Below are 281,391 nucleotides of genomic sequence, written 5' to 3' on the forward strand. Positions count from 1 at the left end.
GATTCCTCTTATTTCTTTTTCTTCTCTGATTGCTGTGGTTAAAACTTCCAAAATTTTGTTAAATAATAGTGGTAAGAGTGGGCAACCTTATTTTGTTCCTGATCTTAGTGGAAATGGTTTCAGTTTTTCACCATTGAGGACAATGTTGGCTGTGGATTTGTCATATATGGCCTTTATTATGTTGAGGTAAGTTCCCTCTATGCCTGCCTTCTGGAGAGTTTTTATCACAAATGGGTGTTGAATTTTGTCAAAAGCTTTTTCTGCATCTGTTGAGATGATCATATCTTTTTTTTTTTTTTTTTTTTTTGTGGTACGTGGGCCTCTCACTGTTGTGGCCTCTCCCGTTGTGGAGCACAGGCTCCGGACACGCAGGCTCAGCGGCCATGGCTCACGGGCCCAGCCGCTCCGCGGCATGTGGGATCTTCCCGGACCGGGGCACGAACCTGTGTCCCCTGCATCAGCATGCGGACTCTCAACCACTGCACCACCAGGGAAGCCCGAGATGATCTTATCTTTGTTTATCCTTCAGTTTGTTAATATGGTGTATCACATTGATTGATCTGAGTATACTGAAGAATCCTTGCGTTCCTGGGATAAACCCCACTCGATCATGGTGTATGATCCTTTTAATGTGCTGCTGGATTCTGTTTGCTAGTATTTTGTTGAGGATTTTTGCATCTTTCATCAGTGATTGGCCTGTAGTTTTCTTTTTTTGTGACATCTTTGTCTGATTTTGGTATCAGGGTGATAGTGGCCTCATAGAATGAGTTTGGGAGTGTTCCTCCCTCTGCTATATTTTGGAAGAGTTTGAGAAGGATAGGTGTTAGCTGTTCTCTAAATATTTGATAGAATTCGCCTGTGAATCCATCTGGTCCTGGGCTTTTGTTAGTTGGAATTTTATTTTATTTTTTTTTGCGGTACATGGGCCTCCCACTGTTGTGGCCTCTCCCGTTGCAGAGCACAGACTCCGGACGTGCAGGCTCAGCGGCCATGGCTCACGGGCCCAGCCGCTTCGCGGCATGTGGGATCTTCCCACACCGGGGCACAAACCCATGTCCCCTGCATCGGCAGACGGACTGTCAACCACTGTGCCACCAGGGAAGCCCCTTGTTGGAATTTTTTTTTTTTTAACATCTTTATGGAATATTTTTAATCACAGTTTAAATTTCAGTGCTTGTGATTGGTCTGTTTATGTTTTCTATTTCTTCCTGGTTCAGTCTCGGAAGGTTATGCTTTTCTAAGAATTTGTCCATTTCTTCCAGGTTGTCCATTTTATGGGCATACAGTTGCTTGTAGTAATCTCTCATGATCCTTTGTATTTCTGCAATGTCAGTTGTTATTTCTCTTTTTTCATTTCTAATACTGTTGATTTGAGTCCTCTCCCTTTTTTTCTTGATGAGTCTGGCTAATGGTTATTCAATTTTGTTTATCTTCTCAAAGAACCAGCTTTTAGTTTTATGATCTTTGCTATCATTTCTTTCATTTCTTTTTCACTTATATCTGATCTGATCTTTATGATTTCTTTCCTTGTGCTAACTTTGGGGGGTTTTTGTTCTTCTTTCTCTATTGCTTTAGGTGTAAGTTTAGGTTGTTAATTTGAGATTTTTCTTGTTTCTTGAGGTATGATTGTATTGCTGTTAATTTCCCTCTTAGAACTGCTTTTACTCCATCCCATAGGTTTTGAGCCATCGTATTTTCATTGTCATTTGTTTCTGGTATTTCTTTAATTTCCTTTTTGATTTCTTCAGTGATCTCTTGGTTACATAGTAGCGTATTGTTTAGCCTCTATGTGTTTGTATTTTTTACAGTTTTATTCCTGTAATTAGTATCTAGTCTCATAGCGTTGTGGTTGGAAAAGATACTTGATACGATTTCAGTTTTCTTAAATTTACCAAGGCTTGATTTGTGACCCGGGATACAATCTATCCTGGAGAATGTTCCATGAGCACTTGAGAAGAAAGTGTATTCTGTTCTTTTTGGATGGAATGTCCTATAAATATCAATTAAGTCCATCTTGTTTAATGTATCATTTAAAGCTTGTGTTTCCTTATTTATTTTCATTGTGGATGATCTGTCCATTGGTGAAAGTGGGGTGTTAAAGTCCCCTACTATTATTGTGTTATTGTCAGTTTCCCCTTTTATGGCTGTTAGCAGTTGCCTTATGTATTGAGGTGCTCCTATGTTGGGTGCATATATATTTATAATTGTTACATTTTCTTGGATTGATCCCTTGATCATTACGTAGTGTCCTTCTTTGTCTCTTGTAATAGTCTTTATTTTAAAGTCTGTTTTGTCTGATGTGAGAATTGCTACTCCAGCTTTTTTTTGATTTCCATTTGCATGGAATATCTTTTTCCATCCCCTCACTTTCAGTCTGTATGTGTCCCTAGGTCTGAAGTGGGTCTCTTGTAGACAGCATATATACGGGTCTTGTTTTTGTATCCATTCAGCTAGTCTGTGTCTTTTGGTTGAAGCATTTAATCCATTTACATTTAAGGTAATTATCAATATGTATGTTCCTGTTACCATTTTCTTAATTGTTTGGGGTTTGTTATTGTAGGTGTTTTCCTTTTCTGTGTTTCCTGCCTAGAGAAGTTCCTTTAGCATTTGTTGTAAAGCTGGTTTGGTGGTGCTGAATTCTCTTAGCTTTTTTGCTTGTGTGTGAAGGTTTTAATTTCTCCGTCGAATCTGAATGAGATCCTTGCTGGGTAGAGTAATCTTGGTTATAGATTTTCCCTTTCATCACTTTAAATATGTCCTGCCAGTCCCTTCTGGCTTGCAGAATTTCTGCTGAAAGATCAGCTGTTAACCTTATGGAGATCCCCTGTATGTTATTTGTTGCTTTTCCCTTGCTGCTTTTTTCTTTTTCTTTGTATTTAATTTTTGATAGTTTGATTAATATGTGTCTTGGCATGTTTCTCCTTGGATTTATCCTGTATGGGGCTCTCTGTGCTTCTTGGACTTGGGTGGCTATTTCCTTTCCCATGTTAGGGAAGTTTTCAACTCTAATCTCTACAAATATTTTCTCAGTCCCTTTCTTTTTCTCTTCTTCTTCTTGGACCCCTATAATTCGGATGTTGGTGCATTTAATGTTGTCCCTGAGGTCTCTGAGACTGTCCTCAATTCTTTTCATTCTTTTTTCTTTATTCTGCTCTGTGATAGTTATTTCTACTATTTTATCTTCCAGGTCACTTACCTGTTGTGCCTCAGTTATTCTGCTATTGATTCCTTCTAGAGACTTTTTAATTTCATTTATTGTGTTGTTCATCATTGTTTGTTTGCTGTTTAGTTCTTCTGGGTCCTTGTTAAACGTTTCTTGTATTTCCTCCATTCTATTTCCAAGATTTTGGGTCATGTTTACTATCAGTACTCTGAATTCTTTTCCAGGTAGACTGCCTATTTCCTCTTCATATGTTTGGTCTGGTGGGTTTTTACCTTGCTCCTTCATCTGCTGCATATTTCTCTGTCTTCTCATTTTGCTTAACTTACTGTGTTTGGGGTCTCCTTTTCACAGGCTGCAGGTTTGTAGTTCCTGTTGTTTTTGGTGTCTGCCCCCAGTGGGTGAGGTTGGTTCAGTGGGTTGTGTAGGTTTCCTGGTAGAAGGGCCTGGTGCCTGTGTTCTGGTGGATGAGGCTGGATCTTGTCTTTCTGGTGGGCAGAACCGTGTCCGGTGGTGTGTTTTGGTGTGTTTGTGAACTTAGTATGATTTTAGGCAGCCTCTCTGCTAATGGGTGGGGTTTTGTTCCCATCTTGCTAGTTGTTTGGTATGGGGTGTCCAGCCCTGGAGTTTGCTGGCCATTGAGTGGAGCTGGGTCTTACCATTGCGACGGAGTTCTCTGGGAGAGCTCTCGCCAATTGATATCACGTGGGGCCAGGAGGTCTCTGGTGGTCCAATGTCCTGAACTTGGCTCTCCCACCTCAGAGGCTCAGGCCTGACCTCCGGCCAGAGCACCAAGACCCTGTCAGCCACATGGCCATGTACGTGGGGAGTTTCTTGCTTTTTGGGAAGTCTGAGGTCTTCTGCCAGCATTCAGTAGGTGTTCTGTAGGAGTTGTTCCACATGTAGATGTATTTTTGATGTATTTGTGGGGAGGAAGGTGATCTCCACATCTTATGCCTCTGCCATCTTGAAGGTCCTCTCAGTCACCCTGTTTTTTGTTTTTGTTTTTTTTAACTTATTTTTAAATTGTGAGGTTTCTGCATTTTGTAACCACATCCCCTTACCCTTGAAAACGTGAGGTCAAACCTTTAGGAATAATAATGAGATGGTTGTTAAATTTCTTTGCCTCCATTACAGTCCCTTCATTTCACCCTCTAAACATCCATAAGTAGCATTGATTGAGTCTGCCCCCAGGCTAACATATCTTCCCCAAACAGTTTGTTCAAAATCTTTGTTCAAAATTAAGCCATTCAAAGTGCTCTGTAAAGTGAGAGGCATTATAAGGACTCAAATATAAGGTGACTCCTCCTTTTCTGAGGAATAATTTGAGGAACACATCTTACTGTACATTCAGTGACAAGTGGAACTTTAGAGCCACACTTTCTAGGTCAATAGCCGTATTAAAAGCCTTCATAGAGAACAGTGATGCAGCTTGTGTGCCTGAGGCCTAGCCATGGAGAAGCCCTCTGCTTCTCCCGGGGTCAATTTTTTGTGTAACTCCTCAGAGTATCTCATATTGTCATTCGCTGCTTTCCCATTTTTAACAGAGATAGAATAATAGCAGTAGATGAGAGGAAAGCTTTGCTAAATGTGGATAAGCCTGCAAGATAGTTTAAAGCAGGGGTTGGCAAACTATGGCCCATGGGCCAAGTCCAGCTCACCGCTTGCTTTTGTAATTAAAGTTTTGTTGGGAACACAGCCACGTGCATTTATTTACCTATTGTCTATGGCTGCTTTCATGCTGTGATAGTAGCACATTGGGTAGTTGTGACAGAGACTGGTCCAGACTGAAAACCTAAAAATACTGACTCTCTGGCCCTTTCCAGAAGAAAATTGCTGATCCCTGATTTAAAACATAATCACTGAGTCAGCAGATCTGGGTTCTGTTCTTGGCTCTGACCCTTACTGGTTGTGTGATTTGGGGCCAGTTACTCAATCTCTCTGAGCATCAGTGTCCTCCCTTAAAATGGTGATAACATCGGGTTTCCCAAGGTGAAAAGGAAGTATTTAGAATGGTATCTGACACATAGCAAGCACCCGTTAAATATTAGCCTGCTATTATCATTGTTGTTCTCATGGTGATGTTATTCTTCGTGATTGCACCTTCTTTCTCTCAACATGCATTAAATGGTCACTAATAGGTTTAAGTGTTTTGTTTTCCCGAAGGAGAGGAGACATAAGGGACCAGGTGGAGCCCCACCTGAAGCTTGGGTTTCTCTATCCTTTTCCAGGTCTCACTTACCTTGATGACCTGCTGCCCAAACTTTGGGCGTTTATCTGTGAACTGGGGCCCCACGGAGGGTTAAAGCTCTTCTTGGAATGCCTCAACAATGACACTGAAGAGTCTAAGCAGCTCTTGGCCATGCTGATGCTGTTCTGTGACTGTTCCCGGCACCTCATCACGTAGGTTGACTGCTGTGGGGCTGAATTCCTTTCCTAGAACGTGGAGAGACCAAATTACAGTGTCAGCAAGGAAGCATTTGTTAATGTGATTACTGCAAGCATTTGGACCTGTCATTAGAAGAATTAGACAAGACATTTACAAAGTGGGTGGCACTTAGTAGGGATTCAGCAGTTGTTAGTTCCCATCCTTTCAGGAGAGCTGGGTCATTACCACTTATGTGGGCTTTGGGGTCTTCTAGAGCTCGGTTCAAATCACACCTCGGCTGTTTACTCACTGTGCTAGGTAGTTAATTGGAAAATTCCAGAGCCAGTGTGCAGAACCTGGCTCAGCCACTCACTGAGACACCCTGGTCCAGAGGGGAAGGGGCTCCACCTCTCTGGGCCTCAGTTTCCTCATCTATAGATAGGAGTTCATAGCACCTACCTCTTAGCCGTGTGGGAAGGTACAGAAGAGATCAGTGATAGGCATAGTCCCAGGCACCGGCAGCAGTCAGTATGTGTTGGCTGTTATTCTTACAACTGTTGTCAAGCTGACCCTGGGCAAGTTGCTTAACCTCTCTGAGCCTCAGTTTCCTCAACACTGGAATGGAGACAATATTACCAATCTGATAGGGAGTAAATGAGAAAAGGAATGTCAAGTACCTAGTACAGTGCCTGGCACAGTGAGAAATTAACAAATGTTAGTCCCATTCAGTTCCTTTTCTTTAAGCTTATGTGTCTACTTGAGTATTTGGTATTCTTTTAATTCCACTTTTTCCCAAAAGGTTGGTGAAGAATTGTAAGATAGAATGGACCTCAGGAAGTTATATTCGGTCTGGGAGAGATTGGCAGGAGGGGATTAGGGGTATGTAGGTGGCGGATTGGGTATGAGTCATGGAGGGAGGGCCCAGTGAGTAGTTAGAGGGGAGAGCAGGGGTCTTTGGCTGCTGGTGACACCCCCTTAATTGCCTGGTCAAGGGTGACCCAAGAGTGAGTCAGGCTCTAAAGTGAATAGAGCAGTTATAGGAGATTTTCAGATAGAGCTGCATCTTATGGTTCATTTATTCATATATTCTTTCAGACATTTATTCATTCACCCTCAAATACTTATCAAGCACTTACTCAGTGCCCCTAGTGTCTGTTACAGATGCAGAATAAGATTCCACAACTTCCCTCAGTAGACACAGACTCTCAGTCAAGATTCCTTAATAATTCAGACATGAATTCATAAGCAGTGTCACAGTCAGATTCTAAGAAAAGGGTAGAGCAGAACGTGTCGTTTCTTTCCTTTCTCAATTGTATTTTTTAACTTCTTACTATAGACGATTTCAAATAAATAGAAAGTGGAAAGAATAGTATAATGAACCTTCACGTACCTGTCACCAATTTCATTAGTTAGTTATTGACTCATGGCCACTCTTGCTTCATCTATACCTCCACCCACCCTTCCATCATATCCTTTTACCTGTAAATTTTATCTAACAGATAGAGCTTATTTCTTAAAATTATTTTGTCTAGTATGAGGAATAGATCTTTTTTTTCCCCTTCTTTTTAGTGGGAAATTATGAATAATTTTCTGTCTGACTTAGGATCCTTGATGACATTGAAGTTTATGAAGAACAGATTTCATTCAAACTAGAAGAACTGGTCACGATCTCCTCTTTTCTGAATTCCTTTGTGTTTAAGATGATCTGGGATGGAATCGTAGGTAAGGTAAAGATGTCAGCCGTTGTTTAATTGCTGCTACACATGGGAAGTCTAGAGTCTATAACATCAGCTGCTTCTTAGCCTTGTTGTCCATCAAAGTTAATTCAAAATGCACATTTATTCACATAGTTAGAAGTTTTATTTCTCCACTCTTTATGACCCCTTAAGATAGTAGTGTGGTTATGGAAGTCTTACTCTCCCAGGCATCCTTGAGGATTTACATGTGTGTGTGAAGGATTATTCATGATTAATTTTGCCCTGAAACTCCTTTTGATTCTTTGAGTTGATTTTCATTAAGATAAAACACGTGCCTGGTCCCACTTCAAGTTAGAGTCTACCTCCTGAAGTGTTTCCAGTCGATCAGCACCAAACCCCTTAGATTAAAAGGTCCTTTGTATGACATACAAGTGGGAGGCAGCGCGAGTGATTGTGTCTGAGACATTCCCGGGTCCCACAGGCCCTTAGAATGTACCCAGGGAGCCTTTTAATCCTGTTGATTCCATGTAACGTTCAGCATGAGGGAGACGAAGAACTGCTGGGCCTCGGGGCTGACGAGAGGAGACTCGGGCTATCCTTCTGTCCCCTCCAGTTCTGAGCAGCTCCGAGACCGTGGCTCTCCTGGTTGTTTTCCCCACAGAGAATGCCAAGGGTGAGACCTTGGAGCTGTTCCAGTCCGTCCACGGGTGGCTGATGGTGCTCTACGAGCGGGACTGCCGGCGGCGCTTCGCCCCCGAGGACCACTGGCTGCGCAAGTGAGCTCGGGGTGGGAAGGGGGTTTACGGAGGCTGGAGTCCCTCTGTCTTGCCGCTGGGACCATTGTGGCCTGATGCTCAGCACTTATGTTTTAGGGCAGAGAGGACTTGGTCCGTCTTCTTCATCTTGTCCTTTCATCTGCATATGTCCCTATAAAGCACCTGTCAGGACAGGTCACCTTGCAGTTGCTTCTGTTAGGACACAGTACGCTGAAGATGATTAGAGCTCAGTGTTGGCAGCCAGAGCTCGCATTGAGCAGATGTTTCACATGCAAACTGGAAAGAAAAGTTCTTTCAGCTGAACTAAGCAACAGGTTATGATCATTAAATGGCAGTTTTTATGAGCAGAATTAGCGGGATAAAAACCACAGCTAGGTTTGTTGGGGGGTTGGGTACGGAAATCCTCTTGCAACGACTAAACATAAGATCATGTCTGCCTTTTTTTAATCAATGACAGATCAACTCTTATGTAACTATTGAAGTTGTGGCACTAGAATAGAGATTAGCAGACTTTTTCTGTAAAGGGCCAGACAGTAGATATTTCAGGCTTTGCAAACCAGACAGTGTCTGTTGCACCTCCTCAACTCTGCCATTGTAGTGCGAAAGCAGCTAGAGACAGTACCTAATGAATGGGTATGACTGTTCCACTAAAATTTTATTTACAAAAATGGGCGGCAGGCTGGATTTGACCCATAGGCTGTAGCTGGCCAGCCCTGCACTAGAGGATGGTTTTCTTGTTCTTTATCCCAAATCCATGTCTTTGTTTTTAAGGGATCTCAAACCTAGCGTGCTCTTCCAGGAACTTGACAAGGACAGAAAACGGGCTCAGCTGATCCTGCAGTACATCCCGCACGTCATTCCTCACAAAAACGTGAGTTGCACTCAGAGCTGGGGTCCTCCCACCAAGTTCCTGACTGTCCATTTTTGTTATCGCGATTATTAGAAATGAATAAAAACGATCATTCAGTAAACGCAGATGCTGACTGGCTCCTATGCTGTTGCAGCTGTTATGCCAGGTGCTGGGGGTGCAGAGATTGAAGACAGTGTGAACTGTCCATTTGGCTAGTGTGGGGTGGATGCTATGGGGATGGATGCCGTGGGCACCCAGGGCAGGGGCTCAGGAGAAGACTCCACAGGTAGTCGGACTGTGCTTGCAGGCCCAAGGTGAGAGAGAATGTGGTGCCAAGGGAGAGCCGGGTGGAGTCAAGAAATGAAGCTGAGGAGGTTCGTAGAAGCTGGAGCAGGAAGGGCCTCGTACCCAAGGGTGGGAGCGTGGATTTTGTCCAGAGCCATCGGAGTTTTTAGCTGTGGAGGCACCTGGTCAGAACTCTGCTTTAGAAAATTCCTTCTGGCCGTCGCCTGAAGGACTGGCGAGAGGCAGGTGTCATGGCCAACTGGCCTGAACTCGGGTGGGCCCACGGGAGTAGAAAGACAATGACATCAAGAGATTCTGAAGGAGGTAGCACCTCCGGGCCTTGAAGAATGATGGCACTCCGGGGGAAGGAGAGGAGGAATTCAGAGCATGCTCAGGTTTCTGACTTGGGGGCCTGGCTGCTCGAGAGGGCCATTCCCAGAGGTGGGGGCACAGGCAGGAGCGGGACTGGGAAGAGCCGGGAGCAGGCGACGTGTCTGCGGCTCCTCGAGGGTCTGGAGTGCAGGAGAGAGGACGGGGCTGGAGGTGGACTCGACATGCGGATGGCTTGCGACCTCCTCAGTGCATTCATGCATGAGGCTGAGGTGGTCAGGGAGCCAGCGGGAGTGAGCAGACCGGGGACGGAGGCCAGAGCCCTGCACGGGGAGAGGAGTGATCAGAGGAAGGAAGAAAACCGGGGTGTGTGGCATACAGAGCCACGGGGCGTGAGAGCCTTGGGAAGGGCCAGGTGCTGCGGCAGGGGCGCCCGGGAGATGAGGGGCGTCCCTGGTGTGTCGTGAGCGCTCCAGAAATGCCTGCTCCTTTGGGGGGAGGCTCCTTAGAACCCACAGGTGCCCTTTCCTTTCTCTCCTGACTTACTTAGTCCTCCTCACTGTTCTCTGGTATTGTCTTGACCTTGATGTCATACTTGTGGCTGCCCTTCTTTACTTCCCCTCAAGCAGCGGTTCACAAACATGTGGCCGTTTAAATTCTTACCGCGCCTGACAGCAGAGCCTCTCAGAAGGCTGAGACAGAACTAAGCCTCTCATGGAGATGACTTAGTCGCGCGCCCTCTATGCGTGAGCGCCTTCAGCGGCATCCCTGCCCCTGCCTCAGATAGAGGATGCGCAGCTTTGCAAAGCAGGCCATTGCATGGCTTCTGTCTTCCCAGTGGTGGAACATCCTTCCTTGTCTTACACAATCTACTTCCCTGTAACTTCTACCCTTTGGTCCTTGAACAGCCACTAAAAGTGGATGGTGTCATCTTCTGCGGTTTGCTTTCTGGGTGGTCTGTTTTCCAAGGGTGGTGCCCTTCCCTTCTCCAGCCAGTCCTCATTTGAAGTGGGTTCCAGCCCTTCACCTCGTGGGTCTAGTCCAGGTTGGTGGAATCTGACTTAAAGTGCGACTCCTCGCCCCGTTCCTGGGTGTCTGACTTCAGCCCTGGCCCACAGCGTCTGCTCTGCAATCTCCACTCTGTGTGTCTGCAGTTAACAAACGGTGCACTGCGGCACCCCGGTTGCTACAGGATATTTTAATTTTTTGAGGGAAACACAGTGAAATCTGTTGGGCACCGTGTGAAGTACTTGCTTGAGTTCACAGCGTCAGTGTTAAATTCTGCTCCATTCTTCTTGATGATGTCCTATTTGCTAAGCTGGGTTTTAAAAAAATGAAATTAAAATATTTTAAATTTCAATTTATGCGTGTTTTTTAAATACAGCTACTAAGTTCTTAGGACATAAACACTTATTAAGTTGTTAGGACTTAACTGTCTACTAAATGGAACTGTTAGGTATTTCTTTTGACCTAAGATTGCAGTAAGAAATATTACTGAGCCGTTAGGGGTGCTGAGAACAGGAAAGTTTGGGAAGCTCTGGGTTTAGCTGACCTGACTTAAGAGTCCAGGCTGTATGGTAATCCTCACCAAGGGTGGGGTGGGAGGCGCTTAAGATCTACATCATGAAGATTATGAGCCATTCGTCCTTGGCTCATAAATCTATTGCCTCCCTTGGGAAAATAGGGCCCTTCTTCAGCTTCTGGCCCCTGTCCTGCTCCTGTGATGGCACCAGCAGGCCTGGGATAGTGTCTGAGGCTTGGCGTGTTTTCTGTGTCTCGGGCTTCCCCTCTCTCTTCACAGCGTGTGTGCTGTTCTCTTCTGGTGACGTTCTTACTGGGGCATACAAGGGGTGAAAGCCTCTCTCCAGGCCTGCGTTGTCTCTCTCATCTGTTACTGTTATGCCATCTGCCCTAGACACCGAACCTCTCCCTCATTCTTGATCCCACCTGAGTGGGTGGCTTATAGTGCCTTTATTGCTTTCCTTAATATTTTTAAAAGTTTCAGCTCTGCCTGGTTCACACACGCAGCACTTCATCCTCTGCACTCTCTTATGTTGCTTTTACATGTTTACGTGCAGTTCATCTCCTGACTGGTACTGAAGGCCTCCCTCCCTCCCTCCCTCTCTCTCTCTCTCTCTCTCTCTCTCTCTCTCTCTCTCTCTCTCTCGCTTTGGCCTAGAAGGCCTAGGGCCACGTGTGGTGGGTAGGGGTGGGTAGTGTGGTGGTCTGTGCATGGGCCCTGGTCCCCCGTGCACCAGCTGTGTGACCTTGCATGACAGTTTCCTCATCTGCAAAGTGGGATGATGATCCTTACCTAGATGTCCACTGTGCTCACTGAGGTCTCCTAGCCCCTTGAGAGCTGGTGAAAGTTACCCCAAACCTTCTTCCCTGCCCCACAGAAATCCAGAGCCCCATCCAGTCTTTCTGCAATTCATGGGAGGCCGGCAATCTTGTGGTCACCTCTGTAGTTCTGCCTCTGTGTCCGCTGTCTCTGCTCCATATAGTATTAACCTTGACAGGAGGCTTATCTTCTGCCTCAAGTTCCACAAGACAGCACCCCTTGTACAGGTGATCGTGCTAAAGACTTGGGGGTCACGGGAAGCAGTCATGCCACATGGCCCCCCGTGAGTTAAATACCTGTGCTTGTCTCCAGCTCCCCAGCACAGAAGGCAGAGGCGAGAGTCCCCGGCATGTGCATCTCCAGCCACCCTCGCTGTCCTCAGCCTGCGCTCTCCCTTCCGCGTTGCCAAGGAGCCCCGAGAGCTTGTGCTGTTTTTCAGGGCACTTCAGTCCTAGTTTCTAGACTTGTAAACCAGCCACATGGCACCCCTTCACTGACTAGTGCCTCCACTGAGCACATCCCCCATCTCAGGAGGTTGTCGGCAGTGGCTTTTTCTGTCACCTTATTTACTTCAGGGAGCTAATAGAATGATCAAATGAAAATGCAGTAGCCTCCCCTCGTGTATAGTTAGCTCTTATTACTACTGTTATTACTAGTGGCTGTTATTTTTTGTATTTAACAATGCTCTTGACTTTGGGGAGATTTCCGTTTTTCAGAAAAACAGCTGAGGTTGGAGTTATTCGTTCATTCCGCTGACATGATTTGAGTGCTATTACAGGATGGGGCCAAAGGTCAATGCTCTCCTAAAGGAGCCTGTCAGAATCTTGAGAATGCAAGAGGGTTCTATTTAAATGATACTTGAGAAATATTACTGGTGGGACTGCGATGTGCTTGAGGAGACAGAGGAGGCAGGTAGAAAGGTCAGGGACCTTTATACTGTAGGGTCATTTACACGTTTCTGACAGCAAAATATATATATCTTTGAAATGTTTCTGTGTTTTAAATTCATGCTATTGATTTCCTCTAAAGCAGGCACGGCTATATAAAGCACCCTCTGTAATGCGTGCTGCCGCAAGGTTTTTACGGTGGATTATTGACTGAACAAGGAGAATGATTTTTCTCCCAGACTGTTCTTAGCTGGGCTCTGGCTGCAGCCAGACCACTCTTTCTGGAACCTTTCCCCTTGGCATGTATTCAGCTATATTTCTAATTCCCAAGAGCATTTGGGGGGAAGTTTACTGTCCTCACAAAACACTTCTAACCTGTAGCACACATCAAAGCATCCCATTCTGGGAGCCTCTCACGTGCTTACATTTCATTAATTTTGTACAGTGTGTTTTAGGGGATCCTCAGTTGTTGACCCCTTTATCGGTCTCACCTTTGCTCATTTCAGAGAGTTCTCCTGTTCCGAAACATGGTGACCAAGGAGAAGGAGAGACTGGGGCTTGTGGAAACCAGCTCTGCCTCCCCTCATGTCACTCACATTACCATCCGCCGGTCCCGGATGTTGGAGGTAAGAAGCCTGTTGCAAAGTGCGCTCTGTAAACCGTAGGGTTTCTAGTGGGTGACCTGTTGCCTCTGAACTGTTCTTATCACTCCTTGATCTAATGACACTGAAGCCAGGGCTGTGGGTGCAGGAAGGGCCTGTTTGTCCTGCCAGCTGCTCTGAGCACTGCTTGATTAAACATGCCCTCAGTTCTGGAGACCCCAGCGCAGCATTTCCCTCCCTTTACCCCACGAGGTGAGAGTGGCCAACACTCTGTGCCTCTGAAATGAGGACAGACACGCTTATACCTGTGCAGACTCTGTCTGTCCTGGCAGGCGCTTTGCCCAGCCGCCCAGCTGTGAGTGTGGGGGCTGGAGTGCGGGTGTTAAGTTACTGAGCCATCCTGGGAAATACATCGATCACAGAGCTACACGTTCTTTTTGGACATAAACTTAGGAGCTGCACGTGAAGTGGCCCACCTATGCCAAACCCAGCATCCAGGGTTCCTCCCATGCAGCGACTTTGTGTGACTTTGAAATAGGTGCCTGTCCTCAGGACACTGTCCTCTGTATGTCAGGAAGTTGTCATGATATGTTGATTTTGCTGGAACAAGACCCTGAACATTGTCATAATAAATGCACGCACCTGCAGTGTCTGCATCGTGCCTGCCACACGCTCCTCCGGCATTGTGCAGCGTATGTGCGCGTATGGTGATTGAGTCCCGTGTCCCCATTCCCAGGAGCGGCTTGGCTTCGTTGATATGCCCATGCTTGCTCTCTTGCCTTTCATCACACTCCAGCCACAGTTCCTCATCGGAATGTTCTGCAGCGTAGAACAGTCAGGGGATCCTGGACAGCCCGGGGCCGCATCGCCAGCCACCAGCAAACGGCATTGGCAGCAGCCCTTCCTCCCCACACGTTTTCATTTCTGCCTCGGGGCATTTGTGCTGTATTTGTCGCTCCTGGAGAACTTGTTTAAGTTCTCTGACCACTGGTGATTGACACTGAAAGCTGCCGGGGAAAGGCAGCAGGTGGTGAACAGATGATTTTGACATTCTCAAAACTAAGGATAAGAACTATAAGTGCCCCCAGGGGCCCTGCCAGTCATGGAGATGAGTAGCGCTCGCTGAGAGTGTCTTGGCACGGGGCGTTTTGTTTGCATGCTAAATGAATAGAAATATTCTCCACTTCCACTGCTTGCTCCCGTTTTTCTTGAAGCACAGCCCTTGGACTGACCTCACAAGTGAGTTGATAAATGACAACTGACAACCAGCCTCAGTGTTGGGGCTGGTGGAGAGCACATGCCTCTAAAAGAGGCCACCTGAGTATTGCCTTGTGGAGATTTGGGCTCTATAATGCTCCGGCTTGTTAAGAAAGGACCAAAATTTAGGGTTTTGTGTGAAATCCACAGATCCTTTGTGTTGTGAACTAGTCAGGTTTTGTAAAGTACCTGGAAGGTCAGATAACACCTGTCTGCCTATCAAATTCAACCTGCTGGCCACCAGTTTGCAACCTCTGCTTTGACTCAAAGGAAAAAAGGCCCAGCTGTGTTGTAGGAACTCACTTCTCCAGCACTTTCTTTGTTGGACCCAGATGCACCTTTCCTGTCTCTTAAACTCCTCCATCCCACCGTCCGTCATACCCACTCCCATGTGGCCAGCACAACGGGGAGTCTGGGTGGTGGAAACTGTGGTGTCTCCTGAGAGTGACAGAGTCCCCGACACCCTCCCCAAGTGTCACTGGGAGATATACCAGACACCCGCTTACCCTGGGCCAGCTTGCTTAAACACATCCCTCAGGGACGCCAAAGGAGGGATTTCTGTCTTCGATTTTAGGCAAAGTCCATTTTCCTCTTTACGTTCCATTGGGATAGATCCTGTCCTGAAATTGATCACTGGTGTTCGTACTGAATTAGGAAGGGGAGAGGGTCATTGATTCAGTTACCCCAGTTCTCACGATTCAGTGGTTTGGGTATCAGAACTTGAGAGCCCAGTCGCCTTTGCTTGATTAGGACACAAGGGGGCATCAAAAAGCCGATGTTTGACCCATGATATCCTGGGCATTTATTCTGTCCCCTTGTTTATGGTTTGTACTGAAGGTGAGGCTTGTGTATTAGGCTTCCAGGTGATGGTCCAAAGTCCTGCAGGAAGGCCTCTCCTCACAGGGGTGAACGGGGGCCAGAACACCAGCACTGCAGAACTAGAAGGAGCTGTGGACACACCCTTGCTCATCCCTTTCCCCTCACCCCGTCAAAGGCAGGACTGAGGCCAGAGGAATTCAGGGTCACTCAGGTGTCAGTGACAGAGCTGGGCCTGGAAGCCAGTTCTCCCGTTCCCCTTCAGTGTTCTGTGCATCGGCTCTTTGAGATGCAGAAAAGAAGAGGAACGCCCAGTCCCCCTTTCACCTTCCCCTGGGGCACAGATATAGAATTCTCCAGAGAGGGCAGTGGGGTGCAATAGGAAGTATGTCAGAGGAGGTGGGCAGCAAATTCCTCTCTACAGTGTTTCAAAGGGAGGCTAAAGTGGGGCTGACCCAGCAAAACTGAGATTTGAGTCCAGCAAACATTCCTGGAGCACCTGCCATGAGTTTGACCACTTGCTAAGAGCTTTCACATGGACCATCTCGTTTAATCTGCATGACTCTGACACACCTCCTAACACATGCTAAGGTTAGGGAGCCATCATTTTAAAGCAGAATGGAGGAAGTCCTGCAGGCAGGGGCATGTTAGAATTCTCTCCCCGTCCCCACTCAGTGCCAAGATAATTACCTTACATTTAGGCAGAATGATTGAAATGCTGCAGCAGCTGCCTGGTGACTCCCTGTTTTTCTCTCCTTTTTGTCTAACTTAATGATTTTCATATTTCATGTGCATAAAAAAGTACTTTTCAGGATTGTGCATTCAAAACCGTGTTCTTATTCCTTCAGGTGACTTAGGGGACTTCAGAGGTAGTTTTTTTCCCTGCTCACTAACTTTGGAACCTAACTCCTAAATAAGATGGGTAGCCACCATGGCACAGGCCTTTGCATCAGTAGGTGAGCACAAGGAAAACACGATCGGCAGGAAGGCAGCAAGCGTTCCCCAAAACGGGTCTTGCCATACTGGCCTCATTTGCTTTGTGACAAGGAGCCAGACTGGCAGGTGAGTGGGTGCTGTGGAGATGGCCTGTCTGATGTCAGCAGAGCATCTGAGAGCACTGCACTTGTGCCTGAGGGGAGGAACGTGGGGTGGCCACAATAGGACATGGCAGCTGATTTGTAACCTGTTCTGTGACAGTATCTAAAGACATCGGTTTGACCCTGGTTATGGGGCCTCTCAGGCTGGGCCAAAGTACTCCCCGCTGGGCCCTATCGTGTTCTAAGCACGGTTTTTTATAATCACTGCTCTGAAATGAAAGCCTAAGCAGCTTGCCCGTCAGCACCCACCTGCCAGGAATACATTTGAGGACAGGCTCTGGAGCCAGGAAGGCCTCGACAGATCAGAATCAAGAGATAGACCGTGCACGATGATTTAGCAGGAGAGCTCCAGAGTCATGTCCTAGCTTTCTGGACAGCGAGACATGCCCAGTGGCTGCGTGTCTCAAGGGAGCTGACCGCAGGCCGGAGGTGCTGAGGCCTCTCTTCCCACCACTTCTGCCCTCCTCCAGGCCCAGCGGCACTCCTGGCACCCATCTCCCTGCTCCCTGCCATCCCTCTGCTTTGCTTCCAACAGAAAAATCTTCCTAAGACAGAAAGCCAGCCATGTGACTCTCTGCCTAAACTCTTCTGTGGCTCCCCAGCGCCCTCAGGATATAACCTGAATTTTCCAGCATGACTCACAGCCTTTCATGATCTGGGGAAAGGTACCAGGAGTTGAGTGGTGGGGGGCTCCTCTGATTTTTCATCTTACAGCTTTCATCTTGTCTCAGCGTCTTCCGTCCTGTCTGATGACCGAGAGCTTGTCGTGACTCATCTTGTCTGATCTCTCCATCTCCTTGCTCTGCATCCTCCTGAGGGCAGCCTCCCCTTGCCAAAGAGTGGTAAAGTCACATCCCCAGAATGAGTTTTTCTTTTAACAGGCTGTCGTCTAGAAGCAGGTGAAAACTGCTGGCTCTCGTCATGCACCCGTGCGTCCTGACACATTTAGTAATTACACTGGGAATGCTTCCCACAGAGGAGAGGGAGCTTTGAGGAGGGAGCCCTGAATTATGCAGAGGGCCTTGGCTTCCTAATGGGCGGTAATTCTGCCCTTGGCAGGACGGCTACGAGCAACTTCGGCAGCTCTCCCAGCACGCCATGAAGGGCGTCATCCGCGTGAAGTTTGTCAATGACCTCGGGGTGGACGAGGCAGGGATTGATCAAGACGGTGTTTTCAAGGAGTTCTTAGAAGAGATCATCAAGAGGGTGTTTGACCCAGCGCTCAACCTGTTCAAGGTATTTAAAGGGCACGAGAGCGTGGTTGACGGCAGCCAGATTCGAGGTGACAGATGAGAAGTGAAGGCCTTGCTTGTTGCAAGCCATTTAACTTCCCTGTCCCTACCTGTCCTTTTGCCTTGCAGACGACCAGTGGGGACGAGAGACTCTACCCTTCGCCCACGTCCTACATTCATGAGAATTACCTGCAGCTGTTTGAGTTTGTGGGCAAGATGCTGGGGAAAGCTGTGTATGAGGTAGGCACGTTAAGACCCAGTGAACAGGAATGGAAAATAAAATGTTCTAAGTACTGTGGGCTTCGTATACATGTAAGTGATCAGGTACATAGTGGCAACTGCCTGTCACAAGGATAAAGGTGAGGAGAGAGGGACGGGAACCAGCACCAACCGTGTTCTTGTCAGTGAAGCGGGGATAGTAGAGCTACGTTATTGGGTTGCTGCAGGTGGTAAATGAGGTAATACAGGTAAACATCTCCCACGGTGGCTGGCAGCTGGTCACGGGGGAAGTCGGAGCTGCCATCCTCACTGTTATTAGGAGGAAGGGTGTCTGAGCTTCTGCTCCTGGTGTCATGGGGCCGGGGTGGTGTGGCCTTCCGCAGGCTCTGGGCGAGCCCTCCCAGCTCCTGGTCCCTCTCCCCTGAGAGCCCACCAACTGGCAGGACTGCTTCCAGGTGGCGCTTTACCCCCTGCCCTGAGGATCCTGCTCCCCAGGAAGGAAGTAACGCTCCAGCTTCAGCTTATCAGCAGCCTGTCCCTGTGGCCTCACAGTGGACTCCAGAGCCACAGGAGACCAGTCCCTCCCCAGCCTGCCTCACCCCCAGCGGCCGCCACCTGAGCAGTGCTCGTGTCACACCCATCACAAAGCCCAGGGAGGCCAGGATGCCTTCCAGAAGCAAAGAAGCTATAGCGGGCCAGGCTGAGAGAGGAGGTCATGTGGGGTGAACATACTCTCTAGTCCATCATTCTCTCTGTGTAAACAGCCCCGGTCCACGGCCTCAGCCCTTGCTGTGATGATGTCAGGTGCCCCATGTGAGTCCAAGCACCCTCCAGGCCTCCTCCTGCCCTGGACTGGTTGGGTGGCCTGGGCTCATTCTCTGTGCTTCTGTTTCCACATCTGCAAAATGGAGACAATTTCTCAGTTGATTCCTCTTTTTTACAAACAAAACAAAACGAAAAAAACAAAAAAAAAAACCATGAGGCCCTGCCTGGGCATATGCCGTGTTTTTCCTTTGAGCGTGTAGCTGTGATGAGACCCGGGAGAGGCTGGGCCGGCTGAAAACACCACTTCCTCGCTTTGTAAACGTCCTCCCCCACTTCCTGGGCCTAGTCTCCGTCTCCTCCCTCTCTGGCAATAAGGACCTCCTGGGTCCTGATGAGGAGTGGCCTGTGTTAACTCACTTCACACTCGTCCTCAGGACAGGCCCGTTGTGGGGTTTGATTGGCTCTCCCTTCTCAGTCTCTCCAGCCCGCACACCTCTCTCCACCCAGTACAGTCTGTCTGAAGTTCCTGGCGTTGTGCAAGGGCTTCCGGGCTGTGTCCCTGCCTCCAGGCCACTCCCCACAGGAAGTACCCGTGCGGAGAGCCCTCCCAGGGCTCCCTGCTGCCCTCTGGATAGAAACCAGACTCCAGGAGGCTTATGAGCTCTTCCTGATCTGCCCTGTTTGCCTCCCTGGCCTTCTCGCTCAGCCCCTCCTTCACACCCCGTGCTGGGGCCAGACAGACCTGTGTTCCAGCCCTGGAGGGCACCTGTGCGCCTTGTACTAAAGGCCTCCTGCCCAGCTATCCCTTCCTCCTGGAAACTTCCCCCACCTTGTTCGTTTAACCCTTAAAACTGAGGCTCTTCTGGTCCCCGTTTACAGATGATAAAGCCAATGCCCCGTGGTCTAGCAGCAGCGGAGCTGAGGTGCGATCCCTGAGCTGTGCCGCTGCAAAGCCTGGGCCCTTAACCACTATGTGGTAATGTCCCCAGGAGGCGCTCGACTGTGTTTAGGTGGTAGGGATGTATCGCTCTCCAGATTGAAAATTTAGGAAGTCTAGAGATGTCATTGGCGCCCTCGGAGCCCCATCTGCAGCCCGAGCCGCCCTGGATGAGATCACCGAGACGGGCTGCTGGGCAGCAGGTGGCAGCTCCTGTCTCCTCTCTGGCAGGGAATTGTGGTGGACGTGCCCTTTGCATCCTTCTTCCTGAGCCAGCTGCTCGGGCACCACCACAGTGTCTTCTACAGCTCTGTGGATGAACTGCCTTCTCTGGATTCCGAGTTCTATAAAAACCTCACTTCCATTAAGGTCAGTGTGGAAGGCGGCGTGGCTTAGCTGAGCGCCGGTGTGAACTCAGCCAAGTGACGCCCCGTGGGGTTCAGCTCTACCCCGTCGTCGTGGGGTGGAGTGGGATTTCCTGCTGTGGTGAAGTGGCACACTCCTTAGCCACTGCAGGGCCTCGTGTCCCCGCCTGAGCACTTCCTCCCGGGACTGATGCTCACAGCCTCCTTCCTCCAGGTGACGAGTGGCCTTTTCCTTTGTTTCAAGTTGTACGGCAGCCACAGTGGTAGCTGCCCAAGCCCATGTCATAGGCAGGGAGTGTTAAAACCTTCAAGGATGTAGCACTCCTTGGCCCCTACATTGTCCCTTTCTCTGTTGCTTTAGCGGTACGATGGGGACATTGCTGACTTGGGCCTGACACTGTCATATGATGAGGATGTCATGGGTCAGGTAGGTGGGCCTCTGGCTGAACCTTGTTCCCCCTCCCCACTTTGGCTTCCTAAGACCTGCCCTAGTCTGGGTGTTTTCCCCAGGAGACCCACAGACTGGGGCTGTGTCTGTCTGTCTGTCCACCCTTCTCCTCTGCCTCCCCAGCCCCTTTGCCACCCTGCCAGGAGGGAGGGCGCTCCCCTCCCCTTCCCAGCTGACCTGGCCTTGGCCTGCTCGCCACCCAGAGAGCTCCCACCGAGACCCTGCTCTGCTTCCAGGGCACTTTGGGGTCATTTCTGATGGAAGCTGTGACTCCTACTTTGTACACTGCCTTTCGTTACCATGGTGAGGATTAGCTGTTCCAGAGGATCATGACTGAGACATGGGGAAGGAACCACCTGACAGGGTGTGCCTCTAACAGAGCCCTGTCCTTGCTCCTCCTCGGCATGGAGAGCAGAGCCGGGAAAAAAGACCCTTGAAGTTGTGGCAGCAGAGGGGCTTCCCCCGGACTTTCTCTGTCCTGATTTCCCTTGCAGGGCTCCCAGTCCCTCCATTTGCATCCCCAGACCCCTGCATGAGCCCCAGTGTGCATGTGGTGTTAGGGCCGCTCTGGAGCTCGTAGTACAGGGCCGACTTCCCAGGGCCTCAGCGAGGTCACTCAGTCTCCCTGAGCCACACTTTCCTTATCTCAACAAATACCATTTGCCGAATTAGTCCTTGCTGGGACCAGTGTCACCAGACGCCCTCTAGACCGCACGCCCTGTCCTCCTCCTGAAGAACCACTGAGCACGCTGGCACGTCAGGGCCCTAAGAAGCCCATGAGAAAGAAACCTGCTGTGGTTGTGTTAACCTCAACCTTCCCCAGCTCATTTGGTCACAGAACTCCTCTTTCAGGGAGGGCACACCACCTCACAGAGAGATTCTCCAGATGGTGGTGCACAGATCAGGAGTTCCCTGCAACCTATTGTGGGAAACACCTGGCTGGGCATTCCTAAGGGCCATCCAGCTTTAACATCCTGCGGCGTCAGCCCCGAGATGTTGATAGCAGTGGGACTAAGGGCACCGTTACTCCTTTCCAGGTCTCTAGAGTTACAGTATATTATGTTAGTAGAATTTCTATTAAAATTAGCTTTGAAATGATGCATTCTTTGATTTTTAGGCGACCACAGGACTTCTTGAAGTTGAGGAAAGCAGTTGATTCTATAGCGTTTTTGAATCTTTAATCAGAGACTTTAATCTTTAATTTTGAGACTTCTTCCCGACATTCTTAATTTTCTGTCCTGACTATAAAAATAATGCAAACTTCTAACCAAAAATTCAGCTACAATAAAAGCATAAAGGTGAAAGTGGAAACCACCTATAGTGCTGGTGCCTGGAGAGGGCCACTGTTAACATGTGGCCTGAGCCTTTTTAGGTTTTTTCTCCCTGGGCACATATATAATTTTTTGCATACCTTGACTGCTGTTATATAATCTGCTCTTTCCCCCCCACCTTTTCAAGAAATATACTTTTTCATCATATTTTTTAATAGCGCCACTGTATTCCAAGGTATGGTTGTACCAGCATTTATTTATCTGTCCTCCTGTGCTCTTCGTTGCTAACACGTTCCCCTCCACAACACCCCGGGGCCTTAATACACACGTTTGTACGAGGATCAGATGGGAAGGAACCTGTCATATTGATCATGCAGGGCCGGCTTGTTGATATTTAAGCCCTGGCTTTTTGTGAAAATGATTGTTCCCAAACATGTCTCATCTTCCTCTGTTGTTATTATGGATGTCGGCATCAGGCCCTTCCATCTTCAGGAAGCTTTATTTTCTCATTAGAATTCTCTTGAGTAATTGTTCCCCTTCCTCTCCCCCAGCTTGTTTGCCATGAACTGATTCCTGGAGGGAAGACCATTCCTGTTACAAATGAAAACAAGTGAGTATGGCAATTAGATTTTTAAGGTCACCACTTGAAAAGACTTCATTCTGGCTCTCTGGGCTTACTTTGAGAATATATTAAGATAAATTGAAGTAGAAAGAGGCCATAAACATCATAATGGAATTTACTGGTTACAGTTCATAGGCCGAAATCGTATTAAATTCGATTTGCAAAATAAGAATTGACAATTTATATTTGCAGTAGCACTTCTAAGGTCAGAGGCACCCAGGCTGTGGTGTTCCTAGAAATTTAATGACGGTTCTAGATGCAGACAGATGGGTTCTGAGCCGGTCGGGCACGAAGTCCTGAACCCAGAGGGCACGGAGGTGGAAAGACTCCTTGGAGGGGCTGATCATTTTAGAATGAGGGTGTGTGGCAGTTGTATAAAACACTGTTCTTGAGAAGACACAATGATGAATTCAGATGCAGCAGGCAGGTCCTTGGACGTGGGGAGACCCTGAGGCCCAGCAGCTCTTGTCACAGATAACAGGCTTTTAGGAATCTGTCATCAATGGTCCCTCAAAGCAAAGCCCCTGCATGCATGTCTCCACCCAGCCCTGTACTCACCTAATTAAACGGTAGGACCCGGCTCAAGGAGTAGATATTGGCCCTTTTGTCAGTCTGTCAATCTCCTGCCACTAGGCTCAGCTGAGCATCTGAACTGTTAAACTGAGCATCACTCTCTTCAGTGACAAGCGAGAGCTTAGTCCTACCCGGTGAGTCATTTGGATCAGATGCACCTCACAGCCCAGTGTCCCCAAGCATCGTGTCCCTCTCGGGTCGGATCAGTCAGTCCACGCACTCGGGGAGCTTTTATTTAGACTGTCAGAATAGTTGGGAGAGCAGACCCAATTCTCATCATGATTGAAATACACCCATTTTGACTCTTGGCCACGGGGCCTTAGAGTGACAGAAAGTACAGGGGCCACAGGGTGGGTGGAAGCTGCCTGGGGGTGTCAGAGAGCAGGGTGGGCCCTGAGCCTGCCCACCGTGTGCCTGTAATCATCCCTTCAGAGGATTTCACATGAGAATTCATGTAAAGTACCTTCCAGGATGTCTGGCTCAAAGGAGGCCCTTAATAAATGAGAGCAGTGATCTCACCATCATCAGATATGTTACCCTCGGATGGGCCCTGTTTTGCCAGGCATGGCACGGGGACGATGGTAGGAGCCGTATGTACAGCAGCCAGTGGAGGTGGGTTGATACAGCCTGGGTTGGAGTGAGGTTTCTGTCCTGCCTGGAAACCTACGTGGAAAGTCATTTCACTAACTCTTACGTGTTCTTAGCATAAAACCCCAGTGTAAGGGCAAGGACGTTCAGTCCTGCAGACTCTTAAAAGACATCACCAGGACCTGCTCCTACAGAGATACTTGAGCTTGCACTTCCTGGGTGTTCGATGGGAAAGTCTCCGAGGCTCCCTCCCTCTTTTGGTAAAATGGAACAGTATTAGTCACCTGCTTCAACGAGTACATGAAAGAAATAGCAGTGATAGAAAAAAATCATATTTAAGTATATCAGTGTGCAAGCTTGCCACTGGAAGCTTTTTTTAAATAGGCATATTTTCCAGGTCAGTAACTCAGATCTGAGCATCGTGGGGTAAAACAGATTTATTTGGACTGTACTAATTTGGAATTTTGAGAGTTGCACCTGGGCTGGGCTCACATTCTTTCATCTGAATAAATGGTTTGCTAAGAAATCAGCAATGCTGGCAAGCCTGTGAAAAGGGATTTCACCTGGGCAGAAGCATTGCACTGTGCTGTGCAGCTGCAGATGAACTGCTTGTGTCGGTGAAAGCAGACCTGGAAGACCGGCTGCTGGGAACCGTTGTTAGTGCTCCAACTTCCTCATTAAGCCTAATCGTCAGCCAGCTGCGTGTGGTTAAAACTTTCCGCAGCCTTACCTTCTCATGGCCTAGACTCCTTGTCCAGTCTAGCAAGGTTTTGGTTGAAGTTTCAACATGAAACAGTTTTTCTCTGGAGGACTGAACAGTATCTTAATTGGTTTATGTCCAAAAGGATGAAGTTAAATAAAAGTCCCTTTGTCCAAAGAAGGGCCCTCTCCTTAGCTGGAGATGCCTCACTTTGATTCTTGACAGTGAGGTTACCCCAACGTCTGACCCACTGGCTTTCCCGAGGAGTGCATGAGGTGACGCCCTTGACACTAACGCTTTCACAGTGGCACACCGTGGGCCGTTCAGGAGGGCTGTCATCCTCATCGCCGTTGTTCTGGTGAAGTGCTCTGGTGCTATTTGTGTTTTTGTAAAATGGTTCAGAACTGACTGGACTCATCTTTCAGCGCGTCAGCAACTGCCCACCCTGTCCTGTTAATTTCCGTTGTTTTCCCTTGTTGGCAACAGAATTAGCTACATCCATCTGATGGCCCACTTTCGAATGCACACTCAAATCAAGAACCAGACAGCTGCCCTCATTAGTGGATTCCGTTCCATCATCAAACCTGAGTGGACCCGGATGTTCTCGACCCCTGAGCTACAGCGACTCATCTCCGGGGACAATGCTGAGATCGATCTGGAAGATTTAAAGTAAGGAGTGAGTGCAGGGGCAAGGTTGAAATTCTTAGGCCTCCAAGAAAGCAAGCTGTTCCTTTTTTGGGTTCCTTTTGGAGAGTTTTCAGGGTCCTGTCTCCAGATGGACTCCTCTTCCCTGATCTCTGGGTGAGTTGCTTTGGAAGGAAAGCTCAAGCCCTTGTCTGCCTGGAGACTGAGAAGCAGAAGCAGAGCTTGAGGCCCGTGGGGCTCTCCAAAGTCCTAGGAAACAGTGGTGCAGGGTCTCCTGTCAGCTTCTGCTGGGAAACAACAGGGCCTACAATGCAACGCTCCACCCACTGAGCTTCCGGAACCTGGGGTTACTAAGGCACGAACTTCTGGCTTAACAGAAGTTTGTCGTCACCCAGGCTGGCCAGAGTTTGCTGTGCCGCTTGTCTAAATTCCATGCCTGCCTTTGTCTGTAAGCGCCCATCAGAATGTGTGGTTGAGCCCTTGTCTGCATTGTTTTCAGGAAGCACACAGTGTACTACGGTGGTTTCCATGGAAGTCACAGGGTCATTATCTGGCTCTGGGATATCCTGGCCTCTGACTTCACGCCCGACGAGAGAGCCATGTTTCTGAAGGTATTTCATATGTTATCTATACGTGCAGGGGGCCAATTCCAGAAGTTGATTCTCAAGAGAACCAGTTTTTCCAACAGGGCCTCTTGTAGGCATAACAATCTCTGCCAACCTGTTGAGCTGCTTACCCCCCTCTCCTAGAAAGAGGAAAGCCGGTCTCTCCTAACCACGTGGTCGGTGCCCCTCAGAGCAGGCATATTTATGTCTCTGGGTGGCCTGTCACCACACCTGCAGTTCCTTGCCCTGTGCCTGCCCTTTTCTGTGGCTGCAGACAGCCCCAGAGCCAGGGGGAAGCCACAGAACTGTTGTACAGGAGAGAATGTGACTGTACTTTCTTTAAATATAGTGATAGCAGAGCCCCAAGGTTCTCCCTGCCCTCCAATCCTCCTCCTGTCCCAGGAGACTGACCACCCCTCCCTCCCTGGACCAGCTCTGGCTGGCAGCGGGCAGCAGGCCTGATCAGCCTGAACTGGGAGGGGCATAGACTCACCTGCGTCTGTTTTCTCACCCTTCAAACGGGTCGAGTCACACAGCACCTGTGGTATGATTAGCTGAGCTCGGGTTCACAGAGGACACAGCACGGTGTGGAAATGCTTCTAAGTAGGATCCGCTGCTGCGTTCTTTATGGTGGAAAATACAGGATATTAGGATAGTAATATATCTTGTCAATACTTCTTGTAAAAACCGTTTCTGAAGCATGACACATAAACTTTTTGGATCGTCTCAGGAATCTCACTACCATTCATGACATTGTTTAAATGGTAATATTTATTTTAAGACCTAAACACTCAGCCTGACACAGAGTTTTGAAGCACAGCTTGGTGTTGTAAGTAGCAGGTCCCTAGATCCCCTGGAGAAGGGAGAGCGTTGGGCTAATGTTGAACTAAAGAAAGCGAACGGTTTCTTAGGATTTCCCTGTGCAGGTTAAGCACTTGGATTTCCAGGTGGGTAGATGCCTCTGTCCAGGCAGGACTAGTCATTTTGGGAAATGACACAGGAGCTACCATCTGGAAAATGCAAGGAATTCCAAGAGCGTAGCAAGGAAGCGAGGCTGGCTGCCCACAGGCCCCATTTGGGGCATCCAGTACCTTGGTCTGCCTTCAGCCCCGCTGGCTCCTGAGGCCTGGTTTTTGTTAGCGTGCTGAGAGGAGATTAGGAACCAAGCTCACAGGGGCTGCCCGGCAACCCAGCAGGCCCGCGTGCACATCCTCTGCGTGGCGAAGAAGCCGAGCGGCAAGGCAGGTGCAGAGCGAGCACTCACGCTTGGTGGTGTGCTGCGTGCCCCTGGCCTCGGCCCTCAGCTCAGGCCTCCCCCTGACACGCTTAGCGGGCCCCCCGGCTCCTCCCTCTCCGGTGCTCTTGTCGAGTGGTCTCTCCCTGAGGGCGGCGTCAGCCAGGCCCACTCTGACTCCCGGCCCTGCTTTGTGTTGCAGTTTGTGACCAGCTGCTCCAGGCCCCCGCTCCTGGGATTTGCCTACCTCAAGCCTCCCTTCTCCATCCGCTGTGTGGAAGTGTCGGATGATCAGGTACTGCTGCTGGGGAAGAGCCGGCCCCTCTTGGTGAGGTCTGCTGCACCTACCGGGTGGGGCGCTTGCCCAGTCGTATCCACAGGGCGGGCAGCCAGCCTCCTTGGCTGGGTGAGGAGGTGTCGTGGTTCTCGGGCCAGGAGCACAGGTGGGCCACTTTGGGGCCTCAGCTCTCCTGGAGGTCCCTTCCTCGTTACTCCCTCAGGGAAGAATACCTGCGGGGCATTTTTCGTAGCTGCTGGTACAGGTCTGAGCAGCAGTGTGGGAGAGGGGTTGGAACGTGGGCTCAGGAATTGGACAAGCGCAGGCTTCAACTCCTCCACCTGCCGGCTGTGCACACCTGGGTACGCGGCCTCATTCCCTCCTCTGCAGAGGGAGAGTGGACGCCCTAGGGGTTATCATGTTCTGTGTGCCACAAGCCTGACCCACAGTGGGTGCTCAGATGGTAGCCGTTGTTATAAGTTTCTCATCCCCACAAAAACCCAGTGGCCTCTGAGTGTAGCTGCCTTCCACGATGCCACCGCCCTCACGCTGATCCCTCCTCTTAGGTGACACTAGACGACCCTCAGCCACCTTACTTAAGGAAGGCTGCCCCAAGTTACGGTCTGTCGCAGGCCGCAGCGCTGGCAAGGTCAGGAAGGAGTTTGTTACCATAACGTTTTTACAGTGTTCCGGCTCTTTGCACATTGGTTTACCGATGGTTAGCAGTTAAACCAGAGGTCCTGTTTCCAACTGCTGCTTCATGCAGGCTTCCGCCGTGCAGGACCCCAGGAGCCAGGCTTGCTTCTGTGCACCCACCTCTCCAGGCTGGTTGTCCTCCGCAGGGGGCCGGTCCAGCCCTCTCCCCAGGCGCCCCCCAACCTGAGGCTGTGGGATGTGCTTGCAGGACACTGGCGACACCCTGGGCAGCGTCCTGCGTGGCTTCTTTACCATCCGCAAGCGGGAGCCAGGTGGCCGCCTGCCCACCTCCTCCACCTGCTTCAACCTGCTCAAGCTGCCCAACTACAGCAAGAAGAGCGTCCTGCGGGAGAAGCTGCGCTACGCCATCAGCATGAACACGGGCTTCGAGCTCTCCTAGCTCCCAGCCACCCTCAGCCCCAAGAGGCGGCGTTCCCCTGGGAGCACGACTGACGCGCCAGGGCACGGTGGCCCCCAGACCCTCTCTATAGCCATAAGACGTCCCCTGTGGCCTCAAGAACTTTGGATGCACGTGACAAAGCTACCCAGCACTCTCCAGGTGACACTAACAGGAAGGGGGTGTTGAAAATAAACCTCCAGATTCCGCCAGCATTGGTCCTTCTTTCCTACTTTACAGCGGCCTGAAGCCGAGGCCTGTGATGGCAGTGGGGCTTCTCTTTTTGTTAATTTGGTCTTTTCGTGAGTTTCTGTTCCTTAACTTTCTGAGCGAGCCATGCATGAACAAGTCCCAGGAACACCAAGGCTCCGGAGTGGTTTTCAGGGCGTGGGCCTGAATGCATGAAGCCGACCTAACGTGAGATGCGTCCCTTCCGTTTCTGAAAACTCTACTCAGGTAAGGCCTCGCCAAGCCTCTATGCACCCTGCAGAGTCTCAGCCTCCGTCCCGTCCGCAGCAGCCTCTCTCCAGATAGCCAGGCCCACCTGCCCCCGGGCAGCAGAGGTGCCTGCCAGTGAGACCACGGAGCACTGGAAGCTCAGGGTGCTGCTCCCACCTCAGAGCCACAAGTTCCACTCGGCGGCGGTCCTCTGCCCATTCTCACCTCAGATGCTCCGGGTCCTCAGCAGCCGGGCTGCCAGGGAGCCCCTTCTAGCTTGCTCCCGTCTTGGGCACTCACGTTGGCATCCCGGGTTTGGGAGAAAATACCCGTCGTTCCTTAAGAGCAGCTCCGTTTCCAGAAGGCGCTAGCTGTTACTCGAAGCCTGCTGATTCCTGGGGAGGGCGGCTGCCTTTCCCCTGCTTGTTGGCCACACTTGTCGTCTAGTGAGGAACAAACACCAGCTGAAGGTACCTGTCCCATCTGGGCAGTGGCTTTACTCTGTAGATTGTAAAAGTCCCAAGAAACTTGGGTCTTGTTTCCCGTCCTTCCTCAGCACTGGGAACCCGGGAGCCCTTTGCACTGACGGAGGCTAATGAGGCTGAGGAGACTTACGGGCCCTCCGGGTTTTTTGGTTTGGGGTTTTTCACTTTGTTTTCTCTTCCAACCCATTGCACTCTTCTGCCGTCATTCTTCACCTTTATCACGAGAACTGTACTCTAGATCCAGGGAATTGAGGCAGAAGCCATGTTATTGTTCTGTGTGGACAGCCACCCACCTCGCCCACGTCACCACACTCCCGGTGCATCCCCACCAGCCAGATTGAAGCCAGACTAGAGGCCAGGAGCCGGCAGAGGACTCACAGCTCTCTTCCACATAGCAAAACACCTTCCAGAAAGAACCTTCATGTTGGTGGCAAAGCGGGCAGGACCTGTCTCCATGGCCTCCGGCAGAGGGTTTCAGCCAGGTGCCGGCATCCTGCCCAGGCTCACGTTTGGCCATGTTAGAGCCCCAGGCTTCTACAAAACAGAGCACGTGTTTTACCTTGATGGGGAGACGGCAAGGAATTTAAAGACAGATAGGAATTTATTACTCTTATTATTATTAAGATTTGTCAGTAATCTCCAATTCTGTGGACTTGCCACTATCTTTAAACACTTGATTCCTTGGGAAATTCCTTTTAAATGTGCATGTTGTGCTCTGGGCAGGTGGGTACATTTATGCTGGTGCCTAAAAGATTGTCACCCTGCACTAAGAGGTTTGATTCTTATTTCCTAGGGGTCTGCCAGTGTGGGATGCAGAGAGAGTGGGTTCCTAAGCACCAGCATCGACTTTGTTCTTCTGACGGGGGGGGGGTAGTTTGTCATTTCATTTAACTTCAACAGCTGGAAGTATTGCACTATCTGAAACCCTGAGTCTGTGCTTTTCTAGGTGGTGTTCACAGACACCTCGATGGCTCTTGATGGCTCTGAAAAGTTGTGGGGTGGAGCTTGTTTTCATAGATAACTTCGGATTAAAACAACAAAAGCTTTATTAAATTTGTACTCAGCACACAGTGGCTTTGTTCTGCTTTTTATGTCGGGAAGGAGCACTTTGCAACCGAGTGCCTGGAGAGCTCAGGATGGGGCATCTGGGGCTTAAAGGGCGTGCAGGCTTCCACAGCGGGAAGAAGACACAGAGGATGATGCAGCAGACAGCCGAGGCTCACTGCCTCACCAGGGTCAACAGTGCTGGACAGTGTGTCACCTTTCAGGTAAAGCTAAAGCCCCCTTAGGCACCCTGCATGCTCCCCATCCTTCTCACGCATTTCCCAGAGGCAGCCACCACCCTGGATTACATGCCTTCCACGGTAACGTAAAATGGTGACAGGTGTTTATTGAAAAAAATCCAGATAATTCAGAAGTGCTCAAAGTAAGATTTTCCAGCTAATCTGGGTGTATTCGGCTTTCCTCCATTACTGAGGGTCGCATTTGCAGGACATGCCAGCCCTGTCTCTTCCTGTTACACAAGACCAGGTTTACACCCAGCAGAAAGCCCATCTCAACCCTGCCAGTCTTTCCAGCTCCTCCCGTGAGTTCTTGCTGCCTCCCCTGGCCTGGGGGCACCTGAGGATCTGAGCATCAGGAGAGAGGTCTTGAAAGCCTGCCAGTTGGGCCACCTGGGCTCCCAAGAGGAATTCGCATATGCCAGGCTCCCTCCCACAGAGCATTTATATCCTGCAAAGGAAAAACATTCTGCAGAGTCCCCCAAATCCATCAGTGGCCTCCAGTGTGGGACATACCCACCTAAAAAACTAAAGCCTTATCCTGTGATATTTTGGCTTTTAATTACAAGTTAGTAGTGCAAACAGAAAGTTTGTCTTTATAACTAGGGAAAACAAGTGGGGTGTTTTCCATTACTATTAAAATGAGGACAATTCAATACACTGATAGAACTTGCAGGTGCCTAAGAATATTTAGGTGGAACGCGGTTGGAGGAACACAGGTCAGCACTGTTTCTGACTCCAGCAAAGCCATCAGCCTATGTTTGTGCTGCTGATGTAGCCGATACACGCTGCTAACTGTGAGAGGTACAGACAGGCGGGTTGTCTCTAAGCCTGGCTAACGTGTAGACCCAGGGCCCCCCTTGGGCTGAAGTCTTATTTCCTGGAAATGTCTTAAATTGATAAGAGCTGGTGGAGAACTGTGGAAAGCGTTCATTCAGTGTCTTTTCCAAGAAACAGAGGCACGTGTGCAAACCCGGTCCCTCACCTCCTGCTCTAATTCTCATGGGGCGGCCTGGCTGTGTGCGTTTCCGGGAGTCCTGGTGCCACCATGGGGGTGGCCAGAGCTCAGTGGCGTGATGTGCACCCAGCACGAGTGAGCACTCAGATGTCAGCCCTCTTCCTGCCCTTCCTCACCTTTCATGTTGCGAAACCCGGGCTGCCCCCGCACCTGGTCGTCGGGCTCTGGCCAGGCTTCCAGAGTAGCTTCTGGTGCTACCGACAGTCACAGCAGGATGAAGAGAGATGACACGGAGGAGGGTCCTCTGTGATCTCTGTGGAGCTTCTGCAGAGTGGGGAGAAGCACACGCCCTCCTCTGCACTGCCTGCGGTGCAGGGCTGAGCAGGAAAGGACACAAGCAAGAGCACGTCAGCCAGAGGATCCTGGCCCAGGTGTTCCCAGGCTTGTGCCCCCCATCCCCCAACCAACACATGTGCACACAGCCACACTCCCACACAGTGTGACACTTGAGTAACGCTGAGAAGGGGCTGCTCTGAGGCCCAGACGGGACCCACGGTATTCTCCAGCCTTTGGAGCATGGAGTCAGAATGAAGCAGCCTCTCATTATAATCATCGTGATGGTTAACATTTGTTACAAGCGTGTGCTTAACAGGTGGCAGCTGACTCCCGAGTCTGGTGGAGTGCAGCTCTAACTGAGGACGCTAGAGAGAGCAAGGGCTTCGGAGCATCTGGAACTGGGTTCGCGTTCCAGCTCTGCCTCCCGCCAGCTGGGAGGCTGTGGGTGAGGCCCCGCGCTTCCCTGGGCTTCCATTAAGTAGGCGGGCGGCACTCACCGTGCCACGGAGGAGTCGGAGTCAGCGGCTGCAGGACCCCAAGGAGCTGGGCTCCACCATGCTCAGCCCAGCCCCAGGGGTGCAGGTCCTCCTCTGCCCGAGCCCTGGTGGAGCTCTGTGCTTCCCCGCACACTCAGGCCAGGCATCTCCCCAACCCAGGACTCACAGCTGCATTCCCTTTGTGGTTTTCTCAGCTCTTGGAAATTTGGGGGGACTGGGGTGGGTCTGTCAGTTTACAGACCCTACACCTAGAAGCCAGACTGCAGGGATCCCCCCAGCGACAGCAGAAGACACCCCACTGAAGCTGGGCCACAGAGGAAGCCAAAGCAGAGCGTCGAAAACACTCACGTGCACACGAGTCCCCAGGGAGATGCTGCTTCAGCTGGTCTGGCTGGGGCACTGCGCCGCAGACCACGCAGAGGAGCAAGGGCTGGAGTGTCGTCCGCTAAGCCCCAGCGATCAGGCTAAGACCCTGGACTTGGCATCAAAAGCTGAGTGACCCTGGGTAAGTTTCCAGCTCCCTGAACCTTCTTCCCTCATCAGTAAAATCACCCCAGTGATGGTGGTATCTGTCCTGAGAACCTCACGAACAGCTGGGGTGGAAACATGGACTGTGGGGTCACAGACACAGGTGCCAGGCCCATCCCGGCCACTCATCGGCTGCAGGAGCTTGGACCACCTCCGCCAACCTCTCTCTTCTTATCCAAGAACTGGGCATAGTGAGTCGTGCCTTAAAGAGCATCGTCATGGTAACAAGTAGTGTGCAGGGGTCAAAGAAGAAGGGTCACATCTGTTTAGGCAGGAGGGGGCCGTAAAGGAGGTGTTCTTTCATTTTCACTTAGAGGGTTTCCACTTCAGAGATGGGAAGGGAGGTATTTGGGGCAGAGGCAGCAGCCAGACGGAAGGTGTGAAGGTGGTGGACGGTGGGAATTAGAACACATCTATCACCAAGGACGGGAGTGGGAGCGTCCTACCATAAGTATAGTGATGGTAGCTGCCATCCCTCGGCCTTCGCCCAAGCCCAGCACTGCGCTCAGCCCTCTGCGCAAGTGGTCACGTTCAGTCCACCCGGGGACCCTGGGCCCTGGGAGCGTAACTGGTCTGTTCTGCAGATGAGGACACAGGTTCAGAGAGGTGGGTTCGCTTGCACGAGACCACACAGCTCAGAAGTGCCAGAAGCGAGATTTGGCCCTGCGTCTGTGAGACCACGGAGGTCCCCCTTCCACCACTACTAGCACTGCCGCCAAGGGGAACGGTCTGTGCAGGACACCCCATGCCGTGAGGGGCGCTGGAGGTGGCAAAGCCTAGGGGGTGCAAACAGACCCAGGGGGGCTGCAGGGGAGGGGCTTCCAGGGGAGGCCGGGGAGCCTGAAGTTAGAGGCAGAAAGAGACAGGTCGGGGAGACACAGTGACACTTTGTCCTCTTGACAGTTTGGGCTGCTCTGGACACCTATCCCAGACGTCAGGCTCCATGGTCCTTTCGCTTTCCCTCTGGGCCTGGCCCCACTGACTCCCCACCCTGCTTGTGGCCCACCCAGGGACGCTGTCCAAGGAAGGGACCATCACCCAAGTGGGGCAGCGCAGGGCCGCATGGAGTCTGCTGTGCAGCGTGGATGGTTTGGTCACCGTTAACAATGGTGCCAGATGGGCCTGGCAGCTGGCAGGTGTCCCAGCCAGGAGCTGGCCCAGGAAGCCATACTGCCAGGGAGTTCAGGCTCATGCCCATTCATCTAACAGATAGATAGCCAGGACCTACTATGCTCTGGGCTGGGCTCGGTGCTGGAGGTACAGAGAGAAGAATGTGGGCACCACCCTGCCCTGCAGAGCTCGATGTGGGGGGGGAAGAGGCGTAACTAATCCAAGGAGGACGTGTGTGAGCACAGACGGCATCGCTCGTCTCCAGCGTGGTGCTGCTAGGACGCTCACTTCACAGCTGGGGAAACAGGTTCAGAGATGATAAGCCCCTTGTCCGATGTCTCAGCATCAGTAAACGGCAGAGCCAAGGTTTGAACCCAGGTCTGCACACTGCAGAGCCCTTACCTGGTTTGAGCAGGCAGAAGAGGGCGTGGGAGAGCCTTCTAGCCAAGGGGCCAAGCTTGAGGGAAGCCCCAGGGGCTGTTCTGTCCCTTGTCCAGAGCCCGCTGTGTCTGCTGCTGTCCCCTGTCCCACCTACCCTCTTGGGGGCTGAAGGAAACAGACAAAATTGCACCCACCTTGCAAATAAGGCCCTGCAGCATTTTTAAGGACTTGCTGAGGACCCCAGAGCTCAGTCTCCCTGAGTCCTGGTAAAACCAGAAGTGACAGTTTGCACAGCTGCACAGGTCCCCAGCTAAAGAGCTAAAAGGCAGGGTTGGGTTTGGGAGTGCACCTGATAAGGGGTGCCCTGCCCTGTCGTATTGTCACTCCCCCGGCCCCTCGCACAGGTTGGGGGCTGTGCCTGTCTGACCCTCCAGTGTTCCATTGCAGCTTTAGCCTCACACATTCCTCCCTCCTAATAGAGGTTTATTAGGACACCCCGTCATAGAACTACCCCTGCTTCCTTGAACCTTCCCCAGAGGGCCTGACACAAGCCCAAATCCTCTAGGTCCTTTCTAACACCCTGTTCCTGAAACACCCCGCGGCTCTCTGTATTGTGTGCTCTCTCGTTGCAACAGGACACTCGATCCGACTTTGCTCAACTACGGGCGTGGGTGTGTTCTTAGAGGTCTTTAGCTGGAGATCACTGTAAATTGGAGACCCAAAAATGTCCCCCTGAACAAAGCGTTTGCCTTAACTAAATGTAGCACTGCAGGGAGGGGAGCAGGACCTGGTCCCTAGCACAGCAGGAAACAGCCTTAGAGGGAACTGAGAGGGAAACAGCCCAAGGAAGCGGCTTCCAGAACTATAGCCCTTGCCCCTAGGAGACCCGCTTGCTGGTGAGAGGAGGGATGGATGATGGAGGCAGAGGCTGGAGGTGGGCTGGGGGCGGGAGGTGTCACGCCACTTTTCACTGGCTTTAATCTTAACTTTGCATGTTTTAATGTGAAATGTAATTACAGATTCTAAATTCTGCTGGTGAGCTCATCAGGGCTGACTGATCAATTAGACTTACAAGTGTTTGGGTCTCAAAGATCTCTGACCCTGGTGTGTCATCTCAAAGCCCTGAGAAATCCCTGTCCTGCTGGTTTGCTCTCTTGGGGAGCTGCAGGGTTAGGAGAACACTTAGGCAGCCTGAAGACCCGTACCTACCTCTGAGGCCCCCACCCTTTTGAAATCTGCGAGGGATTTGGCCCAGGAATTCAGAAACGTCAAATACACATTATTTATTGCATTACCTCCGTAGGAAGCCATGGCAGATATCACTAATGGATTACCAAACTCCTTCCTGCTGCATCGGATCCAGCTTCAGGCTCCTTACCACAGCCCTTTAGGCAGCCACTACCAATCAGTTGGAATTGGCATTTCTTGCCCATCCCTGGGATAAGCCCTGTCTCAGCAGAACAGAGTTGGACAAGGAAGCTGGATTCTGATCTAGGAAACCCGGGTTGAGTGCTGGTTTTTCCACTTGCTGACTACGGCACATAGGATTCATTACTCTACCCGATGGGGCGCCAGTTTGTCCAGGTAAAGTCAGGGTGATAATCCAGAACAAGAATCCACATAAAATAATTAAATGTGAAAGTCCACTGTCTACTCTCAAATTCTGTACAAGTTAAAGATGCAGCAGCCAACGAGGGACAAAGAAGAATGCCAGCATCCTCAACATCCTGTGAAAAGCTGGTGTGATTACCCGCCGGGGGCACTTTAGTGGGGCTGCGATCATTTTTCTTCCCTCAGCTGTTGTCCTAGAATGGAAGCCAAGCGTCCACATTCAGGCTGCACAGGGGCTGCACTCCAAACAGCCAGCTGTCTCCAATAGAACGAACGCAGGGCACACTCACCAGCCTTCTAGTTTTTGGAGGGGCCCCGTGGCTTTGGCTGCTGGTGGGCGCCCTCCCCTTGGGCTGTTCTCTTGGCTCCAAACATCCCAAGGGAGGTAGATGATTTTTTATAGGCAGGGAAAGCAGTTGTCAAGTTTCTTTACACTTTTTCAATCATGTTTATTATACAAGTACGCCTCTGTCAAATCTAACCCAAATATGTTGTAAAAAAAAAATTAGGAAATCCAAACAAAAATGTAAGTAGAAACCACCCAGTAATCCCACGATTTAGAGATAAGCATTATTAACATATAGAATGAATCCTTGCATCTTTTTTCTATGGTATATTTACACTCATGTTTCTTTTACAGGATTTGGATCATTCTATACCTACCATTTTATAATTTGGGTTTTTTTTCCCCACTTAATAGATTGTGAACACTTTTGCCTAGTAATAAATATATAGGCACCATCATTTTCAGTAGCTTTATGATATTTCCTACAGTCCCTTATTGTTAAATATTTCTTCTTTAATAATAAGCTCCCTATTGTTGGACATTTGTTTCCAGTTTTTCTCTGTAATGAGCAGCATGCACTGAAAAGAAAAAAAACAACCCTATGACTCCACTGATGAATCTATTTCCTTCCGAGAAATTCTCAGACACGGAATTGCTGGGTCAGAAGGACGCACATTTCCAGGACTTGGATAGGCATTGCCAGATTGCCCTCCTGAGAGGTCGTACCTAACTCCACCCACCACAGTGGAGTCAACGTTTCTCTCTCCCCGCTGACACCTGCAGGTGGAGATCCACAGGCTTAGAACTGGCTCCAGCTGCCAGTCCTGCAGCCGGACCCCTGAGGGCTGCAGGAATCAAGTTCCTCCCCTTCCATGCCCCATCCCAAAGCGCCTGAGAGAGCCCGTCTGCCAGGTAAGGCCAGGGTCCCGATGCCACCCGGTGCGGTCCCCCGCAGACCCCGACCTCCTCCCCTTCCACGTAGGCGCCTGATGTCTCTCCTTGAGGCCTGCAGCCCACACCTTGTGACGGGACAGCGAGCTTCTGAGCTATCGGCAGCCTGATTTCCCTCTACAGCTCCTACGGAGTTAACAGATGTACACACGTCTGAGGCAGTCATGCGGCAAGAGACTTTGGGGCCAATCCTTCCCGTTTTGACAGTGTGTAATCGAGGTGAAGCCATAAATTTTATAAACAAGAATAAACGACCCTCAGCAACATATGTCTGCTCGACCCTTTCCAAGGTGATCGTAAATAAAGGCACCTGCTCACTGGGGAGGGACGTGGGCACTGCAGATGGCCAAAGACAAGGGCCAAGGGTTTGTGCCTTGGGAGCAGCTGGTGCGGGGAGGACCCCCAGGTCCTGGGTCAGCTGGACGCCTTTCTGCCATTTATTCAATCCCTTCCCCAGGCTGCCTTTGCCCTGGTGCACGCTGAGCGGGCCTGCTGCTCACCCTTCCTCAGAGAGGTAGCTTGTAGGGGGCTTCTCCCGGGTTTAGGTCCCCTCGTCTCCTCCTCTGCCCCAGTTATTTGTCAATCATGTCCTCTGTCCCAAGAGGGCACCTTGTGGGAATCCGAAGACCAGGTTCTGCTGCTGCCCGCAGGGAGTCCTCGGGCACTGATCCCTTTTGGCTCTCGCTGTTCTGTGACCGGGTCACCCTCCCTTTCACTTCGGCCTGTTGCTCCTGGAGCCACATCCCCCTGGGCTGGCCTGGCCCAGGACCCTCTGGAGGCCCCCATCTCCCACCGGCTCGGGAAGTCTTAACAAACCAGAGGTGCTACTCCCGGTCCTGTGCGCTCCACCTGGGCCTGAGCTATTTGAAAGTGCTTTGAAAAAGGATAAAACCTGATTCAAAAGTAGCTACATTTTATTTTTGTTGAGCTGCTGCCGTGTGCCAGGCCCATGGACATATTTCCTGAACCCTTGGAAGTTGGTATCATTGTCCCCAAAAATAAAAGCTGAAGATTGAGGTTCAGAGTGGTTACAGATGCCCTCACGGTGACTCAGCTAGGAAGTGACAGAGCTGGAACTTGATTTCAAATAATAATAGTCAAAACAATAATAGCTAACATGAGACGGGGGAGCATGCTAAGCCTTTTAAACATTGCCTCGTTAAACTCTCCCAGTGGTCCTGTGGGGGGGATATGATTTTCATTCCCATTTTACAGTTGAAGAAGCAAGTCCAAGGAAGACGGAACGACTTGCCCAGAGTCGTGATGCTAGGAAGTAACAGAGCTGGTCTTGGACCCAAGTCTGCCTGAAGCTGACGCCCATGCCGAGCGTTTGACTGTTCTCGCACCACAAGCCTGGGGCTCCGCAGAGCCAGCAATGAGGCCGCTGGAGCAGGCAGCCCTGTGCACGGACTCACTCCTGAAGTGGGTGCTGCACTTGAGAACTGAGAGCAGAGGTTCTTCCCCGGGGCTTCCACGGGTTGTACGCAGACTGCTGTATCTACTCAAAGAACTTCTCTTGTCCTTTGCAGATGTTTCACTACGGTGGGAGAGGATGCACAGAGCCTTCATCAGGAGTTTGTGAATCCGTGGAGTGGGAGAGCACCGGGACACCCCCAAAGTTCCTGGGTGTCCCCCAACCTTCCAAATCCCGGTGTCCCCAACCAGCTCATCTCCTGCCTCTGCTTGCGCCCAAGCATTGTCTTCCACGATGGACTCCAGAGAAGAAAAGTGACAGGTCAAGGCAAATGAACACTGCACCCTGGCTGGGCTGCAAAGGGGGCCTCAGTCCTCTCCCTAAGCAAGGTGGGACCAGCGTGGGTCCAGTATCGCCAGTGGGCCTGTTCTGAAGGGAGGGGTGAGCCACAAATCCTCCCAAGGCACTGATTTATGTAGCATTCATGTGGAATTTATTACACAAAGGATTTTATTCAATTAAACTTGAAATGTGTCTGGATTCTTAAAGGTTCAGTAATGATAACTGGGACAGAGGGATCATAAAACTGTAGGGGTTGTCGGAGGAAGGTGTGAGGGTGGGGTGGGGGGAGATGAGGGTGACATTGCAGCTGATGGGGGATTTGGTACCGGGGACGTTTGTCATTGGGATGCGTTACAAGTTCGGGTTATGAAAATTACTCGGTGAAAAATGCACATTAACAATAGCCATGAAGTATCAGTTAAGGGAAAGTAGGTTGAGAAATGAGACAGCAGAATCTATTAGTGCCTGACATTGTTCTCAGCGGCCCAGGGCGTGATTAAAATGACTGTCAAGTGGCAGTGGGGGGAGGAGCACTGGGCCGGGAGTCACAGGGCTGCGTCCCTGGCCCACATCTTGGCACTGACTCCCTGACACAAGCTGGTTTGCAAGTCTGTTTCCCCCCTCCTGCCATAGACAGTGCCTCCCTCGGGGTTGCTGTGAGGTTTCAATGCAATGATGTTTGTGGAGCCCCTGGCCTGGGGCCTGGCATGTCAAGCCCTTCGACAATGCTGGCTGGTGGGCTTCTCGCCGCTGGAATATCCAACCACCTCTGACTGTGGCCCTAAATACGATCCTGAGAGCCAGACCTGGACCAGGGAGAGGCAGGTGGAGCACTTTCTTGGGTGCAAAATGTATGGGAACACCCCCAAATCCAGGAAGCAAGAGAAATAACTTTCATGCAATTTTTTACAGAATTTTTTCCACTGCAGTATTTTTTTTTAAGATTTTTTTTTGATGTGGACCATTTTTAAAATCTTTATTGAATTTGTTACAATATTGCTTCTGTTTTATGTTTTTGGTTTTTTTTGGCCGCAAGGTATTTGGGACCTTAGCTCCCTGACCAGGGATCGAACCCACACCCCCTGCACTGGAAGGTGAAGTCTTAACCACTGGACCACCAGGAAAGTCCCTCACCGCGATATTTTAAAAAATCAAATTTATGCAAAAACAAAATCTATGATCGACAAGGTATCACCATTATAAGTAAAAACAGCCTGCCATTTCTCTCCCGACCTGCGTTGCTGTGTGATGCGGACGACCATTTACAAGGGTTGACAGCGGTTGCAGACGGGCTTTATATACAGTCATGTGTTTTGATCACAGAGTTTTCATTAACTTTTCCCACTGGGTTCGAGACCGGGGAGGATGTTTTGCTAAGTGTACGGGAGTGAACACATTTTTCCTTTTGCTTCCAGCTCCCACATGGCTATGTAAGGTACAGCAGAGGAGCGAAAGTTTCAAACTGACCCGTCCCCTGGGCGAGCCCTTCCCCAGCAGGCCGCCTCAGTTCTTCCCAGGTCAGTGGCACAGGACATGCCTGCACCTGCATGTTTCTCAGGGGTGTTTGTTTCTCGGGGATGTTTGCTGGTGGAAGGGATGATGCAGGGGGTGTGGGACCTGGGAACCCAGAGTTACCATCTGGCCTGCGACAGCCCCTCCCAGCAAGGGCTGCTGGGGAGGGGATATGGCTACAGGAAAAGGCCTTGTTTCAGAGATCATCCCATGAGGACGCTGTATCTACTCAAAGAACTCCTCTTGTCCTTTGCAGATGTTTCACTACAGTGGGGCATGTGGGACTTTTTATTATGTACGTCCTGCTCCTTCCAGGAAGATGCTAAGGTGTGGGCAGGACCTAGTCACTTGATGGATTTGCTGTGGGCTCTTGGAACATAACCCTCCCCGGTCCAGCCTGAGTGCCTGCCCGACAGTGAACCACCTTTAGCCTGTTCTGTAATGTTCTCAGTTCTGTTCACACAGGCCGAGTGCCCACCATGCACCAGACCTGGCGCCAACTGCTGGCCGGGGCCACTTCCTGGAGGGTTTTCACTTTCACTCACGGCCACCTGCACCTCAGCCACTTTGCCCAAGTCCAGGAACGAAAGGACCCAGAAGGGACGAGATAATGATGTTCCTCCAACAAAATGAGCAGGTAAGGTGGTTAAGAACGAAAGCAAAGCTAGCACAAAACTCATCATTTTAATGTTTCCTAACTGCTGGCAAGGATGGCTGGAGGGACCAGACTTCCGAGCTTCAGGCTAATAAATGATGGCTGGATGGAGTTCACTGGGCGTTTCCGCCCTGACAGTTAGTGAGAGCCTGCCCTTCCCAAGTTGTTTCCTGCAATTAGTGGCGTGGAGTCTTCAGGTTCTCAGGGCTGCCTCCTCGCCCTTCATAAATATCCCCCTTCCCAAGGACACAGCTGGCACTGGCAGGGTCACTTCCTAGCGGGAGGGAGCAGCAGTGACAACTGAAATAAAATACAGCTGTGGCCCGGATCTCAGAGGCATAAACCAGCCAAGTGCAACATCAGAGAAGTAGGTCTGGTCTGCGTCAGTGTCGCTGGAAACATAAGAGCTTATAGTCTGAAGCTGAACGCAGTTCACCTCTGACCCTGGACGCCACCTGCCCGGGCAGGACATGCCCTCATTAAAGTGGTGGTGTTCCTCTCCCCGCGATGTCCGTCCCTTGATGGAGGAAGGCTCCCCTTTAGAGAAGATTCTCCGGGCTGCACCCTCGCCACACATGCACTTCAGTCCAAGTGTTTCCGAGGCCTCGCCTGTCAGTCTGCAGCCATCCTTCCCCCTTGATGAGTGGCTCAGAGGTGACTAAACTCCAAATCCTGTCTGCCTTACTCTTTATAAATGTGACATTTTAAAGCCCCTTTGGCACAGGTAAATCACAATTACATTTCCAAGGGCCTCTGGTACCATTCCAAATGAGCTGCCAGTGGAGGGCATCTGTCTCTTTCTCTCTCTCTCTCTCTCTCTCTCACACACACACCCACACAGACACACCCCACACACACCCTCAAGCCTTTCCCACTTTTATTCTTTTTTGGAAGGCTGAGGAGAGCCCAGGGGAGGGGGCTAGAATTCTCCACCGGCCTCAGCTCCTGAAGGAAGTGGGGGACCCTGAGAGGAAGCGGAGTCTGGACAAAAGACCAGCTTCTGGCCCCTCTGGGTGAGATCTTCAGGAATCAGGACACGAGGGCAAAGTCTTCCTTTCCCGTTGTCACTGTGGAGGAGTCTGCAAAGCTCCCTTTTTCCATTATTTCCAAGCGCCTCAGGCATGGACCGACAAGTCATTTTTCTTGTATATTTTTTCTGGATTCCCCTCCTTCATGGCTGTGTATCTGGCTAACGTGAAGAGATAGTCACTGAGTCTGGAGGGGCAAAAGAAGGCAAATGGAATGATCTGAAATGAGAGATCAATGCTAACAGGGTCCTCCCTATATTAGCCTTCTAGGAGGAAATACCAGTCACGTGCCCCAGGAGCATCGGGTGCGACAGCGGGTGCTCAGCCCACCTGGGCTTGATGGATGGCGCTCCAGGCCAGCTTCCTGAGAGCCCAGCGCCCGACTCTGGCGCCAGGGCTGGGGTGGTTCCTGCAGGATGAGGCCACTACCCTGTCTGACCTCACAGGGCTGGTGACTTTGCGCCACTCCCTGGTTTCTGCACCTTCCAGTGAACAGGACTGGTGCCTCCCAAACTGGGGTGTGCACACAAGTCAACTGGGGATCCTGGTGACATGCAGATCAGATTCTGATTCGGGAGGACTGGCTGGGCCAGGCCCAGGATTTGGCAGGTCTAAACTGTGCCCAGGTGATTCTGGTGCTGCTGGTCTACTCTTTGAGTAGAGGGAGCCTAGAGCAGGCTTCTCAAGCTCGGCACTAGTGACATTCGGGATCATTCCTTGTGGCTGGGTGATCCTTCGTGGCAGGAAGAGGGAGCTGTTGTGTGCATCGTAGGACACTGGGCAGCACCCCAGCCCCCACCCACTTGTCTCCAGACATTGCCAGACATCCCGGTTGAGAAGCACTGGCCTGGAATGTTCTAGTGGGCTAGACCCTAGTGCCCCCCTCCCTTCTTTCTTTGACCCGGCGGTGATGGGGCCTCTGGGCAGGGCTGGGTGGGGAGGGAAACAGGAGAGGCAGCAGCGAGCCTGCCCCTCAGCGGCTGGCAGTTAGCTTGCGAAGCTGCCCTGTGCTCTCCCTTGTTTCCGGGCCGCACGGACCCCACCCTCCTCTTCTCTCCCTGCCCCAACCCTACCGCGCGGCCAGCTCCATGCCAGGTCCTGCTGGAACCTTCCCTGACCCGTGCCCCCTCCTGGAACCATGCCCCCCTCCTCCTGATGCCTGGCTGTCTCTCTGGGAGTGTGGTGGGGGACTGGGCAGTGGAAGAGACTCCGCTCTGGGTGATCGCCCCCGCCGCAGAGCTGTCATATGCTGGTTCCTCATCTGCACGGTGATGCCTTCCTTGCTAAGAGAACGAACTGGCTCAGCCCACACAACCTACATGGCTGGAAGGCTCCCCAGGATCACTACTGTGACATGAACAGAACGGTCCTCACTCCCCTCAGGCCCACTCCCCTCCCAGGAGGAAAGGAGCTGGTCAGGACCATCAAAGCCCAGGCCATGTCCTGGGGGAGGAGTGACCACATCAAGGGGCCAGACCCTGGCTGTGAGGTCACTTTCTGGACCCCAGGCAGCTCCTGGGGTCCCTCAGCTCTCAGCCCTGGCCTGGCCCACGCTGGAGCCACAGGAGCCAGGGCTGGAGCCACGAAGTGCCTACCTTTTCAGAAAGACCCTCCAGATCCCATCTGAGTACCTGTTTAAGAACTTGGCCACGTTTGCATCCGTCTCACCAGACTGGACAAGAGGCACCACGCTAGGAGGGGAGGAAACACAGCATCACACTACGTTACGGGCTCAACACACTTGGGGGCAGGAGCTGCGTCCTGAGTCAGCATTTCACTCCCGCTGCAGCCTCACCAGTCTGTGTGCAGACACGCTAGATGGTGCTGTCTGCTGAGTGCCAGTGAGCTGGCAGCCCCTCCATGCACGTCGCCTCTGCTACGTAACTCCTGCTGGGAGGTGCTCGCCCCAAACCGAGGCCCCAGGTTTGTGTCTCCTGCCCCAGGGGCTTTGTCACCTGGGCACGGGTTTGGTGTCCTCAGGACCCCCCCCCCCCTCGGCCATTCCCTGATGTTGGGCCTTTGGGTTGTTTCCAATTTTTTGCTACTCTGAGCACTGCTGATGTGGACAGCTTTGTACAAATGACTTTCTTCCTTTTGAAGCTGAAGCTCTTTTGTGACTCAGCATCACTTTAGGAACCACTTGGCCCCAAGGGCCTTTCATGAAAAGTGAAATCTTTATGACATGGGGCTATGGACGGAGCTCAGGTATGGAGCAGACACACCTGGGCTCCAATCCAGACTCTGCCATGGACCACCCAGGTGACCCTGGCCACGGTGTCACCTCTGAGCCCCAGCATCCTGACTCCAGTAGAGTGGGGGCTGCCACCACCTCTCTCCCAAGGTTACCACAAGGAATCGATGAAATAATGGATACAAAGTGCCCAGCACGGTCCTGCCGGTTATATAAAGCAGGGCTTTATTCCCATTTCTCTGTAAAGCCGGCTGGCAGCCTGGCCTATGAGTGGTGTAAATGGAGATGTTGCAATTACTCTTTTTTTTTTTAATTTATTTTTTATTTTTTTGCGGTACGCGGGCCTCTCACTGTTGTGGCCTCTCCCGTTGCGGAGCACAGGCTCCGGACGCGCAGGCTCAGCGGCCATGGCTCACGGGCCCAGACACTCTGCGGCATGTGGGATCTTCCTGGACAGGGGCACGAACCCATGTCCCCTGCATCGGCAGGCGGACTCTCAACCACTGCGCCACCAGGGAAGCCCCGCAATTACTCTTTTAAAGTTTCCTTGAAAAGGCAGTCAGGAGCTTCTGGCGGGGGGCAGGGGGGTGTCCCTCCTCTCCTGACTGAGTTGGGGGATTGGGGTAGCAGGTGGCTGATCTGGGCCCTTCTCCACCCAGCAGCCAGCATGTCATCTCATGGCCTAAAACCCATCAATGGCTCACAGGATAAAGGCTCTCAGGATAAATGCAGAGCTCTCGGGGCACATGAGGCCCTGCCCGGCCTGGCCTCAGCTCAGCCTGTAGCCTCGTCATGCCTCACGCCCCTCACTCTGGACCAGACACTCGGCGTCCTTTGTGTGTGTTCCATGCAGACTGCCGCCTCTGCCCTTGCTGTCCCCTCACCCTGGGCACTCTGTCCACTGTGCCCCCAGTACCCCCCATGCCCAGTCCCAGGCTGGGTCACTCTGGTGCCAAGTACTCTCCCTCATAGCTCTTATCATGGTGTGGAGCTTTTCAATCCTTTCTGCTCAGCTGAGACCACCCCCACCATTTAAATTAACCCCAGGAACAGGGAGTCCTCACTGAATACGCACCTGAATTTCATACCACGTGAGTGTTATTATAATTACAAATAATCGCCTAGACCCGCTGGGCCTCCCCCTCCCCTTTCCTGGAGCTGCCTGCTTCTGCACAAGCTCTGATCCCGACGTGCTGTTCCGCGCCCACCCCACCACCCCCGTCAGGATCACTGTCTCTCTGCCCAGGCCCCGCTCCCTCGGCCCCGCACCCCTGTACCGTCTCTCAGCTCGGCGGCACACGGCCCGACAGAAATGCAGTGCAGAGCTGCTCTTGCCTCCGGACTGAAAGGAGAAAGCGGGTGTTGGCTGGAAGGGTGGGGGGAGGGTGCCCACTGCAGGCAGGGAGCCTGGATGGACGGAGGGACACACAGGCCCCGCCCATAACAGGCAGTGTTCTGTCTCCAGGGGCCCTGCCGGGGCACACCCACTGGGTACCCCTCTCCAAAGCAGGCAGGACTGGGGAGGGAGCCGTGACGGTCTGGAGGGGACTTGGGGGCTGGGGGAAAGCTTCTGTCGCTGTTAAAAATTAAAAGGGGGGAGGCTGAATCCCTGCCTGTGTGTTTTGGTCAACACACTGGCCCGCAGCCACCCCCAGGTTGAGGCAGCCCAGTACCTACAGGCAGGATGAAAGCCGTGAGCGGGGGCAGCTGGCTGGAGTATCTGTCGATCCACTGCTCCAGCTCCAGGATGGGCCCTGCCTCGAACGTGGCATGTTCTGTGGAGCCAAGGAGAAGTGGCCGTGAGGCCACTGCCCCAGGATCACAAGGAGCCCACCCCATCCCTTCCACCTGGGTGCCCACCAACCATTCCCCTGGCTCAGAGGGACCCTCTGTCTCAGGCTGCACAGGCCAGGTTGACAGGGGTCCCAGGAGACACCCAGGACAGAGTCATTCCCCCCGCCCACGGGCCCAGGCCCCCCAGGGCCCTCTGAGCACACACAGTGGGTTCAGGGAGAGAATTACTTAAGTGAGCCTCCCTGGCTGAGGAGCGCGGTGTTGCCAGTGCAGAGCCGACGTCCTGCAGGGAGCATTGGATCTGGGGAGGAATGGAAGGCGTGGGTGAAGACCCTGTTACACGGGCCAAGCGGGGCTCTCGTGCGTCCACGTGCAGGGCTGGGCCTGCCGGGAGCTGTCAGACCTCTAAGGAGCCGGCATTTACAAAGGCTAATCAGCAAACTGTCTGAACCTGCAGCACAGCACGTCTGCCCTGTTGGGAGGGGCCCTGGGTGACGCAGACGGGGAGTGTCAAGCGCCCAGGGATAGTCAGGAGGAGTCTTCTCACCCCGACCCTCCTCTCCCATGTGCCGGGCCCTTCGAGGTTTTTCTTTTCTCTAAACTGACGGCCTTGGTTTTCTAACCTATAACACTTGGGCGGAGAGACCCAAATTGACAGTGCTTTTTAAACTATACAGGACAGGGCTGTGCCCTCTGATGAGACAGCCACCGTGGCAGTGTGCCGGGAGCAGGACACAGTCGGTGAGAGTAGACGGTGCCCACCCGGGAGTGGACTGGAACCTGTTGAGCCACCGAGCAGCAGACTCTGGGTAAGTTCCTTAACCTCGTGGCGTCTCTGTGGCTTCCGATGGAAAGGGGCGTCACAGTACTACTCCGCGCCGGCCACCTGCGGCGTTTACCCCGGGGGCTGGAGAGAGGTGGCCCCAGTCTGGGAATCCGATCCCAGCCCCGCTGATTCCTGGCTGTGCGGCCTTGGGCTGAGCCTCAGTTTTGTCCTCTGTAAAACGTGAGGGCTGGCCTCCACCTCATGGGCTTCTGCAGGGAGAGCCGGGAACAGGCTGCCTGGCCTGCCATAGGCCCGGAGCAGCTCCCGGGGGCCAGGCGGGGAAGCCAGCTGAACAAGTCACAGTCTGCACCCTTGGGGCGCCCAGGCCACACTCCTGGTGATGCTTGCCTTTAGAGGCAGAAGCACAGGAGCTGCGGAAGCCTGGGAGAGGCACCAGCTGGAGGCAGGGGTGGCCAGGGAAGGCCCCGGAGGAGGTGATGTTGAAACTGTTACCCAAAGGACGTGGTCTAAAGCAAGGGAGGGGCTCATCACGCCGCCGACCCCCTCCTCCCTCTGCAAACCCCGCTCAGAGGTGAGCACGGCAGACAGAAACGACCACTGTGGACGCCAGCAATTCCTCATTCTGAGGCTGAAGACCAGTCTCCCTCGTACAGGAGGTGCCTCATTCATAGAATGTTCCAGCAGTTTAGGCCTCCCATCTTTCTGCAGCCCCTCACTACCCTGTGTCTGCTCCCAGGGGCCCCAGTGGGCTCCAGCCTGGCCTGGAGGACTGAAGCAGGCCGAGGGCTGACCCTCCAGGGAGCAGCTGACTCAGGTCAGCACGCAGACTAAAACCCCAGGTACATTCTCCATGTTCTGGGGGTGGTGGCCCTGCCTCTATTTCTGAAGTCCTCTCTGTGGGCCAGAGCCCCCGCTGCCTCTTAAGGAACAGAACAGTAATTCTAAGAACCCTACCATCCCCCCCCACTGAGGGCTAACCACAGCTGGGCCTTTCAAGTCTCTCAACCTCAGGGCCACTAACACTTTGGCCCAGGTCATCCTCTGTCACGGGGACCGTCCTGTGCGTTGTAGGACGTTTAGCCTCATCCCTGCCTCTACGCACTAGATCCCAGTAGCACCTCCACCTCCAGTGTGACAACTTAAAACATTTAAGTTGCCCAGACAACTTAAAATATCTCCAGACATTGCCCTGTGTCCCCTGAGGGGCAGAACTGCCTGGGCTGAGACCACTGCCCTTCACATTTCCCTCTCTGAGGCCAAACCTCACCACTCCCCTGTGAGGGAGGGTCATCTCTGTGTGTCCCCATCTTACAGATGAAGAAACTGAGGCTCACAGAGGGTAAGTGGACTAGTCCCAGGTGACACAGAAAGGAACTGATGGTCAGTTGGCAAATCCAGTTATGGCCACCAGGCCTTGGGGTTGGAAAATCCCAGCTCGGGGTGAGACAATGTTACTCACTTTCTGAAGCTCTTCCACAAACGGGTGGCCCTTTTCTGCAATTAATTCCATAGCAAACCTGTGAGGCAGAAGGAAGAAGAATTTGCCTCGAATATAACATCGCCAGGCCCTGTCTTGCTGGAAGGCGATACATCCCAGGGGATTGGCCGTTTGGCTAATCGAGCTGTCACAGGAAGGCCGTTGTTTTCTTGCTGACATTGAGGAACATCGTAACCTTCCACGTGGTTGGGGGTATTTGTTTTTCGCCGCTCATCCAGCCAACAACTCCTCTTTCAGCGCCTACTCTGGCCAGGTCCAGGTGATTCAGTATGAACAGAGGTGACACAGGCCCCGTTAGGCAGGACAGGGAGATGTGAATCAGATGTCACACGACTAACAGTGAAGTTGCAAACTGAGGTCAGTGCTCTGAAGGAAAGGGTGAGAGTCCTGGGATATTTGGCCTTGATTAGGGTTCAGGGAGGGCTTCCTGGAGGAAGCAATGCTGGAAGTGGGACTCTGAAGGCTGAGGAGGAGTTCGCTGGTAAGGCTGGGTGGGGCAGGAAAATCAAAGTGCCCCCGATGCAGGTCAGGACTGTGGCCCTGGCCTCCCTCAGAACACTGCACCCTCTTCTGTACCAGTCAGGGTCCCGGCCAGACAGTGGTGTGTTTGAAGGGTTCCTGGAGAAAAGCTTCACGAAGGGACTACTGATAGAGTGGGAAGGCTTATGGGAACTGCAGATGGATGGCAGAGATGAGCAAAAGCAAGAGCCTGAAGGGGCAAGGGAGGGTCAAAGGCACTACCAACCCTGAAGAGAGCTGCATTCTGGGCAGAGGCCACCGCCAGGAGCTGGGCAGCTGGGAGAAAGCAGTGGAGAGCCCCACAACTGCCAGAGCCGCACAGGGCTGGGGGCAGGGTCACACATACCCCTACCCCTCTCACCCTCGTCCGATCTCCTGCTGGTGCTGCCCATTGGTTGGACCAACTCTAAAGCCAGAGGACAAGGGAATCGGGGTGAGACCATCTCCAGGCCAGCCTCACAGGCACAGGAGAATGGCTTTGAAAGGGCAAAAGAAGAACTACTGTGCATCTTCTAGCCCATCTTACAATCAGAACTAAATAAGCACACATGTAAGCTGTCCCGCGTTGGTCTTCCCCTCTGGATGGTGAGGCGGGGGCGTATGCCTCAAGCCTGGCACATTGGAGATGCTTGGGAATATCTGCTCACCGAGGATGTTCCCACGACAGAGGCCAGTGGGAGGCCCCTCCCCATGCTCGCTCCATCCCCGCTCCCACCACTTGTGGCTGCCCCTCCAGCGTCTGTCTGCTCCGCCCCGCCCGCTGCACCGCACCCGCAGACCGCAGGCTCCATGAAGGCAGGGCTGAGGCTCCCCACTCAGCAGAGCCTGGCACACGCAGATGCTCCGCCAACATCTGAGGACGGAAGAATCCACAGCTGAGCTGTGGCCAGGCCCCTGCACCACATCACCTGAGGGATGATGGCCTGCTGATTTGCTAATTCTAAACAGCCGATGCTAGAACCCGCCTTCCTGCCCCTCTGCCCACTTCATCTTGTGTGCACTTCCCCCTCGCCACACCCTTCCCCCACACACCAGGGGGTCTGCCCTCTCTCCTCTGCTGGCAGACTAGCTACATTATCTTTCCTGAGAACCTCACTTAGGCCCATCACTGAGAAATGGCCACCATGAACAGGTAAGTTTTAATAATTATGATGATAATAATAGCTAGCATTATGATTGGTGCTAGGTACTGTCCTAAGGGGGAAACATGGAGTTCTCTCATTACATCCTCACAAGAACCCAATGAGATTGGATACTATTACTAGGATCACTTGACAGAATAGGAAACTGAGGCTCAGAGAGGCCAGGTGATTTGCCTGAAGTCACACAGCCAGTCAGCAGTGGGAGAGAATTTGAACCCAGGTCTGTCTGATTACCATGATCTTCACCCACAAGGCCGAGTCAGAACTTGTGAACTAGTACTTATAATAACTGCAGCTCATGCTGCCAACGGCTTGCTGAGCATGGTGGCCCGAACTTTGTTCTCAAATATTGGCGGCCCCTCCCACCCCTGCTGCTGTCACATGTGTCCACGTCCCTGGCTCTGGCCAATGAAATGTGAGCAGAGGTGGCGTGTCACTTCGTGGAAGCTTTAAGAGCCAGCGTGGGCATCACTGTGGGCTTTTTTCCCTCTGCCACAATTACTGGTGTTGTTCTAGACAGAGGCTGTCCCACCAGCCCGGGTCCCAGAGTGAAGGCCAGGCAGAGAAGAAACATACGCAACCCACGATGGGCTTGCAGTGAGACGATGAAATACGCCTTTGGTGGTTTAAGCCACGAAATGTGGGGGTTGTTTGTTACACCAGCATGGCCCGGCCAATCCTGACTACTTCCCTGAGTCCACCTTCTAAACTCTGGCTGTGTATATGCTTAAAAAATAAGCCTCCCGAAAGGGATCATGTCTGATGCCCTGTGTACTGTGCTCGACTCACCTGTCACTTTGCACGTGCACCTCAATGGCACACACATACAAGCAGAGTGAGGGAGCAGGGATGGAGGGGCGAGGCAGCATCACGCGGTGAGGGACGGAAGCCACAGGCCAAGGAAGGTTTATCGAGGGCTGGCAGCCTCTGGGACTGGCGGGCACTCTGGAGAGCTGCACATCAGTCATGCCCTCTAACAACCAACTCAAGCCCGACCTCAAGGCCAATCCCGTCCCCCTTACCCAATGGCTGAACTTAATTCATCTGTAGTTCCCACGGCTTCAAACACCTGGTCGTCTTTCGGTCTCCTTTCTCCGGTGAAGGTGCTGGAAAACCCTGTGAAAATGTTTTGCTGCCCAAATTAAAGAGTTTTGTTTCCTGATATGCTCTTTTAAAGCATTTTTCTACTTGAAGGATAACATACACAGAAAAGTGCTCGAATCATAAGTGTACAAGTTGATGAATTGTTACTAACTGAAGCAGACCTCTGTGATCAGCATCTAGATCAAGGAATAAAACAGGAGCCTCACCCTAGAGGCCCCCGTGTCCCCGCTTTCAGTCACTGCCCCCCTCCCCAGGGGTAACCACTGTCCTCACTTCTTCCCTGATATACTTTATTTATTTATTTATTTATTTTTGGCTGCGCTGCTTGGCTTGTGGGATATTAGTTTCCCGACCCGGGACTGAACCCAGGTCCTTGGCAGTGAGAGCGTGGAGTCCTAACTGGACTGCCAGGGAATTCCGTCCCTGGAGTCTTTGGCTGGAGGGCATCAACACTGTCATCCCTTTGCATCTTTTCTTTTCTTATCGTGATAACATAAACATAATGTAAAATTGGCCATTTTAACCATTTTTAAGTGTACAATGGCATTAAGTACATCTATGAATGTTTTTATCTTCTTACTACATAAATATACCCCCAAAGCAATAAATACTGGTAATCTGCGTGGTTTTTTTTTTGGTGGGGGGGGCCATGCCACGCAGCATGCGGGATCTTAGTTCCCCAACCAGGGATCAGACCCGCGCCCCCTGCAGTGGAAGCGCCAAGTTCTAACCACTGGACCGCCAGGGAAGTCCATGCGTGGTTTAAAACTTTAGAAAATGGTATCATACTGATATGTTCTTCTGCATCTTTTTTTTTCTGTACATCATGTTCTGGCATTTTTTTAAATTATCAAAGCAATATATGCTCATTACAAAATAAATAATAGAATAAAAGTATGTACAGGAAACAATGAAAGCCCGTCTATTTATTCCCCTCTCCCACAATTCAATCTCTCTCCCAGGTAACAGTCCAAGGTATAACCTTTCACAATGTTCTATGCACACCTGAACACACATATAAATATACACACACACTTTTATCCAATGGATTCCAACTATTTGGATTGTTCTGCAGCTTGCTTTTATCACTTAATATATCTTGGGCATCTTTCATTTCACATCATATTTGGGTGACGCCTATTGAGATCTGTCACATACTTTTAACGTCTGCAAACAATTTGGAAGAACTTTAAAAAATATATTTTAAAGCTATTATTTATTTAATTCTCATTCCAGAATTTTCCATCAATTTCTAGTGCCGCGTGGCATACAGGATCTTAGTTCCCTGACCAAGGATCGAACCCATGCCCCCTGCAGTAGAAGCGTGGAGTCTTAACCACTGGACTGCCAGGGAAGTCCTAGAATTTGGAAGAACTTTAAGATGGAATCTGCCATGTCTTTCTTTGCATTTTTCACCTGTCCCCACCCTACCTTTGTCTCCTGTTTTGGTGTAGATCTTGGGGAGCTTGGGTGTCTTCGAGGAAGGCTGTGGCCTAAGGAGAAATAAACATAAAGAGACGATGAGTGAGGATGGCGTATATACTGGGGCACGTCCTTCAGTGGGTCACAGTTTGCTACCCATATCCTCAGAGGCAGCACTTACCCCCTTCTGCTTGGATCTCTTGAAATCTTTCCCCTTCGTTCCTCTTAGTTTTAAGCCCTTTGTGGGCAAGTTCTATGTCTTGCCACACCCGCATCTGCAGAATAGCTGATGTAGTGCACTGCTCAATGCAGACGCTCTATAAATATTGGCTGAAAGAATTTATCGATCACTTTCCATAGTCTCTGCACTGTGCTAAGTGAATTACAGGCATTATCTCCTTGAATTATCCCTGGAATCTTCCCAAGCACTACCTATGATGTTCATTTTTTTTTTTTTTTGCGGTATGCGGGCCTCTCACTGTTGTGGCCTCTCCCATTGCGGAGCACAGGCTCCAGACGTGCAGGCCCAGCGGCCATGGCTCACGGGCCCAGCCTCTCCACGGCATGGGATCTTCCCGGACGGGGGCACGAACCCGCGTTCCCTGCATCGGCAGGCGTACTTTCAACCACTGCGCCACCAGGGAAGCCCGTTCATTTTGTTTTTGAGGAATCTGTAGCTGACGGGATGAGACTCTTCCTCCTAGGTCACCACGGGAAGAAACGGTAGGGCTGGGATTCTTGCCCAAGACTATCGACACCCCAAAACTGTTACCTCTGCTCTACCAAGCCAGGGACTCTTGGAGGGAAAAATCCCTGGGCCATTACCATACTGTAAAGCTTCATGTATACTCCGAAATGGAGAATTGCCAAAACAGGGTTCGAAAACTGGCATTTTCAAATAGCAACACCTTTAATAAAGACTTCAACATTAAAATGTGACATTAAAAGGTTATTCAAAGGTTAAATTACTGGATCTGTGAAATAGATTAATCCATTATTAAGTCAGGTTCTGAGGTCCGGAAACGGGGTGCAAGTTTCAAGGTATATGATGATAGCCATCTTGAGACCGTATTGGTGTATCTCTGTGCCTTAAAGTATAAACTGCTTTGGAGAGAGGTTAATATCCGAATCGAGGCCCCTCCTGATTGTGAGGCCAGGCAAGATGACCCTCTTGGCTCACATGGGATATGCCCTGTCCTGATGGATGCTGGGCTTCGTTTGGACTTGTCTTGCGCCAAGAAACCTTGGTCTCTGGCTTCCACGGAGCCCACGTTGCCACGGTGACGTCACGACTAAAGAGGACGTCACCTGGCGATTGCTGCGGTGACCTCCCAGCGGTTTGACGTAACCATGGCGACAACATAACTCAGGGCAGGTGCCTGAGTTACCCTCCCAGCCAGGTACTCACCTGTCCCCGTCTTCCACGCCCTGGGGGCCGCGGCTCTGGAAACGGGGACACAATAGCTTGCGGGCGCCGAGGCACCCGCGCAAGCCAAGGCGACCTCCCAGGCCCCACACAGCCATGGTCCAAGGATCTGGTAGGGGACTGACCCTGCCAGGCTCCCGTCCAGACCCCGGGGTGACTCCACCTACCTCCGGCCGCACCACCCATCAGCCGCCATCTTCCATTGGTCCGTGGCTCTCTCCCCAGGGCGGGACACTCCCAGAGACTTGTTTCTCATTGGTTTACGGAAGGAGTTGGGCGGGGAAACCCGTGAAGACTTAGTTAGCAACAGCTATTGGCCAACTCTCAAGCCAATTGGTAAAGGGGCTCTCGGTTCGCGCGCTCTGATTGGCTGAGCGAAGGAAGAGGCCTCTTCCCCCCGCCGCCCGCGAGCTTGGGGATGGAGTCCCGGAGCGGCTCTAGCTGGGAAGCAGAACCCCTGTGGCGACAGGTGAGAGGTCGGGGTCCCGGGACAGGGTGGCGCGAAGTCCGAGGCCGAGACCCAGGACGACCCTGGACCGGACTCCCGGCTTCTCTGGCTTAGTTTCCCCAACTCTGAGAATCCGTCCTGACGAGCCGGCAACCTGGAATCTGACAGACCGGATTTGGAGTTTCGGACAAGCGATAGGCCCCCCCCCACTCCGAGCCTGAGTTTCCCCCGCTAAGAAACAGGAATCACTGTAGTATATACTTAGCGCATAGTGCGGTTCTGGTCTCACGCTATTGAGGTAAACCCTTAAATGGATGGTAGTTTTGCATTATTTATAAAAATCTAAAACGCGCACACGTACGCCCAACAAGTCACTTTCTAGGACTCTGTCTTGTAGAGAGCCTGACTTAAGTGTGCAAAAAAAAAAAAGTATAACAGCTGTTTTCTGCACCCTGTTCGTAATTGTGAAACGTTAGAAACAGCCTAAATGTCCAGGAAAAGAATCCTTCCGGTTCATGATTTCATTTAAATTTCTATCTTTAATAGTAGTAATAATAAAAGCTGGAACCAAGAACAGAGCCATTAATAAGTAACTATGAGTATTTGAGTGATTATGGTGTGCCAGACCATAAGTGTTTCCCTTGCATTATTTAATTTAATCTTCTCAAAACCCATTGAGGTAAGTACAGTTATTGTCCCCGTGTAACTTTTTTTTTTTTTTTTTTTTTTTTGCGGTACGCGGGCCTCTCACCGCTGTGGCCTCTCCCGTTGCGGAGCACAGGCTCCGGACGCGCAGGCTCAGCGGCCATGGCCCACGGGCCCAGCCGCTCCGCGGCATGTGGGATCCTCCCAGACTGGGGCACGAACCCGCGTCCCCTGCATCGGCAGGCAGACTCTCAACCACTGTGCCACCAGGGAAGCCCCCCCGTGTAACTTTTGAGGTTCATAGCTATTTGAGTGAGTTAGCTAAGATGATATCACTGGGGAGTGGAAGAGCTGGATTTGAACCCAGATCTATTTGATGTGTCTAGCTGACTGCTACCCTGCACTGCTTTTTTGGGCACATAACAAATGCTGATGGTAGCTGCCTTTTTTATTATAATGGTGAGCTTGAACTAGGCATTTTCTAAGTTCTGGGGACCTTCCATCCTCTTTCTGGCTTTCCTTTTCAGGACTCCCAGGAGCCATGTTGTCAGAAGTCCTGCTAGTGTCTGCTCCAGGGAAAGTCATCCTTCATGGAGAGCATGCCGTGGTCCATGGCAAGGTACAAGGCCCCCTGAGCCTCTGAGGATTAGGAACTGCTTCTCCCTGATGCTAACCTTAAAAGAAGCTGAAAGGAAGCCTTGAGGCATAGCTTGGGAGTACATCAGAGAGGAGGTCAGTTTCTCCCCAGCTGGGCAAAGAAAAGACAGGTCTTAGGCCCTCTGAAGGGCTTCTCTGGCCCACCCAGTAAGAGAGCAAAAAGGTGACATGGAAAGCCCCGTGGGTGGAATGAGGCCACTTAGGAAGTGAGCTTCGGTGGAGAAGAGAAGAGTTTTAAGGACTAAACTCTGGGGAAAACGAGTAGGATTCTGCAAAGGAGCCTGAGACACGCATTGTCTCATTTACCTCTTACAACTACCCTCTGATGTTAAACTTTTATTATCCTATTTTGCAGACGTGGAAGCTGGGACTTAGGAGGGGATTGGTAACTTGATCAAGGTCCCGTACACCTCGGTAGAGCTAGGAGTGAACCTAAGTCTGCTTGAACCCAAAGCCATGCTTTTTCCACTCTTTCAAGCTGTCGTTTTTCATATTTTTAACTTATATTTATCTTTGAAAGCATGGTGATTATGGGGAAGCCATTCCTTGGTGTTGAGAACGTGTGAAGTTTTACGTGGGGAGGGCAAATGTAAGTAGGTATTAACTCCTGATTGACTGGTAGTGGCTGTGCCTAGGCGCGTGGGAGAGGGTGCCAAGGTTGATTAGCAGTGTCTGCCAAGGGCATAGGTGAGAGTAGCCTGTGTGCTTGTATTTGCCCTCTCTTCTCGGCTCATTGACAAGGGCCCCTTTTTCCTAAGACAGGAGCCATGCTTGTTGCCAACCACGCTCAGGCTAACTGCTTGTGCCCTTCATTCTATAGGTAGCACTGGCTGTGGCCTTGAACTTGAGAACATTCCTCCGGCTTCAGCCCCACAGCAATGGGAAAGTGGGCCTCAACTTACCCAACATTGGCATCCAGCGGGTCTGGGATGTGGCCAAGCTTCAGATGCTGGACACCAGCTTTCTGAGTAAGTGCAGGGAGCAGGAACCAGGTGCGGGAAGAGCCTGGGCCCCGAAGAGAAGGGGAAGGAGGACAGCTGGGCTGTCAGCCCAGGCTGTCCCCAAGGGACCAAAAGCCAGCCACTTTGGGGGTGTTTTCTCTCCTGTCCCCACAAAAATAGCTTCACTTATTTATTAATATTTTTTAAATTTAAAAGCATAAAGTGATGCACTGGGTCTATGTGAACCGTTGGGACAGGTCATCAGGGCCTACTGTTGAGTGAAAAAACACAAGATGCAAAACAGCACATATAGATTAAGTATCAGTGGGTATGTAAATGCAGAGAAGAGGCCTGGGAAGATATATATCCACTGACAATGGTGATTAGTTATGTCTTGGAGGGTCCTTCGGTCGGGGAGTGGACAAAGGGAACCTCCCTTCTACAATGTTGTTTTAACAAAGAGAATGTTTTGGTGTTTTGTGTGATTGAAGATCATTAAAAATAAAAGTAACTTATGTTACTGGAAAATACGGTCAATGCTGAGATGTTGCCAGGAAAAAATATCCCCAATTATCACTGACTCCCAGTCCACCCCCCCCAAGACAACGCTAAGCATTTTGGTGTTCATCCTTCTGGGTAATTTCCTGTAGACTAGTAGTTTGATTGATTGAGATCGGGAGAGAGCTTGTTTTTTACCCAAAATTGGATCAAGCCACATAAACTTTCTTTTTCTTTTCTCTTTCTTTTTCCTTCTTTTTGTTTCTTTCTTTTTCTGTTTTCTTTTTCTTCTATTTTTTTTTCCGTATAAACTTCTTAGAAGCATGTGGGATTTTTGCCTTCTTCGAGATATTGGGGCTCTCTTCCCATGCCAATAAATAAAGGCCTCCGTGCTCATTTTTGCTAGTGTTGGGACTGTTTTGTCCACTCCTGAGCAGACACAGTTCGTTCATCAGCGGAGTGGCTGTCTGCAGCAAAGCTGCGGTGTGTTCCTCGCTCTCAGTGCCTCCTGTCTGGGCTGACACCTCATCCTTTGGAACAGTGTCTCCCAGCCAGGATGGGGCAAGTGAGACTCCTCCAGGAGCCTTTCTTTTTTAAAAAATAATTAATTAATTAATTAATTATATTTGGCTGCGTTGGGTCTTCGTTGCTGTGCGCGGGCTTTCTCTAGTTGCGGCGAGCGGGGGCTGCTCCTGATTGCGGCGCGCGGGCTTCTCGTTGCGGTGGCTTCTCTTGTTGCGGAGCACGGGCTCTAGGCACTCCGGCTTCAGTAGTTGTGGCTTGCGGGCTCTAGAGCGCAGGCTCAGTAGTTGTGGTACACGGGCTTAGTTGCTCCGCGGCATGTGGGATCCTCCCAGACCAGGGCTCGAACCCGTGTCCCCTGCGTTGGCAGGTGGATTCTTAACCACTGTGCCACCAGGGAAGCTCTAGGAGCCTTTTCCAGACGGTTCCCTGTACCCCATGAGAATCAGTCCACAGCTAGTTACTCAGCCACTCCCAAACCCTGCAGGGAGATGAAGGAAGAGTTGAAAACCCACAATTTCAAGCAAGCCTCAGTTCTGCCTTGAGATCCCCGGGGGAGGTTTTTGTTGTTGTTGTTTTAACAGTACAGATGGCTTCCTGGCCCTGCCCCTCTCCTATTGAGAATCGGTGGTGGTGGTAGGTGACCCAGCGTGTGTATTTGGGTGATTGCAGGGACAGCCTCAATTCAGAGTCACTACTTTGGAGCAACCTGGCCCTTGCTCTCCGTGCTACCCCAGGCCACTCAGCCTGGCCGGAAACGTTCAGTGAGAACTGGCTGCTACTTTTGTATGTCAGTAGCACGGATTGAGCAGCCAGGTATAGTGGCACACGTCTCAGACCACCTGTCTGAGACTCCCTGTGTGAGCCTGGGAGGGTCACTTACCTCTCTGAGGCCCTGTGAGCAGAGTCATGATGCCTGGGAGGGTTGCTATGATGATCCCACAGGGTGGGAGGTGGGTGGAGGCTGTGATATGGAGTGTAGTCGTTCGTGAGGGCTCGTTAGGCTACTTCTCCAAGGAGACAAAGGGGATCTGAACTTTTTGGTGTCAAGTTTTCTACTAGGTTGCCAGGGTCTGCCACATTTTTCTTCCAGTGTTTTTTGTTCCCTCCTAATAGTCCTAAACATAGTGAACATTTGGGCATTTATGTGTCCTGGTTTTATGTGTGTGTCCTGTTCTCACTAATTATGTTTTGGGAGAGGGAAATAATACTGCCTTTGGTTTTGATTTTGTACCGTGGAGTTCAGTCCTAGGCCTTTGATTGTGTGTGCGTGTGTGTGTGTGCTTGTGTGTATTTGAAAACTACTAGCAATTAAGCCCTTACTGTATGCCAGGAGCAGTGCTAAGGATACCCTGTACCTTATTTAAACAACCCTGGGAGGATGTACTGCTGTTATCTCTGTTTACCAAGGAGGGAAACTGAGGTGCAAATAGATTAAGTCACCTACTCAAGGTCACAGTAACTGGCACAATCAGGGCCCAAACCCAAGTCTGCCTGCCTCCCAAGCCTGCAGTCCCCTGACACCCTCAGCTGTGGTGCTGGACCCTGAGTCCATGTCCATCCAGATGCTGACTCCCGTGATTGCTCGGCCTTTTGTATTCTGGTGTCTATAAAAGCCCCGAGGCCCTCTCACCCACCCGCTTGCACTTGTTTGCCCATGTGACAGAGCAAGGTGACGTCACAGCACTCACCCCGGAGCAAATGGAGAAGCTGAAGGAGGTGGCGGGCTTCCCCGAGGACTGTGCCGACCACGAGCACCTGGCTGTGCTGTCCTTCCTTTACTTGTACCTGTCCATCTGCCAGAGTCAGAGGTGTGTGCGCGGTCGGGGCAGGGAGTCCGGGTGCAGCCTGCCCCGGAAACAGCCAGGGTGGCGGTAGTTTTGGCTGCTGGACGATGCACAGGCTCCTTCCCAGGCTCTGAATAACAGCAGCTGTCCTCGCCGCGTGCCAGGAGCCGTGCTAGACCCTACATGTATGGTCTGCTTTCAGGTCTGCTTTCAGTATTCATGGCAACCCCACGAGAAGGACACTCTCCTCATTTTGCACAGGGAGAAACTGGGACCAAGAGAGATAGAGACATTCAGGGCCACACAGCTACTTAGTAAGTGGTGAGAGCTGGGAAATCAACTTAGTTCCCTTCAGTGTCGGCGCCTGCCTTTTTAACCCCACACTGCCTCCTCTGGCCTCTTCGATTCAACCAAAGCCAGATTCCATTCTCAGATCCACAGTGTATCTTCTTCAAGCCATGCCCAGAGAGGCACCCTTGTTCCACATCCCACAGGCTCCAGGGGAACTCCGTGATTAGCAGAGTGAAGCCTGTGTTATGATAAGATCTGGGTTGTCTCCTCTCTCGGGAAAGCCGGCTCCTAGAGGGGGACATTCCTGCTGAGGTGGTATCACATGGTGACAGAGGGCACGGGCTGAGGGTCAGACGGTGTTGGTTCACACCCCAGCGCGACAATTTACTAGCTTTTGTGAGGTTCTTACCCTTCCTGAGCCTCAGTTTCCTCATCTGTAAGATGGGGGTGGTAATAGCACCTACCTCGTAGGGTTCCTGTGAAGTTAAATGAGTTCATTTACTTAAAGTGTTTGATTCAGAGCCTGGCACGTAGCTTGATAAATGTTAGCTATTATCATTATCACCTTCCTCAGAAAAACTATCAGAGGATTAGAAACATTATACATGAAATGGGCCTAGCACTGTAACTGGCACACAGTGCGGTGGTCCAGAACCTGAAGGGAAAGCCTCAGGGCGCAGCCCTTCACTCGTGCAGCAGACGCTGGCTAAGTGGCCACTGGGCCCGGGCGCTGCGCTGCAGACGCATTCAATCGCGTCTTGACACTTGCAGTCCAATGCCGGGGTTTTCACCTTGAGAGGGGCGTGTCCCTTTCTGGGGTGAGGGCGGGGGACACATTCCAGAATCTGATGTGGGTGGGGTGGGCATGTGCAGTTTGAAAAGGCAGTTTCAGTCTTATAATGTTATATTTGGAAAACGGGAAGAGTGCTTAATGGAAATGATAGAACCTGACGTCTGACGGTTCTCGCTGAGGGGAAGTAGAGGTAAGGCGCAGCGATTGGGAACTCTCTGCTGATCCAGAGCAGGCCTGTGTTACACGCGGCTGGGAAACGCTGTCCGGCAGGAGAGGCATCCCATGAACACAGTATCAGCGCCCAGGGGGATCATTTGAGGACGGTCTTGCAGGATGGGTAGGAATTCCCCTGGGGGAAAAAGGGGTGCAGAGCTGTCCTGGGCAGAGGGACCAGCCTATGCTGAGGGCAGGGCATTGAAAGAGCCTTGCTTGTGTGGGGAGCAGGAAGGAGTTTACAGGAATGGTCGGTGGATCGCGAGGCACTTTTAGGAAGAGCTCTGGTTGGACAACAACATAGTGACTTAAACGACCCTCTCCCTATTTTCAAGTTGTCTGATTCGCCATGAGTTCCTGCCATCCAACAGGGGTGCCTTTGGGGTTGGGAGATCTCCCCGAGGTCAGAAAACTGGTCCAGACAATTAAGAGTTAGACCCTGCCCGTGTCCAGTTCGGGGTCTGGGCCGCCAGTTCAGCGCTGGCCCCTCACAGCCCTTCAGGAGAGTCACGCTCTGCTGCCTGCTGTGTTTCAGAGCCCTGCCCAGCCTGGACATTGCCGTGTGGTCGGAGCTGCCCACCGGGGCCGGGCTCGGCTCCAGTGCCGCCTACTCCGTGTGTTTGGCGGCTGCCCTCCTGACTGCGTGCAAGGAGATCCCAAACCCACTGAAGGATGGCGAGGCCGCCAGCAGGTAATCAGGCCCTTGCCTCGCTCCTTGTCCTTCCTGGGCTCCGCACCCTGCACCAAGAGGAGAGAGGTGTCCCTTGGCCACGTTACAGCTGAGGACACTGGGGGACAGGGCGGCCACACAGCTAGTGATGGCAGAGCTAGATCTGGACCCAGCGGTCTGAATCCAGAGCCTGAGCTCTTTGCCCCCAACCCGCCACCCCTCCTTGCCTCCTTTGGGTTCAGGTGCCCGTGATTTGGTAGAAAGAGCCTGAGCCCAGATGTAGAGGGCAATGGATCAGAGGAGCCATCGGGCCGCCCCTGCCATCGACTCGCTGAGGGACCTTGGCCAGCCTGCTGCCCCCCCACCCCACCCTGGGAGCCTCACTCAGTGAGGCTGTAAATGTCGATACGGATACCCGGCGGGTGTTGCCAGCTGGTACCAAATGGTTATGAAAAGCAGTGTAACGTGCTGAGAAATAAACATAGGAGTGTCCGTCAGGTCAGGGCGTCTCCCCTCCCGTGGGTCCTCGACCCGCAAGGTCGCAGTGTCTCCTCCGCGGCTTATTGTAAGTCACTGAGGCTTGTCCAGACAGGGCTGCCGGTGGACTGTTTCTGTTACTTGGGGAAACTTGAGAAACCGGCCCTAGCGCAGACAATGCAGTTTGCCCTGGGAGTTGGGGATGAGGCCCCAGCATCCAGCCTGGCAGCTTCTTGGTGACACCTGCCCTGGGCCCTCATGGCTCCGGGGAGCCCTCCCGCTGGGGGGCCTTATGTACCAGCCATGTCCGGGGAGCCCTCCCGCTGGGGGGCCTTATGTACCAGCCATGTGGGCCCAGCTGTGCTGTCAGGGGCTCTGCTGGCTAAGCCCGGAGGTTGCTTTGGTCCCGGTGGCCACAGCAGGTGTGTGGGACTGTTGATGTGATTCCCGGTCCAAATTCCCCAGGGCTGCTCCGAAGGGCGTGTGCTGGAGAGAGGCTGGGGCGGGGCTGGGGGGGAGGGGCCCGCGGAGGTGGCCGTGGGAAGCATTCGGCAGGTAATGAGCCCGTAATGATTGCACCTGCGGGGGATGTGAGGCAGCTATTCTCCAGAATGGTTTCCAGGAATCTCAGGTTTGCCGGTTAACTGGCTTCTCTCTGGGGCTCCATTTCCTCATCTGAAAGTGAGGGGCAGCATCTATGATCCCTTGGGTGGGGGGAGCTTCCAGTCTTGACATGTGCTGATCCCGAGATAAGATGGTGACTCAGGAAGGAGGCTTCAAGACAGCCGCTCATTACTGTGTGCTGATCACTGCTTCTAGCCCAGAGCAGTGAAGGCCGTGTTGCCCTGGGTGTCCCAAATAGACACCTGCCCACAGGCCGGCCAACTGGCTCTGCCTTTCAAAGGATATGGGTGGTTTTGTGTGCGTGCGTGCATGTACACGCCTGTGGGTGAGCCAGTGTCCAATGTGCACGGGGGTGTGGTCTTTCTCGTGCTGCTTCCTTCCACCCAGTTCTCCCACCTCCCCTGAAGACCCATCATTCCTTCTCAGAAGCTGTGAAGAGAGCAGACCCACCCGCCCTGCCCCCCAGCATTTCCCAGTCAGAAGGAAGGCTCGAGTTTGCAGAGTGGGCCAGGCCCTGGGCTATGTTCAGCTACCCCTTCCCCACCTTGCTGGCTTGCTCGCTCACTTTTCGGTCCTGGAAAGGGCCAGTTCTTGTCCAGTTCCAGGAGTAACACGGGCTGCACAGCCTCGGGCTGGACTGCTCTCCCGCTATGTCTTGCCTCACTGACCCACCTTGTCCCTCAGCCCCTCCATTCAGAACAGGGTGTGCCCTGTCCAGCCGGCATCGCACTTCCCAGAGGCTGTAGTTAAGTTCTGGTGGCTTCCTGACATCTGCTGTGTATTAGACTCCAAGCTGCAAGCAGTTAAGGACCACGTCTGTGTGGGCTTAGTCACAGGTACATAGTAGATGCTCAGTAAATATTGGACAAGTGAGTGAGTCTCGTCAGCACCAAAAAGGTCAGTAGTTAACGAGCTCAGGCAGTGAGTGGTACTGTGATCTGAATCTCGGTGTCCTCTGCTGTAAGAAAGGGGATGGTAATTGTACTTTCCCTTTTGAGTTATTGTGATTGTAAGCATTACAGATGGTCCATTAGAGAAAGCCTTTAGCGCAGTGCTTGGCCCTGGGTAATCAGTAGCTTTGAGCAGTGTTAACTCACTATGAGTCATAGCCTCACAACCACCGTGTGAGTCTCAGGTCCCTAAAATCCTCATCTGACAGATGAGGAAAGAGACTCAGAGGGGGTGATTGACTTGCCCAAGGCTCCACAGCAAAGGAGTGGGTGGACCAGGCTTGGAGTGACTCCAGGTGCTGTGATCCCAGGTGGCCTCTTTTTCCAGAGCACATACTCTCCCCTGGGCATTTTACAAAGCACCTGTGTGTTTTTCCATCCCACAAAATTCTCTGTGAGGTAGACATTTTTATCCCTATTTCCCAGATGAGAACACTGAGGGTCGGAGGTGACGCAGTTGCTCAGGGACGCCCAGTGAGTCAGCGGCGGGATGGGGTTCACCCCAGCTCCCTGCTTGATTCCCAGCTCAGCTACACAAGCCCCAGTGGCTTCTGCCGTTTCACGGGGCAGGGACTCGACAGAAAGGAAACGAGCTGAGAGAGAAGGTGGGGCAGTGGGGCTGAGCACTCGCCCTCGTTCGATACTCACGTTTTGGGTCTGTTCACTTAAACCGTCATTGAGTCCGCATCCCTTCTGGGGAGGCACTGTGGCCACGGGCTGGGGAGGGATCCAGAGATGACCCACATTCCACACCCCTGCGCTGAGCCTGTGAGGAGGGAGGAGTTACCATCCTACAGAGAAGAGTGAGGCTCAGAGAGGGCAGGCAAGGGGCCCAGGGTCACTCAGCTCGTAAGAGGCAAAAAGCAGGATCCCGTGAACTCAAAGCCTTGGCTCTTTTCGCTGTAGCAGGCGAAAAGGCATGCTTTAGGGCGTGCTCTTTAGCCGGAGAGGTTCAGAATTGTTTATTTTTCTCTTCTTTCTGAGTTCGGGGGCCCAAGCCCCTTTGCCTTTTGGTCTCCAGCAAGCCCAGCCTGTGACCCCTGCCCTCTGCTTCCCTCGGTGACCCCCAGCCCCCTCTTCACCACCATGGACAGTAAAGACAAATCTCTGTGTCTCCTTCAGGTGGACTGAGGAGAGCTTGGAACTAATTAACAAGTGGGCCTTCCAGGGGGAGAGGGTGATTCATGGGAACCCCTCCGGAGTGGACAACGCCGTCAGCACCTGGGGTAGGTGCTGCCTCGGGCCTGTGTTCTTTATTTTTAGTCCTTTAGAAATTCTTATGACAAGCGTAGCTGCCCAGGCTCTGTGGGTTTGGGGTGAGCAGCATCAGTGGATTCTGAGGAAGATGGTATTTTCCTGGTGGGAGGGGAACGGGGGACGTCTCAGGGCCTCACATGTCCTGGATCCAAATCTTGGGAGGTGGGCCGGGGCCTGGGAAGCTACGGTTTCAGTGGGACCCCCAGCCCCAGGGGTCCAGATGGTGAAGCTGTGGAACCATTGCTGTGGGGTCTGCAGACCACACCAGCTGGGCTCCCCTCCGGTGAGAACGCCTGCTGTAGTCCCACCTCCACCCCATCGCCGTGCAGCCCATCGGAGGGAAGCTGGATGCCTGCATGTAAGGGAGGGACCCCAAGTCCTGGGTGCAGAGCGCCTTCGCGCCCTCCTGGGCCTTTGCTGCCTGAAGCTGAGGTGCCTAGTTATGGGGTTGAGTCTAGTTACGGTGACACTCTACCCCTACCCCAAACCCAGCCCCTTTCCCAAGAGGCACAGGTACGGAGCTTTTCCTACGACTCTGACCCACTCTTTCTTCTCTTTAGGAGGAGCGCTCCGATACCAGCAAGGGAAGATTTCATCCTTAAATAGGTAATTCTGGGGGAGCTGCAGCTTCCGCGTCTGGCAGGGAAGGGGGGAGCCCCATTTCTTTGGGAAGGAGTGAGGGGCATGTGCCCCTGGGCATCCCCTCCCCTGTGTGGTCCCACAGGGCGTGGGCCGCGAGGAAGCCTGCTCTTTCCTCTCCACTTTAGCTGTTTTTTTTTCGGCTGCGCTGCGTGGCTTGTGGGATCTTAGTTCCCTGACCAGGGAGGATTGAACCGTGGCCCACAGCAGCGAGAGTGCAGAGTCCTAACCACCGGACCGCCAGAGAATTCCCCACTTTACCTCTTAAATTGCCGAGAGATCAGAGGGGGAGGTCATGCGAGGCTGCGCCATTCCACTTCCAGGAAGTGGCTGTTTCCCCAGACCTTCATTCAGTTACCTGTTCATCCGTTCAGTTACCTGTTCATCCGTCCATTTGTTCAGTAGACAAGAAGTGATACCTTCCTGTGTTCCAGATGACACTGCATTAGGGCCTAGGGATATAAAGATGAATCTCGGACATAGTTCTGGGCGGTTAGGGACAGACATACACAAGCCACCAGAAGACAACGTGGGAGTTGCTATAGTGACGGCATGGGAGTCCGAGTGGACGGGGCATTTAGCAACTTTCAGCTTGTTTTATATTTCCTTCCGCCTTCCCGCCGGAAGCCTTGGAATTACAGACATGCGTATTAAATTCCAACACCCTTTGTTCTGTTTGCACTCAGTGTGGAAACGTCAGCGGCAGGAGTGAAGCTCATGGCCAGCAGGAGCAGATGCCTCCTGGCTCTTCCCTGAGCCCTCCATCAAGTTGTGGGGGGGCAGTGGTTGTCCCAGGGTGCTCTGCCGCCTCAGGGCACCTTTCCACACTCTGAGGGTCCCAGGGCTCCCTGTCACCTTCTGCAGCCAGGGTGGTCTTCTTGGCAGCTGGACAGCAGGTCCTGGCCCTCTGCCTCTGCCAGCTGGGCCGCTCCATTTGAGGCTCAGTGACCTGGCAGGCCATGGTGCGGACTCCTGCCTGCACCTCTGGCATCTCCCCACCCCTGCTCTGTCAGCTTCTGGGAGCCAAGCCTGCCTTTCTGAGGCCCCACATCAGCGTTTCTTTAGCCTCAGCACTGCGGACATTTGGGGCTGGAGAATTCCTTGCAGTGGGGGTGGTCCTGTGCAGCGTGGGATGTTTAGTAGCATCCCTGGGCTCTGCCCACCGGATACCCATAGCACCTCCCCTGTCTCCCAGTGTGACAATCAAAGATAGCTCCAGACATTGCCACCTGTCCCCTGGAGGGCAAGAGCCTCTGGGTGACAGCCACTGCTCCACACAAAGGAGGGAGCGGAACCATTTAGGAGCTCGGAACAGCTTCCTCCGGCTGCTTGTGGAAGCGATGGCAGGGCGGCCTCGTGCCCAGGTGGCAGCTGGCCCTGCCAGGTGGACCGAATCCACATGCAGTGAGAGCAGGAGCGAAGGCGGGATGCAGAGGTCTGTGGGCCCGTGCCTGCCCTCAGCCCACGGGCTTTTGGAGGAGGCAGTCATGGCTGTGATCCTCGGCACACAGGTGTCCTCGGGGTTCTGAAGCCGCTGGGGATGACAGTCATAGGCAGGCTGCAGACCTGGGGAGTCCTTCTCAGGGCAGGGGCAGGTCATTCACTCTGTTCCCTGTGAGCCTGTTGTATCCTAAGCCCTGAACTGGGCCCTGGGGACAGAAGATCAATGCAGATGTGGCCAGGCACATGCATGGCCTCTGGGGGGAATTAAGAGCTGAGCGCTGGAGGGTTTCCCAGGCATGCGGAGGCGTGGGGAGAGGCCCCAAGGTGTGCACAGTGACCGGTGGTGGTGGCGGGGTGGTGGCAGATTCTCTGGGGTCCACAGGCTCAAGTTTGAGCCCAGCTCTGCCATTTGCCTGCTGGGGGCCCTTAGGTGAGTCACTTCTCCTGAGGCCTCTGTCTTCTCATTTACGTAATAGGGATCCTGGGCATGAAATCAGAAACGGTATTTATCAAGTGCTTATTCACTCCTTCCTGACCAAATTCATTCATCCAGTCTACAAATATCTCTGAAAAACTACTGGGCGCTGGGGCCTCAGCAGGGAACCCAAAGTCCCGCCTTCATGGAACTCCCACTTTGTGGGAGGACAGCCCACAGACAGATGTCTCTGTAAGGGCACGGCAGGCCATCCCCACGGCCTTAGGACACATAAAGCAGAGTGAGGGCCGGAAAATGAAGGGGGAAGTTGGGCAGGCTGATCAAGGGAAGCCTCTAACCAGGCGGCATTTGAGCAGAGCTGCCGAGGCCGGGGCAGGTCCCTGGAGGAGGAGACGCACGTGCAAAGGCCCTGAGGCAGGAGTGTTCCTGCCGTGCTTAGCAGCAGCCAGGAGGCCAGCGTGGCTGAGTGGAGTGAGCTCCAAGGGAGGGCAGAGATGAGATGAGGCTGAGGACATAGCCAGGCCCAGATCACTTACAGGGCATAGCCCCAGGTGGTGGTCATTGGATGTCATAGTACCCTGAGTTTTGTGGGGCCCGCAGGGCTAGCATCAGGCCCGTTTGCAGAGGACTTTTTCTGAGAAAGATGAAGATGTGATACCCAAAGTTCTCCCATCCCGATGGATGGTGACAGAGCGGCTGACCTTTGCTGCTGGTTACAGGGCGCTGCGGTGAGCAGATGGCAGATTCTCTGAGAAGCCAGGAGGCCAGACTCCACATTAATCCCGCCAATGGCTTAAAGAGGAGCCCTTGCACCCCAGACCACGCCTGGTGCTTCTCAATAAAAAAATAAAATAAAAGCATTGTTTGCGGAGAGGATCAAGATGCGACCTCCCAGAATGCTGCCCTTTTGAGGAATGGCTTGTCTTTAAAGGGAAGAGAAAAGCCAAATAGAACGTTCATCGTTTGTAAAGTTAAAAAAAAGCCAGTCTCCAAGGCTGAGAATCGATATTAACTTCATGGGCTTATGGGCGGTGAGATCAAGCAGGTTTCTGACAGCCTTTTCCAGCCCTGTTGGATTTTACAATCTTGATCTGTGAAAAGAAAAGCGAATAAACGTATCAGGGGCCTGTCGGTCTCCAGCTATCTCTGGCTAGAGCTCATCCAAATTCTCCACGCTCTGTCCCTGGCCTTGGAGCAGTGCTCTGAAAGGCAGGTTGGATTGACAAGAAAGAGTGGCTTAAGTGCCCAAAGACAGCCAACCACAAGGACAATTGGGGTTGTGGCTTTAGGAGAGATTAGAAAGCCCAGAGGGCAGATGAGGACAACGGGGTCGTGCTGGAGAGCCGGCTGACCGTGGCCACCCCAGGCCCTCCGTTCTCCCATCTGGGGGTGACTGACTTCCTCTAACCACACCTAGTATCATACCAGGGCCACCGGTCTGGGCACCGTCGAGGCAGGGCAAGAACTGGCTCAGAGCGCTGGGACCCTGACTCTCCCATAAGGCTGCCCTCCCCTCGCGTTCCTGTGCCCACTGGAGCATCCTTCTTCCCCATGCCCCCTCCATGACCCATCCCTGGTCCTGTGGCTTTTTCTTTTTGAATCTCCAGCACCCTCCTCTCCAGTTCCCTGGGGTGGCCCACAGGACAGAACCTCAGCCCCTTCTTGTGCCCTTTGAACTTCTAACTCCATGCATGCCAGGCCCTCCATGTGCATGTTCGCTCGAGGTTGAATGAATGAATGAGTGAGTCACAAGCCAAAGGAAAATGTCCATCCGCTGAAAGGCCAAAGCAGGGAGGCAGCTGTAGGCGGTGGTGGGCACCCCAGGGTGGGCGTCAGGAATGCATGCTCCCTGGACCTGTCTCCAGCCTGCCATTGACGTCGCCTCCCCAGGCCTCTGCTTCCTGCACTGGGTCAGGGTGGGGCGGAGTACAGGCAGGCCCCCAGCCCTGACCCAGCTGCCCTGTCCTGGGCTCACTGTGGACCCTCTTCACCCCACAGGCCGCCAGCTCTGAAGATCCTGCTGACCAACACCAAAGTCCCTCGCAGCACCAAGGCCCTGGTGGCCGGCGTCAGGAGCAGGCTGCTGAAGGTGCCGCTGGCTCCACTCCTGGGCGGGTTCCCGGCAGGGCCACGGCACTCACGTTTGGGTGTCCAAGCCCTCCCTCTGCCTCGTGGGTTAGTGGAGGGGGGTGGGGTGAAGGGGACCTGGGAAGGTGCCGTCTGTGCAAACCCCTGCCGGGAGGCAGAACAGGAATTGTTAGACGTGCTGGCTTTGCAGTGAGAACCCCCGCTTGGGTCAAGCGTGGCTGGACAAGGCGGGGACCAGGCCAGAAGGAGAGTGGGTCTCCTTAGATGGTGTGTGTGGGCCCTGGGGACACCTCCTCCCCCTGCCCTGGTGCTGGAGCAGCTGTCCAGTGTCTGCCAGCCCCCAGGCCTCATGGGCCCTCTATCCCTTTCCCTGCAGTTCCCAGAGATCGTGGCCCCCCTTCTGACCTCCATAGACGCCATTTCCCTGGAGTGCGAGCGGTTGCTGGGGGAGATGGCGGCGGCCCCGGCCCCAGAGCACTACCTCGTGCTGGAGGTAAGAGCCCGCCTGCAGGATCGGGGTCCCTCACCCATGGCGCTGTCCCAGGCAGGGGCTCCCCATCTGCGCTCAGAATCCCTGGGAGCTAAAACACAGAGTCCGGGCCTGGGCACCCGTGTGTGCACCCGTGAGCACGCGTGCCTTCTTTTGAAGCCTCTTCCCAGGTGACTCGGAATAATCAAGTGAACACACAGACAGCACTGAGGGCGATGCCTGGCATGTGCTAAGTACGACGGGCCAGGTTTGGGATCATGCATGTAAGGACACAGTCCTCCATAGGTCCAGGAGCAATTGCTCCCCTGGCCGCTTCTTTCCCATCATGTTTGCTAAGTGCATCTATTCATGCAGTAACTGTTTCTCACCTGCATGCTGTGGATCAGATATGGTCTAAAATTCTCTCACTGTCAATACTCCAGCCACCACCCTGTGCCTAATTCTAGTGTGGAGGTTGAGACCTCACGCTTTGGATTTCCTCAGGCCCAAGTCCGAATCGTGGCCTCACTGGAGTGTCTTAAGAGTGCAGTGAGGCCCTGTGGGTAACACACGAGCACAATGCCCGACGAGCCACCAGCTCAGCCAGAGGGCCCAGGCTCATTCCCAGACCCGGTCCATCTGGCCCAGTGAATGGACTGCATTAAAAAGCCATCTGGCTTCCCTGCAAGAATCAGAAGATCCGGCAGCCCCAGCTGACATAGCTGTGTGGCAGCGGTCAGCTGGAGGTGCCCAGGGGACCCCCTTGAGAGTGGCCCTGGGGTCTCCATTTCTCCGTAGTCCCCACCACTCCCTAAGTATTACCCACAGCCACTATACTCTTTGCCTGGTGCCTTCCTGTCCCACTGTAGGCATTTGAGTCTGCAGCCCCTGTAATGAGTGGGAACTGCTACTCTCCCAGGTCTCTTCACAAATGATTCCTCACTTAGTCCTACAACAACCTACCTGTGAAGTGGATAAGTTGCCACCCTTTTACGGATATAAAAACCAAGACCTAAAGAGAATGACTTTCTCTGAGGTTTTCCAACTAGTGAGTGGCCCTGAGCTAGGGAGTCACTGACTTACTTGTTTATTCCTTTAGTCAACAATTTTTTTTTGGCCTCGTTGCACAGCTTGCAGGATCTTAGTTCCCTGACCAAGGATTGAACCTGGGCCACGACAGTGAAAGCCTCGAGTCCTAACTGCTGGACCGCCAGGGAATTCCTAACAAATTTATAATGAGTATCTACTACAGGCCCGGTGTAGGGACTCCATCTAATTCATCTCTGGGCTTTTGCCCTCGTTCCCCCAGCCTTTGCCTGCTCATTCTCAATTCCTTTCACGTAGAAAGGAAGGGAACACAGTCCTCCCGAGTAGGAAATTAATAATGATGGAGTGCTGCCTAAAATACACCCTGTTGAGCCCCTGGAGAATGCCTCAGAACAGCACGTCGATTATACATCGTGTATATTTTTGGCTTCGGCAGCCGCTGAGATGTGCAGTTCGCCTCCCGGACAGCTCTGCGCTCAAGCCAGCGAGCTGTTCTCCTGTGTCACAGCCTGTCATCTGATCCTTGACAGATTTTGGATCAGAATGTGACAGGTGTCTGGAACCTGCCTTGGCAACGTGACACCTGGTGCTCAGGCGCAGAGAGAGGCCCCCAGAAGTTTTCCCTCCCATCCAGCCCTCGGGGCCGGTGAAAGGCACCCGAGGCTGCCACCGGGCCATCACGCCTGTCTGCTCGTTTGTCAAAAGTACTGGGGTGTGTGAGGCGGGCTGCGGGGGGGAGGCAGACCCGACCCTGCCCGACGGCTCCAGGCAGGAGAACCAGGTGGGCCTCGGCAGACAGCCCTGTGATTGGCAACCCTTATGGCACACAGGCGCTCCCAGGACCCCGGGGCAGAGCTGCATGCTGTCAAGCCGCACACGGCAAGAAGTGGGTGGCAGGAGGGATGCCAAGGGTGCTCTCAGAGGCGGGGTAGATGCACGCTTCACATCAGGCAGACCCGGCTTCCCGTGCCAGCTCAGTACTTTACTAGCTCAGTGACCTTAGGCAAATCACTTTCTCCTCTGAGCCTGTTTTCCCCTTTGAAAAATGGGGATGATAGTAATGCAACCATAAAAGTACTAACAGCAGCTGACGTTTGCCAAGCACTTACCCCATTCCACACATCATGTGAAAGATACCTCATTCCATCCTCACAGCAATGAGGCAGATACTCTTACAATCCCTGCTTTACAAGGGGGGAAACTGAGGCTCAAAGTGAAAGACCTCTTCCCAAGACACACGACCAAGAAGTGGCAGAGCTGGGACCCAAACCCAGGCCCCTCTGCCTCCAGATCCCACATTTGTAACTTCCCTGCAGACCGGAGCTCATCCTCAGAGCCTCAGCATCTTGCAGGGTGCCAGCAGCATGTTGAAGGGATTTGCCAGACGCGATGGAGTAAATGAAATGTAAATAGGGAACGCCTGGGCAGTGAGGGTTGTTAGCTGTGTTATTTCATCAGCCTGCATCTTGTTTGATCTGCAGGAGGGCAGGAATTTTATTATGCATAATCAAAGAAACCTGAACAAACATTTAGCAATTTCCCCCACTTGTGACCTTGTTAGAACTACAAACTTGTTCTTATTCTGAAAATTGGTAGCTGAGGGAGCTGTAGGATGGCATATTACTTGAGACTTCTTTTCCTGCAAATGACAGAAATCCATCTCAACTAGACTTTAGCAGAAAAGGAATTTGTTGGCTTATAACTGATACGACCAGAGGGGACAGCTTCAGGCATAGCAGGATCCAGGGGCCAAAGATCTAGTGTGAAATCTCCATCTTCTCTGTAATCTCTGACCATGTGCAGGGAAGATAACTCTGGCGGCCTACCTCTGAAGTCAACCAGTTTTGGCAGCTTCCAAGGAAAGAGGCAGAGTAAACCCTGGGAGGGATCTCATTGGCCCAGCTGGGGTCACAAGCCTGATCAGTCCCCATGGCCGGAGCCTTCTGTGGCCAGGCCTGGGACATGTGCTCACCACCAGCTCCATCCCAGCCCCGTGGGACGTCCTGCAGGAAGGAGAGGTTCTTTTATCAGTGGAGAGGGACAGTGTGCTGGGTAGTCAGAGCCATTTGCGTTCCCAAACCAGCAGCTGTCACGTGGACAGGGCGGGCACAGGACCTCGACCTCAGGCAGGCCAAGCAGGAACAGAGACCTCTCTCCCTCAGGAGCTCATCGACATGAACCAGCACCATCTGAATGCCCTTGGTGTGGGCCATGCCTCGCTGGACCGGCTGTGCCAGGTGACCATGGCCCACGGACTGCACAGCAAGCTCACTGGCGCGGGCGGCGGGGGCTGTGGCATCACGCTTCTCAGGCCAGGTACCCAGGGGTTGGGCAGGGTTCCACCTGGGCAGTTCCCTTGGGAGAAAGAAGAGGCCTCTGAACAGTCTCAGCTCTGCTATATGGTCTTGGTCAAGTGAATTAACCTCTCTGGGCCTTTGTTGCCACATTGGTAAAATAAGGATGCTAACAGTCTAGTTTATATAAGATTGTTGCCTAGATTCAAGGAGGAAAAATGCATTTAGAGAGGCTGGTGCCGGGCTTGTTCCCACCACTTCCTTACCTGCCAAGCCCCCCACGAGCTTGAGAAGTAACCAGGACATTGTCACCACCAACCCTACCAGCCTTGCATCCCCTGCTGCCACCTCCTGATGGGGCCACGATGTGGACTGACCTTGCTACAAAAGAAAGCGGTCTCTTTCCTCTTAGTCTCTGGGGAAAGAGCAGGGCCGAGGATGAGGAACGGGCCTATAGCAGCCCCTGTGCTGGGGTGGGAGTCACTGCTCCTTTTGGTTTCCTTTCTCTCCGTCTCCCCTTCTTGGCCTCCTCCTCCTTCCTTTTCTTGTCCTGCTTTTCCCCTTTGCTCTGCTATGAGCCCTCAGTGGCCCACAGAGGCCCCCTCCACCTCAGTGGGACTCCCAGGCCTCAGGGAGTCACCGTGTCCTAACTTCAGGAGACCGTGACTGTGGGGACCTAGTTCAGGCGGCGATGACGACGGCGAGAGAACATTCTTGAGCGTGTGTGGTGTACCAGGCGCTGTGCCAGGCTCTCCACCTGCAGTAGCCCATGCCAGCCTCACCGTGACCCTTGAGGGGTAGGTCTCATTATTATCCCCTTTCCCAGATGAGGAGACTGAGGCTCAGAGAGGGGAAGTCATTTGTCTGAGGCCCCACGGCTGAGCCAAGGCCAGGTCCGTGTGACTCGGGATCCACAACCCTCCCGGGGAGGGTGCCAGGCTCGGCATACCAGCAGGAAGACCGGCCCCTGGGCCTGTGCCGTGAGCGGAGACAAACATTCTCCAAGGGAGTGGACGGTTGTCAGGGGTGACCTGCTGCCCTTCCTCCCTACAGATCTGGAGCGGCCGGAGGTGGAGGCCATGAAGCAGGCGCTGACCAGCTGTGGGTTTGACTGCTGGGAAACCAGCATCGGTGCCCCTGGTGTCTCCGTCCACACGGCCGCCTCCCTGGACGCCCCTGTCCGGCAAGCCCTGGATGGCCTCTGAGATGAAACCACCCCGCCACGAAGCCCCTTCCCGATCTTCCTGGGCACTAGAGTTGTCCTCTGTGCCGGCCAGTGGGCACCCAGCTCCTGACGCTGACCGGGAGGCCCCCAGCCCCTCTGTGACGCCCTTCCCACTGGCCATGCCCCCCAGTCCCCAGAGTGAGTCAGGCGGCCCAGAAGCCATGTCTGTGTTCTACAACGTTCTCTGGAGCCGGCGGGCAGTGGGGCCATGTGGAGTCCTCTGAGACTCAAGGGCCTCTTTCCTGTCCTCCCTGCAGCGCCCACAGACCCACAAATTCCCTGGCAGAGCTGCTTGGATCCGAGATGCAGGGGTCTGGTTCCCAGAGCAGCGGGCCTTCTCCCTCCTTCCACCTCTGCTCACCTCCCCCAGGAAGCCTTCCCAGGCTGTTCTCTCCAGCTAGACTGTGGGTTCCCTCAGGCGGTGTCCGGGTGGTGGTCTTTGCCTTCTACCCTGCAGCCCGAGGGTTGGCCAAAGGCAGGGTTGATGTGCAGTTTCTTCCAGTCTGAATCCAAGGGGTTTGCAGAAAAGATGGCAAAGGGGGAATAAAAAGATCTTGAGTAAACAGTGCTTCACTCGTGTCGGGAAAGAAGAGGGAGGGCCTGGTAGTCTCCAGCTGCCCACACCTTCCTCTCCTGTCCTGTCCCTTCTCCAGCCACTTTCTCAGTGGAAAGAAAGGCTTTGGGTCACTTGGTTGTGTGTCTCGGGGGATGGGGCGGGGTTTGCCCAGATGGCCCTGGCCAGACAGGGACGGATGCCGGGACATCAAGCTCTCAGCCCCTCAGCAGAGCTCCAGCCCACTTTTCCAAAAAGGGGAATTTTAAGCTTCCTTCCTTCTCAAATCGTGAGTACCCACTAATCCGCAGACTTTTTTAAGAAATGGAAACAAACCTGCTGTAGGTCATGGAATATTCCTTTCTTTCTAAAATTGACTGGATTGACGGGGTGGGAAAGAGACGAGCACTGGTAGCCAGTGCCTGGCACCTGCTGGCCCTGTTGGAATTTTATATTGCAAGTCAAGGCTCTGTGAAATGGCAGAATCCATACAAAAGCTCTGGTAGCTAGCACGTTGCCACCGGAAGCTCTGGAAGCCCTAGGTCTGCAAGAGGCCGGACGAGAAGTTTGGGGGGGCTGGGGCAGGGAGTGCAGGATTTGGTTAAAATGGCTCTGTGCTTCTGCCTTTGACCACTAGGGGGCAGCTGGCTTCTTTCCCAGCATCTTCACGGGGAGGGCGAGTAGGAGCCAGCCTTAGAGCACAGTCTCTCTGCCCCCCACACCAGGGTTCTCTCTCCAGGTTCCGCCTGGGGTCACTGCCAGGAATCTGAGGGCGATAGGAGGAACATCTGCCCCAGCTTAACATGTGAAAATGACCCTAGCATCACTGATGGGGGGTTGCCTGCCTCTGCCCTTCAAAACAAATAATGCATAAAATGATAATACTGAGGGCTTACCATGTGTGGGGCACCGTTCTAAGCACTGTCCCTCAGTCATCGCTTTTCATCTACCCCAATCTTGGAGAATAATTGCCAGTCTCAGTCCCATTTTACAGATCGGGAAACTGAAGCTCAGAGAGGTTGAGTAACTCATCCAAGGCCACACAGCGAATCAGCATCCAAGGCAGGATTCCAACTCAAATGGTCTGACTCCAGCCCCTGCCCTCAGCCCCTACGTGCTTTCTGCCTGGACACAGGTTTGTTGTGATTCTTGCTGTTTTCCACGCTCGGGCTCCTGATTTCCTCCGGACTCTGATGTACATGGTCAGAGTGGGGCTTGGGCCTGGGTGTTTTTTGAAAGTTCCCCATATAGTTAGAATGAGCACTCAGGGTTGCAAGATGCTTTCTCAGGGATGAGGCTGGTTGGCAGCATTTCTACACTGCAGGAGGCGGGCCTGAGAGGAGGGTGTCCAGAGGCTGAGGCCCCAGAACCTACCTGCTCCTTGAGACGCTCCCTCTTCCTCGCTCCCTGGGGACCAGGTGTCATTCCTGGAGCAGAAGCCAACCTGTTACTCTTGCCCCACTGAAGCAGCCACCTGGTGTGCCTTGACCTCCAGGCTCTCACCTCAGCCACTGTCACCGGCCACCATATGGGCCTAGTGGGCCCCACTCCTGGCCACCTGTCTTTGATATAACATTTGTACACGATTTGCATTTGTAGCCTCGCCCTTCTCGTTGCCTAGCGTGGTGGTTCTCACTCCCAGCTGCGCCTGGAAACCACCCCTGAATGCCTCACCCCACCCCCAGCTGTTCTGATTTAACAGATCATGGCGGGACTCAATCATGGGTAGTTTGTCCAAGCTCCTAGGTGACTCGAATGTGCGGCCAGGCTGAGGACACTGAACTAGATGACACCTAAGGTCATTTCTGCAGACTTCACGGCACTGAGAGCTCGCCTGGGCCCCCAGTCGGCTCTGCCAGCCACTAGCCACGTGACCTCGGGCAAGCCAGTCCACTCTCGGGGCTGTGGGCTCCTCATCGGGAAGATAGAAGTAATAGTAATACCCACCTTATAGAGTTTCATTAAGATTGAATGAGAAAATGCACGTAACACCCTTGGCACGGTGCCTGGCACAGTGTAAGCGCTCAGTAAACGCTCATTTTAACGGTCCTGAGCTGAGAGATGGTGTCTCTCAGAGCCCAGAAATGGTGCACAGAGCTGGTTAGACGCACACAGCCCCGTCTGTTCAAAGCCCCTAGGTGGAGAGCCCCGGGGTCGCAGTTCGAGAAACAGAGCGAATGCCAACTGGCTTTCCAGCCTCCTGGCTTCCTCCCCAAAGAGGCGGTGACGTAGCCCCAAGCCCTCTCCGGCTGCTGGAGGACAGCAGTTTCTCAAGTCAGCATTTGGAGCGGCTCCCAGCCTCTCCAGCCAGTTTAACACTCACCCCCCGCCCCCCACCAGCCAGAAGTCGCAGGACATTTGCCCGCTCTGGCAGAGGTCTCGCTTTGGGAGACAGGCAGCAGACGTTGTGATCCACAGCAGAGGAGCCGCTACAGTCACACCCATGTTCTTTCTGTCGGTGGGGATCTTTTTCTCCCTGAGACCGGCTCCCATGGACGGCTGGCAGCCTGTTGAGTCAGGCGCTGGCTGCAGGTCAGCAGGTTGGTAGGGCCCGCCCTGCCATACCAGTGTGCTTGGGCCCATCCCTTTGCCTCTCGAGGTCCCCATTTTCATTCTTATTCTCCTGCGAAAGCTTTTTGTTAAAAAAAATAAAACTAGCAGGCGCCCCCTTCGCCCGCCCTTCCTGCCTTCCAGCTCATTTGGACCAGCTCCTTGGCTGTGTCTTAGCACCTACTGTGTGCCAGCCTCAATCATCAGCTTACGTGAGGAAGGCGAGGCCCAGAGAGGTCAAGCAGCGTGCCTACAGTATGCTTTCATCTCCAGTGCCCAGGCCATAGTCACATTTCCTCCCAGTTGTTCCCCAAATGTCCAAAATCCTGTCCAGGAGCACACATCTGGCTGTTATATCCAGATGTGCCTCAGTTTCGTCACATGAAAAATGCCAGGCAGTGTGCTAAACCCCGCAGGCATTGTCACATTTAATTCCCACAGCGACTCTGCGGTGTCTGTAGGACAGGACCATGGTGCCTTATCTGAAACCCTGGGACCAGATGTGATTTGGAATTCAGAATTTTGCAGCTTTAGGGATAGACACCCTATGTTCCAGCCTTTGTGGCATCTGGGGCAGCGCCACTTCAGACTGCAGCGACGGGTGTGAAGGGTAAAGGTCACACATAGTGTGTCAGCCCGTGTTGCATCTGCCGACAAGTGAGTTTTGGTGCCAAGCTTCTGGGTTTCAAAGTGTCTTGGACCGTGGGCCTGAATGGCCTTCCCATTTTGCAGAGGAGCAGACAGATGCTCCCTGAGAGAGTTCAGTGACTCACCCAAGGCCACAGATCTAAGCGGGTGAAGCCCAGGCTTGAACCCCATCTGTCAGACTGGACACGACATCCCTCACTGCAGGGTCTGACCAGGGCCCATCTTTGGCCACCGGGGTGAGAGGGCTGGGGTGTCAGTACAGACGGAGGGTGAGGGGCGCTGGGCTCCAGCTGGTAAGTCAAACTGGAGTCCTCTACTGTATTTGTTTCTTTCCCACGGTAAAGCTTGTAATGTGACAAATGCGACCGCAGGAAATGGCCCAGTCCACCTGCTGGGCCCTCTTGAGGGGTCTGCTTCTTCCTGAAGACTGGGGGCAGAAGTGAGGGGCCATAGCGTGAGGGGGAGGGAAGGGGCCTCCCTCTCCTCCTGGGCTGCCCCTCCTCCCTCCAAGGCAGCGGGAAGGGGTGGGGAGGCCGAACGCATCCATTCTCACCACCCTCATGGGCTAACGGGGAGGCCACCTAACTGCACACGTAGGGGAAGAGACGGGGGAGTTGGGCCTCTTTCGCAGGCTGCTGTGCCAAAACCCCCCACCCCCGCACAGAAGATGAGCTGGGTCTGTTCTCACTGTTTTAGATCTGATAAGGAAAACATCCATTTCAATGCATTTACATAATGCATTGGCTGAGGCTGAGGTGTCCCCCATGAATGCTGATGGGGGCACACCGAGGCTTTCCTGGGATGCACCTGGCCTCCCCCCGGGCATCCTCCCTGCCCGGAGAGAAAGGGGTTGCCCTCCTCCCCACGACTGCCAAGGGCTGTAGGCAGATCCTGGCCCCTGAGCTCATGGACAATATTCATTCAGCAGATATTAAATCGGCACCTATGCATGCCAGGGACTGGGCTGGGCCCTGGGGAAGCTAGGTGACTGATGGAGCTGCTCCTACCCTTGTAGGCCTGACGGCCTGTGGCTCTGGATGCTCTCATGATCATTCTCTCCACCTGTACCCACAGCAAGCCTGTGAGGAAAGTGTGGCGAGCCCCATTTTACAGATGAAGAAACTGAGGCCCAGAGGGAGTCCCTGCTCCAAGCCACAAAGTCAACAGGTGCAGGAGCTAAGCCCTGAGATGGGTCTCTAGACGCCAGTACAGTGCTCTTCCTAAGATGCTCTGGCTGTGAAGAGGAAACCAAAAGGCAGCTTGCTGTGTGACCTTAGGCAAGTCTCTTGCCCTCTCTGGACCTTGGTTGCCCCATCCATAGAAACCACGGGGCCCATTCACCGTGCCAGGAGCTTGCCCTTGTGCCCTCGTTTCATCTTCCCAGTGATTCCTATTTTGTGGTCTCTGAGGTCAGACAGGTCTGGCCTTGTTCTGTGGCCTGATCACCTCCAGCTGTGGGGCTTGGGGTGGCCACATCACCTCCCTGAGCATCAGGTTCCTCGTCTGTAAAGTGGGAATACTAGGTAACAATGCACATCAAACACTTAGCCTGGAGCCTGGTATGTGGAGTGAGTGTCCAATAAGCAGGAGCTCTTGTTATTATCAGAGATGGGGAAACTGAGGCTCAGAGAGGTGACGGGACAGCTTGGAGGTGGCCGAGCGGGGATTGGAATGCAGCAGTGTCTGACGGCAAAGCCCGGGGCTTCCTCCGTTTTCCTTGCCGGTGGAGGCTGGGTTTTCCCGATGCGACGTCCTGCCTTAGGAGAGAGAAGATTGGATGCTAGTACCTCCCCTGACACCCTTAGGGAGCTTCGACCAGAGCCTGCTTCCAGCAGGGGTGATGTGATAGCGCACAGATGCAGGAGTCTTCGTGGCTTTGATGGGGAGCGGGGAGGGGAGGTATGGTGGGACCAGAGTCACGACCCCCCATCTCCCCACCAGCCTCATGTGGTTGAGGAGAGCACTACCCACGAATTGGGAGATTTCTAAAATGCTGTGTGACTTACACTTGAGGCCTTCCTTCTCTGGGCCTTGGTTGATTGTTCCTGAGGATATTCTTTTCAGCTCCATGAAAAGTACCCTGGGGTGTTCCACCTGCCCCTTAGCCCTGCTCTGAGGAACCCTACCCACCCAGAAGTCTCACATTCACAAACCTCCAGGGGCCAGCCAGGCGACACAGAAAAGCCAGGCCTGGGGGAGGGTGCAGCACCTCCACCCACAGCTCCGGACAGGTGTTTCCTTGCGGGGTGGTAGGTCCTCTATCGCCCAACATTTCTATTTAGTTTTTAAGGAGAATTCAGACATCTGGGTTTTGGGGGTAAAATAACCTGGTTTTTAAATGCTGTCAACCAGTTTTTAAAAGCCCCGAATGGTCAAATTAAGCTCTTCTGCAGATGGAAAACCGACAGGGGTTGAGACCTCTTTCAGAACCCATCTCGCTGGGGCTCTGGAGAGTGAGCCGGGGAGCAGGGGCACCACCTGTGGGAGGGCACCCCGCCCCCAGCGGAATCTGATTACCCCCGGCGCCCCAGCCAATGGCAGGCGGCGGGAGGCAGGGGCGGGCCGGGGCGCCAGAGGTTGGGTTGAGAGCGCTTCCCCGTCAGGCACAGATGGTATTTTTTTTTTATCAGTGTCAGCATTGGCTTCTTTCTGCTCTGATGAATAGATTCTAAAGAGGCAGTGACATTATTCGAGATAACAGAGGGAACAGAGAAAGGGTCAGCGACGGAGAGAAAATGGCAGAGCCAGCAGATAAAGGGGAGGCCGGAGGGGGCGGAGTGCCGCGGCTGGGGCGCCCCCCGCCCCCCATTACTGCGATGCCCCCCCCCCCAAAGCCTGGCTTCCTGCAGCGGGGGCTGCGGTGCCTGCCCGGCCCAGGGCAGGGGAGGCCCAGGCAGCTGCGCGCGCGCGCGCCTGCTCCCTCCCGGCGTCCCGGCCGCCCATTCCGCCTTTTCAATTCGATTCAATTAGGCCTCCCCGCTCGGAAGCTTGTCTCCTCTGATATCCAGTTTAACTGACAGGGGATTAGAGCTGTTTGTATTACACACACACTCTCTCGGGCTGCTAAACCACAGGCAGGGCCCGGGGACCGGGTTATTTATGGAACGTGCATCACTGTTTCTCTCGACCTGCTTCCTTCTGGGGGGAGCTAGGGGGCCTGTTGTCTGCTACAGCCCCACGCCTCCCTCACCCCCACTCCAGGCCTGGGCAGTAGAGCAAAAGAGCTCAGGGAGAACTGAATCTCAATCCCAGCTCTGCCACTTGCTGGCTGTATGGCTGCGGGCAAGCCTCAGTTTCTTCATCTGGAAAATGGAGACAGCCAACTCCATCGCCTCCATTAAGGCAGGTGTAGGGACGACCTGCAGGAACAGGTGTAGGGCATTTAACACGGTGCCTGTGCATTCACTTGGCATATCACTCAACAAATATGATTGAGGGACAGCCCTGTGCCAGGCGCTGGTCTGCGTCACTGAGGAAGTAAGGCCCCCTGTGCCTGCCTTCAGGAAGCTTACATTCCAGTGCAAGAGTTGGAAAATAAACATGGACTCCCTCCCGGTGCTACATGGGGAGGACCAGGCAGGTGAGAGTGAGGGTGGCGGTGATGGTGATGGAAACGAGTACCACAGCACACCCCCACCCCACCCCACCTGTCTCTTTGTTTTATTTCCAAAGTGCCGTCATTTGCTCTTACATCACCTGTCTCCCCAGTCAATTGCCAGGTCTCTGAGGGCAGGCGCCAAGGCTGTCTTCTCACTGCTGCCCCCTCCCCAGGTTAGCACAGTGCCTGGCGCATGATAAGAGTGAAGAGTGAATGAGTGAATGAATGGATGGATGGATGGATGGATGAGAAGGTAGGGAGACAGAAAGTGGCCACTCTTGCCTGCGACGTGGCTACCCTGCTCAGCTCAGGAAACCTGGCCATCCCCAAGCCCACCTCTCCAGACCACCTCTCTAAAGGGGTTTTGCTGGGTTTAGGAATGGGTGGGGGTCAGGGTCTTGGTCAGAGGGCAGGGGGCTCTTCCCTTCTTATCCTATTTTCACTCAGAGGGAAAGAAGGGCCTCCACAGACCCTCCCTCTCCCAGCAACCAGGGGCTGGGGAACAAATAGTATTTCTAAAGTCTGGGGGTGGGGAGGAGGAGGAAGTGTCCTCATTGTTGGGGGAGGGGTGATGCTGCCAGCACCCATCTGCACCCTTTCCTCACTCCACTTACCAGACCTGGAGGGGACCCTGGCCCTAGGGGAGTGCAGGTCTGGACGCTCATAACATTCGGTGCAAGAGAATAACAGCCACCAGTAAATGCACACATTCCCCGTGTCAGTCTTGACACGCAGGACCGAATTATTTCCCACAATGGTTCTCAGTGGTGGGAGTTGTCTCCATTCTCCAGAAGAGGAAACTGAGGCTCAGAGTGGTGGGAGGGCAAACCCAACATCACCCAGCCAGGAAGGAGTGGCACTGGGTTGGAACCCAGGACTCTGAGGTTCAATACCTGCTCATTCATCTAATGTCTGCTGTGTGCCAGGCACCTTCATGTCTCCAGACATCCTGAGAAGTGGGTATTCTGTCCCTCATTTTGCAGAAGGGAAAACCGAAGCTCAGCAGAGAGGTGAAAGGGCTGGCCCTCAGTCTCACAGCCTGTTAGAGGCAGGCAGAGCCAAGTGGAAACACAGGTCTGCCTGACTCCAAATCCACTCTGCAGTCTCTACCCTGCAGTTTGCTCCTCAGCTCAAGTGTCCAGGTTGTTTCAGATTTGTATTAGGCCCTGGGTAGTGAAGGGTCAGATCAATCAACCAGCAGTTGTTGGGTCCCTCAAAAGCCCCTGAAGTATGACACTGTCCCTACAGGTAAGGAAGATGTCATCCAGTTGGGAGGGTGGCATATTAATATGTAAAGAGTTATAAGAACTAAATGACAAACAGAAACTTTGGGCACTCTCACAAGGGCATGTGTATGATCCACAATTCTGAGGAATTGGTCAGGGAATGTGGCCTTGAAAGATTTTTTAGAGACAGAAGTCCACATGATATGCATTACAATTACAATGAATTGATCATCATTATAATGACAAAAACCGTTAATAATCACTATAATTAGGCCCCATTGCTGTTCCCATTTCACAGATGAGGATGCTGAAGCTCAGAAAGAGAAAGCGACATCCCCAAGGCCGGCCAGCTGGTAAGTGAGACTCAAGCCCAGGTCCTCTGACCCCAAAGCCAGTTTCTCTCCCCCTACCCTGGGCAATCTGAGTGTCACAAGCAGGAAAGTAACTGGCCCAGGTGTAGGTGGCTGAGCTAACATTTGTTCCCAGAGCCAGCTTCTTGGCCAAGGCTTGAGTTTGGCTGGGGCCAAGGGATCAAGTAGACATACTACCTGACCTCGAACAATGTGCTGGGTGCTAGGGTCTCAGGGGTGAATGAGACCCGTCCCTGCCCTCCAGGGCTCACAGGCAGAGCCAGCTAAGCAAAATGACAATGAGAGTAAAGAGCGGCAGTTTCCGAGTTACCATGGAGCCCAGGGAGGCGTGGTACGTGTCCCAGCTAGAGTGTGGGAAGGGAATCAGGGAAGGCTACCTGGAGGAGGAGGTGCCTTTGCAGAATTTTGGCTGAGCTGGGAAGTGAGCGAGGGCATTCTAGGCAGCAAAGGCACTGAGGGGAGCAGTGCTGGAGTAGGTGCAGAGAAGGCACACATGGTTCGGTGTTCAGATGGCACCTGTTGTATGAAGCAGGGTCTGGGCCAACACGAAGCAGGGGCCCTGGGGAGCCATGGTGTGTGTTAGACACGGGAGGGCAGGTCACAGTTGTGCTTTGGTGAGTCCTCTGGCTGTGGTGTTACAGAGGCAGGGGGATAAGGGGAGGTGAGAGATGGCTGGAAGGGAGTGGCGGCAACGGGAACAGACGGACTGGAGGTGACAGATGGAAGGATTACCCAGGTGCCCAGAGGGGCCTTTCAGTTTTGGAGTCCCACTACACTCCCCCATTCAGGGAGCAAGTCTCCCCTTTTCGGATAGTCTCCTGCCTGGGGTGGGGCCTCTTCGCTACTTCTTTAGTTGGCATGCAAGCCCCTCGTATTAGCGTCCAAGGGCTGCTGGAACACAGTACCACACACTGAGAGGCTGAAAACAACAGAACTTTCTTGTCTCACAGTTCTGGGAGCCAGATGTCTGAAATCAAGATGTCAGCAGGGCCCCGCTCCCTCTGAGACCTTAGGTGGAATCCTTCCCCGCCTCTTCCCTAACTTCTGGTGGTGGCCGGCAATCCTTGGCATTCCTGGGCTCGCAGCTGCCTCCCTCCCATCTCTGCTTCTGTTGTCACGTGGCCATCTCCTCTCTGTGTCTCTGTCTTCACACGACATTTTCTCTTCTTATAAGGGCACTAGTCACATTGGATTCGGGCCCACCCTCGTGACCCCATCTTAACTTGATGACACCTGCGAAGATCCCATTTGCAAATAAGGTCATGTTCACAGGTAGCGCGGGTTAGGCCCTCACCATCTCTTTTGCGGGGGATGCAACTGAAATCATAACACTCTTCAGAGCAGGGGTTTTCCTGGTTCGTTTCTGCATCTGCGGTCCCTGGCACAGAGCCTGGTGTATGTCAGAGCTCAGAGGGAGTCGTGGGATGAACAAATGAGCGGACTGAGTCCGGGCGTCCAGCCTCTCCTCCGTGGCTGACCTTAGCTCCTCTTGCGACTGCAGCCACCCCAGCCCGAATGGCATCCAGGCCAGGCAGGTCTCGGGGGCGGCCTCTCCCGCGGGTTGTTCTCCAAAAGAAGTGCTGTCGATGTCAGCAGATGCCTATCACTTTCCTTCCCCAGCAGAGTCTCAGCTGTCAGAGGAAGTGAAATAGTCATTGCCTATCCTTGCGTTTGAGATTTTATTGACAGTTTCATTGTCACCCAAAAAACCCTCCTTTTCTCCAGTGGCATTTTCATCAGGAGAGCCTGGGGGCAAGAGGGGAGGCAGGGCTGGTTCCTGAAAACTGGTTTTGGCAGGCAGTGAGCACGGTTCCTCCCGCCTGGGGTCAGTCGGGGTAGAAGCCGCCTGCCACCAGCCTTGTCTCCAGCCCTGCTCAGCACCCCCCTCCAGGGGACAAGAGGGAATGAGAGGTAGGAGAGGAAGGCACCCAAGGGGCCCTGGAAATAGCCACGGTGGCCAGATGGGGCAGCCCAGACCCCACAGGGGGTCCTCACACCTTTCTCCAGCCCTCCACGGTGGGCATTCGGTGGCATCAGGGGGCTGGGTGAGAGCACGGGCTGTGCGATCAGGCCCACCGGGGTGCAGTTCTCAGCTCGGTGATGCACCTCAGGGCAAGTCCTTAACCCTGCGGAGCCTCAACGGCCCCATCTGTCCAATAGGGTAGTAACTCGTAGCTTCAGTGGCCGAGGTTCCATCTGAGCCAAACACCCATAATCCTATTCAGTTCTCCCCAGAACCCAGAGAGCTGGTGCCGTCAGGACCCTCACTTTAATGATGTGGGACCGAGGCTCAGAAGGTGGGGCAGCCTGGCCAAGACCTCCATGGCTAGAAGGTGACAGAGGCTGTGTCTGAACCCAGGTCGTGATACGCCAAGGCTGGCTGTGAACCACCTCATGGTGTCAGTGGGAGGGTGCAGGCATGAAAGTATCACAGCGCCTGCGTGTGGGAAAAGCCATCTGCTATTATTATTGTTATTGTTTTTGTGGGGTGGAACCGGGCCCCTCGACAGCCACTCTGCCCCGAGGACTCTCTGGATGTCACTGGGAGGTGTTGGCCACACAGCCAGGTGAGCTCAGGGGCTGAAGGCCCTATCAGCGGGTCCTATCCTGCTCCATGCTGCAGCCCCTTCTGCACTCCCCTTCCCTGGCCCCCAGCAGGGCTCCAGGCAGAGCTGTCAGTTACCAAGTGGGCAAGGGCAAGGTCAGCTGACCACAGCATCAGCCTGAGACCTTGCAAAGCTGCTTCACCATGTCCAAGCCACCCAATGGGAAATGAGGGCTGGACAGCTGCCCCTGCTCAGGGCTGCCGAGCGAGGGAGGTGGATACTGTAGTTAAAACAGATCGTGGAGTCCCCGAGTTTGAGTTCTGGTGTGGCCACCTGCTGGCCGGCGGAAGTTGCCAAATATCACTGAGTCTAAGTTTCATCTTCTGGATGATGAGATAATAAAAGGTCCCCCTCGTAAGGTCCAGGGGCTAAATAACACCGCACAGAAAACACTTAGCACAGGGTCTGGCACAAAAAGAAGACAGAATTTTAGCACCTAAAAGCTTCTTAAAGGATCTCGGGCTGCCAACCCCTCCACGGTGCACAGGAGGAAACAGAGGCCCAGAGAGGGGAAGAGTTTCCTCTTAGCCAGTCCCCAGAGCGGGGCTCGCACCTTGGCCTCTGGACCCGCAGTCCAGTGCTGCGCCACCTCTCCGCCCAGCTTGTCAGCCGAGTCCCTCCAGCCCTTGCCCATCCTTCTCCCCGTGTCTCCGGCCCCCGTGGCTTCGAGAGCCCGAGGCGCAGGCCCCGCAGCGAGGCCTGCCATTCTCCCTCTCTCCGGCACACCGAAGGTTTTGAAAGTTAAAGTATTACCGTCGGCTTTGTTGTTGCCTAACTACGACAGACAAATTGAAAACCAGTTGTCAAAATGTCAGTGCACGACAAATCAGCATGCAGAGCGAGTGGCGGCCCTCTGCGGTGTGTAATTAAACAAAAAATCCCTTTTAGAAATTTCAGCGAGCGTTGGTTCCACTTTATATTTGTCTGTGTGATTAATAAAGGCAGCTAATTTTCAGACTTTAAAAACAGCTAGAAAATAGCTCCTAATTACATATTAGGTTCCTAGCGGCCCCCGCTGAGCTGCACCGGCATTGGTGGGCCAAAGAATTTGGCAGAAGCTTAATTGCATTCTGAGCATCATCTAATTTTAGTTAAATGTAATGTAATCAGCAGCAGATGTCTGAAATAAAATATGAATTATGAATATGATGAAATTTCATTCTTGAATAAAAAAGTAATTTGCTATTTAGTTCATTAAAGTCTTAGAGTTTTATTAGGAGCAGGTATATACAGCCTGGCGAGGTGATATATTAAATGATATCTGGGGGAACGAGAGAAACCCCGAAGGGATGGGAAACTTTATCCAGACTGTCCAGTTATGATTAATTACTGTGGGGCCTGGGGAAGCCCCTGGGGACCCTGATGAATCTCTCAGGCTCCTTGAGGTGGAGCCTGAATTTTAGGGCAAGGGGCTTGGAGTGGGAAGCCATGGGTGCCTCTGAGGCCTGTGCCACCCCTGGCATCCCACCCCTATCTCCCTCCCACCCACAGCTGGCGTCCCCTGGCTTCTGAGATGAGTATGTGGAGGGCTTGCTCCTGGTGACACTGCTGCATGGCGGGCCCCGCGCTGGGCTTGGTGACACCATGTGGGACGGCCGTGGGCATCCCAGGCAGGGATTCAGTCTCTGCCTCTCACTGTCTGTGTGACCTCAGTTCAGGGCCTCAGTTTCCTCTTCCTTAAAATGGGCATTAAAAAAGCGCCTATCAGACACTCAGAACAGTAGCCGGCATGTGGCAAAGCCCCTGCTTCATGTTTACTATTGTTGGAGTTGTTCTTACTATTCATAGAGGTCACAGTAAATCAGTATTAAAATGCCTTCTTTGGTTTCGTCTCTCGGAGCAGCCCGTGATGCAGATTGTAAACTCTATCTTGTTTTTCAGCTGAAGCTCAGAGAAGTCAGACAACTTGCCTGTTGCACAGCTAGTAGTTGCCAAAGTCAGGATTTGAACCTGGGAACATCCCTGCTTCCAGTGTTTCCCACGGCATCCCAGGAGAGCTGTCCTGGTGGGAGGCCTGGGCTGAGGATTCTGGAACGGGACTGGGCAGGGTGCAGGAGGGAGCAGGGTTCATCTGCCCCAGATTCAAGGCGTAGAGAAGAGGGTAAAGGCGGGAGGCTGGGCAGAGGGTCTAGGCTGGTATCCTGGGCTCTGCCAGGAGCTGCTCTGGGCAGGTGGGGGGACAGAGGCCACCTCTCCACCCTCACTTCACACCAACCAATAATTTCCTGCAATTATCTGGAAAAGATTCATTAGCAAAGTGCACCGTATTGAGTGGAGGCTGCCCTGGCAATCGATAAACTTGGGACAGGCTCCCGGGTGCTTGGAGAAAAGGACCAGAACTTGAAAGCGGGGGAGGAAGGCCAGCTCTGGCAGGTCTGAGCCTTGTTTTCCAGCCCTGGGGAGGGCTGGTCAGCTTCCTGGGTGGGGCTCAGCTCTGTGTGACCTCCTGGTGGCTTTGAGCAAGCCCCTTTGCCTCTCCGAGCCTCAGTTTCCCCACCTGTAAGGTGGGAGTCCGGGCTGCCCCCAGTCAGGGATCTTCCTTCTTCTCTTATAAGTTCTGGGAGGTGTAGGGGAAAAGGGGGTACAGGGGGCCAGTAGGGAAGCAGCTGTGGAGGGAGCCCCTCTTCTCATGGCCTCAGCTTCCCTTTGCTGACTTGGGAGCCTGCTGGGGACTGAGGAAGCAGAAAGGGTTCACCGAGACTGCCTTTTAAGGACAAAATTGAACATCTGGTCCTTCTGAGGAATCATCGGTGTACAGCCCCAGGAGCCCACCACTGTCCCAGGTTCTGGTCAGCCTAAGAGCTGAGCACACGCAGCCTGGCGGGGAATGTGACAGAGCTAGAGGTCAGGCGAAGGATGGCTCAGGTCCCGACTCCCCCACCTCCCCACTGGGCGCCCCAGCCAGTCTCCAGGCCTCCTGGGGCCCCAGTGCTCCCCTCTGGAAATCACACACCCCATTGAGCAGTTGGGAGTTTCCAATGGGCCAGGGGATGCCGGTGGCCCAGGCTGGTGCTGGCACAGAGCAGCTGTGGGGAGGATGGAAGCTGCTGTCCATGCAGATCCCCACCCCGACCCCACCCGCATCCGGCAGCGTCCAGCCGTACCCAGCGTCCCACTCGGACGGTACAAGTGAAGAGAGTTCCGTGGAGGGATTCTGTACACAGAGGTGCAAGCCAGCCGGGGACACTGAGGCCCCCGCACTGCCAGGAATGCCACACCGAGGCAGGCATACCCCAAACTCACCCTCTCCCTCGACCCCCAGCCTCCGATCAGGTGATCCTTCCTGGAAGCCAGAGGGTGGGAAGCCTGTGGAGGTCAGCTTCCCAGGGCACACAGCCGGGCCAGGAGAGTTGGGAACAGACACGTGGTAAAAGGGAAGAACCCACCACCACCCCTCTTCCCAGGACTTTGGATAAGTATTGGGGGGAGGGCAGGCTTTGGGTGGGAGTGGGGACGAGGGGGTCCTAAGCAGGCGTGGTGTTCACCCCATGTTGCTGATGCTGAGTCCCATGTGACCTCTGCCCGTGGCTCCTCCCCTCCCCCCCAGGGCCTCATCCCACCCATCAGAGTCTCATTTGGCATTAGTGCTCCCAAAACAGTGCTCCCTGGGGAGTCAGAGAGGATTCCAGACAGGCTGGGTTCTCCAGTTCCCAACTCGCTTGTGCCCTAGGCTTAGGGGCTCCACCTCCCTGAGATTAATTGAGGCCACATCAGCCAAGCACCTCGCACAGTGCCTGACACACAGTAGGTGGTCCACAAAGCATCCCCTTCCCCCCCTCGCCACCCCCTTCCCAATCAGCCCCTGGGGCATCAGCCATTCATCAGATAGTGATTGGGCTCCTGCCACGTGGCAGGCCTGCGTGGGCCCCCGACCCAAGCTGCAGGGAAGCTGGAGTCATTTGTCCTGCGGTGAAAACTGACAGGCCTTCTCCTACGAGCTGGACTCTGGGGACATGGCAGTGAGAGGACAGTGCTGGACTCTGCTCCTGTGAGGTCCACGGGGTCTTATGGAGGCAGACTTGGAGTGGGAGTTTCCAAAGTTTGAGGTGCTGTAGCAGGGGGTGACCCAGAGGGCTGTGGGGTGAGGCCCCTGATGTCAGTCGGCAACACGCTTCCAGGAAAGAGCCCCTTCCTCTGTTCCGTCCTTAGATGCAGGGGGTGCTCGTGTGCAGAGCCCTCCTAGGTGGGTCCAAACAGCCCTAAGTCCTGTGCCTGGAGGGGACCAGGAAGGCTGGACGGCTCCGGTGTCCCACCTCCACTCACCTCCCGGGTCCCCCCTCACCACCTCACCTCCCGCCAGGCCCTGAGGCCACCTGCCTGCCTGCCACCCCCTGGCCACTCCCCAGCCCAGGTCAGCCGCCTGTCCCTGCTCTATTCATCAAGGGCATGACAGCTAAAATTCATTTGAAGATGAAGAAAGTGCCCGCTAACCCGTTCTGGAAGACATTGATAGACTAGCAGCTCAGGGAGAATTGCACAGCAGTAATGAAATTAGGCTAAAACTGCTGGCGGATTGCAGATAATTGCCCTTGTCTGTCACTAGGAATAACATCTCCCAAATCCAACACAAGGATTGTTCAACTTGCAGGAATTTCTTTTCTTTTTTTCTTTTCTTTTCTTTTTTTTTTTGAGAGCGAAAGCCAGTCAGGGCTTGGAATCTTTGTCTGGGCAACAGCCTCAGGAGGGTTGGGGAGCAGACATAGCTGTGGTGACTGCCTTCCCTGCCCCTAGAGGCCCCCAGGAGCCCCAGCTGCAGCCAGAGAGACGAGGGGGCTGAGCCACGGTCCCGGGACCGTTCCTCCACGGCCCTCTGTGGGTCCCACCCTCAGCCTTGGTTTCTCCTTGATGCCCACCAGCATGGCCCAGCTGGCAAGGCTCTGGGTAGAAATCAGGGAGGAGGGAAATCTTAGGGAACTGCACCTACAGCAATGATGGCTCTGGGTTCTGGGGGGACAGAATCTGGTTGGAAGAGGGCCATAGGACCTTGTATAGAAGTTACCTTTCCATTATGTTGAGATAAAATCAATCCTTCATATAAGAGGATGGACTGTGGGAGATGGGGACAGATAAGGTCTCCTGAAGCCACTCTCTGGTGCTACCATGGGGGTCTAGATTCCTGGAAAGGAAAGTTCTGAGAAGGGACAGTTTATGGACTCACAGTTTTCCCCTGGCTGTTGGCGTGACCAGCACACAGCTGGCACTCAATTCACACTGATGTCATAGAGCGTTCAGTGTCAGCCACAATCCCTGTGAATGTCAGCATAATGTCTTTTCACGTGTTAGCATTATAGACTGTTTGATGTCGATATCACTGGATGATGTCACAGAACATTTGAATGTCAACGCCATGCTACGTTCAAATGTCGGTGGTCCGGAAAGCTTGAATCTCCCTCTCACAGGAGGTCAGAGTGTCAGTCAACGTCAAGGACCATTAGTACATGAGTATCATTGACTCAGAGAATTTGGGAGCTGTAAGGGGTCTTAGAGATTGATTTAAACTCTTCATTTGACAGATGCAGAAACCGTGGCCCAGAGAGGTTAAGTGATTCGCCAAAGGTCACACAGCGAGAAGGACCGCCCCCCCCCCCCAGATGTAAGTTTCATCAAGGTCACAGTTTTCTCTGGGTCAGCCGTCAGAAAACGTATAATTCCTCCCTCTCCTCCAAGCCCCACCTGTCCCAGTCCCCACAGGGTGCTGGTCCCTGGTGCTCAATTCTTGGGGATATGCCCATGTTCTGGGATTCATAGCAGGATCTCCCAGGATCCTTTGGTCTGCTACCCACGGTTAGCCAGTGTCACTAATCAGCCCCAGCCATTGGCCGAGTCACACTTTCCATCCCCTCATTCCTTTGGATCAATGTGGTTCTGTTGAGGACTTATTATGTCTGATGAGGGTGCTGAGAGTGAGGTGAGGCTGGAAGAGAGATGCTGAGTGGACAGGAGGTTCAGAGGAGGGAGACATGATCCTCTCTGAGGGCTTGTGTTCAGGAAGAACTTGACTTTGAACAGGATCTCGAAAGAGCCAACAGGTTTCCATTAGTAGCTTCACTTAGGGTTGGGATCGAGGGAGGAGCTGCATGTGGGGATGGAGGACACTTGCCCCCAGAATGCAGAGGCGGCCTGATGATAGGGGCAGGGACGGTGGTATCCGATGATGGACAGCAACTCGTTAAGGACCGTTTTGCACATCAGACTTCATCCTCGTCTTCCAACACCTCTAGCGGCACCAGGGATCATCACCCTGGATCAGTGGTTCTCAAAGTGCTCCGCAGACCTCCTGGGACACCTTTCAGGGAGCCTGTGAGATCAAGACCATTTTCATAATAATCCTAAGTCCCTACTTGCCCTTTTTCACTGTGTTGATGGTGTAAAAGTAATGGGTGGATAAAACCTGCTGGCCTCACAGCATGAATCACGGCATTGGCACCAACATGGAATAGAGATGTTTGCAGTTTTTACCCTGAACACTCCCTTGGTTAAAAATTTGACAGCTAGTTTCACTGAAGAATGTTCTTGATGAAAAATAAAAATTTTAATTTTTAAAAATCTCAACTTTTGAGTACACATCTTTTAAATACTCCATGTGACAAAATAGGAAGCACACCCAGAAAGGCCCAGAAAAGTGCCATGTGACTGTTTGAGTTGCGAGCTGCACTAGCCACTTTTTTCATGGAGCATCATTTTCACTCTAAATAATGACACACAGACAAACTATAGCCTTGCCGGCTCGGCGATTTGGTAGGTATTTTCTCGAAAATGCACAAAGTTGCCTGTCAGCTGACAGTATTTGTTGCCAATGATAAAATTTGACTTTCAAGCAAAAATTTGAATTTTGGAGAACTTGTACCTGCCGCTCTGGGTTTGACAGCTTCCTACGGAAAGGCTTACCAAAGAGCTGGGTGGTAATAGTGAATGTGACTTTTTTTTTTTGGATATTGTATCATGAAATATGTCAACATTTGGAAGAGCTACATAACTCAGTAAACCAGTACGTTCCCAATGACTAATGCAGAGTGTTACAAAATGAGTAAAAGAGCCATTCAAAGGGCAAAATAGACCAATGGGTTTTAATTTAACAGAATCTGAGAGTTAATGGATGTGGTTTCAGGTGCCATAGGGCAGCTAACCTTTAGCGAACTTCCACAGAAGAACTTTTGGTTTAATATCAAAGTAGAATATGCATTATGATCTGAGAAGGCTATTAGAATATTCTTCCCTTTTCTAGCACACATCTGTGCCAGGTCAGATATTCTTCCTATGCTTCAACCGAAACAAAACATAGCAACAGATTGAAATGCAGAGGCAAATGTGGGAATCCAGCTGTCTCGGTAGGCCATATGTTAAAGAGATTTGTAAAACTGTGAAACAATGAATGAACCGCTCCATTTTACAGATGCAGAAACTGAGGCTCAGAAGGCGACAGAGGTAAGCCTTGGACCAAATCCCTTTCCCTGTCTGCGCCTCCATCTCATCTGGTTGCCGACCTCCAAGAATCCCCTGGCCAAGCGTCTTCTCACGGCTCCTGCCCAGGCATCCGGGAGGCAGAGTGGCGCAAAGCCAGGCCTCGCCTCCCTGGCCCCTGCCAGCCTGCTTCTTACCCTGCTGCCCAGGGTGGGCGGGGTCCAGGCCAGGGCAGCTGGCAGCTGGCCCCACATCCCTCCGGCTGGTGAGGAGGTGACCAGGGCCATTTGCGGTAATGGATTGCGGGCGGGTGGTGGCTGGGTGAAGGAGTACATTGGCCGCAGCCCTTAATGCCTCACAAGCCAGCTCTGGCATGGGTAATTTACTGCTGCCGACAATAACATATTTCACTTCCCGTCGCCCCGATGAAGATTAGTTGTGTTTGAAAGTGGCTGAGTACACAGTCAATTCCGCTTAAACGTTTACAGTCAACTGAGCACAGATAATGCCCCCTCCAACATGTGTCTGTGCCTCCTGTGGCTAGAGGAGGGGCCCGGAGTGGGGGCAGGGGGTCGCAGCCCAGGGAAGGGGCTGCAGCTGCACGGAGGGAGGGATTCGGGAGCTGGGGGCTGGGCAGAGGTCTACGGCTTCCTTCGGCCCCACTTTTCAGATTGTCTTTTAAAATCATCCATGCAACAAATGCTTCCCCGGGACTGGCCAAGGACATCTGTGTAGATGGGTATGGGGAGGATTCAAAGCCATGATTACATTTCATCCAGTCAACATCCCTGGGAGGCAGGTCTTATCTCCAGTTTCCAAAAGAACGGAAACTAAGGCTCAGAGAGGCTCATTAGCTTTCTGGATGTCACACAGCTGGTACCAGATGGGGCCATGATTTGAACCCAAGCCTGATGGAGTTTCTGAGTCTTGAGCTGTTCCTAGTGACGTGGATTCTACCAGCTTAAGCCCTGGGCTGGGCAGGGTTGTCTGCCCAGGGCTCCCGGATAAACTGTAGACTTGCATCCTCTATGGACCCATGTTTGGGTTGACTAGCAGGCTCCAAGGCTCGGACTTAGAATCCCTGGGTCGTATGGAGGGTCCCGTGGGTGCCATGAGTCTGATAGGATTGGAGGCTGGACAGAGTCCCAGGCACAGAACTTCACTTGTTGGGGAGGGAAGTTTCCCCTGATAAGCAGGCTTCTTGCCGTCTTTGGGAGCAGAGTGGTTTGAGGATTGGGTGCAGCTCCCGCCAGGCCTGCCGGTGACACTCTCAAGGCTCTGGATCGGGTACAAATGGAGGCCCCAGCACCAGCCCCTGAGCCTTCTCTTCCCATCATGGGCCATGTCCAGAACTGGAGGGGCCTCACTCCCACACAGGGGGACACCAGCTTGCTAGGGTCACACCACCCCCTTCAAACATCCACCCCTTGACCTTGGGCTTGGGGGTGTTCACATCTGTGACAGGTTTGTCATGGGAGGATGGACCTCAGAAGAGAACTTCCAGGCCTTGGAAGTGGGCTCAGGGCTCTTAGAGAAGGGGATTCCAGGATGCCGTCTTCCTGAGTATGGTCAGCAGAGGCACAGGCTCCTGGTGGGCACGTCTCCTGGGCCCGTAGATACTTCACCCTGTGGGAAGGGGTGTGGTCAGCCCTGTAAGACACAGGTGGCGCCCATCCAAGGTGGTGCACCCGCCCAGCCAGACTTGCTCACAAGGCGGGGGGAGAGGGGGTGAGTGGGTGGCCTGGGCTTCTCCCCTCCTCACCGCTCCCCGCCTTGAGCCAGCCCCGAAATTCCTCCGAGGGGCATCCACGCCCGGGGACGCTGCAGGCACTGTACCCAAGGCCTGCAGGGAAGAACCAGAGGCTTGCCTATCTGGCCTGAGGCTGGGCCTTCCACAGCCAGAACCACGCTGTAAGCAGCAGCCTTTATTAAGCACCTGCAGTATGCCAGCTGTCCTCCAGGCCCCTCCAGCATTGTTCCACTCAAGCTGCATGGTATCCTGGCTGGTGGCTGTTCCCTCTCCCTTTCTCAGAGGAGAATGAGACTCAGAGTGGGGAGGAGGACACACAGAAGGAGGGATGGAGCCAGGATTCAACCCTGGGCCTCTGCTCCTATGGGGGGGCCTGGCCTCTGTGCTCGGGACATGTGGTGTGAGACAGAATGTGCTTGTGCGCGTGGGTGGCCACTCATGTCCCTGTGTGACAGACGGGGAGTAGCCCATGCTGAGTGTGATACCGTGTCTGGTAAGTCATGCCCGTGGATGCCATGGGCACTGCGTCTCCCAGGGTGACACTGTCCCAGTTACGCTATGTTTTTCCATGTCTTTAGGACATGGCCATGTGACCCTAAGTTGTTTGTGTGATATCGGTGTCGGTGTCTATCCGTGCCTGATGACACCATCTGGGTGACCTGTGTCTGTGTGACCCCCATCTATCCGTGTCTCATGACATTGTTGGGTGACCTTGTTGTGTACGGGTGGTGCTGTCCCCACTGAGGAGCTGTAACTGGGTAATTTGCAGGGTCGAGAGGCCGTGCTGGACACTGGGTGCTGGCAGAGCTTGGTGGCTACTGGACCCATCTCTGCAGTCCCGGTCACCCTGTCCACCTACCTGGCCATGCAGGCACCCTGAGGCCTGGGCCCCCGAGTGGAGGAAGTGGCCACAGAGGCTTTGGTCCTTGGCCACACCGACCAGAGTGCCTGCCACTGGGCAGGGCTGACCCCATGTCATCTTGTCATCCCTCCACCCCAGGGGGCACCTCTCACCATCAACTCTCTGTCCTCAGCAGCAGCAGTGGCAGAGCCCTCCGTCCGGGGCTGCACCCCATCCCAGCCATGTCCAAGTCTGGCCCCTCTGCGGGGCCCCCAGGACCCTCCCCCACATCCACTTATCAAGCTCCACGAGCCAAGCCTATTCCAGGCACTGGGGATTCAGTCCTTCCCTGCCCTCACCAAGCACAATGAACAGATGTGCTCAGGCCAGGAGCGCCCCCATTAGACCACCCTTGGATGCTGAGCCCCTGCCTAGCTCCTGCCCCCATGGTGCCCCCAGCACAGCTGAAGCCTCCTGAATTGGAGGATAAGGAACTCGGGATGGGAATTGTGAGCCTGCCCGACATCCCCTTGCTGTGTGACCTTAGATATATTGCTTAATTTCTCTGGTCTGAGACACGAGATGACCTAAGAAAGGGCTTGACCGTTTGGAAGGGCAGCAGAAACAGCAGACTGCCCTGCGTGGCACAGAGCTCTGCGGTGTTCAGAGGGCTGCTGCCCCCACCACCGATGATGACAGAAATGGCAACTTCTGTCTCTTAGCACAGGCCTGGGGCCAAGCTCTTTGTGTGTTGTAGCTCCTTGGAGACAGGCCCTCTTTTATTTTCACTCTGCAGATGTGGAAACAGGTTCAGAGAGGGCAAATGACTTGCTCAAGGCAACCACCACAAGAAGCAAACAGGCTTAAACCAAACCTGTATTCAGGACAACTCCTGCGTCCCCTACCATCGTCTCCAGTATGCATGGGGCATGGCAGAAAGGACTATCCCTTTTACAGCTGGGGAAACTGAGGCTTAGAGAGGGGATGTGATGTTTTGGGGTGTCTGGACTCCCAAGCCACTGCTCTCTCCCACCCGTCCCTAATCTCTCTACCCTCCTGAGTGCAAATCGCCGTGGTGGGGTTGGGGAGGGCCGGGAGGCAAAGAGAGAAAGGCTGTCAGAAACAAAGAGCTGCTGTGGCCGCACAATGGTGACAATCCAAGCCAGATGACAGGCACTGGGCTTCAGGAGCAGCTTGGAGCCCACCTGCAGCTTCCTCCAGACAATGAGAAGCCTATGCTCCTGGGGGGTGGGGCACAATAGGCACCCTGTGTTCAGGGGCCTGCCTCTCCCTGCACCACTCTGGGGACGAGAGATGGCCCAGACAGCCACTGCCTGGCCTAGGAACAAGGGGCGAGGGGCTGGTGAGCTCACACATGGTGGTGGTGGGAGGGGGAAGGGGCAGCCCACCCACGTGGCGGGATTTGGAAGGTCTTTCTTCCCTGACCCAAACACCCCACCATAAGTGGCCTCTTACCTTGCCTGAAAATGTCGAAGTAGCTCTCCAGTTCCCTCTGGGCAAGCAACTTAAGTTTATCTCCAAACTTCTGGTTCTCCATCTGTAAGATGAAGATGATAGATTTTGCTTGGCAGAGGTGCTGTTGGGATTAGATGACGGAGACACATTGAATGACATGTAGTAATGGCTCGAGATGTGTTAGTTCCTTTTCATGATGGGTGAAAGGATGGCTGGGTGGGTGGGTGGGGTGATGCGTGGATGGATGTATGGATGGAGGGGAGATTAGATGAGTGGAAGGACTGGTGGATGGAAGGATGGGTGGGTGGATAGACGGATGGATGAACGGCTGAAGGAGACAACAGATGAGTGGAAGTATGGATGGGTGGATGGATGAATATCACATTAGGGTCTAGGTAGCAGGTGGATGGAGGAATGGCAGATGGAAGGAAGGATGATGGCTGGGGAAGTCTGAGAAGGCTTCCAGGAGGAAGTAAGCTGCAGATGAACAGAGAGAAGGGTATTGTGTGTTCCTGAAGGGCAGGCAGTGTGCACCTCCAAGCTTTGAATCCCCATCTTCCGGCCTGAACCTCCAGGCAGAACAGGTGCTCAGAGATCCCCTCTCCCTGGATCTCAGGTCTGTGCCGATCAAGGTCCTAGTGTGTCCCATCTCTCACCAGGCCCTTCCAGTGGGTGGGATGAGGACTGCAGTCCCTCTCCATCCTTGGCGGAGGTGGAAATGCAGGAGACTTGGAGTCAGGTGGCCCTGGACCCGAGTTCCAGCTCTACCTCCTACTTGCTGTGTGACTTTAGGCCCGTCCCTTCCCCTCTCTGAGACTCAGCTTCCTCTGCTCATACACTAGGCACCCTCATCCCGACCTCACTGGTATTGTGGGTAGCAAGAGAGATGATGGAGATAGAAGCTCTCAGCACACAGTAGGGGCTGAGACTTAGGGCAGAGGAGAAGCGGACGGCAATGAGGACTCAGAACCCCTGCCAGGCCTGAGCTGTCCCCTCCTGAATCCTAATAGTCCCCTGTCTCCTGTCCTCTGACCCCTGAAACTAGAAGCAGCCAACGGGACATTTCATAATTTAAAGAGAACAAGCAAGAGACTCTCGAACCACAGCCACCTCTTAATGGAATTACCAAAAAGGGCTTCTTAATTAAAAACAAGAAGCTGGGGACAGGTTCATATCCATGATTCAGGGCCCGGTGCTGCGGCCGCCCATGGTTTCATTTCCCTTTATTTGTGTCTCACTCTCGGCATGATCTATATTGTTAAAATCCTGCGTGAAAAATGGGCCTGGCTTTTCAGGTGGAGCTGTAAATATTTACCCTGCCTAATACGGGTCCCCCTGTCGTGGGAAGCTTGGGGGCTTTTCAATGCAGCTTAAGACATCCCGGCGATGTCTCATTAAAATTAAGTCTTGCCTTTTCTGTCTGCTCTGATTAACGCTCAGGGCATGGGAGAGGCAGCTGCGGCAGGGGTGGGGACATAGAAGTTGAGTGGGGAGCGGGTTAGGGGATCCTAGCTGTACGGAGCTGATGCCCTCCCTTTTGGGGTCACAGCTACCCCAGCCCGGAAAAGCGGACAAGGCAGGGGACATGGCCGGGAGCTGATTCTGCCTCTGGGAAGGGGCTGCTCAGGGCCGACCTGTGGGCTGCTCCAACTCTACCCGCCCAGCCCCTTCCTCACAGAGCCAGGGGTCCTTCCTCGTCCCTCCCAGCCCCTTGTCCCTCCCTTTCTTTTTCTGAATACACCATGCTCTCTTGAGCCTCTAGGGCTTCACATCTCCCTTTCACCCTGTCTGGCTACTTTTCCACCCCTGAGCTCCTTCCCATCTCTGCCTACATGCCCGTTCCTTGGGAGATGGTCCGGGTCCCAGGCTGGGTTAGAAGCCCTCCTCTCTGTGCTTGCCGGGACTGTAGCAATGTCACACTGGGCTGTCATTTCTGCCTACTTGTCAGCCCCACTCCATCTGTCTGTCGACTTCCTGGAGGTAGGGAGTGTTTCTTGCTCCCCACCAAGTCCCCAGCTCCAGGACTGAGCCTGGAATGGGGAATAAAGGCTGAATGGCCACGTGGGTTCAGGGACGGACCCAGAGCGTCTTGTATGGCGATTCCCTGTGTCACCCCCTGGGCTGTGCCACGAGGCCCTGCCCAGGTTTGGTGGGGAGTCTGAAGGCCTGGGGGTACCCCAGCTGGGCTCTCCCCTCAGCTCAGGTGCAGGGCCTGAATCGCAGAGACACTGGGCAGGGGTCTACTCGCCGGGGTTTTGGGAACAGCTTCAGTGAGTTATAATTCACACATTCGAAGCGTATCATTCAATGGTTTGCAGTATCTGCACAGAGTACAGATATTGCAACCAGCACCACAGTTCTACAACGTTTCACCATTTCCCCCAGAAGGGAACTCCCTGCTCATTAGCGCGTGCGCACGCGCGCACACACACACGCAGCCCTGGCAACCACTAGTCGTTCTGTCGCGTGGACTTGCCTATTCTGGGCATTTCATATAAATGGAATCATACAACACATGGTCTTTTGTGACTGGCTGCTTTCACTTGGCATCCTGTTTTCAGGGTTCATCCACACTGTAGCATGTATCAGCGTTTCATTCCTTTTTAAGGCTGAATACTATTCCATTGTCTCAATGGGCCACATTTTGTTTATCCCTTCCTCAGCTGCTGGACATCTGAGTCGTTTCTGCCTTTTGTCTTTTATGAATAATGCAGCTTTGCACATTTGTGCACAAGTTCTTGGTGTGGACACATGTTTTCATTTCTCGGGGGTGGAAACTCAGGAGAGGGAGTTCCCTGGTGGTCCAGCGGTTAGGAGTCGGCACTTTCCCTGCCGTGGCCCAGGGTTCAATCCCTGGTCGGGGAACTGAGATTCTGCAAGCTGCGTGGTGTGGCCAAAAGAAAAAAGAACCTGAGGAGGAGAATATGCTTGGGTTTCGTGATGGCATTTTGGCAGCTCTGAAGCTTTTTGGCAGCCTTCTAGGTGGCAAGAGAGGGACTGTGCTGAGACGTGGTGGGAGGGGTGGGAGCTCCAGCAAGAGGGGAGCACAGCAGTCCCCGTCTACCTGCCGGGAACTCAAGAGTCACTCTGTCTCTGAGCCTTGGGCTCACCATCTGCCCAACGGGGACAACCAAGGCGCCTCCCAGAGTTGGTGGGGGCCACGGGAAACGACAAGGCTGCAGGAAGAAGGAAACATTCTCCTTTGCTGGGTGTGGGAAGGGCCCTGGAGATGCCATGCCAACTGTCCAGTACTGCCACCCCTGCCAGCAGGGGATGGGGTGGAAGAGCCAGGCTTGATGGCATTGACTATATCGCCCTGAGAGGGAGGTGTCATTACGGCCCCCATTTTGCAGATGAGAACACGGAGGCCTCAGGAAGCGAAGTCACTTGCCGGGTCACAGTTGCAGTCCCCACATCTGCCAGATGAAGTCTTTCCCTCAACCCGCTCCCAGCCTGGTCCTGCCTCCTCCTGGCTGCCGTGAGAAGCAATGAGAAGCCAGGCTCCTTTTGTGGGTGCGAGTCCCCAAAGGGCTGGGACGATCTGTCTTGTCCCCTGATGTGGTCCCAGTGCCCAGAACAGTCCTTGGCACAAAGCGGGCGCTAGGCAATTTTGCCAGGATGCATGATTTGGAGACTCTGTTTCCCCATCTGTGAAATGGGCATAACATCCAGCCCCTGCGTTTGTGAAAGCACAGGGCACAGAGCCTGAGCTTTTCAGATGGCGTTCCCGCCTCTCCCTCCTCCCTCACCTGGGGGCGGGTCCCCTGGGAGGAGAATGGGACGACAGTCGGAGTCCATGGCTGGTCCCGCCCTAGAGCTTGTGGGGGCACCTGGCGGCTTTCCTGCTGCCCTCTCCCTCTTCCCAGGCTGGTCCCCATCAGTCAGCTCCCGCACACTTCTCTGGGGTCCCGACCTCAAGTTCTGCCCATCCTGGGGTGCCGAATGGGTATGTCTTCTGCGCAGAGATGCCCTCGCTCCTTTTCCAGCTAACGGAGCCAATTAGTGATGTTGGAGGCCTCTCCCCTGTGATTCCACTACAGCAGCCAGATTTTTAAAGTCCAGATTATCAGATGCCCAGCCCTGCCCCTTGCCCACCCAGAAGTGGTAGCAGAGGGAGGGGTGTCCCCAAGGTGGAGGTGGTCAGAGGCCTGGCTTCGAGGGGGCCCTAGCTTCCCTCCCCCCATTTGCAGGCACCGTTCTGCCAGGGAATCGGCCCCTGGCCCCTGTGGGCTGTGGGCTGGTGGGAAGGGGAGTGGGACCAAGGCCTCCCCGCTTCCCAACGGCCGGCCTTTCCCTGAACCAGCTCACAAAGGTGGCACCATTGATTGCAGAGCTGAAATTCCCCTGGGGTTGCAAGACCCAGAGCCCGTGCTTTGTCAACCTCAGCGACAGGTCGGTGCTGCTATTGCGTTATTATTATTGTCAACATTCTCCACAGATACACTTGGCAAATTGCTGCCCTGGTGGAAAAAATTGTGGGGTGGGATTGAGGGGCCTGGGTCCTGACCCCTATCTGCTATGGCCCAAGTGATCTTGGGAAATCCCACCCCTCTGAGCCAGGAGCCACCCTCCGTACAGTGGCAGTGTCTTGCGGTGGCCGAAGCCCAGGCTGGACGCCAGGTTGCCTGCTCTGCTCTGCATAAGCAGGTGAGCTGGGAGAGGTGACTTAAACACTCAAGACCTCCGTTTCCTCACCTGTAAAATGGGAGCATAATAGTCCTCACTCAGCTGGGTTGTGGTGAGGATATCTGTTGGGGTTACGTGTGCAACGCCTGACTCAGCAGATTGCTGAGCAGTGGACCGAATCAGGGGGTTATAGGATCAAGACCACAGGGAGACACCTGACCCCTTGCCTGTGGCAACCACGCAGGTAGATGTTTGAGGGGGCCTGTCTGCCCGCATCACCCAGGGGCTGCGGTTGGAGGAGAGCCATCGTTTGTGTCATTTTCCAATCTGCCACAGGGAATCAAAGGCTCTGAGGGGCCTGTTAGCACCCATTCTCTGCGGATCACTCAGACAATTTCCACAGTGCTCCACGACAATGGGCCATAATTAAGGTGTCAGCATATCATTTAGCCCTTTCAGCGCAAAGCCCAGAGACAGGCCGGGCAGTCTTCAGCCCCTTTAATGAGAGATGCTTAGAAGGAGTGGGAGGGTGGGAGGTGCGCATGCGCGAGTCGGGGGCGGTGCACCTCCCCCAGAAGCCTTCGCTGACCCAGGGGGACTGACCAGATGGGTGTCTGAGCAGTGGAGTTGGGAGGAAGATGAGATAGGCCTGGAGGTGAGGAGGGGCACAGAGGACCAAGGACAGGCTGGCTGGGTGCATCAGCTGTGCCCTCAGCCCCCTGAGTCCCTGTCAAAGCCCTCTTGAGGCTGTGTGGCCAGTGGCCTGTGCAACCTCACTCTCCTTTCTAGACAGTGAGCTCCTTGAAGACAGGCACCACGGGTGCCACCTCTGTCTCTGTGCCTCCAGTTCCTTGACCAAGAGCGGCTTAAAGGTTGTAAGAAAGAATGGAGAAAGGGAGGGAAAGACAGGAAAACAGACAAGGTAAGAGGAACCAAAGGCAAAGGTTTGATAGTACGAGGGATGGGGTATGAAAATGATAGAAGCCTGAGAGAAAGGTGCAGAGAAGTGTGTGTGTGTGTGTATGTGTGTACGTGTGTGCACACGCATGTGTGTGTTGTAGGTTGAATTATGTCCCCCACCAAAATAAGATATGTGAAGTCCTAACCCCCAACACCTGTGAATGTGACCTTTTGGGAAATGGAGTCTTTGCAGATATAATCAAGTTAAGGTGAGACCAGGGAATTCCCTGGTGTCCAGTGGTTAGGACTCAGCGCTTTCACTGCTGGGGCCCCGGATTCAGTCCTTGGTCGGGGAGTTAAGATCCTGCAGGCTGCGCAGCATGGCCAAAAAAAAAAAAAAAAAAGTTAAGGTGAGGTCATCAGGGTGGGCCGTAAGCCAATATGACTGGTGTCCTTTTAAGAAGAGGAGAAAAGACACAGACACACAAGGGAAATGCCTTGTGATGACAGAGGCAGAGATTGGAGTGATGCAGCTGCAAGTCAGGGATTTAGGGCCACCACCAGAAGGTAGGAAGAGACGAGGGAGGATTCCGCCCAGCGTCTTAGAGGGAGAACGGCTCTGCTGACATCTGGCTTTTGGACATTCGGCTTCTAGAGCTGTGAGAACACATTTCTGTCATTTTAAGACTTCCAGCTTGCGATGCTTTGTTATAGCAGCCCTAGAAAATTAAAGTAGTGTGTATACACATGTGTGTGTGTGTAAGAAAGGGAGGAAAGACACGCGCGAGAGAGATGAAGATGCAAAAACACCGTGCGTTAGTGCCTGTGAAAACGAAGTCTTCAACACAGCCTGGCCTAGTGCACTTTCTGTGTTGAAAGACTCTCTTAACAACAGCACCACTATCCCCATAACTACGTCCACCCCCATCATCACCACCATCACCATTACGACCACCGCCGTCATCACCATCAACCACCAACATGACCACTATCACCATCACCACTACCACCATTATCACAACCACCGTCATCACCATCATGACCATCATGACCATCATGACCACCACTATCATCACCATCATTACCACCAACATCTCCCGTCATCCCCACTATCACTATCATGACGACCGCTATCACCATCACCATGACCACTACCATCACCATCGCCATCATGACCACCACCACCAAGTGTGGGAGGAGAAGCAAAGAGGGAGAAGGCAGAGCCCTGGGGAGCACCTGCATTCAGAGGCAGGCAGGAAGGGAGGCAGCTGCACAGGCAGACAGCCAAGCAGTCACATCTGGGGAGGCAGGAGGAGAACGAGAAAGAAGGAATCTCAGACTCGCAGGGAGGAGGGAGTTAGAACAGTGTCTGGTTTCCCAGAGAGGCCTGTGAGGTGGGGCTGGTGCACATCCCAGGGTAGAGGAGAGCATTCTCAGGGGATGGGGGCCCAGAGCAGATGGCAGTGGGTGGAGGAGTGAATGGAAGGTGGGAGTGGATGAAGACACCAAGCTGGGAGTTGGAAAGATTCTCCTGGTGTCTGGGTGGAGAATGGATGGAGGGGACAAGCCTGAGATTCCCAAGGAGACTGGGGAGGGGCTGGGCTGGTCCTCCAGGTTGGGGACAGGGGCAGCCCCACCTGGGACAGAGGCCTGTGGGAGGGGCCTCGGGAGCCTGGAAGGAAGCAGCCTTGGCTGGGCTGCCTCACTGGGCAACTCATCCTCATCCCCTCTGTCTTAGTGTCCTAGGGCGGCTGTAACCAAGTACCATGAAGTGAGTGGCTTAAAACAGCAGAAGTGTATTCTCTCGGAGGTTTGGAGACCAGAAGTCTGAAAGCAAGGTGTCAACGGTGTTGGCTGCTTCTTGGAGCTCTGCGGTCAAAACCATTCCACGCCTTTGTCCTAATTTCTGGTGGTTGCCGGTAACCCTTGGTGTCCCTTGGAGTCTAGCTGCATCACTCCAGTCTCTACCTCTATCGTGACATGGCGTTCTCCTCTCTGTGTCTGTGTGCCAACTTAGAACACCCACCCCAATGCAGTATGAGCACATCTTAACTTGATGACACTTGCAAAGGCCCTATTTCCAAATATAGTCACATTCACAGGTACTAGGGGTTTTGTATTTTGAGGGTGGGGACACCATTCTACCCACTACAGCCACTGGCACACTGGCAGCTCTTTTTCTTTTCTTTCGGCCGTGCCACGCGGCGTGTAGGATCCTAGTTCCTCGACCAGGGATCGAACCTGCATCCCCTGCAGTGGAAGCGTGGAGTCTTAACCACTGGACCACCAGGGAAGTCCCCCTTTTTTTTAGCAGCTCATTACTAGAGACATTTAATAAGCACCTCATGGGCACTGGGGCCAGCCCAGGCATGGGGCTCCTAGTCTCACAAAGCTTACAGTCTATGACCAAAACATGTGGCAGAAGCTTTGGGGGACAGGGCTGGGGCTCAGCAGGGGGTGTGAGTGCCCAGGGGCCACGTGTTGGAATGCTGCCCTCAGAGTTGGACTAGGAAAGCAGGCAGGCTGGGGGAAGGGGCTGCAGCCTCGGCCCCCAGCCCTTCCCTACCTTCCCTGGCATTTGGATAAACCCACAGAGGAGCTTGTGACATCTGGAGCCCATGTAAACGGAGCATAAATTAGCTCTAACAATCACATCTGCAGCCGCCATGCTGCAGTCTGTTTCCTGCCGAACGCTGGGTGGGCTTGGCGTGGGCAGGAGGGCAGAAGCTGGTCCCATATGTGCCTGAAACCCTCACTGATAGCATCGCCGTGTTTAGAAGCTTCTGCTGAAATGTGTTCGTGTTCGGGACACACGGGACCCAGGATTCTCTTCATAGATGGTGGAATTGGGGTGTTAAGAGATGTGGACATAGACAGGAGAAAATTTGAAGGGTGGAGAAGGAGGGATGGGGCACCTCCGGGGGTGAAGGAAGGTAAGGGCAAGACCAAGTGGCGAAGAGTCCATGGGCGGGTGCACAAGCAAGAGCCGGTGTGGCCTCACACCCTTCTCCATGCTCCCTCCCTCCCACCCCACGCTGGGGGTCCCAGAGCCAGCCAGGGTGGGGGTGGGGAGCAAGGGGCCACCGTGGACCAGACCTTTACATAAATTAAGTCATTGTCCTTCATCTAACCTTGACCATGTCCTTGTGAGGGTGGTTTGTATCATGCGCATTTTACAGATGAACAAACTGAGGGGCTGAGATCGTACCATTAAGAGGCATCTATACCAGGACCCGAACCAGGTGCTCCGACTCTTCCTCGTCTTCACTGTGTCACCCTGCACCTGATCAAGAAAGGGTGTTGCACATGTGTGTGCATGAGTGTGAATATGTGAATACGTGTGTGCAGAGTGTCAGCGTGTGAGTGTGTGTGTGAAAGTGAGGGGAGGCAGCCACAACCCAAGATCAAAGTGTAGGAACCAGAACCTCCTTCCCCCTCCTGCCCCAATCAGCAGGGCCACCATGGGTAGTCATCCTCCAGTCTTAAACACCTACTGTATACAGGGACCAGCGCTTTGACGTGCACAGCCGCTTACCCACCTACTCATTCATTCAATTTCACAAGCCATTTCATGAGCACCTACCACAATCCAGTCTCTGCACCAGGCACTGGGGACACGAGATGAGTGGGGCAGTCCCTGACCCTAAGGTGCTCGCTCTCCAGTGCAGGGGGGCGCAGCCGTGGAACAGCTGAACTTGGTAGCAAACTAAGAGATTACTTGGACGCCAACTTGGTTGGCGTCCTAAGAGATTAAAGAGATAGGTTTCCAGAGGGTGGCGTTTGGAAATTTGCTTCCCGAGCACAGGGACCATGTCTGGTTCATGCTGAATCCCAGCTCCCAGCGCAGTGCCAGGCACACCACAATTGCTTGCGCCTGTACGTGTTTGTTGAATGACTATTGATTGAAAGGTGGGCAGGTTCTCAGCACGCAGAGTTGGGGTAGCTGGGCATCCTGGCTGAGGACCCTGCGGTGCAGAGGTGGGGAAGCACTGAGATGTCTGGAGGAACAGCTTTTTGGGGAGGCTCGACTAGGAAAAGCATGTCCCCGAGAATGAAATAGACCTGAGGGAATCCTGGCCCCAGCGCTTATGCACTGGCTGGGTGAGTCTAGGCAGGTTTCTTAACCTCTCGGATCCTCTGCATTATCATCTCCAAAGCAGAGCCTCCGATATTTGCACGGTTATTATTATTTGGGGGGAAGTGTTGTCCTTTTTATTGTGGAAGCCTTTAAACACATAATGAAGGGGAAAGAATAGAATAATGAACTCCCATGACCCCATCCTCCAACCTCAACACTTACCAACATTTTGCCATCCTGGTTTGAAGATACTTAGATGGTGATTAAACCCAGTAGATGAGTGACAACAATAGCAGTGGCTCTGGCGGGGTTAGGACACGTGGGCAATGACAATTCCACCGTCACTGCTGCCTGGCAGCAGGGGGTAGGGGGTTGAAGGGAGTGGGACTGGAGGTCACAGCTACTGCAAGGTGCACCTGGATTTCAGAGACGTTCAAAGGTGAAGAAACGCGTGTCCTAGCATTGATGAAAAGCAGCAGTGAGGCCAGGCTGCATTTTACTTGTGAGACATAGAGTTCGTACCTAAGGTGGGGAAGAGGTCAAGATTTTCCTCACTCGATGTTTTGTGAGTTTCCCTGTTAGTTAGTTTGTTTGTTTCAGAGAAGAGCCCCTTGCAAGGTTATTAGGATTAGAAGTGATCATGGGGTGTAGGGAGGTGGCTGCTTGCGGTGTGGTTGGGTGTGGAGGATAGGACCGGGAGAGGCGACCCTTGGGCTGAAACCTAATTAACACGGAAGAACATTCGAGGCAGAGGGACAGGCTAGAGCTGACCTTTAGATTTAGAAATCTGCATGAAGTTAAGTAAGCTGTTGCCTGCACAGTGATGGGGGGGGCGGGGAGCAGGAAACGAGGCTGGGGCAGCAGTAAGATCACTCTTGGTCTTGGGGGCCAACCTGTGACATTTTCTATCTTTATTTGCTCCACGTCTGCCTGTCCCCTCTGGAGTGTCAGCAACTTGGGGGCAGGGACTTTCTCACTGTATTAAGGTTCTTCAGAGAAACAGAATCAATAGGAGATGTGTGTGTGTGTGTGTGTGTGTGTGTGTGTGTGTGTGTGTGTAGATATGTGTGTGGGTGTGTGTGTGTAGATGTGTGTGTGTGGGTGTGTGTGTAGATGTGTGTGTGTGTGTGTGTGTGTGTGTGTGTGTGTGTGGTATTGGCTCATGCAGTTATGGAGGCTGACAAGTGCTAAGACCTACAGTCAGCAAACTGGAGACCCGGGAGAGCTGATGGGGTAAGTTCCAGTCCGAGTCTGAGTTGGAAGGTAGGAGAAGATGGATGTCCCAGCTCAAAGACAGTCAGGCAGAGAGAGAGACAAATCTTTTTCACTCAGTTTTTTGTTCTCTTCGGGCCCGCAGTGGATTGGTTGGGGTCCACCCACATTGGGGAGGGCAGTTTGCTGTCCTCAGATCACAATTCAAATGTTAAGCTCATCCGGAAACACCTTCACAGATACACCCAGAATAACATTTGACCAAATGTCTGGGTACCCTTGGTCCCAGGCAAGTGGACACGTAAAAATAACCCTCATACTCCCAGTACCCAAGACAGCCTGACACAGAGTAGGAGCTCAATCCACATTTATTGAATGAATGAATGCATGAATGATGGGGTTGGAGAGACTTGACTTTGACATGGGATCCCCCCTGTATGGCTGAAGCCACTCTTGCTTCAAATCCACACAAACCCCACCTCCTTCTCTGGGGCATCTTCTCTGCATCTCCCCCTCCTGGGTGTACCTGACCTCTCTGACCTTGGGCCTCCCAGAGCCCTGGGTCACGTTGTCTCTGTTGGGACCCTCCAGGTTGTCCCCAGGGATGGCATCCCAGGGGAGGACCCCTCCCACCCTGGTAGATGTCCTCGGGGGCAGCATCTGGATTCCATTCACCTCCACCTCCTGAACGTGCACATGGCAGATGCCCCCTCCCTGCCCCACTCAACATAAAGGATTCATGGAGTAGATGCTTTTTTTTTGCGGTACGCGGGCCTCTCACTGCTGTGGCCTCTCCCCTTGCGGGGCACAGGCTCCAGACGCTCAGGCTCAGCGGCCATGGCCCATGGGCCCAGCCGCTCCGCGGCATGTGGGATCTTCCCGGACCGGGGCACGAACCCGCGTCCCCTGCATTGGCAGGCGGACTCTCAACCACTGCGCCACCAGGGAAGCCCCTGAGTAGATGCTTTGAAGGATCTTCTAACCCTCAAAAGGGCTCCCCATTCCTCATAGGGTGCCTGGAATCCCCTGGAGCATCAGTCTGAACATACGTGTGGTGTCCTCAGAAGACCCCCAGGGAAGATGTAGAGGGTCCACGTTGCCAGCCCCTGGGAATCGTGAGTATGTGGACGGAGCACAGGCAAGGTGTGTCCCCTTGAGCCCTGGGAGGTAGCCACGGTGGGTATCGCCTCTGTGCCCACGTTACAGATTGGGAAACTGAGGCTTATTTGTCGAGGGGAGTCGCGGCACTGAGAGCCTGAGTGACCTGCCTAAGATTTCCCTGCTGCTTCTCAGAGGAGCCCAGACTCAAATCCAGGGGTTTCTGACTTTAAACTCCATTCGCTTCTTCCCAGACCATTTTGTAGACCACGTCTGGGCCCTGGCCCATCTGTATTAGATTCACTGAGGGAACTGGTTTGCAAAGGCAGGATCCCAGGCCTCACTCTGGAGATTCTGTTTCAATGGATCTGAGTTGAGACCCAGGACTCTGCCTTTTTAGTCAGCTCCCAAGCCAATTCCGATGCTTTCTGAAGTGTGAGACCCACGGGCTACACTCTGCTGCTTGTAAGGGGGTAAGACGTGCATCTCAGGACCTACAATTTTTTTTCTTTTTTTTGCTGTACGCGGGCCTCTCACTGTTGTGGCCTCTCCCATTGCGGAGCACAGGCTCTGGACACACAGGCTCAGCGGCCATGGCTCACGGCCCCAGCCGCTCCGCGGCATGTGGGATCTTCCCGGACCGGGGCACGAACCCGTGTCCCCTGCATTGACAGGCGGACTCTCAACAACTGCACCACCAGGGAAGCCCCAAGACCCAGAATTTTGAAAGCAAGAGTGACCTGGTCTCTGCCTCCCTGAAGGGGGCTGGTCCCCCGGAGCCCTGCTTGATGGGGACTCGGGCTTCTGCCTCTGCCCCCCTACCTCCACAGGGGCTGCTGCCAGCAAGTGAAGCTCTGCTGGTAAAGTCTTTATCGGGAATGTCGCCTAATGCATTCATATCAAACAATAGTGCCTCATACATCATCCCTGCCAGAGGCCACCTCCGCTAGGACAAGCACAGTCCATTACCCTGACGGGCGCAGGCCGTGCGCAAAACAGATAACGGGTCCCAGCTGTGGGGGGCAGCCATGGGAGGGGAGTTGTCACTGCCCCAGCCATCATCAAGGGGACCCTGGGCACCTGCCATTCTGTGCAGTTGGGACAGTCTCACAGTCTTACAGCGCAGTTGATAGAGTATTGGTTGAGAACCTGGCTCTGCATCTTCAGGGAAGTAACTCAACTTCTCTGAGCGTTGTTTTCCCATCTGTAAGAAGGGCTAAGCGTAGTATTTGCTTCACATAGAACTGTAGGTGGGGCTTAAGAAGAGGAGGCCGGTAAAGTGCTGGGCACAATGCCTGGGGAAGAGGAAGCAACCTATAAACAGTAGGTGTAACTATTGCTTTATCAGCAGGTCCCCATTCACGCTGGCCTGCCCCTTTCCAGGGATGGTTGTCAACAGTCCTCACGACCCCCAAGCTCCCGTGGATGCAAAGGGACCAGTCACCCTTCCCAACTGCTAGCTCCCCAGACCCTGAGACAGGGATTTGCAAGCCTGCAAGTCGTTTATTTTGGAAATGAAGCTCACACCACGAGGAGAGTGGCGAAGTGAGGCAGGGCAGGAGGCCGCCAATAAAAGGCGTGTTATAAAGCCCAGCTGTCACTGTGGCGAGTGGGGCGTAAACTTGCGAGGGAGCTCTGGGATGCAGCTGGGAACACGCCAGCTCAAGAAGCTGGGAGCTGGGGTATGTACAGATCAACTCCCATCACCACTGGGGTTGCTCCAGAGGACATGAATCCCCCGGTTTGGCCTACAGGTGACAAAGCAGGCTTCACACACTGGTAGCTAGAGGCTGGATTAAGGTGCACCCAGGTGGTAAGGGTGAGGGGATATGGTGGGGCACTGCTATGGGCTGAATTGTGTCCCCCTAAAAATTCGTACGTTCAAGTGCTAACCCCCAGTACCTCAGAATGTGAGTACATTTGGAGATAGGCCCTTTACATAGGGAGCTAAGGTAAAATGAGGTCATATGGGTCACAGCCACTCCAATATGACTGGTGTCCTTATAAGAAGCTATCAGGACACAGATACACACAAGGGGGAAGCCCATGAGAAGACACAGGGAGGAGAAGGTGACTGTCTCCAAACCAAGGAGAGAGGCTCTGAAAAATCAAACCTGCCCACACCTTGATCTTGGACTTCCAGTCTCCAGAATTTTGAGAGTAAATTTCTGTTGTTTGGCGCTAGTCCTCTGGTTAACATCACACGTGACTTTGAACTGTATGCAATTGAATGCTTTGGCCCCTACTTTTAAATATTATGGCAGGGGGTTAACAGCCTAGAAAGCATTTAAACGGTACTGTGTAAGTGTTAGCTATTATTATTAATCCCATTTTATAGATGACAAACCTGGTGCCAAAGCTGGCAGCTGGCAGAAGGCCAAGGGCAGGAGAGGGCATTTTGGTGCCCCCTGACATGTGAGGACAGAGTGGCTTCACATACCTCCATCCTCCCCAAGGGGCAAGGGGCAAGTGTCCCAAGGGGCAGCAACTTCATTACATGCCCCAGTCTCTCCACATCATATGAGTCAAGTGAAGGGATCATAAACCAGGGTTTTATTAGCTGCCCTATTGGTGGGTGAGCTGGGCTGGGCTGGGTCTCCTCCCTGAGCCCCTGAATAATCCAGGAGGGCATACCTAGGGCAGACAGGAATGGAGGCTGGGTTTGGGGTTGCATAGCAGCCCAGAGAGTAGGGGAGTGGGCCAGGGTCTTAACAGCGTGTGATTAAAGACCCTAGTAATTGTGTCTGACAGGGGACTCATCCCCAGGGCTGGAGAGGAGGGGGATACCAAAGCCCAGATGTAGCCTGGGGTTGGAGGCTGATGGGGATAGGGGAGAACCCCACTCGGAGCTCCTGAGCAGTGAGTCCTGTGCCATACATCACCCGACACGCCTTTCCGTGGGACCGGCCTGGCTGACAGCAGCCATTTATCTGAATGTCTTTGGCAGTAAACTGGCGAGGGGGAGGGCAGCGAGGAAGGAGGCAGCCAGGGGGCGGGGTCTCCTTGGGAATTTCCCAGAGGCCAGTTCGCAGCCCCAGCCTCGGAGGGGAGCTGTTATAAGCAGAGAGGTGCTATCCGTGGTGCTGAATCCCACCTGCCCCTTTCTCTTTCTCCCTGGGAACAAAGAGGGCAGAGGTGGGGAAGTCCTGTGAACTCAGTGCTACCCTGTAATCAGATGGGAGCTGGGGGGCAGCCCCAGTGGTGAGACACTTACAGGGGAGGAAGGTGACAGTCATATACTTCCATGGTTATGGACATGAAATGTGGAGCCATAGTCCTAGTGTGTTCGTTCATTTAAAGGATATTTATTTATCAAGAACAGGTTCCCCAGGACATAGTCCCTGAAGATGTCAATCAGTCATACAACCTAAAAAATGTCGACACTAACTGTGTGACCTTGGGCAAGTTACTTAACCTCTCTGTGCCTCAATGACCTCATCTGTAAAATGAGGGTAATAATCATAGCCACTTCAGAGGGTTGTGAGAGGATTGTGATTATGTAATTAAAGTGCTTAGAACAGAGACTGGCTCATGGAAAGTGCTCAATAAGCCTTAGCTCGAGTTACTGTCATTATTTATACTATGAAGTGTACAGGGAGCTCTCAGAGGCAATAACAGGGGGAGCCAGACTTTGTTCAGAGAATCAGGGAAGACCTGAAGGATGATGAAAGCTTGCATGGGGGAGGTTGGAAGGCATTCCAGGCAAAGGGGACAGCATGGGCAAAGGCCCTTAGGCAGGAAAGGTGCAGGACACCATCCAAGAGCTAAAAAGAAGCCAGAGGGGCTGGACCACTGAGAGTGATGGAAGAGCCTCAGTTTCTTAATCTGTTAAATGGGTATAATAGTAGAACCTACCTCCTGCAAAGCTGTGAGGGTTAAATGAGATGGTGTGTTTAAAGGTCCTAGCACAGAGCCTGAGCACTCATGCTGATTGGTTAGCTTCCTGGTTCCAAGCCCAGGGAAGCCACATTCAGTTTGCCACACCCCACATCAAAGCTGGAAAGGACTTCAGAGGCCATTCATTGTACAGATAGGAGCACAGAGGACTTTAGAGAGATCCACTGGAAAGGGAGGCTGCTGGGGCTGCTTGTTCCAGCCTCCTTAGATGGGAGAGAGTGTGGGGCAGTGAAAACAGTAGTCTTGGGGGGTTGAGGGGTGGGGTGAAGTCCTGACCCCAGTGCTAACCTGTTGTGGGACTTGGTGGGATGGATGCCTTGAGGCACTCAATTTCTTCATCTGTAAGATGGGGATAATAACACCCAGAAGGCATTTATGGTTATAAGAGTGGGTCAGACACTTGGAAACCCACAGGGACCAGGCAGACGATGTAAAGGAGACTTCCCAAACTAGTCTTACTTCTCAAGAGAACCCTAAATCCCGATTTTATGTAGGATATCCCTATTTGTAAGTGTTAGAAACTAATTTAAGCTTTTTAAAAACACAAGGTGGGTCAAAGCTACCATGTTTGTGGCTTGAATTTGATCTGTGGACTGCCAGGGTGTAGCCTCTGGCAGAAGGTGATGTACTTAGCAGGTGCTCGATAAGTGTGGTCCCTTTCTCTTGGGGAGCCTCTCCTTCATCCACCTCTATGCCGACACATGCCTTCTAGGAGTTCAGACCTTCCTCTAGAACCCTCGAGTTCAGGAAGGGGCTGAGTCCTACCCAGATCTAAGCCTCTGGCCATTCTCACCCCTCCTCTGTCCCCATCCCGGGAGATCCTGTCTTACCAGGAAGGCGCTGCCTGCCTGGGGACCCAGGATCACAGAGCACACAGGTGGCTGGTGTGGGAGGTACGTGTCACAGCCTCGTCATCAGCATGGCGGCCCCCTCCTCCTGTCTGTGGCGTCAAGAAACCCTGAGAACCAGTTGACACAACTCCCCAGGGAGTGTACCTGCCTCGGGGAGTGGTGGCTGTGACTCAGAGGTGCAACTGGGCTCGGATGTTGGTGGAGGCACCAGTAAAACAGGCAGAAAAGGAGTGATAGCAAGTCAGAGCTACATGGGGCCTTTTAGGGCAGCCCAACAGTGTTCCGTGGAGAAACAGAGGCCTGGAGAGAGGAAGGTCACATGTCTACTGATTCGTAACTGAGTGCTTTTTCCGTGACATCTTCCTGCCAGACCAAGATCTAGAGCAGGGATGTCAGAGTCTGGGGAGGAACCACATTTCTTGGTCTTCATATCCCCTAAGTCATGGGAAGAAGAGGCCTACGGACTTTGTTTCCATCCTGGTTCTGCCGCTTACTGTGTGTCCTTGGGCAACTCACATAGCCTCTCTGGTCCTCGGTTTCATCATCTGTAAAGTGAGAATAAACGCTTTGCCAAGGTTAAAATGAGAGCTTGTGTAGAATGCCTGGTTCATAACGGATGCTTCAAAGTCTTTTTCTAAAGGCACTTAGATCTGGCCTCCTTTCAAAAAAGGCTTAGAAGTGGCTTACAAACACACACTGCAATGCCAATGCAGGAAAGACCTAGATGAGAGGACGGGATGACAAGATGGGGGGTAAAGTCTTGTATGGTGGTGAGCAGGGGGCCACACATCTGGATCAGAGTTTCCTGGCAGCCACAGCAAAGGGAGAAATACAACCATCATGTGACTCTTGGTATCCATAAGCTGAGGAACTACTGCTTGCTTAGGGAAAAAAATTAACTTTTCTTGGTAACGGGATATGAGTCATTTCTCATGTGAGTCTTCAAAAACAGGGCCTGTGGCAAGAGTAATTCTCTTTCCTTTCCACTCCCTCGCTTCCTTCTCTAGCTATTCCTTGGGGTCACCCAAACCCTACAACCATAGCTGATGGCATAATGGTTAAGAGGCCCAGCCCTGAAGACAAAACCAGTCTCCACCTCTGCGCAGCCTTGGGCTCGAGACCGCCCCTCTCTGAGCCTCAGTTTCCTCATCTGTAAAATGGATGGTTATAGAAATAACTACCTCTAGGTTCTCGAAAATTAGAGGTGGTGAAACAGCGTGTAAAACACTGACCAGCTTAAACTGGTTTTGCTTCCTTAAAATGGGTTGTTGATTAATCTAACCTGGAGTTATTTTTACAGACAGCATTGCGCATGTGCAAAATGGGAACGCATGCCTCCAGGATGACCCCGGAACCAGGAATCTTCAGCTGACGGAACTTAAAGAACAGAAATGTTGCCAGCGGAGCCCTTTACGAAACGAGAAGTCCTTCAATCAGGAGACTCTGGCTTCCAGCAGTAGCTTATTTGGACTGATTCGAGACTAGCCAATCAGCTTCCAAGTCTGAAGTTCCCTTAACCCGTTAAATTTCACCCAGAAGCCTGGATTGAGGAGAGAGATTTGAGTCCTGCTTCCTGTTTCCTTGCAGGTCGACCTCGCAGTGAAGCTCTTTCTTTCCTCAAAAGCTGGTGCCATAGTGTCAGCTCCTACGTGCATCAGGCAGCCAGCACTTGCTGGGTAACAGAGGTATCTTCTATAAAGACCTTCAAGTGACATCTTGCATACAGTAAGTGTTCCATAAATGGTGGCTGCTCTTATAGCAGGAACTCAATAAATGGTCACTGAATGAGTATCATAGGGCAGCAAAAGCATTTTCTCTTCCAAACCGTCTCTTCAGTGCTTCTCAGCAGCAGGCGTTCTCCCCAAACCAAATTGAAACTGCGTGTGTGTTTTAATCAATTCCATGGTTTGTGGGAGCCAAAGAGCCCAGGTTAATGGAACACAGCCAAATCCCCCGTGAATTTCTAACCCTCCTTGAAAGGCCTCTGCTTTTTCCTGCTCAGCCACTGGGAAGCTGTTGCCTCCACTCGGGGAGGAGAAATTGAATAATTGATGCAATTTGAATAACACTAGGATTTATAATGATATTGAAATGTAAAGATAAAAGGGGGCGTGAACGGGAGGGGGGCTCATAGCGGAAGAGGCAAGTTGTTAATAGGCACTTAGGGGCTCTGTGGGGTGGGGGGAGCTCCCCTTGGAAACATGTGCTGAAAAGTCATTTGAGAGAGGAGGCGCTGGGAGGGGGGTGGGCTGGGAAATCTCCACCCGGAGAGGGAGAAAAGCCATATTCATAAATAAGATTCGGAAATTTCTCCCGACTCAGCACCACTAACAGGGAGTGGATAATTATTTAAATGCCAAATCATTCCGCTCATTAGAATCCCAAATCATATCTGAAGAAACTGATTGCCCAGGGCAGGAATGAAAGGGGGCGGAGGAGGAAATGGGGTGGCTAGGAAAGCGGGAAATGGGAGGGTCTCCCCGACTTCTGGTCCAGGCCAAGGGGAAGATGGAGTGGAAAGGACGGCAGGATGGGAGGGAGGGTAGGAACATGGGGTGGAAGGAAGTCAGAGAGTCGTGGGTTCAAGGCCAGGATCTGATACTTCCTTATTGTGGGTCTCCTTTGTTACCTTACCTCTCTGAGCCTCAGTTTGCCCAGCTGGAAAATGGGGTTGATGCTAAGATCTACTTTGCAAGCAGCGAATGTTAGCTGCTGTGATTAGGGAGGCAGGACGGAGAGGGGCTCAGGACGGGGCACGGGCTAGGGCTGGGGGAGGAGCCTCGCATAAGCCCCAAGCCAGGCTCCTTTCCCTCCCAAACCTACCCTGTCTCTGACCCCAGTCACAGACAGGAGCTGACTTGAGAGGTGGAGACTGAGTCTCAGAGAGGGTAAGGGATAAGGGACTTGGCCAAGATGACACAGAGCCAGGGACCCCAAGTACACACACATCCTATCACCCCCACGAGTCCACAACTCCCAGCCTCATCTGGCCGCCCTCCCAGGTGCTGGGAGGTCTCCAAGATGGGAGTCGGCTCAGCCCCCGGGGAGCGTTATCCTGTCTGTGGACCGGAGTCACAAGGGCAAGTTGGTAACAATCCAATTATGCCGAGAGATTCCGGGCTGGCTGGTGCCCCCTCCCATGGTGGATGACCATGCCACCCCTCAGAGACGAGCAAGCAAGCGGGGGCCACAAGGAGTGCCGGCTGGGCTCAGCAGGGACGGGAAAACCCCAAAATAGGGAAGCAGCGTGCACTCACGTGCTCTCAATATAACACTATGAGTAGTAGTAATAAGGCAGCCGCACACCTGTTGTGCAATAGCATGTCGGCTTTTATTCTGTGCCAGACCCTGTGCTCAGCATTTTATATCATTTAACTCTCATTAGAACCCTGTGAGCAGAGGCGATGGGGAAGCCGAAGCCTGGAGAGGTGAGGCGACTTGTTCATGCAGCTCAAAAGCTGTGAGGCTAAGGTTTGAACCTGTTGGCCTGAAACCCAAGCCTCTTGGTAGCTCTGGGCTGCCCCCTCCCCAGACTCAGTCCACAGCCAGCGCCTGGCTTTCTCCTCACCATGGCTCTGGGAGATCCCTTAGGTTCTGTTTGCAGGCGAGACCCTCCATAGCCCCACAGAGAGATCGAGAAGGAGCTGGGGTTCAGACATGGGTTGTTCCAATCTCAATCTCACACAGCCCTCTGTCTGCCCCCTCTGGAGCCTCCGGCCCACCTTGCTGACCTCTCTCCACTCTCCCCCACCCCCGTGGCCTCCTGGTCAACGCAGAGAGCAGCCCAGCTGCCACTCCCCCCATCCCTTCAAATAAGACTTGTAGTAGCCACTTGCCTGTCCCCAGAAGCCTGGGGAACCAGGTGGGGCCCCCCACCCGCTTGCTTAAGGTCACCCTGGCGTTCACATTCAGTAGAGGTTGGGGGCCAGGCCTTCCAAGGTTTCCCAAGTAGTAACTGAAACATTAGCTCAATTAATATTTCAGTGGCCCAGTTCTGGCTGGTGATTGCTGCAGCTGGGAAGCTGGGTCCTTTCTCTTCCCAAGAGGCCAAGCGGAGACAGCTGGGAAGCCTTGGGGCCAGGGGCAGTCAGAGGATCTGGGTTGGAGCCTGTCTGCTTGGCTGTGTGGCCTTGATCAAAACCCTTCCCCTCTCTGGGCCGTGTCTGTCAAATGGTGACATCACTCTTTCCTGCTTATAGTGTTATTGGGATTAGCCTGGGGCCTGGCATATGGTCGGTACTCAGTAAATGATAGTATTCGCAATACCTGTGTTTTCCAAGGTGAGCTGCCCATTCTACCTGCTCCAGAATTCCATGGGGTGCTTGTTACAAATACCGTCTCCTGGGCCCCGCCTGGACCGGCAGAGCCTGGATGCTGGGGCCCTGGAGTCTGCACTTGTGCCAAGGGCTCCCAGTGACTCCCCAGCACCCCTGCTTCCTAGTGAGGGAGTAGGAGCCTAGGCTCTGAGACAAGGACTTGCACGTCGGTTTCCTTGTATGTAAATGGGAACAGAGACATTGACCTCTCAGGGCTTCTGGGAGGAAAGAATGAGATTAGGGGCTGGCACATAATAGGTACTCAATAAATGATTTCCCCCCTCCCACCACCCACTCCCCTTCAGTGGAAGACCAAGCATCAGCCCCCTAAAGAGGGGACGAGGGGGGTGTCCTGCCCCTCAGGAGCCTTGTCAGCAGGGCCCGCTCCAAATCGATCTCTTCCCCCCCGTTTTCGCTCACAGCGTCAGCATCTCTTGGGGCGGGAGAAAATGCCAGCATCAGCACACTGCGTGCCCCAGCCAGACACGGCTGCTCTTTATTAATTAACCACCAGATGTTAGTTTTGCATCTTTTATCAGAGGGAGGTTTATCACCAGGACCCTGTATGTCAGGCCATTAGGGAGAGGCAGGAAAACATCCCTTGGGGGGCCCTGGAGTTGGCAGGGAGCGGGGAGGGGGACAAGAAGCATGGTCGCCAGCCCAGAGCACCCCTCCGCCCTGGCCACCCCCCGCCCAGTGCCTCCATGGTCACGTCCACAGTGGCCATTTGGCCCATTTGAAGTGGCTACTTGTACATCAGCTCACAGGGCCACCACGATGAGCAAACCAGGCCCAGTCCCTGTTCTCCAAAGCTCACAGTCAGTTGGTGAGATAGGCACATTCCAATAAACCCAAATAGATAAAACTATGACAAATTGTAAGCGGTGTCATGAAGGAAACTGACAAGGTTTTCAGAGCAGGCGAATAGCTGGCAGGGGACCTAATTTAACGGAGCAGTTTCCCTGGGGAGGTGACATTTAAGTGGCCTCACGGAAAAGGAGCCGGGGCAGAAGATTACAGGCAAAGGGCACAACAAGGGCAAAGGCCCTGGGGCAGGAACCGGCTCAGCGTGTTTAAGGATCTGAAAAAAGATCCGAGAGGCTGGAGCGGGATGAAGGAGGAGGCCACCAGGATGCTGAGGTCAGGGGGGCATACGGAGGATGCTGAGGTCGTGGGGCATACGGAGGAGCATGGATTTCTCGTGTTGAGGGCACCAAGGGGCCACAGCAGGCTGTTGAGCAGGGGAGCGATGTGATGATGGGATTTTGACAAGAGAAAGCACCCTCTCTCTGCCCTGGAGGGTGACGGACGGGTTAGAGGGGAGGGAGGGAAGCCCTCCAGGTGGTCAGTCTGGGAGAGATGGTGAGCTCTTAGCATTGACTGGGCACTAACAGGGTGTCGGACAGTGTTCACATGCAAGAAATATTATGAAGCAGAAACGGGGGGCGAGGGTGAAAGAAGGGTGTAAGGTGACTCCGGGTGCCTTGCTCCAGACACACCCGAGTCCTCTCACGCCCCCAGCACCCACGAGACTGGAATTAGGATCATCTTCATTTCACAGATGAAGAAATGGGGGCCCAGTGAAGTGTAGCAGCTTGCTCAAGGTCACACAGCGAGGAGCAGCAGATCCCACACTTGAACTTGGTCTGCCTGCTGCGCTGTCTTTCCTGCAAACAGCTGCCCAAGCTCACGCAGGCTGCAGGTAACTGCTGTCTTCCTCCTGCTGTTTCGTGAATGCTGTGCTACCCTCCACCAGTTACCCAGCGAAGTCCACTGGGCGGAGCAGAGGGGGCCCGGCTGACCCGAGCAGGTAAGGGCCAGTGGGTCCCAGATCCAGCCCTTAACTTGTCCAAGGCACAGCAAATCCAGACACGAGTCTATGTTACTTCCTTTCAAATTGATGTGACACCGTTACCCAGGGTGATTATTTTCTGCCTGATCCACTCACCATCCGATAAACAGGTGATTACTTCTCCCAGTTCAGTTTCTGATTTGCATACAATAAATATCACCCCCTGGAAGTGTGTGTGTGTGTGTGTGTGTGTGTGTGTGTGTGTGTGCGCGTGTGTGTTGGGGGTGGAATACAGGTCTCATGTCTTATTTATGAGAAATAAACAGGAGCATGAGCTCGCATAATCAACACATATTTAATCTAGCTCTTTTCGCCCTTTTGACTCTAATCAGGCCAGGTCTGTGCATGGCTGTGTGTGTGTGTGTGTGTGTGTGTGTGTGTGTGTGTGCGCGCACACACCTGCACACTCACAGGCTGCAGGGGGACACCCCTGCCAAGATCTTCATCCCAGCCTGTTCTGGGGCTGATGGTTGGGGCACAGGCTGCCTAAGAGGTCTCCTGAACCCCAGCACACTTAGTTTGAGGATGCAGGCTCAAGGTATGGGAGGGGGGCAATTGCATCCCCCCAACAACTTCGCAGAGGTTAATTATTTTAAAATTGTCGAAACATCTTTGAACCGTCAAAAGTACCAGCAATATAATTGGGCGGCATTAGCCACAGTTCTGTTGGCAGTGACATCCAACATCACATATATATATATATTTTTTTAATTTATTTATTTAATTTATTTATTTTTGGCTGCATTTGGTCTTCTTTGCCGTGCACGGGCCTTCTCTAGTTGTGGCGAGTGGGGGTTTCTCTTCGTTGCGGTGCGCGGACTTCTCATTGCAGTGCCTTCTCTTGTGGTGGAGCACGGGCTCTGGGTGTGCAGGCTTCAGTAGTTGTGGCACATGGGCTCAGTAGTTGTGGCTCGCGGGCTCTAGAGCGCAGGCTCAGTAGTTGTGGTGCACGGGCTTACTTGTTCTGCGGCATGTGGGATCTTCTTGGACCAGGGCTCGAACCTGTGTCCCCTGCATCGGCAGGCAGATTCTTAACCACTGGGCCACGAGGGAAGTCCCTCAACATCACATATTTTTCATCAAGATAGAAAAGCCAAACAGAAAATTTTTTTTAAAAAGCTAAGCATTGCATGGAGAATCAAGGTCACGTGCTCGTAAATGCCAGAGCCAAGGCTTGAACCTGGGACTCTGACTGCAAAGCCCAAGTTAGTAGCACCCCATGATGCTGCCTTCCTGACATGATGAGTAAGAGATCTGGGAGAAACCAGCAGTGTGATCACCTACTGCCATCCAGCTCCTGTTCCACTGATAGAGAAACTAAGACCATAAAAGTAAGGGGACTTGCCCATGGTCATATCCAAACCGTGTCAGAGCTGGAATTCAAATCCAGGTCTTAATTGTGTGCGTGTATGTTTAAAAAATAACTGTTTTGGTATGTTGACCTAGGCAGAGCACAGAAGAGATAGCTGTGTTTGCTCACCAATGACTGGGTCCTAATTTGGAGTGGTTTGAAAGACTAGAAATCTGTCTGGGGTGGCAGTTCTGGCTGCCAAATGGGCTCCTTGGTTCTTCTCCAAGTTGCATGTGCGGGGACTGAAATGTCCAACATGGCTCGCTCACTTGCATATCTGATGCCTGGGCTCAATGGCTGGGACAGCTGGAGCTTCTTCAATATCTCCCTCCTTTCTACACAGCCTCTCCACTCAGCTAGCTTGGGCTTCCTCACAGTATGGCGGTCTCAGAGTAGTCAGGCTTCTTTCATGGCGGCTGACTTCCACCAGAGAAAGAAATGTGAAATCTTGGGTGTGTTTTCTATTTTGGTATGCTTGTTTATTTTTATGAATGTATCATTTTTATGCAAACGCATATGATGGATGTGTGGTGTAAAAATTCAAACACTATGGAAAAGTGCAAAGATTAGAGGGGAAAAAACCACTCAAGATTCCACTACCCAGAAATTAACATTTGGTGAACTTTAATCAAGGAAACTTTTTCTTTTAATTTTTATTTATGTGGCTGTGCCGGGTCTTAGTTGCAGCAGGCGGGGTCTTTAGTTGCTGCATGTGGGATCTTTTAGTTGAGGTATGCGGGATCCAGTTCCCTGACCAGGGATCGAACCAGGGCCCCTTGCATTAGGAATGCAGAATCTTAACCACTGGACCACTAGGGAAGTCCCAAATCAAGGAAACTTTTTACAACAAAAAATAAAAAGAGCAGAATGGGGAATTCCCTGGCTGTCCAGTGGTTAGGACTCGGCACTTTCGCTGTCGTGGCCCAGGGTTTGATCCCTGGTTGGGGAATTAAGATCCTGCAAGCCGTGTGGCGAGGCCAAAAAAAAAAAAAAAATCGGCGAACGGATGGATGGATAGATGAGGGAGAGATGGGTGGATGGATGGATGGGTGGGTGGGTGGTGGGTGGTTGATGAGTAAATGGAGAAAACAAAAGATAGAGGAAAATTCTGACTGTTGAGGATTCTCAAAGCTGGGAAGGGAGACAATTAAGTTTCTCAGTGTTGGAAAAGTAGTGATGAGAGGCCGGTCACCCTAGACCAATTACTACTATTACTATTATTACTTCCACTATCACTACTCTTATTATAACTACCACCACTATTGCTGCTATTACTACCAGTATTGCTATTACCACTATTACCAATATTACTATTACTGTTGCTGCCATGATCACTACTATTGCTACTTCTTCTCCTCCCTTTTTTCGCTTCTGCTGTAATTTTTATTGTTATTTTTAAGTTATTACGAAGGTAACACATGTTCATGATAGAAAAATCAAGGAAGAGGTAATTTCAAAGACAAAACTCACCCTCAAATACCACCATCCAGAGGTGTCAGCGCCTGGCAGGTCCCATTCCTCAGTGGGGTCTGCAAGGCCCTCCATGGCCAGCTGCTGCCCACCTTCCCATCTCATCTCCTCTCTGACCATGCGCTGCGGTCAGACCAAACCTCTGATGCCCCCAGACCCACCTGCCTTCCCTCCCCTTGTCTTTGGGCCTTTGCAGGGGCTGTTCCTTCTGCTTGGCATGGCCTTCCTCCATCAGGCTCACCCCCATGCTCCCTGGACTCTGAGCAGAGACACACATCCTCTAGGGAGCCTCTCTGAGCACCCCACCCCCTAGACTTGGTCAGGGGTCCCCTCTGGGCCCCAACCATCCCTGAGTGTCCCCTGCAGAAGTACACCTCACCCTTCTTTGTTTATCTGTCTTTCTTCTCCACTGTAGAAAGCAGGGACCATGTTGCATCACCTCTGTGTGCCCAGCATGGACCTGCCACATAGTAGGGGCCTCCATACGTGTTTGTTGAATGAATAAGTGAACGTGTCAGTCTGGAAAGGTTTCCTAGAAAAAGTGGCCTATGACCCATGCTCTCCTGGCGGTACTGGGGAAGAAAGCAGTCAGGGTGTAGGGCCAGGCAGCTTCTTCTACACCAAATGACAGCTGTCTGCATTGACTTTTGATCTGGGCTGTCACCTGGGCCCAGGGGCCCCATGTTTGCAAACGCATCAGGCTCCCAGTGGAGTGTTTGAGGAGGGCAGTGTGCTCCCGCCCTCCCGCACCACTGAAGAGGCAGCGTCAGACACGAGAAGCAGGGTTCCTCTGTGCACTATTGATTTGTCATAACTGCCTGCCGACAGACAAGGTGAACAGTTCACTTTTATGAATCCTTATTAACAGTGTGGCAAGAGGTATTTCACTTTAAGTGCCCCCTTTTTGCTGAAAAAGAAAAAGAACAGAAAATGTAAATTATCTCATCACAGAGAGATGCTGAGAGCTCCGAGCTGGGGCCTTCAGAGGAGACAGAACAGAGACTGGCTGGGACACGAGGAGGGGAGGCCCCTTCACGTCCCGTAAGTGGTCAAGGCTGGCTCCGTGGAGGTTCCCAAAGCCGAGGTCGGTGGGGAAGGCAAACTTGGCAGGGGGAGCGTGGCCATGCGGCCGAGGGCTGTGGAGCAGGTGGTTACAGCATGGAAGCCAAGTCTGTGCTTAATGGGCAAAGAGAAAAGCACAGGAATGCTCATGGCAACCTTAAAAATAGCGTAAAACTGGAAACAGTCTAAATGTCCTTCAACAAGGGACTAGATACCTGTATATTATAATACAGCCATTTGAGTGGAATACTAGGCAGCTAAGAAAAAGAATGAGATCATCCTGTGTGGACCAGTAGAGAAGAAAGTATATGAGATATTACTGAGTGGAAAAAGCAAGTTACAGGACAGTTTATAGTGTGCTCTCATTTACATAAAAGTAGGCATATATGTGCTTCATGTGCATGGAAACTATGTAGAAAGAGTCACACAAATATCTACTCACAGCAATTCTCTCTGGGAAGTGAGACCAAAGAACCGGGGATGGGGTCAGTTTTTGATTTTCATTTCATCCACTTTTGTGCCAGTTTAATTTACTTTTTACTATGTGCAGTAGGACTTGTATTTTTTAAAAGTTTTAACTCTTTTAAAATGTTCAGCTCCAGGGGGGTAATTTAATTGTCTCCTTTATAACCTTCTCCATGGTTTGAGTTTTTTTTTTACAATAACCAACTAAGATGTCTGTAAGTATAAAAATGTAATACAAAATTTTTGGACAAGAAAACACTGGTTTTGGAGTCAAGCCGATCTGGTTCTTGTTCTCAATCTTCCTTCTACCAGCTGAGTGACATTAGGGAAATGACTTAATCTCTTTGAGCATCAATTTCCTGCAGCAATAGTGGATATTAATAGTATATACAGATAATCTGCAAAAAACCCCACAACTGAATCCCTATGCTGTGTACCTGAAACTAACACAATATTGTAAATCAACTATACTTCAATTAAAAAATAGTATATACAGAGCAAGCATACAGTAAATAGTAGCTTTAGCCTTATAATTATCATTATCCCATCGAGAGAAATGGCAAACCCTTGCATGCCCTCCCAGTTGGTGAATTCATACCCATCCCTGTGACAGACCCTAGGAAGCTATTTTAAATGATCCTCAAACAGTTTTTAGGTATGTAATTCATTTACAAATGGAATCTTAGGTAGAAACCCAATACGTGTAAAACAGGAACAAGAACGTTTTAGTAGCATTCAAACCGTGACATTTGTACTCAGGGATGTTTGCAGCCTCCTGGCCATCCTGCATCCTTTTTCCTTTTTGTTTTTTTCTTTTTTCTTTTTTTTTTTTTTTTTGCGGTATGCGGGCCTCTCACTGTTGTGGCCTCGCCCGTTGTGGAGCACAGGCTCAGGACGCGCAGGCTCAGCTGCCATGGCTCACGGGCCCAGCTGCTACGCGGCATGTGGGATCTTCCCGGACCAGGGCACGAACCTGTGTCCCCTGCATCTGCAGGCGGACTCTCAACCACTCCGCCACCAGGGAAGCCCCTTTTTCCTTTTGGTGATAACATCCTGACCTTCCTTCAGGGGGATTGTCCTTCCTCCTCTCTCAACTCCCCACCCCCACCGGAGTTGGTATTTACTCAATGCCAAAGACATCCCCTGGCCACAGGGAAAGGTTCAAGGACCAGACTGTGACCAATGTGAGCCAGTCAGGCTTATGATTTCCATGCAAACTATAGAGGGAAAGAAGGTCCTTTTTCTCCTAGATTTGAGCCTGAGATGGGGGTTGGGTAAGCCTAGAGCTGTCAGAATTCACCCCTGGAGTCTAAGAATGAAGCCAATACCCTGAAAGGCAGAGCTGAGAGATGATGAATACTTGAACGCTGGTGGCATCATGAGAGCCCCTGAATCACGCTGTGCCTGAAAGTAGCACCACCTCTGGAGATTTTTGTTGCAAGAGCCATTTATGCTCTAGCCAGTTGGGTTTTCTATCACTTGTGACCAAAGACAGGCTAAATAAGATAATATATGTATTCATAAAGCCAGTTAGAAAAAACAAGGAAGTTGCTTTGACAGATGTAAACATTTGAAATCAGGCGTTAGGGATGACAGGTGCTGTCTTGTATCAGCCCCACATCTAATTTATTTCCATATTTGTTTCTGTTTTTTTCTTTTGGCCACACTATACGGCATGCAGGATCTTAGTTCCCCAGTGAGGGATCGAACCTATGCCCCATGCAGTGGAAGCGTGGAGTCTTAACCACTGGGCTGCCAGGGAAGAACCCTGTATTTGGTTTTGATTGCCCAGCGTCAAGAAAATTTGGAATCATAGGTAAGTAGAGCAGCAATTTAGTATAGGGCTTTGGTCCCCAGGCTCTGGAATAAGACAGTCTGGGTTCAAATCCCTACCCTGATCCTCACCAGCTGTGGGACCTGGGGCAAGTCACTTGACCTCTCTGAGTCTCCATTTCCTAACACCTACGTCACTGGAGGGTTGGAAGCAGTAGATGAGTTGCTCCGCGTGAAAGCATTTAAATAGTGCCTGACACCTGGCCTGGGTGAGCTCTTGTTATTATTATTTTTTTAACACCTTTATTGGAGTATAATTGCTTTACAATGGTGTGTTTCTGCTTTAAAACCAAGTGAATCAGTTATACATATGTCCCCATATCCCCTCCCTCTTGCGTCTCCCTCCCACCCTCCCTATCCCACCCCTCTAGGTGGTCACAAAGCACCGAGCTGATCTCCCTGTGCTATGCGTCTGCTTCCCACTAGCTATCTATTTCACGTTGGGTAGTGTATATATGTCCATGCCACTCTCTCGTTTTGTCACAGCTTACCCTTCCCCCTCCCCATGTCCTCAAGTCCATTCTCTAGTAGGTCTGTGTCTTTATTCCCGTCTTACCCCTAGGTTCTTCATGACCTTTTTTTTTTTCTTAGATTCCATATATATGTGTTAGCATACGGTATTTGTCTTTATCTTTCTGACTTACTTCACTCTGTATGACAGACTCTAGGTCCATCCACCTCACTACAAATAACTCAATTTCATTTCTTTTTATGGCTGTGTAATATTCCATGGTATATATGTGCCACATCTTCTTTATCCGTTCATCCGATGATGGACACTGAGGTTGTTTCCATCTCCTGGCTATTTCATGTACCAAAATGTTCATTGCAGCTCTATTTACAATAGCCAGGAGCTCTTATTATTCTGCCGTGTTCCTGCTTGTCGGAGCACCTGTGTGCTGCCTTGAGCTGAGAGCTCTGAACCAAACCTCGCCTGCTGCGTCGGTTTCACTGACAACCATCCCGAGGTGGCAGGGTAAGCTTTTACAAAAACGTATCGGCACCTGCTTATCTGCGGCTTAGGTTTTCTGGAGAGTGACCTCGGTGCTGTGCTCCAGGGGAAGGAGTCCTAGAGGAGTTGGAGGGACGTGAGCTTGAGCTCAGAGGGGACTATTCCGGTGCCTGACGTTGTCTAGGGATGGACCAGGCTGTCCTCCAGGCAATGAGCTCCCTGCATTGGGAAAGAGTGCACAGTGAGGCTGGGCTGCCGTGCGGTAAACGTGTCGTAGCGAGGATGCCAGCGCCAGACAGAAGGAAGGCTTCATTCATTCATTCATCAAATATTCACTATGACCCAAGCACTCGGCTGAACATCCCCCCCTCACGCTCAGATGAGGTCATTTCATAAAGAATTTCTTGCTAAGATAGGACTCCCTCCGCCAGCCTTCTAGGGGCCGTTTTCATTTTTAAAGAGGACCCTGTGTCAATGGTAAGAAAAGGGTTTCTAATGGTGGACTCCCGGGTGCTTGGGCAGCTCACCCGGGCATAGAGATGGGAGGAGGCCCACTCATCTCGCCTTGCATCTTGCATGACCAAAGTGGACGGAATAAGGGAGATGGACATGCCCCACACCCCCCAGGGGGGATTTCAGATCACAGTAGCGGTATTAACGTGACCGGATGAACATGTGACACGTGTGCTACTTCATTTCATCTCAGCTGCCCTGGGCAGCTGTGAGGGTCCCCCAGGCAGGCAGTTTGGCCTCAGGCAGCCCTCCCCTTTCTGCCCACCCCCACCCACCAGAAGTCCTCAACCTCCTCCAGTGCTGGGTGAACAAACAGGCAGGCTGGGGATGACAGGTCTATCAAACTCCCATTTTCAGATGAGGCTCTAGAGGAAAAGGTCTGGCCTGAGGCCTGCCTCCACAACTCCCACAATCCTCCCAAAACCTCCAAGGGTGGTTTTATGCCCATTTCACAGGTGTAGAAATAGAGGCCCAGAGAAGCAAGTCACTTGCCCAAAGTCTCATGTGAGCTGAGCTGAAGCTCAGCCCAGTTCCATCTCATTCCCCATCCTGGGGTTCGCCCTTCCTTGTGGCCTCCCTGAAGTAAGACCGTGCAGGAGAAAGAGTGGGTTGCACAGGCCCATTTCTCGCTCAGGGGACAGTGTGTGTAGTTGGGGGGAGTGGGCTGCAGGCCTGTGGTGGGAAACCATTGACCCGCCTCTTTCTCTGCAGCCTGGGGAATATCTCACCCCCAACGGGGGCTGCAGGTGTAGCAAATACATCTTTATGTTTCTTCCTCTAAATGTAAACGGCAGATGAGTGGGATGTTATGGGATTTGGTAAAATAATAAAACAACAGAAGAGTAATTTGCATTAGGTGTGTGACGAGATCGCAAGAGACAAGTGTTCCTCCGCCCTCGGTTCAGTCCCAGGTCTCCACCTTGGAGGGTGGTGAGGGTCACGGAGGAATGAGTGGGCCCTTCATGTCCCTCTCTCCCTCTCTTCCTCCCTTCCTCCTCTTCCCTCTCTCTCACCTCTCCTTTTGTCTTTCTGCCTCCCTAACCTCTCCTCCCTTTCCCAGCTCTCTGATTTTCTCTCTCCCCAACCCCCAGGAACCCCTCTGGTGCAGCACTACACCCAGAAGCAATTTATAAAGCAGATGTTTATTGCAAGGTTTCACACAAGCTTGGTGCCTCGCCAAACGTTATAGTAATTGGAGGCTGTGTTTAACTACTGATTGATGTAAAGTTGGGACGAGACAGGCCTGGAAACTGCCTTTGGTCTAGACTCTCTTCTCCGTTTCAGAGAAGGCAGGAGGTCTCGGCCCTCCATCTGTCAGCCTGTCCAGAGCCAAGGCCTGGACGGCAGCAAGGAAGGAGGATGTGGGCTTATAAGTAGCTACTGACCCACTGGCTTCTAGGAAATGGCTTTGAGGAGAGGAGACCCAATTCTGCTATTGTCCTTTACTTGCCATCCCATTACTGTGGAGGCCTAGTCTGTGCCAGGCATTTGGGGTTACAGTGATTAATCAGTTTCTCCCAGTGCCTGGACTAAGAGCTTTACATACAGTATCATTCAATCTAACATAAGACAGGTGTGGTAGCCAGGCTCCAAGTCAGCCCTCAGTGATCCCTGCCTCCTGGTATTCATCTGCTGTGTAGTCCTCTCCTACATGAAGAGACTGACCTTTGTAACCAACATTGCAGAAATGACAGTTGTGACTTCCAAGCCTCCCTCATTAAAGACATTGTAGCCTCTGCCTTGCTCTATTGGATCACTTGCTCTAGGGGAAGCCAGTAGCTATATCATAAGGACACTCAAGCTGCTATGGGAAGCTCCACATGGGGAGGAACTGAGGAGCCACTTTGGGGAGTGGAACCTCCAGTCCAAACAAGCCTTCAGATGAGACTGCAGCCCTGGATGACACGATAGCTGCTCATGAGAGACCCTGAGCCATAAACACCCAGCTAAGTTGCTCCCAAATTCCTGACCTGCAGAAACTATGAGATACTAAGTGGTTATTGTGGTAAGCCACCAAGTTTTGGAGTAATAGATAACTAATATAATAGCCACGGGAAAGAAGGAAACAAAAGGAAGACTGGTAAATAGGAAACAAAACAAATATGGCAAGAAAGAGTGCAACCATATAATCACATAATTATATAATCACTATATATGGATATAGATTTTTAAAATCTACTTATATGTTGATGGCATATATTTTATATATGATAGTATAATCACAATAAATGTGAATGAGTTAAATTCACCAATTAAAAGAAAAAATATTATTTCATTCTTTCCTTCAAATAATCCCATAAGAAGCATTTTACACCCACTTTACAGATGAAGGAGTTAGGCTCAGAGTGGGGGGAGAAACCTGCCCAAGGTCTCCCAACTCAAGACTAATAAGGTTGGGATTCAAACCCAGGTCTTTCTGACTGTAAAACCCAAAGCTCTTACACCGCACTGTATTGTTAGCTCCTTTGGATAGAAGAGGAAACTGAGACTCAGAAGGGGTGGGTGACTTGCCTGGGGTCACACAGCAAGTCGTTTCAAAACTGGAGCCAGAACTGGGGAAGATTTGTTGTCTGGTGTCTGCCTCCGTGAACTTCAGGGCTCTGCCATCAAAGCACAAGGATCTCATGGGTCTTCTATCTTCATAGATGCTTAAGACAGCTGGGGACCTTTGGCTGTGGCCAGAGAGACCCTGTGGGATCAGGTTGGGAGTGTTTTCAGGGAAGAACACCAGCACAAAGCAACGTGCAGGGGTACAGAGTGGGGGTGGCTCAGGCATCGAGCTGAACTCCAGTAATTACATCAGGACCAGCAGCATAATTTGTATCTGGGTGATGAATGTCTGTGTTTTCGGGCCTGATTGCCCTATTTACATTTGGAATTTGCTGATCTATTATTAATGTCTGCTGGAGGCCAGGGTGACAGGCATGAGCAGCTGGGGAGTCCCCTCCCCCCCGATCCAGGGAGCACTAGCTCCCCAAAGTCCCACCTTAGTCCCCTTTGTGTGACCCTGACTTTCACAGGGCTCTTGGACCAACTGGCAGAAGGGTTGACCTGGGATGAGGTTTCCCAACCTCTTATCTGAGTGTACACACTCAGATATACATATGCATAAACACAGAATGTGCTTACATGCACATACTTGCACCTGTATATACATCCACATCCTTATATACCAATAGGCACCTTTATAGAAACACGCACATACATGAAATGCATGCATGGACATGCAAACACACCACACTCGTGTACATGCACACTCATGCATGTACATGTGCACAAGTATATAGCACACATACTGTTATGGATTGAACGTCTGTTTCCCCCTGCCCCCTAAATTTATCTGTTAAAACTCTAACCCTCAAAATGATGATGGTATTTGGAGATGATGTCTTTGGGAAGTAATTAGGGTTAAATGAGGTCATGAGGGCGGAGCCCTCATGATGGGATTAGTGTGCTTATTAGAAGAGATACCAGAAAGAGAAATCTGTCTTTCTCCGTGCACATGAACCAAGGAAAGACCATGTGAGCACACAGCAATAACGCAACTGTCTACAAGCCAGGAAGAGAGCTCTCACTAGGAACTGAATAGGCTAGCACCTTGATCTTAGACTTCTTACGCCTCTAAACTATGAGAAAATACATTTCTGTTGTTTAAATCACCCAGTCTGTAGTATTTTTATGGCAGCCTGAGCTAAGACACACACATGCACACACACACACACACACATCCTCATGTGTCTCATCATTCTGGGAGCAGCACAGCAACTTGGCAAGGTCTCCCAACTTGAGAGGGAAGCGTCCATGAACCATGGGCCCAGATAGCCTGGGTTTGAATCCCAGCTCTGCCACTTATCAGCTGTGAGACCTTGAGCTGCTTACTTCGTCTCTCTGTGCTTCTGTTTCCCCATATGTAAAATGGGAATGATAATGTTACCATCTCATAGGGTTGGTGTGAGGATTAAATGAGTTAGTGGAAGTCACTTGCCTGGTGCACCATAAGCAGTAGATACATATTTGCTGTGTTATTATTATTGTTGTTTATGTGCTTGTCACATAATAGGCTCTGAATCATTTTGTTGAAGATGATTAAACACACTCTTCCACACCTACGTATTCACACATAACACACACACACACACACACACACACACACACAAACACAAACACAGTTTGTACCCTCCCCCGTCTCTGCTTCCTCAACTCCTCCTGAACCTTCAAGGACTTCATGGCCTCTTCTCCCTGAAGCCCCTCCTGACTGTTCACTCTTCCATGCCCACCTCGAGGCTGTAGGCAGGATGGGACTGGGGAAAGACCACTGGATTTGGAGTCCCCAAACCAAGAATCAGAACTTGGCCCTGCCACTTGCTGGCAGCATGGTCCTGGTCCAGCCATTCTTAGCCTCACTTTCATGATCTACCCAATGGGCGTAATGATAGAAATGACCTCACAGAAATTGAACCTCCAGGGGGTAGCTAGGGTGGAGTTACAGGCACAGTCCCTGGCCAGGCTGGGTCCTGCTAAGGGAGTGGCTACACTGGCATGCAAATGAGCATACAAATTAAAGCTAAGTCCCTAAGACTCAGAATCCAGGCACTCCCCAAGCTGAAAGGCTCCTGTCTCCAATCAGCTCTTTGCAAAAAGGCACTGGGTAGGAATGGAAGAACACTGGACAGGGAGTCGGGAGATGTGCTCCAGGTACAGCACATACATGCTCACTTGTGGGTGGACGCCCACATCCTTATATCGGCACCTCTAGGCAAACATGCACACACATGCATGCATATGCATGAACATGCAAACGCTTGTAGCCAAGCAGGAAGGGTCTGGACTTGGAGGCAGGTGGTGCTGTGTAGCCGTGCCCGAGACTCTGTACTTCTCTGGGCCTCTGTTTTCCTCCTTTGTAAAAAGGGGTTAGTCATCTCTGGCCCATACTTGGTGTGGTGAGGACTGAATAAGACGATAGAGGGTAAGCTATGACTGTGGTGTGTGGAATACAGTAAGCACTTAAGATATGGCAGCCATGTTTGAGCATCCTCATCTGTGAAGTGTGAGGCTGGAGAGGGTGCTCTCTGAGGCCCCTGCCAGCTCCAAATTTCTGTGGTTCTTTGCGTTTCACTCACCCTCCAACTCAGAGCCTGTCCGCCATCAAGGCTGGAGGGCCTTGCGCACGTTCAAGTAATTGGCCCCCCAAAAAGTGATTCTGCCACTCCTCAATTATGCTGGAACCTATGGCGCATGGCAGCTCTGAGTACTGTGCTGGAGGTCCTGTGACAAATGAGGAAACTGAGGGAAAGGCAGGAGACACCAAGGCCAGCTCAGAGTTGGAGGTGAGACCGACACTGTGACCAGGCTCCTGGTCACTGAGGCAAGGCTTACATAGCCAGCATTTTCTGCAGCCGTCTCTAGTCAGAGCAGAAGCAGGGCCTGGTGGCTGAGCCTGGTGGCTTTCTATTTTAAGATATGTCCCACCCCTGGGTCCCCAGGCCCCAAGCAGTGGCTGGAAATAAAGAACATATAACTGGATGTGAAAACCCCAAAGCTGCAATAACCACAACCTTATCCTGAGTCTTTACTACACACTAAACATTTCCCATATGTTTCATCTCATTTCACCCTCATAACCAGGAAGCCGAGGCAGAGACCCACACATACTTAAGGTCACACAGGGAGCATAGTTGGGACCTGAACCTGAGTCTTCACTGACTCGCTGCCCTTAGCTTAAGCTCCGGCACCTCCCAGAAGCAAAACAGAAAAATGGGTTTGCAAAGTGCAACAGACCAGCCGACCTGAGCACGGCTCCTGGGAGCCATTGCCGGGAGGGGCGGATGCACGGCCCAGCGGCTAAGGCTGCAAGAATCGCCCGCTGCGCCCTCCAGAAAGGGCCCCCAGGTTCCCTGCAATCCCGGGGAAGATTGGGCAGCGAGCACATTAAGGCCATAAATTTGTCATGAAGGCCTGGAAATGAATGGGGCTTATCATTTATGGATGGAATAATTAAGCCACTGAGCTCGGCGGTTCACCAAGGCCTGTGCCCGGACATCAGGCGTCAATAGCTGCTGAACTGGTTTGGGGTGTTCATTATCGCTCTCCCCTTCCCCTCTCTCCTCTCCCCCTCACCCCCGCAGCATCTCAAACTTGACCCTTGGGTGTGCAGACTCCACCAGCACCAAGGCAGGTGCCAGCACGCATTTCAGTAGTGATGGCCCCGCCCTCATGATGTCATACCAGCCCTGGCCAATCCCAGGGAGACCTCTCTCGAAGCTCAGTCCATGGGGGGGGCGGTGCCCAGCCCGCTTAGGTGGAGGTGACTGGCCTGGCTTCTCTTTGGGAGATAAACAGGCTTCTTCATATGGTAGCGAGAAATTTGGACTGACTTGGGTTCAGATCTTGACTCACTCTCCAGCTGTGTGCCCCCGGGCTAGTACTTCAACACTCTAAGCCTTAGTTTTCTCCACTCGAAAATGGGCAAAATAATATTTTTATGGGTTATGTGGTGGATCAAATTAGACAATGGCTGTAAAGTACATAGTGAGGGTGGGTCTGGCTTATAGTAAGTGCTTCACAAATCCAGCATTTCATGACTTTCTCCCAACAGAGTGCTCAGGCAGGCAGGAATCAGAGGCTCAGAGAGGCAACGGGACTTGACCAAAGATGCACAGCAAGTGAGAAGAAAGTGGGCACCTACTCCCTTTCCCTGGAGTTCCTGTGACCTGTCACTTGTGGGAGGGTTCAGCCCATTCCTCAACGAAAGGTTGAGGCTCCTGTTCCCTCCCTGCCCCAACTGCCCCAAGTCAGTGGAGAGGAGAGGTGATTGCAAAGGTGATCGCCACCACTAACATTTATAGAGCTCTTGCAGTGGCCAGGCACTGTTCTAGATGCTCTGCAGTTATTTCACTTTGTTCTCCAGATAATACTCAGAGGTAGGAACCATTATTAGTATTCTCATTTTAGAGGTGAGGAAACTGAGGATTGCAATCAGACCCCTGACTTGAGTCACTCAGCCAAGAAGTGGAATTTGTGTATAATTTCCTATTTCCTGGGTCCCAGCAAAGCCAGGCTTCGGGGGAGGGTGGCAAATTAAACACTATTTGAATTATGAAAGTGACATCACTCAACACATTCCAGAATTCCAGCTTTGATATTCTATATTCTCAAATGGGTTCAAGCCCTCACTTTACAGATGGGAAGACTGAGGCCCAGCCACCAGAGGCAGAACCTTGGCGCTTGCCTACCAGTTCCCCAGGGCCTGTCGCATCGGTGGTGGACACCAAGACTGGTGCAGAAGAGAAGCCTTTGGTACCTGCCTTGAGGAGGAGCCTGGACCCTCCTTGCCACCCTACCCCACCCACCCTCCATCACCGTGGCAACTATGCAGGTGAGCCTCATCACTGCTAATCCTCTAATTACCAGCCACCTCTTCAATCGGCTGTAATTACTTTGGGGACACAGTTAACCTCTCATTAGGAACGCACGACCGCTTTCTCCAAAAGCGCAGTGGTGACATGCCTAGTAATTTACCGCCCCGGCTCGCAGGGCCGCTTTGTGTTTAACTCGGGCGCCATCGCATCCCTGTCATTACTCCAGCCTGGTTGTCATGACGATTAATCATTCAATCCTTCATCAGCAACTTTTGCCAAATGTCACCCCGCTCTTGATCAAAATCCATCCTGCAGCCCGACACTGGGGGACTAATGACTTGGAAATAGGCTTCTCCATTCCCGAGAGCTCTTCCCCAGGACTCCTTCTCAGCTCCCTCCAGGAAAGGGAGAGGAGGGCCTGAGTTCACTGTGGTGGTAGAGTGTGATGGGGGCAGAAAAACTGGCATGTATTGGTGGCTTACTCTGTGCTAGGCACCTGAGGGGCATTGATGGATTTAACCTTCATGACAACCGGATTCCTGGAAGAGGAAACAGAGGCTCAGGGATGCCGGTAGCTTGCCAACAAGGAAGTATGGAGAGATTCGAACTCAGATCTGTTTGACTCCAAACAGAGCTCTTTTTATCAGACCTCTAGGAGGATGAGCATTACCTACAAGCAAGGATCCTAGAATGTCAGAGTTTGGGCAGCATTGTAGAAATCAGCTGGCCCATTAAATTCAAGGCAAAATAAAAAAGCCTTAAGAGACAACGCTGGGCACTTTATGATAAGAAGTCCAAGCCAAAGTCAGCAGTTAACTGTCATGAATACCTATGTCCCAATCAACATGGCAGCAACACCCAGCAGAGAGCAACTTCGGAACCCAGGTGGTGGTATCAGCTCAACCATACTGGTGGTAGGTCCGTGAAATGATCTAGATTGAGATTCTTGAGCTGGGGTCCTTGGAGCTCTAGGATGGACTTCAGTGGCCCATGAGCCCCCTGAAATGCAGGCTACACTGTGATTAGCTGCGAGTTGGGGCATTTTTCTAGGGAGATGCTCCAGAACATGTTAAGAACTACTGATCCGTACATTTGTCTTTCCCCATATCCTTATTTTATAGAAGGGGATACTGAGGCCCAGAGAGGAGCCATGACTTGTCCAAAGTTCCACAGCAATTCAGGGTGGGAACCACTGGTCCAAGCAGGGCTGACCTCTTTCTTAGGTGCCCAGGGCTGTGCAAGGCATTCTTCCTCCTTCACAATGGCTTTGAAAACCTTAGTCCCCAGCCTCCTGAGAAAGCCCAGTCTCCCACCCCACTAAAGGAATCTTTCCAAAGCCCCTCCTAGGGAACGTTCCTGCTGGCTGGGCCGCCAGCATGTGTGAGACATAATTACAGCACGTTGTAAATGGCATTAACAGACTGTCACAGCAGCCACATGGTATTAGCAAACGGCTCTGTCTTCATCATGCAGTCCCCACAGCCCCTGGGCTGGAGCACTTCCCAAGGGGTCTTCTTCCAGGTCCAGGTTGCAGAAATCTCCTGGTGGGGCACAGGGGGTGGGGGCAGTGATTCAGATGGCAGAAGCCTGGAGGTTTCCCCTAAGGCTTTCTTTTTTTTTTTTTTTTAATTAATTAATTTATTTTTATATTTATTTTTGGCTGTGTTGGGTCTTCGTTTCTGTGCGAGGGCTTTCTCTAGTTGCGGCAAGCGGGGGCCACTCTTCATCGCGGTGCGCGGGCCTTTCACTATCGTGGCCTCTCTTGTTGTGGAGCACAGGCTCCAGATGCGCAGGCTCAGTAGTTGTGGCTCACGGGCCTAGTTGCTCTGTGGCATGTGGGATCTTCCCAGACCAGGGCTCGAACCCGTGTCCCCTGCATTGGCAGGCAGATTCTCAAGCACTGCGCCACCAGGATTCTCAAGCATTGCGCCACTAAGGCTTTCTGAGATCTCAGCAAAGAGCTGAGTAGAAAGTTAGGAAATCTGATTTGTAAACCTGGTTCAGCCTCGAAGAACGAAGCTTTACCGGGCAGCGACTTATGAGCCAGATACTCTGGAAGGTAATCTTGTTTCAACCTCATAACCACAACCCAAAAGATTATAGTCTTCACTCTGCTTTATAGATGAGTTCACTGAGGCTCAGAGGGGGAATGTCACTTGCCCAAGTACCTTCATCTAATGAGTGGCAGCTGTAGGATTTGAACCAAGTTCTGATGTTTCCAGAACCTGTGCTTTTTAATATATCATGTTGCCTCCTTGGAAAAGTCTTTGATCAATTTTCTGCCAAAAGATATTGATACTATAGCCTTGAAGGTAATTCTCTGAAGCTACCAGCCCACCAGAAATTTACCAGCCTCTGAGCTCTGCTCACTAGGGCTACCGCAGGAGCAACATAGTAACAACATAGTAATAATCAAGATGGTAACAAATATTGTGAGTTTCCATACAGTTTCTCCTATGATCTTTGTAGCAAATCAATAGGAGGAAGAGGAACAATTCTTAGTTGACAGAGTTGAGAACAAAGGCCCAGAGAGGGAAAGTGACTTGCTTAAGGCCCCACAGCAAGTCCTGTGGTAAAGCTAGAATGAACTCCCCTTATCTCTTGATACCCAGTGCTGGTTCTTCTCCACAAACCACTGAGAACATGTCCATAGGCCTGTGGCTGGGGACTAAGCAGGGGGTCATTCACTCTTCCGGGCGCCTCCTGCCCTCGCCGTATGCACCAGCGGTTTATGCTTTATCCAGGAGGCCTCTGGGCTGCAGGCAGCAGGATGGGCTGCCTCTCCACTGGTAAGCAAATCCCCTGCTGAGCAGGTCATTTTATCCAGGCCGCCACCTGCCAGCTCATTTGCTTACAGATACAGGTGCTTCTAGGGAGGAATTAGTGATTACTTAGCCCGGAGACCCTGGCAGGCAGAGAGCAAGCTGGGGCCATAGCTGGGGTGGGAAGCCAGGGACATAACTGTGAAGTCTCTACCTCCTCCCAGGCTGCTTAGCCCTGCTCTGGAACCAAACGGTAGGAGTTAAGGATAGAAGGAGAGACCTCTCCGCTTTGGGGAAAGCTGACACCCCACCTCCCACTGCCCATCCCATCCGTATCCTACCAGTTCTCCAAGGCTTGGTGCCAATAGCCCTATTCCCTGCAGCGTTCCAAGATCCTCCACTTACCCTGCCAAAAATAATAATATAGTAAATCTGATAGTCCCAGAGAATTTATTGGTGCCTAGCACTTTACGTACATTGCCTCATTTAATCCAAATCAACTAATAATTGGCATTTTTAAATCCCCATTTTATGGATGAAGAAACTGAAGCTCAGAAATTTCGAGCAACTTGCTGGAGGTCACACAGTAAGGTACAGAACCCAGGCTGCTCTGATTTCAGATGTCCCCTCCTAACCAGGACATATTATTTCCCCCGGGCTGTTCCCTAAACCCTGTACGTTGCTTGTTTGAAGTTTATTTATTTGTTTATTTATTTTCAAAATAATTTTTAGGGGACTTCCCTGGTGGTCCCGTGGTTAAGACTCCACGCTTCCACTGCAGAGGGCATGGGTTCGATTCCTGGTTGGGGAACTAAGATCCCACATGCCATGCAGTGTGGCCAAAAAATAATAATATTAAATCTCAGAACCATTTTAGATTTACAGAAAAATGACGTAGATAGTGCAGAGAGTTCCCATATGCTTCTCACCCAGTTTCCCCTATTATTAACATCCTACGTTTGTATGGTCCATTTGTCACAATTAATGTGCCAATATTGATACATTATTATTAACCAAAGTCTATTCTTTATTCAGATTTCTTTCACTTTTACCTAATGTCCTCTTTCTGTATCAGGATCCCACCCAGGAGACCACATTCTATTTTATCATCACTTCTCCTTGGGCTCCTCTCGGCTGTGATAGTTTCTCAGACTTTCCTTGTTTTTGATGACATTGACAATTTTGAGGAGCACTGGTCAGGTATTTTGCAGATTGTACCTCACTTGGGATTTGTCTGGTATTTTTCTCATAGTTAGACTGAGCTCATGTGTCTGGGGGGGGAGGAAGACCACAGATGCCATTCTCATCACGTCCTGTCAAGGGTACATACTATGAGTTTCACACATCGTTGTTGACCTTAGCCTTGATCACATGGCTGGGGTAGCATTTGCCAGGCTTCTCCACCGTAAAGTGACTTTCCCTCTGCTTTCCATACTGTCCTCTTTAGAAGGAGGTCATTGTGTGTAGCCCCCACTTAAGGAGTAGGGAGTTAGGCTCCCCCTCCTTGATGACAGAGTACCTACAAAAATTATTTGGAGTTCTTCTGCACAGGAGATATGTATATTCTCTCTTTTGTTTATTTATTCAGTCATATATCACTATGGACTCATGGATATTTATTTTATACTTTGGGTTATAATCCAATACTACTCAGTGCTTTTTAAATGACACTTGGTTCTTTCTTCCTTGGTTTATCTGCGTTTCCCCAAATCTATTCTGAGGCAATCTCATTCCATGGGATTTTAACAGGCAATCCTCTTAAAATAAGTTCTAGAGGCAAGTCATGTGGGGTAATAGTGATTGAAAAGAGATCTTGACTAGAGGACTTGTCAGATATTTTAATGTGCTAATAGTGTGAGCAGTGAATCACCCAGAGGGGGATCTAATAGGCAACATTTCCCAAACATTTCTTTTCCTGATACCCTGGGGTGGGGTGGGTAAGATAGATAAGAGAAAATAATCTAGCTACATATCTTATCTTCCTCTAGAGACCAGAAGTTCTTTTCTTTTTTTTTTTTAAAACAGAAAGCTACTTTAAAAATTTATTTATTTATTTATTTGGTTGTGCTGAGTCTTAGTTAACGGCAGGTGGGCTCCTTAGTTGAGGCAGGCGGGCTCTTAGTTGAGGCATGCATGTGGAATCTAGTTCCCTGACCAGGGATGGAACCCAGGCCCCCTGCATTGGGAGCATGGAGTCTTAACCACTGCACCACCAGGGAAGTCCAAAGACCAGAAGTTCTTAAGAGCAAAGTTTATGCTTTATTCTCTTATCTCTGGAAATTAGCCCTTAGAAGGTGCTAAGAAATAATGGGATAGGTGAAAGGATGAATGATGAAAGGATGGACAGATGGATGGATAGGTAGGTGAGATGGATACATGGATAGATGAACAGACAGAAGGATTTGTGGTTGGTGGATGGATTGATGGATGGATGGGCAGGCTGGTGGATGGATGGGTGAATAGGTGTGTTGGTAGTTGGGTGGATGGATGGATGAGCAGATTGGTAGGTGGATGGGTGAATGGGTGGGTTGGTAGTTGGGTGGATGGATAAACGGATAGCTGTTTGAGTTGGTAGGTGGATGGATAGATGGATGAATGAACAAATGGATGGATGGACAGACTGGGAAGTGAATGGATTGGTAGATGTTGACTTCTGGTTTCAGTAGTTCCCTTTGTTAGGACCGAAAATACTCTCATCTCTCAGTCACCCACAAACTTCCAGACTTAGGGCTTGAGATAATCGTTCATAGCTGACAGAAGGCAGTGAAAGTAGTGCCCATTTATTATGCCATGACTGTGTGCCAGGCATTTTACATGCTCTTTCATCCTCATAACAGTCTGTATGATTATTTCTCCTCATTATTCAAAGAAAGAAACTGAGGATCAGAGAAGTCCAGAACTTGGACCAAGTCCCCTAACAGGAAAAAGTGATGGAGCTGGAATTGGAGCTGAGATCTAAGTATCTTTGCTTCTTGTGTTTCCCATGATGTCCCTGAATTTCCAGACCCATAATCATCTCTGATTCCCTTTCCTGGGCCCCACCAGGCCAATGGGAAAATGATAGAGATCTTCAGCAACCTGGGAAAGAGAGAAGAGTCACTGCAGGACTTAATCTTTTTATCCAGCACCAGGCTCCAGAATGTTCCCGGTGAGGGAGGACAGAGCATAGGCAAACCAGAGTCCCAGGAAACAAAGAGTAGGGAGACAGGGAGGCATTCAGACCGGATGTGTATGTGTGTGTCTATGTGCGTTTGTGGTCATGTGTGTACCTGTGCATTTGAAGACAGGTAGTGTTTTGTACAGCTAACTGTGTCACTTCCAAAAAATTATGTAAGGTAGTTGACATTTTTTTAAAACCCTGCCTAATTAAAATTATACCATTAAAACTGGAAATAAAATACAAGAGCCAAGTATAAAGAGAGTTGGGAACAGAGAGGTAGCCAGACCCTAACATCAGAGGGAATGAGCTGCGGGGAGGCCTATGCCATTAGATGGGGGTGCAAGGGAGATGCACAGAAAAAGGCTCCATTCTCTGACTATCCTCTCTCTGTTTTCCATAGTCTTGCAAGACAATTGTTAGGTCAACATATTCCCTTAGATATTGTTTAAAAGGCACTTTTTTGGGGAGAATGTGCTTTTTCTCTGACAGTATGTGAGGAAACAAATTATTTCAGAAAACCTAGGGTAAGGTAAACGATGGCAATCAAAATGTAAGCCCTGTCCTGAGCTTCCTAGCAGCCATGGCAAAAAGGCAAACAAGTTTCTTTCCCGAGTTCTCATTGTGTACCAAAAGCCAAGTTTAAAAGAAGTAAAACTATGAGTTTTCCAGAAAAGAGAGACTTCTCTTAGGTCTGGGTCCTGAGAGGGATGTGTCCCCTGGACCATTCTGGAATCCATATGACGTAGAACAACCATGGACAACATTATGGATCAGCTTCTTGACAGTGGTTTTGCACAGAGACATTCCACATATGATTCTTTCTCACATAAACCCTTAGTGACCGCCAAGGGCTCCATCGTTTTGTGGCCCTGGGTGGGTGGTTGTCCCAGGAAACGATTAATTTGATCTGACTTGATCCAGGGACAAAGACTGGGTAATCCGGAGGATGGAAGCTGAATGTCTTGTGGCAGCAGCAAATAGGACTCTGGCATCCATGGGAGCAACAGCAGGGTGTGAGGAGAGGGGCACAGAGCAGTTGACATTCCCTAGCACTCAGGGTCAGGCTAGAAAAATCAGGCCTTTGACGTCGTTCTTTCTCCCTGCAAAGGCACAACCAGGGCATCTTCCCTCTAGGAAGAGACCCACCTCTGTCACTAGTTGTGTGATCTTGGACAAGTCTCTTAGCCTCTTTGAGTCTCAGTTTCCTCATCTGTAAAATGGGAATAGTTACTACCCCACAGCATTGCTGAGAGCCTTAGACAAGCTAATACATATAAAGTCAGCTCAGTAGATGCCAGCTTCCTTCCTTCCTTCTTCTCTTCTTGCCCTGTGGAAGAATCTAGTGTCCCGATGGCCCCCCCTGGAGGGGACGGGGAACTGAGCCTGCTGCTTCTAGAGTGGGAGTTCTTTGGGATCCGTGGTTAGGTTTTACTATGTTCATGAACCCTTGAAGCAATATGCAAAACTGTGTGTGCAGATACATTTTTCTGGGTAGAGAGGCCATAGTGTCTATCAAATACCCAGAGGGGCTCATGACCCCCAAAAGCCAAGGACCACTGCTCTGAGGGCTGGATCTTGTCTCCTGGCATGTGCCTCCCCAGCCCTAGATCCCAGCTCCAGTCCTCAGGTTATCTGCCGGCCTCGCTAATCATTGGGGCACAGCTAGATACTTCCTCTGCTTTGGGGAGGGAGATGGGCAGGCCTGGTTCTTAGGAGGGTACAGCCAGGGATCTGGGCTGGGGCCAGGGAATAAAGGCCCAAGCGTGTATTGAGCACATAGGAAGGACCACACCTGGCTGTACATATCACCTCCTCTGTCATCCCTGAGCCCTGGGATGGAAGAGCTGTTATCATCCCCATTCTAGAGATGAGGAAACTGAGGCCCAGAGATGAGACGGGAGGGCACACGTAGGGCTAGAGGCAGTGCTGGGATTTGGATCCAGTGCTAGCTGGTTCTGGAGCCCATGCTCTTTCCATGGTGTCACAGGGGACCAAAGCAGTCCCTAGGGGTCTGAAGATGGGAACAGGCTACAGGATACAGTTTTTCAGGTTATGCCCCACCCAGGGGCACCTGGTTGAGGGAGTGGGGTTAGGGGTGAAATGCATCTGAAATTCAGTCTGAGGTCCACTAGTTGAGGCTTGTACCAAGGGCCTTCAATAGCCTGGAGAAAGTATAGGCTTTTGGTAATGATCACACCCAGAGGGGTGCTTTTTCCTCATGGGTCTGCCCAGAGGGGGATACTTCTTTCTAATTCCAACAAAACCCCCAGATGGGCTGCCTGCAATCCCAGCAGAAACACATTTTAAAAGGCAAGCACATCCGCAGGAGCTGAGAAACCCTGCCCAGCTTCTAAGATGACACTTTTGAGGTGGGGTCCCATGGGGCCCCCCTGTCCGGAAGAGCCAGCCCAGACTCAGCAGGCGGGAGACAGTTCCTGACAGTTTCCCAGGCAAGCGGGCTGGCAAGGAAGGGGGTTGGGACCCAACCACTCTACTCAGCTGCCCTAGAGCACCCCCTCCCATCCCACCTAGCCCCGTCTCCCATGCCCCTCCTACCTCTGAAATCCAGGCATGGGAGGCAGGGCCCCATCTGTGGTCATTTCCTGAGCCGCCTTGATCGAAAATTCTGTACTGTCTTTCTAGGGAAGGGTGAGCAAGCCCTCCTGGTCCCCCAGAATATCCACTCCCCTCCCCTCCCTGACCAGGGGCACCTCCCAGAAGCAATGGCTGCTTCTCCCTAGGCCAGCCTGATGGCCACTTGTAAGGACGGATCACCCGGTTCCTTAGGACTCAGCACCCATGCTTCACTCTCCCCCGCTTCTCCTCCGCCCCCTCCCTGCCACCACCTCCGGCCTGATTAATGCCCCCAAATCTGCCATGCCACAATGACTAATCAGGCCCTTGCCCCACTAATTGGCACTCAGAGACTTGACAAATGCCTCTGCTTATGGGATACAGAGGCTGGGCTGGGTTAACTTCCCAGACCCAAACAACCCCAGGTTTGTCCCTAAGATTCATGAGCTGGAGCCTTGGAGAGGAGAGGGGAGCAGAGGACCCAAGACAGAAGGGCAGGCCCCACCACGACCCTCTGATTAACTCAGCTCTGACACTTCCTGGCTGTGTGACTTAGAGCAGGTTATCTCCCTCTCTGAGCCTGACATTCAGGCTCCTGGACTATCTGAACCGGGCCTCATCTCCACCTTTAGCCCCTCAGACACCTTGTCCCTTCCACTCCATCCAACCTGCCCTACCATAGTGGCTTAGTCCCAGCTTTTGGGGGGAAAAAAAAATGTATATGTTACACGTGCCTTTGTGCATAGTTGGAACCTTTATTGATATATATTGTATTGATACTGATGTGTGGCACACAACTTAAAAATAATAGTGAGGGCTTCCCTGGTGGCTCAGTGGTTGAGAGTCCACCTGCCAATGCAGGGGACACAGGTTCGTGCCCCAGTCTGGGAAGATCCCACATGCCGCGGAGCGGCTGGGCCCGTGAGCCATGGCCGCTGACCCTGCGCGTCCGGAGCCTGTGCTCCGCAACAGGAGAGGCCACAACAGTGAGAGGCCCGCGTACAGCAAAAAAAAAAAAAAAAAAGTGAAACATACAATAATCTTTCTTGTAAATTCCATAGAACCAATTGATTCTCCTAAAATACTTTCACTGAAATTTGCCAAGCTCTGGTATTAATAGCCAGCCTATGGTTGGACTCGATGAACAAGTGTAGTTCAGGCATGAATACTGGTTGATATTTTCATTTAAGTGTTAATGGGTAAGCTGAGAGTGAAACAGTGGAGATGTATGTTAGAATTTCACCCATTTGTCAGTGATGGGAGCTGCATGATGGTTTTGGAATACTGGAAGAATATTTCTTCAATTTTGTGTGTTAGTCACATTTAAGGGCTATAAACACAGCACACTTTCAAGTTTGTGTTATCAACATTTTCTCCATCACTTTCTAAGTTTAGATAATCAACAGCACAATAAGTTAAGCCCTGATCTGTAGCACTTGCCAATTTCTGTGGTGACAATACTCTGATTTCAAACTCACCAACATTTTAGTGAACGTGGAGTTGGAGAGACATACGGAGATACCAGTTATGTAGTATTTCCACCATATAGACACAATAGATGGAAATAACCTCAATGGCATAGATAATAGCAAAATGTAGTAAAACACTAAGAAATGATGAGTTTTGAGTATTTCTTGCTGTTACAATATGATTTGTTTAGCTGTAAGTTTATACAATTTAAATTTCTTGTATAAGAAAGACTGACTGGCCTTTGTCCCTGGTTCCTGTGAGGGAGGCTCTAAATCCTTGGAATTTCTGGAGTAATAAGAGTGTCTTTGTGGGACTTCCCAGGTGGTCCAGTGGTTAGGACTTGGCACTTCCACTGCAGGGGCATGGGTTCCATCCCTGGTCGGGGAATTAAGATTCCACATCTTAGTGGAAGCGTGACCCAGGAAAAAAGAAAAAAGATTGTCTTTGTTATTCCTGAACCCCTGGATCACACCTAAGTTTATGCTAACAAATGAGATGACTCAGGATGGGGGCTTGTTACCAGAAAGACCAACCATGTGATTAGAAGGTGGGCCTTTGTGCCACCCCCCGCTGACCCCAACCCCCTCCAAGCAGGGGAGATGCCTGGAAATGGAATTCAATCCCATGGCCAGTGATTCAGTCAAGCTCACCTAGGTAATGGAAACTTAGTAGAAACTCTGGACACCAAAGCTCAGTGCAGCTACCTGGTTGGTAAACATATTGATGTGCTAGGAGGTGACGTGCCCGATTCCACGGGGAGCAGGCATGGAAGCTCTGAATTCTGAACCTTTTCAGACCTGAATATGTAGCCAGTTGGTCCTAAGTGTCAGGACCCCTGAACTTGCAGCTGTCGTCTGCAGCGAGGGCAGTCTTGTTGACGTCTGTGCCCCTTAACCTGCCGAGTCCAGTGTTGACTGATGGTTAAGTCTGATGGTTAAGCATCAGAACTGGATTGAATGAAAGCACACCAGCGGGGATCAGAATACTGATCAGAATGTTACATAACTGGCTTACGGAATTCCTGAACCTTTGACAACTGGCTCTCGTCAGACGGGTATAAATGCTGAAAAAAATGTACAACGTGAGAGTGGTGAGTTAAGTTTTACTTGGTGCAAAATGAGGACTGTAGCCTGGGAGAGAGCATCTCAGATAGCTCTGAGGAACTGCTCTGAAGAGATGGTGGCGAAAGTCGGTATTATGTGTGATTTTAGTGAAAGGGGCACGTGTGCCAAGCACACGTTGGCAGAGGCTGGCTGCTTAGTCACGAGGAGCAGACATCACCATTAATAATTTTAGTGCTTTTTTAGATATGAGAAGATGCAAGAGTTTGGGCTCATAAAACCTTCTCCTGAAAATATCTAACTATCTGAAGTATTGTTCTGCCAGTTTTTCCCGGAGCACAGAGCGCCTCATTCCTGATCTCCGCCCTGAACTCCTCTCAGGGAATGTTGACAGCCAGCAACAGCAGTGGTGCATGACTTTATTCTTGTAGAGGCAGATGGCGAGTGACAATTTTTAGTTGGCGATGTCTAGTTCTGCTTTTGAGGCTTTGCATATGCCATCGCTTCTGCCGGAATATTGTCTTTACACTCACATTCATTCTTTCATTCATTCATTGATTCACCAAGTCTTTCTTGAGTGCATGCTTTGTGCCAAGCGCTACGCTGGGTTCTTGGGATAGTGAAGAAAAAAGATCTCATTTGCAGTGGGTACAATCACATGCCACTTATCTCCTGGGGTCCCTTTGACCATTTCTATATGTCCCTCCACCAGCTTTTGTGTGCTTTTTTCCGTGTGTCCACATTTGTGACTCCTTCAAAGAACTATCTTCAGGCCACTGGAGCTACTTTGCAGGCATGTGCCAGAGCCAGGGAGTTTATATACACCTTCATCCCCATGCTGGGGCAGTTCTTAGCCAATGGCTGACAGTGAGGGTGGAAGCCCAGCTTCCTTGCCTCAGGTCAGGATAACTGCGGTGTCACTTACACTCCCGAGCTCCCGGTCAGGATGAAGCCACCCTCCGTGGGGATTTGCCTGGAATTGCACCCTTCTTGGCTTCCTCCCCTTCCCCATCCTGCTTTCCCCATGCTCTTACTCATCTCTCCTGAGATCAATTCCTTAATCCCTTGCGAACCAATCCTGGTCCCAGGGTCCAACCCAAGTTTCCATCTCTGCCCTGTGGAGCTCACAATCTAGTGGGGAGACAGGCATTGTTCACAGGATCCTAGAAAAACAAATTTCTTTATAAATGGACATCAGTGCTCTGAAGGAAAGCAATGGGGTCTCTGAAAGCTGTTAACAGTCAGAGCAATCAGGGAAGACTCCCTGGAGGAGGTAGTGCTTCCTGTAGGATGAACTCTGAAAGATAAGAGGGCATTTAACCAGGCGACGGGGACAAGGAGGAGGGAGGAAGCTTTGCAGGCGGATAACATAGCAGGTGCAAAGGCCCTAGGGTAGGGCAGAGATCAGTGTGGCTGGAGCACAGGGTGAGATGAAGCCAAGTGGAATTGGTAGGGGCAGGATGGTGCAGCTTGTCGGTGTGTGTGAAGATTTGGGTTCCCTTTATGAAAAGGGTGGAAACACACCCAAATGTCAAGAAGAGGGCGGACTTGAGAGATTTAAATTTTTTTGAAATTTTGAAAAATATTCTTCAACCCGCAGGAATATACCCTGTAAATAAGCCCAGCTGCAGTCACAAGAATGTTCACTGCACCTCTGTGTGTGATATTTTAAAAATGTAGAGCCAAGTGGGATGTCTGTCAAGAGAGGGCAGGTTAATAAATTTGGTCCATCCATTCAGTGAACTCCTGGACAGCCTTTAAAAAGCATGGAGGAGGTGTGAACTCACCCCATCTCTCCTTAGGCTGGGCTGTTGGGTGGGTGAAAAATGTGCAAAATAGACTACTGCATGTTCACAATTACCTAAAAACAAAGTGTATCTAGAAACTGTTTCTAGAGAATTACACGCAAACACACGATTGTTAAAAGTAGCTATAGCAGTGTGTAGCACATAATAGGTAGTCAGTATTAGTTGAGTAAGTGAGTGAATGAAAGTCTGAATGCACACTTGGGTTGTTGCTTCTGGGGAGTTGAAATGAAGGTAGAGAGTTTTACTTCTTTCCTTTTTTTAAAAAATTAATTAATTTGTTTGTTTGTATTTTTGGCTGGGTTGGGTCTTTGTTGCTGCACGCGGGCTTTCTCTAGTTGTGGTGAGCAGGGGCTACTCTTCGTTGCGATGCACGGGCTCTGGGTGCACGGGCTCAGTAGTTGTGGCTCACGGGCTTAGTTGCTCTGCGGCATGTGGGATCTTCCTGGGCCAGGGATCGAACCCGTGTCCTCTGCATTGGCAGGTGGATTCATAACCACTGCACCGCCAGGGAAGCCCCTACTTCTTTACTTTTTTTTTTCTTGCAGTACGCGGGCCTCTCACTGCACTGTGTGGCCTCTCCCGTTGCGGAGCACAGGCTCCAGACGCGCAGGCTCAGCGGCCATGGCTCATGGGCCCAGCCGTGTGGGATCTTCCCGGACTGGGGCACGAACCCATGTCTCCTGCATTGGCAGGCAGACTCTCAACCACTGCGCCACCAGGGAAGCCCACTTCCTTACTTTTTAATCTTACATTCTTCCGAATGACGAATTGTCTTCTGCTTGCCTGTGGGTTTTTTACTGTAATTTTTTTAGCCTTTGTCCAAGTGTAATTTACATACAACAGAATTCCCTGATGTTAAGTGTGCAGTTTGATGAGTATACAAGTATATACAAATGCATGCAATTAGTATACAAATATATACAATCACGTAAACCACACCAGATTCAGCTATAGGACGTCTCCATCACCCTCCGCATTTCCCTTCTGACTCCTTTGTGGTCAATCCCCACTCCCCACACTTTGGCCCCTCGATCACCACCAGTCTGCTCTCTGCCACTATAGTTCTACCTTTTCTAAAATTTCATACACATGAAATCGTACGGTGTGTAGTCTTCTGAATTTGGCTCTGAAGGATGAGGGGGAGTTTAGCCAGATAAAGAGGTAGGGGAGGCGGCAAGGAGGGAGGAAGCTTTGCGGGCAGATGGCAAAGCAGGTGCAACTATATGGTTTTGTTTTTTTTTTTTTTTGAGATTCACATATGTTGTTGCTTGTATCAAGAGTTCGTTCCTTTCTGTCGCTGAGTAGTACTCCATGGTATGAGCAGACCTGGTTTGTTTATTTGCTCACCATTTCACTCCCTGGCATACCTGTCCGAGTCCCAGGTCACACGGCCCCGCCTCCACCCACCCATTTTCCCACTGTCCTGGTCCCACCCCCTCACCCTCACACACACAGCCCCCTGCCCTGCACACACCTCCTGCCACTTTATTGCCTTCCCCCATAAAGCCCTGTGAAGGGAAGAGCCGCATCCCTCCTCGGTGACCTTTAAAGGTGCAGGTAAAGGAGGTGGCCGTGACGCCAGCGCCGTGGACGATCACGGTGGCCGCCTCCTCCACCAGCTGAGGCCAGGCCTTTCATCTAGGAGAAAGCTGGGCAAAGGGCCAGGCAGGGGGCCTTGGCCGAGGCGTCTTCCCCCTGGGGCCCTAGCTTTGCCTCCTCTGAGCCTTAAGAAAGGAAGCCGAGTCTGGAGAAGGAGGCAGAAGAGACCATTGCTCCTTGGAGGGTGGCCGAGCATCCCATGTGCTCCCGGGAACGACCTCCTTTGATCCCCACACAGCCTTGCATGGTGTGAGGCTCCCTGTTTTCGAAATAGGGGAAGGGCAGCTCAGAGAAGGCAAGGGCTTGCCTGAGATCACACAGCTCAGAGACCAGGCAAGCTGGGACTGCACCGCCTCACCTGCTATTGGCCACTGAGTTGCTTGGAGGTCCCGCAAGATCCAGAGAGTGAGAGAGAAAACCTCCTAGAAGCAGTCAGGCCCCTGTGAATGTTTGACAGGAGCCAAGCAAGGTCATCCTCTTCTTCCCTCTGGCCTCACTTCACTGCAGAACCAGGCGGGAGCAGGGAACACACTGTTTCTCTGGACTGTCTACTTGGGTCCCTCTCTCCACCACCCCCATGAACTGGCCTAAACCATTCCAGCTGTCACCTGACTGATAAAAAGGAAGAAACACATGAGGGGGTCCCTCCCTACCAGGCAGGGTGGAAGGTTAGACCCCAGGGCTAGGAGGAAAGGGATAGCCACCTGCCTCGCTAAGAGCTCTTTCTCCCCTACCTGCCTATTTACATTCCCTGTCCCCCTCCCTCCCAATAAGCCATAATAATAATCCATTTTTTAAAACCTCGCAGTCCCTACTGCTGGGCTCAGGGATGTGAGATAGCTGCCTCTGGCTGTCCATAAACAGGAGAGACAGATGTTGCCAACATCTGGAGACCAGGGAGGCCCAGTCCTGCCTGGAACTGGGAAGAGTGCCCGGCTGGGCAGAGTGCTCCAAGGGGAGGGGACCCCTACCTGTCACTCATCTGGGCAGGGGCCACTTCCACCCCAAAGGAGGGCCCCTAGGGCCTGGCCAGGGCTCCCAGGCGTGGAGGCCCTTTGGAAGGGAAGCTGGGCGGATGCTGCCTGGAGGGAGGGGACTTCAAAGGCTCCCCTAATCCCCAGTGACATTTTCAGACACAGGAGTTTGCTTTTTTATGCTGTGGATCAAAGCCCGAAGCTTTATGAATAGCCCTCATAAAAACCAAGGGGCTTGTAAAGTTAACAATAAGTCACAAGGAGTGTGAGCATCTGGGGGCAGGACAGAGGCTGGGGGAGTCCTGATCTGCCCCACCGGCTGGCCACCCACCCCCAACCCTGATGAGACCAAAGATTGAAGTCCCTGCCGGAGGTCAGGAGGCAGGCCTGGAGGGTGGGGTTGGACTTGGCATCTCTCCTCCAGCCCCCTGCCCGCCCCCTGTAGGCATCCTAGAGCTGACCATTCATTCATTAAATCATTTCTTCTCTCATTCATTTTTTCAGTTGGTCAATCAACAAACATTTCCTGAGGTTATCCCTGGGCAAGGGCCCCAGCCAAGGAGCTTTGGCACTACTGGGGTTCAAATCACAGCATTGCTGCTTCCAAGCTGGGCAACTCCTAGAAAATCACTTCACCGCTCTGAGCCTCAGTTTCCTCATCTGTAGAATGGGGATACATTTCAATCATGTCCTAAAAGAGTCATTGGGAGTCCTAGGTGGCATGGCATTTGGTAAAGGCTCAACATGTGGGTTACTATTATTATTAATCAGGCAATTAATAATAATTATTAATACAAAAAAGAAGGGGGCTTCTTTTCTTTGTCTGGTTCCCACTCCTCTCAAAATAACTTCCCCGTCTACCCTCATATCTGCGGGGCCTCGGTTGGGGGGTGGGTATTTTCTGTGCAGTTACAGGGGCCATGAGCCATCACCCAAGGAGAGGCTGTTTCTAGAGCCGGGGGCGGGGGAGATGTGAGTTCAAATCCTGTCTCCAGCACTTCCCAGCTGCATGCCCCTGGGCCCCTGTCCTCCCTCTCTGAGCCTCAATTTCCTTATCTGTAAAATGGGGGCAGAGGGGAGGCTCCAGTGAGGGCAAAAGTATCCAGGCCCTGGAACATAGTAGGTGCTCAGTAAATGACAGTGGGTCCTTTGGGCCCTTCTCACAGTGGAAATTTCTGGAGGGAGAGCTCAGCATCAGTAGAGAAGGGGAAGGAGAGACAGAATTGGCAGGTGATGAGGGTTCCTAAAACCCAGCACACTGGGAGCTGGAGCCCGGGCCCTCCCTTGGATGAGGAGGCCAGGATGTAGGACAGACTATGCTTGTGTGAAACCCCCTGCCCCATCAAAGGGCCTCCCCTAAGTGCACGTGGCAGCTTCAGGATGGCGGCAAGTCCATTTCATACATGAGAAAACTATGGCCCAGGGTGGAGGCATTTGCCTGTGGTCACCCAGCTAGATTGTGCCAGGACTGGAATTAGAACTCAGGCCTGGCTGATTCCAGATCAGCCTTTTCTGCTGCTCCTGTAGGCACCAAAGGTGGGCAGCCCAGAGCTGGTTTCTCCCGAGCAGCACCCACCTGACCCGGCTGTTCCTGACAAAGAAAATGCGCTCCCAGAACTGGGAACCTGGTTTCACATCTGTGCAGCTCCTGTTATGGGAGATTCAAATTTAGCTGCTGCCACCCAAGCTGCCAGCTTCCGTGTTCTCTGAGAAGAGGGATTAGTGTTGGGGAGCCAGGAGTGGTGGGCACGTGTCTTAGTCTGTTTGGGCTGCTAGATACTAGAGGCTAGATGGCTTATGACAACAGAAATCTATTTCTCACAGTTCTGGAAGCTGGAAGTCTGAGATCAGGGTGCCAGCATGGTCAGGTGAGGGTTCTCTTCCAGGTTGCAGATTTCTCAATGTGTCCTCACATGGCTGAAGGGGCGAGGGATCTCCTGAGGTCTCTTTTATAAGGGCACTGATTCCATACCTGAGGGCTCCACCCTCATGACCTAATCACCTCCCAAAGCCCCCACCTCCAAATACCATCACTTTGGGCATTAGGGTTTCAACATATGAATTCGGGGAGGACACAAACATTCAAGCCATAGCAGTGTGCTGGTGAATTTCACTCACTGGTTCCATCACTCAGGGAGTGAGTCAGTCATTAAACAAACGTTTATTAGCCCCTGCCACATGCCAGGCCCCATGCTGGACACCAAGTCTGCCATGCACACCAGATAATCAGGGGCCCTGCCCTGCTAAGCTGACAGGGAGGAAGCAGGTACAGTCCAGAGTGATCAGGGAGCACAGAAGTGGAACTCAACCTATATGTGGAGGAGGGTCAGTGAGAGATTTCCGGTAGAGGTGACAATTGAACTGGGACACAAACAATGAGTAGGGGTCAGTCTGGGAAAGGGGGCCAGGAAGGACATCTCGGGCAGAGGGAACAGCCTGGGAAATGTGAGAAGGCGCAGGATGTAGACACAGAAGGGGCCCTCCCACAAGCCTCCTTTGTTTCAGGATCAGAATCCTCTGAGCGGCAGGTGTGTCCAGCACCATGTGACCCTCACAGCCACCGTTCCCCTCACCCCTATCCCCAGCTAGATATTATTCCCATCATGGCACCTGAGGCAAGGGAGGCTCCGAGAGGTTGAGTAACTCGATTGAGGTCACACAACAAAGACACTTTGGATCTGAACCAGCTCGGTGGTCCAAGGAGCTGTTTATCGGGGGCCCTCCCAGAGTCTCCAGGGTTTACAGCCTGCACCCTCAGCAAGTCACCTCTCCCTGATGAGTCTCAGTTTCCTTACCTGCAAAATGAGACCTAGGTGAAGTGTCCCCTCACACACCTGTTAAATTCACATCTCTCACTGACTTCATTAGGGCAGTTGGCCTAGAAGCAGTGGTCCCTGGGGGAGGCTCAGCTACAAACCCTGTCCCAACTAGGCCAGGGACAAGGGCATCCCCCTGTAGGCATCTGGCCTAATTGGCAGGAGAACCCCCGGGAGCTGTGCCCGCTTCGCTGTGATCATTTCATGACCCGTGAAACATTGGTCTCAAGCGCCTCTGAGCCAACCCCAGGACCCAGCTCCTCTATGGCCGGAGAATGGGCTTCAAACACCAGACGGAGCCCTTCTCCCTGCCAGGCCCACAACGGATACCTCCAATAGATGCCATCACTTGATTCCCAAAGCACCCAGGGAGGTCAGTACCTGTGTCTCCACTTTCCAGAGGAAGATTCAGGGTTGGGGCACCACCCACAGAGCCCTAGCCATGCTGGGGGCAGCCCTTGAGGGCTCCCCGGCTTCCCAAGCCTCGGTTCTCTCATCTAGAAAATGATGAGGAGGCCCCTCTTTGGGCAAGGGATGGCCTAAGTTTCCTCATCTGTAAAATGGTGGGAATCTGACTTGCCAGGTTCCCGAAGGATTAATCACCAAATAATAACAATAGTGCACAACTATTGAGCACCTACTGTGTGTCGGGTACTTTTTAGGATCTCTGCAGGTATTAACTCTTTTAATTCTCATAGCCATCTCTGGAGGTAGCTCCTGGTATCATTCCCATCCTACAGTTGAGCAAACAGAGGCACCGAGAGTTTAAAAAACTCACCCAGGACTTCCCTAATGGCGCAGTGGTTAAGAATCCACCTGCCAATGCAGGGGACACAGGTTCGATCCCAGGTCTGGGAAGATCCCACATGCAGCAGAGCAACTAAGCCCATGTGCCACAACTACTGAGCCTGCACGCCTAGAGCCCGTGCTCAGCAACAAAAGAAGCCACTGCAATGAGAAGCCCGCGCACCGCAACTAAAGAAAGCCCATGTGCAGAAACGAAGACCCGATGCAGCCAAAAAAAAAAACCTCACCCAAACTCAGATAAAGGTCTTAACACAGGAGGCCTCAATAAAGGTTAGCTTTCTTTTTTCTGTTCCACTCCCTTCAGTATCCAAAGAACAGCTCCCCACACTCTCCACCCTTCCCATATCTTCCACCTCCTTCTAAACAGTGACGAAGTGTGTCATTTGTGGGATCACCTAGGGGACAGAGTTGCAAATGCTTTTACCTTGACTAAAGTGAGACAGCAGAAGGAACTTCCCAGCCACGGGAGCTGTGAGCAAAAGAGTGTGTTCCCCAGAGTCAAGGCTGAGAGATGCTGAGATAAAAACTTTCACGAGACAGCAATAGGGGCAGGGGGCAGACAGCCCTTCCAAGTTCCTTCTGGCCTTAGGATTCTAGAAGCAGGACGGCAGCGGGCCCACATGATGCCATCTTGCTTGTATGTTTCTTCCTGGGGCTGGAGAATGCCAGGCTATTGTCTGGCACTGGGGGAGGGGGAGCTCCTCGGCAACAGGATCCTGGGATTGGTGACAACACCCCCTTCGCCACCCCAATGCATGCCAGCCCCCCAGAGCAGCTGGGCAGCATTTCTGCTGTCTGTGGGCTCATTTATCATTCCAAGGGGGGCATCGCTGCCGTGAGGTCCCTGGGGACAGCTCTGCTGGGCCCCATCTGATTGAAATCCAGGCCCAGTGCACACACGGCCCAGGGAAGTGGCTGCCCAGAACCTGAAATAAATAATACCACAGGCAGGAGGCACAAATCTGCCTCTAATTATGGCATATCCTGATTAAATGGGGTGCGTAAATAAATATTTCAGCTTGAAAGATGAATCGGCCTGGAGAACCGCGGTGGCCAGCCCCGCTCTGAGCCTCTGTTGTCCTGCTTCTTCCCCGTAGGGGCAGACAAAGGACAGAGCCTTGGCCTCTCTTGCTGTGTGACTCAGGATCAGCCTCTCTCCCCACTCTTGGTCTCAGTTTCCTCCTCCATCAAATGGGTATCAGTGATTACCCTTCAGCCAAGTTCAAAAGTCTGGAGTTAGAATCTGAAAGGGCATTTGGGGTGACCGGGTTTCACAGAGCCAAGGAGGAGTGATATTAATAGTAAAGAATAAATAATTGGGGGCCAGGTGGTCATGAGTTTGAATCTCAGCTCTGGGACCATCCCAGTGCCTCAGTTTCCCCTTTTGTATGTTGGGTAGATGCAAAGAGCCAGTGGGTGCTCTGAGCTGCGCCTGGCACTTAGCACAAACGGTAGCCGCTTTGAGGATAAGCGACACCACACACGTTATTGTCACTGAAGTGGAGGTCCCCAGAAGACCCAGCCCCAGGCAAGGTCCACATTCTCCACACCTGCTCGGAGGCCCCCACCTAGAGACTTCTGTGCCTGGCCTAGCAGATGCCACCTACTGACTTCTGAGAGGCAGAGTAGTAATAGAATCGGGGGCCCGGGGGAGTGGAGGAGGAGGGAGAATCATCCCGGAAAAGTTTAAATCAATTAACTCCCTTCCAGAAAACAGGCTGGGAAATGTAATGGAGAAATAATGACTTTTCTCCACAGGATGAAATGACATAGACCAGGGCTCAGGAAGGAATCGGGGAGGCAGGAGCAAGAGCCCTGTCTGTCACTGCCTGTGTGGCCTTGAGTAAGTCTTGTTTCCCTCTCTGAGCCTTCATTTCCCATCTGTGCAAGGGGAGGGCTTGGGCCAGGAATGGCTAATAGATGGCATGCCTCCTGTCACTCTCCCCTCCCATGCCCATGGCAGGCATTGCTAATCAACTGCAGTACTGTTTTCATTGAACCAGGATGAGGTAGCAAAACTAATCCAAGCCAATGCTCGAGGCATTTCCCCTGGATGAGCCAGAGGTGGCATACAGGCACAGACTGGGTTTAGAGGGTCTGCAAGTCCTCCACTAGCACTAGGTCAATATTCACCAGTACCATTATCACTGGTTTGATAGACTCAGAATCCATCACAGCACTAATAGCAAAGGTTAGCATTCCCTGAGTGTTAGCTCTGGACCAGGCACTGGTCTAAATGCTTTCATATATTAATCTAATCTAATAACCATTAGATCTAATAACCATTAGATCAACCATTCCTATTATTATTATGCTCATTTTAAGACCAAGGCTCAGAAAGGGGAAGTGATTAGCCCACGATCACACAACGAATAAGTGGGATCAAGATTCAAACCCATGCACCTGTCTTGCCGGAAACAGGCCAGATGGGGTAAGGGAGACCTTCTCTTCTCTTTTAATTGAAAGCCTAGGGAAGAGAACCACCATTTCTCCCAGCCAAGCTCTGTGCCAAATGTGTCACACACATTCTCAGTTTGGAACTACAATTATCCTTATATTCTGGATGGGGAAACCGAAGCTCAGAGGGGTGATGGGACCTGCCCAAAGTCATATGGCTGGTCGTTTGCTAGGGGTGGGGTGAGATGGCACTGTTCTCTATTTTCCACTGGCCCCCACCTGCAGGAATGATGCCCGTTTATCCTGGCACCTCCAGTGCCCTGCCCAGGACCTGGCACCCTGGGGTCATGGAATGAATGAATGATACTAGTACTAGAGGAGTTCCAGGCTTAGGGTACACAGCACCCCTTCCATTACCAGCCCTTGAACCTCTAAGCTGACTCCTTGTCCCTGTCCCTTGCTGACCCACCTGCCCCAGCTGGGTGATCTCTCACCTCTGCTCATGACCCCCAGATGACCCTGGAGGCTTCTGGTTGGGGACCAAATCCATCACTCCTGCGTGGTCTGTCCCAGCCCTGGCTCCCCCCATCCATCTTCCCACCACAGATAGAGGGAAGGGGAAGGTACTGCTCCAGGAAACACTGTCCAGTGTCCTCCCATCACCTCCCAGACACCCTCTCCCCACCTGCAGAACCATTTGGTCAAATACCTTGGAACCTAATATATGACACTAAAGGCAGAGGGCTGTAGCTGGAGGGTACAGGGTGTGAAGGCACCTGCCTAGTACTCAACCCTCCCTTTTTGCCTCCCAGCAGCCCCCAGGGTGGAGACCCCAGAGACCCTCCAGAAAGCCATGGAGAAAAACTCTGTCCTGGGGACCAGGAGACCCGGGTTTGAATTCCTGCTCAGCCACTGGCTCACTGTGTAATCTGGAGCAAGTCCCTCCCCTTCTCTAGACCTCACTTTCCCCATCTGCAACATGAGAGGATTGAACTCAGTGGTTTTCAAACCTTTTATTGTTGGAACAGTGGAGAGCTTTTTTCAAATTAAATCACGTGCTGAGCTCTGAGAGGAAAAAGAGATGAAATTGAATGTTCTCTGGTTGAAGTTGGCGGGGTGAGGGGTAGAGTGTGGACCTCCGAGCTCTAACTTTTCCAGCTCCATTTGCCCACTCCCACCACTTACTAGTGGTCCCTGAGGCATCTTTCTAAAACTCTAAGGTTCCTAGAAAGACTTTGAAAATATAGGAATAGATATTTTTTCAATCATTTTATTATGAAACATTTCAAACCTACAGCAAAGTCGAAAGACATTTACCATGAACACTCAAATATCCACCATCTAGATTCTACCATCAATATTTTACTGTACTTCCCTTATCAAATAAGGGCACCCTCGAAGCTCTGCAAAATGCCATGACTCAGAGAGGACTGTGCTGGGGGCAAGGGTGGTTCTGAGTCCTTCCTGGGAAGCCCTGCGAACTCATGATGGCAACACCAGCTGCTGTAACAAATAGACCCCAGTATCTTAGGGGCATATCTCAACAGAGGTTCATTTCTCACCTAACAGTTCAGAGCCTGTGTTGTTGGTCAACAGGTGGGCAACTTTCCTCAAGTGATTTAGGGACCCAGGCTTCATCCATCTTTGGTCCTGCCTTGACCTAGAAGGGTCGATCACCTGCCTTAGGGCAGAAGAGAAAGCTTATAGAGAAAAGGCACATTCACTTCTCACAACATGCTCGCATTTCGTTGGCCGAAGCTACTCATTCAGCCACGCCTGGAAGTGTCATCCCCAGCTACATATTCTCCCTGGGCTCTGCTTCTCGGCGTCATTTCGCCCATGGAATGGGCTATGAATTTCAGCAGGGGGTTGGCTATCTTTGCCATACCCAGCATGGCTGGAAGCCCCACCGGCCACCCTAAGTCATCCTAACTATCCCCTGTCTCCATGCTATCCCATGCCCAGCCAGCTCTCCAGAGGAGTTTAACTTTGCTCAATAAACATGTATTGAGCTCTTACTGTATACCTGGGCTCTGCGCCAACCCTTGACCATACAAAGATGAACAAGACCAGCCCCCTGTCCTTCAGCACCTTCCGGTAAATGAAACAGACAACTCTTTCCCCTCGAACCCTCCCTTTCCTGAGAGAAAGCCCGTGAGATTTTCCACTTAGGAGGGAGGGTATATGTGACGTTGGAACACTAGAGGAAGGATCAGATGCGATAGATCTTTACTAGGCACATTTTGTGTGCCCAGAACATTCACGTGGGTGAGCTCATTTTTCTTTCACTCTGGCAAAGGCACTTTCTCCATTTCATATAAGGGAATGGTTGCCCAGGCTCAGAGTGGTGAAGGACTTGCCTAAGGTCACACAGCTAGCAGTGGAGAGGGGATTTGAACCCGAATATCACTTTCTAGTTCTCTGCCCTTTTCTGCTCCACCAGGGTGTCTTCTGGAATCTGTGATAGAAGAGAGACACAGAGCATTAGCTTCCTGACACAGGCCCTAAGCTAGGGGCTTCACACATGTCCCCTGATTTCTAAATCCCTACACCCATGAAGTTGGGGCTGTTATTCTTGTCATTTTAGAAGGTAGAGACCGAGGCTCAGAGAGGTGAACTGACTTACCCAAGGCTGCACAGTCAGTTTAATTTCATATCCTGGTCTGTTTGACCCCATTAGGTCACATCTTGATGTATGGGTGGTTTTTGTGGCTAAACATAGGGGCAGTGGGACTGTTCCTTGTTACCAGAATGGCTTAAAAGGCAAAGGGATGCTTTCTCCATTAACGATGGCGTGAACATATTTTAAGGAATGGAATGGTGTCTCTGAGCAACAATGGTTTACAAAACAGCTGCAGACAGCTTAGCAGATCCCCTCCCTGCTGGATCCCAGCCAGAAGGGGGCTCTGGGGCAAGGGAGGAGGCACCTTCCTGGAGCTCCCTGGGTCTGAGCCAGGGGCTGGGGCTGCGGAATGGAGCCCAAGGCGACCGGGCAGGAAGCAGCGACCCAGCCCATCGACAACAAGGGCCCAATCAATGCTATCTCCCCAGGCCATGCCTGGCCAGACATTGATTTCTGCCGCTGTTGTTAACTCCCTGTTTATGTAACGCCTGAACTTTGCACAACTGAACCGTTTCATGTTCAGAAGAGGGCCTGTTGCCATGAAAACCAGGCTGCACATGACAGCCGGGATGCGGCGGTATCCCTGTTTTATTGGCCTGCGCTGAGTGTATTTTAACCTTGATAAGTCAATAACTTTTTGTACAAAAGGAGATCTGCCAGGCGGGCTGGGGAGGGCCTGCTGGCCTTTCCAGGCCAGAGGGGAGGTGGGGCGGGCTGGGTTTAATCCCCTGGAAATCTCACTGTCACTCAGAGCCCAGGAGAACCAGGCCCAGCTGGCCAGAGAGCAGAGATGACCTTGTTGGGGGGGGGTCGCCTTTGAGGGGGGGTTGCCAGGACTACCCCCATCTCCAACCGTTTCTGGTTTGTTAAGGCCTCCAGCGAAGTCAGCAGGCCTTCGTGCAAAGACACCCACCAGGGCTCAGATCCTAGTTCCACCCACTCAAGAGCTCTGTGCCACCCTGATCAAGGCCACTGACCCCACCTCAGGGTCCACACCTGTAACACAGGCCAGTGGGTCCTCTTCATGGCTTGTTGCAAGGTTTACAGATCACGTATGAGAAGCACCTGGGGTAGTGCCTGGTCCATAGCAAGGCCTCAGAAGATGGATGTTATTACTATAATTGTTGCTATATTTTACAATAATAATCATTGATTATGCTTATAAAGAGCCCATTAGGCTTTTGGAAATGTTACACATATTTTCTCATCATAGTCCTTGAGTTAGGCAGGGCTATTCCCAATTTTCAAATGAGGAAACTGAGGCCCAGGGAAATTGGCTGGCTTGTCTAGGGGGTCATGTGATAAGATGGTGGTGCTGATTGAAGGAACAAATCCTCCTGACTCCCAGTCCAGTGCTCTTTCAAACTCCATGCACAGGAATAGCCAACCCTGACTCTGGCAGACATCACTAATCAATGGTAGCACAGTGTTCTTTCCATTCTAATCCTGAGTGAGGCCTCAGAATCCTCCTCAACACAGAGCTGGTAATTTGAGATGAGACTCATATGGAACTCTGTGCTCCCAAAACGGCTGCAGGTTCAAGTCCCACCTCTGGCCCAAATGTACTGTACAACTTTGGGTGAATGCCTTCCCCGGGGTTTCCTGATCCCCAGTAGCGAAACAAAGGATGGGGGGCATTTCATGGTTCCTGGATTTTTCCGGGGGGTCTCCCAAGTGGAAGGGACCCCCACCACCTCCTGTTTCCCATCCCAACAACCCAGGCCCCTCGAACCCTCCCCAAACTCCATCTACAAATATTGACAGGGAAGCTGGTATGTGTCTGTGATTACACAAGGTGCTGGGGACACAGCAGTGAAGATGGTGACATTGAGTCCCACCCCTACAGAACTGACAGTCTAGACAGGGAGACAGGAAACAAACAAGTCAACCCACAGTGCTCAGAGAGTTGCCAACAGTGATAAGTTTGGGGAAGGGAAAAGCAAAAGGGAGGTGCTCTGGGGAGAACTTCAGACGGGGCTAGTCAGGGAAGGCTTCTCCGAGGAGGTGACATTTAAGCTAACGAGCCAGCCGGGTGAAGAGCAGAGGAAGAGTGGTCTGGGCGGAGGGAACAGCTCACGCAAAGGCTTCGAGGTGGGAAGCAGTTTGGCACCTTCAAGCAACCAAGAGGAGGCCAAAGTGGCTAGTGGGATGTGAGGGTGGGGTGTGGTTGGGGAGCTTGTGGGTGCCAGTCCCTGCGACTACCTGGGCCTCCTCAGCACCCCTCTGTTGGCCTCCTTGCCCCATCCCCGCCCAAAGCTTGGCCCAGAGAGAGGCTCCAGGTTCTGGGGATGGGGGGCAGGGCTGGGTGAGTAACAAGGTTACACGTGCTTCTTCTTTCTCCTTTTCTCCAGAAGAAGCATAAAGAGCTCTTTCTTTTCTGCTTATTAATAGCTCTGATTAAATTATCTCTGAAAAACCTACATGGCGTGCACCAATGGGGGCTCGGCTCCCTCCAGGCTCTGGCCTAGATTACAGCAATGAGGGCAGGTGAGGCACCTGGGGGATGGGGAGGGAGGCTGGGCCAGGCCTGCTCCCCCTGCCAGGATAAAGGCTCAGTCTCCACCTCCTTGCCTCCTTGCCCAGCCCCAGCTCAGCCTCTGAGCCACCACCACTCTGGGGACATTCACCTGGGACACTGGGCCTTTGCATTGACAATTCCCTTTGCCAGGAGCACTCTTCCCTCACCTCTCCCCTTGGCTACCTCCTACTCATTTTTCCCAGGACAGCTGATCATTCTTTCCACCACCACTAGCCCACCAGCTGGGTCAGGTGCCTGCTCTGTGCTTTTCCCTTCCCTGTTACCCTAGGTGATAACTGCTAGTCGCCTTGTCTGTCCCCCATGAAACTTGATTTCCACAAGGCCAGGGACTGTGTCTGGGTTACTGCTGAATCCTCAGTGGCTTGCACAGGGCAGGTCCTTAGGAAATGATGAATGAATGAGTAGGGTTAAAGGGGGAATGATTAGGCCTCAGTGAGAGAGGCATGACTAACCTTACATACGTGGGAGAGTGGAAGCAAAAATTCTAGGCTCCAGGCCTCTTGAGCAGTGCCGCTGTGTCAATTAACCCCATTTCACCGATGGGAAAGTGAGGCACAGAGCAGATGAGTCACATGGCTAGTCACCTGAAGAGTTAGGATTCAAATCCAGCCTGTCTGATTGCCCTCCCTCTTCCTCTCCCTGCTCCCCCTCTACAAGAAAACAAAACAGAAACCTGGGCCACATTCATCTATTGATTCGGAGATTAATTCAACAAACCTTTATTGAGCATTGACCGTATGTCAGGCCCATGCTGGGGATAAAGCAGTTTGAATGCAGCCCCTGACCTCACAGAGCCCTCAGGTTGGTGGGGAAGACTGACAAAAGAGTGGGCCATTATAACACAGACTGGGTGCATCTATGAAAGGGGAAGCACTCCAGCCTGGAGAGCAGTAGTCAGGGAAGGCTTCCTGGAGGAGATGGCAGCCTAACTGAAATCTGAAGGCGGAGCAAGCATCAACTACCTACCTGGAAAAGAGGACATTTTAGATGGAGTGGACAACCTGGGCAAAGGCCTGGAGGCCAGAAAGACATCTGGGAGGATGTACAGGTATTTTAACAAGGCTGAAGTGTAAGGGGCATACAGGGCACATGAGGAATGAGGTGCTCTCAGTCCCCTTTCCCCCTTGGAGCCTCTTGGACCCCTGGCTGGAGCCAACACAATGTTCAGGGGCCGACCTGCCTGTTGGTTCTACGGACCGTGGCAAATCCATCTTGACATTGTCTCCATTCACATAATGCAGAGTTATTGGACATGACCAAAAGCAAGGAAAGGCTGGATCAAGGCTGAGAGTTGGGGGGCCAGGGGGCAATGGTACAAGGGTCTGACCTCAGGGATGTGGGCTGTGGGAAATGGTATGGGGCAGTAGCACTGAGCTTGTGTATGGGGCATAAGTGAAGGTCCAAGGCTGAGCATCTGTGAGGACATCCACCTGCCTAGAAGGGTAGAGGGGCACCTGGAAGATGAGTTCCCTATGTAGCTACCTTCAAGCCTGGTGCTGCCTGAAATGCCACCATTTAGCACATCATGGACTCACATACCTTCAGAGATGGAGGGGCCTTTTGAGATCATCTAACCCCTGGGCTGCACTTTGGAATAATGTGGGGATCTTTGGAAACTACGGAGGCAGAGACAGGTTGCCAGCTCCAGGGTCTGATTGGCAGGGCTGGGTTATAAGCCCCAACCTCCATTTTATAGCAGAGGAAACCGAGGTCCAGAGAGGAGAAGAAACTTGCCCTCAAGGTCACACCCAGTCAATGAGAGGCTGGCACACAGCACAATAAATCAAGGTCAGGGGCTCGGGTTGGGACCCCAATCTGTCATCGTGTGACCTTGTGCAAGTCGCATGGCCTTCCTTGGCTGTGAGATGTGGATAATAATGGAATAGACCTCACAGAGTTGCTGTGAGGGTAAAAGGAGGTAGAAATATGTGATATAAATAGCACTGAGCATGCGCTTTGGCACATAGTAGGTGTCAAGTCATGGTAACCTACGACAGAAGAAATCCCAAACTTTGCAAAGGCTCTGGTGTGGCCCCCTGCCGCCATCTTCCCTTCCTGCTCTCTCTTTCTTCCCAGGGTTTTGATTGTCGCTGTCCCTCGCCTTGCACCTGGCCTGGGTCCACCAAGCATTCTCCCCACCTGTTCACGCCCAGGTCCACACAGCAGGTCGCCTGGGCAACCCACCCAGACGTCACTGGCAGCTCTGGCGGCTGGCCCAGGAGCTGAAGCAGCTGGTGGCTGGATCACGTTTCCAGGTGAATCCCCTCCCCCATCACAGCCCCCCTCTCCGGGGGGTTTGGGTGGGGCAGCGGGGAGAAATAGAGTGGGGCACGGAGACAGGGAGATGCTGGGAACGGGGAGCGTGGCGGGCAGCCTGAAACAGGGCCAGCTTCTGTCCTAGATAAGGCAGTGCGTGGCCTACTTGGGCCGGCGCTGGAGCTTCCCTGCCGGTGCCTCTCCCAGGCTCTGGGTAGCTGTGGGTTGGCTCCTGGAAGCAGGCTAGGGCCCAGCTATAATCAGCTCCTCCCACTGGATACATTCACCAGGGTCTCCAGAGCTCCCCACATCTGAATGACCACAGCTGGCATTTATTGAGCACTTACTGTGTTCTGAGTCCTTTCCAGGCAATAACTCACTCTGCCCTCACACCAACCTGTAAGGTAGGAATTATGATACACAGACAAGAAACTGAGGCACAGAGCCATGAAGATAAATGTCAAGGCCACAAGGCCAGGGCTAGAATCCTGCCCAGGTTTTGTGGGACTGGGGGGTGTGGGGTGGGATGGGGGTGAGGGTCACACAGACATAGCCTGAGTGTGGTGGGAGGAGTTCTGACTGCTGCTTTGCATTTCTTTAGGGATCCTGAGATCTTTCCTGGAAAGCTGCCTCCCCAACTTGCTGTGTGATGCACACATGGCAACTGAGGGAAATGTCCCTCCCAGGGCTCAATTTCTCCAGCTGTAAAATGGGACTGCTAAATGGGCCAACCCGCGGGCTATCAGACAGAACAAATGAGAACCTATTAAGCTGCTTAGAAAGTAAAAGGCAAGGTGCGTATAGTTTGATGGAGTCAAAATTTGGACCCCAAAGAAAAAAGCAGGGCAAATAAACTTCCAGTGAAGTATCAAACAAAACAAAATAAAACAACAAAAACAAAAACCCCAGGTGATACTGTGCCTCATTTTCTCCATCCGTTAAGTTGGGGCAGTGGGTACCAGCTCCTACCTCCCACATGTGTGGTGACGATCTGGTGAGGTGAAACTTACAATGAGCATGGGGCCTGGTTTTATAGTTAGTGCTCCACAGATCTCAGCTGTGATGCCAAAATCAATCACTGCCAACAGTATGAATTGAGGCAAAACATTCTGGAGTGTCACTTCACATCTCTTAGCCTCAATTTTCTCTATAAGTTGGGAGTATAATGATAGTACCTGCTATATCAGTTTTCTCATGTGTAAACTGAGGGTGATAATACCTATCTCACAGGGTTGTCTGTGAGGTTTAGGTAAAGTATCAATACTTGGTTACATGTGTTAGCTTCTTTTTCTTCTTTTTTTATGTTGGGGGTAGGAGTTTATTAATTAATTAATTTATTTTTGCTGTGTTGGGTCTTCGCTTCTGTGCGAGGGCTTTCTCTAGTTGTGGCAAGCGGGGGCCACTCTTCATTGCGGTGCGCGGGCCTCTCACCATCGCGGCCTCTCTTGTTGCGGAGCACAGGCTCCAGACGCGCAGGCTCAGTAGTTGTGGCTCACGGGCCTAGTTGCTCCGCGGCATGTGGGATCCTCCCAGACCAGGGCTCGAACCCGTGTCCCCTGCACTAGCAGGCAGACCCTCAACCACTGCGCCATCAGGGAAGCCCTGTTAGCTTCTTTTATTAATTTTATTATTTTTAACAAACTCCTCATTGGGGTGTTTCCAAAATTAAGTGAAACAATGCAGACAATGCACCTAGCTTGTGCTACCAAATACTTGCTCAATAAAATGATACCGATTTTTCCACTCCTCGTTCCCGACAAAGGGACTACAAGTGCCAGCATGCCCTGCGCCCCCAGTTGGGGCCCCTACGACCGGCGCTGGCGCGCTGCATGCCGGGAGTTGCAGTCCTCGCGAGGCAGGCTCCGCCTCGCCCCAGCTTGGGGGAGGAGGTTGGAGAGCCGCCCTGCCGGCCTTTGAATTTTGCCGCGAAAAGCGCGCGTGGCGGCCCCCGGCTCCGCCCCCCGCAGGACGCGGCGCCGCGTCACCCTGGTAACCGCCTCTCGGCCGCCGCTGATTGGGCCAGAGCGCAGGGGGCGGGCGGGGGGCGAGACGCGGCTGCGGCTGCGGGCGCTAGCGCCTGTCAGTCGGACCGGAGCGAAGCAGCGGGCAGGACTGCAGGGCTGACGGTTCCGCCGAGAGGCTGCGCGCGGCACCCGGGGGAGGCGAAGAGCCGGGCACGCCGCCTGTGGGGCGCGGCGCGCGGCACCCGGGCCCGAGGCGAGGCGAGGCGCCGGCGCGCGCCAGGCGGCTTGAGGCTGAGGCCCCGGGAGCCCCCACGCGCCGCCCGGGGCCATGGGCGCGTGAGAGCCCGGCGCGCGCCGCCCCTGCTGCAGCTCGAGAGCTCGAACGCCCAGTGCACCATCCTCCGGGCCGTCCTCACATCCGCCCAGCGCCACCCGGACCGGTTATTTCTCGGCGCCGAGGCCCCCGGGGCTGCACCCGAGCCTCTACCGCCCGCTGCCGCCGCCGCGGCTGCCGCTGCTCTCCGGCTTCCCCTCCCCCCACACCCGGGGCTCCGAGCAGGAGGAGGAGGGGCCGGTGCATTCTCGCCGCCTCTGTTTGCAACCTGCGGGGGCCGGTGCATGCCCAGCGAGGAGCCGGGCCGCTGCAGGTGCGTGCAGCCTCGGAGGAGGCGACCCCCCCACCCTCGGGCGAACCGGGGGGCTACAAGCCACGGGCGGGCGGTCGAGCGAGAGGAAGCAACAAAGACAGGCTGCAGCTGGGGCCGGCGAGAGGAGCCGTGGTCCCCGGGCTCCTGGCGCGGGCAGAGAGGGCGCCCAGGGGAGCTGCAGCCCCGAGCGGGACCCCGAGGGGAGGCGCAGCGCCGCCCGCCGGACGCTGTGAGCACAGGCCTCCGGCGAGGATGCGCCGCCTGAGCGCCCGCGCGGCCCGGATCCCGGGCGGGCACGACCCCCGCTGAGCCGAGAGAACCCCAACCCCCGACTTCGGACGGCGTGGGCCGGCGCCTGGATAGACCACACCGACAGCGTCTCTTCCCACCCGGAGAGAGGCATCGGCCCCCAAAGGGGGCTTCCTCAGGCAGCCGCTGCCGCCTCTGCCACCTCTGCATGGCTGCGACCCGGCGAGCGGAGAGTCGTAGCCGCTGAGACCTGGTGCCCTTCGACGGCCTGGCTGATTAGGTGAGTTCCGTGGGGCGGGGTTCCGGGATGAAGCTGGGGGCACTCTCTGGCGTCGGGGCAGCCAGATTGGAAATAAAGAGGCCCTGGGCTGTTGGCGATCCTGAAGCAGCAGTGGCCCTTGTCTGCCCCTTTCCCCCCGCGCACAACTTGTCTAGACCGGCCTGTCGGCCAGAGTGAACACGGGGGGCTCGTTGTGAGGATTCCGGCAGAGCCCTGGGTGGGGCGTCTGCCGGAGAGGAAAGGTCACCCCACCCCTAAAGCCAACAGACAAAGGTAGCAGCTCAGTCATCCGAAAATTCCCCGGGAGTTCTCGCGTCTTAGAGTGGTTGGGGGAGCACCCAGGATGGGACACCTTGGGCTTCTCCCGAGTAGCCTCTGAAATCTTCAAGGGACATTAGCTCAGAGGGGGACGTGGTGTCCCGACCATGCAGATGGCTGCGTTGAGGATTGTGCCCTCTGAGGCTGCACTGTAGCAGGGTTCACCTTACCGCCGCGTTCCTACAAAGAGCTCGCAGGGACGATGGTTTCCCCAGTGGGGTCACGGCGTGACGTCACTGCCAGACCTCTGACGTCTCTGCGGTTGCCGTGGCGACGCGACTTGTCCTGACCCAAGGCCAGAGGGGGCGGGGTCGCGGTAACCTGGAGCGAGGCTGGATGCCTTTGAGTAGTGGAGGGGTGAAAGCAGACTTCCCCCACCTCCAACTGCAGTCCTCTGACCTAAATCCCCAGCGCCCCAATGGGGTGGGGGAGGGAGGCAGTGCCAGCTGTCCCTGCTGATGCTCCTCCCCCCAAAGACAGGTGTTTAGCTTTGCCCATATAGCCTGGCAGTGCCTGGGGGCGCAGGACTCCCAAGCAGAGCAACTTTCTGCTTTCAAAAGGGGATGCTACAGAGGAGAGCTCCCTGAACCCCAACCAGCAGGCTGAAGTTCCCAGGGTCCCCAGAGTGATGTGGGCCCCCAGCCTTAAAGCAGGCTACTTCTGCTCAGGGAAACAGGGGTGACCCACCCCCAGCCAGGGAAGGTGCAGAGGAGCTGCTGCTTGCTGCCCCTCCAGTCCAGGGGTTCCCCCTGCTGCTCGACCCCAAGATGGCAGGGCCTTGGCCAAGCCTGAACTCCCGACTGCCCCACTCTCCTCTTGGTGTTTAAGATGATTTGACGAGCACAGTGTGGTGCTCATTAAGTGAATGGAGGATAAGTCAGGCCCATCAGTGCCAAGGTCTGAATAAGCGTGCCCCTGCCAGGGGCCAGCTTTGATGGGGGTCAGGCAGCAGTCCTCTCTTCCCCGCCACACCCCAGCCCTGGCCCTGTTCCTTGTGAAGGCCCAGAGCAGCATTCTGCTGCTGGCTCTTTGATTCCTCTTCTAAGTTCCTTCCAGCAGTTGCTGCCGGTGTCGGATGTGGGTGAAACTGCTGTGATCACATTTCTAGGAAAAGGTTAGAGAACTGTGTCATTGCTTAAGCGGTGCGGGGTGGAGTGACAGCAGAGGGGAGTGTGTGTGGGTCATTATGAGAAGCCAGGCCCCAGTCTCTACGTAGTGAGCTTTTTCTCCCCCGCCCCGTTCTCCTACCAGGCTATCTAGCTAGATTTAACAGGTCGATAAGTATCAGTGGAGCTGCTTTGGGGGGCTTGGCAGGGAGATGATATTTCCAGCTGAAATGGTGTCGTTAAACACACAGGCTTCCAAGGACGGAGCAACGGCAGATGGGGGTAGAAGCGGGAGAGGTGGGCAGAAGGGCTGTTTGCGCTGCCTCTAGAAGCTTCCCAGTTTAGAAACAAACTCGGAGTGCGCGCCAGAGATCCACAAACACAGGCAGTCGGAGGTCCTCCGTGGAGTATTTACACTTCCACAGCCAAGGCGGAGGGAGAGGCTGTCAGAATTGGGCAATTCCTTCTGTTCCCTTCCCTGGGCTTGGCAATAGCACCAGGCAACAAGCAGGAGGGAGTGCCAGCTTACCCGGCGTCTCCTACGTGCCTGGCATTTTACAGGATCTCAGTTACTCTTTGGAGTAGCTTATGTGCTGTGGCCCATTTTACAGATGAGGAAATTGAGTCTCAAACAGAGGAAGCAACAGGCTACAGGTGCTCAGCCAGGCAGCTGCAGAGGCTCAGCTCTGAACTGCCTTGGCTCCTGAGTCCCCAGGTCTTCCCGCCCCCTTCCATGGGTGGAGGGAGGCACCCCCACTTGTTGGACAAGGGTCCCTGTAAGACTCAGGGGCCATCTGCTATGGAGGCACTGTGATGCCTTCCCACACTGAAACCCGGGTTTGAATCCTGCTTCCCCATTACCTACAGGACAGTGTTGAGCAGAGTAGCAACTTGTGTCCTGGCCTTGTGAGCAGCCTGTTCCCCTCACCCCCAGCACCCCTTTCTCCAATACTGGGGTAAGAAAGGTATGGCATGAAACCTGCCTTCCAGGAAGGGTCAAGAGAGCCAGCCCTAGGCTCCTTGTCACCTGCCCCTCTGGGCTTACCTCGGGGAGGGGTGTGAGTCTGCCCTCAGCCATTCTGGGCACCCTCTTGGTTGGCCCTCAGCTGGTGGGGAAGTCAAGGATGTTGATGGGGCAATGACAACTTTGGCTCCCAACCCAGCCTGAGGGTCAGGAAGGGCCCTATAACATGGTACCATGTGAGTCTCAGAAAGGACACATAGAGACCTGCCAGGCAGGGGAGTGGAAAGGTGTTCTGGGCATTAGGAGTGGCCGTGTAGCAAGCCTGAGTGCTGGAGTGTGCTGCTGAGGGGAAGAGGTGGCCCTGGGGTGGGTGTGTCCTGGAGGCTGAGGTGATGGGAGAGATTTAAGCAGGGAGAGGATCCAGTGAGGGCTCCCTTGACAGTGACGGAGACCCTGGACATCCCTTCCAGTCCGGGGCAGGTGGAGGGGGGTGTGTGGAAACCTTCTCAACTCTCTGAGCAGTCTCCTCTCTCAAGGTTAGCTCCCTACCTTCCACCCGCAGTAATCCTTATCACAGGTCTAATTCCATATAAGCTCACCCACCCCCTATCCCTTCTGAGCTTCACAGTTGCTCTGGACCGGGGCTGCACTGGGCTGGGTTTCTTAATGCCCAGTGGCTCGTGATTAAGAGCCAGGCTGTGGAGTGGGTCCACCTTGTTGGCTGTGTGACCTTGGGTGAGTAGCTTTGCCTATCTGAGCCTCAGTTTCCTCATCTGTGAGAAGAAGCAGATAATAGCATCCACTGCCCAGCCTCGTGTTAGGGATTCAGTGAGGGCTGAGCACAGACGATGGCATACCATAAGCACTCCATAAATGCACATTCTCATGGCCACTGGTAGCCTTATCCTCAGAACAGGGCCTTGAATGGCTCTCCCAGTCCCTCTTGGAGCCAAAGATCAAAGACCCTAGGGCAGGTCAGGGACCCCCACCCTTCCAGCTGCCTGTGCTGTGTCTCCCACCCCCCTTCCCAGAGCACCCCACGTGGTGAGCACACGTGGCTCCCATGTGAGCCCTTGGGGGCCTGGGGCCTGGCCAGGGGCCCCCCCTGACCAATCTCCCTTCTGCCCTCTCCGCCTTCCAGTCCCTCACAAACCGGAGGAAGCTAGCGGAGCAGCTCATATTCAAGGACCGTAATTCAATCGGGCGGCGGAGATTCCTCTGGGCTCCGGGGCGGGGGTGAGAACGGGGAGGCGCACACAAAAGGGCCGCCTTATTACCTCCCGCAGGCCGGGGATTGCTGCTCTCCCCCAGCAGCGGCCGGAGCCGCCTTTATTGTGTTAACCCATTTGCGTGTCAAGAGCTATTGTGCGCTTTCTCTGCCTGTGGGGGGCGGGCTGCGGGAGGAGGGCTGCGCGCCGGCCGGTCACCTCTGCGGGCGCCGCCCACCGCCCTGATTGGTTGCTAAGTGATTTGCATCCAAGGTAATCACTTTTATCTCAGAAGGATGTCGACTATAATTATAAGCTACTGACATCTTTTGAAATCTGCCTAATGACTATTTTAGTCTGCACGGGCTGGGGGTGGGGAGGGGGATTCTGGAGGCTGGAGGGGTGGGGTGAGGGAGGAGGCTGGAAGGGGGAGGGATTCCTTCCACCTGGGCCGTTGGTTGGTTTGTTGAGAAATATCTGAATGCCTACTGCGTGCCTGGAACAAAAGGCGGGGGGGTGGGGGTGGGCGGGTTGCATTCCTAGGGGCGGAGTTAGTACCATTTTAGAGATGGGAAAAATAGAGGTCCAGGGGATGAGCCACCTGCCCAGAATTATACACCCAATAAGTGGTCAGTCGGGACCTAAGTCTCTCTGACCCTAAATTCACGCGCTGGCCACTGGAGTGGAGTGTAGACAGACATAATAATAGTAATCATTCCTGTCTGATACCTCCCAGGGTTTGTGTCATAGCCCTAAGAAATGCAGATGCTATTACTACCCCCATTTGACCAGGGAGGAAACAGGGGCACAGAGAGATTACATTACTACCCAAGGTCACACAGCCAGGGAGGGGCAGAAGTGTGAGATCTGTTGATGGCCAGAAACAGGGGTGCAGCGTGGGCAGTGAGAAGGGTGAAAGGGCAGGCATGGGTTCCAGCTCCCCTCTCCCTCACCCCTTTGTGTTTCCGTTTGGTAAACAATGGGCATCAGCCTGGGTTGAGGGCACCCTGCTGGCCACTGTCTGGGTGGCAAAGCTCTAAGGAATCAGATGGCCTGCAGCCTCCATGGGGAGTAAGATGAGTCTGCAACTGACTCGAATTATAGACAGAGCCAGAGCAGGGCTGGAGGAGAGACACTGAGGAGGGAAAGGAGGCTGGTCGTGGAGGGCTTCCTGCAGAGGAGGCTTTTGCTCTGGGCCCTGAGGACTGGGTGGATCTGCCCAGTATGGAGTGAATGGGGATGTCACTAGGAGGGAGTTTGAGAACCCAAGGGCATGACCAAAGGGGCAGGGGGAGCTTATAAGAGGGCGGAGGTAAAAGGGAGTTAAGCTAGGAGGATGTGCAGTTAAGCTAGGAGTGTTGCGCTAAGTACCTGACCTGTCCAGGGGAAGAGCAGCCAGAAGCCAGTGAAGGTGTCTGGCAGGGAGGGGTGCAATACGATCTGGGTGCCCGTAGGCCAGTCTGGCAGCCTCTGTAGGGGCTTGGGCGTTGCAGACTGGGATGAACCTTGGCTCCATTCTCGCTGGGTGTGTGTCCTCAGACAAGTCACTTTGCCTCTCTGGGCCTCACTTGCCTCATCTGTTCAAGGGCGTAATAGCAGTTTTCTCACAGGCTTGTGGGTGGGATGAGCTTGAGTGTGCGGAGTGCTTGGGGGAGCTTGACTGAGCCTTTCAGAGCTAGGTGGGCTCAGGCCCAGGACCCAGCCAGTCATCCTGGCCTCACAACAAACCAGCATCCCGGCCACAGCAGCTGTTTGGGGCCCTGGGAGCCCCTGCCATTGTGCAGAGGGCACAGGGGACAAAGGCCTGGGAGGTCAGGGGGTAAGGCCGAGGCTGGCTGTGAACAGGTTCCTGAGGATGGGGACTTAATGACTCAGAACTTACTGACCTAGAGTCTGTGGGGCAGGGGGCCGAGGAGGGGGAGGAGGAGGGAGGTCCAGCCACCAGCTGTCTGCTCCAGGGTTCGCTGCCAAGGCAGGGGCAGCTGCCCCGCAGGGTCCAGGCCTGAGCTTGGCACTGGGAGAGGCAGAGGTGGCAGAGCCTCCTGGCCTGCAGTCCCCAGGCCTGAACTGGGGGCTCGGCTTTGCCCCTCAGCATCTGCGTGACCTCAGTCTCCTCATCTGTCAGATGGGCCAGAGGTCCACTTTGGAGGGCAGCTGTGAGGTTTGGCAGGAACCGACAGCAAGCAGGCAATAAACAGGAACTGCTATTTTTGCTCTTTATTCATCCGTTCATTCCGGGAGATTCACCGCTCTGTGCTAGGCTCCCTGCCAGAAGCTGGGGATGCAAAGATGAACAAGCCCAGTTGCCTTGAGAGGTGGTGAGGCTTTAGACACACCATCACAGTATAGTGGGTAGGTCGCCACAATATAGGAATTCACAGTGTGCAGGCACTGTGCCAGAGGCGGGGTGACAGCAATGAACAAGCGAGATATGGCCCCTTCCCTCTGGGGCCCCCAGTCTTTCAAAAGCATGCTAGGAAATGAGAGGTGGAAATGACTACTTTGAGCTGTAGTATTCAGGGAGGGCTCCCTGGAGGAGGAGGCACTTTCTATTGCTAGCTTTGGGGGCTTCTGTCTAAACACCATCACCTATTATGGGAATCACAGGACACGGCTGGTGTCTGCTGTGTACCAGACAGAGCTTTCCGCTTCGGCAACCACATCCTCATGTGGTTCTGGGAAGGGTCTTTTTGTCCCTGTTTGTAAATGGAGAAACTGAGACTCAGCAAGGTTTTGTCCCCGTTGTGTAAATGGTGAAACTGAGGCTCAGCCCAGGGCCACATGGCAGGTCAGCAGAATCCCCTTCGTTATCCACACAAGCTTTTGCCTGTCCTCTGCCTGTGAGGGTGCTGGGCTGGGTGGGGCTGTCACAGGAGGATCCTTGGGCAGGAGCTAAGGGGACCAGTTCTGGGCCAGCTGTTGCTTTCATGAGCTCACGACCTTGAGCAATTCACCCTCCACTCTAGCCTGGCCTCAGCCGCGTCCTTTGTAAGATGTCAAGGATAGCAGATCCGTGGCAGGTCTGGCTTGCTTTACACTGCTGTGCCCTTGGCAGACATTGCCAGTCAGTTTCTGCCCTCTTCCCCCGCTGAGTTCTTCCCCTGACCTTGGGTTCTTGCCAGGGAGGGCTCTGGGCAGGTGGCACCAGTCAGTCAGTGGGGCCTACGTGCTGAAGCCTGCTTGCCTGCCTGGCCTCAATAAGCTCAGGGGTCCCTTTAGCCCATCTTTGTACGGTTCAGAGGACCAGGGTACCTGAGCGAGGGATTTCTGGGGAATCTTCTCTGAGGATATGGGTTGTTCTTCAGCCATGAAGACTGTTGAGGTGTGAGAGTCTGTTACCTTCCTCCAACTCCCAGAGTTGCACAGCCCATCACATGCTCAGCATGGAGTGCTGTAAGCAGATTGCAGATGCTTTCAGTCTGGATAATAATAATAGCATTTATTGAGCTCTTCCTGAGAGCCAGGTCCTTCCTGGGCACCCTCTCATTCATCATTCCCCAGAGCACCTGCAGTGTGCCTCTCAGCACTCCTAGGAAGAAGTCTTAACCCATTTTAGAGATGTGGAAACTGAGGCTAAGAGCCATTAAGCAGAGCAGGGTTACATACTTACTCAGTGGCTGAGCTGGCATTCAAATCCAGGTCTTGAAGTCCACAGCCTGGGACAGACCGGGCAGCCTTCCTGGAGGAGGTGTCATTAAAGGCCAAGGCCTTAAAGGCTGGTGGACTTCTGACAGGCGGAGCTGGGCCTTCTGGGAAAGGGAAGGGGGTCCTTTTAGGTGAAGGGAACAGCATGAGAAGCAGCTCAGAGGCCACAGGCAAGAGTGTTTAGGTTGAGGGACTAGTGTATGGCTGGATGTGGCTGGAATGTTGTGGGGGACGGGGCTGTGGAGGAGACTGTGGTGGTCTTGGCATTTAGACTTTGCCCTCCCGTAGTAGGGAACTGTGGCAGATCTTGGAGCACAGGAATGATCCAGTCTTGTCTAAGTGTATTTATTCAGCGCCTCCATGAACCCAGGGTGAGGTCAGCTGGTGCTTGGGGCTATCTCTGGTCTACTGGAGGCTTTAGCCTAGAACCTTGCCTGGCACATAGTAGGTAGGCATCCAAGAAATGTTTGTTGAATGAATCAATGAATGAAAATGCTTACCGGGTTGAAACGCTCCTGGTGTCCCTGTGGGCCCAGCTGCAAGGAGGAGAGAGGCCAGTCTCTCTCTCCAGGAAAAGTTGAACACCAGGCCTGGGGGTGAGGGCTGGGGGAGGGAACCAGGCAGGTACCTGGGGCAGGGACTTCCCGCCTTCCCCAACCCTGCTGCGTGTCCCCAAAGCCCTCCTAGACCTTTCCACAGGGCTGTCCGCCCTCCTCACCACCAGGCGTGGCAGGCAGCCTGGACCCAGCGCTTGGTGGGCATAAAAGATGAAGGTTCGTGACCATTTTTTAACTCAATAAAGGGAGAGACAAGCTGCAGGCTGCAGGCCGGAGATATAATTAGTTCACAGCAGTGGCGCTTTCTTGATTTAGGTTCTAAGAGAACAAGACAAGGATGTTATACCCAATTAGCAGTAACATCCAGTCGGGGCCTCAATAGGTGAGATAACAAGCTATTTTTATGACTTTTCTTTCCCAGCTTGGAGGGGGTGAGGGGAAAGGGGGTATCGGGGCCTTATTTCTTTTCATCGGGGAACAATTATTAGTGAACGCGGGATTTCCCAAAGCCAAATGATGCATTTATTAACCCAAATTAAGCAGGCATGCCAGCGTGGCAGCTGGGGTGGCATTTTGAGGCCAGGACTAGTGGAAGGGGTGCAGGCCCCTCACCTCCACTTTGGAAACCCTTGGAAATGGCTCCAAATGCAGAGGGTCCCTTGGTGTGGCAAGGGGAAGCCCAGGCCCTTGAGATATTCTTAGTGACTGCCTCGATTTCCCTACCTGCTTCGAAGAGGTACAAAGAGGCTTTGCCAGTTCCCCTGGGGATGAGGAAGGAGCCAGTTCTGGCCCGCGGCAGCTCTTCCTGGCACCACCTGATATCCTTTCTGCCAACTGGGCCAGAGGTTCTGGCTCCTCAGCCTTGAACCTGGCATTGCACTCTGCCCGCTGGACCCCCATTACGGCTCGTGCTGCCCGACCACACTCCTGCCTGTCCTGGGTCCCAGCCCCAGTCTCTGGCAGGGGCTGAGTGGTGACTACCTCCCCCCTCCCCCCTCATTACCCACACAGCCGGGGCACCCAGCACTGGCCAAGTCTCCGCTGGGTAGGGGAGTCCTGCCAAGCCCCACCCCAGCTGCCTGGCCATACTCCGACTCCTGGCGAGGGCTGGGGGATGCCCAGAGAGGGAGCTGGCATGGCTGTCTCAACACACCATCATCTTGGGCCACAAGCCCAGAGCAGGTTCGTGGGCCTGCAACCGTCCTGCAGAATGTGGCCCCGCCCTGCCCCAAGTCCCGTCTCCCCGTTAGCGTGGAGCCCCGTGCTTGTGGCTCACACAACCGACAAATCCAGCCATGCAAAGTGGGAGTTTAATTGCAAACAGTTTTTATGGATCATGGGCCCATCTGTGCCACCATATGCAAAAGGGAAAAAAAAAATTCCCATAAAAAAGAAAAAACGTCTCTCCCTGCCCCATCCCCCCAAACTGACTCCAAAAGAAACATTTGCCAGGGTTTTTCTGGCTGGAGCCAAGCATGGAGCTGGGATCCACCCTGGGGGCTTCCTTTAGTGTGGGCCCAGCAAAGTCAGGGGGCTAGGCGGGGCGGGGTTGAGCAGGCCCCGTGGGGCCTGACTGCTGAGACGAGGCTTTTTTGGCCTCAGCAAACTGCCAGAAGTTCCTGAACCCACTGGGTTTTCTCTGGGCTCCGGGCCTTTGCACATGCCGTGGAGCTGTCCAAGTATCTGCTGTTCTTTCTTGGCATGGAATGGGCATTGCGCAGTATCGATGCAAATGTGGGCACGAGTGGGGCTCCTGGAACGAGGCGCCTCTTCTTCCGTTTCTAGCCCAGGAAATGCAGCCCCAGGAATTCATTTCCCCCAGGCTGCCCAGGCCTCACAGACTCCGCTCTACCCATTGGTCCTGGCCACCTGGCATGGTGCCCAGCCCGGCTGGGCCGATGAGCCCTGTCCATGGGGTCAGTGCTCCTTGGGACCTCAGGAGGGGCTGAGTGGGCTGGTCATCTGAGAGCACTCACCTCTGGGGCAGCCTGCTAGGGTTCTGTTGCCGCACCACCTCATCCCAGCTGGGGGATGTCAGACTGTTGTTTTTTTCCCCTCCATGCCTCAGTTTTTTCCTCTGTAAAATGGGGATAAGAACTAGATGCGATACTGCATGTGAAAAGCTTCTGTTATCTGTCTGTCATATCTCTTCCCCAAGTGAAGGTCTTTGTTCACTGATGTCTTCCCAGGTTCCTAATCAGGACACTCGATGTTTATTGAATGAATGTCAGCAAGTGAATGAATGCATGCATGAGTGAGTGAAGTATTTGGAGGACTCTCTGGGGAGGGAATGAGACACAGGCTCCAGGCCAGCCAGAAACTCAGGGTTTTTACACCCTTTCTATTGGAGTCTAGAAACCACTCTGCAAACTGTGGGGATTATGAGTTCCATTCTACTGATGGGGAAAACTGAGGCCCAGAGAGAGCCAGGGCCTCTCCCAAGGTCATGCAGCTGGAAAGAGGCCCGAGTTGGGACCGGAACTCTGATCTGACCATGTTCCTCGCCCTCACATTGTAGGTGAGGAAGGTTAGGCCCAGAGTGGGGAAGGGATTCAGCCAAGGTCACACGGCAAGGAAACAGCAGGCAGCGTTTGTGGGGTCCTTCCTAGTCCCTTGTAAACTGAGGAAACTCAGCCCCTCCAGCCTCGGAGCCAGGCCAGCCAAGTGTGCTGCTCCTCCCTCCTCCCCTGCCCTCCAGCTCCCCCAGGTCTGCACCAGGATCCCTGTGCCAGTGGGTTTCCCCATCAACTTCACCAACTGGCAGCTCCAGGCCGCATGCTGGGGTCCTGGTGCCTGAGGCCCGGTACTTGGGGCAGCCCTCCTGCAACAGGTAGCGGGGAAAAGGGGACCCCTGGGACCCGAGCAAGCACAGGCCAGCCAGGCCCCTGGCAGGAGCCCAGGGCAGACACCAGGCAGCCCATTCCCCACCTGGCAGTGATCACCAGCTCCCGTTGTAATCATTAGAACTATTAGAAGGAAACGTTCGCTTGAAGCAAATGTCAGGCGCCGAGTTGTGCTTTGTAAACGCTCACAATTAATGCCAATCAGGGCCGGAAAAAAGCCGGCCCGGAATCCTGTCTGTTTCATCTCATTTGTCAGCTGGTGCCGCTCCGTGTTGCACATTTTCATACAATTGCTATAAACATAAAAGGGAAACTCCACAGTGTTCCTGGGCGCCCGGATGGTGCACGCCGGCTTAATTACTTGGGATTCTGCTGTTCACTTGGCCGCCCCGCGCCCATGGAAGGGAGAAAGGGGCACTTTGTGTTGGCAGGATGCGGGCTCCTGGGGGTCAGCCAGGGAGATGGGTCAGGCGCCCGGCCCGGGTCTCCGGCCATACCCTTCACAGGCTGAGGATGACTGTGAAGCAAGGAAAAAAAAAAAAAAAACGCCTAAAATACGTCTGCAAAATCCTCAAGGAGAAAAGAGGGGCTCAGTGTTCACCAGACTTTGGCTTTGAATCCCATCTCCTAGAATGATCCATCAGGTTTATTGCCCTCCCCCTGCATGCCAGGCCCTGTGCCACTTGCCAGCCGGGCCTCAGTTTCCCCACCTGTGAGTTGGGGGTCATAGCCCAGTAGGTCGGGATTTCAGGCTGGCTGGGGCCAAGCTCTGGGCTGCAGGCATGAAGTAGGCTTTTTCTCATTTAGTTGTTACATGGACCCTTTGAGGGTGGGCTGCTCTTCTTAGCAACAGGGAGTGTGAGGCCCGGAGTCTCACAGCCAGAAGTGGTGGAGCCAGGATTGCTGGACTCCAGAGCCCACCCTGCTGTGCCTTCCCAGGGTAACTGTAGGGTCAGAAGGAGATGATGGAGCTAAAAGTCCCAGCACACAGTAGGTGTTTTCATAAACAGTAGCTGCTGTCATCCCACTGCCTGCAGATGGGCCAGGGGTAGTAAGGGGCTCAGGCCCAGGCCTGAGGGACAGCACCAAAAGACATAGACCTTGCTGGATGGAGGTAGTGAGGGGAGTGGTCTATAGGGGGCTGCTGCCTGCCGCCCCCTCCCGCAGTTGCCTCTGACCTGCCTCGGAGGTGCTGGGTGCTAACTGCATGCCAGGCCCGTATACCTAACCAAACCCTCCACTGCCCAGAAAGCTGGGCAGGTTGTCATCATTGCCTCCATTGTACAGAGAGAAAACTGAGGTCCAAACTGATCTAGGGCTGCAGAGCTAGGAGGTGGGGAAGCTGGAGCCAGATTCAGGTTTAGCCACTCCAAAGCCCTTCTCATGCCTTTCCAGCCCCCTCCCCATCAGTAGCCTGGATGTGAGGCCTGGCCAACTCTACGAACCCTCCCCAGGACCCTTTTGAGCTCTCTAGCTCTCTGTGGATGGGGTCTTCTGAGGCCAGGCTGGCTCGGCAGGGACACACCGGCCTTTGTGTAGGCTTGGGCAGGCTTGGGCCAGGCGGGGCAGCCAGTGGAGTGGGGAGAGGCGGTGCAGCCCAGCCGGCCAGGGACAAATGCTCAGAGCAGGAATAGAGGCTCCTTTGTGTGGTGCTCAGTGGGGGAGGGGGTGCTGCCAGCTGCCACCCTGTGTGACCGGGGAGGCCTGAATCCTCCACAGAGGCCTGCCGCCATCCCCAAGGGACTGGCCAGGGAGCCTGTCATCTTCTCCCTGCCACCTCCTTCCACCATTATTTGCCTGCCTCTTGTTTTCTGGGGGTCCCGGCTGCTAGAGGAGCCAAGGGCAGCCATTAACCTGGTTTGCCGTGGGCCTACTGTGCGCCAGCACTGGGCCAGACACTCCACCATCCCTGCAGGTCAAGGGCAATAGTCCCACTTACAGGTGAAGACACTGAGGCTCAGGACAGGCCACTTGTCATAGTCACAGCTGGTCCTGGGGCCAGGATTTGGCCGACTTCAAAGCCTTTTCTTCCCATGGAGTTGCCTTTTGGGCCTAGACCCAGAGCTGCAATTTGAGGTGCCGCCTCAGTTGCAGGGGTGGCCTGAGGAAGGCTGCTGGCTGTCTCTGTTGCCTGGGCAACAGGGTACCAGGCGTCCATTCCATCCCCATCCTGGCCAGGCTCTGGGCTAGCAGCTGCAGCTTTAGTGGAGACCAAGCCCAGGACCTGTTGAGGGCTGCCTTACCCATTAAACCTTCTCTGAGCTTTGATCCCCTTGGCTTAAAAATGAGAATGAAATAGAATCCACCCCTGGGAGCATCAGGGTTGCTGGGCCAGGGGGCAGGTAATGTGCCAAGCTCAGTGCCTGCACGTACTCAGGCTGCACAAACGTGGCCTGGGGTGTCCCGGCACCCCTACCACCTCCTGGGAGAGGTGAGAGGACAAGGCAGTGGGTGGGTGGCAGGGATGTGAGGGTAACTCTTAGGAGCACAAGCACATGGCAGGGATTGGCTCACTGTGTCCCTGCCGTAGCCCCATTTTGCAGGTAAGCAGACTGAGGCTCAGATAGCTGAAGTGGCTTGTCCAGGGTCCCAGGGCCCTAAGGAGCCCAGGAACACAGGGGAGGTAGCTTCCCAGAAAGCCCAGCTCTTAGTGTTTTTCTGACCCCCACCTGGCCTGCAGCCACTGACCAAGTCTCGTCTGTGATACCAGCCCTGTGGGAGGCCCAGAACCACCCACAGGAAGCCCCCAAAGGCCACTTGGCTTCCCATGGCGTAGTCCAGCAACCTGGGACCAGCTTGCATCCACCAGGTCATTCCCTGCTCCGTGCCTTTGCTCAGGCCGGGGCTCCCAGGAAGCCCCGGGAGCGCCTTCCCCACCCCACGCTCGTGCGGGCACACTCCTGCCTTCTCTTCAGGGGTGGCTCCAACTCTCCTCTTCCCTAAAGGGCTCCAAGTCCCTCCTCTGGGCCTGTACCCTGCTCACCAATGCCACAGCCCCAAGCCTCTTTCTCCAAACTCTCCGTCCACAGTGTGGCATGTAGTAGGCCTTCAGTGAAGTCTAAACAAAGATGCAGCCCTGGCCATCAGGACCAGGTCCCTGCCTAGCCTAGTGGAAGAAACAGATACAAACAGATCAGTGACAAGGCTGCATGTCTGGGGATGGGGTCAAGTGCAGGACATCCGAGGAGCAGGCAGGTTCCACCCCAGCTCTCCCTCCTCTACCCAAGGGAGCCAACACTTCCAAGCCCTTACTATGCTCCTGAAAGCTCGGCCATCTCGGTTTAATCCTCCCAGGGCGAGGCAGGGGTTTACGGATGAGACAGGAGGCTCAGGAAGACAGATGCCGGCTGAGGTCACACAGCTTCTGTGGGCGGAGCCTCTGTTGGAGGCTTGGACCATCCGATCCCAAAGCCTGTGCCCTGCTCCCGGGTGGAAAACTCAGGTACCCACGTTGGCCAACCAGGTGACACAGTGAACAAAGCAGCTGCCACTGGGCCTCGTGGGAACGTGGGCTCCAGAGCTGCCAGCTCTAGTTTGTTTTCAAGAGAAACCAGACAATGAGAATTTTAGATGGAATTTTAGTTCTTTCCTTTTCAATACTGGCAACCATGTCACAATTTCTTTTTACTTCAACAAACAGAGCACAGAAAAGATGTTTGTGGGCAGGATTTGTACCCTTCACTGATGTGGTGTTGTCTGGGTGGCGGGAATGATGGGGCTCCCAGGATGTCTTGCCTTCCCCATCCCCGGCCAACAAGAGTCCCCAGAACCCAGTGGCAGCTCCACGCATCCCTGAAGGCACCCCCCGCCACCGCCTTCACTGCCGGAGGCAGGAGGCAGGGCCCGAGCCCCACGAGGGCACCATCCAAACAGCTATAATCAGCGCCTCGCCAAGACTTCAAACTCACCCAATTATCCTGCGAGAGAAAAAAAACCACAAAATGAAAACAAATTAACATGTTTGCATAGAAACCGCTGCAGCAACACACACAGCCACGCACACGCACGTGCTGGCGCATGCCCCGGCGAGGCTGGGAGACACCGCTGCCACCCCTCCCCAGGCCTGGCACCCACCTGGCAGGGCTGGGCCGGGCCAGGCTGAGCCCACGGCCCGGGGCCAAAATGTGCCCTAGGCCCAGTGACCTGACTGTCCCCACACCTGGCTGGGCACTGTCTTAAGTCCACTGGCTTTCACGTTCTTCACTTTTTTGTTTTCTTTTCCAATTTAATAAAGGCATGAAATGCATCGTATGCCAAAATTCAGCCTCACTGATCTGAACCCCTTTCTTCAGATGGGGAAGCTGAAGCACGTGGAGGTTAGTTGACCTTTCCAAGGCTGCACAGCTGGAGAGGAAGAGCTGGGGTTTGAACCTAGAGGGATCAGCCCTGGAGTTCTTGCCCACCCCTGCCCAGCGCGCTGTCTCGTTCCGAGGGCTGTGTGGGTGTGGTGGTCAGGATCGCAGAGCCACGTGGAGATGAGTTCAGATCCCTGATCCGTCAGTCCCTCACTGGATGGCTTTGGGCAAGTGACTTGGCCCTCTCTGTGCCTCAGTTTCCCCTCCTGGAAGACTGGGATAATAATGGTCCCTTCCTCAGGGAGGTTAGGAGATTCGGTAGGTGAATGACTGCAAAGTACTACCTCTGGCACCTGCCCACGGGGTGGGGTCCTTCCCAGCCCCACACCGTTCAGTTGGCCCTCCAAGGCCTGGCTTGTCAGAGGAGCCCCTGTTGGGGGCCTTTGGGCTCCGAGCCAGGCGCTGTCCTTGCCCCCGGAGCACACAGTCAAGGGGCTCAGGGGCCCTCCCTGCTGGGAAGCTGCTCGTCCTGGGAATGAGCCCTCTCCTGCGGGCTCCCTCGAAGCTCCGTCTGACCCAGGGTTGGGATTGCAGGGCGTGCGCCTGATCCTCCCTGCTGTGTCTGATTCTTCTTCAGGTCCTCGCAGCCTGGCGCACAGCTGGTGCTCAGGCAAGGCTCTGTGACTGGAGCCATCCCCTCGCTCCCACCCCCACCTGGGCATCTCTGGGGCTTGGCCCTGGGAGTTGAAGGAGAAACTGTGCTGGAAGGACTTGGGGCTTAAGATCTTGGGGCTCAAGGGTCCCCAGGCCAGGGCTGCGGACGCCTCCCCAGCCCCCTCCCCCTGCCCTGCAGGACCCCAGACAAATCCCTTCACCTCCGCAAGCCCCTTGCGTTCATCTCTGGTCCATGATGGTGAAAGCTGAGGGTGGACATCGCCAGCACGGTGGGCACCTAGTGGGCAGTGGATTTGAAGTTGCTAAGAGGGCAACAGAGTAGCCTCTGCCCCCGATCGAGTGACAGTACTTGATCACCCGGCTTAGTCCTCACCACGACTGGGTGAGGGAGGGGAGGTTTCTAGCCCCGTTTTTCAGATGGAGAAACTGAGGCCCCAAGGAACTCAGACTCAAGAGAGTCCCACTGGTAAGTGGCAGGGCTGGGGTACAAACACAGCAGTCCTGGGTTTGCGCTTTAGCCGCGGTGCTGTTTGGCCCTTCCTGGATGCCACCGGTCCGGGGTGAAGGGGGCAGTGTCTGGCAGGTCTGGACAGTGAGGACCAGCAGGCCGCCGTCCTGGTGGTGGTGGTGGAGGGTTAACTTCATTGGCCTCAGGTTATGTGGCATCAGCCTCGGCCTACAGTCACGCCCACCACTCAGGGCCATGGTGGCCCCCTGAGGGCGGTGACCCAGTGCCCCCCCCCCCAGGGGTGGCTGGTGGGACATTGGGTGCCCACTTGGAATCCCAGCCCTCCCTTGGCATGGCCCTGCCACAGGCCTGAGGGTCCAGCAGACGCAGCTTCATGCCCCCACCCCACCAGCTGGCTTCAGACAAACCCTTGTCCTGTGTCCCCCGGGAGCGTGGGAGGCATGGCTGTGCCCGCACCTCTCAGGATGGGCTCAAGCTTGGGACGTGGCTTCAGCATGTGGTCGCTGCCGGCTGAAGCAGCCCCTTGCTCAGACCTGTGAGGAAGCAGCCCTACCCCTCTTGCAGAGGATTCCCAGCCCTCGCGCCTCCGGGACGCAGCTTGGGATGGGGCTTGCGTGGCCTCCCGTCCAACGTGCCGCTCACCCACCTGCGTTGACAAACACCCACTCGGTTCTCTGGGGTCCCGGGTGTTCCAGACGTGCAGAGGGGTGTGTTGGATTGAAGTGGTAAACTGCGCAGTGCAACAAGGAGGGGAGAGACCCCAGGGGCCAGGGCAGATGACCAGAGAGGAGAGCTGTGAGCCCCGGGCATGCAGGGAGTGTTTGGGAAAGAAAGGCCTCAGTGTATCCTCTGTTCAGTGCGGATTTATTGAGCATCTGCTTTGTGCCTGGCCTCAGAGTGGGAAGACTAGAGCTGGGTCTGTGAGGCCCCAGGCTCGGCCGCCTCCCGGCTGTGCACCCCTGGGCAAGCCAGGCAGTCTCTCTGGACCCAGCCTCCTGCCAGGGGGCTGTGGAGAGGGTCAAGGTGGGACGACATTCAGTACGAGGTGGTTGAGAGCCAGGGAGTTCCACCCTCAGAGGTTCAAACCCCTGCCCTGCCCCACCCCTTGGGGGTAGGTGGGAGCCGCTTCGGTGGCTGTGTGTGGAGGGGGCATGGCCCCTGGCTCTGAGAGCAGAAGCTGGGGGCCGGTGGGGTACAAGAAGTAGGGAGAAAGTTCTTTTTCCTCCCCTATGACAAAAGTAATATTTCTCTTTTAGTGTTTGGAAATGACAAGTTTGATCAAGAAAAATTTGGCCATCATCCAGCTGCCCAGAGCTGGGGACTTGGTCTCACGCTGGGGCCATCCTTCCCAGGTGTAGGGCACTTGGGGAGGGTCTGGTCTTGCGTGGCATGAACGACCGTCCTGGTCAATCAGACCTCACGTGAGTCGGTGCAGGGACACGGCCAAGGCTCGCCTGGGCCCCGCACCGATTGGCACGTTCCGGCCTGGGCTTCTGGAGCTACCTGCCCGCTCGCCTGCCCACCCGGCAGCCCATTGTCTGGCGTGTAGGGGCCGGAGCAGACGTTGTTCTGCACACATCTGATCCCGTCTTTTCCACATCAGATCATTTGTAACCGTCACCAGGCGATCGGCCCCGTCGCTGATTCAATCTCGGCTTTGTGCTGTCACAGCCGTTTTTCTGCGCCGGGCTGATTTTGAAAGGAGGCCCATCTTCTGGGCCCGCTTTTCAGAAGCAGGGGGAAGGGGGCCTTTATGTGTGCGTGTGTGTGTGCACGTCCCCCCCACATGTGCGCACACACACACACAGGCCTCTGCCTCTCGTCACTGAGAGTAGAATTTGGAATGAGGCAGGCAGACGAGGGCCCCAGGCTGCCACCTCCACCCCCCACCACCTGCTCACCCTGAGTACCTACTGTGTGCCCCAGTGTGCAAACACAGCAGAGTCTGTGCTCCAGTACAGGAGGTAGATGTTAAACCATTCCTCAATAAGATCATTTCAGAGTGGTAATGACAGTGAAGGAGCTACAGTGGTGACAGGATAGTGGCCGGGGCAGAGGGTTGCCAGCTTAGACAGAGGGATCAAGGAGGGCCTCTTGGCGGAGGTGATGTTTGAGTTGAGGTGTGAACGAGGGGATGGAGCTGGCACAGAGAGTGCCACCCCATCTGAACTGAGATGTCTTCTACGTGTGAAATCCACCCCAGATTTCAAAAACTTACTATGGAAAGAAGGTCATAAAATACCGCATTAGTAATTTTTGAATACTGCTTCCATGTTGAAGTAATACTATTCTGGATATATTGGATTAAATAAACTATATTATTAAACGTAATTCCCCCTGTGGGTACTAGAAAATTTATAATGACATTGTATTTCTATAGGAGAGCACTGGATCTAGAGTATTTAGGTAGAGACAAAACTGTAATTGCAGAAGCCCTGGGGTGAGACCAGGGTCGGCCTGTGAGAGGACCAGGTGCACCAGGGGAGAGTGACAGAGTGGGCAAAGAGTGGGGAAGGGGTACGCGCAGGGCCGCGGAGGATATTGCTCGAAATGCCTTGGAGGCCAGCGGGGGAGTTTTGAGTGGGGAAGGCAGTGAGTTCCATATAGGAAAGCTCAGCCTGGCCCCTGCAGGGTGGAGTGTGGAGTGAAGGGGCCCGAGTGGAGGCCTGTAGGTGATGGGGCGCATGGTGGCACCAGGGGCCTGTTGTAGAAGAGTGGTCCACAGGACCTGCTGGAAGCTGGGCTAGACCCGATATGCTTCCATCTGTCTGTCTCTCCACTCCTGGATTTCGATGCCTTCCCCTCCTCCTGTCTCTCTCCCCGCCCACCTCTACCCTCCTTGGCCGCTGTCTCCCTGTCAAGTCAGTGAATTTACAGCACCCCAGCTTTGTGTCCAGGGGGTCAGTGGTTGAAATCCCTTCCGAAAAGTTATTTTTAAGAAAACAGAAATGATGACATATTTACCATAGAAAAATTATAAATGCAGAGAAGCACAAAGAGGAGAAATCAGACTCCCCAGAGGCAGGGGAGGCTCCGGCCCAGCTGGGGTTTGAACCCAGGTGGTCTGGCCCCTGCACCCCAGCACTAAAATCATGGCGCCCTGTGGCCAGATGACACGGAGGGAGCTCCCCTACCAGAGAAGGGCTTAGGGACACTGCATCCCCAGCCTCGCTCACAGCAAGGGCAGAATGGGGAGACCTGGCCCACACAGAAGTGGGGTTTGCCTCTCAGGGGTTAATACTTTTATGTTCGTGCTCTTATTGGTCCCAAGTGCCCTGCCCTGTTCCCCCACCCCTGCCTGGAAGGCTCTACTGATTTCTGCCCCAGCCTGACCCCCAGAAGCATCTGTTGATCCTTGATTTAAAGACTAGCCCTCACCGGCCGCCCCCACCTAGGCTTTTCTCTCCTAAGCACTCCTGGCCGTTCCTGCCAGGGCCCAATCTTCCATCGTTCTTCCCCTCCCCCCAGGGTCTAAACCTCTTGCCCGGCTGGCCCAGGCCCACCTCTACCAGCCCCTCCCCCTCCTGAGGCCTCTGTTTCCTCACGGGTACACACACCATGGTAATCATCTCTCTCCTTCTCCCAGGCCTGGGGTGGGTTAAATGAGGTGATGTCTGTAAAGTGCTGAGCCCATGGGGAACACTAAAAATAAAAACGAGCTCCCATTATTGCTCTGAGTATTAGATTTTCTCCTTCTCCATTGCTGGGTTAACCCTGAACTGTGGATGTAGGGACCTGGATAGGTGGGAGGATGGCTGGGCGCATCCAGCCCTTCCTGGCTCTACAGTGGACCTTACCTGTGCCCTTTGCACACAATGTTTCTTCTTCCAGACCCCTTATCCCTAGAGTCATCGGGTAACGTGTTGCTCCTCTTGGAAGGGTCCATGCCCTCCTCCAAAAATACTGGGTTGGGCCTTTCTGCTGGGTTCCCCCCCACCCCGGCCCCCATTGTAGTGGCATCACAGCGCTGATGACGTCTGGTATTGATTACGGCTTCACCGCACGCCCCGCCCCCCACCCCCGCCCCACCCCTTTGCTGGAAGGTGACTGCCACTTTGTCATTGAAGAGCCAAGGCCAGAACCAGGAGAGGAACACATGACTTGTAGGATGGGACCCCGCCCCAGACTTCCCCCCTTGGGAGCTGGCTCTCAGAGAAGAAGGCTCTCAGGGAAACTGGCCGGGGGTTCTGAGACGTGGGGGCTTTGCTCTCCAGCCAGGGCTTCCCGAAGGTTCACTTTCATGCGAATGAGCCCCGCATTCACTCCCTAGGTACTGTGGTGGGGGCCTCTGGGATAGAGCCAGCCAGGCCTGCTGCTGGTGGCAGTGACTGCCCATCTCGCCCCATCACTGATGGGGCGGCTTTTGAGCCTTTGTGAGCCCCCCACCTACCCATGCACCCAGCACCTGCTCTTAGCCTCTCCTTGCCCTGACCCAGCACTTGTCCACAGACAGCGGCTCTCCCCACCTTGAGGTTTGGGGGACCCTGCCGCTGTCCCCTCTGTCCTGGTGACCCTGCCAGGCCAGGACAGGATGCTCTCGGTCTTCTCCAGCAACCCAGAGCTGCTTCAGGTTCTCCATACTCACTGATTTCTTTCAGGTCTCCAAAAGCTTGTCTGTGTAGCTCTCTGCTTGGGACCCCCTCCCCCTTGCCTTGTTCACTTGGCTGTTTCCTACTTACCTGTTGATAATCATCATAAATGATACTAGTAATGGCTACCACTTAGGGAGTTACTGCTGTGACCCTGGCACTTTCTTCGTACTAAGCTGTGGTAAGGAATTAACTCCTTTTTCAGACGAGGAAACTGAGGCTCAGAGAGATGGAGGCATTTGCCCAAGGCCAGACTTAATGGATAAAGCTGGGATTTAGTTAAGAGACAAAGCTCAGGCATCTGGCTCTGAAGCCTGGGACACAATACTGTCACCCTCCTTATGAGGCAGTGGGGCTGCCCCTTTGTCTTGACAGCCCCCAAGCTAGGTAGGTCGGCTCCATCAAGGGTACACTTGTCACCCTGCCTTGTAATCGCCCCTCTGACGCGCACACCCCTCTCCTGGCATCTGCCTCAGCATCTAGCACAGGACCTGGCACATAGTAGGTGCTTAATTTGTCCCGTGGTCATCTCTGTAGGTTGGAGTGCTGCCCAGGGCAGATCACGTCAAGGTAGTTCCCATGGCGACCGACAGCTAGGCTCCCAGGCTCCGCCCCGCCCCTTTTTCCAGGGTGCCTGAGCTGGGAGCTGGCCATGGTGCTGAACGGCCTGGGGACCGCCGCCCACCCCAGCCCGCAGCCCTGTGTCCCAGTCGGATACGTCCTGAGCCCCGCCTTGCCCTAGCTCCCTGGGCCAGCCTCTCGCTCATCCTCCCTTCGTGAGAGGGTTTCCTGAGGGCCTACTGTTCACAAGCACTGGTCATGGCACCGTGAACCCATGGAGAAGGGATCAGGGAGAGCCGCTCGGGGCACTCCAGTTATTCATCAAACATTTATCGGGCATCTCGTGTGTCTCCAAGAAGCCTTTGAGGAACCTGGGCTTCAGGTGAGTGCTGAGTAGAATTTCAAGGGCTTCACGCAGAAGGGGCTGCATGGGCAAAGGCCTGCAAGTGTGCAGGTGAGAGGCATGTCTTGAGGGATGCCTGCCTCTGGACTCTGCTGCCCGCCATACAGAACTCGTGGCTGGTGGTTCACTCTTTGGCCTCCCCTGCAGCCCAGAGCCACCAGCATCTGTGGCTCCAGTGGTCTGCCCAGGGTAGGGCCCAGACAAGGTGCTAGAAACTATGAGTAAGGATTAAATGGAGGGGTGCTGTCCCCCAGGCAGGAGGCTGGCATCTCTGTCCTAGGAACAGAGAGAGCCAGGTTTTGCTCAGTGGCCAGATTCGCATTTTAGAGAGACCTCGGGCCTCTGGGGGTGGGGATCGATGCAGTGGTAATACTTGGCAGTAGCTGAGGCCTCCTCTGGAAGGGGCCAGTGCCCTCCCCCTCCCCCAACCTTAAAAAAAAGAAAGTGAAACTGCCCTTTCTGGTGCTGCAGCCCAAATGGCAGTGGGAAATAATCACTTTTCACAGGTCCCTTTATCCACAGCCAAGCCCTGCGCCAGTTTAATCAGCAGTGCCAGGGTGACCTGGAGATTCCCGGGCTTGAGAGATCAGGAGAGGGGTTAAAGAAAATTACCCTGCCTCCTCCATGCTAATGCAATCTCTAACCAGATCTGCCTAGCCGCAGCTCAAATTGCTTTTTAGATTAACATTTAATTATTAACAGGGTCCCCTGGAAGGCCTCGGGCTCGGGCTTGGAACAGGAATGGGGGAGGGAGCAGCAGGAGGGGGTGGGGGAGGGCTTCTACTCTGGCTGCCTTGCGGAGAGAGTTGGGGCGGGTAGGAGGGGGAAGGGGTAGGGGAGAGTGGGGTCAGGAAGGGAGTGAGAAAGGAGACAGCAGGGAGGAAGAAGGGAAGCGTCAGGATAGGAAGGCAGATGGAGTGAGCGACAGCCATAGAGACAGGAGTGAAGGACAAACAGTGGATCCACCCATCGTGGGGGAAGGGTCGTGCACCCAGATTCCCTATGGCACTCTCGGGCAAGGGCCCCTCCACCCTTCTCTCCTGGCCAAGGGCAGGCAAACCCTGCCCCTTGTGGTTTAGGGGGCCCTGAGCTTTCTGAGTATTTGTGCTGGCCTGGCTCATGGTGGTGGGGACCCATCCAGAGAAGGGAGCCGGTACTCAGGGCCACACAGCCAGGATCCGACCCAGCTCTTCCAGGCTCTCAATCCAATGCTCATTCCCCTCCCCAGGCCCTCGGCCTCCTGCCTCTACTTGAAATTCTTCCCTGCATTTGGGGGCAGGCTCTGGGGCCAGGACAGGGTGAAGGAGAGCAAGGCTTCAAGTGCAGCCCTGGGGATGGAGGTGAGAACTGAGGGGCGGCGGGGGGAACTCCTGCCCCCTCCCCGTGAAGGTTGTGAGGCCCTGGGAATAGCACGCTTCTCCTTTGCCTGTTTTTAGGGAACTCAGAGTCCCGACTGTCCACTCAGCACTTAACATGCTGGGTTTTACCAGCTTCCTGACTCAACATTCCAAATCCCTCAAGAACAGACTACATCTAGAACCCACCCTATGTGGACTCAGCCCTGTGTCTTGCACACAGGTAGTGCACTGGATTGTGTTTGAAAACCACATGGTAACATCCCCTCAAAGGCCCTCCTACGATCGGCTGGGCCACTGCCCGTCAGGTTTCAGCAAGGGAAACTGAGACTCAGAGAAGGGCTGTCGCTTCCTAAAGGTCACTCAGCCAATCAGAACCCCGGTGCTTGCCCCCTGCCCGGCAGGTGCGACCCTAAGGCCTCCGGGGCTGGCCCTCTACTGTGAACTTCTAGTCCCGTTGGACGCCGGGAAGGCCTCACATGATCTTCTCCTCCAAGCCACAGCGGGTCTTTGGCCTTGAGTGGAGCCACAGAGGCCAGAGTAGGGAGCTCCAGGGAGGAGGGAAGGACGGGGGCTGGCAGCGGCACCGCTCATGGCCTTCACAGGGTCACAGCCTCCTCCTGCTGTGGAGCCCAAGTACGTCCCTGCATTCCACGTGCTCCAGGGCCAGCCCAGTCTGGTGAGGGGCAGACTGCTGACCTACAGGATACATGGGGGAAAGTCCTGCCCACCTGCCACTTCAGAGCAATATTGGAGGCCGGAGGGAGAGGCCAGGGAAGTCCACTTTGAACAGGCTGGCCTTGGGAGTAGGCAGTCACTTCCGGTTGGATATTCTGTTTTGGCAGGATGTTCTCACCGATTTCCATACTCCCAGCGTATGGCATGGGGCTGGCCCCCAAAAGATGCTCAAGGAGTGTTTGCTGCCTGAATGAATGAATGAGTGAATGAAGGGCTGGGTAAGTGACAGCTGCCTTGAAACAGTTCCCTCCTGGAGGCAGGGCCTTGCTTTCCCCCCCTCTGTACCGTTCTGCTCACGCAAGCCTCTCGCGTTGTCCTCCATGAGTGTTTATGGGATGAGTAGGTGGATTCCTGAGAGTCCCTCTTCCTCCTCTCCCTCCTCTCTTCTCCCTCTCTGTGACCCCAGCCCCTCCTGGAGTAGAACCAAAGACTTGGGCACCGGGGAGAAGCAGCACTTTGCTTCTGGAGCCAGGGCTGGAGGCCGTACAGTGTGGAGCCGTGTTGACACCCCCGGGCTCTGCCAGCCAAAAGCTGTGTGACCTTGGGCAGATTACTTCTGCTCTCTGTGACCATTTCCTAATCTGTGAAATGGGGCTAAAAACAGAACCCACCACAGCAGCTGCTAGGAGGATGCTGTGAGATACAACAGACAGGATGCACACGGGGCGTGGCACAGAGGAAGCATTCAGTCAATGTGCACTGCTACTATTAGCAGTAACATGCGTATTGTAATTTTCAAGCTCCCTGTTCCCACTGGCAGCGTGGGGGGTGGCTCCCCAACACCCTCTGCAGCCGGACAGGCTGGGAGAGATGACAAAAGGCGGGCAGGGCCAAAGGCCCCAATTCCCTGTTTTTTAATAAAAATAAAGACAGCCTTTAGACATCCTTCTGCTGTGCATTGTTCTGCCAAGGCGAGCAGCCCAGACTCAGTTCCTCCTCGGACTTGGAAAGTTCCTTCCTTTCTTTCCCCTCCCCTGTCACATTTTCTTTATCTGAAGCCTGAGCTATGAAAGGGCATATCGACAGCTGGGGGCGTTATCTGGTGGAGGGGACCTTTTCCTAGGGGTGCTTCCGAGATAAGGCGTCTTATCAGCCCCCACGTCAGGGACGGTGCCGAAGCATTCTAATCATTGAGGCTTGCGACATTTCCCCCCTCCCCCCTTTTTTATTATTAAAGTCACAAAAGACCTTGGGCTTATAAACAGCCCGATTTACTGATAGGGTTTCAGAATGAGCAGCGCTCCCAGGATGGTCCCTGGCTGGGGGAGTAATGAGCTGGGGCAGGGGCTCTGAGGGGCCGGCTTTCTGCAGATGGGATGATGCCAAGCAGGGGGCGGGGGGTGGGTCGTGGGAAGATCATGAGTGTTTTAGGCACCTGCTCCAGTCCTGTCTCCAAGCTTGCTGTGTGACCTTGTGCAGGACGCTTGGCTTCTCTGGGCCTCCATCACTTCATCTGACAATAACTGATTCATTAATTTAGCCATTCATTCAACACCTATTTATAAAGTGATTACTCTTTGCCAGGCATTGGGGAGAAAGAGACAAATAAGACATGGTCCTTGCCCCTGAGAAACTCACAGTCCAGTGGAGAAAGACAGACATGAAAATTGGCAATTACAACTCTGTGTGATTAGGGCTGTGAGGGGGGATGCCCAGAGTAGGGGAGCCAGAGTCTGAGTTAAAATGGATCATGTGGTGGTGCTGTAGGCAGAGGGACCAGCACAGGCAAAGGTTTGGAGGTGGGAGGCTGCCAGGCTGGAGGGAGCGCTAGGAGGGAGCTAGGAGAGATGGGGGTGGGAGGCAGGGAGGACAGGTCACAGCGGCCTTGAGGGCCAGGTAAAGGAGGTTAGGCTCTACTCTGGGACCAGAGAGAATTTTTATGGCCAAAAACAGGGCTCTGTTTTGTTTGTCTTGTTTGTAGATGATGTGGATGATACCGAACTGGCCCCTGCCCACGTCCCACGCTGGAGCCGCCCACCTGCCCCAGCAGCAGGCACAGGGCTCCTGGGAGGATGGGCAGTGGGTTGGGGGGATTGGGGTTGTAGAGAGAGAAATCGCTCCTCTCCAAGTGAAGACAGCCTCTTAGGCTGCTGATCCTCCAGTGGCGAGGGATGAAATGATCCAGGTGGCTGCAACAGAAAAGCTGAGCTGAGGCCTTCACGTGGATACCGTCTCCTCTGGGGGATCCTCTGTGGTCCCCTGGGCTGGGCCAACGTGGCCGCTTAGCTCCCAGAGCTGCCCGGTTGTACACCATCCGAGCACTCGGAAACCAGAGCCCTGCTGGGAGGGCAGCTGATGGGGTCTAGAGAGGCCCCAGAACAGGCAGCCTACCCCTCACCCGATTAGCACTGCAGTCCCAGCCTGCCCTTTTCAGCTGAAAAGCATGCTGGGGTGCGTGGCCCCTGGGGAGGGGGGGTGCTGGAGAGGGGCTGGGCTTCTGGGCCCCCAGCACCTGGTGAAAGGCCAGAGGTGGGGAGGACCTCCCAAAGTGGGGCTGGGCTTGGCCAGGACCCTGCAGAAAAATGACCTGGGAAGGATCATGGAAGCGCTATTACAAGGCCAGAGAGGGGCAGTAGCTCCCCTGGGGTCACACAGCAGGCACTGGGGCAGGGGAGGTCCCAGGCTTCCAGCCCAGGTTTCCTCAGTGTGCCAGGTGGCTGGCCTCCCTCCTTCCTGGCCCAGCGCTGCCCCAGCCTGTGGGGAGCAGTGTAGCCCAGTGGAGAGGGGGCAGGTTCACCCAGTCACTGTCTGCTGGGTGGCCCCGGGGAGGGTGCTGCCTCCCTCTGGCCTGGGTTTCCCCATCTGTGGAGGGAGAGTGGCTGCTGCTCTGGGCTGGAGCAGGGGGAGGGGCCGGGCTGCCAGGGTCAGCACAGGCCTCTTACCTTCCAGGTGGGCACATGATTGTGCGTGTCCGTGCACTTCCCGCGTATGCTGAGAGGTGCCAGAGGAGCGTGTCATTCGGGGTGGGCAAGGGTATGACAGGGTGTGCCCACCTTCAGGAAAACGTATGCAGCGAGCATGTCCGGGATGCATGTCCACGTGTCCCCAGGTGTCCAGGGGGGCCAGCTGCCCCCATGTGTACGGGTGTGTCCCAAAGGGCCCCAGCATGGCCCGCTCCCGCTGTCCGCGTCCCCAGGGAGCGGCGCCTCGTTCCCGCAGTCAAGGGCTTTCATCCCTGCAATAGCCCTACTTCATTCCCTTTTTAAACTGTATAATTTCTGCCTGATTGTAATGGCATATTTTAAAATTACCAGAAATCAAAGCCAGGAAGTGGATACCAGATCTTTCATTGCATCGCTGCATTAAGGCTGGCGACTGGGCGCGTGGCGCATGAGAACCACCGACCCTCCCCCATCCACCCCCACTTTCTCTCTCTTTTTTTTTTTTTTCTGAGACAGTAATAGGAGAAAATTGGTTTTGAAACTGAATAAAAGTCCCTTTCAGAGTAAATCATTTCTTTCAGGCTACCTTTGCTGAAAGTAAAATAGAGCATAATGAAAGGTGGGTACGTGATTGTCTTTCATTTACCGGGAGTCCAGGACAGACAGGAGGCTGCACCCGTCTCGGGGAAATACAAGATTGGAATAATTGCGCCGTAACAAGGAGCTTGTTGTGAAATTAGTATCTTAAGAAAGTAGTGAAAAAAGGCTTTTCCTCATGAATACTTCATTATTAGAAGAAAGCGGCAGAATTTAGGGCTCCAGACACCTGTTTAGTGTTAAATAACTTCTCTTTCTTCCCCTTCAACACACCCTCCCCTCCGCTTTCTTCTTTTTTCAACCCAGCCCAGCTTGGGGGCTCAGACCTTGGCAGTGGCGGTGGTGTGGCAGCAGGACAGGGTGGGCATGGGGCGCCCAGGCTGGGTGGACATCAGTAATGTCCAGGGTTGAGCCCGCCTTCTCCTTACCTGACCCTGGCAGGAGACCTCCCACCCTCTCCGCATCCATCCAGGGCAGGCTGTGTCACCCTGCCCCTCGGGGGCTCTGGGTTCTCGGAAAAGTGGGTTCTGTGAAGATAAAGATGCTCGTTTCTGTGTGAATCTGGGTGAATGAGCACAGGTGGACCTGTGTGGAGCCACATCTGAGCTGCTGCCCATGGGGGACCTCGCCCCAGCCTGGCAGAGCTGCCCTGGGTGGCCCTGCCCTTTCCGTTCGGAGTAGGGCACTCAGTCAGGGGGCCCTGATGGCCCTCGGGGCCTGGGCTCAGGGCTCAGCACAGGTCACCTCTGGTTCTCCCGGGGACACCATCCCGGGCATCTCCCCTCCAGGGGCGCTGTGAGAAGTCTCCAGGCCGGGGATGAGGGCAGACCATCACCTGAATAAGTGGGGACACCCATTCGCCCACTGGCCATTCCCGGGCACCCTTCCATGTTGGTTCCCAAAATGACCAGATGGGGTCTTTGCCCTTGATGAGCTCAAGGCTGAAGGTTGGGGGCGGGGAGGTTGGTACAGATTTGCTGGCAGGCGGTTACAAGAGAGCTGGAGGCCACCACTCTTGGAAGGATGGCCTGCTGGGGGAACGCGAAGGGGGAGAGGGTCTGAGCAGGCCTGGGGGCGTCGGGAAGCCCCCTGGAGGAGGTGGCCCACACAGTGAGCAGGGCTGGGCGGGGAGGGGGGAGGTGGGCACAGAGCAGCCCCGGTGACCAGCGCCTCCTCTCCCTCCTCACAGGGCCCCTGCCGCAGAGCGCGTCCCCCCCGCCGCGGGCCCCCAGCTCAGCCATGCTGGCCTGCCTGCAGAGGACCCAGAACGCCCCCGGCCAACACCTGGCCTGCCCGACAAAGAGCCTGGAGCTGCGCAAGTGTGAGTGACACGCCCTCCTTATGGCCCTAGCCCCACCCCTTCCTCTGCCCACCCCGCAGTCCACGGGGCTGCCTCTCTCCTGGACACACCAAGCTTTCCCCACCTCGGGCCCTCGCAGGGCAGCTCCCAGGCGGGGAAAGCCGTCCACGCTCCGGCACATCTGCCCACCACCACCCTGCTTTGGACCGTCCGTGTTCTCCCAGGCCTTTGCCCAGGCTGTGCTGCCTCCCTGGGGCCCCTCCCCACTCCCTTGGTCTGGCTGACTCCCACTGGGTGTGACCTCCTCCCCAGGAGCCTTCTCTGACCACTACCAGCACCATGGCCCCGACCCCACCACTTCTTCTGTGACCTGACTGTGTGTCCTGTCTCCCTCTGCATCAGCAGAGAGGATGACGGGGAAGCAAACACAGCCAGCCCTCGAACAATGTAGGTTTGAACTGTGCAGGTCCACTTACAGGTGGATCTCTTTCAGTAGTAAATAGTACAGTACTACAGGGTCCGTGGTTGGTTGAATCCGCAGATATGGAGGAATCGAGGATATGCGGGGCCAACTGTAAGTTATGCCTGAATTAACCACCACGTTGTTCAAAAGTTCACTGTAGTCCTGAATGGGATCCCAGCTTGCGGCCTGAATTGCTGGGTGATCTTGGGCATGTCTTTTCCCTCTCTGGGCCATTAGGGAGCTGGACTTGGTAACCTCCAAGGGTCTGTCCTCCTTTACCATCCAGGACAGGGCTCCCAAACCCTCTGATCTGATTATTTTTAACCACCATAGGTTGTTTGTTTGTTTTTTTTCCCCAAGTATTTAGACACATTTAAAAACGGAGAGGTTTGTATAAAAATCTGGATGTAGTGTGTCTTGAACACAAATCAGAGGATCTGGTAACATAAGCCTGTGTTCCTGTCCTGTAGCTATTGGTTAGAATGTAACTATTGCCTCTTTAAAGGGGACACCCATCTCCAGTTCACCACAGTCCCCACCCTTTCCTATTGCCTCTGTCCTATAGTGCAGGAGTGGTTGCCATTTACAGTGTTTACGTTGTTGCTTTTTGCTTTTTTAATATGTATTTTATCTTCAGACGTGGTAATATACTCACGTGGTCCAGTATTCAAAAGGAATAAAGGGGTGTAGAGATAAAACTCCTCCTCTCCCCGCTGTTGTGTGTCCTCTCAGAAGACGTTTTATGCACATCCGAGCAAATGTGTGTATATACATATTTTATCCACTGTCCTACCCCTCACTTTTTCACTTAGCAGTATATCCTATATGTCAGCCTCTAAAGAGCTTCCTCATTCTTTTGCCATATAGTTTTTCATAGCACGGATGATCCATAATTTATTTGACCAGTCCCCTAAGAAGAACATACCCAACCTGTTGCCATTACAAGCAATGCAGCAACAAACTCTGTCACTGGGTATGTCACAAAGGTGTGAATAAAACTACAGCATAAATTTCTACAAGAAGAAATACTGGGTCGAAGGTATGTGCTTTTGTAATTTTGATGGATGTGGTTTGACTGACTTATCTCTTCATCTTCTTGATCTATTTTTCTCATTGGGTTTTGTCCTTATTAATTTATAGGAGCTCTTTGTATATGATGGAATTAGACTTCTGTCTGCCATATGAATTGCAGATGTTTCCCCCAAATTGTCATTTGTCTTTGATTCTGCCATGGACGAGTTTTTTGAAGTATGGCCTTTGGATTTTGTGTCATACTTACAATGTCCTTTCTCATGCTGAGATTATTTTTAAAAATAAAAAAAAAGGTGTCCCCAGGGATTCTTCTAGTTCTTCTCTGGTTTAATTTTTAAAATATATGATCTTTGATTATTTGATAATTTATCTGGTGCAAAGTGTGGGGTATGGATGCGAGTGTATTCAAATATCAGTGCAATACTGTTTTCATTGTTGTAGCATTATAACACATTTAAACATTTTTAATGGCTTTATTGAGATATTATTCACGTACCATACAATCCACCCATTTGAAGTGTACCGTTCAGTGGTTTTAGTGTATTTACAGAACTTTGCATCCATCACCACAGTTCATTTTAGAGCATTTTAATCACCTCAGAAGAAATCCCTTACCCACTCCCTCATCCCCCTGGCTCCTCCCTTCTCTATAGATTCCCCTGTTTCGGACTTTGCTAGGAAGGGACTCATACAGTATGTGGCCTTTTGTGACTGGCTTCTTTCTCTCTGCATAGTGTTTCAAGGTTCATCCATGCTGTAAGCATGTGTATAAAACATTTTAATATTTGCTGGTGCTTCTTATTCACCATCCTCTTATGCAGAAATTCCTTGGCTGTTCCATTAGTTTTCTGTCTGGACTGTAGAATCAACTTATCTAGGTAAGAACAAAATCCTGTTTGGGTTTTTACTGGGATTGCATGCAATTTATAAATTAGGAAGAAATGACATTTTTATGATGTCTTTCCCTCCAATAACATGATCTATACCTTTCTGTTTGTTCAGACTTTCTTTTATGTCTCTCAGGAATGTTTTAGTATTTTCTTCATTTAGATCTTACACATTTTTAAAGTTTCCTTCCTCTGGAAAGTTAATTTTTTTGTTGTTGATAAATTTATTTATTTTTATTTTTGGCTGCCTTGGGTCTTCGTTGCTGCACGTGGGCTCTCTCTAGTTGCGGCGAGCAGGGGCTACTCTTCATTACGGTACGCGGGCTTCCCATTGCGATGGCTTCTCCCATTGTGGAGCACGGGCTCTAGGCGCACGAGCTTCAGTAGTTGTGGCGCACGGGCTTAGTTGCTCCTCCGGCATGTGGGATCTTCCTGGACCAGGGCTCGAACCTGTGTCCCCTACATTGGCAGGCGGATTCTTAACCATTGCACCACCAGGGAAGCCCCTTGCAAGTTTTATACCTTGATTTCTTTGTCTTATTTATTAGTGTTGTCTACTATCCCTGGCACAGTGAAAAATAATAGTGGTGACAGTAGACATTCTTGCTTTGTCTTTGCCCTTGAGAAGCTTCTAGGATTTCCTCATTACACAGAATGCTGGTTTAGGGGCAGATATTTTATCAGGTTAAATAAGTGTCCATCTATTCCTATTTTATTGAGAACTTTAAAAATCCAGAATGGAATCTGAACTTTACCAAATGACTTTTCAATGTCTGTGAAACTGATCATATGGGTTTTTACTTTGTTCTTTTAATATGAATAATGATATAGATTTCTTTATGTTGAACCATCCTTGCATTCCTGGTTGGTTCCCACGTGGTCACGATAAATATTACATTATAACATACCATAGAATTGGATTTTATATTTTGTTTAGGAGTTTTGCCTCAATTTCATCAGTGAGAATAGTCTTTAGTTTTCTTTTTTTGGAACAGTTTTTGTTGGGTTTTGCTATCAGTGTTACATTTGCTTCATAAAGACAATGGAGGCTTTCCTTCTTCCTCTGTGCTTTATAACAGCTTAAGTAGAAGTGGATTATCTGTTCTTTAAAGATTGTTTGATCCTTCATGAAGCAGTCTGGGCTAGTGTATTTATTTGGGAGATGGAGGGCTGGGTAACTCTGAGATAATGTTCTCTATTTCTTCTGTAATGATTGATCTAATTGTTCTTGAATGAGTTTGGTAAATTATGTTTCTCTAGAAAAGTACCCATTTTGAATTTATTTGCATGAGGTTGCACAAAATAAATTCTTTTAAGTGATTACTTCACCCTTCTTTCTTATATTGTATATTTTGTGTGTGCTCCCCTCCGCATTTTCTTGATTAGGTTAGTTAGCTAATGAGGTTATCTACCCCCCTTTCCCAAAGAACCATCTTTAGGATCCATTTATTAGTAATTACCCTTTTCTGGTTCCTAATTCATTAATTTATGCATTTATCTTTATTAAAATCTTCTTCCTGCTTTCCTTTTTAAAAAATGTCTTGAGAGGCTTAAATCTTTATACTGCTAAACAAGAAAAAAAGGAAAATAAAGGCTGTGAATTCTCTCAGCACTGCTTTAGCTGTATCCTGTAGGTTCTAGCATGTGTTTTTATTACCAGTATTTTCTAGATAACTTTACAACCTTGGCTTTGATTGATTTCTTCTTCTTTGGCTTCAGGCTCATTTGAGTTCCATCTATCCACCCAGGTAGTAGGTGCCTTTGTATTTTGTTATTTCCCGTTCTATTGCATTATAATCAGAGAATGCTATCTATGATTTCTACTTTTTTGGACTTTAGTGAAGTTTTCTTTGTGATATAATCTCCGGTGATTTTTGTGACTTTTTATGGGAATTTGAAAAGATGTGGCTTTGTTTCCGGGATTCAGAGTTTGGTGTTAACCAGTTATATCTACCCTGTTAATTACATTAGTTAGGTCTTGTGTATCCAAGATGCAATGGAATTTAATGCACAGGTATTAGTACCTTAAATCTCCATAGTGAACTGCATCCTTCTTGGCTGTATTTAATACTTTTTGGCCTGGATTCAATCTTATCTATTAAGGTGGTAACTGCCTATTAAGATGCTTTTTTAATTCACATTTTTCTTGAAACCTTTGCCAGTCCTTTTATTTCAACCTTTCTGAATTACTTTGTTTAGATGTGACTCATATAATATAGAGTTGAATTAAGCTTTGTGATCCAATCTGAATGCCTTTTAAAAAATTTTTAATAGAGTTTAGGCCATTTACATTTATTGATATAACAGATGTCTGGTATTAGTTCAGTCATGCTGTGCTTTGTTTTAATTGCTTTGAAAAGTCTTTCCCTGTGTGATCTAAGTTCTCTGCTTTGTGTACCTACTACTCATAGGGAAGGCTGGTGTTCTTGTTCTAGTGGTGTAGCATTAAATAATCCCCTAATTTTTTTCTCTCTTTGTAACAGCATCTATTCCATCTACCCTACAATGAACAAAATGATGAAATTAGTGTATTTCCTTTTTCTCCCTACAGCACTTTCTCAGCGTTCACTTCATCCTTTTAAACCTCTATTAACTGACATCAGCTTTAAATATCTTTTGATCCCAGCTATTAAAAATGAGGAGACCTGTGTACTTATACTACTGTTCCCCTCTTTCCCCGTCCCCTCTCTTCTTAGTGATACCATTACTTTACTCCTAGGGCTTGTGATGTTAACATCTGGTTACATCACCACACTCCCACAGTTCTATCCATCTCAGTCTCCAAGATAAACAGGGTCCATGCTCATCACCAGTTCTTTTGCCTTATTTTTCCACCATCTGAAGTTGCCCTTTAGTCTACGGCTTAAGGCCTCCTGTGAACAACACTCCTGGAATTCCCGCACATTCAGAATGGTCTGTCGACTTTCTACTTGAATGAGCAAAAAAATAATTCCTGGGTCACTTTGTTTCCTTGAGGATTTTTGTAGACCTTGTTCTGTTCTTTTCTTATGTTGAATGTTGCCACGGAGAAGTTGAAGCCTGAGCCCTCCTCCTTTATATTTCATTTTGATCTTTCCACATCTTTCATGCCATTACTTTACTAGCCTGTGTCTTGAGATCGACCCTTCAGAGTCTGTTTCTCCTGGAACAATCTGTGCCTTTCGACAGGCAGTTCCAAGGCTTGTATTATTTCACTTTCCTTCTTTTGGGGACTCTAGTTAAGCACAGATTGGCTGTCTTTTGCCCATCTTCCCTATGTACCCTCTTTTAATTACGCCTTTCTGACTCCCTATTTCCCTTTCATTTTGATCACTTTTCATCCTGTTTTCTATGACTTTTTTTTCTCCCTGTGCTCATTCCATTTCTCCTTTTATAATAGTTTTTTCCTCCTACTCTTTGCATTTCTGCGTTATGGAAACAGTTGCGTACTACGTTGTTTCCTTCACAATGAAATATTTGGCCATAATCTTCATCTCTTCGGTGGCCACATTTTTCTGATGGGAAGTGTTTATTTGCCAACCATCACTTATAATTGCCTTTCCTTCCCTTTTCTTATATATTTTGATTAGGTCCTGTGCTGGTTCAATTTTGATTACTTGCCTCTGGAGGGTATTTCCAGAAAGACAAGGGGGACCTAAGATGTTATATCAACATCCTCAGAACTGAAGGTCCTCTGAGGGTGTTCTTTCAGAGATAGGGGTTTACAGAATACATGTCTGCCTCATCAAAAATAGAACAATGACAGATAATCTGGAAGGGCCTTCGGTTCCAAGGAAAAATGTTTTTCATGCACAGCCCCCTTCCCTCCTTTACATGGCCTCCAGGGAGAACACGTTCTCTTTTATAAAATTAGATACTTCACTGAATAGATTGTCCGTGGCACATAATTCAGAAGGCATGAGAATTTACAGTGAAAAATAACTCTCCTTCCCAGAGGAAACCAGCATTAGCAGCTTCTTAAATACCCTCCTGAAAAATGCATGCACGTAGGAGGGGCAGTAAATACCTTTTATGTAAACATTTGCACCCCGACATACTTCTCAGCTCCTTGCCTTTTTTCTTACCGATGTGTCTTGGAGATTATTCCTCCCCTGACAGAAGGAGTACCCTCGTATTCCATTGTACAGATGAATATAACATTTTAACCATCTCCCTGTTGATGGACATTTAGGTTGTTTCTAGTCTCTTGCTATTCTGAACGGTGCTGTAATGAACATCAACTTCGTACACGTACGTATATCTGTGCAAAAAATTCTTCCAGGGGCTTCCCTGGTGGCGCATTGGTTGGGGGTCCGCCTGCCGATGCAGGGAGCACGGGTTCGTGCCCCGGTCCGGGAGGATCCCGTGTGCCGCGGAGCGGCTGGGCCCGTGGGCCGTGGCCGCTGGGCCTGCGCGTTCGGAGCCTGTGCTCCGCAACGGGAGAGGCCAGAACAGTGAGAGGCCCGCGTAACGCAAAAAAAAAAAAAAAAAAAAAAAAATTCTTCCAGGATGGGCTTGCTGGCTTAAAGGATCTGTGCATTTTAACCTCTGATTGCCACTGTCCAGGTGCCAGTGTTTCCTGCCTTGCCCTCTGCTGCCAACTGGCTGGAGATAAGGGCTGGGCACAATGACCTGGGCCAGTCCTTCCTTCCTGCCTCAAGGCCGGAACTAGAGATTGTGGAGGGCCACCAAGGATGTCCTGCTTCCCCTGCCCACTCAGACCCTTTGACATCTTTGCACTTATTGGAAAAGACACTGACTCTGCCTGTAACTGAAGAGCACAGGAGAGAGGGCGGCAAGAAGGGAGATAAGCGAATTGAATTGGGTGCCCTGCTGCCTGGTCAAGGCCTGGAAAGACTCCCGGGCATTCAGGCCTAGGCTGACCCTCTTGTCCCTGTGGCCCCCAGGCAGAACCGAGACAGGAAGGGCTGGCCCTGAGCTTTGTGACCAGACCTTGGGCTATGCTGTTTCTCACTAAGGGAGAAAGGTCTCGACTGGGCCACATGTAGCGTGACCTTGGATGAGTCAGTTGGCCTCCTGGGGCCTGCATTCTCCCTTCTGTAAAGCAAGGGGTCAGATCAGATGGACTTAAGAAGCCATCCAGCTCTGACCATCTGTGATAATAATGTCAAAAAACCGGTGGGGAGAAGACGTGGCCTGGTCTGAGCCCCCCCTCCCTCTTCTTCCTGTGAAATGGGATCAGCGCTGCCTGACTACACTGGGCTGCACGAGGACTGACCTCCACAAGCGCCCAGAACATAGGCAGTGAACCAGAAATGGCTGTTTACCTCTCTAGGACCTGAGGTCAGGCAGGTGGCCGAGCCGGGGGTACGGGCAGCCACGTGTCCAGGAGCCCAGGTGGCTGGCTGTTGTAGCCTGTTCCAGCTAACCGGAGAAAGTGACCTGGAGAAAAAGAAAGGGAAAAAGATGTGGCGGGAGGCAAAGTCCATCCCCCTTCCCTACCTCAGGCCTAAGATCTTGGGCTACTCCCAGCTGGGTAGAGTCCCTGGGTCCCAAACAGGACCCACCCACCCATCCCTGGGACAGAAGCCTGTTCTCAGCTGCTCAGGACTGTGCCCCTAATAAATATTTGACTTTCTCATCATGGTTTTGATACACAAACTTTGAGTCACACGCCGCTAAAAGTATGGGCCAGGCAGAGAGGCACCACGGGGGCTTGGCTGGTGCAGGGGTAGACTCAGGGACCTGTCATCCAGGGAGGGAGGGGCCGTGGCAGCTACCCTAGGAGACTGGTGTGAGCGTCCAGCCTCGCTCTGCCGGACCCTGGGTGAGGGACGCAGCCTCTCTGTGCCTCAGGCTGGTCCTCTGAAGATGAGGATTGAGTGACTGTCCTGCTCTCTTCCCCAGGAGCCCCCAGGACACAGGCTTTGAGACCAGATGGCCTGGGGGGTCAAATCCTGGCTGTGCCCTGAATGGGACGTATGTGTGGTCTTGGGCAAATGACGGACTGGCCCTCTCTAGGCCTTAGTTTCCTCCGCTGTGATGTGGGAATAAGAAGAAAAGGAGAGAATCCCCAGGGCCTGGCAGCAGACTCAAACCCTTTACCTGCCCCCATCTCCCCCAGAGGGTAGGACCCCTTTCCCCACACCCATACCCACAAAGGGATAAGAGGTTCCCCAGCCCATCCCTCGCATCTTCACAGATGAAGCTTCTCCCCAACGCCCACCCCTCCTCACCTGACTCCTGCTCAATGCCCCCAGCCCCAAAGGCTGGCGCCATTGCCCCTGTGGGCCATAGCCCCACAAGCATTCCTGCAGGTGCAGCTGCTTCCACTAACACTAATAAAATAAGGAAGAAACAAAGCAATTTAAAATTCCAATAAAATTAAAAACCCACCGCTGGCCGCACCGCAGATTCAATTACAGAGCTGTTGCTGAGCACAGCCCCGGGGATGGAGGGATGGTCCAGGGCCACCCCCGCCTCGGAACCGAGCCCAGGAGAGGAGAGACGCTCAGAGGTGACAGCCAGGACAGGCCCGGATGGAGTTAGCCTCCTTTTACGATTGAATGAATAAAAATAAGCTCTTAGCAAACTAGGACGGCAGGCAACTTCCTTCTTCTATTACGGAGGATACAACCACAGTCCACCACAAACCAACCCAAGTGTTGATAAAATCAGAGGAGGACAGAGACCCAAATCACTGCCTTCCCACACTGTACAGAGGTCCTGGCCATCTCAGTAAGACAGGGGATAATAAATAACAAGTTTTAAAGATTAGAAAGAAGTCAGACTGTCTGCATAGAAACCTCAAGAGAACAAGAATTCAGCAAGATTTGCAGACAGAACATCAACATACAATACATAAAGTAGATAACCAACAAGGAGCTACTGTACAGCACAGGGAACTATACTCAATATCTTGTAATAACCTATAATAGAAAAGAATCCAAAAGAGAATATATATGTATATATATACACACACGCATAACTGAATCACTTTGCTGTACACCTGAAACTAACACAACATTGTAAATCAACTACATTTCAACAAAGTTTTTAAAAAATAAAAGTGGAATAATAGAAAAAAATTAAAAAAAAAAGAATATCAACATACAAATGCAATTTCATTCCTCTACAGCAGAAGTGGGCAAACTTCTTCTGTAAAGAGCCGATATTCGGCCTCGCAGGCCACACAGTGTCTATTGTAACTACTCAGCTCTGCGGCATCGTGGTGCGAAAACTGCCACAGACGCACAGAAATGAGTGTGCATGGCTGGGTTCCAGTAAAATTTTATTTACAAAAGCAGGTTGCGCACCATATTTGGCCTGCAGATGGTAGTTTGCCAGCTCTGTATCTATAACAAAGAGTTGGAAAATGTGTATTACAAAAAGATACGATTTCACTTGGGGGTGGGGACAGTTTTACATGTATGGTAACAGGGACTATACAACTCACCCATTAAAAGTATACTAGTGAATTCTTTTTAGCATAAATTCACAGTTGTCTAACCATCACCAATTACGAACTTCCAGACCATGTTCTCCTCACCCCCAAAAGAAACCCCATACCCAATAGCAGTCACTGCCCAGCTACCCCTCAGCCCCCTCACAGCCCTAGGCAACCACTAAACTACTTTGTCTCTCTAGATTTACCGACTTTGGATATTTCATATAAATGAAATCATGTCATACGTGGGCTTTTATGTATGGCTTTTTTAACTTAATGTTTTCAAGGTTCGTGTTGTAGCATGCATCAGTACTTCATCCTTATTAGTGCCAAATAATATCCCATTGTATGGACATGCCACGTTTTGTTTACCTACGTATCAACTGATGGACATTTGGGTCATCTCCACATTTTTGGCAATTATGAATAATGCTATGAACATTTGTATATAATTTTCAGTGTGGGCGTATGTTTGCATTTCTCTTGCATATGCACCTAGGAGTGGAATTGCTGGGTCACATGGTAATTGTTTGCTTACGTTTTTGAGGACCTGCCAAATTGGTTTCCAAAGCAGCTGCGCCATTTGACATTCCCACCAGCAGTGTATGAGGGTTCCAGTGTCTCCACATCTTACCAAAACTTGTCATCTTTTTGATTCCAGCCATCCTAGTGCAGATGAAGTGGTACCACTGTAGTTTTGATTTGCATTTCCCTAATGGCTAAGGATGTTGAGCATTTTTTTATGTGCACATAGGCCTTTGTATATCTTCTTTGAAGAAATGTCTATTCTGCTCTTTTGCCCATTTTTAAATTGGGCTGTCTTTTTATTAAGTTGTAAATGTTCTTTATATATTCTAGATACAAGTTCCTTATCAGATTCATGATTCACAAATATTTTCTCCCATTCTAGGGTTGCCTTTATCACTTTCTTCATGGTGTCCTTTGAAGTACAAAAGGTTTTAACTTTGATGAAGTAAAAATTTCTTTTTCCAAAAAAAAAAAAATTTTTTTTCACTTGTGCTTTCGGTGTTGTATCTAAAAAGGCTTTGCTAACCCTACATTAAGGAAGAAAATTTACTCCTGTTTTTGCCTAAGAGTTTTCTAATTTTAGCTCTTACTTTTAGGTCTGTGATCCATTTTGAGTTAACTTTTGTGTATGGTGTGAAGAAAGGTCCAGCTTCATTCTTTCGCGTGTGGCTTATTCCAGCACCATTTGTTGAAGAAACCAATCTTTCCCTATTGAATTGTTTGGCTCCCTCGGCAAAAATCAGTTTACCATAAACGTGAGGGCTTATTTCTGGATTCTCAATTCTTTGGATCTACATGTTTTTCCTTATCCCAGTGCCACACTGTCATGATTACTGTAGCTTTGTAGTAAGTCAGGAAATCAGAAATTGTGAATCCTCCAACTTTGTTGTTTTTCGAGATTGTATTGGGTCTTCTGGGTCCCGTGAATTTTAGGATCAGCTTGTGAATTTCTGCAAAGAAGCCATCTGGGATTTTGATAGGGACTGTGTTGGATCTGTACAGCAGTGTAGGGAATATTATTATCTTGATATTAAGTCTTCTAATCCATGAATGTCTGATGTCTTTCCATTTATTTAAATCTTCTTTAATTTCTTTGAAAAAATTTTTTTTCAGATTGTAACTTTTGCTCTTTTGTTAAATTTACTTCTAAGTTTTATTTTTTGATGCTCTTGTATATGCAATCATTTTCTTAATTTTGTTTTGGACCGTTCATTGTGCATGTATAGAAATACAGTTGATTTCTGTACACTGATCCTGCAAACTTGCTGAACTTGTTTATTCTAATAGTTTTTTTAGTGAATTTCATAGGATTTTCTTTTTTTTTTTGTAAGCTAATTTATTTATTTATTTTTGGCTGCATTGGGTCTTCATTGCGGTGCACGGGCTTCTCGTTGCAGTGACTTCTCTTGCTGAGGAGCACAGACTGTAGGCGCGCGGGCTTCAGTAGTTGTGCCACATGGGCTCAGTAGTTGGCATGTGGGCTCAGTAGTTGTGGCTTGCAGGCTCAGTAGTTGTGGCACACAGGCTTAGTTGCTCCGCAGCATGTGGGATCTTCCTGGACCAGGGCTTGAACCCGTTTCCCCTGCATTGGCAGGCGGATTCTTAACCACTGAGCCATCAGGGAAGCCCTCATATGATTTTCTATGTGCAAGATTATGTCATCTATGAAAAGAGACAGTTTTATTTCTTGCTTTTTAATGTGAATGACTTTTTCTTGTCTAATCACCCTGGCTAGAATCTCTAGTACAATGTTGAATAGAAGTGGCAATCTTATTCCTAATTTTTGAGGGAAAGCATTTGGTCTTTTACCATTAAATGTGACATAATCTGTGGATTTTTCCTAAATACTCTTTCTCAAGTTGAGGAAGGTCCCTTCTATCCTAGTTTGTTGAATGTTTTATCATGAAGGTACCTTAGGTTACATCAGATGCTTTTTTGCATCCACTGAGATGACCATGTGGTAGTTGTCCTTTATTCTATCTATATGGTGTATTTCATTGAGTTTTGGATGTTAAGTCAACTTTATATTCCTGGGATAAGTCCCACTTGGTCATGGTGTATAATGCTTTTTATATATTACTGGATTAAGTTTGCTAGTATTTTGTTGATTTCTGCATGTACAGTCATGGTATCCATGGGAGATTGGCTCCAAGACTCCCCCCTGCCCCCCCGGCGATGGATACAAAATTCCACAGATATTCAAATCTCTTATATTGATACATAAAATGGCATAGTATTTGTGTATAATCTATGCATATCCTTTTTTCTTATTTTGGCCACACCGCGTAGCCTGTGGGATCTTAGCTCCCCGACCAGGGACTGAACCCCGGCCCTCAGCGGTGAAAGTGTGGGGTTCTAACCACTGGACCACCAGGGAATTCCCCTGAATATACTTTAGCTCATCTCTAGATTACTTATACCTAGTACAATGTAAATACTATGTAAATACTTGTAAATATAATGTAAATGATATGTAGATAGTTGTAAATATGATGTAAATGCTATGAAAATAGTTGCTGGTGCACAGCAAATTCAAGTTTTGCTTTTTGGAATTTTTGGTCCTCGGTTGAATCCACGGATGCAGAACCTGTGGATATGGAGGACCAAGTACATATTCATAAGTGATATTAGTCTGTAGTTATTTTGTGGTGTCTTTGTCTGGTTTTGACATTAGGGTAATACTGGTCTCACAGAATTAGTTTGCAAGTGTTCCCTCCTAGTCTCTTTTTTAGAAGAGTTTGTGGAATAATTGGCATTAATTCTTCTTTAAATGTTCTATAGAATTCAACAGTGAAGCCTTCTAGGCCTGGGCTTTTCTTTGTGGGTAAATGTTTTGATCACTAATTTAATATCTTTATTTGTTATAGGTCTATTCAGATTTTCTATTTCTTCTTAAGTCAGTTTTGGTAGTTTGTGTCTATGTAGGAATTGTCCATTTTATCTAAGTTATGATACTATTACAATTTATTAAGGGACCTAAAATAAATTGATAAAAGAGGTAAATGACCTCTATGGAGAAAAATTTAAGTTTATATAATGACAGTTTTTAAAGACCAGAACAAACTTAGACATATGTCCTGTGCATGGACAGAGATTCAATATGGAAAAAATTCAATCCAATCCCTACATCCTGGCCATCCTGTGTATAACTTGAAAACCTGGTATGGAAGTTGATAAGGAAAGAACAAAGGGCCAAGAATGGCCAAGGTGCTTTTGACGAAAAAGTATAAGGACCAGGGACTTCTCTGGTGGTCCAGTGGCTAAGAATCTGCCTTCCAATGCAGGGGACGATCCCTGGTCGGGCAACTAAGATCCCACATGCCGCCGGACAGCTAAGCCCACACACCACAACCACTGAGCCCACGTGCTGCAACGAAAGATCCCGTGTGCCGCAACTAAGACCCAACTCAGCCAAATAAATATTAAAAAAAAAAAAAAAAGAAGTATAAGGGCCAGTACTGCCATGGCTTAAGGCTGAAACCATGGGACTAACAAAGGGAAAGAGGGGACCAGGGGATGGAGCAGAGCATCTAGAAATAGATCCACACACTACCAGCTCCATCTAGGATGAATTGGGTCTTGCAGATCACTGGGGATGAATATGCAGTGCTGGGACAACTGGTTATACATATGGAGTAAATGACATTGGAGCCTTACCCAACACCATACATCAACAGGAATTCTAGGAAAAAGTCAAGATGAGCCCCCAAACTGAGAGAGGATGTCTTCAGCACTTAAAACAGACCAGTATCCTAAATAGAGAGCCACGATGTGGTGGCACAAAGACAGCAACGGGGAGGGGCAGGGAGCCAGTGGTGGGTGGGAGGGGGTGAGACTAAGGACTGGAGACAGAGACTGGAGGGGGGAGGGAAGGGATGGGGGGGGTCAGACCAGCATGGATGTGGACGGAGACAGACAGGAGTAGGAAAATGGCCAAAAGGAGGGAGAGATGAGGCAGCAGTTCCAAAGGGCAAAGACAGCTGCCACGAAGACAGAGGGACAGGGACTTCCCTGGTGGTCCGGTGGTTAAGACTCCGAGCTTCCACAGCAGGGGGCGCAGGTTCAATCCCTGGTCGGGGAACTAAGATCCCACATGCATCATGGCCAATGCAGCAGGGTGAGATGGTAACACAGGCAAAGCCCAGGGCGAGGGATGGACATTGCTGGGTCCTGGGAGAGAGTGAGGGGTGGGCTCCCAGAGACGGAGCCCAGTCAGGGAGAAGGCCAGGGAAACCGAGGTGCAGGAAAGTCAGACTGGGGAGGGACTGAAGTACTCCCAGACCTGCCTACGGGGAGGGACACCTTGGCTGCCGCAGGGCTCTAGCTGGGGCTCCAGTGGGGAAGGAGGATGTAGACACGGGTACGTGTGCCTGCGAACACCTGCCAGTCTCTGCATGTACAGGATGTCCCTGAATATCTGGGCACACGTGGCTCACACGTGTGACCCTAGGCATCTGGGCATGTGTGTGAGCTTGGACATGTGTACACACACATGCCTAGAGAATGAGAGGACCCTTTGTGCGGCGCCCAGTGACCACCACTACCTTGTACTGCCTGCTCTGGCACAGAAAGAGCTAGAAGGCAGGCAGCCAGCCTTCTCTGAGCACCACTATGTACCAGGCCTTCTGACACGCGTCCTCGTTTAATCCTCACTCCGTCCCCTTAGGAGAAGTGGCGGCCAGGGAGCTGGGGCCACTCCCCTACTCCCAGCTGGTAGCTGGGGCACCTGGAGTGACACCCGGGCCTGACCTCCAAGGCCCTGGGGCTGCCACCGGGGCAGTGGGCTGGAGGCAGGTCAGGGTGGCTGGCCGCCGCCCTTCCCCTCCCTGCCTCCCTCCCAGCAGAGGCCAGAGAACAGCTGCGTCTGCCCGGCCCAGCGCCTTCCCCGGCCCCCCTCCGGGACAGCCTCATTAGGGATTCTGCTGGTGCCACCAGCTGATTAGTGTCACGTTAATTGAGCATTCAGAAGGCTGCCACCTCCAAGGGCAGTGTCGGCAGCAAAGGGGAATGCGGATACCGGCTGCTCCTCCTGGGGCGGGGCTGGGGCCAGGCCCCAGGCCCAGGGACCCCTCCTGTCCTGGACACCCCACCCCAGCCCCGTTTCAACACAGATCATGTCCAGTTCCTGAGCCTTAGGGAGGAGGTGATAGGCAAAATCTGTGACAACATAAGAAGGAAAAAAACCTCACCAAACACCTGCTGTGCTCCAGTGCCCGGCACACCTTTCATTCTCCCACCCCTCCTCTAGGAAAGCTACAGTTATCAATGGCCCCATTTTACAGTCAGAAAGTCTGAGGTCCACCAAGGGAACAACTTCGCCGGGGGCAGGGTGGTGGGGACGTGCAGTGGCTCAGCAGGAAGCCGCACTCAGCCGCACAGGGACTGGCGTCTGGCTGGTAGGTGCCTGGGGGCACCTGGGGCTGCCACCCGGGCAGCACAGAGAAGCCTGGAGCGTGGGAGCAGGAATCCTGGGCTGGGGTCCTGCCCTGGCCACCCCTCCCACCTCCACCTGCCCCCTGATGGGCAGGTACCACGTGCCTGCCCGTACAGAGTATCACGCTGACTTCGGCAACCCCTGATGCGCCCGCCCCTTCAGCCCCTTACAGACGAGAAACTCAGGCTCACGTCCAGCGGCTGCCCCAGGTCACCCCCAGCAAGTGGCTGAGCTGGGCGTCAAAAGGCCATGGCCTGCCTCCAGTCGGAATCCGAGCTGCTCACCTCTCCCCAGTCTCACCCCTCCAGCTTCCGGAAGGCAGGGTGCCACTGAGGCCCACTCTCCTGTCTCCCTGTAGCAACATTAAATCCCACTCAAAGGGCTGCTTTTAATTGGCTTAATGTACTTGTTAATAACTGCGTCTATTTAACACACCTGTAAAAGGCCCATAACATTAACTTAACGACAGCGACGGCTCGCCGGCACCGCCAGCCAGCCAGGCAGTCTTTCACATTTCCCGACAAGGCTTTCACAGGGGCCATGGCGGCGGAGGGGGCGGGGCAGGGGCAGCCCAGTTCATGGGGAGAGATTCGCTAGACCCCGCACCGTCATTCACGCAATGCTCCCGGACACCTGCCACGGTTCCACACATTCTCTTAGGCATCAGGGTGCTGAGAAGGAGCAAGGCCTGCCCTCAGACAACTCCAAATCCAGCCCAGGAGACAAGCCAACAGCTACAGCAGGGGAGTGCTGGGGGGCAGGCAGGGAAGGCTGCCTGGATGGGGGCCGGGGCCGTGTCTCAGCTGAGACCAGGGGGTGTAAGCAACACCTCTTCTTCATCCTCTTGGCACGTAGTTCAGGCACCTACTGCGTGCTGGGCACTGCATGGACAATTCCACCCCACCCCAGGTTCACCCTTCCAGATCAGGCACTGGAGGGGACCCAGAGATGGAGCACTTCTCCTCAGGGTGTGGGGCGGGGGAGACAGACGGACACAAACTAGACGAGCAGGGTGTCCAGGCCATCAGCATCAACCTGAGAGAACCGGTCCAGTCATGGTGTCCACGGTGCCCAGTGATTGAGAGCAGGGTCCCAGGGCACAGATGCCCGGGGCTCAAATCCTGGCTCACAAATTGTTTCTCTGCCACCAGAGGTCTCAAACTGGCAGCCCACAAGCCACAACCTGCCCACCAGGTGTGTGGTGTGTCCTGCTGGTGTCTGAACACTGTTTCAAAAGAGAACACCTCTGGGGACTTCCCTGGGGGTTCAGTGGTTAAGACTCTGTGCTTCTAATGCAGAGGGGGCGCCAGTTCAGTCCCTGGTCAGGGAAGTAAGATCCCACATGCCGCGCGGCCAAAAAATATAAAACAATAAACCAAAAGAGAACACCTCAGGGCAGGGCACGCCTTCCCCACCCACCTCCGTCCTTGCCCCACCTGGGCTCTGGCTCCTTGGCAACCCATCTGTCTGCCAGCAGTCAGCAGACCACGCAGGGATTTGCGTCTGCAACCCTCACCGATGTCCTGTCCCTTGAATGCCTATCCTTCTCTTCCGGAACCCAGGGCCTCCACGGGGCTGGCAGAGGGGCGAGGCCCGGGTGTTTGGGGCGATGCTGGACCCAGAGGTGGCACTCAACAGAGGGGGGTGGTCAGCATGTACAGGAGGCCCGGGGACACCGTGCAGGCATCCAGGGGCCTGTGGGGGGGCGCTGCAGAGGGAGGTCAAGGCCAGGTGGCCTGAATGCCACCCTGAGCAGCTAAGACTTCATGCAAATGGGGGGCTCACGGGAGGGTTTTACAGAGAAAAGCAAGGCAGCTGGGGGCCTGGAGGCAGTGAAGGGACTTCAGTGAATTCATCACCAACAACCTTGGCACCCACTGAAGGCAGGCACCCTCTCCAGTGCTCACAAAAACTCTCGAACGTCAGCAACAGCAGTATCATCCCCATTTTACACAAGAGAAAACCGAGGCTCAGAGAGGGCAGCGGCCTGCCTAGGGCCACACAGCCAGTGTGTGGCAGAGCTGGGATTTGACCGTGATTCCTTCTCAAAAGGCTGCCGACCACCCTCTGTGCTCTGCCCAGGAGCAGACGCTGCCCTATGCCATGGGGAGCCGGGGAGCCTCAGGCTGCTCAAGGCCAAGGGCAGTGGAGGATGCTTTAAAGCAGACATCAAAGGCAGCACCCTGGGAGGAATGGGAGCCTGTGCCTGTCCCCCACCCTAAAGCAATACTCAGGTGTAGCTGGCCACCGGCAATTACAGAAAAGCACAGAGAAGAAATAAAATATGCCTCCTTCCCAGGCCAGCCCCTGTTGGCATCCAGGGCTTTTTTCCTTCAAGTGTTGGTTCGAGAGGGAAGGAGGAAGACACAGCCCCCTTTGTGACCTCTTTCTGCATCCCTGTACTGTACCCGCTTCCCGGCATCATCAGAGCCTTCCAACACCCTAAGCGTTAGTGCCCAGCGAGGTGTGTTTCTGCCAGGGGCCTCCTGGGTGCTCTCATAGGGACAGTCAGGCTGCTCCCGGGATGATTTTTTCCTGTTTCCCACCCAGTAGCCTTAGGGGTCCCATTAAAACCCACATCAAAAAAAACAAAAAACAAAAAAACCCACATCAGGTCATGTCCCTCCTCTGCTCCCAACCCTCCCCTGTGGAGCAAAGCCCAGGTCCTCTCAATGGCCCCAAGGCCCAGCCCGTTTGCTCTGTGCGCCCCCTGCCTCTCCAGTCCATCTCCTATGACCTTCCCCCACCGGCCCCACTGCGCCCGGCGCACCCATCCACTCCCCTCAGCCTCTGCTGCCGGGACCACTCTCCCATCAGACGTCCATGCGGCTCACTCCCACACCGCACCTCCTTCCGCGGTCCTGAAGAGCTGCTTTATCAGAGAAGCCTCTGCGCTGACTGCCGTGTCCGAACGAGGCGCCCTTCCATCCCATCCCTCTCCGTCCCCCACGCCCTGCTGTCCCGATGACTACGGCTGCGTAACAAATCACCCCAAAGCTCAGAGGCCTCACACAGCTCTGTCGTATCCTCAGGACTATGGACAGGACACCATGGGGTTGGTGTCTCTGCTCCGTGATGTCGCTGGGAACGGGGCTGGGGTAGGGGGCCTTGCGGGAAGACCCGGGCTGGGGCTGGAATCTTCCGAAGGCCTGCTCCCTCACACATCGGGTGGTGGGTGCCGGCCGTTGGCTGAAACACCCACACATGGCCTCTCCACGTGGCCTGGGCTTCCCAGAACATGATGGCGGGGATGGACATGACTCCAGGGATGGACCTCCTGAGAGACAGATCCACCTGGAGCTCCAGGAGGCAGCCATACGCCCTCAGGACTGAGCCATGATAGTCACCAGTGCCACTTAGTGATAGCCATATAGTCACTCAGCGCCACTGAGCCACGATAGTCACCAGTCACCACGCGTTCTATTCAGTAGAATCGAGTCGCTTAGTTCATGTTTAAAGGAAAATTAGCCTCCGCTGTTTGTGGGGGGAACGCCAAAGAATTGTGGACATAAACTACGACACCTACTCTCTCCTTGTTCGCGGGGCCCATCGCTGCCGGACGCATTACACGTTATTGTCTGTCTCCCCCGACTAGATGTCAACTCGGAGAGGGCGGGGGCTGCTCGTCTCCAAGCCCAGGACAGTGCCTGCACATGGGAGGGCTCAGGAGACACCCAGGGGATGCGGGCTTGGGGGGAGGCGTCTCTCCATGGGGCTGTTTAGTTCCTCCCAGGACCAACTCTCCCAAGTGTCGTGACTGGCGGTGAACAGGGGCTCCCAGGCTGGACGGGTCCTTCTAGCCACAGCCTCGTCATTCCTTCAACGCAACATTCCTGAGTTCCTACTCCATGTCCTGTGGGCAGTGGGGACAGCACTGAACAAGCCAGCTCAGGGAGCCCAGTCTGCTGGGGCAGCAGGACAAGCCCAGGGCAGTCAGAATCTGCCGTGGTGCCTGCGGCGATGCACCAGGCGCCAATGGAACCTTCGCTGGGGCGCCCTGGCCAACTCGGGGAACCAGGCAAGGTGGGCCCTGGGGCTCCCCAGGGGGCCCACAGGGCCATGGGTCCCCTCCTCTGCCCATTAACCCCGTGAGCGCTGCCCCCCACCCTTGCCACTGCATAGAAGCCTGCCACAGACAGCTGGCTGGCTGCTTCCTTCACGTGAGGCCTTTTTTGTGTCATGACATTTGCCAGAATGGGGCTGTGCAATGGCACTGAACACTGGTGATGGCGCCCACCTCCGGGGGAGGGTCAGGAGCCTTCGCCCAGCGGGACTCGGGGGCCCAGCCTGGCCCGGGTGGCCAGAGGACCCCCCCGCCCAAGCCAGGGCTACTGTACGCTGGTGGACAAGGCTGGGGTTGAGGCCCCCTGGGTGGCTCAGCAGAAAGCCCTTTAGGAACAAGGGAGACAGTAGAGGCGGCAGATGCAAAGACTCACAGGGGCGCAGCGATCGAGCCAGGTTTGGAACAGGGCAGCCCTGGTACACGCCCACCCAGAGACAAGCACGTCCAGGGGAGGCCTGCTGAGGGCCGCCGGCCGGCAGTCTCCGGGAGCCGAGGGCAGCCGTGAGAGCTGCCCGGCCGTGTGCCCTCTGATGGGTCACTTCCTGCCTCTCTGAGCCTCCGGGCTGACTCTATAGTCCCTCCTCAGGACTGTCCGCCTCCTAATTCTAAGGAGGAAGAGGGGGAGCCTCCTGAGTCTCCTGGCTTCAGCTGGGGCCTGCCTTGGGGTGCAGGTGAGGGGATGATGACATGGATGGCAAATCGCAGCTCAGCCCCTCCCCGGCTGTGTGTTCTCGGGAAGCTTCCATCTCCTCCTCTGTAAGATGGGGGCCTGGATTAGTTAGCTACTGCTGTGTAGCAAGTTGCTCCAGAACTCAGTGGCTTAGAGCATCAGTGATCACGCGCCGTCTCTCACGGTTTCCATGGGTCAGGAGCTCAGGGGCCACCTAGCCAGTGGCTCCGCTCCGTGTCTCTCGTGAGGCTGCAGTCCTCTGGAGGCTTGGCCAGGGCTGGAAGACCTGCCCCCGAGAAGGCGCACGTGGCCCTCTATGGGGGCCTCCCCCTCGGCTGCTCCGGCATCCTCACAGGCGGCCGCTTCCCCAGAGCAAGTGATCCAAGAGGGGAGGAGGCCACAGAGCCTTCCACGACCCTGCCCTGCAAGTCACACTCCTTCACTTCCTGGGTATCTTACAGGTCACACAGGTCAGCTCCATGTGGAGTGGAAGGGCGTGAATACCAGGAGGTGAGAAACACTGGGGTCGGGGACAGATCTTGGAGGCTGCCTGCCAAGTGCCACAACTTGTCTGCTTCCTTATCTGTAAAATGGGACCACCTCCCACCTCTCGGAGCTGTCAGGTGCTCCAAACAAGAGGCATGGAGAAAAGCTGTAGGCAGGGGGCCTCACATATGCTAAGCGCTCACTAAAGGACGGCCTCTGTGTCACGGCACCACCATCGGCTCCAACAAAGTGGAGGGACCAACCCACCCTGGCTGAGCCCTGGTGACCAGCAGAGGGGCCAGATGGGCCCCTTCTTTCAATGAATGGAAACTAGTAACAGGCATTGCTCTTTTTTTTTCCTTCTTCTTAAGGTTTTAAGCACCTAATTTATTCCATCCATTAGATGGATTTTGTAGATTTAATCATTTTCAGAGTTGGTGGCTCATTGGATACTCAAGATAAACTCCAAATGAAAGTATACGGGCGAGGACAAATGAGTTTTCACACCACAATGGCAGAAACTTGCTTGGGAAGAGAGTTTAAGAGGAACAAAAATACATACAGATATAATTTTTTTCCCCCAGCAGCCGCTTTTGCTGACTATAGTAGGTTACCACAGTTAATTTCACCAGTTTTGTTCATCTGTAAAATTGCATAAAAGTGACATTTTTGTGCTCATTATAGCAACTGCTGATTTATGGCTGGTAAATGAAGAGCTGGTCCCTTTTTTGCGGGACTCTCCGAGCGGCGCTAAGTGCCCATGAAATTGCTTGTATAATGTAGTTTAAATCCAATCTCGGAGAAAGATTCCCCCGTTGGCCAAAGTGACATTTCCATTCTCCACACCGAGTTTATTTTAGGCCACTTAGGAGTGGGGGCTGCCCCAGGCAGGGTCAGGATGGGGGGCCTGGGGTCAGCTCCACCCACCTGGCCCAGGTTAGGCCACACGGATGGAGGGGCACTGCCCCAGCCTCCTTGGGGTACTGGGTGCCGCCACCCTCTTCCCTCCCCACTGTCCTGCCCAGGTCAGACCACATCCCTGCGCCTCAGGGCAGAGAAGAACGGTCTTCCTAACGCAGGCCTGCCCTGCCCCTCACCTGCTTAGAACCTTCCACAGCTGCCGATGCCTTGGGCGAGGGCTCCCAGCACAGCAGTGCAGACACCAGGGGCCTGACAGGTCTTTGTCCTGCGCATCGCAGGGCGTTTAGCAGCATCCCTGACCCATACCCGCTGCCGGGTAGAACCCTCTGCTGCCGTAGAACCCTCTCTGCAAGCTATGACAAACGAACTCGTCTGCGGATGTCAACAGTGTGCCCTGGGGACAGAACCATTGAGAACCACTGCCCCACAGCGAAGAGGCCCTGCTCTGGCCCGACACCCTCCTGAGCTGCCTGTCGTGGTCTTTCCTCCCCTGCATGCCTGCTCTGGGCTTCTGCTTTTATTCTGGTTTATAGTTCCCACTGAGACAGGCTTCCTCACCTCTGGACTTTTGCCTGTGCAGTTTCTTCTGCTGGAATATGTTTCTCTCCTCCCTCCTCACTCTTTTCGCCATTGCCTTTAGCAGGGATGCCCTTTCTTCCAGAAAGCTACCTCTGAAGCCCTGGGGGTGAGGCTTCCCCATCACGGCATGCATTTTGCTGAGACTGGCTCTAAGTCCACAAGGGAGTCGGGTGAGGCTTGGGAAGGAGGGGATGTGGTGGGAAGGCCTAGGGAAGGCGGTGGGGTCTGCACTGTGTCCTAGCCACAGTGCCAGGCCCAGCCATGCACAAGCCCTACCCCTTCCTCTCCCAGGAAGACCCCTGTGCCAGGCAGGTGGGAGGGGTCTTAGCACACTTAGAGAGACCCACTTCTGCTAACGCTCCACCGCACGAGTCATGAAAGCCTCACAGCCCTCCTGGGAGGCAGTGTTAGCAGCGGTGTAACCCCATTTTAGATGAGGAAACTGAGGCTCGGAGTGGTGAACACCCCCCCACACCCCCGCAGGAGTCACTGTTGGGTCCCAGGGGTGCCCACAGGGCCGAGAGGAGGCCAGTGCACCATGAGACCTTGTAGGGTCCTCCTCACCCAGGGGCCCAGCCAGGTCACGATCTCCCATCACCTACTGTTTGTCTCACCCCCTGCTCGGCCCCTTGGCACAGACATTCCTTGAGGCCGCCCTGCAGATCTGCCACAGTCCTTATCCCCATTCCATAGGTGGGAAAACTGAGGCTCGGCCAGGCCAACAACTTGCCCAGGGCCACACAGCCCTGCAACCAGACAGGACTCCACCTGGGCAGCCAGCTCCAAAGCCCAGGGTCTCTCCATCTGCCTCACGCAGGCCTCCTGCTCCACTCCCCACCCCAGAGGGGGTCCTGGGCGGCACTGAGGAATGTCTTAGGACCAGGGAGGGGCTTTGGATGGGAAAAGGGGGTCTACCCACCGGCAACCCACCTCCCCCACAGCAGGGCCCAGTTGTGCCCACTGACGGTGGGGACAGTCAGCCTGTCACACAGAGTACACCCTTCAGGGAGTTTCCCGGCGGTCCAGTGGTTAGGACTCAACGCTTTCACTGCCGAGGGCCCGGGTTCAATCCCTGGTCAGGGAACTAAGATGTCACAAGCTGTGCGGCGTGGCCAAAAAAGGCAGTGGCCACCACACAGGTCTTGCAGGTGACAGGCAGACCTGGGGAGGGGAGGGGCAGCCAGCGGGGGCAAAACCCCTCCTTCCCGGCTGCCTGTTGGTTGAACGAGGGTCGGTGAGCACCAGGATGAAAGCCACCTGCGGCAACTTGCCCCGCGCCAGGCCATGTACCAACTCACTGAGCCATCCATGGGCCATCATCACCCCATTCTACAGATGAGGCGCCGAGAGGACAAGGGGCGGAATGAACACCCACCAGAGGGGTGGTATTGGGGTTGGCCAAAAAGTTCGTTCCGGTTTTCCATAAGATGGCACGGGAAACCTGAACGAACTTTTTGGCCAACCTAATACAATGGACGACGGTACCAGGCAGGTGGAGTGGAGGGTTTAGAGCCCCCGTAACTCCCGTGCTGGGGGTGGGGGTGTGCGGGGAGCGCAGCCGGCACAGTCTCTTCGGCAACTTGTTGGGCATTCTCTCCTGAAGCTGAACATTCTCGTCTCTCCTTTGTCCCAGCAGTTCTGCTCCTGGGCCTATTCCCAGCAGGACTCACTGAATACGTGCCCCAGGGGCTGTCACACTATTTGTATCAGCTCCAAACCAGAAATGACCCAAATGCCATCAGCAGTGGGAAGGATGAGTAAAACTGTGATGTAGTCACACTCAAACATCACACGACCATGAGAATGAACAGACCGCCACGCCCATGGCCACCCGGATGAACCTCGAAACATAACCTTAAGTGGCGGAGACCCGACAGTGCAAACGAGCATGCACTGCAGGATCCCAGCTCACCTGTGCCAGGCCCAGGCACCATGAGTCCGCGCCGTTAGGAGCCAGGAGAGCCGTTCCCTTGGTGTGGGTACTGACTAGGAGGGAGCGCAGGGGGCCCTCTGGGGACTGGCACAGGCCTCTCCCTTGACCTAGGTGTCACACGAGTGTGTTCTGTTTGTGAAAGTGCAGCCAGCTTGTGATGTATGCAGTTTCCTTTAACGTACTTTACACTTTGATCCGAAGCTTAACGATTTAGAAAGAATGAATGAAGGAGCAAGTGACTGGACGGAAAAAGCGAGGGAGGGGTGGCTGGCGAGTCCTTCCGCGGACAGTGGCGGGGTGCGGCCTCCGGGCCTCGCCGGGTCGCAGGGTCAGCTCTCACCTGTGCTTCCTCCCCTCCTGTGTCCCCACAGGCGAGACGGTGGCCAGCTCCATGCATTCCTCCCGCTACCCGAGCCCGGCCGAGCTGGACGCCTACGCCGAGAAGGTGGCCAACAGCCCGCTCTCCATCAAGATCTTCCCCAGCAACATCCGCGTGCCCCAGCACAAGCACCTCAGCCGCACCGTCAACGGCTACGACACCAGTGGCCAGCGCTACAGCCCCTACCCGCCGCATACGGCCGGCTACCAGGGCCTGCTCGCCGTCGTCAAGGCCGCCGTCACCTCCTCCGGCGTGGCTGCGCCCCCCGGGCTCACCAAAAGCGTGCTCAAGAGCGCCGAGGGCAAGCGGACCAAGCTGTCGCCGGCCGCCGTGCAGGTGGGCATCGCGCCCTACCCGGCGCCCAGCACTCTGGGGTCCCTGGCCTACCCCAAGCCGCCCGAGGCGCCCGCCCCGCCACCCGGCCTGCCCGCGGCCGCGGCCACCGCCGCCTCCGTCATCCCCCTGCCCGGCCGCGGCCTGCCCCTGCCGCCTTCCAACCTGCCCTCCATCCACAGCATCCTCTACCAGCTCAACCAGCAGTGCCAGGCCCCAGGCGCTGCGCCCGCCGCCTGCCAGGCCGTGGCCGTTCCCCACCCCAGCCCAGCCAAGCACGGCCCGGTGCCCAGCTTCCCCAGCCTGGCCTACCCGGCCACTGCCGGCCCACCCGACTGCCGGAAAGGCGCCGAGCTGGGCCAGGGAAGCACGCCGGCCTTGACGTTGGCTGGGGCCACCAAGCCCACAGGGTACGCAGACGGAGGCCTGGATTACCTGCTGTGGCCGCAGAAGCCGCCGCCGCCACCCCCGCCCCAGCCGCTGCGGGCCTACAGCGGCGGCACGGTGGCCAGCAAGTCCCCCGAGGCCTGTGGGGGGCGGGTATACGAGCGGGCCGGCGGGTCGCCCGTCAACTGCGGCATGGGGCTGCCCACCAGCTTCACCGTGGGCCAGTACTTCGCCGCCCCCTGGAACAGCGTGCTGGTGACCCCCACCAGCGACTGCTACAATCCGGCAGCCGCGGCAGTGGCCGTGACCGAGCTGGGGCCGGGGGCGGCCCGGGAGCTGGCGGGGCCCCCGGCGGAGACCCTCTCAGGCCTGCCCAGCAAGAGCGTGTGCAACACGGCCGTGCTGAGCAGCAGCCTGCAGTCACTGGAGTATCTCATCAACGACATCCGGCCCCCGTGCATCAAGGAGCAGATGCTGGGCAAGGGCTACGAGACGGTGGCTGTGCCCCGGCTGCTCGACCACCAGCACGCCCACATCCGCTTGCCCGTCTACAGATAAGGCCTGCCTGGCAGAGGCACAGACGGACAGGGCGCCCAGGGGGGAGGCAGGCCGCAGAACAGGGTGGGCAGCACGCGGGGCGGGGGCGCCAGCCCCGCCCTGTGTCCGAGTGCCCATTTATACCCACAGGGAAGCCAGGCCGGCTGCTACCGGCTGCTGCTGACATGGAATGGCAAGGTGACCTCACTCGCCAAGGCCCCTCCCCACCATCAGCTGCCCCAGGACACGCGGAGGGCCGGGGGGGTGTGGGGGGGGCAGCTGCCAACATCCACACCTTCCTCCATCCAAGCTGGCAGAGGCAGGGAGAGAGAAACCACTTAAAACAGAAGCGGTTCTTTCCGGCTCTCCGGGGGAGGGGGTCAGACCACAGTGGGATGCAGAAGGAAATGTTAGGGTCTAGAGTCGGGGTGGGATCAGAGCGGCCCCTGGGGCTTAGACAGCTCCTCCCTCCACGAGCTCCCCAGTATCCTGGAAAAAGAGCAGAGGGGGCCTAGAGGAAGTCATCGAGCCCACAGCGCCCTCACTGCCCTCTCCAGGCGAAGACCACTCGAATACAGGCTCCGGGGACTACAGGTCCCCCTGCTCCTCCTCTTCTAGACTCTCTTCCCCTCCTCACCATTCCTTCCCAACACAGAATCCCCTCTCCATTCTCCAAACCCTGGACTACCACCTTCTCCCTTCCCTTCAGTACATCTTACAGGGCTTCTGGGCATAGTTGTGCAGGCTGTGTACTGCACAAGGCAAGTCATCTGAGGAGACACCATTTGCATCCTAGACTTGTATATTTATTACAGCAATTTTCTGAATCTTGAGGAAGGGGCACCATTCACCCATGTGCACAAAGGCGCCATAGGGGCTAACAATGTCAGAGGGACCAGACCCCGCCTCCTTCAGGGGTTCTCCTAGGAGCCAGTTCTGGGGGCAACCTGCTGGTTTTAATTGGGAGATCCAATCCAACTCTTTTCCTGCAAGCCACCCTCCAAGGCCTGCCCCACACCATTCCGGGGGATAAGGCAGGCAGGGGGTCCCCCCAGTAAGTCTCCAAGGCCCGATTTCCCCAAGTCCCGGCCCCTCTGGCACTCCAGAAGCGGTACTGTATCTCTCTCCAAGGCCTGTTCAAGCACTAAGTGCATTTACAAATCTCTGAGAATGTTTTTTTTTTATACTAAAATTGACCATTATATTCTACTGTGAGAAGTGCGGTCTGCACTATATTGTTTTAAAAACGAAGAGAAAGAAAAAAAAAAAGGAAAACACAGATGGTGTCTCAGCTGTGGGATGTTTTGCAGCTCTTGTTTTTGTTCGTTCTTCCTTCCTCCCCTTAGGAGTAAAAGGGGCTGTCTCCTCCCCTGCTGACTGGGCTTGGAGCCCTCGGAAGCAGGCCAGGAGCCTCCTGGCCCCTCCTCTGCTGGGCCACTTCGTATGCAATGTTTCATTTACTTCTCCAGCTCTTTCGAAGTGGACACTGTCATTTACCGTTTACGTGTCAGCCACTCAGTTGGGTCAGTGATCGGTCCTAGAGCAGCCGAGACAGAACTGAGCCCGGGCCGCTCTGGCTCATTCCCTGAGGGGTACAGGGGTGGTCTGGGGCTGGTGTTCCCCTGCATCACTAAATTCCTTCCCAGCTCTTCCTCTGTGCCTGGCACCATCCCTGCTTCCCTGGAGGCAGAGTGGCTGGGGACAGGCCAAAGTGGCTGAGCAGTGGCCATCTCCCTGGCCAGCCCCAGCACACACCCACCCCGTGCCCTGGTGCCTGGGGATGTCCAGGAGACCATCCCTGCTCCAGGATGCTCAGCATTTATCAGGCACTTACTGTGTGCTGCCCATTTTCCTATACACGGCAGCTCTTTGGAGCCTCACCACTGCTTGCAAGGTACGGGGTGTTCTAGAGGAAGAAGCGGCTCAGAGATGTGAAGCGACCTGCCTGAGGTCACACAGCAAGTCTGTGGAAAGTTGTAGTTCAAGCAGCAAAGCACAGACTCTTTCTCACGTCCTGTCCCCACCTTCTCCCCTGGCTTGTTGGCCCAATGTCTGAACAGGGGGAGTCCCCAGTCTGATTCAGGCCTCCCCTCTCATGCATGGAGCCCTGTCTGGATGCCTGGCATGGTAGGTTCAGGGCAGAAGAGGGACAGAGGGGACACCATGGATGTGACCTTGCAGTGCAGACACCTACCTCCCTAAGGCCAGACCCCTGAGCCTGGCAGCACACGGAGGCTCCGAGAGGAAGAAGCTGTGTCCAGGGCGGGACCCGGGCCCTTCTGAGCTGGGTCAATGAACCAAACACACCACCCAGGCCCTGGAGAGCAGGAGCAGGGGTCCTGCTGGGTGACAAGCTAGGGAAGTCAGCGCTGCGTGAAAGGCCCCTGGGAGTTATCACAAATAGGATGTAAACGGCAGCTGACACAGTGCTTTTCTGACCACACATAACTGAGTCTCATGACAGCCTTCTCAGGTATGTAATAAAAGCATCCCCACTTTACAGACGAGGACGCAGAGAATCTGAGAAACGGCCACAAGGATGGTAAGAGGGAGCCAGGTTCCGGCATCAAGCCCCACACCCTGGGCCAGGCTGCCTCGACGCTCCACCCTCATCCATCACTGAAATACGCCTGGGGGCATCGCAGCTCCCAGGGCAACCCAGCCCCTGGAGTGAGCTAGCCCTGGGTGCAAATCCTACCAATGGTACTTTGAGTGACCCGGAACACGTCCATCCCCAAAGGGGGCAGCGCCAGAACCAGAGATGGGATTCAAGGAGACCACAGCACAGGGCGGGTACTTGGGAGAGGGACAGAGCAGCAGGGTCTGCAGCCAGGTTTACGGCTGCTCGGCAGCCTGTGGCTCAGCTGTTCTAAGGGGCTACCAGCACCAATTCCAGGTAGCCCAGGTCCCCACATCCTGGGCCCACCACCAGGCCCGCCCACACTGGGGCATCAGGAGAGAGGACAGAGATGGGAGCCACCCTCCAGGTCAGGTCCCTCACACCGGGGGTGAGGACCCGCCCCCTATCCTGGGAAGAATCTTACCCTCTGCAGGGCGGTCTGCAAGCAGGGCAGGTGCAGGCACGGAGCACAGCCAGTCAGGGCATGGCCCCAGGACCCAGCTGGGGTTCTAGCTCTGGCCTAGCACTGGCTTCCTGTGTGCCTTGGCCAGTTTTCTTCTCCCTGGGAGCTGAGCTAGCTGATCTCAAAGGGCCCTCCAGCCTCGTCATTCTGGCACGAGGCACCCCTGCCCTTTATACCACATTGGAGGAGCAGCGCAGGTGATAACGATGTTATCATTACTACAATTACAGACAGCCCAGTTACTGTGGGCAGACTGGCTACCAGGCTCAGCACTAAATGGTATTTAGTCCTCACAACTGTTCAGGTGCGCGTGATATGGGCCCAGAGAAGAGCAATCACTTTGCCTAAAGTCACACAGCTGAGGATGGAGGTCAGCGAAGCAGCTCGGGTAGAACACCAGCCCTCTGATTCAGAGTCTAAGCTCTTAACTGTTGTGCTATGCAGTGACTAAAAACTACCACCGACCCCCAAATATGGCCTGCTTGGCTCCAGAACGCAGGTCCGGCCTCAGTTGCCACACCCCGCGCCGCTGGGACTTCATGTTGGGTGAACGAGGGAGAGGGGAGCCGCTGCCAGCCGATCCAGCCCCCTCCCCCCACCCGAGGTGCAAGCCTGTCTCTTCATAAGGACGCTAGGAGCCTCTTCTTCTCCGTGTAGCTGTCTTGGGTTCACCCCCGGTTAGAGCTGAGCTGTCCAATACGGTAACCACGTGTGGCTGGCCCAGAACCGCGTCTATTACTACCACTTCAGGTCATAACAGCAATTAGAACATCACCCCATCTTCCAGAGGCATCAGACTGGAGGGAGGGCTTCGACAAACATTTGAGTGGAGGGAATCCACGTGGGGAACACTCACCTTTTCAGGGTGGCTCCGTGTTTTCCTGACTCATCCCATCCTTTAGATCCCGCTCCCATTTCGAGCCCTGCCTTGCCTCCAAGCAGCGAATTCGAACCCGCACCGCTCAGCTCCGAGCTGCATCTGAGACTCCACGTGCGCCTGGGATTCCCCCTGCGCTGTATTGCGCCTGCGCGTCCCGGGTGCTCTTAAAGGGCCCACACGGCCGCCACAGGGCCCCCTTCGCTGGCCATTGGAAGGGGGCCCAGCCAGGGGGGCGGGCAAACCCGGTGGACAAAAGGTTTTGTGTTTAAATCATCACCATCACCAGCTCACTAAAGAGTGGCAGGAGGGGAGAAGTCAGGAAAAACTGGCCTCAGCGTCCTCATAGACTCCATGTGTGACCCTGGGTGACTTGTATGGCCTCTCTGAGCCTTGGTTCCAGTTCTCTGAGCCTCTGTCAAAGGGAGTGGAGGCATTTGAAGGACTGGGATGGCATCAGGTGATGTGTGATCAGGATGACAGGGCAAATTAGTCCTGTGAGTGGGACCCACCCCCAGAGCAGTGGGGCCCAAAGGTTCCAGTCCTGAGGCTACCGCCCACCAGCATGTGGCCTTTGGCAAGTGACTGCCCCTCTTTGAGCCACCTATGTCTCAAATGTAAAGTGAAACTAATATTACAATGCACGTACCATGTGGTGTTGAACAGAGGAGACAGGTAGTCAGATCCACAAGGCAGCACAGATCCTGTTCTGTAGATGTATTATTTCTGTCTTCACCTAGTCTGGCTGATTTTCACCTTGGAAAGTGGGTTTCTAGGTTAAAAGAGTTTGAGAAATAGATGCCTATGTCCCCCTCCCCCCCACCACCTTGGAGATGCACAAATCACATTAGCATATTAAAGGCTCTGAAAAGTCCTGCAGGCAAGATACCCTTCCAGCTTTAACCCAGCATTTCCCTAACTTTTTCCGATCAACTAAGTTTTTGTTCCTATCTGTTAGCATCCCAAGGAACAAATGGGACTTAAGGAAATACTGAGTCCTTACTCTTGTGTTGCAATTGGGGAAACTAAGTCCTTTCTCCTCACTGGGCCTCAGTTTCCCCAATTGCAACACAAAGACTCCTAATGAGTTTGCTGCAGAGCCGGAACTGGAATCCAACCCTGACCTGAGTTGTTGGGCCTCACATCCTAATTGGCCTTTGTCCACTCTGTAGAGCTAGGCCCCAAAGAAGGGAAAGACCACCAGGGAGAGAAAGGAAGCCCTCACTTGAGAACTGGGGATGATCCTCCATTTTGAAAATGAAAAAAGGTTCAGAGAAGGGAGGCAACTTGCCTGAGAGCACACAGCAACTAGGTCCTAGACTTTCCAGAGGCAGATATAGACTCCTTTTTCTCCTTGTGGGAGTGGCAGTGGCAGGGTTTCCTCAGTCTTGTAACGTCAGCCTCACTTCATGGGGAGCTCACTCTAGGGGCTCCCGACCACGTCCCCAGGTTCCAAGTTTCCCTAAGGCCTCCTCCGAGGAGACTCCCGGGTGTGACTACAGCAGCCCCTGGTGGCCAATCTCCACGACCAGCCACCCCACCCTGTAGTGGCCAAAGGCAGATCTGTGGGATCCAGTGGGTATATCCCAAACTGAGGGGGGAGTCTCTGATGACGCTGAGAAGACTCTGAGCTGGGATATGGGGATCTGGGTTTGAGTCCCATCTCCACCCAACCTGTCCCATCTTCACCTGTTAGAAGCCATCACAGCCTGTTGCTATAGAAAAACAGAATGTCCCCGTGCTGTGGAAATGCCAAATCGCTAAAAAAAAAAAAAAAAAAGAAAAAAAGAAAGAAAGAAAAAAAATCCCGCCACCCCCCAGCAGGGGTCTCCTTCTAAGCCAGAGGATTCAAACCCTGAGTCCACCACATCCAGGCTGTGTGCTTAAGCAAATGCCTTTACTTAAGCACACACAGCCTGTGGGTCTCACTTTCTTCATCTGCAAAATAGGCAGAAAAGTTTGTTCTTATCTCTTCATGATTTTGGCAGGGTAATAGGAAATCCTGACTCATTGGTATAAATGAGGGAAAAAAATTGATTATCTCAAACAATCATAAGAAACCCTATGGTAGGGTAGCTCCAGGGTTCGTTAATTCAATAGCACAATGGTGTCATCAAGGACCCATGTCCTTTTCATCTGTCTGTTCCACCAAGCCCTTTCATGGTCACAAAATGGCTGCTGCAGTTCTGGACATCACATCCAGACCTGACAGTGCCCAGCAAAAGAGAAGACAGTGTTTTTTATATTTCTCTTTTTTCCCCCAGAATTCTTCCTCCTTTGGCAGACTTTCCCTTCTGTCTCACGGTCCAGAACTGGTTCACATGGCTATTCCTATACCAATACCTAGTAAGGGAGATAGAGTCACAGTGGTTGGCTCGGCGAAAGCCCATGACTGTAGAGCAGAGTGGAGAACTCTGAACAAAATGAGGTGCTGTGAATAAGGAAGAGAGTCATGACTTTTGGAGAGGCATCCACACCAGTCCATGAGGTCCCACACATGGTTCCTGAAATATGAATGCCAAGCACTGAGCACAGCGCCTAACACATGGCAGGTGCCTTATGTGTGTTCATTTGTTCTCTCCTTTTTGGGCTTCCCTCCAAAAACACAAGACTCCCAGCCTGGCCTCTCCTGACCCAGCCTCCCGCCCTCCATCCCTCGGGCTGGGGTCTCCACTGCCCAATGCCCCTTCTACCCTGTCCTCTGGTTCCATCACCACCACCTCCTTTTGTTTCTGTCTCAAAAGCTTGGGATGAACAAGGATCTCCCCATTGTCCCCCATGACTTCAGATTCCTAAAAAATAAAAGACGGGACGTGCTCGATTCTCATGCAAATGCTTTTGCCAGGGAGTCAAAAATTAATAACAGTATAAACAGAGGCCTGGAGTATTTCACCACCCCGTCCAAGCAACCAGAGTGATCAGAATACACCGTTATCCGGGCAAGGTGTGGAGACTGACTGCCAACTACATTATTACATTCGGAAATGTCAGAAGCGTGCGAACGCCGGGAGGAGATGAACAGTATGGTTGAAAATGACTTATGATTAAAAAAAAAAGATCCCCAGCATTCATCTAAAACAATAATAACAGCCAATAATAACAGTGCATGTAATAATGAACTATTCACAGGCATAAGAGGTAATTGTTCAATTAAGATCCAAGAGTTTCTGAGACTGTCTTTTCTGATGGGGTCCCATTGTTTTTGACTCTGGTAGCACTAATTATTTCCCAGTAGCGCTTTAAAGTTGGGATGAAAAAAACCCTGCTGTCACACATGACACACAAGTGCTTTAACATTATTAAATACACATACACGCACATAATAAGAAATCCTTGTTGGAATAAAGTTAAGCGTATGTTCAAACTGACAGTCTCCAGGGTTCAGCGGAAGTGGCAGGCAACAGCCAGGGTCTTACCCCACTGCAGAAGCGATCTGGCCTCACCACCTCTCACCCCTCAGGGGTCAGAGTGTTTTCTCTCCAGGATGGGGTCTGAGGGCAGAATGCCTGGGTTCAAATCCCACCTCCACCACTTACCAGCCAGCTGCCCTGGGCAAGTGTCTTCCCCTCTCTGATCCTCCGTTTCCCCATTTATAACATGGAGTGCAGTGGACATTCAGTTTTTTGGGTTTTGTTTTTTGTTTCTTTTTGGCCTCACCAGATTCTAGTTACTCTTTCTTCTATTGTCCGTATTCATTAGCTATTGCCACAGAATTGATGCCTGCACTTGAAAAAAATCACAAAACTCAATGACATACAAAAAAAAATGTTTTTGGTCCTGCATCTGTGGGGTCCCTCTGATCTCTGCGAGGCTTGCCTGGGATGACATAGCTCTATTCCACGTTCTCTCACCCTCCTCCCGGGTGCTGGCGCCGGCATGTCTGCTAACATCCCACTGGTTAAAACAAGTCACATGGTTAAACCCAGGGATGCAAACTTATGCTTTGCCCACAGTCGAAAGACAAAGTTGTACTGCAAAGGAATGGCTAAAGGGAAGAGTCAGGGCCACTGAAGCAGTCTAGCACAGGTATCAACACTCCAACTTTCCTCGGGAACTTCCCCTCCCCACGCTCAGTCCCTGTAGTCCGGGAGAAGTTAACATCACCCCTGGTTCTAGCTCTACCTTTCAGAGATCCTGATCCTCAGGTTTTTCTCCATTAAAGAGAGATTAGTGAGTGTCAGGGAGGTCATCAAAAGCCCAGAAACATCAAACTGAGACCATGTCCTAATCAGGAGGGACGTTTTCCTCTAAGTGATTCTATGTCTAATGTGTCCCCTGAAAATATTTTGACATACCACCAGTACCTGCCCTATATTTTGAAGGACATTGGGAAAGGTCATCTTTCAGATCTTACAGGAACAAACAAAATCTCAATGGCCTGAAAATATTTTAAGTTCCCCCTAAACAGCTTTTGAGTTATAGAATATCAACACCCAAACCACCAAATATTTAGAAAATCACAGTTGAAAAAGTTACTATGTATTTAGCTGAAAATGTTCTCAGAGGAAAATTCATAGCCTACAATTCTTTCGTTATTTTTTTTTAAATGAATGAATTAAACATTCACCTCACTAATTTATGGAGTCTCTTTGAGTTGAGAGGGTGTTTTGATTTTGTGGGCCAGCCCATCATAAAACCCCCTAGAGAAATGACCTCTTTATAGCCCCAGAATAAGTCATAGCCGTTTTCCGTGACAATGTTGCCCAGATCGGATAGAGGGGTGGGCATCTGGGAGAAGGCTTGTCGCAGATGTTACTGGCTGCCTAGGCAACATTGGTTTCCCCATCCTCCTTTCCCACAGAACCGAGACCTGGCTGGGGAAACTACCTTTCTCCATATTGCCTTCTGCTGCTTTGAGACAACTGCTGCTTCCAGCCTGCTGATTGGCTGAAGCATGGGACACATGACACAATTCTGGCCAATAATACAAGAGGAGAGGTTGGCTGTGTCTCATAAAAAGAGACACAGGAAGAACTATTTCTCCTTCTTCTTCTGGATGCTGCCGAACCTGGATGTGATTCCTGAAACAGTGGCGCCGTCTTGTTTCTTTGATGGAGGCCTGTGTGAGGAAAAAGCCAGCACATCTGCTGGGTAGTGCCTAGCACAGTGCCTGATAAATGTTTGAAGGGATAAATGAGCTGGCAGAACACTTAATGAATCACAGAGACTGAATGAACCAGCCTTACTGCCCTTCCTAACTTGGGACTTCCTGCCGAGACAATAAATATTCTTTTCTTCAAGCCAGTGTAAGTTTTCTGACTTGCTGCCCCAAACACATAACTGTTGGAACACCACAACCACAATCCTCTCTTCTTTGACAGGCCCAGGGAATCATCTGACCTTCACAAAAGCTGTGCCCCATCTTACAGTTGAGGACACTGAGAATCAGAGTTTAGGCCCTACCCACGGTTACCCAGAAGGCTTGGCTCAGCCAGGGAGGGCATCCCAGCCCCCAGCACAGGATTGGCTCAGGCATGACATGTGACCCGAGTCCGTCCAATCAGAATGGCTCTTGGGACCTCCATTGAGAATGGTGGAATGAGGAAGCAAGTAGCCCTGGGAGAAGCGGGGTCATCCCTGGATCACGAGGACAGCCCATCAGCCCCTGCCCATCAGCAACATAGAGGGAGATGGAAAGAATGCGTCTGTGGGAAGGTTGGCGCCCCTCAGCCACCCTCAGCGGTAATACAATGAGTCTCCCCTTCATTCTCATATAGCTGAACAGACTATACGCCATCCTTCTGACCGACGGGGACATGGAGGCCCAGAGTAAAGGGACCCATTGCCACAGTTTGGGCAGAGGGTGTGAACTCGGGTCTCAGACCCCACGCCCTGTGCGTCTCCCACTGCAGCTGCCCTTGGCCAGGTCCTCAGAGACCCAAGCTCTTCTCAACTGAAGCTTCAGAGAGGAAGTAAGGCCTAGTCCAAGCCGGGACCAGGAACCTGGGAGGTCGGAGGGAAACCAGCTGGCTGCAAATTCCTCCACTTCAAGGTGGAGCAGCAGGATGGGGTATTTTGGGGGCCTCTCCTCATGCCCAGAGCCTTGATCAGCAGCGGGGTGGGACCCTGGGGAGAATGGCTGCCCTCAGAAGGGAAGCAGGTCGGCCTTCAACTCCAGCTCACATTCACAGCCCCGACGGCAGGCGGTCCCATCCACAAGCACTCTCACGGCTCCAGTCACCACCGCTGTCCTTACTAAGGCCATCATCCTCAACATCACCCCACTGCTGACACCGGATGGCTCACCCATCTCTGTGCCTGTCAACTCCGCCTCTGCTCTGCCCTCTCCCAGCAGCCTTCCTACCCACCAGCACATCACTGTCCCCCCACCAGCATCACTATCCCACGATGGGCTTTACGATCTCCCCACTGGCATTACTCTCCCCCACCAGTGTCATTACGCGCTCCCAGCATTTCGACAGATCTACTCTCTCCCCCCAGCATCACTATCCCTCCGCCAGCACTCCTCCTCTCCTCACTCCCTTTGTCTCTACCTTCCCATCACACTCCACTCTCACCTCCATCTCTCAGGCCACCACCCCCCATCCAGCCCCCACCAACCATCACCCTAAACGTCACCTTGGTCATTACTACTAACCCTCGTTCTGTTCTCATCCCCACCGCCCCATCCCCCCGACACAGGCCTCTCTTAGCTCGTCCATCTCTGTGCTGTCATCCCCGTGCCTATTACCGTCTTCCCCACCGTCTCCACCATCAGTGAACATTTATTGAGCACCAACAATCCCCTACAGAACGCACAGAAGGCGCAGCCCCACCCCGAGTGCCCGGCCCTTCAGCAAAGCCACCTACTTCAGCCCAGGGTGGTCTGTGCGGCCACAGCGTGGGGCGGGGCCGGGGGCTTAGCCGGCGGCAGTGCACCTGGGACGGCGGCCCGAGGCCTCTGCCAGGCTCCGGTTGGGGGTGGAGGTGGTGCCACTTTCCTGAGAACAGAGCAAATAAATAATGGAGAGGCCAGGGTCTGAGCCCTGGTGGGCGGAGAAACTGGTGTTGCTTATGTGACTCCATGGGAGTGAGACAGGCGGCCAGGAGCCTCGTGCCCGGGTGGGGAGGTGGGGCTGGAGGCAGGAGCCTGGGGACCAGAGGGTCCTGGGGCCTCCCTGGCATCTCCACCTGGCCCTCACCTCTGGGGGTCGAACAAGGGTGCGGGGGACACCCCAGGAGGCGCCGCTGAAATGCGGGTGGACTAGAAATGGGCGGTGGAAGGGACCCTACTCCTGCCTGCAGCCCCTAGAGGGGGGCGTCGTCAGTCCTCCACCTGGGGGGATAACTCTGCTGGTGGCCGTCACAGCTGGGGTTCCCCACGTTGTCCAGAGGCACCACCACCTCGTCCGGGTTCGAGTTCTTGTTCAGCTCCACCACGCGGGGCACCACCGAGGACCAGCGATCTGTAGTGAGCGTGGCGGAGGGAAGGGTGAGGGTTGGCGGAGAGTGCACATGCATATATTGAGCACCTTCTGTGTACCTGGCACTCCACAGTGCTCTAAAGGGGGAGGTATATTATCCCTGTTTTATAGAGGTGGAAAGTGGGGCTCAGAGAGGTCACAGAGTCTGCCCAGGAACACACAGGAGTAAATGAAAGAATAAGAAATTCAAGCCTGGGTCAGGACGCCTGAGTGCCCATGACCTCTCCACTGCATGTCATGCACTCAGCTGAGTGGAACGGAGGGGCCCCAGGCCTTCACAAGCAGCAGAGGAAGCTCAGTGGCCAGCCCATCAGACCCTTCCATTCTACAGATGAGAACACTGAGTCCCAGAAAAGGGACAGGACTGCTCAAAACAAATCAGTGAGGAGCAGGACCAGGGCTCCCCCTCTGCACCCCTGAATGTCCCCCACCCCTCCACTCCGCCCTCTACTCACCTCTCCGGAGGCGGCCCACGGTGTGCGAGAAGCCGTAATACTGGTAGTTCTCGTTCTTGCCGGGGTCCTCGTTAATGATGCCCAAGTTCTGGTTCCAGTGAGACCAGTTTACCTCATCCACCCTGGTGGGGCCACAGCAGAGGGAGGGTGAAGGGGAGCTCCCCAGAGATAGCACCCCTTCCCCACCCCCAGGCAGCATCCCTGTTCCAGCCTCCCAGCATACCCTCCTACTTTTTTTTTATTCTGATAAAATATATATAACATAAAATTTGCCATTTCAACCACTTTTTTTTTTTTGGCTGCACCACGCAGCTTGCAGAATTTTAGTTTCCCTGCCAGGTGTCTGTCCTGGCGGTAAAAGCACGGAGTCTTATCCACTGGGCCGCCGGGGAACTCCCCCCCCCAACCACTTCTGAGTGTACAATTCAATGGCATTAAATACATTCCTAAGATTGTGCAACCATCACCCCTATCTATTTCCAAAACATTTGCATCACCCAAACAGAAATTCTGTCCCCATTAAGCAATAACTCCCCATTCCCCTTCCCACCAGCCCCTGGTAACCTCTGTTCTTCTTTCTCTATGAATTTAACTATTCCGGACATTTCATGGAAGTAGAATCATTCGGCACGTGGCCTTTGTGTCTGGCTGCTTTCACTTAGCATCATGTTTTCAAGTTTTATCCACAATGTAGCCTGGATCAGTACTGCATTCCTTTTCATGGCTGAATAATATTCCATTGTGTGGAAAGACCTTATTTGTACCGCTATATATCCATTCACCTGTAGGTGGACACCCTTCTTCTTGATATTCTCACTCTTATTAGTGAGACGCCCTCCTAAAGTCAGGTTATACCCTTTTGGGCCCAAATGGGCTCAAGATCATTTTTCCTTTCTAAAATTATTTTTAAGTTATTTTCATTCAGTTTCCATTTTTTGAGCATTTTTTCCTATGGGTCAGGACCCAGCAAGGAAGATACATTCTCTGTTGCCATTTTACAGATGAGGAAACTGAGGCTTGAACCATTCATCCAAGGTTACAGAGCTGAGAAATCACAGTCGGGGCTTGAACTTCAAATTCACACTGAACAGGACTGACTCGCTGGCCTGTGAGGTGGGGGCTACCGTAGCAGAAACTGACTTTGCCTGACTCCAAACATGATGCTTTCGCTCTGTGCCGGCAACCACATTACAAAGACTGAGTCCCCGTAAAAGAAAAGACTCACCCAGGGGTTCCCCTAAGAAGCTGGCATTCCCTGTGCATCTGGGTAACGTCCCAAGCCCTGGAAGCTGCAGATAGCTCAGATTCCCCCTTTCAGCCGGAGACCTGAAACCCACCCCATTGGTTCGCCCACAGAGGGCGGCGCCCTGTGATGAGAACCCGCCTCTGAGTCCGCTTCCTCCACCAAAGGACAGAGCAGTAACACCTGTTGCCATGGGGGCGGGGAGGGGGGGGGGTCTGTCCCAACGTGCATCAGGTGCTGGCCATGCACATCTCACGTGCCAACCCGTCTAATCCACACAGATGGCCGAGGGAGTGATGCTATCATTGTCCCCACTTCACAGATGAAGAAACCAAGGCTGAGAACTAAACCAACTGGCCCAAGATCAGCCGGTGGAACTGAGTTCTGGTTGGGCCCACGGGGGCCTCAGTGGCTCGGGAAGTGGCAATAGGTGGAAAATGTAAGGAGGCCCGATGGTCCTGTCCTGCCCACTCACCCGGCCTCACCTGAAGCACCACCTGCGGTCTGGAGTGCCGTCTGAGCTCTTGCCCACGGTCACCATCTCGCCGGAGCGGAAGGCCTTCCTCAGGAACACAGGGAAGGAGCGCTCGATGTCCAGAATGGTGGTGGCCCACTGCGGGGAGGGAGGGAGGGCGGGCAGGCGTGGGTGAGCCGCCCCCAGCCTCGCCTAACTGCTCTCAAGGCAGGAGTGATTCAGTGGGCCAGTCTGGGCAAAGAACTAGGCTTCCCAGCTCCCACTGCCTCTGGATTAAAAACTCAAACACCCACAGGGGCCTGGCAGAAGAAAATGAATGAAGAAGGATCAGCAGCCGGGGCCCCAGGACACCCTGTGTCCCCTCGGTGCTGGGCATCCCCAGGGAGGGGTGGGGACTGGGGCAGACCAGGGGGTGCAGGTCCCCCACCCCGCGTAAAGGGGGCAGCCACCTCTCATCTATCTGAGCGCCGCCAGGCAGGAATGTGAGCTCACCTTGCCAGCCTTCCAACCTTTCAAGAAAGGCCAGAAATCTGGATTTTTCTATGAAATCTCTTAATTTAAAAGTTTTGCATTAATTTAAAAAAAAATATGGTGATGCAGGAAAAAAATAAATCTGGGCTGGTCAAATCCAGTCCCTAGGCTGCCAGTGGCATCTTATGAGTTATACCCAGTGGGGAAACTGAGGCCCAGGGAAGTAAGCGGTATGGATAAAGGTTAAGAGCAAGTCCAGATGGTTCCCTGAGACCCAGACCTGCGAGGAGGACCTTGGAGTTTTTTCTCACTGCGCCTTTTCCTGGAAATGCACCAAGCGATGGGAAATGTGGATGCTGCGTTCCCGGGCCTTACAGCGACAGTGAATTTATTGGGAACCCCAGTTATTGAACTGCATGCACCCAGGCGGGCTGTGACCCCCACCCCCAGGGCCTCTGCTGTCTAGGACTGCACAGCAACCTGTGGGAAGCAAAGGCAGCAGCTCCCCAGCACCCACGAGGCCTGCATCTACATCCAACCACATCTGCTTGGCGGGGGGCAGGTGGGGAACCTGGAAGCTACCCCTGGGCTGGTAGAAGCCCCTCTGATGAGAATGCCGACGCTTCCTGGTTCTGGGGTGGCCTGTACGCATGCCAGCCTTGTCTCCTGGGCCAGGGTGGGGCACGGAAGCTGCCCCCCTCCGCCGTGCTCACTGCAGAACCCTCACTGAAATGTGATGCTCTTTGAGCATTGCCTGTGCCGACAGAGCTCGCTCGCCGACAGAGCTCGCTCAGTGGAGCCGGGTGAAGCTGACTGTATACCACAAACTGGGCCACAAGGGAATCTGAGCCCACTGTTGGTGGTCAGGCAAGAAGCCACCTGGAAGTGTGTTAGGCGGCTCTGGGAACAGACAGCAGTCTTCGGTGCCCATTTTACAGACAGGGCAGTGGAGGCAGAATGAGATGGTGCGGCTCGCCCAGAGCACGAGGCCGAGGGGTTGAGGCGGGTCAGGTGGGCCCATCTTAGAAGGAGAAGAGTGGCCGGCAGGGTGGGGCTGGGAGTCCGGGGGCCTCACCTGCAGCTTCCAGATGTGCTTGCTCTCCTTGGACACCTGGCCCACCGTCTCGCCCATGAGGGCAATGAGCATGTTGAGGAGCAGCACGAACGTGAGGATGATGTAGGTGACGAGCAGGGTGATGAAGACCGCGGGGTACTTGGTGCTGCTCAGCATCTCCAGGTCGCCCATGCCGATGGTCAGCTTGAAGAGGTCCAGGAGGAAGGTGCTGAAGGTCTCGCTGTCACGGCACGAGGGGTACGTGGGCACTGTGCAGTTGGTGTGGTCCTCGCTGCACATCTTCACATTGGCACACGGGTTCAGGAGGGAGACCAGGGCTGTGGGAGGGACGGCGGCGATGTTCACCGAGGGTGAGGACGCCGGCTGAGGAGTGGGGAGGACCCTTCCCATTTGATGGAGGGGAACGCTGAGGCCCGGTTAGGGGATAGCGCTGGCCCAAGGTTACTAAGCGAGGAAGCCACGCCAGCAGTCACATCTGGGCCCCCCTGCATGCAAAGCCTTTGCTCTGTCCACAAACTCTTGTTAACGAGGAAGAGGTTCCCAGGACCTAGTCCAGTGGTTCTCAGCCAGGAGTAATTTTTCCCCCAGGGCACCTCTGGTAGGTCTAGAGACAGTTTTGGTTGTCACAACTGGAGGAGGGAGCACTACTGGCACGTAGTGGGTAAAGATTAGGGATGCTGGGACTTCCCTGGTGGTCCAGTGGTTAAGACTCCGCACGTCCACTGCAGGGGGCGTGGGTTCAATCCCTGGTCAGGGAACTAAGATCCCGCATGCCATGCGGCATGGCCAAAAAAATTAAAAAAAAAAAAAAGACCAGCAATGCTGCTCAACGTCCCACCATGCACTGGACAGTTCCCACCACAGAGAATTATCTGATCCCAAATGTCGGCAGTGCCAAGGCTAAGAAAAACCTCATCGTGCCTATTGTTCTTAGACATCTTGGGAGCCTGGAATGCCAGCATTCTGGGGGCAGACTCTCTCGCGTGCTCCTGTTTCCCAGCTCACAGCAGCCCAGAGAGGAAGGGTGGAAGAAGCTGTTCTCACTAAGACCCTCACCCCCTCCAGACATCTCAAACTGATCGTGGTGCTCACCCCTTCCCACTAAACCCAGAATAAGCTTCAGAGTCCTTCTCAACACAGTTTAGCACCAACATGTGCATCTGCTCCTACACCATTCACAGCAGGGAGCGTGAGGGGGCTGAGCCCCTTCAGTCAGTGGGGCATAGACTGTCACTATGCCTTCAACCTGGGATTACAGTAAGCAGGTTCCAACTCATATACTAATGCTATTCAATTCTGTAGCGACTGCTGAAATACGTGTTGAGAAGGATTCTGTGATTCATTAGCAATGTCTGTCATGGGCACAATAGTGGGAAACAGCAGCACATGTACCATGTTTGGGATATGTTAGCCTCAGAATGAAGATCTAGTGTTCCCTAGCAGGAGAAGCCCTGGGACCAAGCTGACCACTAAGTTGCTACTTTAACCCCTAGGTTTCTGCCTCAGTTTCTATATTTAGGACTGTGGTACGGCTGGACTCTTGATATGACTTTCAAACCATTGGAGAACCCTTGACAATCTGTCTAGTTCTTTCCAGTCCTACTCCTGGTAGGGGCAGTTGGCCCCTGTCCCTCTCTCCCCAGCTAAGCTAAGGCCACAGTTCTCCTTCTCCAAAATAATCCACACAGAGCCTTGGCACCATCTGGGTTAAAATATCACCATCATCAGATTTCCTGCTGCCAGTGCTGGTTCCTAGACCAAACTCCTCAGATGTGAATGTGGCCTGGTGAAGCCTGAGTTGGCCACTCCCGTTTGGATACTGGGCATTGGATGGCAGATCACCCACCCCTTGGGAACCAGCCCAACAGCTTGATTAGTTTCCCCATCCCTGGTCCTTCCCCCATGGTCTGTGCCACTGAAGTCCCACAGCATCAGGTCATCAAGGAGAAAGCCTATTAGAGGGAGCCAGTGCTGAGCCTTAAGAAAGACCTGGGCTGGGGCTTCCCTGGTGGCGCAGTGGTTAAGAATCTGCCTGCCAATGCAGGGGACACGGGTTCGAGCCCTGGTCCGGGAGGATCCCACATGCCGCGGAGCAACTAAGCACACACGCCACAACTACTGAAGCCTGCACACCTAGAGACCATGCTCCGCAACAAGAGAGGCCACCACAATGAGAAGCCCGCGCACCGCAGCGAAGAGCGGCCCCCGCTCGCTGCAGCTAGAGAAAGCCCACATGCAGCAACGAACACCCAACGCAGCCAAAAATAAAATAAATAAATTTATATAAAAAAAAAAGAAAGACCTGGGCTGGTAGATGAATGATTAAAATGCACCCTCCCCTGTAACCACACCCCTTCAATGTGGCTTTGTACCTCCTGCCACCAAGAGGGTAGAGTCTATTTCCCACTCCTTGAATCAAGGCTGGCTTTAAGACTTGCTTTGGTCAATAGGGTGAAGCAGAAGTGATGCTGTGCCAGGCAGTGACCTTGAACACTTCCGCTCACATTCTGGGAACCCTCAGACCACCATGTGACCAAGTCCAAGCTAGCCGGCTGGAGATGAGTGACCCCAGGGAAGACAGCGAAGTCACCCCCAACTGAGGCCACCCCCTAGCTACACCAGTCAGCTGGCAGCCAACCCGCCAGCTGAGCACAGACACAGGAGCCCATCAAGATTAGCCAAACCTGGCCCAGGTCGGCACAACCACCCAGCTGGGCCACAGACTTGAATGTAATCGTCAGTGGTGGTTGTTTTAAGCCACTAAGTTTTGGGTGGCTTCTTTTGCAACAATAGCTAAGACACCAGTCTTACCATTCCCTAGCTTTTGAACTTGGGCACATTATTTAACCCTTCTAAGCCTCAGTTTCCTTATCTGTAAAAGGTGATAAGAAAGGCACTTCCCTTACAGACTTGTTGGGAGGATTAAATGAGGCAGGAATGGGAAAGGATTTAGCCCAGTGCCAGGCACACAATGAGAACTCTACAAACGCTGGTTATTTTCCTCCACACATTGTGGTGGCCGTTCCAGTCCCAGTACCACCCCCGCCAGGCCCACCTGGGCACCCGGATCTCACCTGAAGCGTAGCCAATCATGAAGAGCAAGTAGACCAGCAGGAAGCGGAAAAGATCTTTGAAGAGGATCTAAAGACCCCGGCGGGAATATGGAGGCAAAGATGAGACACGTGGTTTCTCGCTTTCCCAACACCTCATCCCGAATCTTCTCTCCAGCTCCACCCTGTCCCTCTCCGATGTCCAGACCCTGCCCACTGCCCCCACAGCACCCCACAGCCTCAAGGCCGCCAGCACTGTCTGTACATATGTGGTGTGTGTGGCTTCCTCCAAGGACACACAAGTCCAGAGGGAACCCCCCGACCCCATACCTTCTGGATCATGATGCTATAGGTCCCCGTCAGCTTCAGCCCACGGGTGAAGTAAAGGGCGTTCATCCAGCCCAGGACCAAGGCAAAGACCATGACGGCCAGGTAGGCCTCAATCCCCGCCAGGTAGAGGGCCGCCGAGACAATCACCAGCACAGAGTAGATGAAGCTACAGGGCAGCAGAGATCACAAGAGGGGCCAGAGGGGAGAGGGGAGAATGAGGCCCTGGAGGGGGAGGCATGCCCTCAAGCCCTCTAGGTAGTAGGTCAGTCCAATGACACCCAGAAGAGAAACCATGTGGATTCACTGGGTTCCCCAGCATCCTGTTAACCAGAACGCTCAATTAATTGGCAACTGATACGTGTGTGTAATGGCCCTGAGGCCCTACCAGAACCCAAAGTGATGTCCTTTGGAACTGGTAGAGAAAGATTCAGTGGTGTTCAGTGGCGATTTTGTGGCTAAGTGAATATTCATTGTTCTCTAACTCTAAGGAAAAGGGAAAAGCAGTAACACACATGTAACAACACATCCTGTGCCCTAGGCAGACATCATTAATCAATCCCAGCACTCCTTCCCACTAAACACAGACACAGCCTCAAGATTCTTAACATGGGCACTCCTGGCAGACTTTAGCAATTAATCACAAGCATAAGAGGTTAAATTATTTCTATCCATGGTGTATATGGTGATAACTCTTTAGCAACCAGAATCTTGCTTTAACCAGAAGACCCTTTTGCTTGACACTGGCCTTGTCCTGATCAGGCTGGGTGAATTCACTCCTAACAGAGTCAGCCCCTATCCCACCACCAAACCTGGATGATGTCCCTCCCAACCCCACCTTCCTCACCCAGAAGCTGCCACCCCAGGGACCTCTACTCACTAGAGTAGTTGGAAGGAGCCATCGATGAAGAGAGAATTCACTCCAGGGCATTTCTTCATGAACAAGTCTTTGATCTGGAGGACGGGAGGGGACGTGTGAGAGAGGTGGAGCCAACAGAAGTGTGGAGGGGAGGAGAACGGAGCTAAAAGAGGTGGAGGGAGAGGAGGGGGACGGGCAGGTTGGGCGGGGGGATGAGGGGGGAGGCCAAGCACTCACGTTGGTGAAAAAGAACAGGACCCCGGTGAAGAGCGTGATGATCTCGCCGGCCAGCCTCAGGTAGTCCACCGTGGTGAGGTAAGGGTATGGCGGCTGGGGGGCAAGGGGCATGCAAGTCCTCCTCCAGCCCCACCAACATCTGGCCCCAGATCCATATGTTCCCCAACGCCCCGAACATCTACGTCCTGTGGAGCCTCCTCCCTCCCCCTCTTCCCTCTGGGTGTGGGGTAGGCACCTCCCCATCCATTACTGAACCCAGGCCCTCAGCAGTGAGAGCACGGAGTCTTAACCACGGGACCACCAGAGAATTCCCCCTATCCATCCCTAAGCCTTCTCCAGTCCCTCCCACGGGGGAACCCGCTGTGCCCCAGCTTCTGCCTGGTTCGCGGTCACTCACAGTGCCCTCCAGCGGCTGGTAGTAGGCGGTGAGGGTAAAGATGACCATGGCGCACAGATAGGAGGCCACGTTGATGTAGAAGGAAACGGCCCCAAACTTTCGCCACTTGTCCCGAAGTAGTTCATTGATGGGTTCCACGGCCAGCATCTCGTGGCGATTCTGTGGAAGGCGGGGTGGTCAGGGGGCTAGACAGGCTGACTCCAGTACACCTTCCCCCACCCTCTGCCCTGGGAGCACTTTTTCCTCCTAATTTATTCTTCAACGACACCCAAACTTCTAGATATCCCTAAAGAATATCTATTCTTGTGGTCCCCAAACTCCAGTCTGTGGATGGTGCCAAGCCACTGGCAGCAAAATCACCTATGGAGCTTGTTAAAAATATAAATCCCTGGGTTTCAACCTCAGAAATTCTGATTCAGGAAGTGGGACTTGGAAATTTAGCCCAAGGGTAATAAATACTTGACTCACCACAATTTTCCAACTCTGAACCCAGGACAGACATCAATAATTGAGTCCCACAAAATAGTTCTCTATACAGTTCCCTGGGCAGACACTACCAATCAATCAGAGTTTGCAGCAGAGATGCTAAACTTCCCACCATCCCCAATCTAAATCAAGTTGGTCACTAATTTCAAAGATGAGGGAAGTGAGCTCTGGTAGGGGAAAGGCATCTGTCCAAGCTCACAGAGCCAGGGCTAGAAGGGAGACCTTCTGCACCTGGGACCCAGCACTTTCTGCCCCATTTGTACAGCATCCTGTCCCTTTAACGACTTGAGTTTCTTTATCATCAAGGATTTGTGCAATTATGTAGTCACAGAGATGCCACTGCAGTGTTATTCCTGATAGTTAAGTGCAGAAACAAACCCAAATGACCAAGAATGGAGGAATGGTTCATTAGAATGTGGTACATTTCCACACAGCAATGATATTGCAGAAGAATATTTAATGGTGCAGAACGATGTTCATAAAATATTCCTAAGTTAAAAAAAAAGAGCTTTTAAAAACTTCATATAACAAATGCTAATGATAATAGCTGACACATAATGTTTACCCTGCGCCAGGCTGTTCATTTGGTCCTCCCAGCAACCCAATGAGAAATGCTCCATCTTTATCCACATGGTACAAAAGAGGAAGCTGCAACTCAGAGAGGTTGGGTAGTTTGTCCTGAGTCATACAGCACGTAAGTTACAGAGCCAGGATTCTGAACCAGTCCTGCTTGCCCCTGAAGGCCGACCCTTACAACCTCTCATTTCCCCCCGGGGCCAGATGCTGTTCTGGGCACTTAGTTGGCCTCTTCTTCTGCATCCAGTTCACAGACCCACCACTTTGGGCCCCTCCTTCACTGGGCCCCATCTCCTGCCCTGATGCCTACCTCGATCTTGCTGTTGTACACCAGGATCTCCAGCACAGAGGCCTCTTCCCCACACGTGTCCAGGGAGGAGAGGTCATAGAGTGAGGAATACACTGGCCCATAGGCCCAGTCCTTGAACTTGCGGGACAGATGCCTGGTGTCCTCGTCTGTCACCTCCCGACGGATGATGTGCTGAAAGATCTGCATGGGAGGAGGGAGGGTCAGGGGGTCCTCTGGGGGGCGGGGAGCACTGCTGCTGGGCCACACACATTGGAGGGACCCTGGGAGCTTGGTCAGCCCATCAGATAGCACCTTCCCAGAGAGCAGGATGGAGGGAAGGGTAAAATATTTACTGAGCACCTGCTATATGCCGGACCCTTTCCTCACATCATCTTGTTTATTTCCTACCCTTACCATCCTGGTTGACAGATGAGCAAACACAGGCTCAGAGAAAAGAAGGATGTTCCCTGAGGCCACACAGCCCACTGAATCCAGACTGAACCCAGGTCAGCCTTAAAAATCTGAGTTGTCATGAGTATCTTCTTTACATAATTAAAACAGCAATTAATCAATCTTACTGATCAGTTAAATCTAGTAACAATTATCCTATTCGGTCCTTTTTATTGCTACTCCCACTATCTCTGGCTTACACACAGGGGAACTGGGCAACAGATCCAGGTAGGAGTCCCCCCAGGCCACAGAGTTCAATAGGCAAAGCCAGATTTTAAACTCAGGCCTTTTCTACTGCCTCAGGACTCTGGCATAATTGTGATTTTAGTAATTTTTTGCTATGTTTTTAATAGAGGAATAATAACTCTTACCGATTATTGAGCACTTATTACCCATCCCAGGATCTTTATTAACAGCTTTAAGTGGATCACCTCATTGAGTTGTCAGAACACCATACCACAGGGCACTATTGTTATCCCCATTTTACAGATGTGGAAACTGAGGCACAGAGCGGTGAGATGCCTGAGGTGACATGCTGGGAAGTGGCAGAGCCTGGCCTTGGACCCAGGTGCTCCTGACTCTAGAGAACCCCAGATTTGGTTCTCAATCAGGTCGATGGGTGCCCCACCCAGGGGACAATTTGGCAATGTCTGGAGACATTTGGGGTTGTCACAATCGGTGGGGGGTACTACTGGCACCTAGTGGGTCGAGGCCAGGGATGCAGCTAAACATCCCACAATGACACAGAGCAGCCCCACACCCCAGAACATCCAGACCCAAATGGCACTAGTGCCCAAGCTGAGAAATCCTGCTCTAGGCCCTGTGCTGTGAGGCCAGAGAGGGAAGCAACTGGCACACAGCCACTCAGCAGGTTAGAGGCTGAGCCAGGACCCCTGCCATGGAGTAGAGGGGAGTACTGCAGGGCTGCAGCTCTGGGACTCAGTTCTCTGTCAGTGGCTTGCCCTGGCTGGTGGGAATGGGGCAGTGAGCATCCAATGGGGTGGGAAGAGCAGAGAGGCTCTGGGATGAGGTTGAATAGCTTGGCTGGACAATAGGGAGCCACAGCAGGTTCTTGAGCTGGGACATCTGCACACTGGGGTTGGCAGGATGGGAGGTGGGTGTGCACATTAATAATAGTGCATGCCAGCGGCAGTCCCTCCCCTGTGTGTGTGTGTGTGTGTGTGTGTGTATGTATGGAGGGGCAAGAATGGGTGTGTGCCCCCGGCCCTGCACTCACCCCAATCTTGCCCGTCTTGGCGGCCATCATGAGGGGCGAGAGGCCGTCGTTGTTGAGCACGGCCTCCAGGTTGCTGTCGGGGAAGAGGCGGGCACACTTGAGCAGCAGCAGGTCGTACATCTTGGTGACGAACTTGGTGTTCTCGCGAGTGTTGTCAGCGATGGCCACCAGTGCGTGCAGCACTGTGTTGCCACGGGAGTCCTGGCGCCGCATGTCCGCCTTCTTGTGCGGGTTCTCTGTCAGGTAGTTGACGATGTGGGGCTGGTTGGTGCAGGCCGCCAGCGACAGGGGCAGCTCACCTGTAGGTGAGGGGGTGGTCAGTGACGGGGCCCCGGGGGCGGACACTCAGGGGCAGACACCGTGACAATGGACGCAGTGCCCACGGTCAACGTGGACGAGCCCCGGATGACTGCACGTGTCTGGAGGCGATGCCCCCGGGTAGACAGGGGCTGGGGAGGGGGGGCGTCATGTGACTTGGAGGCTGTGAGGGATTCTTTAAGGGACTTTGTGCCTGAACCCCAAATAACATGTGCCTTTGAGCAGGGGTGAAATTTAAAATCTTTCATGGGTCCAACTGGGACATGGCGGTGATGGAATTTGGGCCCTGCAATCCGACCATTAGTCCCAGCTTAAGTCAGACTGGAGGATGCGAGTGTTAAGGGGCAGGGACACCCCATCACAACCCTCTGATCCCATCACGATCCCCACTGTAGAGATGGGGACACTGAGGCTCAGGGCAGTGTGGTGATGCTCTACTCCTCAAAGACAAGACCTCAGTGACCAAGACCAGTAAGGCGGCCCGTGTACCGGGTGCTGTCTGGGCCCGTGGCCAGCGCAGCCCTGGCTGTTTGGGGAGGGGTCAGGGCTGCCAGCACCACCATAGGCCCCCAGCCCCCAGCCTCACCCCCGTGGGCCCCAGGCCCCACCGGGCCCCTCCTCACCAAAGTAGAAGTAGCCTCCCTCATCCTTGGGCTGGAAGAAGCGTCCCCGGGCCTGGGCGTGAACATCGGCACCTTGGGCCACCAGAAGCTCCACGTAGTGTTTGCAGCGGCGCTCGATGGCGATGTGCAGGGCGGTCTGGCCTGGGATGGGATGGGGGACAGTCACCGGGGGCAGAGACCCGACCAGTCGTGGGAGGCGCTGGGGTGCAAAAGGGAGAAATCCACCCGAGGGCAGCAAATAGACCTTCAGACATTCCCAGACGTGGCGTCTCTGACGCCCGAGGTCCCAGATCTGCTGCGTCACGCAAGCAGAATCCTAGGCTCAAGGGATATCCAACTCGGAGGGTCCCAAATGTGGGAACTTTTCAGACTCATAAGAGGCTTTCATCCTAGAGGAAACAACGGCATCATGGTCTCACAGAATTTGGGATATAAAATTCACAGCCTTTGAATCTGCATATCCAGGAATCTGGAAAGTCAAGTTGGATTCACAGATCTCAGAATTCAGACCCAGGGAGCTGGCACCGGTGACACCTGTGCCTCTCTGAGCTGGTGGCTCATAGAACTATTGCAACAAAGCCTCAGAGTATCCAGAACCAGAGCATCTTGGGTCCAGATTTCCAGGTTCACGGCCCCTTTGGCTCACTGCATCTGGGAACCTTGGAACCTTTGATTGTGAAACTCAGAATATCCAAGTTGGAAGGGGTAGTTATTGTCCTTTCGTCCGTTCATTCATTCATTCAACAACTGGTTCCTGGGGACATGCTGGCACTTGGGGCCCAGGCTGAAGCTCTCAGTTGGGGGGATGGTTGGACAAGTGAAGACGGTGCCCCCCTCCTGCCCAGCCCAGGGCCTCACCTCGGTAGTAGATGTCCCGGAAGGGCGAGTTGATGAATTCGCGCATGTTGCCCGTGCGCTCAGCGATGTCCAGAAGCACAGGGATTGTGTCGTTGCGGCCGTTGCTCAGATTCAGCAGGGCTTTGGGCAGGCAGGTCTTCCCCGTGGATGGCTCTGTGAGTAGAGACGTGCGGGAGAAGGGGCGCTCGGCCCGTGGCCCAAACTGCTGGGCAGCTGTGGACAGGGCACTGGGCAGGGAGCCAGAGGTCCTGGCCGTGTCGGTCCTCCTCTCCGAGCCTGTTCCCTATCTGCTCCCCATGGTACTGAGAAGGTCAAATAAACTCAGAGGAGCAGAAGTTTTTTTTGTTTGTTTGTTTTGCAGGCCTCTCACCGTTGTGGCCTCTCCCGTTGCCGGACGCGCAGGCTCAGAGGCCATGGCTCACGGGCCCAGCCGCTCCGCGGCATGTGGGATCTTCCCGGACCGGGGCACGAACCCGTGTCCCCTGCATCGGCAGGCGGACTCTCAACCACTGCGCCACCAGGGAAGCCCAGGAGCAGAAGTTTCTTAAAATGTGGGAAGCTGCAGCCTGTAGAGAGGTTGGTGTTTACCAAACCATATCTGGAGAGAATTTTAAAAAATCAAATAAAAAGGGGGAATGCTGGGTTAAACAAAGCCAACCGTATTTCTTCACTACAGGACTTCTCAGAACCTTTAATCTGTTAATGAGGACTGCGAACCTCTAAAAGCAGACCCAGGAGGCAGTCTTTGCCTGCCTATTTGCACGTAGATCCTTTTCCCATGAAGCGATTACACTAGTGCCCCTAGAGGGGAGCAGAGGGAGTGCAGCATTCCCCAAAGTGGAGGCTGTGAGCCATAGCGAACGTGAAATTACCTTCGAGGATTTGGGGGCTTCTGCAGATGCAGCAATAATAACATTAAAAACCCGAGTGTGCAAGGTTTCATCCGCTTGACAAATCCCTCCTGTGAAGTCAGTCTTTGTTTTGTCCTAATGGGTCCTTAACATCTCCCACTAACGCTTACTGTCCCTTTGCAATTTTCTTTCCCTTGTATTAATTTTTATGGTGACAGGAGTTGATTTATATCTTTAAAAGAGCGAGTCAGTGAAAAGAGAACTTACCTGTGAATCAGGCAGGGGGCAAAACGGCCAGATGCAGGAAGGGGATCAGGAAAGGGATGAGGAATGCGAAAGGCAGGTGTGGGCTGAGGGGCCCGCTCTGGAGCCAGGTCTCTGGGGGCTCAAATTGGGCTTTGCTCCTGATTTCTGTGTGACCTTTTCTGCTTCAGTTTCTTGTCTAGCTAAATTGAGGCTACAAAGGGAAATTGTGGGACTTCCCTGGTGGCACAGTGGTTAAGAATCTGCTTGCCAATGCTGGGGATATGGGTTCTATTCCTGGTCCAGGAAGATCCCACATGTCACGGAGCAACTAAGCCCGTGCGCCACAACTACTGATCCTGCGCTCTAGAGCAGGCGAGCCACAACTGTTGAGCCCGCGAGCCACAACTACTTAAGTCCACGCGCCTAGAGCCCGTGCTCTGCAACAAGAGAAGCCACCGCAATGAGAAGCCTGCGCACCACAACAAAGAATAGCCCCTGCTCGCCGCAACTAGAGAAAGCCCGCGCACGGCAACAAAGACCCAACGCAGCCATAAATAAATAAACATATATATATAAAAGGGAAATGATGAGCTAATAGGTATTTGTTGATGAGCCCAGAGCCAGGCAGATAGGAGTCTTCAATAAGTAATACTGCTGCCTTTATTACTCCACGAGAAATGCTTTAGAGCCTCTCCTTAGGTGCTGGGAAGTGGTGAAAACGCAGAGACCTGAATTTCTGTCCCACGCTCCTAGGAGTGAGGTTGCTCGGACAAGCCTTGTTCTGGTTACTTTTCGCTACACCCCTGGCGCCCAGCCCAGAGTCAACACCAGGTAACTATGTACCGAATGATAATGGACTCCAGTTCCCCATCTTCTTAAGGTGGAGGGGACCCCAAATGCTGGCCGAGGTCCCTGGGGATTCTGTCCAGACACACCCGCACTCAGGGGAACCTCAATCAGTCCATTTTCTAATTGTCAGGCAACTCATGATTCTCCACACTGACCTTGTCATCTTTCCCTCCCCAAAGCCCAACCCGGTCTGCATGTGTCCCCTCCGTAGATGATGGTGTCCCCAGCCAGCCAAAACTTGTGTGTCACTCTTATCTTTGTCCTCCCTTCTCCCCACATCCAGCAAGTCCCACAGATTTTACCTATTTCTCCAACCCCTCCACCACGCTCCATCTCCACTGCCACCAACCTGGCCCAGCCACCATCTCTCTCACATGCCTGGTTTCCACCAGCCTCTCTGGACGTCCTTTAATCCACTTTCCACATAGCAACTGAGTCCAACTCTGGTCATGTTTAGCCACAGGGCCTTTGCACATGCTGTTCTTTCACCTCCTCTCTAATCCTTCCTCCACCTCTTTTTACCTGGCTAACTGCAATTCATTCAGACTTAGCTCAAGTGTCACCTCCTCCCAGAAATTCTCCCAGATCTTCCTGATTAGGTCAAATTGTCCAATACAGCCTCTTGTGGACACAAATTACAGTTTGTAATTGTGTATTTATTTCTGTGATTGCTTGATCAAGTTGGTCTCAGCCTCGAGACTGAGAGCAACTTGAGGACAGGGTCATGTCTGCTTCACTCACCACTTCCGCCCCACACCAGCACAGAGCCTGACACTTGGTAGGTGCCCAATAACCACTTGTTGAATTAATACACATTCAGCGAAGGGGCAAGCTGGGCACTGCAGGGAATTCCAAACCACAGGAGCTCAAGTGGTTTGTGTGGGATGTGGAACTAGACCCTGGATTTGCACTTCCACACTCCCAGGCCCAGGCTGTAGCAGGGTCCGGGGCTGCCAGCCTGGGTCCTGGTATAAGACACGAAGAACGGCGGCTACCCAGAAATGGGGAGGGGTTGCAGTTACGGACTCCACCAGCAGGTGGCGAAGTAGCTCTGCCCATGAGGGGATGAGGGGAGGCTGGAGCTAAGGGCCCTAAGTTAACTGCCAAGTTGGAGGTTGTGTATGGGCGGAGGGGCGGGCCGGTCACTGACTCCCCTAAGAATCAATGAGCCTCCGGCTCACGAGCCTCTGGCTAGAAAAACACGCAAGGGGCAAATCCAGGTTTTGGGGAGCCTGAGACTTACACAATTTGGGGATCCTGTTAATGAAAGCGAACACACAATTACAAGTTCCAGATTAGGTCCAGGGCTACAAGGGGCCAGAGCAAGCAAGGGGCCTGAAGCCTAATTAATGGGCCTGTAGAGGGTAAATCCCCCTCTACAGGTGCATTACTCTGTACAATTTCAGGGCCCTCTCCCAGCCTATCTTAGGGTCCCCCACCCACCCTCATGCAGACACACTGGCCTGGGGGTTCCCAGCCTAGGCTTAGAGCCCCCTTTCAGCTCAGTCCTGAACTCAGAAGCCAGAAGGCTTGGCAAGCCCAGCCTGACGCTGCTCTGACCGCCGAAGCACAGGCGCCATGATCCCCATCTCACGGGGGTTCGCTCCACACCAAAGCTCCCCACTTTTGCCTGGTGAACTTGGGGGGCCAGGTGGGGCCATTTGGTCGGGGCTTAAATGTGGGTTATCGCCAAATGAGATTCACACCATCACGGAGACCCTCTCCACAACTCTAAGCTCGTGCCCCAAACGAGGCCACAGCACCTGGCTGGGTACCATGAATGAATATTTTTTATAAGTCCGGTAATTCTCTTCGGATGGACACAATAATACAGCATCGTATCGTTTTGGTGTTCAAAGAATCTGGTTGATAAAGGTATATGTGAAAAATATACTGCAGACCCGGTCAGCCTACTTTCACACCTAATTTACTTGAAGTACCTAAAGTCTCCAAAAATGGCCCCTGATCTCCCTGAAGCTTCGTCAGCCCCGAGCTGCCACAATTCTCGACATTTTATATGGATCTGTGGGGTCACTCGGCCAGTTAATTACAGCTCACCTGGCACCCGGCACTTAGCAGGTGGCTGACTTGGGTGGAGAGGCTCACAGGCCACCTTCCCCAATTTGCAGGGAAGCCCTGGGGTAGCGGAGGGAGCTAGTGCCCCGAGGTGGGTGTTCTGAGCCTGGACAAGGCTGGAGAGTGAGCTGTCTGGGCTGAGTAAGTCCCAGGGCAATGGTGACTGGGCTCCAGCCTATAGCGGGGAGCCAGAAAGCTGGGCAGGGAGGGGGGGCAGAGCCTCAGAAGCAGAAGCAGGAATGCCCTGCTCCCCACTCCAGAGCTCCCCTCAGAGGGGGCAGGAGCTCCTGGGACCCCAGCTGCCTTGTGCTTGGCACTGTGGAATTCTCTGTCCTCAGAGGCCAGGACTACGCTATTATTATTCCCCAGGGTACAGATGAGGAAACTGAGACCCAGAGAGGCCACACGTCCCTTAAGTGGTAATGGTGGGATTTGAATCCAGGTGGGTAAACTCTGCTCACCTATGACACTAATCTTTTCATAAATGAAGGCTGAATGAATGAACAAAGAAAGGCAGCAAAGGCCCAGAGAGGTTAAGTAATATGGTAAAGGACACACAGGACCAGACTCCCTGTCCAGTGCTCTTCCTGGCTAGTGCAGCCCACTAACCCAAGGGAAAATGCTGAGGGGAAAGGGGGCCCCCAATGCCAGGCCTCCCCCAACCCCCAGCTGGCCCACCTGCTATTCCTGGGTGGCTTACCCCGGAACTCCTCATCAGTCAGCCGCTTCTTGTGGGTCAGCAAGAAGGGGAGCAGCCCGTCCAGGTCAGCGGTGGAGCCCCGAGACACGATGTCAAAGAGGATAGGCCGGTTGAAGACTTTGAGTATGGGAGGCGGCTGGGGCGTGGGAGCTTTGGAGCTCTGTGGCTGCTTCCTGAAGGGGGAGGAAGCCGGGTGATAGGAGGGCTCATCCTCTGCCCATCCCACAGTGTCTAGACTTAGGGGCCCAGGGATTGGGGGGTGGGGGCAGCTGGAGCCCTAGGGAGGGACCAGACTGAGAGGAGAAAGACATCTGGAGACACAAAGGAATGTTTTATCCCAATAGACTCTACCTGGTACCTGTGTGTTGGTTGGAGACAGACAAAAAACACACAGCCCACCCATCCACCCACCCACCCATCCATCCATCCATCCATCCACCCACCCACCCACCCATCCATCCATCCATCCATCCATCCACCCACCCATCCATTCACCCATCAATCCACTCATCCATCCGTCTACCTATCCATCCATCCATCCATCCATCCATCTATCTATCCATCCATCCACGCACACACACACCCATCCACCCATCCACTCTTCCATCCATCCATCCACCCATCCACACACCCACCCATCCACCCACCCACCATCCATCCATTTGTCATTTACTAAGTACTTAAGAATCCAGAGACTGGAAGAGACAAAGATAGTAAGAAAATAAAGGAGGAACACCAGACTAAAAGATGAAGCAACTCTATCTTTTATTCAATCATTCACTCCTTGATTTATTCATTCAACAAACATTTGAGACAACTGAGGCCACGCACATAGGTGCTTAGTCCAGGCCCCACCGAAGTAAACACCCAATAAATGTTAGCTGATATTCCTGTTATTATTTAGCGCCTACTGTGTGTCCAGAGTCTGTATGTGTGGGAGAAATGCCGAGCTACAGAGGCAGGTGGAGACAGAACAAGATGGAGAGGGCCGGGGGAGAGGAAGCGATGGAGAAAGAAAAAAGGGAAAAAAACACACATTCATTCAGTCATTCAATAAACACTCATTGGGCACCTACTGTGTGCTAGGTTTTGAGAGCCAAAGAGCTGGAGCAGCAGCAGCCCAGGGGCACCATGAGGGCAGGGACGCTCTGTGTCATGTCCTCACGCACCCAGTGCCCGGAACATACAAGGGCGAAGAACAATCTGTGAAATGAAGACAGGATGGAGAAGAGAAAGAGGTGGAGATGGGGAGGGAGAAGAGGGGGTGTAGGGGAGCAGAGAGTGAACCACGACAGAGGTGGCAGGGCCAGAGGGGGAAGGGACACTGAGGCAGGGGCTTCAGGGCAGAGAAGGCCAGCGGCTCACCAGGGGGAGTGGACAGCCGCTCTCCCTCCTTCCTCTGCCCGGGCCCCAGATCTTACACCCCAGGGCAGGGCCTCCAGTGATGGGGGGCCAGGGAAGGGGGAAGAGGTGCTTCCTGACGACGGGGGCACACAGGCTAGGGCAGCCCCCATTTTATCTGCTCCTGAACTGTGACCTTTGAGCCAAAAAATGAGATGAAGTAACACCCTCGCCCTCAGTCTTCACCGAGGCAGCCTTCGGGGTCTCTGAAGACCTCAGCCGCTTAGCCACGTCCCAAATCCTCTGCGGCCCCCGCAAAGCCGTTAGCCCTGGCTGTCTGGGGTAATGGTGGGGATGAGGGCTTGAAGGAGGGGATCTGAGGGAGGGGAAAGGGAGACAGGGAGTCCACAAGCTTCCAATGGGACCTTGGAGGGATGGGACACCAGGGCACTTTGCTGCCCTGGGCCTGTTTCCACCTCTGAGTGGAGGTTATGCAATTTGTCCAGTACAGCATGTGGACTGCGAGGCCCCATTTCTTGGACACATTGAGCCCCTCTAGCCTTGGGCCCCTGTACATGCACTTCCCTCCACCTGGAACACCTTCCTCCCACCACCCCCGCTGTGTGGCTGCCCTTTTTCACCCCTTAGCGTTGGGCTTAAATGTCAGCTGCTCCAGGAAGCCCTCCTGGACTACCTTTTCTGTATCAGCTCCCCTCTCCCACCTCAGCACCTCCCCCAAAGTGAATTGTCTAATCACTTGCTTATTACCTGTCTTGTCCTCCAAACTGAAGGTACCAGTGACAGCTACTCAGTGTCTGAGCTGAGTAGGGGTAACGTCTGTTCTGACTCACCCCTGGAGCCCCAGGGCCCACCGCCCTACCTGGCATGTGGCGGGTGCTCCAGAAACGGTCACCGAACAAACCGGTGGCTCAGTGAATAAATAAAGGAAACAAAGGAAGGGCTGAGGAGGTGAGTGGGCTTCATCCAAGGGCATAAATGAGTCTGTGATCAGCAAGGGGGAACAGAGGAGGACCAGCTGACAACAGGGCGTCTGCAGACTTCAAGACTCTCCTCCAGACACACACACAGGCCTGAGAGAGGTTTTCATGGGCGGATGGCTGGGCAGAGAGACAGCAGATGAATAGATGGGTCGATAGATATTTGAATGAGTGATGATGGATGGATGGACGGACTGGACAAGTGGATGGGCAGATGGAAGGGTGGGTAGCTGATGACAGAGAAAGAGAGGGAAAGAGAGAACAAAAGAAAGACATGGAAATGAAATGAATGAATGAATGATGAATAGTTTGATAGCTGACTGGCTGGATGAACAGAAACAGTGAGTAGGTGGGAGAATGGATGGATTTTGGCTAAGTATATGGTGGATAAATGGAAGGTTTGTTGTATGAGTGGATGACTGGCCAGGTAAGATGGGACAGATGGATAGATGGGTAGATAGATATTCGAATGAGTAGATGATGGATGGATGGACGGACTGGACAAGTGGATGGCTAGGTGGAAAGATAGGTAGCTGGATGAATGAATGAGTAGATAATGGATGGATACACAGATGGATGGATATACAGATGGATGGATAAGTGGACAGACAGATGAATGAATAGACAAGTATACAGAAAGGTGGACAGATAGGTGGATGGATGGATGAGTGAATAGGTAGACAAATGAATGAATGGATAGAAGGATGGATGGATGGATGGGTGAATGGATGGATGGATGGATGGATGGATGGATGGATGGATGGATGGATTCAATACAGAGGCGGAGACCCTCGGCCAGGCAGCCAGCAATACTCACTCTATGACCTTCCTCCTCCACCGCTTGTCACTGGGGTGCTGGCGATAGGTGCCATAGTCAAAGAGCGAGTCCATGGGCGCCTTCTTGGGCCCAGGCACCACTGAGGACTCATACAAGGTGGACTCCAGCAGGTCGATGGGGTTGGGCACCCCCTTGCGGAAGGCGCCCTGGAACTTCATGCGCAGGTTTGGTCGCCCATCGCCTGGGCCGGTGGGGCGACCGCTGTCAGCCGGAGAGGGCGATGGGGAGCCGTCCTCCCCCTCGAACAGGTTGGCCAGCGAAGAGAGGGGGAAGGCCTCCCCGCCGGGGATGCCACTCTCATCCCCGGGGGGCTCGGCTACCTCCCCAGGCCCCGCACGGGGGCCTTCGCTGGGATCCGCCATGCTGCCCCTGGACCTGTCTGCACTGCTCTGCCTGCAAGGGAACAGGAGGGGAGTCAGGCCGGCTCCAGGAAGCCCCCTCCCACGTGGGCAAACAGCACTGCTGCCAGCTTCTTCAAAGCCACCGTTGTAATGACAGGGGTTCAGGGTGGCCACTCCCAGATGTGGTTGGCCGCCAGCCCCCGGCAGGAGCTGCAACAGAGCCTCTTTCAGGGACCTGGAAACATGAGTCTGCCTCAGGTCCAGCTACCCTGGACGTTAGCTGGAGGAGAAAGGGCATCCGAGTCACACTGGGTCCCCAGATCTGGAGCCTGGGGCCTACTTCTGGCCAACCAAGCCAGCTTCGGGGCCCCCAGAGCAGGGTTCAAGTTCCAAGCTCCACATTTAGCAACCGCGTGATGCGAAAGTGGATGGGTCACAGCCTCGGTTTCCTCACCTGTGAAATGGGGATGCTGGAGCAGAGAGCACGTGTTCCAGCGGCCAGTGCCGCGCCTGCCACACCGTAAGCACCTACTAAAACAACCACCAAATCTATGCTTCAGGGACACTAGGCGCTCAGAAATACTCACAAACCCACTGTGGGAGTCAGTAGCCCTCAAGTTCCCAGCACCGTCATTATGACCCCATTTCACAGAACAGGAAACCCAGGTTCTGAGAATTTAGTTAACTTCCCACAGTGCACAAACTCTGCTTCCCAGTGCCAAGCGCTGACCCCTTCCCTCCCCTCTTTGCCTGGTTAACTCCTGCCCACCTGCGATCCCAGCTCATGTCCATTCCTCTGGGAAGCCCTCCCTGACCATTTGTTCATGAGATTCGTTAATTCCTGAGCTGTGAGCACCAGAAGATAGGGAATGCATCTGTTTCGTTCACTCCTGTGTCCCTGACACCTAGAAGGGTGTCACATGGACACACGACCTGATGACAAAGGTATTGTTTGTTCCCATTTGTCAGATGAGGAAAATGGAGCTTTAAGAGGGGAAGTCATGGGCTTCCCTGGTGGCGCAGTGGTTGGGAGTCCACCTGCCGATGCAGGGGACGCAGGTTCGTGCCCCGGTCCAGGAGGATCCCACATGCCGCGGAGCGGCTGGGCCCGTGAGCCATGGCCGCTGGGCCTGCGTGTCCGGAGCCTGTGCTCCGCAACGGGAGAGGCCACAGCAGTGAGAGGCCCGCGTATAGCAAAAAATAAATAAATAAATAAAAAGAGGGGAAGTCACATAGCTTGTAAGAAGAGTTGGACTTCAACCCAGTTCTCTCTGGCTCCCAGGCCCAACTTTTAGCCAGGAGAAGGGCAAGGGAGGGAGAAGGCCCTGCTGGCTGTCAGCCCCCTGCCCTCTGCAGCACGCCACTGGGAGGGCTAGACACCAAGGGCAAGTTTCCTGGAACTCCTACCATCCCATCCAGGCTGCAGGAAAACGTCTGGAAAGCCCTCTTTTCTATATCTCTCCATCCCCGCACATTAGCAGAAAAACAAATAAAGATTGGTCTCCACCTTGTTTGTTTTGTGGCTGCCCGGAGGGAAGGCTAGGGCACTGCAAGAGGCCTCTCTCGGCAGGTGCAGCAGGGCACAGAGGGTCAGAGCTCCTGCCGGGGACAGACCCCCTTCTAGGCACCAGAGGGTAGGGAGAGCCTAGATTTTAGAGTCTTCCAGGCCTGGGTTCTAACCCCAGCTCTGCTATTTATGTGCAGCATGACCTTGAGAAAGTGACCTTAGCTACCTGAGCCTCAGTTTCCTCATTTGTAAAATGGGTACAATATAGTAGCTTTCTTCATACGTTTGCAGGAAGAAGTAAATGAGATCAGGCATGTCCAGTGTCAACCCTGGGATTAAACTGGGAGCTGTCAATGATTATAATCAAAGGAGTAAGTAAGGGTTAGGAGCACAGTTGCTGAAATCAGATATACCCAGTTCCCATCTTGGCCCTGGTTAATTAGCAGCTGCGTGATCCTGGGCAAATCACTTCCTCTCTCTGGGCCTCAGCTTCCCCACCTGTAAAACCAGGGTAACCACACCTCCTCCTAAAGCTCTTGGGAAACGCCAGTGCCCTCAGGAATTTGAAGCACCCACTTGATGCCAGCACTTAGTAGGACTTCAGGAGACATTAGTTCCTATCCACCTGCCAGGTGGGAAAGGGAGACCCCTAGTGGCTGCCACATGAGTCTGGGCTTAGTAATGCAGGAATGGGGGTATGTGGAGGCAGAGAGGGTGTCCACTGGGGTGCAGGCATTGAGGGGGAAGATTAGACTTCCCCCGGCCCAGTCCTGTTCACCTCAATGGGGACCCAGGGTCAAGGGAAGAGGAGGCATTGGGCACGTGCTTCTGCTGTTAACACCCTCCTTATTACTGCACCCCTGTCCCACAGGGGCAGGACAGCCCCTGCCTTAGGGGGGGGCAGAGGAGGCAGCCGCTCAAACCCCCGCCATGCCTGCACCCCCTGCCCTAAGAAATCTCAACTCAGATGGCATCCAGGGTTTCTGGGGACTCCACAACAAGGGGTCTGGAGTCAGCCAGCCCCAGGTTCAAATGCCCCCTCTGCCACTCACACACTGCTCGTAGCCTTGACAAGACACATAGAGATCAATATGAACATATTAATTATGGTGAAGTAGCAGTTTTGAACTAAACCCCCATCTTCATCGTGATTATGTGGCTCTGATGGGCCCAAGTGCTTCATACATGCACTCTCATCCGGTCCTCACTGCAACCTTAGACCAGCAGTTCTCAGCTGGGGGCCCTTCTGCTCCCCAGGGACACTCGGCAATGTCTGAAGACATGTTTGGTTGTCACACTGCGCAGAGGAGAGAGGGCTACTGGCATCTAGGGGGTCAAGGCAGACCAGGGATAGTGCCAGACATCCTACAATGTACAGGACAGTCCCCACCATAAGGAACGACCCAGCCCAAACAGTCAATGATGCTGAGGTTGAGAAATCCTGCCCTGGAGGTAGGTACTGCTATAATTCCCCCTTCACAGAGAAGGAAACTGAGGCTCAGAGAGGTTAAGTGACTTGCCTGAGGCCATCCAGCAGGTTAGTGACAGAACCAGGATTCAAATCCTGGCAGTTGGCTGTGGAGCCTGGGCTACCCTAACCCCTCAGTTGAAGGCATGGCCTGGGAGCCAGGCGCCACACCAGACCCTTAGAATATCTTGTTCAAGGTGCACAACAGCCCCGGGAGGTAAGGGTTATTATTCTCAGCTCATGCTAATCTCTCTGAGCCTTGGTTTCCCTACAATAAAATGAGGGTTGCAAAACAGCTTCTATCCCATAGGGCTGCTGTAATGGGCAAGTCAGGTGTCTCTTGGGCACCTAATAAGCACTTGACAAATACTTTAATCATCGTCGCCATTATGATACGGTCCCAGTTTACCTGTCCTCCTCACCACCCCGCCTGCCGGGCACACACATGTGGTAGGACTACAGCCTGGTATTCACGGCCCAGGTTAACATTCACCAAGCCCTCCCAGCTTCTCCCTTGGTTAACCGGCCAGAGCCTCCCATTTTACAGCTGAGGAAACTGACTCTGAGATGCCACACGGAGAGTGAACGAACGGCCTTGAAGAAGGCCTCTGGACTCCGAACCTTGGACTCCTTCCACACCACACAACCCAAGTGCGTACAGACACCACTATGCACATCCACACACACATACACGTGTACACACATGTGCGTGCGTGCACACATACACATACACACACAGCCTGCTCTGTGGCCATCCCCTCCCCAAACACTGCCCTGTTCTCTGTGGTTGGGGATAGAGTTCACTCCCTGTTCTAATTTGCCCTGTAGGCTGTTATTACACATTCCAAACCCATGCCAGATTTAGAGGGAAGGAGGGGTACAGGGCAGGAGAGAGGCTGAGAGTCCTCCTTCATATCCTCTGTGTGTAAATATCGTGTATGTTTCTTCCTGTCTGTCCCCATGTGATCCGGCACATGCCAGCTTGCCTGCTGTGAGCCCCTGGGAATGCCTTTGCAGCAGGTAGCACCCAGATGGCACCAGGAGCATGTCTGGGTCTCAGCGAAGGACATTTAGGCAGAGCGTGGACATCCCCACACACTGTGTGACCGCTGTGTTCACTTAACGCAGCAGATTTCAAATGTTTTTGTTTTAGCATCAAGCAGCAGGACTGGAAACCATTCACCTATGTATTTACTCAACAAATGTTTATTGAGCACCTATTGTGTGCCAGGTCTTGGGGACACAGACGTCAGCAAGACAAAGAACTCCTGCCCTGCTGGGGCTGACCTGGTGGGAAAACAGAAGAAACCGCTATAGACAAAGCAAGAAGCTGAGGCATGTCTGGTGGCAAGAGCTGGTTAGACCAGAAGCGCTCGGGAGTGGCCGAGGTCAGGGGTGCAGGGGTCCCGGGCGGGGTGAGGAGATACAGTGCTGAGCCAGGGTCCCCAGGCCTTCCTCTCTGCCTGGGTCAGACTCCAGGCTCTCCAGAAACATGGCTGAAGGTCATGCACTCTGCTCTGATGGCCCTGCGGACTCAGTCAGAGCAGCCAAACCCACAATCCCTCCCCCCTAAGGAGGGGGCACCTGGCAGGAGCTAAGGGGGCATGAAAAGAACTTGCATTTTGATGTCAGAGCAGCGGGTTGGCTCCCAGACTCACCACTCATCAGCTGGAGGAGCCTGAGAGACTGACTTAGCCTCTCCGAGGCTCGCCTGCCTCACCTTTCCTTGAGGAATTTAACTGGGTCACCGTGAGGATTATATGCATTGAGTCAAGCACCCGGCACAGAGTGAGCCCTCAGTAAACAGCAAAGCGCAAGACTACGTGAGCGGCAGGTGCCTTCTGAGAATCCCGGCCTCAGCAGGGGTGGGGTGGAAGTCTCTTGCTCCATCCCCCTGTCCCCACGCAGACGGTAGAAGAAGGGACCCATCCTCACCGTTACCCCGTGGCTTTGCCTGATCTCGTGGAAACCCTGGCACGTAATGTCAAATCCCATCCTCCTGATTACGTGACCAAGGAAAGCTGCTTAAATCTGGGGGCAAGTTTAGGCGTGCAGGGGCTGCTCTACCCCAGGGGGAGGAATTCCAGGGAGCTGGGATCAGTGCACTCCGTCTGCTGAGTGCCACCTGCTTGCAGGGCAAACAGGAGTGGAAGCTCAGGGAATTCACAGTCTAGGAGGGAAGGCAGATGGCTTTCCCCCTCCAGGCCTTTGCCTGGGCTGTTCCCTCTGCCTGGGATGTACTTCCTCCACTAACCCTTTCTTTGAGTATCATCTCAACCAGCACTTCCTCTGAAAAGCCCTCCTGCCCCCCCCCCCCCCCAGTCTAAACCGGCTCCCTTGTGTTCACTCTTAGAGCAAATTGTGCCTCTCTTTACAGCGCTTCTCATGATTAGACTTTGACCTTTACTTATATCATTCTTTTATTCATCTTCTCTCTTCTCCTCTAGTTTTGAGTTCCATGAAGGAGGGACTCTTTTGTGTCTGCTGTCTCCCCAGCAATCAGCATCGTGCCGAGGCATCAGTAAGTTCTTACATTGCAAGGCAAGGTCCTCTGAAGTTCTGGAAGGAGGAAGGTGGGAGGAGGCAGCACTAAACCTGACGGGCACAGGGAGGGGCTGCAAGGAAGAGGGCTTGACAAGTGGAATGGGATACAAGAGCAGAGGAGACAGCGAGGTCAAGGGTACGGAGCTGGGAAAGAGCAGGGGGCACTGAGGAACGGTGCAGCCTGAGGCATCAGAGAAGAAAGGTGGGAAGGAAGAAAAGATGGGTGAGTGGGTGGGCGGATGGGGAGGTGGGGAGGAAGATGAGGATGGATCCCAAGGTTTGCTGGTGCCGAGAGAGAAAACACCGGCTCTGTCCAACCCCCCTCCCTCCAGGTGAGGAAACTGAGGCTCAGAGAGGTGGAGTCACTCTTACAGGGTTGCCCAGCTCCTTAGAGGCAGAAGCAGGTCTAGGATCCACGTGGCCCCAGGACCTATGCCTTCAGTGGATACTTTACAAGGACCAGGAGACTCGAGAAGAAAAGGGTGGAAGATGGGGGTGGAAGAAGAGTGGTTTAGGGTGAGTGGTGGGAACCAGGGGCCCCAGAGGCAAACTGCCCACTCACCAGTTGTGTGACCCTGGGCAAGTCACTGGCCTTTCTGTGCCTCTGTTTTCTCACCTGTAAGTGGTGATGATCATAGCACCTATCTCCGGATTGTTGAGAGGGTTAAAGAAGGTAGCACCCAGCAGAGAGCACACACCCAGTAATGATGGCTGTTGTCAGCATCACCGGTATCATTACATCATCATCATTAGAAGATGAACAGACAGACTGAGGACCAAGGAAGGTATGATAGCCAGGGAGGGCGGAGTGGCCGGGCCCAGAGCCTGGGACTCTGGCAGCCACCTCAGAGCAGCTGCCACTGGGAGCTCAGCCCCTTGGCCAGGCAAAACCCACTGCCTGCCAAGCTGCCCGAGGCTCCCTGGGCCCTGGCGGGCGGCAGCAACAGGGGGCATCACACCATGCCGGGCACCTTCCCCAGACAGCCTGTATTTACCTAGCAGGTCTCAGCCCAGCCCTTTTCCTGTTTGCTGCACAGTGGCTGCCTGACCAGGCCTGACAGAGCCCCAGTGTCCTGTCGGGTTCCCCCACCCAGGAGGGTGCCCAGGCGGGGAAGGGCTGGGGTGACTCACTGAGCCCCACAGAGGGCAAGGCCAATGTGACCACGGCAGTTACTTGGTCCTTCTGCAAGTCCTTGGCCAGAGGGATTCCAACCGTGCACACAAATACCCCTCTGAGCTCTCACGGGCACGCATTTGCTTCCAAGGTCCCTGGCCCCAGGGTGGGAGCCACCAGGAGGCAGTGTGGCCGAATGGGTTAAGAGCACACGCTGAACAACACTGAAGGCCACGTGTGATAGGATCCCATCTACACGAAATGTCCAGAATAGGCACGTCCATAGCAACAGAAATCAGGTTAGTGGTTGCCAGGGGCTGGGGGAGGGGGGAGACAGGGACTGCTAGCGGGTACGGGGTTCATTGTGGGGGTGATGAACAGGCATGGAAACTAGGCAGTGGTGATGTCTGTATAACTCTGAACACTCTACAAAGCCACTAAATTGTACACGTTGAAAGGGTGAGATGCATGTGAATTACATCTCAATAACACTTCCCAGCTTGGTGACCTCAGACAAGTCACTTCCCCTCCCGGAGCTTCAGTTTCCTCGGTGCAACAAGGGAACGTCGTGAGGTTAGACGCTCATAAAGGGTCCAGCACAGGGGCTGGCACGGAGCAGGGGCTCAAGGACATGAAGCCCCTGTCCCAGGAGGCTCCGGCTCCTTCTTCCCTTGCCTCGCCCCCTCCCATCAGAGCACAGCTCTGGATTCCACCCTCTAACTCAGCCCTGCTCAGAGCGTGATGCTACCCAGATCCAGCTAGGAAGACGGGAGGCCCCTTCTCCCTAGCCCAGCCCCTCTCCTGGAGGACAGTCACAGCCACACAGAGCCCCCCCAGAGAGGATTCTGTGACCTCAGAAACTACCCAACCTATGTCCTCTTCCCCACCTGCCACTTCCTGGCAGGGCGACTGGGAGCGAGTCATCTCTCTCTGGGCCTCAGTTTCCTCATCTGTACAATGGGGGAAACAATTACTGCCACCTGGGAGGGGTGAACCCATATTTGCTTTATAGTTATTGGTTGGACTCTACATTCACGCTTTGAATTAAAAAATAAAATGGTAGCTCTTACACCAAAAGGCTGTTGTGAGGATTGAATGATAATGGAAGATAATTGATTGAGTTGATAATTCAAGAGTTTAAGGCAGCGCCTGGTGCATAGTAAATGTTAACAAAAGGCAGCTGCCTTTTCATCGTTAATATGCCCTCAATTTACAGCTGGGGAGACGTGATCCAGGACTTGTGACTCTACACGAAGCCCTGGCCTTCTGAAAAGGTTGTCTCCCCTCCTCGTTTCCATCTCTCTTCCATCACGGCCCCGTTTCCTAGCTGGGAGACTGAGGCCCAGAGGAGACAGGATACCCACCCACCCATACCTACACACACCCCTCCACCTCACACCCACGTGCAAAACTCTTGAGGTGACCAAGTCAGAGAAGAGAGCAGACACCGTGGAATGAATGGGTCGGGCAGGAGCCAGGAAGGGAGCCCCAGGCAGCAGAAAACCAGTTTGAGATCCTGTCTCTGCCCCAGCCAGCCTCACCAGCCTATGCCAACAGTAGGCTGCGTCTCTGGCTAACTGCTTGGAATTATGGCTGAGAGTAAGGCCTGAAATCCCACATCAGCAGTGCCTATCCTCCCATTGGTACATGTCACCCAGCATCTTCTATCTCTTTTAATCCAAAAAATAACTCTAGAAGTTAGATATCATCGTCTCCATTGTCAGATGAATACACCACGTCTGGGGAGAATGGAGGGGAGGGGCTGACATTTATCCAACACCCATCATGTGCTGAGCGCTCTCGCGTTTACTTCTCATCCCCATTTCACAGATGAGCAAACTGAGGCTCGGAGAGACCAAGAGACCCAGCCAAGGTCACAACTCAACAGGAAGGGAATGTGGCTAGGATTCCAACCACCTGCTTTTAAGCTCATTTGAGTTCATCCCTTCAGGGTCTATGAAGCCCTCTCCCTGGGGTCATCTTTCTAGATGCCACACCCCTTGGAAGTCACGGGGCAAGCGGGCACTGCACAAAAAGACTTAGAGTTTCGATCGTGGCTTTGCCACTTAGTAGCTGTGTGACCCCAGGCAGATTATGTCAGCTCTCTGAGCCTCAGTTTCCTCATTTCTAAAAGCGAACTAATCACAGCACCTACTGCTGGGTTGCATGGTCACTGTGGGTGTCAGGGCCTCATAAAGTGCGGCCCCCAATGATGGGAACGCGGACACGAGCTCCAGGAGGGCAGGGACCTCTTCTGTTCCAGTCACCACTGAGTCCCCAGTGCCTAGGACAGGGCCTGGCACATAGTATCTATCCAAGATATACTTGCTGAATGAATGAACAAACGAATGAATGAACTCATGTATATAAGTGAAAGGAATCACAAACAGCTAAGTCATTCTCCACAGGGCAGACAGATCTCCACAGCTGAACCTCTACCCAGCTAGCTAACTTCCTCCCTCCCATCCTTTAACATAGTTTATTGAGCACCTACTGCGTGCTGGGCTCTCTGACCTATGAGGTTCAATGTCCCCCCATGAGGTGGCAGCTATCATGAGTCCATTTTGCAGATGAGGAAACTGAGGCTCAGAGATGCCAGGACACTTGCCCAAACCCAAGTCTGAATCTGAGCAGGCGGGTTCTCCTGATGCCCCCGCCTTGCTGATTCATCTGTTCAATCACTCATTCCTTCCTTCCTTCACCATTCACTCTGTCCACAGGTATTCCTCAGCCCCTCCTCTCTGCCAAGGGACACAGGGACAGGAGTGAACGGGCAAACCGGTCCCTGTCTGACGTCAGTTGGCCCCTTGCCCACCGGGGTCCCCCTGAGCCTGTGGAGCCCATCGGGGACACACGCTGGAAGTAGCCCCCCCCTCATATATACCCTTGACGAGCTGTCCCAGAAGGTGGTCAGCCCTCCAGGTCAGCCGGGTGGAAGCCAGGCCACTCCACCCTCAGGGAAAAACAGGCGTCCAGTGAGACTGAGGACCCTTTGTGCGGCGGCAGCAAGGGCGGGGGCAGGAGGGGCGGCCGTTACTCACCACCCGAAGAAAAATAAGCATGTTCCCGTTTGGTCAATGGCCCTCCTGTCTGCCCCGCCACACCACCACCTCCTTCCGTAGCCTCTCCCACCCTCTGACCTCACCTGGAGCAGACCTGTGAGCGCCTCCTATGCCCCTGGCGTGCCGCCCGTGACCATCCCTCACAATTGAGGAAACAGGCTCAGAGACGTGCGGTGACTTGCTTGAGGTCACACAGCCTGCAGTGGGCAGGGCTCGGAGCAGAAAGCGGAAGCCGATGACCAGGAAGGGGCTCAGGGGTGGGAAGGAAGTCAGAGTCACAGTGAAAGCGAGGGCCTGGCCTCCCTTCCTCATTCCTGCTCGGCCAGGGTGACAGCTCAGGGGCACCCAAGGCAGGGGGAGTCCAGGCCGGGGCAGGAGTGGCAGTCAGAATAACCCAGATCTCCCCAACTGGCAGAGCTCTGACCTCCAGCAAACCCCAGGTGGCAGCCCCAGGAACACCGCAGCAAGTGGCCAAGCTGGGACACGAACAGAGGTGGGTCAGACTCCAAGAGGGGAGAGTCCAGTGGCCTTCCAGGAAGGAAGCTGAGCCACCCACTGGGTTTTCAGGGACCCAAGGTGTCCAGTCACTGGGATCTGGCTTTCAGGTCCAGCTCTCCCATGAGCCAGCGGGGCATCCCTAGGCAAATTACTTCTCTCTCTGAGCCTCTCTGAGCAAATTACTTCTTTCCTCTGCTGTAAAATGGGACTCAGTATTCCTGCCCTGCCCACCGCCAGTGGGGGTGATGCCGTGACACCATCAAGGGGACTGTCAGGCAATAGACACTGGTTACACACTGAACAGTCCGTGTTGCTTTGGAGACTGTCCACAACGACCCCACGAAGCAGGCACTAACATTATCCCATTTTACAGGTGAGGAAACTGAGGCCCAAGAAGAAGTAAGGGGACTTACTGAGAGCCGGGATCTGAACCAGGTAGCATTACATTAGGAAAGCAGGAAACTCTGGCGGTCCTGGCGCTCAGTCAATGCCCGTAAATATTTTGTAGCTGAAAAGGCAGCACCCCTTGCCCCAACGCAAGTCTAGCTCTGCCCCTGCTACCTTCCACCTGCTTTCCTGCCACAGAGGGGTTCTCAGAGAGATGAGCTGGAGGATAAGGCACCCTGGCACAGGCCGGGGGACAGGATGAGGAAGACGATAATGCTCAGAGCCCCATCTGTGTGCCCTGGACTGTCCTCGCAAAGAGGGGGTTGACAGCCTCAGTTGACAGATGAGGAAACCGAGGCTCAGAAAGATGAGGTGACTTGCCCGAGCTCCCCTGGTGAGAAGGCAGCAGGCCTCAGATTTAAACCCAGGCCTGTCTGAACAATTCAGGTTCTTATCTCTAAAGTGCAGACGAACTTCCCATGACCCCAGATCCAGACAAATGCGGAAAGGCCACTTTGGAAGTTAAGGGCATGGAGTTTAGAATCAGATAAATGGAGTTCAGACCCCAGCTCCGGCCCTTCCCAGCTGGGCAAGCAACTTCACCACCTTGACCTCAGTTCCTCCCTCTCAAAAATGGGTATAATCCCAGCCTTGCATCCAAATGTACTCAGTGTTGGGCTCAGTGCCTGGCACACAGTAAGTGCTCAATAAATGTTCGCAACCATCGTAAGGACCACTGATGCAGCCCACGCTTGGCTAAAACCAGAAAGAACCTTGCACCCAGAGTTCAGAGCGGCAGCTGCGGGGCCCAGGACCACAAGCATCTCAAGAGATCTGAATTAATCTTTAACAGGTGAATTCCACCCCAACTTGGTGACACACAGCATTCCAGAGGGCTTGCTAGCATGAAATGTTCCCTTGGCTCCCCAGATCGTGTGTGTGACAAGAAAAGGAGCTAGTCCCTGGGTCCCCATGAATTGGGGAGGAGCCTGGAGTGTCTTTCCCAGAGTCAAATGGGAGAAACTGAGGCAGACAGCAGGCCGTGGGCCTGGGAGGGGTAGAGCTGCCTGCTCCATGTGGCCCCCTCCCTCCTGGGAACACACGAAGGACCTCAAAGGACTCTGGCCCTCTCAAAACGATGTTTTCAGTCACTCAACCGTGCAACAGTGATTTACTGAGCACCACGTGCCAGGTGCAGTGAGGCCAAGGCTTGCATGGTTCTCTCCCTCCTACACCTTCCAGCCGCCCCTGCCAGTCCCTACCTGGGGCCTCACACCTCTGGCCTGGATGGCTTCCCCTGCCTGGGGACCGGCCTCCCCGCCTGGCCCCCACTCTGCGGACCTTTCAAGACCACACATCCGGCATGTCCTTCCCAGCCTGGACCCCTGTAGGGTTTCTGGGTCTGACCCAGTCCCTGCCTGTCTGATCCCCTGTCCTTCCTGTTCATGTCACACACTCCAGACAAACAGGAGGATGTCTCAGCTCTCCAAACCCTAGTCTTACCACCTGGTGACAGGTAGAAGTCAGGTCTTTACCTAAAACCCCTTTTGCCCAATATCTGCATTTATTCCTCCAGATGAGGCTCGAGTGCCACCTTGATCAAGCCGTCCCGGGTACTGGGTCACCACAGTGCCACCCCCAGAGCGCTCTCCTGGCCCCCACTCACAGCATCCAGCACAGTGATCCCTTGCTGGGCGCCCTCAGGTCAGGTGTGGGGGCTCCTGCTGGAAGCCACAGCTGGCACGAGGGGCAACCCCAGGGTCAGGGAGGCAGCCGTGGGAGAGAGGCAGCCCTTTCTCCCATCTCACCGGCTCTCTTGGACTGCTCAGTTCACGCCCCTCGGGCTGGGGCTAGTCTGGGTCTGAGGTGCCTCAGTGCCCAGCCCAGGGCTGGCACAGGATGGCTTTCCCGGAGGGTTCGATGGACAAAGGAAATGGCTGAGGCCCAGCTCACACCTGAGGAGGTGGCGGCGGTGTCCACAGCCGCGGCCCGGATGTAAGGCATCTGGTCTGGATTTAACTTGGGGAATCCCAGGCATCTCCACTGGGGCTCTCTTGCACGCTTCTTCCTCAGGTGCCCATTCCCTAAACCTCGGAAAACTCCACTTCAGAATGACCCCACCCTGCTTTCACAAACGTGAGCCTGACTGGCCCATAACCGCCATTTGCCATGTGTCTTGGGAGCCCCTCCCCGCTCCGATTGACCAATGAAGGTGGGAAAAGGGGCCCCCAGCCTTTCTGGTTCCCACTGTCACTCAAACAGAATGATGCAGAGAAATGCGGAAATGGCCAATAACCTTTCTCACCCCCTTCCATTAAGAAGACGTTACAACAACAGCACAAGCATAGTAACAGCTGGGGCTCCAGGCACGGCGTGGGTCCCCTCACAGGTCCGCTGTCCTCACCCCGGCCCCGGGGTTCACCTTCAGCCGACCCCATTTTCCAGATGAGCTCTCTGTCCCTCAGGCAGCTGAGGGAGCAGCCCAGGGTCACACAGTAGTGGGGTGGCAGAGTGAGGGTTCAGGCCCACACAAGCCCCACTTTTAACCTCACAGATGACCTGGGCCGACCCTAGTACCTGACCTCTCAGAAGAGGCCACCTCTTCACCCCGCTGTCCCCGCCCCAGAGATAAAGTGGCAAAGCTTAAACCCTCCAGTGGGTCTTAGCGTCCCAGATCAAAGCTCACACACGACATCAGGCCCCTACCCCTGCTCCCAGCAGAAGCCCTTGTTGCAGACACTCGGCAGCCATAAGCCCACCCCCTCCTGGGTAACTTCCAAGACACCCCCTGGGCACCAGGCAGGGAGGACGTTGGAGCCGGACAGCCCTGGGTGTAAATTCCACTTGGCTACATCCCCGACCTGAGAGCCTCAGTTTCCTCATCTGCAAAATGGGGAAGACAGATGGAGAAACCCTCTGGGGCTGGGCCAGGCAGGGGTGCCTGTGGCTGGAACGGCCAGCCATGCGGGGAGGATGGGAGGTCTCTCCCTGTCTTCAGAGACCTCCCAGGAGTCTCCAGGGCATAGCTGGAGGGGAGGTTAAAGATTTTCCTGCCTCTTGCGGGGAAAGAGCCATCTCTCTGGGGCTCAGTAACTAAGAAGTGGCCTTTGGAAGTTCCAGGCTCCCAATTCCCTCCCAGAGGTGGGGGGCAAACCTCAGGACTCCAACTCCCTCTTCCAAGCTCTCCAAAAAGGAGGTGACTCCGGGGTGGGCTGCAGGGCCTTCTGTGTTTGCTTCCTGGGCTTGGATATTGGGGGACCTGGGCCTGCATCCCCGGAGCCCACGTTGGCGCCCTCTTCGCAGGTAACAAAACCCAAGCCCAGAGAGGTGGTGCCCGGCCCAAGGGCCCCCCGCGGGTCCCGCGCCTCCCGCGCTGCAGGCCACCACTCCGCAGCTTCCAAGACGTGCCCGGAGGACCGCGAGGTCCTCGGCTGGGCCGTCCCTCCCGGGGTCCCCGCCCCGAAGTTCCAGGCCCCACTCACCTCCGGGAGGGCTCCGCGCCGGCGGCCGGGAGCACAGCGCTTCCTGAATCCCGGCAGCCGGCCCCGCTCCCTCCCGCCCGCCGCCGCCGCCGCCGCCGCCGCCGTGTCCCTCCTCCCCGAGCTCAGGTTCCACCTCGCGCGCCGCCCGCGGACTGCACCCCGCCCACCCCGCCCGCCCTGCAGCTGTGGCACCGAGCCTACCCCGCACCCGGGATCGGCTCCCCTGCGGGGAACAGAGGCGGGCCCTCAGTTTTCTCACCTGGAAAGTGGGCTTCATGATCCCTGGTAGAGGGCAGGCGCTCCGTGTAGGGGGCTCTGGCTGGAATCCTGAGATCATGGACTCCTGACCTCTCCAGCCTGGGACTCCTTCCTTATCTGTTAATGGGCATCTCGCTGCTCGTTCATTCATTCAGCAGACAATTCAGAGACAGGTCTGCGGTAGGTCCCGGGCCTCAGGTAGCTCCACGTCCAGGAGGGGAGACACCTGTGTTACAGACAGTGCAGGTCCAGGACTAAATCAATGTGAGCTCCTCTTAACTTCACCTCTACCCAGAACCTAGCACGGAGCCTGGCACTGAGTAGGAGATCAATGAGTGCTTTTTCTTTTATCAAATGGCGAAGGTAAGCCCCACCACCCAGACACACCTTCTACCCCAGACACTTGAATACCTCCATGGGATGGGCAGCTCACTTCTGCCAGAACTGGTTGGAAGCCTCGAGCCAGACTCCCTGAGCCCAAGCCCTAGCTCTGTGACTCACTAACTGAACAGCTGGTCCCTTCTCTGTGCTCCAGTGTCCCCTCTGTAGAGCGCAGTGTAGATATGTCCCCACCTCACATCACAGTGAAGATGCTGGGAGCACCAGGTCTGTGCAGAGCCCAAGGAGTATTCTTAGCCCTTTTTATCGTTATTGTTTTTACTAAACTGAGCTAAATCTCCCACTGGGAAGACAGTGGGGTACGTCCTTCCTCCTGAGCTTGGAAGTAGAAATAGTTCCCATGGGGTGTCGGTTCGGCAGCTAGAAAGTGGAATTTGAGAATCGCTGGAGACAGAGAACCTTAATGGAAGTGATGTGTTCAAACCACCAGTTTGAGGACTCCCCTGGTGGTCCAGCGGTTAAGACCCCGTGCTTCCACTGCAGGGGGCATGGTTTCGGTCCCTGGTCGGGGAACTAAAATCCTGCATGCCTTGCGGCCAAAACGAACAGACAAAAAATTAAAATAAAATTCAAACCACCAGTGTGAAACATTTACCAAAAAGAAACCTTAATAATGAACTCGCTGAGCAAGGGGTGGGGTGGGGGGGGGTGTCATGTAAACCTTCCTCCCACCAGGCTATGAGGTAGGGATTGCTGTGCCCATTTTACAGATGGGAAACTGAGGTTTGGAAGGTAGTGTGGCCTCTCCAAAGCTCCCTCCATGAGGGGATGGGGAAGAGAAACTTTTTACTCTGGGTTTCCAGGATCTTAAACAGAGCAGACAGGCAGCTATCTGGCAGTGAGGAATGTAAACAGGGGGCCCCTCATACTTCCCTGATGGAAAGCCCATCTGCTGGGGGCCTTCTGGGCTGGGGCTGGGGCTGGGCCAGGTTGGGAAGCAGAGGAGTCATGGGCATAACTAGTCTGGAGCCCATTTCTGCAGAAAGACCCTTCTCAAATGAAAAGAAAATGACAGGGATAATTCAGGTTAGTAGGAAGGTAATGGAGGGGATGAGAGAAGATAGGGTCGGGGAGGGTGTCCGCTCTTCTCCAAAATTAGGGGGAAGAGGTATGAGCCCTCAGCATCTGTATGGTTAACCCAACTCCCTCCTGAACCCAATTTCATGGACGGGGCAACTGAGGCCCCATGCAAAAAAGTGACTCATCTTTGGCCAAGAAGCTGGATCTTGGCCCCTATGCCAGCCATGGGTTTAAACTCTGTTTTGCCACTGATGAGGTGGGAGCCGTGAGCAAGAGCCTCTCCCTCTCAGTGCCTCAGTCTTCTCATCTGAAAAATGGGTATCAGTTCCTACAAGACAAGGACCACGTCTGTCTCATTTGCAGCCACAGGACCAGCCCCTTGGCACTTAGTAGGTGCTTTTAAAATACTGTTTGATTGAGACTTCCCTGGTGGTCCAGTGGTTAAGACTCTGTGCTCCCAATGCAGGGGTCCCAGGTTCAATCCCTGGTCAGGTAACTAGATCCCACATGCATGCCGCAACTAAAGATACCGCACGCTGCAACTAAAAGATCCTGCATGCCGCAACTAAAGATCCTGCATGCCGCAACAAAGATCTTGCGTGCCACAACTAAGACCTGGCGCAGCCAAATACGTTATAAAAAAAATTATTAAAAAAAAATACTGGTTGATTGAGCTGGAGGAAGGGGGGAATAGAGTTACAGTTTAATGGCTACAAACTTTCAGTTTTGCAAGATGACAAGAGTTCTGGAGATGGATGGTGGTGATGGTTGCACAACAATGTGAGTGTTCTTTGAGCCACTGAACTGTACACTTGCAAATGGCTTAAGATGGCAAATTTTGTTATGTGTATTTTACCACAATAAAAGAAAAATTAGGGAAAAAATACTGGCTGATTGAAAGCATGCAGGCCTGCCTTGCAGGAAAGTGGGGAGTGGGAAGAGAAAGTGAGGTGCTCGGGGCACCCAGCAAACACTCGGTGGCTTGACTAAATATGAACAAGGGCCACTGCTAGGATGTGACTGCCATTATTTCACTGTTTTTTGTCTCTGGTGGAACTCTCCAGCTCTACCTTGGAAGAACAAGAGACTCTCAACAAAAGGAACTTTTCCTCTTAGGGAAGGAAAAATTTTCAAAGCCCTTAAAACGGGCAGAGAGTCCTGTAGAGGCTATAGGCAGGCCCAGCACCTTGTCCCACATGGGTCCCAGAGTCCCTAGCAGGGGCACGGCCACTTCCACTAAGGGAGGTTCCTGGGCAGCATCGAGGGTCTACACTTAGCAAGCACCTACAGTATGCCAGAATCAGTGCCAGGCACTGGGGAGAGATCGGGAGCCAGATGGGTCCACATCTCAGGGACTTTATACCTGGTACATCTGCCCCAACCCCCGGTTATAAAAACATATATAAAAACATATAAAGACATACGCACCTCACTTTACAGTTAGCATAGCCCTGATGCTGCCAGTTCACCTCCTGACAACGAGGAAGGGAGAGATTCCTATGCCATCTTCTATAAAAGGACACAGACAGCCCATGTGCCTGAGATCCTACAGCTGGTAGCATTTGAACCCAAGCTGGGCAGACTCTAGTATAGCAAAGTCAATGAGAATATGGTCTCAAAAAGACAGATCATAGGGCTTCCCTGGTGGCGCAGTGGTTGAGAGTCCACCTGCCGATGCAGGGGGCGCGGGTTCGTGCCCCGGTCCGGGAAGATCCCGCATGCCGCAGAGCGGCTGGGCCTGTGAGCCATGGCCACTGAGCCTGCGCGTCCGGAGCCTGTGCTCCGCAACGGGAGAGGCCACAACAGTGAGAGGCCCGCGTACCGCAAAAAAAAAAAAAAAAGTTGAGTCCTTGGTAGCAACCTCAAGGACTTGATTTAAAAAAAAAAGACATATGTGTCAGCAAAGATGTGGAGAAGCTGGGACCCTCATACACCACTGGCAGGAATGTAAAATGGTGCAGCCACTGTGGAAAAGTTTGGCAGTTCCTCAAAAAGTTAAATACAGAGTTACCATATGACCCAGCAATTCCACTCCTAGGGATACAGCCAAGAGAAATGAAAACATATGAATACCAAAAAAACTCGTATACAAGTGTTCACAGCAGCACTATTCATACCAGCCAAAATAGAAACGACTCAAATGATGAACGGATAAATGAAATGTGGTATATCTATACTGTGGAATATTATTTGACAATAAAAAGAATGAAGTAATTCCCTGGCGGTGCAGTGGTTAGGACTCTGCACTTCCACTGCCGAGGGCCCAGGTTCGATCCCTGGTCGGGGAACTAAGATCCCACAAGCCACATGGTGCCGCCAAAAAAAAAAAAAAAAAAAAGAATGAAGTGTTCATGCCTGATACGAAGTGGATGGACCTTGAAGACATACTGAGTGAAAAAAGCCAGACAGCAAAGACCGTATACTGTATGATTCCATTTATATGAAATGTCCAGGAGAGGCAAATCCATAGAGACAGAGAGTAGACTAGGGACTTCCCTGGTGGCACAGGGGTTGAGAATCCGCCTGCCAATGTAGGGGACATGGGTTCGAGCCCTGGTCTGGGAAGATCCCACATGCCGCGGAGCAACTAAGCCAACGTGTCGCAACTACTGAGCCTGGCTCTAGAGCCTAAGTACCGCAACTACTGAAGCCCACACAGCTAGAGCCCGCACACCTCAACGAAGACCCAACGCATCCCAAAAAAACAGAAAGAAGAAAGAACGTAGACTAGTGTTTGCAAGGCGCTGGAGGGGCTTGGAGCGGTGATGGCTAAAGGGTATGGGGTTTCTTTTTAGGATGATGAAAATGTTCTAAAATTGACTGTGGTAAGAATTGCATCTATCTGTGAATATACTAAAAACCATTGAATAGTTCAAGTGAGTGCATTGCATGGTATGTGAATTGTATTTCAATAGAGCTGTTACAAAAGGTTAAAAAAAAAGAAGAATGTGGTCTCTGGAGTCCAAAGTATCTGGGAGTGGCTGTACCATATTTCTAAGCTGTGTGACCTCAGGCAGGTGACCTTGCTTCTCTGAGCTTTACTTCTTTGTCTATAACATGGGAATAGCAACTGCCCCTACCCCTTCTCCTACCTGGGAAGATTAAACACCATCATGTTCGTGAGGGCCGGCAATGCCGGGACATAGTAACGCTCAGTAACTAGTCCTGTGAGGGCACCGTGCTTCCCCCACCAAGACCAACATCCCCTTCTGAGCGCTCTTATGTTTACCCTACACTCTCCCTTACACATCTTCCTTCCCACATCTTGTGAGGTTGGCATTAGTGTCTCCATTTTACAGATGAGAACTACTGAGTCCAGCAGGCAGCAGGCATCCCTGGCATGGCTCTCCCCTACACTCCCAAGCAGAAACTTCCTTCCTCTCTGTTCCCACACCCCATGCTGTTCTGCCTCTGCCCTCTCCCCTCCTTCTCTCCCCTGGGCACCCCCTTAGCCCTGCTGGTGTCCTCACAGCTCCAGAGCTTGCTTTAGGCCAAGAGTTGGTATCTAGGTTCCTGGGGGCCTGAAGCTCTCCTCAGAGTTAGGGATGCAGCCAAAACCACCACGTGGGGCTAGATTCCTGCAGACCCTGGCCATCTCATCCCAGTGAGATGGGTGGGTTTCTCCAGCCCTTTTCACAGATGGACAAACTGAGCCTCCATACAGTGCAAGCCCTTTGCCTGAGGTACCTGCTGGTGATGCGGTCAGGATCTGAACCCAGGACCGTCTGAATTCAGACGACACTCTCCAGCCCCTCTAGCAGCCACTTGGCACTGGCCCCTGTGCCTTAGTGCCCTCAACTCTGACATGGGAAGCCCTGCTCACATCCACCTGGGTGAGATTGGGGAACATGGGGTTGTAGGTGTGAGAATTCTGGTTGGCCTTTTGGCTTTTTCTCTGAGTGCCAGGGAAGGGCTCAAGTCATGAAGTGGAGAAGAAACAATTGGGGACGAGGGTGGGGGAGAACCAGGGCTGGCCTGTGTGCATTTATGCAGCACCTGCTGTGTGCCAGGCACTGCATAGGGCTTGATCCTCACCAATCCCTCCCAGCTACAGGACAGGAACATACTCAGAGAGGTGAAGGAACCTGCCCAAGGTCACAGAGCCAGGAGGGTGTGGGGTCTGATGGTCTTCCTCTGGGGGGCTGCCCCAATGGACAGCAGGCCCCCCATGAAATCACATCTCCCCACATTTACCTAGAAGCCGCAGAGACAGGATACCAAGAGGCTGGGGACACTCAGCTGGTTTGTCCACCTGGGTCCTACAAAGAGCGGGCTTTGTTCCAGAGACCATGAGGCTCTTCTGGAATTCTCCCTGGGGCAGAAACCTGAGGCCAGGTCGGGAGGAAGCCCTTCCCCTCAGACATCCGTTGCCATGGGAACAGCCACCCTCAGCCCTCAGCCACTGGCTGTGATTCCAGTCCGCTGCTGGGCAGCAGGCCTGGTGGCCTGTGGGTGTGGCCGAGCCACAGCTGGCCACGGGCATTTTGGAATTAGCCTTCATCTGGAGCTATGGCCTAGAGAGGGCGGGGAGCCTTGGCGCCAGTGGGGTTTGAGTAATTCCAGGCTTCCCAGCTGGGGCCCCTGGGTGGGCTACTGGGGATGCATGGAGGCCCTTGGGATGGTGACCAGAATTGTGAGGGGGGGTGAGTGAACATGTTTCTGAGAGGTCCATGACTTTCACAGAGGCCTGGGAGCCCCTCCCCCGCCACTCCTCCACCCCTGCCCCCTGGCACATAGGTGATGAAGAGCTTAATTCTCCCAGCCAGGAAGGGGCAGAGGTTGGGGCAGCAGAGGGAGCAGCCCAGACGGTTAAGATCCTAGCTAACAGCTTTTTTTTTGTTTTCTTTGTTTTTTGGCTAACAGCTTTTTCAACTGAGAATTGTCTTTGTCACCCTGTACTCACAGAGGCTTATGACTTCCCTTGCTCTAAAATAAAAACCAAACTCACACTAGCCTCAGCATCGCTAGGTTTCCTCCCTCACTCTCCTCCCCGCTTGATCACCAGGCGCCAGACACTTTGGCCTCTCTCTGTCCTTAGAACGTGGTGCTTTCTCTCCTGCCTCAAGGCCTTTGCATCAGCTGTAGCGGCTTCTTTTCTTGGTCTGTTCTTTCCCCTCTTCAGATCTCAGCTCAAATGTCACCTCCTCAGAGGGGCTCTCCCTGCCCTCCTCCATCTAAATGTCTTCCCGTGGACCTTGAGCCCCTTGGAGGGTGCAGCCTTATCTGACTTGGGGCTCCCATATAGTAGGTGTTCAGCAAACAGGAGTTGAATGACTTGCCTTCCAGACACTCCTCTCTGGGCTAGGTGCACAGCTGATTGTGATCAGCATCATCATAGCTGCCCTTTATCAAGCAGCCTCTAGGTGCCAGGCCCTGTGCTAAGTGCTTTGCACATGTGGTCCCATTAGATGTCACAAGGAGAAACCGAAGTGCCCACTTGTGGATGGAGTGTTGATTTCCCTGGAATTACGAATACAAACCAGGGACTGGATGCAGTGACAGTCCACTGTAGATTGACAGAGCTAGAAAGGAGCTTTGAACTGTCCAATCTCCTGACTTTATAGATGAGGAAACTGAGGCCCAGAGGGGAGAAGGCACTTGCTCAGAGTCACACAGCAGATTAGGGCAGAGCGAGGAATCCCAGCCATATTGCACGATGTTTTCTGGGGTGTTCCTGTGGAGGTGTTGCCGTGCACCCTGCCGTACCTTTCAAACCAAGAAGTGAACATGCTACGGTTTACCTGCATTAGGGGTCGGGTTGCCCCTCAGGAGCCCCTGGCAGGCCATAGAATCATAATAAAAATATTAATCAACGCCAATTATTGAACATTTTCTGTGGCAGGCATTTTACACACATTATCTTATGTAATCCTGCAAGGTAGAGGTGTTCCTGTCCCATTTTAGAGATGCAGAAACTGAGGCCCAGAGGGGTGAATTGACTTCCCTGGATCACACAGCTACAAAGATATAGAACCTGGACTTGAACCCAAAAATTGTGAGGTGATGATGGTGATGGTGCTAGTGGTAGTGGTAGCAACAGTAGTAGCAGCAGCAGTACTGGTAGTAGTACTAGTAGTAGTAGCAGAAGTAACAGGACATACCTTCGACTCAGCGGCTGACATGAAGTCAGAATCCCAAAGCACCCACTTAAGAGGCTTCAAACTTTTCCAACAGTGTTCAAATAGGGCTCCTCACGTAGCCCTTGGAAACCACCCCGAACACGTTAGCGAGGCAAGGCACACACCCTGGGCTCGGGCTGCAGTTCCGGGAGGTGCGGACAGGCGAGGACTCCCAGCTCTGTCGCAGCGCCGCGGTGCTAACAGCGCCACCTACCGGAACCCGTGGGACCTGCAGGAGGTCAGCGCGCAGGCGCAAGGGCGGTGGGGCGCGCAACCCGAAGATGCAACGGCATGAACCAAAGGAACCCATCAACCAGACAACTAAACCCAGGGAATGGAATCCTCCTCCGTTCTCCCATTAAGCTTCTGTAAATGATGATCATTGGGTCAACACTGAACGATTAGCAGCCAAGCGCCTGCCTGGGAAGTTTCATTGACTCTCAGTGAGCTAGGAACTGTTAGTATCCCCATTGTACGGATGAGGAAACTGAGACTCAGAGAGGTGAAGCGATTTGTCCAAGGTCACTCAGCTGATGAATAACAGAGCCAGGACTCCAACACTCGATACATTGCCATACGCCCTTCATCACACACCAAAAATATCCATGCAGTTTTATTTAACACTTACGAAGACAGCTTACTACGTTGCAGACACTTCTAATTGCTTTACAAATAGTGACTTTTTTCCTTTTTTTTTTTTTTTTTTTTTTTTTTTTTTTTGGCCATGCCACACAGCTTGTAGCATCTTAGTTCCCAGACCAGGATTGAACCAGGGTCCTCGGCAGTGAGAGCTTAGAGTCCTAAACACTGGACCACCAGGAAATTCCCTACAAATAGTAACATTTAATATAAGCCTCACAACCTGTGAGATGGGTGTTAGCAAGACCCCCATGGTACAGAAAAGGAAACGGAGGCTTTTTTATGGAGAAGTGAGCTTCAGTTCCTTGTCTGTAATAGAGATGTATTAAGACGGATTTGAACTATTGCTCATGAGGCTTAACTGAATGCAGCAACAAGTGAGTAAAGAGTCAGCCGTTGTCAAACTTTGGGGCTCGCTCAGGTTTCCGTGCACCATCATGTTAACCTGGGTCACATCCGGGGCTTCCCACGGTGGGAGTGTCCTGGCAGGATGTGTGCTGGAAGGCGGGCTCACCCTGTCTGCTGGCACCAGAGTGGGCATGGCTGGGGGGAGATATGGAGTCAGATGTGAACTCCCAGTGCCCCCAGTCCTGGCAGGATCACCCTAGAAGAGTCCTCTTGAACCCCTGGGGGGTTCAGTTTCTTCATCTGATAAATGGCGCTCCTGATGCCCACATGTCAGGGCGCTTGTGAAATGATGCATTTGAAGCACTTGTGCAGGGTCTGGTATACAGCTGGTGCTCAATGTGTTCCTTCCTCCCTGCCCCCGGCAGAACTCAGTCCCACTTTGACAAGGATGAAATGAGAAGGCATACATGCACTGCTGGCTTTGTCTCTGGGGTCAAAAACCCAAAGGGCTCCTGGGGCCAGGCAGGTACCAGGACTGAAGGAGGCTCTCCTGGGAATATTCTGACCTTCCACAAAGAAACTGCCTTCCCGGTCTCACTGTATTATGTTGAAAACACGAAGAAAAGCTCTTGTTTTAAAAGGAATACACAGAATTTTACAATTTTGTTGGCAGAATTTTATATCCAAAGGGAAAAATCCTCAAAAGCAGTTCGAGTTTAGAAAGATCAGTGGCATTCTTACTATCAGCAAACTTAGAAAATATAATAAAATCAGAGACAGCAAAAAACTTAGTTCAGGCATCCAACCTTTGGCCACATCAGAGGCAGCCTTCCGAACTGGATATCCAACTGACTGTGCACAAGACCCTTGAAGGCGTTCCATAATTTTCAGGGTCAAATTCAAATCCCTCAGTGGCATGATGTCTCATATACACAAAGCCTGCTCTGGGTCAAGCCACCAGGACATTGCCGATGATTTGCAGTGTCCCCTCCTTCTCCTCCTCTACCGGGATCTTCCCAACCCCAACCCTTCCATCAAGGTTTAGCGTCATCCCAGGATGTGCCCCCCACACACACACCTGTAGCCCCAGGCTCCCTCTGGGCACTGACCACTCTATATCATCACTGGTGATTTACTGGTCCATCTTGCCCACTAGACTATCAGTTCTGTAGGAGCAGGAATGAAGTAAAACATTTCCTTCTACATTTGACCCTAGGAACAGAAAAAGCATCAGCCCACGATCAATTCCAATAACCAATGGTCACAGGGTTGGGGAGGCAACAGGGATTGGTGGGGACTGAGGCAAAGTGGAAATTTTATCCACCTACTCCCCGCATCCAGCCAAGGGGGCAGTCATCTCTCAGCTCCTGACAGGCAGTCTGATTTTTCAAAAGAAGCTAGAAATCAAGATTTTTCTGTGACATGTTCCCAGTTTCTCAATGTGGCAACCAGTTCTATTTTTTTAAACCAGAAATAGGACCTGGAGGCCAGAAAACAGGTCCTTGGCTTATCCCCAGTTGTAACCTCTGATCCAGAAAGAACAGAAAAAAAAAAAAAATCAAGAACCAAAAGAGCACACCAATGTGATTCCAAAATAGAGATTTATTTATTAAGGATTATTTAGTTTCCACATAAAAATCACCAATTGTTCCTCACTGGGTTTTTAACACATATCAGTTCTTTGGGGATTGCTCTGTTCGCCCCAACACTTTCAAAGATACAGCTCTTTTTAGCGCCAGGAAGGACAGTTAAGGCAGCAAGGCGTGTTCTTGGGTTCATCCTCTCCCCCTTGAAAGAATACACATGGTAGGTAGTTTCTTAGGTTGGAAAAGCCGTCCCTGAAGAAGATAATTATGGAGAAGAATGCAAATACAGTCATCTATGGTCAATTATTTGTGCCTGATAGCTTTAAAATAACCCTCCCCTTGGTCATCAAAGGCTTGCTGGTTGGTTTCAGCTATAAAAACACTGTCTAGCAAAAGACAGTAAGAAAGAGCAGGCTCTAATGACAGTGCTGTGAGGTTGGGCTGTGCAAACCACTGAGAACACACACCAGTCTGCTTTAAAAAAAATCCCACAACAGGGGCCCTGTATAATTTCAGATCAAACCCCCTCGTGGTCCTTAAAATACCCCAAACATCATTCAGCCAGATCCTCAGAAGGACACATGCCTATTTTTAAAGTGAGGAGTCTGACACCAGTTCCCCCAGAGTCACGCTCCGCATGGGGTGGTGGTGGGAAACCAAAAAAACCCTAGGACTTGATCTATTAGAAACATTAATCAATTTTTATCACACTGAAATGAAGGCATAAAGTCAGTCTGTGCTGTCATGAAATTCAGAAGTGAGATTGTTATTTATTGCTCCAGGAGGATAGACCCCAAAAGTGACTTTTAAAAGAGCAGGGCCGGTCCCCTGCAGACCCTGGTCCGTCTCTGGGCTGCTCTGGGGGGCGCCTCAGGCTGGGGGTGGCCGGCCGGCTGGATTCACAGTGATTCGGGTTTGCCTGTTCCTGCGGGGGGCTGTGGTCAGGGGCATGTGGCCCGGGGTGCCCGCTGAGGGTCTGGCCTACACCTTGTAGTTGAGCTCAGCGTTCATCTTGGTGTACATCTCGTAGATGACGTCGATGGTGGCCGTGTAGTTGACCAGGAAGAGGCGGATCTTCTCCAGGCATTCCTCTTCCGTCACGTTCTGGCCCTTGGAGAGTGCTTTGAGGAGGTCGGACTTATAGGGGGCCGCGTACAGTGCTGCCTTGAGACGGGTGAGAGGGGGGTGCTCAGTGTTAGCGGAGGGGGAGACCCTGAGCCACCGGGCCAGGCCCGTCGGGGTTCTGGGAGGGGACTCCCCAGAGGTCCGTGCTGGGCAGGGGTCTGTGCTATTCGTGGTGCTGGGCGGGAAAGGCCAAGGGGGATGTGTGTCCCCTTCTACTCCGGTGAGAGACAGCAGGAAGTTTTGGGGACAGACAGACCTGGGTTCAAATTCCAGCTTGTGCCGCTGACTAGCGGTGAGCCTTGAGCAAGTTACTTAGCCTCTCTGAGCCTCAGTTTCCTTATCTGTAAAATGGGGATAATAATGACACCCACCCAATCGGGCTGCCTTTGTGAGGATTAAGGAGGTCATGCCAAGTGCTCAGCACAGCCCCAGGCACATAGCAGGTGCTCGGCGTGGACGAGCCTCTTCCCCCGGGGCTCCCTGCCCTGAAGAAAGTGAACCGCTTCCTTCTGAGACCCCACCTTTCTGAGCCGGGGAGAGGATGGCTGATCTGTGCTGTTCCTCTTTTGTCCTTCAGGGGGTGATACTTCCCTAAATTTCAGGGCTTCCCTGACAACTTGAAAAGTCCAGAGAACCGGACATACACAGAATTTCAGAGCCAGAAGGAAAAGGATGCAACCGGATAAAAAGCTTAGGCTACAAGTCTTTTGAGAAGGTGAGGAAATTACAAATAATAACATTATCATTAGGAATCAAAATAGAAATAGCTTCAATTTGCTGAGTGTAAACCACACGCCAAGAACTTTATACAGAGTAACACGCTGACTCTTCACAATGAGACTGTGAGGCAGGGCCTGTTTTATACCCATCTGCAAGATGAGGATACTGAGGCTCAGGAGGTAGAATCCCAGCTGCCCGTTTTTCTTACTGTGTGACCTCTAGCAAGATCCTAAACGTCTCTGGGCGTCAGTTTCCTCATCTGTGAAATGGAGGCAAGGACAGTACCTCTCGGTGCATTTGTGAGGGTCACCCTCCACCGGCAGCCCGCCAGGCCAGGCATCCAGCACACATGGTTATTACTGAGGTGGTGGTCGTGAGGCCTTCAAGGGGGAGGGGGTCTGCCAGGGATGGCAGGGGACAGGGCTCTTGCGGTGCCCACCCAGGATGAGCACTGTCCCCAGCCCTGCCAGGGCAGATGGCCCAGATGTGGCCCTATTTCCTGCCTGGATCCAGCAGATTCCCGACCCAGCCTACCCTCGACCTGTGCCACGT

The 281,391-nt window shown here is 52.9% G+C and overlaps 6 protein-coding genes and 1 long non-coding RNA gene across 20 annotated transcripts in view; 4 read left to right on the forward strand and 3 right to left on the reverse strand.

The window, feature by feature from the left end:
• The window catches only part of UBE3B (ubiquitin protein ligase E3B), a 57,395-nt gene extending 27,362 nt beyond the window's left edge, over window positions 1-30,033 (forward strand). For 3 of the 5 annotated variants that reach the window (XM_027124492.1, XM_027124490.1, XM_027124491.1), the window contains exons 15-28: window positions 5,392-5,563; window positions 7,132-7,250; window positions 7,887-8,001; window positions 8,773-8,872; window positions 13,201-13,320; window positions 17,526-17,702; window positions 17,828-17,938; window positions 19,851-19,988; window positions 20,346-20,411; window positions 22,255-22,313; window positions 24,673-24,855; window positions 25,331-25,442; window positions 26,873-26,965; window positions 27,852-30,033. In XM_027124492.1, the coding sequence (XP_026980293.1) occupies window positions 5,392-5,563; window positions 7,132-7,250; window positions 7,887-8,001; window positions 8,773-8,872; window positions 13,201-13,320; window positions 17,526-17,702; window positions 17,828-17,938; window positions 19,851-19,988; window positions 20,346-20,411; window positions 22,255-22,313; window positions 24,673-24,855; window positions 25,331-25,442; window positions 26,873-26,965; window positions 27,852-28,043 (1,757 nt within the window). In that variant the 3' untranslated portion in view covers window positions 28,044-30,033. Of the gene's footprint in view, window positions 1-5,391; window positions 5,564-7,131; window positions 7,251-7,886; window positions 8,002-8,772; window positions 8,873-13,200; window positions 13,321-17,525; window positions 17,703-17,827; window positions 17,939-19,850; window positions 19,989-20,345; window positions 20,412-22,254; window positions 22,314-24,672; window positions 24,856-25,330; window positions 25,443-26,872; window positions 26,966-27,513 lie in introns of all 5 variants that reach the window. The other 2 variants (XM_027124494.1, XM_027124495.1) reach the window with 2 other exon arrangements.
• A 10,801-nt stretch (window positions 30,034-40,834) lies between these two features.
• On the reverse strand, window positions 40,835-53,872 carry MMAB (metabolism of cobalamin associated B). Of its 4 annotated transcripts, none has more exons than XM_027124502.1 (9): window positions 53,718-53,871; window positions 52,319-52,374; window positions 50,806-50,899; window positions 48,084-48,141; window positions 46,066-46,138; window positions 45,721-45,818; window positions 45,321-45,385; window positions 43,484-43,543; window positions 40,835-42,071 (listed from the first exon to the last, which is right to left on the reverse strand). In XM_027124502.1, the coding sequence occupies exons 1-9, from the start codon at window positions 53,831-53,833 to the stop codon at window positions 42,014-42,016; spliced, it is 678 nt and encodes a 225-aa protein (XP_026980303.1). In that variant the 5' UTR covers window positions 53,834-53,871; the 3' UTR covers window positions 40,835-42,013. The 4 variants fall into 4 exon arrangements, with proteins under 4 accessions (XP_026980303.1, XP_026980305.1, XP_026980302.1 ...); XM_027124504.1 differs by having other exon boundaries at window positions 40,835-42,013; window positions 53,718-53,870; XM_027124501.1 differs by having other exon boundaries at window positions 40,835-42,039; window positions 53,718-53,870.
• Window positions 53,873-54,089: 217 nt separating this feature from the next.
• Window positions 54,090-74,254, forward strand: MVK (mevalonate kinase). Of its 3 annotated transcripts, none has more exons than XR_003436680.1 (11): window positions 54,090-54,204; window positions 55,356-55,447; window positions 56,306-56,453; window positions 59,113-59,257; window positions 61,066-61,221; window positions 64,374-64,477; window positions 65,069-65,114; window positions 69,025-69,115; window positions 69,491-69,607; window positions 71,067-72,035; window positions 72,793-72,902. XR_003436680.1 is itself a non-coding variant. In XM_027124498.1 (11 exons), exons 2-11 carry the CDS (start codon window positions 55,370-55,372, stop codon window positions 74,127-74,129), a joined length of 1,191 nt encoding a protein of 396 aa, XP_026980299.1. In that variant the 5' UTR covers window positions 54,091-54,204; window positions 55,356-55,369; the 3' UTR covers window positions 74,130-74,254. The 3 variants fall into 3 exon arrangements, 2 of the variants coding, with proteins under 2 accessions (XP_026980299.1, XP_026980300.1); XM_027124498.1 differs by lacking the exon at window positions 71,067-72,035 and adding an exon at window positions 73,978-74,254 and having other exon boundaries at window positions 54,091-54,204; window positions 72,793-72,946; XM_027124499.1 differs by lacking the exons at window positions 54,090-54,204; window positions 55,356-55,447; window positions 71,067-72,035 and adding exons at window positions 55,448-55,560; window positions 73,978-74,254 and having other exon boundaries at window positions 72,793-72,946.
• Window positions 74,255-91,283: 17,029 nt separating this feature from the next.
• LOC113629762 (uncharacterized) lies at window positions 91,284-165,211 on the forward strand. 4 transcript variants are annotated; one of them, XR_003436684.1, is made up of 11 exons: window positions 91,284-91,294; window positions 93,095-93,126; window positions 100,523-101,816; window positions 108,997-109,128; window positions 115,132-115,556; window positions 119,669-119,849; window positions 123,772-123,861; window positions 126,029-126,163; window positions 134,812-135,020; window positions 163,670-163,848; window positions 164,451-165,211. It is a non-coding gene; the product is annotated as an uncharacterized LOC113629762 (long non-coding RNA). The 4 variants fall into 4 exon arrangements; XR_003436681.1 differs by lacking the exons at window positions 91,284-91,294; window positions 93,095-93,126 and having other exon boundaries at window positions 99,738-101,816; window positions 119,709-119,849; XR_003436682.1 differs by lacking the exons at window positions 91,284-91,294; window positions 93,095-93,126; window positions 119,669-119,849 and having other exon boundaries at window positions 99,738-101,816.
• A 1,683-nt stretch (window positions 165,212-166,894) lies between these two features.
• FAM222A (family with sequence similarity 222 member A) lies at window positions 166,895-221,658 on the forward strand. Its single transcript, XM_027124506.1, has 3 exons — window positions 166,895-166,989; window positions 195,384-195,515; window positions 220,249-221,658. Exons 2-3 carry the CDS (start codon window positions 195,434-195,436, stop codon window positions 221,532-221,534), a joined length of 1,368 nt encoding a protein of 455 aa, XP_026980307.1. The 5' UTR covers window positions 166,895-166,989; window positions 195,384-195,433; the 3' UTR covers window positions 221,535-221,658.
• Window positions 221,659-232,180: 10,522 nt separating this feature from the next.
• TRPV4 (transient receptor potential cation channel subfamily V member 4) lies at window positions 232,181-255,505 on the reverse strand. Its single transcript, XM_027124505.1, has 15 exons — window positions 254,202-255,505; window positions 251,046-251,218; window positions 246,324-246,476; window positions 245,466-245,606; window positions 244,525-244,823; window positions 242,859-243,038; window positions 241,487-241,645; window positions 241,090-241,182; window positions 240,874-240,947; window positions 239,997-240,162; window positions 239,691-239,757; window positions 236,617-236,933; window positions 235,081-235,208; window positions 233,353-233,474; window positions 232,181-232,879 (listed from the first exon to the last, which is right to left on the reverse strand). The coding sequence occupies exons 1-15, from the start codon at window positions 254,582-254,584 to the stop codon at window positions 232,722-232,724; spliced, it is 2,613 nt and encodes an 870-aa protein (XP_026980306.1). The 5' UTR covers window positions 254,585-255,505; the 3' UTR covers window positions 232,181-232,721.
• Window positions 255,506-278,990: 23,485 nt separating this feature from the next.
• Window positions 278,991-281,391, reverse strand: part of GLTP (glycolipid transfer protein) — a 23,319-nt gene continuing 20,918 nt past the window's right edge. Inside the window, exons 5-6 of one of the 2 annotated variants that reach the window (XM_027124507.1) lie at window positions 279,982-280,158; window positions 278,991-279,246 (exon numbers count right to left, since the gene is read on the reverse strand). In XM_027124507.1, coding sequence (XP_026980308.1) covers window positions 279,184-279,246; window positions 279,982-280,158 — 240 coding nt within the window. In that variant the 3' untranslated portion in view covers window positions 278,991-279,183. Of the gene's footprint in view, window positions 280,159-281,391 lie in introns of both variants that reach the window. The other variant, XM_027124508.1, reaches the window with a different exon arrangement.

This window comes from Aethalodelphis obliquidens, unplaced genomic scaffold (assembly GCF_003676395.1).
Source record: "Aethalodelphis obliquidens isolate GAN/ISIS:26980383/991018 unplaced genomic scaffold, ASM367639v1 scaffold28, whole genome shotgun sequence".
In the NCBI taxonomy this organism is placed as follows: Eukaryota; Metazoa; Chordata; class Mammalia; order Artiodactyla; family Delphinidae; genus Aethalodelphis; species Aethalodelphis obliquidens.

Bases quoted from the DNA above. Each gene is read 5' to 3' on its own strand.
- FAM222A (XM_027124506.1), top strand. From the start codon at position 195,434: ATGCTGGCCTGCCTGCAGAGGACCCAGAACGCCCCCGGCCAACACCTG. The intron at 195,516-220,248 runs GTGAGTGACACG...GTGTCCCCACAG, and splicing joins GAGCCTGGAGCTGCGCAAGT to GCGAGACGGTGGCCAGCTCC.
- TRPV4 (XM_027124505.1), bottom strand. From the start codon at position 254,584: ATGGCGGATCCCAGCGAAGGCCCCCGTGCGGGGCCTGGGGAGGTAGCC. The intron at 235,209-236,616 runs GTGAGGCCCCCG...CCCTCCCCGCAG, and splicing joins AGCACATCTGGAAGCTGCAG to TGGGCCACCACCATTCTGGA. The intron at 232,880-233,352 runs GTGAGTAGAGGG...CGCTCACTACAG, and splicing joins CGTGGGCCGCCTCCGGAGAG to ATCGCTGGTCCTCGGTGGTG.
- MVK (XM_027124498.1), top strand. From the start codon at position 55,370: ATGTTGTCAGAAGTCCTGCTAGTGTCTGCTCCAGGGAAAGTCATCCTT. The intron at 59,258-61,065 runs GTGTGTGCGCGG...GCTGTGTTTCAG, and splicing joins TCCATCTGCCAGAGTCAGAG to AGCCCTGCCCAGCCTGGACA. The intron at 69,116-69,490 runs GTGCCGCTGGCT...CTTTCCCTGCAG, and splicing joins TCAGGAGCAGGCTGCTGAAG to TTCCCAGAGATCGTGGCCCC.
- MMAB (XM_027124500.1), bottom strand. From the start codon at position 53,833: ATGGCTGTGTGGGGCCTGGGAGGTCGCCTTGGCTTGCGCGGGTGCCTC. The intron at 50,900-52,318 runs GTAGGGTGGGGA...ACATTTTCACAG, and splicing joins CACCAAAACAGGAGACAAAG to GGTTTTCCAGCACCTTCACC. The intron at 43,544-45,320 runs GTACAGGGGTGC...CTCCCCTCCTAG, and splicing joins TGCCGCCGAGCTGAGAGACG to CGTGGTGCCTCTTGTCCAGT.